This window comes from Opisthocomus hoazin, chromosome 20 (assembly GCF_030867145.1).
Source record: "Opisthocomus hoazin isolate bOpiHoa1 chromosome 20, bOpiHoa1.hap1, whole genome shotgun sequence".
NCBI classification, from domain to species: Eukaryota; Metazoa; Chordata; class Aves; order Opisthocomiformes; family Opisthocomidae; genus Opisthocomus; species Opisthocomus hoazin.
In genome coordinates this window covers 17395171-17683528 of record NC_134433.1, presented here as the reverse complement: position 1 = coordinate 17683528, position 288358 = coordinate 17395171, and the positions used below count along the sequence as shown (strand labels likewise).

Sequence of the window (288358 nt, the reverse complement as noted above, 5' to 3'; positions counted from 1 at the left end):
CAAATAAACACACTGAAGGGATAAAAGTTAACATAGAAAGAACATGCAGATAGCAAGGGGGATTAAGGAAATAAAGGGAAAAACTAAAAAATAGGGACTAAAACAGACACGTAGAAAGAAAATCTTATAAGTGATGGCACTAAGGAAACACAAGAAATCCAGAATTCTGGGAAAATGTTTCAGAGCCAATTTGGTTTTGTAGGATTCTATTGAAAGTGCAAAAAGTGACCTAAATTGCTAGGGATGGACCATAGGCGCAGTTTTGAAGGGACACTAACCTCTAGCAGAGAAAAGAGGAAGCTATGTATGAGCAGGAGTAACACATTCGACAGGAGTTTGACTTGACCGAGGTTACACACCAAAGCCACAGCAGAGTCAGAGCAGGAGTTAAAGCTACCAATTTCCTCTGCAACATCTTCATCTTGGGACCTTCAGCCATTCATTTCAACACTCCGGTGAGGTGCTATGCAGCTCAGAAGGGGGGGGGGGGGGGGGGGGGGGTAAGAGACTGGGCTAATTACTTGTTTACCAGAATCTCTTTGCTTAGGCACATCCATTCAAACTGAATCCTTCTAATCGCAGTGTTTCTCAATTATTTTTGTCAAACGCATGCGTAGTGATACTGTGGTTCTAAGTCACAGTAGGCATCTTGTTACAAAGCTGGCTGCTTTGTAAAGTTGCGCAATCATCGTGCTGGTAATAGCATCGTCCTTCTATTTCTCACCCCCCATCACCAGGCCCTTCTTGGCTGTTTGTTTGTATGTTTGTATTTGGTGAAAATAATATCCCTTTGCCATAAAGAGTGCAATGTCCAAGCTGCGACTCACATTACCGCATTTTATTTGCTCCTGCTATCACACAGCCCCTGCAGGTCATAATTCACTGTGGGTGTCATCACAGAATAACCTCGCTGGCCCTGTTATTGTTATTAGGTCCAGAAAGATGAGTCGCTGACCTTTCCCAAGTGCTATTTCAGGTGACTGCTAAAAACCTTCAGAACAAAGTTGCCTATTTCTTAGTGGTATGAGCCAGACTCTTTATCTGCCTGCGAGTTTTCTGAATCTTAGCACATCTGTGAAGATAGCTCCAGGTATTTCAAAGGGAAATAAATTTCTTTGTCAGAAGAAGTCTTTAGCATTGTTGTACTTCACAGGTAATAGAGTTTAAGAATTTAAGATAGGTAATCACCGTGACATTGTGTTTCACTATTGCCTCCCTTTTATTGTCAGAACAGCTGGTTTCTGTGAATATATTGAAATGGCCCTTAATATCTGCCAGAAAGTTTTATATGTTTCCAGTGCCAAAGTTTATACATCCAAACGATGTCCTTATTATTATGGTGGCTTGCTATAGCTGAAACGTAGTCTCCCCCCACAGTCCTCGCAAATTTATAAGCAGCTGAGATAGCTTCCTTTTTAGCTCAAAAGTCCCCAAACAGCAGTAAAGGGAGAACAGAGCTAGTGAATTAGAGCATGTTTAGCTATTTATGAAGGATCACATACGAAGCCAGAGTTGGAGGCGATGGCCTGGTGGAAACAAAATGTGACTCCATTGAGGTCAAAGCAGTTACATCAGGTTTCATCTTTAGCCATCATTTATTTTTAGTTTCCCTGTTAACATTCCTTCTTATGTATTTATAGCATGCTCATCCCAATATTCTCCTCACCCACTGAGTTTCCCTGTCCTTTCTCATGACAGTGTTAGGGCTCTGGTTTAATGTATAGTCAGATATTTAAAAAAACAAACAAATAAAAACACTCCCAAAAAAAAATCAAACCAAAAGACACCTAACTGCCATTGCTGTCAGTGGAAGCTGGCTTGGAAAATGTGCTAATAAATCAAGTACTTAGTATGTACAATCTTCAAAATCAAGACCAAGGCCTGCATTCTGACTTTAGAGACACAAGGGTAAATCTCAGGTAACTCTGCAAAAACTGATAGAATGACCCCACATTTACCCTAGCATTATAGCTGAGACTGGAATATGCCCAGTTATATTTGAAATTACAAGCATAGCATATGCATATTTACCTTGATTAGGAGCTTCAGATCATTCCTTCCATTATGTTTAATGTGAATATGCAAGGTCTGGGTTCTGTCTTCTGTAGAAGTCTTTCCCAAACTTTCAGAAATCGTATTGGAAACATTATGTGGCTGCCCTTGGTAAATGTCTGACTCTACTGCAAATTGCTGGTACAGTCAGTGATTTAATGAACATTAATTGTGTCAGCTATGTCACACAGGCCAAAACACCACAGCAGCCAAGGGCTAAAATTCTGCTATTGAAGGGAGTCCCCTTTCTTTGGGACTGTATGAAATTTGTACAGGTTTGCCATAGGCTGTGAGCATGTTTTAACACTTGCGATCTCTCTCCAAAAGAAGACATATGAAATCGGTTCACTGTAGAACAAGAGAGGGACAGATCATAGAATGCTGGGAAGCATAACAAGCCAGAAAAGCAGAGCATTCAGGAAAAAGGGAACTCCAGCTAGGAAAAGAGACAAGCCAACATACTGACAAGCCAACATACTGGTCAGGCCAGTATCCAAACGGTGGGAATTTTATGTGGTACAGAAGAATGTGTTGGAGGGTTTGTGAAGGATGCTTGAGGAGCTCATCAACCAGCATTATCAGACAGGAAAGCCACTATCAAGCCCTGGCCTGATAAATAGTCAGAGAGCCCTGAAGAATTCCATAATGGAAGGTGGAGTAGTTTATGAAGTGTTTGGGGAATGCAGAGTGAGATAGTGGGGTACCTAGCAGTAGACTACACCCGAGGAATGCGCAAGAACAGCATGCTACTGAGCTCTTGACATTCCTGAAACTCTCCAGATGCTTGACAAAGGTGTTTCTTAGAATGAAGACAAAAGCAGACTGCAATTAGCTGATTTGGGAACAAAGCACTGGCCATTTTAGCTGGAGTTTTGCATGTCTTTTAGCAACTCCACAGGGGGAGCTCCCCAGCCATGGAACCCCGTAGTGGTAATCCCAGCCTGACAAATTGGGATGCCAATTACGGAGCTGTCGCCTTCCCATGGAGTTGGGTGACCCTGCTCCTTTCAAATGCAAAATCTAACGGTCAATTGCTACAGTAGCAAGTTTTCATCCTCCCTCCCTGCGATTTGCTTGTGATACCCTCAGCCTGGTTCACTCTCACAGCACACCAGAGACTCGTGGCTACTTCTCTCTTCTGCCCACCTCTGTCCCAGTCTGGGAATTTCCAGTGGTGTCACCTCTGGCATCCAGACTGGGTAAACTGAGTGCTGTGGAAAATAATGGCTAATAATAATCCACATTTTAAGATGCTCTGCGTGATGAAGCAGGTGCTAAGGAGGAGATGTGATTAAGAAACTGGTTTTGGTGAAGTGACTGTAGATTTTTTCCACTTCTTCTGTAACAGAGCACTTTGAGACAGGTGCTGACAAAAAATGTCCCATCGCTGAGGCCTTCCCCTCAGCTAGCAGTCCTGTGTGAGTTAGAGCTAGGCCAGAGTATCAGGTTGTCTTCTGCCGTGAAAAGCTAGAACTCTGATCTGGAAAGAATTGGAACTGCCCGTGGAATGCTGTGATCGGATAGCAGTTTGCCCAGACTGGGCCTCAGTGTTACCCAAGATCAGTATTGAGAAAACAAAGTTTGCAGCCATGGCAGCAACTGCTGTCTCTTATATGTTACCTTTTACAGGGCTTGGGACCCTGAAGTGTAGCAGAGACTGTTAGTCCTTCTTGTGCAGAGTGAACGGGGCTGAAGGAGCTGAAAGACCTTGCACAAATCTGCTGCACAAGGCTGCTTTGTTTGCTGTCTGTGGATATATGTGATTGCACATATATCTGCAGAAATATGTCTTGTGCTTGCACCCTGTTACTTTCCGCCATTGTCATTTCAGTGTTGTGATAATTCCTGGTGCCAAGCAAGGATGACACAGAAAAGTTGCCTGTCAGTTATGTTAAACAGCTGAGGACTCTCGGCTATTAGCCCACACAAAGTGATTGTTATCTTCAGCTGTTTTCAAATAAGCTTTGCAGATTAGAACTAATGACCAAGATAAGCCATTAAGAACATAACTGATTTTTATTATTTAGAATGTTTATGCTCCTTTAGTTACTAAAATCTTGTAATTTCGTGTGCCATCAGGCTGTGAAACCTCATCTGTGCAGCACTTGTTCACATGCACTCAACTCATCCCATTTTAGAATCAGCCTCTGTTATTTAAACTATCCAAAATCTTTCTACACCCAAGGTACCTCTTTAAGTCCTTGTTGCATAAATTCCAGTGATTACTTGCTTTTAGATTAGTCCATTTTAGTAGGTTCTGTTTTCTCAAGCTCTGAAATGAGTATGACTTAAGATGAGTCTAAAAAGCACCTATTTTCAGGTGAGGATTCCCCAGCTCATGCTTCTGCTCACAGATGTACATGGGCACACCTGCACATGTAATATGGGCAAACAGTAATGATCACACAAAGACACATGCATGCTCCTGTCAGGGTCTGTAAGATGTAGTGAATGTTGACCGAATTTGCCACATCGTTCTGTTTATTCCATCATACTCATGTGATGTAATTTAGGTTTCTTTTCCTACCTTCCAGGCTCTCCCACCTTCTCACTCCCCCACATCCTCTGCCTAGGAACTTGATGTTAAAACACTACTGGAAGAAGTTGCATGAAATGCAGTTCTCCTGTTGTCCCAAATGACAAGCCCATAGTGGGAAAATCAATGCCTAGTGAGGCAAGAGAAAGATTTTTATAACGTAATAGAGAAAAAGGCATGGGGAGGACTGAGAAAAGCTATAGGTGAAAGAAGGGGAGAGAAAAGGCAAGCTATTGAAACAAGCAAGGATAAATGGAATTTCACATTCTCTCTCAGTGTCTGCTGGGGGAAGGAAGGATGGTGACACTTAACAAAGAATGGAAAGGTCAACTGAAACTTAGCAAGTTGCCATATCATTGTGAGAAGAAAGGGAACCTATCCCCTTCCTCAGCTACGCAGAACAACTCCACGATCGGTGGGCTGTGCTCCCCTACTCTTCTTACACCAGTTTCGTCCAGGTACAGCCCCACTAGCTTTGGAGGGATACCTCCTCTGGCCGACAAAGTAAACAGGCATCTATTTTCAGATGCTGGCTAGTGGGAGACGGTAGGCATTATCCCAGGCTTCCCTGCAGAAGAGTAACTTCCAAAGGATAGAATGTGGAAAGTCCTTTGATGTATCAGCTTGTTTTCTGCAATGCTTAATTGTCATTCCAAATGTAAAAGTCATCAACAGTGCTGTCCAAGAAGATCAGTTCACAGAACCCAATAACATATCTGAGCTACTGTGGAGTAGGAACCTACTTCTTTCTTTATATGATCCTGGCTTTTTAAAGACAACTTGCAGCAATCTGAAGTCACATGCACTTCCTGTCACCCCAGTTTTGGCAGAAGAGTGTAAAGGGCCTTTAAGCCTCGGTAGTCCCAGAGATTCAATAGCTTACCCAATGATTGCTCGGAAGTCAGTGGCAGAGGGAAGACTAGTCTCTGCTAGTCTCCCAGTTGCTAGTCTCTGCTGTGACTGGTCTGCTAACGTGAATGAAAAGAGATTCAAGGAACTAAAACAGTTCATAAAATAAATCAAACTTGAAAATGACGTCCAAAGGGGAACAAATCTGAAGTAAGCAAATCCAACAGCGAAGTGCTTATATGCAGCTGCAGTGCACAATTGATTTTAAGGGCTCCAGAATTACGACTGCAGTGTGCTGTGTCGATCGGCACATGACACACTGGGAAATCACATCGAGGGCTCTAGCAATCTTTTTGCATGTGCACTTGCCTTCTGGTAATAATCATGTTTCACATGGTAAGTGCAAAGCCTCTGGTCTTTTGCATGTGCACTGATGTAGTCTGTGCTTGCTTTGGCACTGCACATCTACATTTCTTGTGTCACACTGAAGTACAGTAAAACATTCAGGACTTTAAGAACAAAGCCAACTAGATGCAAATTTGGACACAGGTGTACGCATCTTTTTGAGTTGGAGTTCAAGTGGACACGTATGCATTTCAGTGGTGCGGTCATTCCCTCTGCTTTGCCTGATGCCGTGAAGCTGCGTGCTTAATCCCGCACTTTTACAAATGGTATTTTTCAGCTCTGCTTTGACACTGCCAGTGATTATAATATGTTTTAAACATGTATGCTGATTAATCCAATCTGTCTTGCTGGCAGCAAGCTATAACTTTGAATCTTGTTCTCTAAACTTCATCTCCTCATTGGCTAGAGGATTAATTTTGGAATACAAATGACAGCAAGCAGGAGTGAGCCATGGAAGATGCCAGGCGCTACTTGCTGGTGTAGGGAATGGTCTCCCTGTGGAAAGCTTGAGCTGTCTTGCAGGTTTCTGCTTAAACTCTGGTAGACTGGAACCTGTCAGAGAAAGGGGAAAGAGCAATGTAGGCTGGTAAAATGTCACATCCTAACAGCTGGACATTTATACTGGTAGTCAGTCATAGTCATCCAAGCCTAAACCTGTGAATGTGCCAAGAGCTGACGGGTTACGCTGGCGGTTAGGATGACATGCTGCCTTATGAATGGTGCCAGTGTTAGAAGTACTTCTTCTATTATAGAAATACCGAGAGCACCCAGTTATGCTGGATGCCGCCCAGTAATTCATGGGGTAAAAAATTATCTGTGACCAAACCAGCTGACTGCCATATTCGGCAAGACAGTCAACAGAAGGTGCTTTACCTGAGGGGATGTTATTATCTGTATTCTGCATATAGGAGAACTGAGGTAAAGCAGGGGTGAAGATGACTAGCACAGGATGAATGTCTCTGACAGAGTGGTTGAAGTGACTCGGGCTACCACATTAAGCAGTTATGCCTGTAGCTTTAGAAGTGTCTGGCCTGGCATGAAAAATAAGAAAACTGCTGTCTTGAAAATGAGTAAGAAAGAAACTTTTCCCACTCTTAATCCATTGCACCTCTACGTCTAGTCTGTACAGCGCATTTTGGACTCCTTTGGAACTAAAACTTGGTGGTGGTTGTTGTTGGTATGAAAGAGTGCCTTCTGTAATAAATGCCAAGACTGCTTCTTGCAGGAAAAGCCTGATGCGGCATCCCGTACATCACTGGCAAATCTCCCACTGACCTGGCCAGCAGGATCTCACCCAAGCCATCTTTACAAAGCACAGCATCTGGCAATGAGCAAAAGCTCATTGATTGTTTTCTTTTTTTAGACAGTTTTCCAGTACAGAGTGGAAAAAGGCCAACCCCATCAGAATCAGCAGAGGACAAGGGGATGTCAGGATGTGGCTTGACAAAGAACAAGTGTGCAAAAGTGAAGATACTGCCACATGACCTACTTCTTGCAGGGAAAATCGATTCTGTACCTTCCCAGCGCAGTCCCAGCTGGAATGCCAGGGAGAGGAATAGCAATGGTTTTTTTGGCATATAAGTTGCAGTCAGGACTAGGATAACATTAGAGAAACCTTTTGCTAAGGGTTGATTGCCAGAAGGGACAGAATTTGTGGTATACTTTCTCTGAACTTAAACTCTTAAACAATCAATACTAATGTGGTACGCATTTCTGTGGGAGTCTTCTCTAAAAGAAGGCATTTTGCAGGTCACTGGGAAATGGAGAGTCAGCAGGAGGATGAGCAGATGCTGGCGGGGATAAAACGCCTGCCATGTTTTTCCTATGAAACTTTCGAGTGTTCGGTGTGCTTGACACTTAGCTGTGCTGAAAGTCATGAGTTTGCAGGAAGACAGCAGATTCTGTGCAAATCGGGTACGTGCTGTCTCCTCTCTGAGCTTCCCCATTTGCCAGTCCTTTTCAGGCCACTGTTTGTGAAGGTGAAATGTCCGTATCTGTAGAACTCAGTCATTAATGTTGCAGAAGCAGGAACTCTGAACTGAGCTCTCTTTGAGGTCAGCCACTGTGCTTCTGCTCTGCCCCAGCAATCGTAGAGAAACAACGATTCAAAAATACTCTGAGGAGTTTCCTCACCAGAGGAAGGCGATGACCTGTTAGTCTGTACAGAAAAATGAAAGACAGCTTTACCTTCAGCTTTTAGCTAGAGATAGTGCTTTGCTGCCAAGTGGAAAAGGCACAGTATGACAAGTGGTTAAGCATGTGTGGGCAACACTACATTTATTCTCACAGCCCAATCTAAGAGTAAGTGGAGCATATATGGGATAGATCCACGCGTACCGAAACTCCAGGTTCTTGTACAACACCACACATCACACATTTCCATTCTTCATCCTACTGCCTGCTCTTCAGTGCTTCATTTTAGCTTCCATTCTCACTTATTTACTCTTTTGTTGCTTTCAGTACCAAGACCCTGAGGACCCTGCTTTATTCTCACTGCTCTTTTGGTGGTGGCAGTGGAGAGCAGTGGTGGAGAGATACAGTCTCAGTCTCTTCACAAGCAGAATTTTGCCTGGCAGCAGTACGGAGTTTTCCAGTACCAGGACTGTCCAGCATCTGTCACAGCAAGCCCTTTAGCCTCTTTTGATGGCAGAGGACAAGGCCTTCGGTTACTTTACAGAATTTAAGGTATGGTTTTCAAGCTATTGAGGGGAGGGGAAGGGAGAAGGGGGAAGGGAGAGCGAGGCCGACTCGCCCTGGGAAGCAACACACCACAGGAGATAAATGGCTCCTGCTCCAGTGAGATAAAGGGTGCAAGTAACTGTGTGAGAACAAAAGACAGAAAGAGCTATGAGTGTGGCTGGGGCTGGTGACAGCATTGTTCTCTGACACCTTGCCGAAAGCAGCATTCCCACAGAGAAAACAGTTTCCATCCCAGTGGGTAGCTGTCAGAGAATACAGCTGTTGTGTCCCACCACCTTTCTAGAATAAAAGCATCTCTTCTTTGATCATTTTTATTCGCAAGGCAGGGACAGCTTCCCTGCTGGCATCGATCCCTGCCACCCTATTGGTTTATGAAGCTTCGCCAGCATGGTGAGAGCTGTGTCTGCCATTAGAAGTTACTGGGCAGTGAGGCATGATACAAATTTTCCGTGCGCTAATTAATTGGGATGCTTTCTGCAGAGTGATACTAAGGAACTGACTCCATTCAAGGGTAGTCTTACTGCATGCTGAGAACCAGAGCAGCCATGCACCCACTGCCCAGCAGAACTGGTCTTCTTCCTTTTCCAGTCACTACTCTGAGTGCTACCAAGTTCATTCCTTCTCCTTCCACTGGCTCCTGGGCTCTTCAGACTCTGTTCTGGGCTGGCTCAGCTTACCAGCCCACAAGAGAGCGAATCCATTTTACTCAGACTGGTTTTCTACTGGGTTGAGTGATTGAATTGGCTCATGAAGTGTTCTCATGAACCCCAGAGCTGGCACGACACAAACAGTGGGAGTGAGGATGGTAACAGGGGACTTGGCTCTCCATCTCAGCCACAGTGTACTGTTAGATCAGAGCAACTGTATCATCTCTCTTAACCACATGACTGTCTGTATAAGGAAAAGGTGTACAATACACCATACGCTGCATATTTGTGACTTCATTTCCTCTGAATGAACTTCCTTTTAGACAGGAGTTCCTTTCTTTGAGAAGGGTGTGCTTTTCTGGTCAAATTGCAGAGGAGGATCTTTTCTTGATCACTCCTAGGTGCATTCACATCAAATTTCCGTCTTTTTCATTGTCTCCTCTGCATTGTCATGTGTCTCAAAGGGGACAGAGGAGAAAGGCTGCTATATTGTGTCTGTTCTGCAGAGGAGTAAGATGGATCTATCCTTTTCTCACCGGTGTTGGCAACCACCGAGAGTCTTAGTCTCCTGAAAACATAGGAAAGTGTATGTGATTTTTATGCTGGTCTCTAAAGGCCAAGGGAGCGTGTCCTTTAGAAGACTGCTCTTAACAAACCTGTAAGCAGAGGAGTTTGACTCTGTGGACAATAATAGGGTCATCAGCAGATATAAAGTTCTATCAGTAAATGATACTATAACCTAGAGGAAGTTTCCAGTTGCTCTAGAGTTTGCCAAGGCCTCTAATCTTAACAGGCACTTTGCCAGCTTGAGGCCTGAAAGTGAAGGAAAAAAAAATTGGCCACTTTTACACTAAAACTGGAGGAACAAGTGGAACTATTGTTGCCGTGCATGTGATGGAAGTAACGGATGAAGAAATTATGAGTATGTATCTTTTCTCCAAGGAAAGAGGTTTTGCACTCTTACAGTATGGCTTTCCAAGTGTGTCTGTCTTGCAGACCCATCTTTCCATTTCACATTTCTCACATGGTCTCTTTCCTCAAGCCTAAGAGTACTGCTTTAAGCTCCCCCTTATTTCAAAGGCATTTTGATGACCAGAAAGTACATGGAAGATGCACATGCACCAGGAGCACTTGGAATCCTTGAATCAATGTATCATGTCTCATTGTTTTCATTACTATCTCAATTTTACTTTTCCCATTGGGAAGGAAGCCCAAATGGAAAGGTAAAAATAGAATGTGTTTCAGGAAAGGGAGATGTTGATCCCATGGGTTACTTACAATGCACAGCTTTGCCCTATCCCTGCTTGTTATCTGGGCCGCAGGCCAAAGGTTTGGCTGACACAAATCCGCACAGTTCCAAAACACTGTGTTAATTTAGGTACTTCACTACAACACCATGGAGTAAGAGCATATTTCTCTTCAGTAAGCATCTGATAGCATAATAAATCCCATCACATTTTCGCAAAAGCTACCCTAGCTCCAGACATTATATTTATCAGAGCAAGCAAGAACAGCCACACAGTTTTGCATATTTGGCTTTCTTCTTGAACCTGTCTCCTGTATGGGTCAAATCACATCATACCCAGGACGGTTTAAGTGGATACCAAAAAATAGCCCGATATCAGGGTAGTAATTCCAATTTAGTATCCTCTGGCAAACAAGGGGGGGTGGGAATGAATGGTTCCGTGGTTATTTTCAGTACTCATACATTTTTGCAAGGATTTACCCAATTGCCTAGTCACTTTAACCTTAAAGAACTTAAGACAATTCCCTGTCCTGCAAAGATCAATCCAGCTGCTTGAACTCATGCACTTCCAGTGTCCATTGAATTCAGTGAGTTTACTCATTACCTGTAGATGAGCATAGACTTTTTTTATAGCAACCGAGGCACTCAGGTATGGAGATGGTAACAACAGGGGCTATAAGGACAGTGTTGAATTTGAAAATGGAAGAAGTCACTCCTTCCCTCCCTGTGGCTAGCTGGGGAGGAGTAGACAGAGTGTCAGGAGAGATCACCCCTACGAGGAACGCTTTCTGCTGTTGTAGATTCACTGTATTCTTATTTCAATGCTTCTTTCCTGGGAATGATAAATTCTGATGCAACTGGATTCACCTCTGGCATAACAAAGACCCAGTTTTGTCCTTAGAAGGTGTGGGTTGATCCTGGGCTTTTTATTCTACTGCTGTTTTCTCGTCTGAGGTCATTCTTTATTCATGGAACAAGCTTTCTTGTTAGCCCTGAATATGGCCCTGCACCATCCCCAGTCCCAGCAACTCTGAAAATAAACCTGCCCAATAGAAGATGGGATAAGCAGCAACATTCTTGTATCCATAAGGCTTGATCCTCCCCCTCTCTGCTCTGGTTCAGGTGAGAAGATTCTGAATTATGGGAAACCAGGCTTGCTCCTTCTGACTTGAACAGCAGGCTCGATTCTTCTTGCTTACATGCTGCAGTGGAGTAAATCAGGAACAGCTCTGCTAGCAATGAGAAGGCAAGAAGGCCGCCAAGATTAGGAAAATTTAATTAGACGAGGAGATTGTAGGGACAAGGACTCTGGTCTCCTTCCATTAAGATCCTCATTCACAAAAGACGCTGTAGAAAAAGCTGTTGGTGATGTATGTATGCACTGGTATGTGGGGACTTTGGTTATCACACAAATGAGCAGAGCTGGTACAGGAGCGGAGAGGCTTGCGGTGTCAATACGTAACTTGTCCTGGCAAAGAAGAGTATTTTGGGACAGCCAGCTTCTGCTGTTGAGGTACCTCAATGTCACAGTTTCTAGGGTCAGCACTGGTTGTCCATGTCCTTTTGCTAATGCTGTCTGGCCATGTGGCATGTCTCTCCTTATGTTATATTTACTTTTGCTTACCCATCCATCTGTGGCAAATGTGCAGATGCAGGAAAGCTTCAGTCACCAAAGCAGTGGTAGCCACCCACCTGTCTAGGACATGGCACACAGCATGTTGATGTCAGGCAGAGTCATGGCTTGTTAGTGAGGAGTGAATAAATGACACTGTTATAACCTGGGGAATGACAATACTCCAGTGATGTGATGTATTACTGCCAAGAAAACTGTCAGTCTGGCTTCTGCCTCTCCTGGAAAACTTTGCTGTCCTTAAGGTGCTGATGTGTGTAACGATGAGAAGGGCGGTTCTGCTCAGGATTCCACTGATTTATTCTAAGTTTGCAGAGTTTTCGAGTCTGACAAAGCTAGCGACCTCACTGTTTTCACATTTAATCTCTCACATACTGTAAAATATGTTGTAAAATGCAAAGTGGCACACTGCTGTAAGTGCTTAGTTGTCATTGTCTTGTCTACAGTGATTTGACCCTTATCCAAAAAATGATGAAGGGCTCGCTAGAAAACCCTCGAAGCCAGAATACAGGACTGTAATTCCATATGCCTCGATAAATCCCTAGCAGTTGCTTGCTGTAGTAATACCTGATTGAAGCCAAATCTCCAATGGCAGCTTTATGCTCTTACTGGCAAGGTCTTTCTGAGGCTGCTTGGGGAAAGGAAACTGAAGCTTAAAAACAATCTTTTCTTTGGGCCCAGTAGTCTAACTGCAAGTCCAAATCTGGAAATGGGTTATTTCAATGTTTAAAGAAGCTCTGATGTGGGGATGTGTTTAAGCCCCTCTCAGGTTCTCTACCTTGATGAGATTGTGTCAGGTGATACCCTCAATGGTGTAAAGACTCTTCTGACCATGTTATAAGTAGGTCAAAGATGGTAGAAACTAAGATTTGCCTTGTCTTGCCTGGGTTTTTTTAAAGCTTTGTTGTGAATTTGAGGCTGGGAAAAGTGTCTAGTTACCAGCTTCAGACACATGGGTCTTCAATCCACATACCAGCTACAACATGAACAGCGTAGCCTTGAGGCCATCAGGCTGTGGATTTCCTACTCTAAAAAGCTACACCATTTTATGTGTAGTGGCACATGGCACACTCTGGGGGTGCTACCTGAACTCAAAAAAAGAAACAGAAACATATTACATTGTTATACTTCACTCCAAATCATAAAGCAATTCTGAGAGAAGGAACATACTGCAGGAGTAAAAACTATAAAGACCAAAAAGCCAGTGAGGGCATTCTTCCATTTCAAACCTTCTCTGATTAAGGAGCATGCAGAATGTCACATTTCAGTTCCATGCTTCACTGAATAAGCAAGGAATAAATTCTTTCCTGCGAGTACCAGACTGGCTGAATATCTCTTAAGTTCAAGCATTCCTTTTGAAAAATAAAGATCTAATATGGAAAAGCAGCAGCATATGCTTTTATCCTTTTGGGTCTCACTGCAGGATCCAATTGACACAGGCTGGCACAATGACTTACTGTGGTGACAGTTCCTTCAAAGACAGCACTGGGGCCTCCTGTGCCAGTGGCACTTGTGAAACAGGCTATGCCATTTGCAAACTAGACACTTTTCAGAAATTCAGAAGGTAGCACGCAAGCAGATACTTATCTGCTAAGTGTGCAGGAATGCAGACTTTCCATCATCTGGTCAAGGAGGAAGTGGCCTCTTCAGTACTGGAAATAACTGAAAGTTCTGGGCAGGAGGATACTGCAGCAGTCTGTAGGATGCTACCTCCCATGAACTGAGCTGGCCTGGAAAGAATGTTAAGTGTGCCCGACAAGAACCTCTGCTCAGTTATCCTGAATTACAGGGTGAGCTGAGCCTCCTAGCAACTGCTACTGTCGTTTATTGGTGGGCCCTAACAGAGCCAATAGAAAATGATGCTACTGCGCCAAGTTGCTCAGAGAAGTAAAGGCAGAGAAGCATCCTAGATGCAATGGTGGTGCCCGGAGTAGAATTCATGCGATCTTGCCTATCTGTGACAGTGGTGGACACCTCTTACTGGCCATGGGCAGACCATGCTTAGCATCTAGCACTGTTGAGGTCACAGACCAATGCTATTTGTCTGCATTGCCATTTGTCTGTTTTCATATACTTACATAGTACAGGGAATAGCCTGTTGTTCGCTGTTTGTTCAGCACTAACACAAATGTAGTCCTGCAGTCAGGCCCATGACTGAATTTCCCTTGTGCTATCATCACACAAATAAGTAAACAATAATATTAAAAAGAGGGGGGACAAATGCGTTGTCTTGAGTAGAGCAGGTTGGATATTCCAGCATGTGTCAGGCTGTGCTCAGCACCTTGCAGGATTTGGCCTTGCATGCTTTGGTGTCTGATTTTCTTTTTTTGCCTTTGGGAGGGGGGATAAGAAGCTTTCACTGCTGCGCTGAAGCATCTAACTCATGTATTTACTAGAGATTTCAGGAGGCAGCCAAGTGTTTTCTGACTAAGGGAAGTACAGTAGGAATTTCTGTAAAAATTCTGTGAAGTGAGCAGTTTGCTGCTGCAGGGACATTGTAGAATTCTGCCTGCAGGACAGACTAACTTTGAACTTTCTTTCTACGTATGTGGCAAACCTGCTATAATTAAGGTATCACCTGTTCATGGTGACCTTGTCAGCAGAGGTAAATCCGGGTGTGGGTTTTGTTATGGAGTTGTGAGAGTAGCTAAATTGACTGGTTTGCATTTTAGTGCAAAACAGAAGGGCGTCTACATGGTGCTTCTGTCATAGCAGCTGAATCCTATTTGGTACAGGGAAAAAGCTCTAACCTTGTGAGTAACATGAGTGGTGATATGACTACACTAACGCTAGGTGGTGTTGTGAAATATTTAAGTTCAGGAAAATTATATTCCTAACTTACATTATGTCATCTCATCACCAAAATTCAGTGTTTTTTAAGAACCAAAAGATAGAATCCAGGTCACGCTGTCTTTAGGTATCTTTCTGCTCTTACGCTTGCAATGCATTTAGTCTCTCAAGCTTTACAGGCCTTCAGATGCAACTGTCTAGGTGAAAAACAACTGCAGTGACGCCAGTGACCCATGGGTTTTATAAAAACATGGAAGGTAGAGGCTTTTAGTATGACAGCGCTCCGCTTCTTTCCTTCCCCTCAAAACATAAGAAAGGCAGAAACTATATTTGGCTTGAATTTCACCGAGTAGCTGCCTTGTGTTAGTTTATCACATCAGGGTTTTCATAGAACACTGACCAGGAGCAGACGTGTCTCTGTGTAAACCAAATGCAGAAGAAGCTGTTCTTTTTACTGTGCTACAGAATTAAGGTATGGAGCCCATGTCAAAGAGTATCTACAGAGTGGAAGAAATCCACACTGATATAATTCGCAGCAAAATGCGCCACAAAAAAACACAACTCTATATGTGCCACTGGTTAATATGCTGGTGTAAATAGATGTTCCCTGAAAGAAGGCTATAGTGAGGTAGGCGTCGGTCTCTTCTCCCAAGTAACAAGTGATAAGAGGAAATGGCCTCAAGTTGCACCAGGGGAGGTTTAGACTGGATATTAAGAAAAATCTCTTTACAGAAAGGGTTGTCAAGCATTGGAACAAGCTTCCCAGGGAAGTTGTTGAGTCACCATCCCTGGAGGTATTTAAAAGACGTGTAGATGTGGTGCTTAGGGACATGATTTAGTGGTGGACTTGGCGGTGTTAGGTTAATGGTTGGACTCGATGATCTTAAAGGTCCTTTCCAACCTGAAAGATTCTATGATTCCTCATTTGCCCCGTTAGTTAAGGAATACTCATAAGTATTGGTAAATGCCAAAATGGTGTCAATAATCTAAGTTAACAGAAAGGGAAAATTAAGCGTGAGGTAAAATTATTTTCTCAAAGCCACGCAAAGAAAATGTGCCAGAGAGGACTAGTTCTGCCTCCAAGTCCTATTTTCAGGCCATGAACAGACATCCCTTCTTCACATAGGGTTGAAGTATAATGGTAGAATATCTCTCCTAGGTAGTGGAAAGACTTCTTTTTCCACACTTGAGTTTGCCAGATTGTTGCAGGTGATTGATGAAAAGCTGGAGGTGATATCCCCTACGACCAAAAGAGCAGAATCCTGCAGGGGACCTCTGTCCACTGCCTTCGATACCTACATGCTTATTCTCTTCTCATTCAACTTTATATAACCTTAATTCCATTGAGCACATAGACTTAGTCTCAATTTACACCAGAGGTAAACAGAACCTGGGTCAGACCTTTAGAACTAGACTGATAACAGGCATTAGAACCCATGACTTTAAATCATCCATATTACTGTGCTAAACCCAATTGCCCTCTACTTCAGTAGTCACAGTGGACATAGTTGTAATTTATATCCTTAAAGATTATGGTAAGAGGAGGAGGCAGCAAGAGCCATGCTTCATCTTAGGGCCAACTTGCAGTAATCTGAGTAAATGGGAGTCATTGGAGTTACTTCAGTTGTAATCACAGTGGTGCACCTGCACAGAGAACATGGCCCATCCTGGAAGGCACAAACTAACTTTGTGCAAATCCTTCTGCAACCAGAGGCAAGAACCGAGAGAAAATCACAGGCAGCTGCTGTGTGCAGCATTGCCAGACTTCTTAGGGGGAGCTCCAGGGAGGTATGCTAGCATCTGTGTGCATAGAGCCCCTTGGAGAAAAAGCAGAGAGCTCAAGTATTTCTGCGTCCTATCCTGTAAAAAGCCACACATCAGATTGTGTAACGGGACCACACATGTGTATGCCAACATCCTGCAGCAGGGAACAGGCGATGGCTGCATCCAGAGACAGGCTGCCTTTCAGTTGGGCTCCTTCAAATTACAGATCTGCTTAAAAGGCTCGCTCTCTCTGGCTGCTGCTCAGCACAGATGCAGTTAAGCCTGTGTCCCTTCAACTATGCTGGCCTTTAGGCAACAATGCTGAGCATGTAACTCACTGCAGGCCACCACTCTTCTCTCCTCAGTTGGCCTGGGCCTTAGCTGTGTAATGTAGTGTGAAAGCAGTAATCTCAGGTCTCATAAGGCAGACATTGTTTGCAAGGTGGGGATTGAAGACTATGGCTTAACACTGACAACCGCTGAGGGTGCCACAGAACAAAACTGGAAAGGACTGGAGGAAATGCTAATATTGGAGGTTAAAAGGAAGGAGTAGAGGAAGGGTCTGTGTGGAACCTCAGCCTGTTCCAAAGGAGATAAGTAATATGATGTCAGTGCTCACACTGATGTAAATCCTGTGAGAGAAAACAGACCCACGGCCTGAGAAAATCTATGACAAGAGTTGAAAGCCTCATTTTGAACTCTTCATCATCCTGCTCTGCTGACAATGAAAAACAAAGATAGCAGTTGCTGAATCTGAGCTTTTATTCTGTTCCCAGCCCTGTGCCTTGCAGGGGAGAACTGAAAGGAAATTCCATCGCATCCCTCTGAGCTTCCCAGTTCCTGAAAACAGTAACAGAGAGATGGGTAGATGGTGGAGGCTAACAAGATGGGAAGGATGTCAGTTTGTAAAAGCCTTTAAACTTTCAAAAACCTTTAAAGAGATAGCTCAATACTCCCCTCACACCAACATAAAACAGAAGCATCTTCCAGATGATTACACCAAGTGAATGTCTAGATCAGATCCAAAGTGTTAAAAAATTCCCTCGGTGATTTACAGAGAGGTCATAAGACCCTCATCCAATGTAGCTCATCCTCCTTCCACTGAATTCAATGGAGCTATACCACTTCATGCATATTTAAGAAGTGACCCTTTAAATCTCCAAAGAAAGCACCGATAATGTGCGTGGTCATTATATTCTTGTCACCATTTGCCATTGAAATACATATTTCAGCATACTCTTTAAATGCATTCTCGCAAAACGATACTATAGTTACACATGAATTTGTAACACCACAGTGCTATTAAAATACCATGAAAAGCAGTTTACTATGCAGTGGAAGTAATCTGTGAGCACCCAACACTAGAAGAAAGCAATTTTTTCTTTCACAAATCTGAAGCTCAAATATACATGTCAAAGGGAGCCTCTGGATCATGCAGAATTTGCCGACCAATATTGACTTATATTTATTTTAAGTCCATTTCATGCCAGTGATTGAGTAATCACCAGTTTTATCATGTTCTATATATGCTAGCAGGTAATCCAAAATGATTTAAATCCAAACGCTTGGATATAAATTTGCTTACTGCATTTACAGGAGTGGATTCAATTGGTTGGATGAAGTTTAATTTGGATAGTCTTGTGGCCTGTTTGATGTGCCAGATTTTCACTCTCAAGCCACAAGGAAAACAATCTTAGCACCGCAAACTGAACTATTCTAGTTTTGTATTGTTGTACTAGAGCACTGTGTCAATGTCAGATTTGAACCACTTCAGAAAAAAAATTACAGCAACGGATCAGTGCAGATCTCCCAGAACAGCTACACAGATTTTTACAACAGTACACACACATATAAAACCATTGGCATTGAGCTTTAATGTGAAATAAAGCTTGGAACATTTAATAGATTATGTAATAGAGTGTTATTTCCTGTTCCCCAGTCAAATGAGACAGGCTTCTTTCTTTTCTTTCTTCTCTTTCCCCTTTTCCATCTTTGCAGGAGTCTATTAAGACTTGTGGAAGTGTTTCTATTCTCTGCTTAGAAATGCAATATGACAAACTTCCCTAGGCAATGCCAGGAAAATGATCGTGTAACTGTTGCACACCCTAGTTGTTCTACTGGGCGCAGGTCAATTTTCAAAAGGATTATTCATACTTGCATGAGGATCAGTGACTCGTATTGCTCTAGTCCATAGTTCCTGATCAGGACCACTGAGGGCAGTGGATTTACAAAGAAGACGAAACAGGCATCTGGTAGCCTGTTGTACATTATCACTCCTGGTGGGGCACCAGATGGAGAAAACTCAAACTTGTTTATCAAAGCCTATGGCGGGCGTGTTGGACTGGCATGTATTTAAAGACAAACTCAAAACTCCTCTATACATAAATTGAATATATTTTGTTCTGGACTTAAATATTTTTGTTTCTTCCTTAGTTTGGTGCCCAGCTGTACCATTTTTCAAGGACAGTTTTCCAAGCAGAAGCTTGCCTGAAGACAGCTAAACTGGCTATTTGAGATGGGCTGCGGAATGTGATATGTTCCATGGATGCTGGTTTGCTTGCAGGGTAGATTAGATACTCTAGAAACGCCGTAAGGCCCTTACAAAAAACACGTGTGATATTGCTACAGAAATTGTTCAAACTATTGTGTTACTGTAGGCTGTAGTATTTGGACCTTTGCTAATAGAATATTGACAGGGTTATCATAAGTCAGGTTTTCCTGGGTGTTTCCTCTTCTTTTGGTGGGAGATTTTGCCAAATGAGATTTTGAGGATTTTCTAGTCCTTGTCTAAGTTTCCTACATGCCAAATATCTTCAGTCAGGCTATCCTTCATCTAGAAATCCTAGATGTAACCACAGCACGTTTTTAATATTATTTGTTCATCCTCCCCATGACATCTAGCCAAGCCATGTTACCAGCTAATTTAGCATGAACTGTACATTCTTCAAGGTTCTAAATCATGTCTGAAGACACAATAACTGGGACCTCTTTCTTGCTGGCAGAAGAGAGTTTATTTCATCATAGTAGATAAATGTCAAGAAGCCTTGTTTGGAGAAATGGAGGAAAGGAAACAGAATTTGTTTTAATGAAATGGCATGTTTCTGCTGTTCTAGGACAGTTATTCTTTCTTTCTAGTACTCCAGATTGATTCTAAAAAGTGGTAAACATGAGCACTTGGGGAACTATTGAGACTTCATGAACAGAAAAACACACATTGATCGTGGTCTTTGGACTGTGGCTCAGACCTGAAAAGAGGTCCTTAATTGCTTGTACTTCAAAATAAATCTTATTTCCTGATAGGATTTTATTGAAGAAAAAGAGCATCAGATACTGAGATAGAGAGGGAAGGAGACATGAACATCAAATTCCTAGTGTGATTTGGGCATAAAAATATCTCAGGTAAATTTAAGCTCTGAGAATCTGAGTGTTGTCTTTCCGTCTTTGAATCGTATCATTTGGTTCAGGCTTCACTTCTGGTGTTCACTTACGATACTATCTGTTTTGAGAGGCTTTTGGAGACTAATATATTCCCATGCTGTGTCGAGCTGCAAGAGCTCAAAAGGAGGAGATTTCAAATGGGAACACAAAGGTGAGTGTGGTTCTACACTACTGAAGTATGAAGCCAATTTGTGGCAGGGCAGAGAGACAGAGTGAAAGCTGTACTTAAATTTACTGAGAGATCAGGAAGTACCTGAATTGTTGGTATCCTAACCTGTACTGTAAATTGTTCTAAATGCATGAATGAGATGCAGTTCTAAAAATACTAGGGTTTTGTGATTATTCTGTGGTTGCTGAGTCTGGAAATCATAAAAGACTTTTACTTTCTTGGCTCTGCTAGACCCCGCTGAGAGTGGGTTGAAAATTTTCTTTAAAAACACCTTTTGTCAGAAAAGTGAACTTTCAACTAGACTAATATTCTGTGAAAAAGTATAAGCTTTCCTTAGTAATTAAAAAATTTCCTTAGTGTGAAAAAGTATAAGCTTTCCTTAGTAATTAATTCTGTGGTTGCTGAGTCTGGAAACCATAAAAGACTTTTATTTTCTTGGCTCTGCTAGACCCCGCTGAGAGTGGGTTGAAAATTTTCTTTAAAAACACCTTTTGTCAGAAAAGTGAACTTTCAACTAGACTAATATTCTGTGAAAAAGTATAAGCTTTCCTTAGCAATTAAAAAATGTTGTAAAAATGGAAATCTTTACCGCAGAGGGAGGAATATTTTCTAAAGAATTATGGTATTAGTACCATTAGCTCATAGCTGATAGCTGTGAGCCACAAAATTTAGTATTCACACACACACATATATATTTTTGTCAGATAAGGTTGTATATGTTAAGAAATGACCTATGAGCAAGTGGTAATTGACTTCTATTATTACTGCTCTAGGGTTTTACACATACTGACTTAAACCCTTTGCAACCTGGAGGTTGGGTTAAAAGTCGAGGCAGAATTTCTCCAACTTTCCCTAATCATTCTACATTTATAGGCTCAGCTATTTGCTGCTGTATTAAGAGAATATCTGTGAACAACTGTTAAATGATGACTCCTTTCTGTAAGAAAGCAGTAAGACATTGTAAGACATCTTGTAAGACATTGGCATTTTTCTACAGTAATGTTTCAGTGCTGTAAAATAGGTCCCACAAAAGAGCATGGGGTAAGAGAAAGGGAGGGCAAGGAAAGGAATACATACAGTGGTACTGGAAAAAAGGAAGAGCTAAGTTGGTATTTAAAGTTATTGGTAGCTTAGATAAATGGGTAAATAGTACATACAAATACACACACATACACCTGTCCACAGAGGAGCCTAAGTTTGTACATACAAAAATTATCAAATGAAAAAACCTTTAAATTACAGCATGCATCTTTGTCCTGCTTCACTCGTAGAGGGTTCTGACACAGACCTGCAGGGATTATCTCTGTAGTGTTCTGCAAACATCTGGGAGTCTAGGCATGCTTGTAAATGTGTGTTTAAGTGAATTAGTTTTGCATGCGAATGCAGCGTTCCTGAGAGCAAGAGGCAATGATTCAGTAATATGGTAAATCTTGTATGGTACCAAAAAAGTTGTAGCTACCTGACATAAAGTGCTGAACACATATAGGCTAACTCTGATGGTGTAAATTTGCTTAAAATATCTTCCAGATTTCCCTTTCCTGGGAGGCTTTATGCATGAGGTATCGTCTTGTGCTGCAGCAGGCAACAAAGAATAAACCTGAGAGCGTTCCCCATCGTGGCGCTGGCTAGTTTGACAGATGTGTATCTCATCCCGCATGCACACACACTGGATCTGCTGGATGATTTGGCAGCTTAGTATTAATGCCCATTGAATCGCAGCCCACCGTGGGAAACTCTTGAGCGCGAGGGTGAGTATGGTGGGTGCATGTGCAAGTTGGTGTGTATGAAGGGACATGTGAGCCTTCAGCATGAGGGTCTAAAGGCGCATGCGTGCGTCCTTCTGTCTCTGTTCTCCCAGAGACAACTCCCCTCTCCCTTTGCCTCAGTGCTCCCCCTGGAAGAGATAAGCTGTGCTTATTTTGGCATCATCATCCAAGCAACACGGGAAAGACCAGATACTCACCGCTCCTCTTCTCTTCCTTCCCGGACCCCACCTCCCACTCCTTCCCCTCCCTTCCCCGCACCGGCGCCGCGGCCCGGTTCCGGCCGTCTCGCTCCCGTGGCCCCGCCCGCAGCCCACCACGCCCGCCCCCCTCAGGCCTCCACAGCCCTGAGCAGCTGTGAACAAGCCCGTGCCCACGCCCCTTCCCCCCCCCTTCCACCGTTGCCTTCTGAAATTACATCTACCCCTTGGAAGGAGCATACGCTGAGCTGCGCAGCTCGGGCAGCCGCCCTGCTCCCACGCGCCTTTCCGTCCGTGCCCCGCTGCTGCGCGGCGCTGCCGAGGGTCCCGCCGGGCGCGGCGCGGGCTCTGCGGAGCCCTTCCTTCGCCCCATGAGAGCGGGACGGGGGCCGGCGGCATCGGGGGCCGTCCGGCGTGGGGGCCGCGCCTAGGGCCGCCGGGAGGCAGAGGGCGCCCTCTGACGGGAGAAGAGCCGGCGGCGGGAGGGGAGACGGCCGGGCGTCTGCCGCTAGCGGCTCCCGAGCCCCGCGCCTCCCTGGCCGCGCCGCGCAGCCCGCGGACGCCATGGCCAGCGAGACCGAGGACCTGAACAGCCGGGAGGCGCAATCCGTCTGCGAGGCCCTGGGGCGCTACGAGGACACGCTGCGGGGCGTCGTGCGGGAGATCCACGTGGACATCCAGGTGTTCAAGCAGGGGGTGGGCCGGCAGGTGGAGGAGGTGCTGCGCCTCGCCAGCCCCCTGGCACACACCGTCTCTGAGCTGCAGCAGGAGAACCGGCGCCTGCGGGCGCAGCTGGAGCGCCTGGCTCGGCAGGTGGAGGCCCTCGGCCGGTCGGCGGGGCTGCCGCAGGAGCGGGCGGACGAGGCGGCGGGGAGCGCCCCGGCCGCGGGGCCCGGCTCTCCGGGGCAGGGTTCGGCTGGCGGCAGATTCCCCAGACATGCCAAGCTAGCGGTCGCTGGCCGGAGCCAAGTAAGTGCTGGCGGCGGCCGGGGAGGCGGCGGGAGGGGAAGGCCAAGAGGGTGCGTGAGCCGATGCTTCACGGGTGTTGCCTGGCTCTGCAGTGTGGCATGAGGGAGCGTTTACGGACACGGGGCTCTTTTGCAGCGCAGGGTCGATGGGCTTTTTGGAGTTGCTCCGAGAAATGGTCTTGGCCTCGATACAACCTGGACGTGTTCCTGATTATGGCACTCCTTGGTCCAACTGAGATCTTGGTTAGAGTGGTAGCAACTGTCAGTTCAGTGTGGTTAGAAGTAAGAAGAGAAGCTAAGGCAGTCCCAGCTATCAATATACATATGTGAATATCTGTGTATCCTTTCTGCATTCAATTCAGGGGGATCCGCGTGTCAGCAATGCTGTTTGCCAGTTGGCAAGCTCACAAAGGAGAACAGCTCAGCATATAGCAGGCAGTAGCATGTTTTCCTAAGACAGTGACGTAGCATCCTGCAGTGAGACAGTTTTGCTGCACAACCACTGTCCTGTACTGCTGCAGCTTGTCCCTGGGAGGTTGGCCTCACACAAGCTATCATGGTTTCCATGACCTGAATTAGCACAAACACACACATTCCTCCCAGTGATAAAACTCTGCAGCGCAGTGGAAACTTGTAACTCAGAGCACAGAAACCTGTTAGTGGGAAGCTCATCTGGTACAGAGATGTTTTATGTAATACTTTTTCTATGTGTCCAGCTTTGTGGAAAGAGTTGAGAGCTCCTGTACAATCCTTTGCACCAGGACGTGGCAGCCAGACAGTACGCTGTGATTCAGTCACATGAGACTGTGTGATACTAGAGACTTGACTTCCACAGATGACAGCCTATTTTGTATGATCTTGATTAAGCCATGTCTTAAGCGGTCTTTAAGACTGTTGGAGCATGAAAAGCTGGTCTGTGGTCTATCCAGGCTTTGGGGATGGAAAAGAAAAGCTTGGAAATGAAATTCACTCGAAGTTAAATTGGTGTGAATGAGCAGAGTAGTGCATTCCAGCCCTTTTCATTCCTACTGACTCAAAAATGGGGGCATAGGGCTTCCCACAGTTGGGCAAGTGAAGAGGTAAAGCCGCTGCTTGATGCATTGTTCTAACATAGTCATGGCAACTTCTGCCTTTACCCCCCACGTGACAAAGGCAAGCAGCATACACACAACTTTCAGATCTGTTCCTTTTTGTTCCATGGAGCCATCCACTCTTGTTTGTGTTGCAAGGAACAGAAGTGAGCTAAGGGACGAGTGGGCATGGTCCCTCCCACCATCTCACTTGTTCCATCACCACTGTCTACATTGTAGCGTGTACTTCATGCTCTGTGAAAAGTCTTGCATCCTGGTTATGGCAATATCCAGCTTTAGGTATCGATCTGTGTTAAAGCACAGAATGAGCTTTTGTTTGGATAGGAACATTCCCACTTTGCTTTGAGGATTCAGGGAATCACTTAAGTACTGATAGATTTCCAGTGCCCTCACAACAATTGTCCCCAGAAGGCTGGACAACTTCCCGAGTTAGCACAGCTGACCGAGAAGGAATTTCAGTACTGAGAACCATGGAAGATGCAGCTAGAGCTACACACACCAAACGTATGCAGTGAAAACATGATTTTGTGGGTAAGGCTCTGAAGTAGCTGTCCTCAGATGGCTAAAGAGCAAGCCTTGGTTGCTATGCCAGACACCCAGATTCTCTGTAATGAAGAAAGCGTTCCCTCAGTTGCTTGCAATTTCTGGTTTTATGACCAAAGCATTTGAAACAGAGCACCGTAAATGACACTGCGTATGTTTTCAGATAAACGAGTACCTGTGATAAAACTGATGCTGCTGCTAGCCTTAGTAAATAGTTCTGTAAGTATGAGATATGAGGAGCAAATAATACTGACCTGGAAATGGTAACAAATCAAGATACGCTCTTTTGCATCTGGAAAGATTTATTGTTTGAGTTCCTTTTTACTGTGTGGTTGATGCAGCATTTATCCCAGGAAAAGGCTGGGTTCTGTTGCCTTCAACATTTCTAGCAAGATACTTGGCATAAGACTTAAAACTAGCTTTTACAGATTTGATACTGGAGATTCTGGGCATCTTCAGTGTCTGACCCATTGTTTTCTAATATTGCTTGATTATTTTTCAAGGTAATTTGATTGAAAAAAGTGAACCCAGGGAGTTCCAAGCATAGTTCAGAAGTAAGAACACAAATCTCCTTTTAATTCTAATCTTCAGGCAATGTCTGCTGTACTGTCCTTGAACAGTCTCACTACTGATTTGGGTGGAATTTTAAATGGCTATTAGCCACTGTGATTCAGAGGTGAGTCTTTCTGATATTTTGATGCAAAACTTTAATTTGGCTCTCTAACCAGTCCAGAATCCGAGAGCTGCTTTCACAAAGGTGGAAAATAGGGTATGTTTGAAGAATTAATTTTAAAGCAGGTTCCTGGACCCCTAGCTGCACTACTGAGGATTTATCTCTCACTGAGCAGTTTGTTGCTGTTTGTCATTCTTTGAAGTCACTGAGGTCTCTCTCCTACCTGCCTGTGATTGTTAGAAAGGAAGAGTTTTGACTTTTTTTGTTGATCAGATCTTACATTTTGGCAGGAGCTTTATCACTTATGATCTTTCCATAGTGTTTGTGGTTTAGCATGATGCCTTTGTGAACAGGGAGGACTAAAAATACTGTAAGGGTGTTCTGTTTTTATACTGTCAGAAGAGTCTCTGCACAATGTGGATGGACTGCTAGACAGACTGCTGCAGTGGTCAAAGCAGCAGCGAGATGAAGAGCTGGCTATGACCACCTGCGAAGATCTAAACAAATATCACCCATCGGTGTTTCTGTGGTGACCTGATAGCACCCAGCAGTTAGTCAGCCTGGAAGTAACTGCATGAGACATAATGACCTGGAGTATACAGGCAGGGAGATTAAATGATCCAGGAGCCACCTAGCATTACATACTATGATTCTAAACCATTTCAACTTCTATATTTGATAAAGGAAGTCCAGTAGTTCCATTTCTTCTTCTTCTTGTCTTACACTTCCTGCAAGTGTCCTTTTGGAATGGTGGCATTCCAAGGTTGCCTTGATCCTTACCTAGATTATTGTTGTCATTGTTTTGGTTTAATTCACAGTGAAATAGCCATGGGCACCTGCTGAAGCTGCCAAGGTAGAATTGTTCTCTGATGTTAATTTTTATCCAGCCTTGCTTCAAAAAAGGTTCTGTGAAAAGTACTTCTACTGTTTTTCTTCAGTGATTACTCCAAGTGGAAAAGGTTTCCTAATATGCTTGTAGTGTTCAAGGCTTTTCTTCAAGCTGCAGGGTCAGTTACAGGTACAGAATACTTGTGTTATCTGACAGACAGTGGCTTTCTAGTAGAAGAATTAAGAGGTAAATGGGGTGTAGTTCTTGCTGGTATCTAGCAGCCTTGTTTGCATTTCCTCACACATTTCATCATTCCCCATTTCTGATATATCAATGATCTCTATATGCAAGGAACAGAACGTCAAATCTTGCCTTGCAGAAGTCAGTGGTGGTTTTACCATTCACCAAAGTGAAGTGTCACGTTCATCTGGCATGTGTAATGAGAGGGAGGTACCTCTCACAAATAAACAACATTTCTAGATCCAATTATTTTTATCATGACCCTTTTGATAATTGGTGCTTTTATGAAAGACTACGGATGACTGAGATCTCTCATTTAAGAGAGAGAGGAATCTCATTTGGCTGTCATTCTTCTACAATTTGACCTTGTTGCAGGCAAAAGCTTGAAGACATAACAGACATGCACCTTAGAGGCTCAGAGAGGAGGTAAAAATTGTATTTCTTTTCTTTCTAATCTCATGATTCAGTGCTTACTTTTTCTGAATGCATACGATTTTCACTACTGGGTTATGATATTTGCTTGGTTTATAGCAGCTTCCAGTTACAAATCTCCAAGGTCTAACTTCTTTATAGTGAAGGAGGAATTCTAGCAGCCCTACAACTATGGAAAGTATTATCGCCCTACATTACATGGAGAATTCTGAGCTACAGAGAGAGTAGCTCTAAGAGCAACCTTGAGCAAGACATGCAAAACATCTGCGTTAACTTTCTTGTCTTTACCAGTTCCTCATCATGTTGTTGCTACATGAGTTGTACAAATCAGTACTTCTCATTATTAAGCACAGATACAGGTACCTGTCCCTCTGCTATTTACAATCTATGTAGCCAGCACTGACAGAGGAAGTATTGTTACACACATGGGTTTGTCAGAAGCTTGGCATCTCCAGACAAAGTGAATTTTAAAGTACTTTAGCCTGATAGTACTAAATGCATGGTAGATTCTGATCCTGGATCCTCCCAGTCTTTTATCAGCACATTGGCCTTCCCCGTCCTCCAGCCTGGTATCAATTTCTTCCCCAGTGCTGTTAGCCAAAATGTGGTAATCAGGTTTGCATAAAATAAATTAATGCAGCACCTGTCATGACATTAGGAAACCAGTTCAGTGATCTTCGCAATGACCACCTCATTTGACTGTTTTGCTTGTCCCCACTCCCCCAGCTTATAAAGTAGATTCACATTTACAGTCTACACAGGCATTCAACACATTCAGGTCATAATGGCTGACATGAATGGCTAAACAATTCTAACTGTATGCTGCAGGTGCATTCTAGGGAGCTGCATTAGCTGTGCTGTACATTTCAGTTCTGGATATGGCCAATAATTGTTGACTAGGAACTGAATTACACTCAATACAGCAATAAAAGTTCTGAAACCCTGGTTCTATGTGGTTTATATGATTAATATTTGGTGTACTTTTCTCGAGTTAATCATGGCAGCTAGTGATAATTGAATTTATTCATGCATAGTACCTTCTTGACAAAGATAAAACTTTAAAAATAATTTTATTTTCACAAATTAAAAGATTTGGATACAGTGACACAGATTCAGTTTAGCGGCAGTAAGTCAGACTGTGTGTGCATATGGAAGCATTCTCTGTGGGGGTAGCAGACAGTATAAAAATGAATATTTTTGGTTATCAGGAGAGACAAATGTTATTTTAAAGAAGTCATTTTTCTGGTGAGGTGTTGTGAATAAAGTTTGCAGACTAGCTTTGCAAAAGAACTCATTACTCCTTTTGGGCCTAAGCTGAGTAACTATCCTAAAGAGTGCAGCTTTGTTGGATGTGAGCTCTTAAGATGTCCTGTCTGTAATGAAGCCTCTAAATGGGAGAGATCCCACAAGAATCAGTGGAGCCTAGATAGCTGAATTATAGTGCTTTTGCTTGTAAGAAAGTTTTATATGCTGGGAAAGAGTGAGAAGTTCTGCACGTTGCAACTTCCCCAGTCTAATTTTCCTTTCTTTTTAAATAAGATACAGGAAAATCAAAATAAAGCAAAATTTCTCCGTGTTTGGACTGATATACTGAACTTCAAGGCGGATTTGATTTGTAGAATTTGCAGTGTGTCTTAAGGCAGGCCAACCTAGTTGTGGAATGGACATTCTAACTCCCAGCTATCTTAGGTGCACCTGAAGGCTTCTTTGGGCAACAGTGGAAATCTGTTAGTCTTGTTAATGAGGCTGTAAGCAACATTGTGCTAAAACATGGTGTTGTGCATGGTTGGTTGTTCGAGTGGTTGTTGTGTTTTGTTTTAAGAAAAGCAAGCAGCCTCTCATGCATTTTAGTGGTAAACAGACTAAGGAATGTCTTGGCTCATCATGTAGCCTCTGCGCTCTTATCTAGTGGAGCATGTAAGTGCGTATATAACCCCAGGAAAATCACTGACTTGGAAACTAGGCAAGATAATTAAATGAAAGCTCCTAGCTGACAAACCTTTAAAAGTCATTTTTTCCGAGAGTACATCTTCTGCATTTTTGGGAAGTCTCCAGTCCTCTTCTGAACTTTGTATTGTTTTGTTTGAAAATCATATCCAGGTGCTCCTATCTCTTTTCCTCACCTAGTGTAGAAAAAATTGACATGAGACTCTTAGGTATGATTAGTATACAACCCACTATAATAAAACACACCATCCAAGCTGAGCCTTAAAGACAGTTCACAGTATCTCATTGTCTTGCTGCCATTCCTTTCTGTGTTTTATTGTAATATATCTGTGTAAGACACTTGCTTACAAGGCAGTAGGTCCTCATCTTGAAGTCCGGTTAATGGGGTTTTACCACACTTTAATGGTTTCCCCAAATCGCGCTGTAATCTTGAAAAGCCTGGATACCGATTGTGATCTGAGACTGTAGGGCCCAACCTTAAAGTCAAGAGAAGGATTTTCCTTGACTTAGTAGTGTAGGTGTGTAGCTCAAATTTGGCTATGTACACCTGTGTTCCACTGAAATCAGCTGGAGGTTGACATTTAGATATCTAGGAGGATCAGAATCTGAGACTGCAACTATATACTCTATGACAAAATTGTGTTTAGGCTGCCTTACTGTAATCTAATACTACTTAACAAATTCTTACCAAGATCTCGGACCATAGTTACCAGGAGTTGACTGGGATTTGTACTAGAGGTAATGAAAGTAATGGGTATCAAAACAGTCTGTGCGGTCTGCAGCATCTAACAAGATTAAATGCTTTAAAAAAATCTCCAAGGTGAGTTAATGTTGTTGTCAGTTGTTCTTAATTAAGTTTGGATGCGTGTAACCACATGCATGGTAAACAGCAGACAAGTTCCAAGAAACTATTTTTGTTGATTTATCTTGAATTCATCACATGGTTTATGTATTTTACATGAGATATATTTTTCCACCCTATAAATAAATTATTCTAATAATTTGTGATGAAGCTATGGAATAAGTAAAATCAAATGACCAGTTTACTCCGTATTTCCTGTGTATGAAAAGCAGAGACAAATTAAGTTATTACAAGTATACACCCTGCCTCTTTCCTTTTCTGTTTTGTTGTTTTTATACTTACCTGCAGTATAAAATCTTCAGTATCTATCTTCAGTCTTTCTGCCTGTCTAAAAAAAAAACAAAACAAAACTTGTTTGGATTGAGTTTATACGAATTTTGGATCATACTTACAAACGCACATTACAGATTCTTTATTTATTCATAATTTTTTGTGCCAATCTCGTAGTTAGATATCTGTCTAGAATCAATTAAAACTTTTTCATGGACTTTGTGTTGGGGAATTTCACTCCTTGTATATGCTGCTTCTTGGAAGCTACGTTTTTCAACTGAAGTAATCGTGTATCTGTGAAGAAGTTTATTATTTCTTTAGTTCCTGCAGCCAAAAATCACATAGTTCCTTGTGATTTTTTGCATGCCCACACACGAACCAACCAAAAAAACCCACAAAAAAAAATTCATGCCTGATCTTTCTGGAATTATGTTGGGAAACATTATGGGAAAAATTGGTGCTTTTCCCAGAAAAATCTGTCCTTACAGAAGTTGCAGATTATAATGTAGCTGTAAAGTTCTAGGGTCATACTTACTTTATGTAATGCGTTTATAATACGTTATCAGAATGTCATTTTGTCTGCAGCAAACAGAAAAAAAAACTGCAGAGCATTAGGTGTTTTATGCAATCTCAGTCTCTCTCTCCACTGTTGTGTGGAGTCTTCTGTTTATCACTTTTACAGTGGATGGTGATACATTTAACAGAAGTGGAAGACCCCTCCTAGGTGCATAGGGTGTGTGAGGACAAGTATGTGAAGACTGATACAAGTCCTGCATTGCCAGTGCACAGTTTGCAGGTTTGGCTGTTGGGGTCAGATAATTGTTCCCTTCTTGTAGTGTGGTCACTGGCACAGGGAAGACCTGTTCTTGGCAGATGTTTCTGGATATTCTTCTAACCTTTGCTACTGTTTGAAATTTAGCTGTCATGTCTGTTGTCTTTTCTGACAGAGTGTAGACCTGGATGACTACCACAAACCTGAGTTTAGAAGAGTTTTTAGTTCTTCCATCATTGAAAATGGGCATCAGTCTTCATCAGGTAGGAACATGGCATGAAATGAAGAAGCACTACTTGTAAAATACCTGATCCTGGCAGTCATAGAGCAGCTCTCACATGTTGGGAGTGTTATTAGAATCTGCTGTGGTTTCAGCAGGGATCTTGTACTCTGGCGCTGATACTGTTTAACTTAATTTCCTAACTGGGAGCTTAACTTTTAAACTTTAGCTTTATTGTTAAGCATGCACTATGGTTGTTCATAAATTACAGACTATTACTGTCACATCACCTTGGGCCACTAGTGATAATAAGGCCTGCTATTCTGGGTGCCATTATAGCCTTGCATCCCAAAACATTTTGTAAATTACCTGTCTGCTTCCATCATCCTTCAATGGAGGAAGGACTTACTATCTCTGTTTTAGAGAAAACTGAGGCACACGGTGATTCACAAAACTTCATGAAAAGAACAAGTCTGCTGACTCCTAACCCATGGCAGGAGATTGGGGGCGGGGGCTGCACAGAGGAAGAGGAGTAGCTTACTAAATACAGATGCTAGTGGATTAATGATCTGAAGAAATTGTTCTTGCTGAGATTCATGTAGGACAGGTATAATTGCTGCAAGGATCACTTAAACTAGGTTTTTTTCTGCAGCGCACCGTAAATGATACAACGTCCCGCAGGGAGAGCTGGGTGGAATAATTCCAATGATTTGTGAAATAAAGTTGGTGCATAGAAATCAGTTTGTAACTTTGTTACAAATCTGCAAATAAATTTACTTCCTCTGTCCTTTTCTTTTTATTCACCAGGTCAAGCAAAAGTCTCCCATGAACTGACCTCTTTTCACATGTCAAACTCTTCCCCTGAAGCCCATGACCCTGCAGTCACCTTACAGATGCCCCATCTTCCCGTTACTGCCGTAACCAGGACATCAGAGAAGTTTTCAGGAGAGACCATCTGTTCAACAGGAACAACTAATGTGTCTGCTGGCCTGCTGGGACAGAGCAAGAGCAAAAATGTGACGGCAGTGAAAACTTCCAATCAGTCAGGTAAAAGGAACAAAAATAATTTGTTTGTTGAAGCTGTGTCCCATTTCTTTACTTCAAGAAACTGGTGCTACAGGGGTTGTCCTGTGACCTAGTGGTAATTACAAAACCTTGCTTCTGTGACTATAGGTCTCATGGTGGCACGCTCTGATTTAGAATATTGTGGGTCCTAGGTGGAGCTTTAGGCTGTAATGTCACATCTGCTGAGAATTTTTGCTGCCTAACATAGTTGAGTTCATAGTGCAGCCTATCTTCCAGCACAGTTACTGAACAAGTATCCCTTCGACATGGCCAGCTGTTTTAATGAAATTTTGAAGTTTTTAGTGCTTTGAGACCTGAGGCCCCTTGAGAAGTTAGGCAGATATTTGGCTAACGGGTTCAACAGTCATTTGGAGGGAGGAATGACCGACAGCAGACTGACACATATACACAAGTCAGAGTGATTGCAGCATCTTATTTATATGTAAATTGAGCATAAAAAAAATCTCATTCATACTGAAGTCATTCATCTTTGAGCTGTATTTCATACGCATTTAGTAACAGTGACACTTGTAAATCAGACTATATATATGGGTCAGAAACTGCAGAGAAAGACCAGATGGAATTGCTAGCAAGAGACAGAGATTAGCTGCAGATTGTTCTTTCAACTTTTATCTTATTGAAGGTAAGACTGCAGCAAAACCTTCCTTTGTCTTTTTTTTTTTTTTGCTGTTTCAGTGAAGGCCTGGAATTCAGGTACGGTGAGAACAATGGGTTCATCTGCCACTGGAGGTGAGTGTTCCTATCAGCATGTCCTTATGCAATACAAATTGAGAGGGATTCCGTGCTTCATGTCTGGGGGATCCAGATCTGAGCATGTAGGTACGTAGTAATATGAAAATTGCTAACAAGGCTGCATGCAGATTCAGTTTCCCAAGTATCATGGAAACTTGTTCTGCCATATCAGACTCTCAATCAGTTCAAAGCAAGGGGTACCTATCTTTATTTGCACAGTGGTGTACATGTGTACTGTTAGGCAATCACTGTAGTGGAAACAGTAAGTGCCAGAAAAGTGTGGAAGAACAGATAGTTTGAGCGGTGAAGATTTCAGCTGACCAAGTGAAAACTTTGATTGAACGCAAGGCAATGGCAGTTGGAAGGTGGTGTGCCCACCCTGTGGAAGTTAGAGCAAAGTCCTTTCAGGAGAATAGCATAATTAGTCTCCTTCATATATGAATGTATCAAAGGACAAAATGCCTTAAGGATTTCTTATTTCAGTTGAAATAGATGAGTTGAGCTCTATCCAAAAGTACTTCTGATTGATGTCACCAGGCTGTTACTGTCTACACAGTGTACTGGCATTTCACAGTGGTCTCAAGTGTCAGTTTAGCAAAGATGTCACTCAACCAGAACAGGGATCACACTCCTCCTCAGCTGACAACTTCTGAGGTTTGCACAAATATCTGGCAATTTTTGTGGTTCCAAATTTGTCACATCTGTGTTCTGGCACTTACCAGGGTGTTTTACATGAGAGGTCTAGTTAATCTGGATCCCTTCTATAAGCAGTGGGGAGAGTTCAGCATTTTGAGAGTGATTTGGACAGTGATCAGGTTGGATTGCTTCTAAGATGCCAGTCTTTCTTCTTTGTGTGTAGAAGGAGCCTTCAGTAAATGAGTTGCTTGTCTTATGCAACAAGTTTTGGCTTCTGTGTGTTAAAGCTAGGCAAGCCACTTTGTTGTTCTGCATTTACGGAACATAGCTGGAGTCCAGAGCTGGGCTCTAAGAGGCAAAGCGCAAAAGGTAGAACCTCAGGAGTCGGGGAGAAAGATGCAAATTTGGTTTTAAGCCACCTTTGCAACCTTTGGAGTCTGTTCTGCTATACAAACTAAAATGTTTCATGGTGGAAATTAGGTAATTTAAATTATGCTCTCAACCAGGGCAGACTTCCCGGGACTCCTTATGTCTGCCAGAATGGCTGTTGCAAGCTGAGCTGTAGCACTGTTTCTTCCTTTGACTGAAACGTCCATGGCATTGTGCCCTCCTCTGAGGTCTGCACAAGGGCCTGAAATGATCCAACCATCCCAATGCAGTTTCATCAAAGGCATCCTCTTACAGCCCTTTCTAGTATGTTCATACCATGCTCGTTTTGCAGAGGGATTGAACCCCTGGGTAAAATCCCTCCCTAGCTTGTTAGCCAATACTGGAAGTTAGACAGGGGCCTACAGCTTTTCACTCTGGTGAGTAAAAATCAGTACGTGGCTATCTATCAGGAAATGGTTTGAAAACATATGAGGAAAGGAGACAAAAGAAGTTTCTGCCCTGATGCATCTTGGTTTTCCTGCTTTTATACAGAGAATACCACTTCTGTCACTAAGTCTGTCTCAACTTTGAGCTATGGGATGAGTAGTGGAGCCAAAACTGCTGAAAGGTATGCATTTTTCTTGACATTTGGTTAGGCCATTGTGGTCAGTATAGTCTCAAGGTGTTGTGCTGGCCTGGAGAACAGGTGAGTCCCACATGCTGTATTTTAAGCCTGTTAAAGGTTGTGAGCTTTCCTGAGGGCTAAATGGAACAGAGATGGGAAGGAATAAAAATCTTTTGTAGAGCAGTTAAAAGCAGACCTAATTGTGGATTTCAGCATTGTTACAGTGTTAGTCAGTAAAACTCTCAGTGCCAGTGGTGGATTTTTGTTAGGAGGAACAAGTAGTCAGGCCCTTTGAAAACACTTTAAAAAATACTCAGCTGTGTTGAAATTTGTACTTTAGGTTTATTTTTGGAAACCAACATATGACTGCCGTCAAATATCCTTAGTTTGGCTAGTCTAGAGTTTAGTTGGTAGATAAATGCTTTGCTGAGGACTGAGGACTACTACACATTCTTGATTAACTCAGTCACAGTTGCTTAGTAGAGGATTACATGGTATCACAATTGCTACTGGCATATCCAGGCATCCTCAGCATGCAAAATATCCATCAAGAGAAATAGGAGGGCAGCCAATTTAAATGTCTTAAACTGGGCTTGCATCTGCCTTGAAAATTATCTCAAATTTGGCATTACATTTCTTCTGAGTTAGTTCCAACATCAGCACTTCGATATTTGAGTCATGATACGCTGAGCACCCTAGAGAACTTGCTGTCACATCTGACCTTCATCTATACCAGAAATTAATGTGTGCCACTGGATGTCATTGCTTTTTGCCTCAGTTTCCCGATCTCTGTCATGGGGAATATTTCCAAATGTGATGTGTGGCTTACTTAATTTATGCTGAGGAAGTGGTTTATGGCTCAAATAAACACAAATTAGGATATAATCCTGTATTTCTCGATCAGATTACCAGCTTGTGGTCAGTGGAGCAACACTGACATGAGCTCAGGATTCTGTGTACTGTGAGTAAAAATTTCGAAAGTACCTCCTGAGTGACTCTTCTTCAAGTTCCATTTTTAAAATGTGACTTACCATCCAGGAACCCCAAAGTTGGAAATTAAAGGGATTTAGTGCTCCTGTGTAGCCACAACTTCCTTTTTTCTTTTTTTTTTTTTTTTAAAGGTGTTTGTTGTTCTACTCAGTGCTATAAAGCATTTGTGACTTGTCCAGCTATGTATCATTTGTAAAAGTACCTTAGGCTCTTCTATATTTAAGTGCTGTTGTCTGTCAATAAAACTTTGACTTTTACTTATATTGCTTTTGACTCATTCAAGTCCTCTTGAAATAGCTGTTTTGGAAGGTTTAGAGTAGGCAACAGTTGGACCTTTATGCTGACTCCTGGCACTGCAGAGAGTTACTTTTTTGTTTAACCATGTACTTTTCATGTTATGTTTCTCCAGTGCCACTGATAGTTACTGTGATGTGACCCCCAGCTCTCACTCCTCTTCTCCCACTGCACATCGCCAAGTTGAAAGGAAGCGAGAACTCGTGCGGTCTCAGACGCTCCCACGGACTACAGGAACACAGGCCAGAAAAGCACTTTTTGAGAAATTTGAACATGATGATGGAAAGTACGTCGCACCCCTTGTCTCCAGAATGGGTTTGTTAATGGGAAACTAATTTGTCAATTATCATCAGCAGAGGACAGCTGGGTGGGAGGACTCTCTCAATGTAGGATTTTGAGCTCAGGGACAGTATGAGGTCACATATAGCTTCGCTGACTTCACAAACTGAGCCCTGGAAATTCACAGCTCCAGATTCCTCTGGCTTTGGAGTTGTTCAGCTGAAGAAGCAGATGCCTTTCATCAGGAAAGAGTGCTGTGAAAACTGCCTTCTCCGTCATTATAAGAGACAGGGAATATAGTGACTTTCTTTTGCCATTCATTAAGGACCAAAACCATGGACTGTTCTTTATGCGCCATGATGGCAGTATGTTTTAAATAGAAAAGGGCTTGAAATCCCAGCTTTAGTGAAATGAAAATGAGTTTTCCTTGCAGGACCAAAAAGTCGAAGTTTCAGCAACGTGTTTCTCAAATACCACCTGGACAGGGGCTGACCTGGGCAAGGTTGCATAGATGTTGCTGACAAGTAGGTCTAATTTTTTCTAGAATGTAATTTAATCAGGTCTTTGTTAATTTTCCAGAGGAAAAGGAGAATCCAGACCTAAGCTGAAGAGGTCGCAGAGTTTTGGGGTTGCCAGCGCTAGCAGCATTAAACAAATTCTGTTAGACTGGTGTCGCTCAAAAACCATAGGATACAAGGTGAAGACATGCTAGCACTTTCAGCTCTCTCTTTTTCAGGAGTATTTGCCAAAAAAGCGTACTCAAAAAGTGAATGTAAAACACGCTAGACAATGAGTTAACTTCCTCAAGGTTATAAAGTCTTCTGCGGGTAACACAAACATCATGGTTTGCATGGGCAGCACTTCAAGACAGTCAGTGATTGCACGAGTGGGATTTTGTATGTCTGTCAAAGCAATGCATTAGTGTTTCTCTGAAAGCCTACATTTTTGTGCTTATGGATATAGACTTCAGTGTACACTCACACATCTTTTTCTTAGTTGCAGGCTGTGATTTTTGCATTATCATAATATATGGCAAGATCTGAATAATATTTTGCCAGTACATAGAGACTATGGCCCTTTTGCTACACAGCAGTCCAAAGTACTCTCTACTGGTTTTAGACAAGTGAATTTGTAGTAAATGGTTGAGGCTGAATCACACAGTGTTAGTGAGCTAATTTCTATGAGGTAATGTCAGTGCAGCTAAAAGAATTCAGCAGCTGAGATTTTAGTAATTTTACCTGACCTTAAACTGCAATTGCCAAAGCGATTTCCAGGAGAAAGAAATATTTTTTCTAAGGTTGGGTTTTTTTTACGTGTGTAATATGTTTTTCAATGTTATTGTAAAATGTCCATTATTATCGCTGATCTCTAAATTATAGTATACATAAGCAGAACTAGTTAAAATTACTGTTAGTTGCGTGCTAGAAAAACTGGGGCTTGAATTTTATATGATGGGAAAGCAGCATGAGACAAGAGCCCAAGTATGTTTCTTTTTACTGTGGCAGCTGAAAGCAACAATAAGTATTCTAAGAATCAGGCTTTGCAGTAGGCGTAATTCTTCCTGTGTTTCTTCCTATGTTTCTACCTATCTGTGTGTAAACAGGCATAGAATTGGGCCTTACTGAAAAGCAAAGCAAGCAAGCATAGTCTTTATCAAGTGTTACTCACAGCTACAAAATGAACCATTCTTCAATTATAAATACCTCACAGGGATAAGCAGTGTCCTTAGTTTCTGCAGATACTGAGCTGATGCATTGAGCCTGCTCCAGAGCTCATTGACCTTGACAAAGATTTTTTTTTTCCCCCAGTATTTTCAGTGGGCTTTGGATCAGGGACCCTGGACTGTGTGCTTTGCATCTGGGCATTTCAGGCAAAAGGCCTTCATTGCCGAGTGTGCCACTTTTTCTCAGAATACAAATAATGTAATGGATGTATAAAGAGGGGAAGAAAACGTAAAGTCTGTGCTCTATTGCTTTGGTTAGTGGCAGAGAATGACAGAAAACTGCAGTGAGAAAAGCAGCTGCTCTTCCCTGTTCCCCTGTGCTGCATTAACATGTGTTTTTTTTCATCATGACAGCACATTGATCTCCAGAACTTCTCTTCAAGCTGGAATGATGGGATGGCATTCTGTGCTCTTGTGCATTCTTTCTTTCCGGAAGCTTTTGATTATAATAAACTTGACCCAGCTAGTCGCAAGCAGAACTTTGAGCTGGCCTTCACCATGGCTGAGTGAGTATCACATTAGATCTCCGTGAAGTGCTTTCAGTTCGTTTAATGTGGCTGGGCAGCAGTGAAGAGTTTATCATTCTTCTTGTAGATCCTGTATCATTAGTTTACACCTGTCATGCCAAAAAAAAGATAGTAAAGCCCTGCATAGACAATGCATAGAACAGGAGACTCAGCATTCTAAAATCAGAGGTGGTTTTACCAGGCACAGGACAGTTCACTGGAGTCCTGTATTCAGATCTTTCACAGTCTTCAGGCATTACTTGAATTCTGCTTTCTCACCTCTGTGATTCTCGCCAGCCTTAGCACTGACACACTAAACTTGAGAAATCAGCCTCGTGAGTTATGCTTTGACAGAGGAGGAAGAACCCCTGCTTCTCTCTGTGTTCGTTTTTCAGGTTTTTTTATTTTGTTCTTGAAGTAATGAATGATTCTTAATGAATTTGCTGATATCAATCATAAAAAAGAAATCTGAGTTCATACAGCACAAGGCATCCAATGTTTACTGACAATCCACAGGAACTGGACTTACAACTTGTAGTTTCTTAGCCAATCCCACCTGCTTGATACCTGATTTGAATTTGAGGCATGTTGATATATCCATCCAGCCTCTCTGGATAAACCATGACCTCTAAACATCAGGGAGCAAGTAGATAAACTTTCAGAATTGGTTTGGTTGAACAACAACAGAGGTTGAATTCAGTGTAAGTGGAGTTAGATCAAGGCTGAGAGCCTCAACCTGGTAACTGTGTTTTTGTAAAACGGACAGAGCTAGTACCCTCAGTCACACTGTCCTGATCCTTTTTCCTGCAGTATATCAGGCAATTAAATGATAACGTCGTTGTTAATCATCATGAGTGTGAACTTGTCAGCTAGAAATAGTAACTATTTTGACCCAATATCAACATAATTCTTACTTGCTGTTTTGTGTGACTTGTGTAACAGTAAGAACACTCCATGTAGTAGTATGCAGCTGGGTTTGGTACACTCTTTCCGAATACTAACAGAACGTGGGAATACATAGCTAAAGTTTCCTACAGCTTCAAACACCAGTACTACCACACTGAAGGTCTGTGGTTCTTTCAGACAACTTTTCTTTTTAAAATTAAGAGCAATAACGTGCAGAACTGAATTTGCCATTTGCCATTCCAGAGAAAAGCTTTGAAAATTCTTAGCACAATGTTGTCTCTCCTTGTTACAGCCCCTAGCAGAGGAATTAATTTGGGAATTACAAGGCTTTTATACACATGCATATATAAAAAAATTGCTGCTTGTCAGTGAGTTGAAAGAGATTCTATGACACTTTTAGGTGGCTGATCTCTAAAGTAAAACTATCCACCACTCTCAAAGGAAAGTTGTAGTGTCTTTCTGTCTCTGTTTAACAGTAAGTATAGGGTAGAACAGAAGACAGCATGCACACAACAGTAAGAAACATTAGGTATCTACAGAAATTACTACTTCATAGCTGTGACTGCTTTTAAGCTAACTGTTCTCTTCTAGTGCCAGAAAAGGCTTCTCTCAGTTATTGCTGCTCTCTCCAGTACGAGCTCTGCTGATCAAATTGCTTCTTGTCCTTGTGATTTTTCATCCTAGGCTTCAGCAGATGTATTCCTTTCTGCTGGTCTAGATCTCAGTCAGGCTTCTGCTCTCCTACCTGATCATCTGAGATTGTTGTCCAAGTCACTCACACCTTGAAGATATGGGGGATGGTGGAGAACAAACAATCCACAGCCATGTGGGCTTTCAATGGCACATCTTATCTCTGCTCGTGTTTTCCCGTTCTTTTGGAGCTTCCTATATAATAACCAGAAAAACTCATGATTTGCAAATTCACATGACCTTGCTTACTGAGACTTGGACAGAGGAATGTGAGGTTGGGCTACATGCTACAGATACCAGGGATGTGAATGGCAGTTGTGGGGGGGAACCTACAGGGCTTTGGGTCAGATCCCCGTACAGAGGGAGAGAAGGAAAGAACAGGAATATTTCATGGTCACAAAAATAACAATCCCCAACCTAAGCCTGACCATTCCATTGTGAAAGGAAATGCTGCTGATAAACCTCAGGAGTTCTTAAACGCCTCGGTGATGCTCAAATCAGAGCAGCAAATGAACCTTGGAAGTAGTTACAGGCTTAGATTTAACTCTTGATTTGCTGTATCTGTTTTATTATTACTACAGGAAAATGGCTCACTGTGATCGTCTGATAGAAGTGGATGACATGATGATGATGGGTCACAAGCCAGATCCCATGTGTGTCTTCACTTATGTCCAGTCCCTATACAATCATCTACGACGCTTTGAATAAAACCATCGACACCTCTCCAGCCAGAAGGGCCAAGTACAGTATGCTAGTGGGAAGAGTGATATTTTGCAAATGGAACGCAGTGTTATTTCTTGCTTTTTACTGTCCCTTTGCTTACATTCAACTGCGTGGCTAGCTGGCTGAAGTATTGCTGAGCAGCGCCCCGAGGTGTTGATCACATCAGTATGTTAGTAATAGAGAAGCATGTTTGAAAAAGACAAAAAAAACATAGGGAAAGGCAAATGCTGTAATTCTGGTGCTAGTAGTAGGTTGGATTTTTAGTATTATTGTGTTTTAAGATGAGAGGAAGCTAATTTGCTGCTCATGTTAGGCTGGGGATGCAGTTTTATGCGGTGACAGGTAACTCTGCTATGAAGGTGTGCCCTCTTCAAATGCAGATAAAACTCCAGAAGATAGCACCTTCGATTCCACTTCTCTGTTGAGCATAGCACAAAAGAAATAGCAGATGGAAAAGGAAAATTCCTTTTAGCAAATAATAACCTGGAGTACTCAACCACTAGGGCAATATTGCATCTCCTCCAACCTTACCCCCCTGCTCCAGCATACATGCACACGCACATCAAACAGGAATTGTTCTGTTCTCTTAAAGCAGAAAGAGAACATAGCGTCCTACCTGCTGGCTGGGGTGACAGATAATGACGGTGTTGCACAACAGCGTTTGTCTGTAATGGTCAAATGTAACGTGATTTGCTTCGAGTCTTGCTAAAGCCTCTACTGGCAGTCCTGGATTAATTTCTTGATCATGGAGAACAGCAACATCTGGGGGCTGTTCTGTGTACGAGGTTGTGTGTTTGTATGATTTAGGATTACAGGAAAGGGGGGAGCTAGCAATGTACAAAATCGTCTGAACAGTTGTAATAGAAGCAAGACTGTAGTGTGCTTTGACCTGGACTCCAGGGGAGAGCAACTCTCCAGTGCGGACAGGAATGAAGTCTTTATGACTTTCTCAGTCCTCATGCTGACTCTGAGGTGGACAGGCAATATGCCAAAATAGTATGAAAGACGTGGGAGTTTTTAAATGCCTTGGACTAGCTTCCTTTTTTGAATTAAATTAGCATTAAAACCACAATATGCTGGGGTTATTCTAGATTTACTGGACAAAAAGGTCATGTGTCACCCTTTCTGTTTTTCTCTTTGATAAATCAACAGAGTTTTGTTTTGACAGTGAATGTTAAAACCAAAACCACTAAAAAAGAATACTTTAAAAAAAGCGCCTTTTAAAATTATTTCTTCCTGAAGAACAGGCTCATAGAAAGTAAAAGCTGAAAACCACGAGCCCTCTGCTCATGCTAGAGAATGTTTTTTGACCTGCATTTGTGCTTTTTGTAGATACTTATAAAGATGACTTTGGTTCTGTATTGATGACTGTTTGTAATAAAATATGTCAAATGCTCTTCGGATTTACTGCTTGTCTGTAGAATGAAGTGACAGGTAACAAGGTAAAATCAGTGAAAAGAACCCAGAGCTTTTGCTTAGAAGATTTTTGTTCTAGTCATGATGCTGTGTGCTCTGAATTTCAGTTTAAAAAAGTACAGAAGTTCAGTGGCATTGGAAATAGGTTCACTTTCTACTGAACTTTACTTAAGAAACCATGAATGAAGCAACCACTTTGTTAGCAGTCTCAGAAAACAAAACAAACAACCCACCAAAAGTGTACAAAGGTAAAGTATAAGTTAACTGTTGAAGGTCTGGATCATCAAATTCAGTTTGAAGTGTAGCTAGGCTGTTGCTATGACACTATGGAAACAGCCTGAAAGACTTTTAAAAATACGCATCTTAATATAAGTATCTGAAAGATACTTGGTCAAACTATCAGGATCCTTGGCATTGCTAATATCACAGCTTTAATGCAAGTGGACAGAGGTTGGGTGGGCTGTTCGTATTTGTCATATGACTGCCATTGTCTTCAGGTTTTTGCTTTGTCTTGAGTGACCGTAATTCTGAGGAGTAAGTTTGCACCTGTTGCTCTACTGTAAGGACAAACACACTGTACTTGTATTTTGGAGGACTGATTAGAGTAAGTATGATGAGAAGTCTTTCCACAAACAGCACACACGATACATGTATTTACATTCTTACAGCAGAATACTTTTCATTGACTGGCTGAGCTAAATTCCATCATAGCTACAAGAGGGGCGGTGCTGGCTTTATACATCACATTCCTTCACAGTCCCAGGTCATGGATGGTTTTCCTGTGTGATGTGAGTGCTAAAGACACAGGTAAGTGCTTTGCCAATTTACGCCTAGTAGCAAATAATTATATGAAGGAAGTTTTAGACAGTAAAATTATTACCAGTTCACTGGGGGAGTTTACATTCTTTCTGTAATTAAACTTGTTTTCACGGCTACTCAGAAGCTATTTGTACAGGTTTTTGAAAGTCTTCCCACTTCAGAGAGGTAGATACCTGGTACTTGCCAGCAGACTGATTGCAGGGGAGTGGAAGACTCTAAGCTGATTTTAACTGCTGGTGGTTCGTGTGTATAAAGATGAGGCAGATGGTGCTGTGACTTAATTTTGGAAAAATACTACAACTTTGTGCATTAAGAGAATAAGTCTGATCTATAGGAATAACCTTGCCTATTAGATTGTATGGTTAAATTGAAATTAAAGTATGTAATGTATGCCCCCTGCTGGATTTTTTAGTTAAAGAAAAAAAATGCAGAGAGCGTGTGTGTGCATATATGACCAGTAAATTTATTTAGCATGAGTGATAAAGAGAATATATTAAGTCGGCATAGTATATGTTTTACACAGATGGACTGTTTCCTGCTTTTCTAATATTTCTGCACTGTATCTTAAATTCAGTACTATCTAAGGTGGTTTATTGGCAACTTGATCTTACTTTTAAAGGCTAGACCAATTAGTTCTGTGCACGATTTTAAAAATAATCTCAGCAGAGATATCACCTACTTTAAAAATTGTGTTTGCATGTAGCTTCCCACAGCAGTGAAGTCCTCCTTGAAAGTACAATAATTGGATGGATGCCTTTCATTACTGGAAATGTCAGACAAAGCAAGAAGTGTGTATGCTCAAACCAGTGCAAACTTTTGGATACATGTAATTAGGCATAAAACTGGCCCACATAGTTCATTAATTTAAACGTGGTCTGGCTTATAGAGATAGTTTTAAATGTCAAAAATAAAAGTTAGCATTGCTTTAGGTAAGGTGCATTTAAAAGCCACTTCTAGTTAGCTAAAATCGCTCTATGTCTAGATAAAGCCTGTTGAGTTGACACAGAAACATGGAATAGTTTGGGTTGGAAGGGACCTTTAAAGGCCATCTAGTCCGACCCCTCTGCAATGAACAGGGACATCTTCAACTAGATCAGGTTGCTCCAACCTGCCCTTGACTGTTTCCAGGGATGGGGCACCGACCACCTCTCTGGGCAACCTATGCCAGTGTCTCACCACCCTCACTGTAAAAAATTTCTTCCTTATATCCAGTCTAAATCTACCCTCTTTCAGTTTAAAGCCATTACCCCTTGTTTTATCACAACAGGCCCTGATAAAAAAGTCTGTCCCCATCTTTCTTATAAGCCCCCTTCACATACTGAAAGGCCTCAATAAGGTCTCCCCGCAGCCTTCTCTCCAGGCTGAACAGCCCCAGCTCTCTTGGCCTCTCCTCATGGGAGGTTATTCCAGACACTAGTGGAACACCAGAATTCAGACCTGTTACGTTAGTCTGCTTTGGAATTTCAGCAGCATTGAAAGCAAGCAGTTAAAGATGATGCAGTATCAGCTCAGCCTGGAGAATTCTCCCACTTCAACACACTGTCACAGCAGTTTGGATGACAGTTTAATCCTCTGAAGAATAAGACCATCTTTGGTATTTTTAATGCATCTAATAAGGAACATGGCAACACATTTAATTTAGATCTAGTGTCACTAATGCTGGTTATTTAGACTCCTCCACAGAAAACATGCTTTTCCAGACCCCGAGGACTTTGGCTACTTCTTCATAAATAATGAACTCAGTTTTTACGTCCAGACACAATTCACTAAGGCGAGGAACTGCTCCTTTGTAAAATCCTTTGTAAAGGCATTAGTATGGGATTTGGTATGTGAACAGCATTTCAGCAGCACAGAAGTGGGTGTCAGCTTACCGGTACTTCTCTACCGAGGAGGATTTGCTTCTTCATCCAGCTGTAGCTGTGCTGCTCCATGTTGTGTGGGAAGGGCGGTGCAAACTGCCACCCGCAGCGGGGCCGCCTGCGCAGGACGCAGCAGACAGCGCGCGCAACTCTCCTCCCGCCGATGGGGGCGGCGCTGCTCGCGCGACTCTGCAGCCCACGCCACGCGCGCGAGCCTGTGACCGTCGGTGAGAAGCGCGCGGGGTGCGGCTGCGGAGACAGCGGTCAGGGGCGGGAGGGGCGGAGGGGGAAGGTGGTGGAGGGGAAAGGTGGTGGTGGGGGGGGTGTTAGGGGGCGTGGGGAGACTGGGGGGCGTTGCAGGCGTTGTGCTGCTCGCGGGAGGGGCGCGGCCGGGCCGGCATGAGGCGGGGCAGAGCGTCTCCGTGCGGCTGCTCCCCGTCTGCTCGGGGTCGTTTTCTCCCCTTGTGAATTGCTGGAGGTTCTCGGGAATTAACAGGCTTCTTCATTTTCGTTCCTTTCTAAATTATCCTAATTGTTGAGTTGATTTTACCTCTGTGATTTGACGAACAGCGTGCTAATGTCAGCCTCGGGAAGTCTACAATGATTTAACTCCTGAAAACCATCTGAGGTAAAAATTAAACTTTCTTATGCCGTGTAATTCATAATGGAGGATCAGTTGTCAGTTGCGTACTAACCGTTTAAAAGGAAATAATTATTTTATGGAAATAGCTCCAGTTCGTGCTCCAGCTGTTCATGTGACAAAAATTACTGCTTTCAACTAATTCGTTTTAGCATGTTATGTTAAGAACCTGTTGAGAAAATGTTCTTTTGGGGGGTGAAATTCATGTAGATCAAGGGGTGCCAAATCAAGGGACAGCCCATAGAAGCATTGCTGTCTTGTACAAATAGTTGCAGATTTCATGTATGCAGTACCATATAAATTGATTTACAGGTGTCCTGGGTTTGGCCAGGACAGGGTTAATTTTCACCGGACTCCAGGAAGGAGCACAGCCGGGGGGTGGGGGCTGACCCCACCTGACCAAACAGAGCCCGCCCGGTATTCCATACCATGTGACGTCACGCTGGGTTCCGGTGAGGGGGCGCAGCGCGGCAGGGACGGACTCGCGGCTCGGGAGGGTGCGGCGCCGGTCCTGTCCGGGAGAGCGGGTCTGTTGTGCGAGTTTGTGTCCTATTTTCTCCTTATTTGTATCGTTGTTGTTCCTGTTCCGTCTGTTTGCTGTTCTGTTAAACTGCCCTTATCCCGACCCACCAGTTTCTGCCTCTTTCTTTTCATTCTCCTCCGCACGCCGGCGGGGGGAGGGGCGGCCACGTGGCGCTTTTGTTGTCGGCGGCAGCCGAAACCGAAACATTAAATTGGCGCCCAAACGTGGGGCGGGGATAATGGCAGGGCTGAGCAGCGGGTGTTAAAACTGCTTTCATAGATTTTGTTTAAATTTATTATCCACATTTACTGTGTTAGTTAAAGTCGCCGGTAAAAACGTTTCTGACTTTGATCAAATGTCTCTGCTACGTAAATCCTTACTTGCTGTATGTGTTTGCCGCTGTGCTGTTTGTTACCTCGGGAAAAAAGATCAGGATGATGATTTTGCTGTACTGTATGATATCGACTTATGATAACATCACTGTGCATGAAATTAGGCTTGTGTTTGCATGCGGCACTGCGGTCATTTCCGTACCTCGGATCCTATGTCTTAGAATTTGTTAGTAATCAAACCCAATCTGTGGGGAAAACCGAAGGGGATACCTTCCCGCACTCTTTCGCCCCCCCCTCTCTCCCTCAGGCTGGTCCTAACTGCTTTCGAGAATTTCGAGTACCCCTGGGATGCTCAGGCCAGCACGCTCCTTTTGTTCTGCCTCCTGAATAGGTTTCAGCTTTTGTTTAGGGTGAAACAAGTCGTTAAGAACATCGTGCAGAGATCTGCCCCGGGGCCGGATAGCTGTGAGTGGCTGGGTGTGTGGGACAGCATGGGCAGGTGTCTAGAGCAGTGGGCACCTGCGGTGTGTTTTAAACTCACCCCTGAACAAATACAGAATCCGGACAATCTGGTAAAATATCTGAAAAAAGTGTGCTGCCACCCTGGGAACTCGAGAGAGACACAGATCACTGCAATGTGCTGGGGTCTGGCCCACGCCTACCGAGCTCTGTTCAACCTGATTCAGTGCCCTAAAGGGGAAAGGGGGGGAAACGAAGCGGCAGGCGCTGCGACTGGCGCTGCCCCCCCAGCCGGCCCTGCAGCCCCTCCAGCCCAGCAGGCAGTCACAGCCCCCCCGACCGGCACCACGGCTGCTGCAGCCACTGGCGTTGTCCCGGCTCCCCCGACAGGCACAGCAGCTGCTGCAGCCCCAGCTCTAGCTGCAGGCATCATTTGCTTTCACAATCTTTATACATTTCTGCAATAAATCAATCAAAAATTACTGTCTGAAGCTGTGGGAACTGTCTCAATTAATGTACAAAGAATACGTTTTTATTTCCAGACAGATCTTAGCTGGGAATGGGTGAAGCACCACTGGCTTGTGTGTGCTGTGCTTCTTCCACCTGGTGCAGTATCAGAAGGTTCTAAGAGGCAGTGTTGCTGGTCCCATAGCAACCGGTTTGTTTACCTTCCATGCTCTCCTGAGCCACTTCCTGGAATATTTAATTGAACATTTTAAAAAGAAACTATGTGCTGCTGCTGTGGAAATTGAGGGTGGAAGACAGTTGGGAACAAACCCCCTCACCCCCAGTGAAGGGGAACTGAGGACGTGGCGCTTATCCTTGACCTTGGGAGCGGTCCAGGCTAGGAGCAGTATCAGCCAAGAGGTGTGTGAGGGAGAAGGGGGGTTGTATTAAGGGTACCTGTACTGGAGTGTGGGCAAAGCAGCGTGTTGCTGAGGAGCAGCTGTGTGTATTTGGGGTGAGGAGTTGTCTCAGGAACATTGGATGAGCATAGTGCAAGAACAAGAAAACTGATAATCAAACTGCTGTGGGTTTGCATATATTTTGGGCATTGGTTTCACTCTGCATTAAACTGTCCCCAGTATGCTTTGTTCTTTGTTCTGCTTTAGCCCTTCCTAGGCTTTTCTATTTCCTTATTTGCCTGCTGTACTTCCTCCATTAGCTTTTCAGGTTCTATTTTCTCTTTTTTTTTTTTTTTTTCTAATGACCATTACATTTCTTTTTTACAACCTAGAGTTCGTCCACCCCTCCAGTCATATTCTTAAAAGGTGTTTAATTCTCCAACCTGTGGGATACTATTTATCTTTTATATGTGTTCACTTTTTCTCAGTTTTCTGTGATTGCCCATTTAGTAATCTTGTCCTTCCTCACAGGTCTCCTTTTATTTCTCTTCTCCCTCCTATCGCAGACAGCTCATCTTTTCCTCTCAGTTCCACTTTCAAGCCTCTTACTGTCTCTCCTCCTAGCTTCCATTACCAAATTCTTCTGTTTCTTCATTCTCCCACTCCAAACTCTCTCACTTGTACCTTAGCAAAGTCTTGGGGAGCCTTGAGCAAGAAGTCTTGTCTTTTCATACCTGTGTCATTTTGCAGGTAAAAGAGACAAGAATTTTTCTCACCCTCGTGGACCTGTCGTCTTCCCTTCTTGCTTCTGCAGCCCAATATAATGAATGCTATTACTCTTTTCAGGTTCCACAGTGCAAGAACTGACCTACATTACATCCAGAAACTTTCCAAAAAACAATGGCCAGACTGTTGCAAGGTCCACCCAGGTCTCATCCCTCAGAATGGCACATTGCAAACAAGATGCAGTGTGCCAGTACAGAATCTCAGAAATCCAGGTCAGAGCGCATGATAGCTGAGAGTCAGAGGCTGCTGGATGAAATAGAAAAGACAACTCGGAAAACCCAAAGTGATGTCAGCAAGAAAATAGGTAAGCCTATGTGTTCTGCAAGTGTCAAGATGTGTTATTTGAGCTATATGTTAAAGATGGACTTAGAAAATTGATGGATAGTGAATAGGAATATATGTCAATGTCATGCTCTCTGATCTCATGGAAAAATTCAAAATATTTTAAAACTTATTTTAGGGCAGATTCTTTATTTTATAACAAATAAAGTACTTCTCCAAAAACACTCAGAGAGCTATACCAACCACACCTCCTCACACAGGATTGCAAAACTGTCCACACATCAGCCTACAGCACTACATGCCCTCCACTACGGAATAAGTCTATTTTTAGCTATATCTAAGATCTGATCCACAGTGTTCTGGCATGTAAGATAGACTTGTATTAATAACTGTTTGCAATTATCATTCTGCAGAACAAAGACTGGAAGAAATAAAATTCTGGAAACAAGAATTAGATAACAAACTTGAACAAATTGTTCATGAGACAGAGGTACTGTTGACTTTCAAGACTAGGCTGGAAAAATCTTTGGAGAGCTGCAGAGAGCCACTCATCATTGCCCAAAAGTGTCTCCTGAACAGGTGAGATGATTAAGAAATGCATTCAGAGAGAAAAAAAATCTAGTTAATGAACCTTTGACAAATAACAAAAAAGGCTGCAAACTTAGGGCCTGCCTCTCTGCAGTGGAGTCCCAGTCTGATTTAGGTGTTATAACGCCGGGGAACCAAGGCCATAGAGGAAAAACTTCCCGCATGGCAAGAAAAAGCCTTCAGTTTGGAAAGCTGGGCTTCATCATCTTCTGTTAACTGCAGGCATTTGAACAATGTGGCTGATGGCTTTTCCCTTTTCTGTTTAGGCAGAGGCGAGCTGGGATCGACTTGGTGCATGATGAAGTAGAACAGGAACTGGTGAAGGAAGTTGAAGTCCTCCAGGGGGTTACTGCTTTGCTTGGACGTACATTGGAACAAACCAATGAGCAAATCAGGTGCAGAAGCAAAGAGCATAACTGAACACTGATGATCTGAAAAGTAGGACAGCCATAATCCTGAGAAGTTGTAAGGTCAGGCTGAGCACAGGTCTAAAGCTACCTTCAGTGCTACACAGTTACAGGAGGTCAGTCCTAATTCATACTATTCGATCAGTAATGGTGAGGTTTGTTAGAACTCAAAGTAGTTGCACATGGTCTTCTCATGATCCAGTCCTGTGCCTTTAATTCCAGGGGGAATTGTGCCATCAATTTATATGCAGGCAGCTTCATGCTCTAGATTTGGGGACTTTGCAACTAACAGTTCATACATGAAGAGTTCCATAATAGCGTTTGTATTACCTAATGTATGTATGCATGCATGTTAGGGACACCTGTGAGTGCCTATGCTTTGGCTTAGAGTCGGGTTGTTTCTCCTCCTAGACTAAACCGTTCAGCAAAATACAACCTGGAAGTGGATCTGAAGGACAAGTTCACAGCTTTGATGATTGATGATTACTGCGCTAGCTTGACAAACAACACTCCTGATATCAGATATGCTGATAATGCAGTGAAAATAGAAGGAAAGTAAGTGTTTAATTTAGTTCAGTGAACGTAGGATAATTATATACAGCTAGTATGAGCTGTTCCAGTAATAGCATGATTAAAGTAATCAGACTATATATGTCCATAATCTGTCTGTTGTAGATTGTTTTTTATACTTCTGTTCATTACTTTAGTATCTGTGTAATATGTCTATGAAATAAGCCACAATAATTCCCAGTTCCAGTGAAATGCAGTTTACTGAAAGGTTTTGAGGCTCACAGTTAGCTAAGGAAAAATTTCACACCTTGCTTAAACCCAGAATAGATTTATTAATCTAACTTCCTCTCCCAGAGTATCCTAGTGGGGAGAACACTGGACTGGGACACATGAGGTGTGGAGTCAGTTTCTGACTCGATCATTAGCCTGTCAAATGCACCTCTTCTGTGTGGGTTAGTTAGTGTGAATGGTTTAGGTGGAGAAATAGCTACCACAGAAGAATGGGCTGAGAAGAGGAAACATACTGAGAAAGCAGTTTGTGCGAGACAGTCTCCCAAGGACACTATTGGCTCTGTGAGAACTGACAAGCTTGGAACACCAAGAGACTGACAGCTATTGCTGCTAGTATGTTAGCGTATATCAACAACAGGTGGTATAACTCAGACCACACCCAGAATGGTGTTGGCTGCTATATTCGAATGACAATTACAGCTTTTTATGTCCACCTAATGAAACAAGGAACCTGCTGAAGAACTTTCAAACACCTGTCTGCAAGCCACTGGTGCACAAATATGTGCCTCTAATTCTGGGGATACACATTGGGGACTGGCTTCCCAACTGTTGCTCCACCAGGAACAATAAATGACTATCTTGTAGGTGGTAAACTGTGTGAGGGAAGAAGTGAATGTTTTGTGTGAATTAACCTGCTATTAATAGTAACAGCTGAATTATATTAGTAATAACAGCTTAATTAATAAAGGTGTTTTAAGAAATAGTGGTTATTACCTGTGTTTCCCCCGTAACAGCTTAATGCTTTATCAGGGAAAGGGAAGTTATAACAAAGTTGCTCTCTGACTTTAGCAAATTCATTTCCATCCTATCTTTGTCTACTTTGTTCAGAAATGTTTGTGACGGAGAGAGCCTTTATTTTGTATCTGTAGAATTCCCAGCACAACTGGCAGTCACTGGGACATACAGTTAACAGGACTGCTTTGTTCTCGGTTTTGTGGAGTAATCACAGAGGGTCTCATGGTGCCAGTTGATGACCTTTTATTTTGAATCTCTTTCAGTTTTGTTACCCCTGAAGACTGGATAGGTTTTTCAAACATAAATGTTGAAAAGGCTGACAAGCAGAGAAACAATTCTTTGGCACTGAGGGCGCTGATTGATGGCATCCTCTCACAGACAGCGAATGACATGCGCAAGCAATGTGAGATAGTGAATGTCGCATTTAGAAATAAGGTGAAGGAAGTCAAGGATGCCAAGCACAAGCTAGAGACGCTCCTTGCAATGGTAAGTGGTAGGGGACAGTCAGCACAAAAGTGGAAACAATAGGCTTGGGTTATCTACTAGTTGTCTCAGTCCAGTCACTTGAGCTACTTTGCTTTAAGAATTTTACCTTTGCAATATTGGCAATCCCTGCCACATTTTCCTTCCTTTTCCTCCTTCCCCCCCCAAAAGTCATCTTAGATTTTATTTTCTCAGCTCTGTGTGCACCATTACAGAGGTGAGTTTCTGGAAGCACTCACTCAATGTAAGTGTTGCTGTAGACTTCACTAAAGTCAGGATTTCCCTTGTGATTTTTAGTTACATGGGCATCCTGTAGAATTTTGACGGTTGTTATGTAATACCCTAATAACTTATGAAATCAGGGTTAATGTGCTCGAAATTTGATACATGAAAACTGAGTGCTAATGTTAAAAGTTAATTGCTGAGCGTAAATCTCCAGTTTCACTCACAACAGTGCCACCTGCTTTCCAATGAAGGAATCCTAATCCTGGCTGACCTTTGGAAAATAACCCTTTGATGAAATAACATCTTAACATAATGAGTGTTACTGTGGTTGTTATTACTATAACTATTAAAGATGATGTTGATGATTTCACCCATTGTAAGAGACAGTGTGCAGCACTTCCTCCTGTTGGATTTGTTAAGGTAATGGATGAGACTGTCTCACAGGAGAAGAACATTGCAGCCTTAAAGAAAGCAATTGGTGATAAAGAAGGACCTGTTAAAGTGGCTCAAACCCGCTTGGAAGCAAGAAACCATCGCCCCAATGTGGAATTGTGTTATGACACAGTGCAATACAGGCTGATTAGTGAAGTTCAAGAGATTACAAAAAATATTCAAAGGTAAGTGGAAATGATGAAAGAGGGGAAAATATGTGGTACAGATTAGTGAGTTAATTTAAGGAGTCAAAGTAACCTTGCATCCCAGCTATTCTCCCTGAAAGATTAGGAATTGCTTTTCCCTTAAAGGCAGGACCCTTTAAGGGAAGCTGCATGGATGTTTTCTCTCCATGAATCCCCTTCCATCTTTTTTCCCCTTAGAATTCCTATCCCATATGAAATAAAAACTATCCATGTGTTTTAAACTAATGTCTGTATTTTCCCTGTTAGATTAAAGGACTCACTGGCACAGGCTGAGACAGAGCTGAAAGGTCTGAGCCGCCGACAACTGTCCTTGGAGGAGGAGATCCAGATCAAGGAGAATACACTGTACATTGATGAAGTGCTCTGCATGCAAATGAGAGAGTCTGTTTACATTAACAACTTCTGAAGCCATCATACTGGGAGATTGCAGGTGCTCCAAAGAGCCAGCTCCTGCTGAAATTTTATTGACAAACCTTTATTCGTTTGGCTCAATGTTATCCTGGTTTTAGTTGTGCAAGGTAATTAAAACAGACCTAGTACTTAACGGCTATCTGTTTCACAGCTATTTATGCTTTAGAAAGCCTGATCAAATCTCCCACTTGGCAATAAAATTCCAGAATAAGAAGAAATGTCCCTTCTTCCATGTTATTTATCTTGTGTGCAACCAGTTATATATTTTACCATTGAAAGGTCTAGAAGCTGTGGAAACTAGAGCAGGAGTTTCCTCATAAGTCACTTGTTGGAAAGCTGGGCAAGTGGGAGGGGTGACTCTGAGGGCTAGCCATGGTATGTTCTGTTCTTTAACTCTGCTGTTAAGAACTAGGCACAGGGTGTATATCAAACTTAATGGGAGGCAGGGACTAGTGATGCACTGCATAGTGCTTCTGACTGCATTTGAGTCAAGATCAAGCAAAGGCTGACCTTTGGGCTAATCACTTCCTCACCCCATGTCCCGGTTTCCTTATTTGTAAAATGAAAACAGTGAGATGGGCTTCATTGGTAAGGTGTTTGAAGCCTTACAGTGAGAAGTGCTGAAAAAAGTGGAAGGCATTATTTTTACTAGAGATGCCTGTAAGGGTGGAAAAGGGCTCACTGTTTCCTTTGGTTTTGGTGAGGGGAAAACAACGCAAGGGCAAGAATAAATGATGCGGGAGACATAGGAGGCCAGTTCCCAAGTCCAACATTTTAATGCATGGAGTGTAAAATTGTCCCTTGCCTCTCTCTTGCTGTAATGGCATCTCCCTTTCAGAGGTGCTGCTATCAAGATTCAAATCCCCTTACTAATGCCCTTCAAAGGATCTGTTTATTGCTTGCAGATAGCACTGGATGTTCTTCTCTCTCCCCGTGTTTTACACCATAGGGTAGGTGATGACAAAATAATTAAGCTCCGAGTCAATCAGGTATTTGAACTTCCTGTAAATACTGCACAACAGCCGATCCTCCTCGCTGGTCTCTTGTTGGGCTGTGTAAATCCTGACCTGTATGCATGAATGACAGTCATGTCTGTCAGATATATGGAGCAGGCTCAGCCCGTTAAAGGTCACGACAAGAACAAGTCAAGAAGCCTCTGTGACTAATGAGGAATCTAGAGAAGCAACATTCCTTGGTTTTGAGTAAAATCTTGAGGTTTTACTGTTTTGACTCCAAACTGACTGAAAACATCATCTGTGAAAGATTTTTTGGGAAGAGCAAGGTTCCTTTTACCCCCAGAACTCGTGCATCCCTGGGATTTACACAGATCTGGAAGGATCTACTTAATTCAGAATCCAGCACACAAAGTAGTATGACAGCATGCTTTACACCCACTACAGTTGTCGTCTGGCCCCAGTTCAACACAGCATCCCTAAAAAGTGAGATGTGTTTCTGTCTTTCTGCAGTTCAGTGGGATTCAACCCACGTGCTTCAGTTTAAGCACAGATGTAAGCACTGGGCCTGGGAGCTGAGTGAGAATCCGTAGCTTGAACTAGAAGTAACAGAGGGAACCCCAGTCTAGGAAGGACTTGTGTGGAATTGTTGAAGCTTGTTTAATTAAACTTTTATAGTATTTCATACGTGCCTAAGTAGGGTGGAAAGCCCCATTTCTGTGAGTGGTTCTCAGGCTTGTTACAATGCTAAAACATATTATAGGGAAGGTAATTATGTTAACATTTCCATAAGTGACCTTTCTATGGGCATGGGGACCTCACCTTTCTCTGGATATTGGCGAGAGGAAGGGAACAGGAGTTTTGAAGCACAAAGTCTTACCTTTATGGTAGTCAAAATGCATTTCCTTTCTGCACGGTTTTGTAGCAGCCTCTCCATAAAGGTGACACTTAGAAATGCCCAGACTTTCAGAAATAACAACCTCTTGCATGATAAGATGAGCTGTAGCAGCTCATCATCCAGTGGCTCATGGTCATTGTTGAATTCAAGTGTTAGTTTCTTGAAAAAGAATGAAAGCTGTTAGTACTACTGAACAGAACTTGTGAGCACAATAACTAGAAATCAATAAACAAGAGTTTCTCAATTTTACCAACAGAAGTGACTGTCAGCAGATCAATTTTGTACTTGGACGTTAGCAGAGAATCAGCTTTGCATTATGACAACAGTGTATGCTACAGTAATCTTCACTCTCCCGTTAAGATGGGGCAGTCCCTTGTGCATTACATACCATTCTGAGACAGACAACTTCTATTACTATTAGAAGAGGCTACACCCACAGCTTATGCCATGATCTTATTTGACATATTGGAAATTATCCCAAATACGAGAGTACATCCAAATACAATTTCTAGAAGGCTATACAGATCTCTGGTGTTTATTGGAAACTCTGCAGTGCAACAGAACCTAAAGAAAGCTGTCAGCAACTGTCTTGGTATAAGGCCATGTGCTTCCCTCAGGCATGCAAAGACCTGATGCTCTTTTACATGGCTCAGCTGTTGTACACCTTTGGTGACACATCCTCGGTGACACTAAAGTGCTTTGACATGGGCACCAGTTAATTTACATGTGCTGCAAGAGATGTGTGCATTGCCAAAATGGAGCAAACCTATCAGCGTAGGCTGATGCACGCTACAGCTCTGTAAGCAAACAAGGTGTACAGACTATTTTCCTCATATGCAGATCTCCCTGCAAAAGGGTGGGGTTCAGAAAAATCTGAAAGGACAAGAAAGTTATAAGTTACTAAACATGAAGGTGTCTAACCAGAATAAGCCTAAAGCTTTCTTACAAAAATCACATTTTCCTGCCTGAAAGGTCCTTTTTGCTCACAGCTAACATGACAACCATCAATTTTTTGGATGTGTTAGCTTTTTCTGAGGGCAGCCCGACAGTGAAGACTAGCAGAACGGGGTTTGTAACTGGACAAGGAAAATTACCTGAACTAGACTATAGCTGGCACACTGGAATGGCTCACTTCTAAAAATTATCCTCTGAACATAAAACTGAAGCGATCAGGAATTCCTGTTGCTGACTGTTGTTATGCAGAAGGCCTATATAATTACTTTGCTTAGCTTTGTGATACTGCAGTAAGAGGTCACTATTGTTTCCCTTACCTGCAGAACATGGCAGTAGGCTGGGAGAAGGTTTGTGAGGGTAGGCCTCATTGTCCAGTCTGGGTCACTGAAATAGCAGCTCCGTAGACTGATGCTCCTGACTGGGATCTCCACTAGCAGGATCCTGGCTAGGTGATCATGCTTCATGACTCTTTCAAAGAAGAAGTTCACGTTCAGTTTTGGGGCTTTCTTGACTAAGTTTGCCCACGACGTTCCCCAGACCACTTGCCCGTGAGGGTCATGGATATGACATTTGATATTCAAGGTGTGCAGGGAATGAGCGTTGTGCTCGCGCAGGATGTACAGCAGTTCATCAGATACGCAGTTATAATTGAAAGTCAGGATGACCAGGCTGTGGAACTTGGACATAGTTTGGTGGAACAAGGTGCTGCTGTAGACAGGTAGGTGGAGACTGAAGAAATCCTCAATATTGATTTCAGATATAAAGCTTTTACTTGTCAAGCAGCTGAGGGAATTCAGAAGCTCACAGCCTTCTTCCAAGGTTGCTCTTGCGCCTTTTATGTTGAGATAATCAAGGTGTTTGCTCATTCTTTTCAGGAAGGTAGCTAAGTTTTTGATAAACTTAGCCCTGACCACGTTTTTCCAGATCAAGCGGTCGAGTTCCAGGGATTTGATGCTCAGGGATACTAGGCGACTGTTACATTTACACAGGTGTGAAAGAAGACCTCTCATAGTCACTTGAAATTTTTGAGTAAAGGCAGTATTGTAAGGATTTGGTAACTTGATCTCAAGGTGCTCCAAATACTTGCCAAATTTCTTGACATACCACAATGAACTTTGAAACTCCAGTGTGTGTGCCCTTGATGGTCGGCCATAGAATGTGATGGTTCTGCTTCTCCAGAGGGATCCCGAGTACATGGCCCAACTCCATTTTTTACAGACCAAGGCAGCCTGAGATCTGTCCCTGTCACCTAACCAACGGAAGACATGCCTCAGACAGACATCAGGCAGATGAGCCCAGGAGCTCTGCTCAGGTTCACTGTTGTCTTCCATTGAGAAGACAGTTCTTCTCTTCTGGGTGTTGAGCCAAACCTAGATGAAGAAAGCTGTGGGTAGGTTTCTTGCCATTCCCAACAGAACAGGCTTCCAAGCAAATGGATCAAAGTTTGCTTCTTCACATTTAAAACCAACAAGCCTTTCTCTGCCTCTGTACTCAAGCTGTCAGGGTCAAACAAGCTCTTGGGTTTAAACTATAGTCTAACCTAAATCAAAAGAAAAACCCCCAAGAGTGAAGAACAATCACAGTACCAGCACAGGACACAGCTTTTAACTTTTTTGCCTTCAGTCTAGCTAAACAGTGAAATGGTATCAGCTGCTGCTAGAGCAGCCACAGCCTCTAGAAACCTTTGCTTAGCATCAGCTGCAATCGAATGGTTTGTGGCCTGGTGTCTCTTGTCTAGAAGTATCCAGTGCTTTGGGCTGTACACATTTGAACAGTACTGTCAGCAAAAAACTAGTGCAAATTTCTTATCCTTCTGGGGTACTTCTCCATGACAATCATCTGAGGTAGTACCCTGCCATAGATTAAGGTACAGTGCCTATTGAGAGTAATAAGCAATATAAGCTGTTCCACCAGTTGGATCAAGCAGGATGTTCAGTCTTTGTGCTCCAATGGACAGGGAGAAGGCTGGCAAGTCAGAAGACCACCTAGGTAGTGATAAAACACGTAAGTAAACAACCACAATGCACGAAGTTACCTGTTCCACTCTCAAGGCTGGACTGTTTAAGTATTCAGCTCCCTGCACACTTTTCCAGTTCTCATAGTCTCCCTCCAGAGTTCAAGATGTTTTCCCTACCTCTGACTCCTCCCTCTGCAAAGTTCAGCCATTGCCATGGAGCAAAGAGCTAACGTTTGTGATGTCATAACAACAGAATTTATGCAAGGGCAAACAGTGAACAAAGCTGACTTGAGCCAAGTCAGTCATTTGGGCTAAGGTGAAGACAGTAAAAAGGAAAAGTAGACTTGTTTAGTAGTCTCTTAGGAAGTGAGAAATACAGGCCACACTCTACAAGCCAGGTGCAGGCGATATGTCATGTCTTGTCACTTTTCACTGACCAGATAAATGGATCAAGTGGCTGAGCAATAAACAGCCAAGAAGGGAAGTGATGCATTCTCCGTCTTTTCAGCTACGAATTGCAAACTTTAGCTGTGAAACGCAAACTACATCCCACTGGCCCATTAGGTCCTTGGTTTCATAAGGCCTTTTAAAGACCAGGCTATTAGTCGGCTCTGTGAATGGCCAAAGCGCATAGAAAGTGAGTATTTTGTTAGCACCTTTGCAGCAAGGCAAAAATTCAGAATGTATTTACTTCCTACCTCTATAGTACACGTGTCTACTATGTCCACTTGGTATATCACTCCTTAGCTCTTGGGGATGAAACTGGAAAAAAAATCTAGTGATACTTTATGGTCTACTCCAAAATCAAGGCTTATTGGCTGACAGGACTACAAGAACAAAAGTACGTGATGCCAATCTCCAGTCTACCTTTCCTCCTCTGCCTGTGCTGTTCTGTTTGGTAACAATTTGAAATGGATGGCAACAACAGGGGCACCATAAGCAGACGAACAAAACATGCAGATCTCCAAAAGTCTGTTTACAACTACAAAGGCTCAGATATTTCTATTTTAATTTCATAAATTGGCATGAAAGAACAGACTGACTGCCCGGTTCAGCTTCAGCCTGCTGCTTCCCTTTTGGCCTACAGTTCTTCTGTCACACATTATCTCTCTGTCTGTATATGCTGTCTGTTCAATGAGCACTATGTGTATTCTTAGGGATTCCCCCTCCCATTCAAAATGCCAGTCCCAATCCCCAGCTCTGAAGATAACCTTTAGAAACTGAGCATTACCACCTGACTCCACCTCTTGCATTTAGTACCTTCCTCCCACAAGCTCTTTCTTTTGCAGAACTGTAAGTCATTTAGAAGGTCTTTAGACAAATTACTCCATTTTGCCTGTCCAGACAAAGATCCAAGCCAAGTCTTAAAATATGGTGGCTCGAGCTGCAGTTTACTAGTGAGAAGAACCTGAAACTTTCCCTATGGAGACTGGGGAAGGCAAGCGGCATTAACACATCTGCAACTACCTGGAAGCCATAAAGTCAATAGGCAGAGAAAAGCAGAACAGCACACAGAGCTGTAATACATAGAACACGTCTATTAATAAGGGATACTTACTGAGCTATAGTCACCCACATTATCTCGTGTGAATACAAAGCAGTGCAAACACCATCATGTGGAACTTTTTTTAAAGCATAGCTATTCGGAACTTACAGGAGGTATGCTTATAGTCAAAGGTGGGACTCCAGCAGTATCTTGCAGCTTCCCCATGGCTCCAAGCCAAGGCTTAGCTATGGAGGTGTCGCTAGCTGTCAACCCTAAGTTTAACAGGGCGGGGGGGGGAATTTTAAAGATAAATACTTTGCATGTCTTGTTTTCCTCTAGCGTAGAATAAAAAAACCCCCACAAAATAAACCAAAAAGAAACCCAAACCACATTCTCTGCACTTGGCCTTTCTTTGCTGCCTCATTTGCTAGAGGACATCCCAGATGGCTTCCAGTACAACACTGTGCAGTTACACCACCGGTCTCCTCCAACAAGAGCTACACAAGCCACTGGAGCAAAAGCAAACAAAAACCTTCCAAAACTCGTAATTAATTACCAGAAGCAAAAGCAGCTGTGGCTTGGATACCCAAGTGGGCAATCCTTCTGCTATGCCTGCTGACGTGGAGCTCTAGGCCACAGATCCGCAAAGGCACCAACACCGCGGGGCGGGGGCACAGTCGCCATCAGCGTCTCCATAGCACCTGCAGCTGTGCTGCGGAACGGGCACCTGCGGCTCCTCGGTGAACACAGCCGCTGCCCGCGCCCGCCTTCTCTGCCGTTTCACTCCCCAGCCCGCCCCGAGACCGCGGCCCGTCCCGCGGTACCCCCATCCCAGGGTAACCCCCCCCCCCCCCCGACCGCGCCCCCGGCAGCGCAGCCGGAGCCTATGCGCAGGCGCCGAGCCGTGTAACGGCCGCTGCGCGTGCGAGGGGCGCAGCCAATGGGGAGGAGGGCCGCGGCAGCGGCGCCAATCCGGGGAGTCAGAGCGGGCGGCGCGCGCCGTTCAAACGCGGCGGCGGAGGCGCGAGGAGGTTGTGGTGAGCGGTGGTGTCTGCGTCCCGATCTCGTTCGTTGCTGTGAGTACAGCCCGAGCAGCGGCAGCAGCGGCCCGCATTTCCTGGCCGTGCAGGAGCCTGAGGCGATCTCCTCCGGCCTTGCCATCGCCTTTCGCACTAGTTGTTTCAGCCGCCCCTGGTGGGCGAAATAATGGCGTTGGCTGGGCTTGCCCTGCGCCGCCTTGCCGGCTCCCGCAGTGCACAGCCGGCTCTGTCAGCCAGGCCGCAGCTCTGCGGGCCGTTCTGGCCGCTGCGATCAGCGGCGAGCACTGGGAATGCCAGCCGCGAGAGCTGCGCCGCGGGGCAGAGGCGGGTTGTCGCGAGAGGCGTCCCTGAGGCGCCCAGCGTGGGCGCTGCCCGGAGCCTTTGCCGTGGGTTGCAGATGAGCTGGCGCACCTCGTTGTGTTGTGCGATGCCAGTCTGATACAGTTAAATGTAACCCTGGGACGGTAGCTACTCTCTTCTTGGTGCTTCACCTGAGTAATATTTTCTAGCATAAATTAATAGTAACTAGCAGTTTATCAAAAGGAAACTGGATAAGCTGTGAGCTAGTAAGAGAACTGACTGATTGCCCGATAACTAGCCTTTCGTTGTTGCCACATGCAGGAATGCATTAAAGGTGTTAATATCCTAAACACCTTCATGATTAAAAGATTTCAGTAAGCCTTACTGCTTTCTGACAGAAATAAGGATGCTTGTGAGAGAGGGAGAGAATATGGGAGATCAGACATAGTAAAGAATATCAATAGGCTTTCCTAATATGTGGTGTAGTGATGGTAGAGACCTCCCAGCTTTTTTATTAATAGTAACGTGCAATGAAGTATTGGTAGAATTAATTCACTGTCAATTCAGATTGCTAAAATATATTTGCGTTTCAATTGATTTTTAGAAGTAATTTGCTAGTGGTATCCTAGCTTGATAGCTAGTGGAAATGAATAATTTGAACTTGTATATATGTTTAAATTGTCATATAGCATATAGAAAACAGGCATTTTAGTTCTGCCCACCAATGTCTTCTGCCAGTAGCAATCCTGTCTGTTTCAGGACTTCAGTCATATTTATGACTGTGGATACATAAGTGTGAGTCTCCAGCTAGCAGCTGAGACAGGAGACAATAGGAGCTGTGTGAACTTGGCCTGGTAGTGGAAGGCTGTTTTTAATTAATGAAGGCAAAAATTTGGCATATAAGACCTTAGTCTGAGACACTACAAGAAACCTGCAGTTACAGAGCATTCTACCTCAGAAGCTTGAGTCTTGCAGCTTACCAGGTCTGATGTTCAGTGCTGGAAATGCAGTATAAGACTTCATGGACGTGCACAGACCTAAATAGTTGTAGAAATCAATGCTGTTCTCCTTCAAGCCTCCATGTAAAAGTCTGCTCAGCTCTGATTTTGTTGTTTCAGGCAAATGTAAATGAATATACTGTATAACAATTTCCATTTCTCCTTTTTCACGCTACTCTGTACCTTGCTCTGTCTAATTCTCACTCTCATTCTGATTGTTTTAGAAATAAACTTGACCAAGAACTCGAACAAGATGGTATCTGTGCTCCAGAATGTCAAGGCAACAATGGCCTGGCGGAAACACCAGCTTCTATCTGACTTTGATGAGAATGAGAGCCCTGTACCGGACAAATTCAAGAGAAGGGCTTCTTTGAATTCTCTCAATACCATCCGCATGTCTCTAAGGAAGCGAGTACCTTTAAAGCAAGTAGAGCTGAATTTTCATAAGACCCCAACTTGGGAAAGTCTGGAAGCAAGACAGAAGTGCCAAACTCTTCAGAGTGTTAAAAGAACAGCAAAAAATTCTTTTGGAACAGTGTCCCAGGTAGTTCACCTTTGCAGTGGAGTGTGGATAGAGTTTAGTTTTTACTTCAGCTTCAGTACTAAGATTTCTGGACTCTGTACAGAATACTGTATTCCAGAGAGTTGATCCCACACCCTTGCTACACCGTAATGGTTGTCTCATAGCTTCTAACTAGTATAATCTTTAATATCCTTGCTAAAGTATAAACAGGCAAATTATGGATCTGGCAGAACTGGGAGAAAGGTGAAAAGAACTAAAATGAGACATAGCTTCATCAAAACTTTTATTTTATTACTTAAGAAATGCTTTTCCTCTACTGTATTTCATCACGTATGGCAGAGCAGCCTTCACAAGGAGGAAGATGGGTAGAGACTGCCATTGCTTGTAAACAGTTGTTTCTGGGAAATATGTAGTGCTTTAAATGTTGTTTTGGGTTTTTTTTACTCTGTTTTCCTGTACCCATACTATTTATTAGTATGTTCTTTGTTATAGTCAATCTAAACTTGGACTGACAAAAACTGCTAGATGGTAGCAGAGTAGCAGACTTGAGCTTGCACTTCCCTTTGGTGGAGACCTCTGACTTTAACTGCATTAATCATATGTTAGGGAGCCTGTCTTGCTCCTGCATAAGAGCAGCAGGAGCTCTGTTCCAATGCCTGCTAAGTCCTTGAAAAGTTCCAGGGATTGGAGGAGCAAATGACTCCAGTGCAAGTGCGTACAGAGGGTTGAGGAGCATTCATGCTACACTAAACCTGATAGGAGAATGAAAGCTAGCAATTCAGTCTTGCTTGTCTTTTCTGGTTCCAAACTCTAAGGCAATTGAGTTCATTTAGCATAGTGTACCTATCTGATGTTTCTTTCAGAAAATGCAGAAGTCTTGCCAAAGCCCCGTACAGTCTATGGTGACCTTTCCAGCTGAATCCACCAGCAGAAGCTGTGTAAACAGTTCTGCCAAGAATAGTGGTGCTATACCTCGAACCCCTTGCTGTAAGCAGGGTATTACTCCAGCATCCAGTTCCAAAGGCACTCCAAGATCCAGCAAAAGAGCCTTGCGTGTGCCAACAGTGGTGTCGGAACATAGAGAATGGAGAGGTTTCTCATCCTGGCTTGGTAGAGATGCTGTCCCTCTCCGGAGATCAAGAAGAGCAGCAGCACTGAAGAGCCCTTATTTATCACCTGCTCCTACTAGCAGAAAGATGTAAGCCATATTCTTTTGTAAACCTTATTCCTTTTTTTTTATCATTACTGTGATTACAGTATCTTGTAAGGTGACAGGCAAGATATGAAGGTTATCCTGCTCCCCTGAAAAGATGCGCTGTTTGAATAGTTTGGAAAGTAGTTACAGATACCTGTATAGACAGTGACTGAGCACTGCATAAAGCTGAAACATGAATCTTAATTTTATGCTGTGACGTGAACTTTTTAAAAGTCACTCTTCCACCAGGTAAGTTTACACCATGTTTCTCAGCACCAGTCCCCATCAGACACTAGAGACATACCTTAGTTCTTTGCTGATGCCTTTCTGGTAAAGAAAAATGCTCTGAATGCATCTCGCTCCTGCTTAGCTCTAACTTTTCCAGAGTTGCTATTTGTATTGCAGAGATACCCAAAATAGTTCCGCTTATGGTGAGCTCTTTATAGAGAATAGAGAGATTCTTGCCTCAAAGACTTAACATGAATTAAAGGGTTGTAAGCTAGGGAAATACTTCATAATGCACACATAGGTTTTTGTTTTGGTTAAACTCACATGAGAAGTGTCAAAGCTAGAAGGTGAATCCAAGCCTTGTGAATCTGAACCCCGTGTTTGAATTGGAAGATAGCTGTCATGGGGATGAATGGAGGTGTGAAGCAGTTGGTCAGTGGAATTAAGAGCATGATTGCTACAGCCCTAAATTTTTCTGGGTAAAGTCTGGAAGTAAGTAGAGTTGTTACTGCAGGGATAGAGGGTTGGGTAGTGTCACCTAGTCAGTCTGTCCTGTTTGATCTTTAGTAACAACCATTCTGTTTGCAGAGGGTTGGACTGCGAGTTGGAGCTGGTCTCAGGGATTTGCCGGTTGAAGCATATCTCCCAGGCATTTGATGATGCCATTGTGCAAGAGGAGAGGTAAATACAGCTAACTGTCCCTCAACTTTTAGCAGCAGGCTACCTCCTACTTGAACATGGCCAATTGCAGGCTAAGCGATCCCTGTAACTCAGGATGAGGAATAATTGCAGAACTTTCTGAGCTGTAATGTAGCAGTGCCTTTCTTTCTCAAGATACGTATGCAGATTAAGTCTGCAGTTGGACTTGCATCTTCTAAAACCTGTCAAATGCTCTCAAGTTTCTTGCTGTGGAAGTCAAGATTTTTTTTTTTTTTTTTTTTCCCCCAGAAAGAGCCTAGCTTTGATTTTGTGTGACAACAGTACTTCCCTGCCTCTGTCTAAAAGAGGTGCCAATCCAGCACCTCTGGACTGGGGGGGGGAAGGGGAGGGAATCCCATTGCAGGCACCAATGACAGTGTTGGTGCACATTTGTAAGAAAATCCTTTTCTTAGGTAGCATTATGTTAACAAATAGTCTATGGTATACATAACTCAAATTTAAGGGATGCAGAAGCCTCTTATACAATACCTTGGTTAATCCATGAGGTGGTAGGCAGCTGTGTTTCTAAAGGTTGTATCATTCTGAATTAGACATATTAAGACAGTAAAAACTAAAGATCAGAAGTCTTGTCAGAGGGCAAACCTCTTCCTCTCTTGGAACACTTGATGTCAAGCATTCAATAATTAAATGTCAAGTACCTAAAATCCTCTAAAGGGGGCTTAGCATTAAGTACTTCTGTCTACAAAGAGGTAACGGCTTAAAACCCTACATAATTAAAAAAAATCAGTTTTTACCAGTGGGACCATTTCTAGATAACTATAGGTTAAATTTTGTATTGAGTTAATGATCATATCCATTGAAACTTCACTAAATCTCACTCCTAATATTCTCCCATCTGTTAGCGATATGACAGTTTCTCTCATTCGTAACTGAAGATAGTATCAACCAGGTAAAGTAGTTGTGCTCTTACCTTTTCTATACATGCATGCATCTGTGGGGAGAAAACCTGCTGTTTGGAGAGAGAAAGGCTTATTGACTCATGCTTCTTTAAGTATTATTATGCAGAACCACAGGGTTCTTCCCTCATACTCACTGTGGCTGTCTCTGCCACAGTAGATCATTGTGCAGTTGTAAAAATTCACCTCTATGTTGTGGATTAGTGAAACCTTGTGAGTTTACAATGAACCATAAATTTGGCTTCTATGCAAGCAGCAGCTTTTCTAACCTCGGACCAGAAAACTACTGGTACTAATGTCTTTGTCACTCAACCTCAGTTTTCACTGGTTACTAATGAAGATCACAAAGCATGACAGAACAAACTATTACCCTGAGCTGTCTAATTTTACAGCCTGCCTTTTCCATCCCTGGCATTGTCTCAGCAGTCAAGACAATGCTATCACAATAACAGCAGTTGATACCTGTATTGCTGGCATTTTTAAACACAGCACTTATACCTAAATGGATGGGAACAGGAGTTCTTTGCTGTAAGTTTCTAAGCATCACTTTTAGTGTCAGTTCATTGAACTATTACCAAGTAAATGCCTCCATTACCTTCACTGAGATCTGTATTGTGACATTAATATCTTCACCATTATGCTGGAAGTGTTTCTTTTGTTAAAGGCTAAGTTACATCCTGAATACTATGTCCTATTTTAGCAACAAAGGTAGGTGTAAGAAGTTGATTGCTGTAACATTTCAGGAAAAATGAGAGCAGTTTCAAATGCTTGACTGAAGCTTTAAACAGTGATCTGTACTGCTTCCACTAAGCAGTTTGGTCCAGTTCTCCTGCATGTGTAGAGGCATACAATTTGCTCTATCACTGGCTGGTTTGTCAGTTGCTGGCATAATTGTGAAATAAACTTTTCTGGAGGTGCCCTTGCAGTCTTGCATATGATTTTCTGTTCTGGTATCCAATTGCCATGAGTTTTAGTGTTACAGCTCCCTTTTCATCTTTTCCACAGTGAAACAAACCTTGATCGCAAACTGTTTATACTTGCCAGCTCCATGTCTTGTTCTAATGTTTTTCATTTTAATGAGTTAGATTATATCACAAGAAATGCTTCTGTTGCTAGTTAAAGTATTGCAATAAACTCCATTTTTTAACTACTACATTTATTTGCGTGCTGCCACTCCTGCTCACTGAAGGTAACAAAACATTTTCTTGTTAGTGTTTAGAACTGTTATACAGTGAAACTACAGGTGCTAGGCCTCTTCCTTGCTCCCCTCTAACGGTTATACAGCAATTTGTGTGACAACCACTTAATTAACTTTACTGACTTCATGCTGCTAATGGCAGTCTTCTTGTTCTTCTGCAGGCAACATGCAGTATCAAACTACTACTACCTAGTGGCACAAAATTTACAGTCTGCGCGTCAGTCTTGGAAACTTTCTCAAGCAAGCAAAGAAACTCCATCAAGCACTTGGTACCTAGACAGAGATGGCTGTAACTATTGTTAAGTTTATGAGCATATATGAAGGGAAGCTCTGTGTAGCCTGTGAAAGGGTGCACTCTATACATTGAACAAGCCATTCCATTTTATAATCTTTCATGACAAAGCAGCTCAGGACTTATCTTCCCTTGCTTTCTCTTTTCAAGTGAACAGGAGAATCAAAGTTGTACCACAGTGTATTATCTCCTGTGGACATGAGTGACCATCTTGAATGCGACTTTCGTAAGGCAGTAAGTGAAACTTCTGTAGAACTGACCAGCAGGAATGGCCAGAGCAAGGGTCACAGACTTATGGAAGGTGATCATAGGTAACTAATTTTTAGACTGTTATCCAATTGTCATGAGTTTTAGTATGAGTACTTTGCATACTAAAAGTACTGGTCCATAATTTTGATAATCTTAACAATTTTTTTTCTGTATACGAACAAACCAAAAGTTATGCATCATGTTTACCTGGAAGTTAATGAAACAGTAGTGGCTTGTTTGAGTTCTGACCACAACTGCCATTCTAAGGCAACAGGTTTCTGTGGAGTCACTCATGCCACAAGAGAGGAGCTACATTAGGACTCTAATTCATGGTCTTATGGACTGCTATTAGATTAGCCTAACTAATCTTATCTTAAATAGTTGGGTCCCAGACAAATGAGAGCAACTTTGTCATTTCTTGATGCTGCTTTAAATAGCATTTTGGCAGTTGAGTTAAACATTGCCTTTGTACTACAACATCTGTCTTATACTCAGAAATTGGTTACTACAATTAATGTAACATCTTACAACTGCTGTTATTAGCTAATATCACAGTGCAGGTTTTTTATTTTATGAAGTATCCTAAGCATTTGATACCTGTGTGTTGCTTCCATTGACTTTTGACAAGCCTTTTTGGGTGATTGTTTAACAGAGTTTAGTCTTTCAAACTAAAGCAAAGATTTCTCAAGCTTCTAGAATTCAACATAAGGGCTATTTTCCATGGTAACAGCTTTGTACAGGCTTCTCAGATTACATTCACTCTAAGATGAACCTTCAAACAAAAGATTGACTTGGGAAACTTTGATCTAATTGATACTTTTTAAGATGCACATGTAATTTAGTAAAACTAGAACTACTAAAATTTTAATGGTATTAAATATAAATATGGAAAGGAGTCATGTTCAGTTCTGATTTATGTGTAAGTATTGATTTTTAAATTTGCTCCTGATTTCTCCATTTTTCTTTTCAGACTAGACTTTTAAAATAGTTAATAAGGCCTGGAAACATGAAAACAACCCTGACTTCCAGGCTTTCAGATGACTGAGAGCTTTAGCTTGCGTTATTTCTTGGTGTTTCTTTTGTGTGTGTGTTTTGGGTTTGTTTTTTTTAACCACCTTTCTATATGGAACAGTAGCTTGAAGTTACTCTTTGTATGCCCTGAAACTACTTCTTAAGGCTTTCACAAAGATGGTGTCTCATTACTGAAGTACTTTCTTATATGACTTTTCAAAAGGAAGGAGGGTTGGAGTTTTGTGAAAAGTCAGCCTCCAATCTAAGTTGTTTCAGACAGTCAGATGTATTAAACAGCCTCTGTTTATACTGTTTCCACTGGCTACTTGGGACATGTACAACGACTACCTAGTACTTCCCACATCACTAGTAAGAAAAATCAGTGACACTGTTTGCTTAAAGGCAAGGAAGGTTTTATTTAAGTGAGTAATCTAAGATTTTAAAAACCAACTCACACCAAAATCTATACCAGTTGTAGAAATCTTACTCCTTATTTCATATGAAGAAATACATTATTGTACATTTTTGAATCTTTACAAGGCAGCCATAAGAAATATAAACATTTGTCACCAGATAGAACCTTCTCACTGACAAACAATATTTAAAAGTATGCACTTAATAAAACTATAGACTGAAAGAACATGTACAATTTCAAGTTTCCTTGTATGAATTCAGTTGTAAGTAGACTGCCCCCTTCCCTCCCCCACAAATAGAAAAATAAGTTATGCAGAAGGCTTGGGGTTCTGTGAGAGGACTGCCATTCTGGGCCCTACACACCAGTCCTCCCAGAATAACCTTATCTTTAAAGCTTGCAATCTGTAAACTATGGTTCAATGTTGTAATCTCTGGTATACCATCACCATCACTCTCTCCCTCCATAAATTCCGTACATCGTTACAAATTAGAAATGAACTGTCAAATTTGTTGCATGTTCCCCCATCCCCCACATTTATATCCAGTTTCAAAGGAAGTTTACTGAGATAAATACAAATAGAGGGTAATCTGTAATCCCCTTACCTTGGGCTTGAACTGAAATAGAGGAAAAGAGGAATTACTAATTACTTCAAGTCTAGAGTCCATGGCACAGGATTCTAGCTGCTCCAGGCCCTTTCTTATTTCTGGAAAAAAGAGCTCTTCTCATCCAGAAGAGTATGTTATTATCTCAATTTTTCACAGGGGACTGAATTTAAGATCTTCTGTAGGAACCCATATTTACACTTGAGTGATTAAACATCATGGAAGTCAAATGACCTTGTTAAACCCACAATTTCTGCTGAAGCTATGAACATGGACCATGAGGAATCATTGCTGTTTGAGAAACTGAGGAGCTAAGCTGGAAAGTTTTGTGTTTTCAGGAATTCTATCCTGTACCAGCTCCAGATGAGGATGGAAAGTACCAGTTTCTCCACTGCATGCTTGAAATGAACAATTCAATGCAGAAATCTTGAGTTCTGATCCCCCGATTCAAGCTCTAATCAGAAGAAAGATGAAATTGCAGTGTACAATCTTTTCTCTCTGTTATTAAGCCAATGAGCTTATTAAAAAGGTGCCCATGTTCCAATCATTTAGTACTTTTATGATATACTCATCTTTCTGTGGCTCAGATGCAAGAGGGGGGAAAGAAACCTGGGGAAAAATCCTATTTGTTCAGTAACAATTGTTGCACATACAAATTTTAAAAACTGAAAATACCTGTTGATTTCAGGTATTATTAAAAATGCTTATAAAGTTTTTCATAAATTTAAGACAGCAACCAATATAGAAAGAAGGAAACTTGCTCTTTAGATCTAAGTATTGGGAATTTGCTTAAATACAGACATTAGTAGTGCCCCGGCCAAAAGACTGGAGTGTATAAATGGGACAACTTGTTGACTAATAATAGCAAACAAAGGCTATTTTTCAAAATAGTAGAGCTTCCAGATAAAGTGTCATTATTATGCTTATTTTAATAGTAGATTAAGGTGTGTGGTTTTCTTTCTCTAGTTTACTGATGGTTCTACTTCTGCATAACCAATGAAAGCTTTAACTCTGTTTAGAAGTTACTTCCCTAGGTACTAGAGGACCAGGTGAAGTTATCTGTAAGCATTAAGACTATTTTCATGTAAACAAATCAAAATGGCAGCTCTCATGAACCCCAATGAACAAGAAGACTTATCAATGGCATGTCATTTTTACACCTAACAATTTTATGCTAAATAGTTATAAACCACACCACAAAACTAAATAGGAGTACTTTGGTCAAGCAAGGATCTGTTCCAAGAGCACTAGTGTATGGAAACACTTAAAAATAAAAAAAAGGTTGTTCAAAAGAAGCAGATTTGGATCAACATCACTATTCAGATCTGTGGAATATTCTGCACTCTTTATATAATGATATCTTTTTTCAAACTTACCTAACTAGACAACAAAATTGAATAAACAGCCATTGTTCTATTTTTTAAGTATATTGGTTACAAATTTGCTGTGAAAACAGAACCAAAACTTCACTTAAGGTGTCTTCCAGTAGCTACACACATACACACACACAAAACCAAAACACTACAGTTGTGAAGGTGTGTTTTCACAATATCTCAGGTAAGTCTACCACTTCTAATAATCACAGACTTTTTTTTACAGTAATTTAAAATTGGATCCGTATCAAGAGGGCAAGAGAGTAAATGCTTCCAACAGTGGCCTACTTTTGCACTGACTTGTACTGCTGCCCTAGCACCCACTGGAGTAACAGTTCTGTGTTTTACAGTTTCACTTTTGCTTCCTCCCTTCAGCAGGTTAAAAGAATGTGCTTTCCTGTAACAGACTGGAGGCACTAAAGGTGCTGAAACTACTGATGAATCTAACCTGTGTTCCCTGGGCACCACCAGTCCCACCTGACTTCTGTATCCCATTCCCTTCTGTGTAGGCTTCAACACTTTGACAGTTGATAAAGTTTAAGTGCTGACTGCAGCAATGAGGACTTGCAATCGCAGAATAAGACGACTGTAGGCTTAAACTTGCCCTCAGCAAATCACCTGCTTAGGAGGACTGATAAGCCTTCCATGAAAGCACATTTAAAACTGAAATCTAATGGCAAACTGAATGAATGCCCATGAACCACTGCATGCGGTTTCATGTGGACAAAGTGTGTAGCTAAAATTCTGACCAGAAGGAAATGTTTTAAGAGAAAACACGATTGAAAAATTATGCTACAAAACTAGTGATTAATCAGGCAAACCTCAAGGATCACCTCAAGTGTAGCTAGGGGTGGGTGGAAATGCTAGTGGTTCAACATGCATACGGTCCCCAGCCATTGCCACAGAGTATTTGTTGACCTGCCAGCCTAGTTGTGAGATGTCTAAAATCGCACTCATCTTGTTCATACTCTCACCTCCAACAGAAATTGTTTTATTATTTTAGTGGTAACTCACTAGTTCTTTCAAAACAAATGCATCTGGTATCTGATGTTTCAGAAGCTCAGCTCCTAATTAACATGAAGCCTTAATCTCCAAGCTAATGCCTGTATCACTGTTTGCCAAAGTGCTCAGCTGGAGGCATGTGATCAAGAGATAAACCATTCTATCCCTGAGCAATAAGTAGTGTTGGAATTATGCAAAGGCCACATAAGCTGTCATATATTGTAGGAAATGAAGTTAGGGAAAATATTTTCAGCTTGATTTCAATACCATGTGTAGAAACTTCGAAATTGTTACCACTCTAAATCATGCACACAAACACACACTAGCATTTGTTTTACTACTATCAGCTCATAGTATTCTTAAGAGAAGCCAGCGTAGTGACTGCTGTAAAGGTGACCCAGTTATTAATAGAAATACACAAAATCAGAGTTTTCATGACATGGTACCCTGCAAAATGACATTGCATCTGCAAAAGACAGACCTTAACAACCTAGGAGATTTCTCTAACTTTGTGCTCAGATGCTAGTTCCTTTAATACAGTTACAGAATTACACACATTCCTCTTTTCAAAGAAAGTAGGCCTTTCTATTACAGCAACTTATAATGAAAAATAGATTTTGGAGTCTCTTGGATGGTAGAGGCAGATGGCTAAAGCAACATTAGCTTTCAACTTTGCAGCAGGAACAGTGATTACTGTCAGGAGACATGCTACACAACAGCCATTGCTTGAAAAGAACTTTGTGGTCAATGTTGCTTTTAGGTCCCATGCGCAAATTTAAAATTTGCTTAGTGAGCTCCTTCCTCACAAGCCTTGGATTCCCATGCCTATTTAAAACAAGCAGGAGCAGGCTGACAGTGAACTGACTAGAGGGAGATGGGAGCCTGGTGTACCTGTGCAATCTCCTAGCAGCAGAGGACAGGAGAAGAAATGGACTTCATGATTAGAATTAATACAGACAGTGGGCCAAGGCAGAAAACAGAATAATTCCTCCAAGTCTGTGAGTTAAAGAACCAGGTGTGATGCTACTGGGGAAGCGTGTGTAAACTTGAAGACTGCTTCAATGCAGTTTGTGGATATCTTTCATCTAGCTTTTGTAGCTGGCTGACTTGGCAACAGAGCATAAAAACCCTGCCACCTGTAATGTAGTTACCTGCTCCCAAATAGTGTGAGCTACTTTAATATCTTTCCTAAATCTTCAGCAAAGATTACCGCTTCACTTAGAGGAAGCATTATAAAAAATTACAGATGTGCCAGAGATCTTTCAGGAAGTTCAAAATAGGTAACTGGCAATTTTGCTAAGTAACGCCTAAAAAAAAATACATCAAAGTCTCCATTTATAAGTGGCTTTGCTGCCTTTTAAGACAAAAGCCACATTACTATGCCCTTCAAAAAGCACACTGAAGCTTTTGGGTGAATAGGGAATATAGACTTAGGTTTACTTCTGCACTGCCTTAATAGTTTTCCATGGCATTTCTTGTTTGCTTTACATGTCAACTTTCAAAATCATTAACCAACAGACTTGTTGAGAGACTGTTTCTGGTCTAGCCACAGACTAGGAAAACCTGAAAGCACACCACTCTCTCCACGCTAACTCCCTGAAATTAAAACCAAACGAGCCAACCAATTTGCAAAATAAATCTCCTCTTGACTTCAAGCTTTCTCAGTGTCAATAGTCTGGTTTTAACTTAAAGAAAAGGTTTTTTTATGTGCACTTGTAACTTCATTGCAGGTTTTAAAGTATGCTTCAGTTCAGTCATGAAAGTTCTCCTGGTGAATTTAGTGCAGTGGAAGTATCTGCATGAAGAATCCGCAAACTGCTACTATGTTAAACTAACTACAAGATTTTAGAAATATTACCACTTAGGGAAAATTTAATACATTTTACTTCCAGTAAGTTCATTGAGAGATCTGAGAGAAATTTAAATCAGTAGGAAAATGTCAGTTTGGCACCTATAATTTGGCATGTCTACTCCTTCAAGCTCAAATGCTGTAATTCTGAATGCTACAGATTGTCCTAACACAGCAGTTGCTCTAAAGCATAAGCAGGTAAACAATTTACTCATAGGAATTCCACTACTTTTTTTCTCCTCCAGTGTAGACTCTTTAACGTTAGAGTAATGGAAAAAACGATTGCTCTGAAGTTTGCAGATCCTTTAGTAAAAGGGCTCCCTTTAGCTTACCAACCTAGGATCTATCTCTCAGACTGCGATGGTCAGTCATCTCCTTACTTGGAGCAGTCCACACATTTTGCACAGTCACCGAGTTCCACAAAACAATGTGATCTTTGTACACTTGCACATTACTTTGTGTACAGCAACACTAACTGCTTCAAACTGTGGCAGAAACATTTATTTCTAATGTAAAGTTTTTATGATATGGTTCATAAGTGGAGTTCTCCCATTTACTTGATGTCCAGCACCTCACACAAACATGAGTGCCCATGCTAGGGTCTATTGACCAACACTGTAAGCTGAAAGGAAATCTTGGGTTTAAGGCACCCAAAAAGCATCTTGCTGTACAAATCCTTACCACCCATTCTTGTAGTTCCCACCTCTGCTTCCCTTGCAAGTATATCGCTTTACCAAAAGTGAAGTGGAAACAGATACAACTATTCAATGTTTAAAGTGTAAACCTCTGTAACCTATGGGACCTACTGCTTATACTGTTTTGGGTGCAGCTAGTTAGCTGATACCACAATCCTTCATCTGAGTAAAATCAGCCTTGTTACAGCTTTTTCTCTTATTGCACATTTTATTATATCTGTTGTAAAAAATAACCAAAGCTATTTCCTGTTGCTTTGATGTTATAAGCACTTGCGATAGTTTTAGATTGTTTTACAATTTCCCAATAAACACGTCAGGAGGAACGGACTGTACGTTCCCCAGTTGGTGTAAGCAGGCAGACTCCAGAGCAGAGAGCACTCTGAGGTACAGGTTCCCCTCTACATCTCCTAGTTTGAAGCTGCCTAAATATTATTTTTGAGGCATACCTACAAGTTTAACGGGGTGCACCCAAGATCCATATTCCCGAGCTTCCTAGGGGACAGATTCAAATTTGTGAACTCCACCTCGAACCCAAGCAATGGAGGGCAAATGCTTGTCATGATCTTTGTCTGATTCAGGCTGGCTCTGGGCACGCTCTGGCTTGGGGTTTGAAGAAGGTGGGTCAGGTTGCTGTACAGACATTGTCCTGCGGAGATGGTTTCTCTTGCGCAAAAACTCAGGTTGGGAGTGGAGGCCAAAGCTGCCTTTTCTCAAGATCATCCGAGAGTTGTTCTTTTTGGGTCGTGAATGGAGACTGAACTCCAGCGAGGCCAAGTGGGCTGCATAACCTTCACTGAGGAACTGAAATAGGAAGGAAAGAAAGGGAGTGACAAATTACTGCTGCCTTGACCTATGAGCTCTATGAGGAATTAAGTTCTTGTCTTTGGCACCCCAGTTAGATACGTAGAGAGTACTAATACTCCACTCCCCTCACTTTTTATTTCAGTGACCTGTTCCACTTTGACACTCAGCAATATGCGATGAATGCACTTGAAGATACAACCTATGACCACTCGATTCTCTTTACTATTCACCCTGCCAGAAAATGCCTCATCTGAAACAAAAAACGCCTTCTTTCTCTGAAACATTGTCTCTGCTCTTTATCTTTTTTATGTGTTTGTGTATGTGTTTGCGCATGCATTCACATGCATGCATTTCCTTGTTCCCCCTCAGACTTCCTGATGGAGTAGCAAGAGTTACTTACTTGACACTGTGCCTGGTATTTCTTTGTTGATCGTCCAACTATGTAGATCTGGGATGGTGACAGAGCCAAAACATTGTACACAGAAATATCCTTCATGGAACCATATGCAGCACAGATTTTGATGTGGCACTGAAACAAATATTACTTCCAAAATGAACGCTCTATTGAACACCATACACTACAAGAATGGCACTTGTTTTGCAATGAAGCTGCAGATGAGTTCATTGTTAACAACCTTGTTCTGTAAACCACAGAAAGCTAAATCTGTCTGCCTGCATGCCAGCAAGAACTACAGATGTGCACACAGGCAAGAACAAGCAGTTCATTTATTTATTTGTCATGCCAGGAAACCCCTTTGGATGTTTTATCAACCTTCCTTGCTCTTTAAAAAGTGAGAAAAGAAACAAGGAATGGCAAAAAGACTTTGTGATGGCCAGTGAGATTTACTGTTCAAAAGGAAGGAAGATCTCTAATTTCACCGAATGACACTCTCTGGAAAAAGGTTTTAAGGCTATAAACAGGTTTCTAGTACCTCTTGCATGAGATTCCGGAGAAAAATGGTCTTCTGTCGCAGTGGGTCATGAACAAGTCCATCTGAGAAGAAGATCATTCCTTGGGGGAAGTTGTGTTGAGACAACCATGAAACCACACGCTGTTTCTGCATGTCTGGACGGCCAGTAATATAGATAATCAGATATCCCAGGTCCTGCCAATGCCTGTCAGAAACAGCAGGTAAATTATGTAGATGCAGAAAGAGAAACAATACCCACAGGTCAGGTCAGCATTTCTTTGCTCAGCACAGATCCAGTTAGAAGTTATCTTTCAACAAGTGGAAAGCAGCGTGCCTAAGTCTCTGCTCCTATCGAGAAATTAAGTAACAATGTCTACATCTTGAGGGAGACTGAGACAAGCAAGAGTGATTCTTATACAACACGTTATAAAAAAATACACGAGTTATTTAAGAATGTATTTAGAGTAGACTTTGCTACACAGGAAGTCCTGCTACCTTTGAAACCTTTAACAAAATTTCTTGCCATTTCATCTGTAAGGAGTGGAAACCCTTGAAAACTGACATCTGTCCATTCCCTTGCAAGTTCCAAAATGAGAGCTGTATTTCTCTGTTCAGTGCAACACTAATAGACTTGCAAGAATGGATTAAAAAGCCTTTTAATTTTTCTTCCAAACAACGCTCTTGCATTCACGGCACTTGGTATTTTTGAAGTAGAAGTATGTCCTTATTTGAAGTTAGTGAAACATAAAATACATTCTATGCTAATCACAGTAACACATGGAATCATTATTAATTCACTGCACACACTTTAAGGCCATATTCCCAGGATCAACTTTTAATCTTTAGTCAACTTAAACTACGAATTTCGAAGTAAACCATAGCATTCTAAGATTCCTTTGAAAATCAGGCAGACCTGATGTCCAAGCAAGTACAAAAGTAAATCTTCAAAGAATCCTGGCCTTTAAAGAATTGTTGTTTATTTAGTAAAAATAACCTATTCTGCCCTCTTCCTTCCTATTGTGTTCGAACAGGAAAGCTGGGGATATAAAAAGTGAAGTGTGCAAACTTCACTTACCTGACAACATCAACGGCCCCAGCTCGGACTTTGGGGTCACTTCCCATAATCGAAACACTCGCTGCAAATGAACCATCAATGCTGAACACAACACATTCCATTCCTCGGGGAAGCACAGTCAGGTAACCTGTGGCACTGCTCTGGTCCCCTCTGGAGAGTCAAAGCAATGAAAAGCACTTAAAAAAACACTTAAAACTTAAAAAGCAAAATGTCAGAATGTATCTTCTGCACGTTCTAGTTAAGACCTGAAATTAGATCTGTCTGGATCTACAGCTTCAAAAATTACCATTAAATAGAGCTTCTGCTTTCAGTCCTATGTGGGGCAATTAAAACTTACACTTTTAGGAAACAGCTTTCCAAAGAGAAATCTGGAAGCTGATTTTAATAAGAAATCACATGTGTATAAATACCTAAAATAATTAGGGAAAAAAAACCCCAAAACAGCCTGAAGTACTCAAACTACTACTCAAATAGGCTAGCTGTCTATGTACACATAAGACTTGAATGCTACATATACGCGCGCACACACATAAATACACATAGCACACAGAAAATAGCTCCATTTATTTTTTCCCCAGCAGTCTATAGTTACTGGCAAATTATTAGAAATTACAAACGAAGAATTGATATGCACCTTTTATTGGTATGTACTTACACAAATCAGCTTTTCTCCATTAGATAAAGAGTTGGTAATACTAGCACTACCCATCCCTCTGTCTTTGCAAATTAAAGCCCACTCCAAAACAAACCTAAACCAAAAGAGAACTGCAATCATAGATGGCTTTTCTCATGGAAAGGCACTGAAATGCAATCATCCTCATGATGTATTTTCCCCACGAGGTCTGGACATTAAAACACTAATACAGCACGATCCAAAGCTCTTGCCATCCCATGACCTCACGTTCCCTAAAAAATGTAATCTGAAGACCACAACTTCGATGATTATTTTATGATCTAGAAATTTATATCTGGTGATGAAGATTCTTACAATATGTGTGCACAGCTTAACGAGCAAAGACAAGGCAATTTCTTTCATTCCTGTTTGAAACTATAAGCCCATGGGAGCTTAGCTTCTGAATACACCTTAATTCGTTTTTAAGTAACTCTCTTTTCTTGAATTGATTGTTTGTTCTATTACACTGAGGTAAAACATCTCTTCCTCCTCAATTAGCACTACATAAAATTGTAAATTGACTTTGGACTTAGTTAACTGATGGGTAACAACACATTCTGTTTCAGCTAAATTCATCCCACTGATTTAGCATCCAAAGTAGGGATTCAAAGGAAGCTGTAAAGCTACTTCCTAAGTGATTAGGCAATTTAATTTTAAGTGCAATATTAAACTAAAACTCTGTATGAAATCAAACCGGACTTCTTAAATATAAGATTTTTTAAAAGCACAGATACCCCCGTCCTGTGCCTAGGCCAACAAATTTTATTTCACACATCTTCATTCTTCATGCTTCCCTTAGCACAGAGCTTTTTAAGAAACACTGGAGAGCTAGGAGAGCTGACTAATTTTACTTCAATGAACGGTTATTTTCAGGTGTTGTTTTTTTTTTTTTTTTTTTCCCCAATTTAGAATAAGCATGGTCTTGAGTACAGAATTAACATAACTCTTTTGATCAGCTTGACATCAACAGATAAACAGGTGGCTGAGAGCAAGGCAGTACATCCTCTACTGTTAATTTCAGTACGAAAAGCTTCTTATCAGTCCGAAGAACACAAAGCTATACCCTTCAGCAGTCTTTTACCCAATGAACAGGCTGCAATATATCCAAAGTCATACATTCTTTCCACAAGAAGATTGATTACAGTCATCCAGTCCCCATATTTTGCAAGACCAAGTGCTCCTAAATTGAATTGCACTGAGGATTTGTGTTGCAGTAGGGATAAACCTATTGGCCTGGACACTTCCAAACTGGCCAGTAAACAGACGATGACTGCTTCAAATCTAAGCTGACAACAGTGACAACACCAAGAAAAGATAACCAAATGACCAAAATCTCCCTCCACACCCGCTTCGATCTTACACACCTACATGTCTTCTTGATCACAACAATGCATCACAGCTGTAGTTCCAGCTTGGAGGTATTACCTGACCACCATTTTGATAGGATACACACCAACTCTCAGTCTCTTCTGTTTGGGTATGTTGTAGGATATCCGGCCACTACTGTTGGATATCTCTGTGTCAAAGTACACCCACCTACCCGAAGATGGCTCAGTCATTATGAAGACATCAACCTGCAAAAACAACAAAACAGCCATCTAGTGTGATATTAGGCAACACACCCCCTACTTACAAGGCCTGCCAAGCCTAGATCACATTCGTATCTCAAACTACGGCTTGTGCTAAAAGCTTACAATGAAGTCTGAAGGAACTTCAAAGCTCAGTTAAAAATTCAAAGAGAGTCCTTCTCAATTTGAAAATGCTTCCTAGCACACAATAGAAGAGTTTATTGCCTTCATCATGTAAAGCACTCAGGTTAGCACTGCAGGTGTCAAATGAGGGTGTGGAGCTCAGAAATTTGGCAGGACCCCTAAAGTAGAAAAAAGATCATTTCAGCTTGTATGTGTATATTACATTTTTGCATACTAAACCTAAAACAATGGAAAATTTCATCTGACTATTAGCAAAATAATGTATTTCTCAAATCATAACCTTGCCTACAAATGCAAAACCTAAACACTTCAAATTATGCAGGTTTTTTTCCAAAAGGTTTCATCAATATGGTTTTCTTCAACTGAAGTATTTAATCAAAATCAATATAAAGTGTACTAAATACTTTGCCTGATAAAGTGGCACTTTTTAGCAGTAAGTACATCAGTAAACCTGAGGGAGGTATCTGCCATGCTCTCCTTCTGTACTCAATTTTTACAGAACTTTGGCATACAAGTGGACTTCTTCAGTGCTCAACATGCAGCCAGATACTCTACAATATTTGCCAGCAGCTTATGAGATCACGCTGTTTGTGTGGATACCACTGACAAGTCTGCAGATATGCTCTTCTTGGACATAACGATGTTACATGACATTGGGATGTAACTATAAATAACACTATATTTATTCTGAATTGATGAAATGCAGAACTGAATTTTTCTAAGGGATGAGCTTTACTGCAAGGGAAGAAATGACAGGTATAGCTGAACCAGAAGTGTTATCAGGGTCAAACAATGGGTTTACTCCTTTCTTCCGCTTTTTGACTGCAAAGTGACTCCACAGTTTGAATACAGGTATGTACCAACTGCCTCTTTAAAGTCACCAGTGCAATAACTAGTAATAATCTTAATATTTTTACTTAGCAATTTCTTTCAAGAGATTTTAATGACAGGATTCTATTCAACACCCAAGCATAATCATAGAATCATAGAAAGTTTTGGGTCGGAAGGGACCCCTAGAGGTCATCTAGTCCAACCCCCCCGCAGCGAGCAGGGACACCGCTAACTAGATCAGGTTGCTCAGAGCCCTGTCCAACCTGGCCTTGAATGTTTCCAGGGATGGGGCCTCCACTACCTCTCTGGGCAACCCGTTCCAGTGTTTCACAACCCTCATTGTAAAGAATTTCTTCCTTATATCTAGCCTAAACCTACCCTGTTTTAGTTTAAAACCATTACCCCTTGTCCTGTCACTGCTGTCTCTACTAAAAAGATTGTCCCCATCTTTCCTATAGGCTCCCTTTAAGTACTGAAATGCTGCAATCAGGTCTCCCCGCAGCCTTCTCTTTTTCAGGCTGAACAAGCCCAACTCTCTCAGCCTGTCCTCATAGGAGAGGTGCTCAAGCCCTCGGATCATTTTTGTAGCCCTCCTTTGGACCCGCTCCAACAGTTCCATGTCCTTCTTGTGCTGAGGGCTCCAGAGCTGAACACAGTACTCCAGGTGAGGTCTCACCAGAGCAGAGTAGAGGGGCAGAATCACCTCTCTCGACCTGCTGGCCACGCTTCTCCTGATGCAGCCCAGGACACGGTTGGCCCTCTGGGCTGCCAGCGCACATTGCCGGCTCATGTCCAGCCTTTCGTCTATCAGTACCCCCAAGTCCCTCTCAGCAGAGCTACTCTCGATCCTTTCATCCCCCAGCCTGTATTGATAGCAGGGATTACCCCGACCCAGGTGCAGGACCTTGCACTTGGCCTTGTTGAACCTCATGAGGTTCACACAGGCCCACCTCTCCAGCTTGTCCAGGTCCCTCTGGATGGCATCCCGTCCTTCTGGTGTCTCGACCGTACCACTCAGCTTGGTGTCATCTGCAAACTTGCTGAGGGTACACTCGATGTCGCTGTCCATGTAATTGATGAATATATTGAACAGCACCGGTCCCAGTACGGACCCCTGAGGGACTCCACTCATCACTGGTCTCCATCTGGACATAATATGAATCTGTTTTCCCCACCGCAGAAACACAGCTTATTCTTCATCCCTATCCTTCTGAAATAGGAAGCATACAATAATCTATGTAGATTTATTAGACTATAATGCCCAGAAAATAACGGGTTAAGTAAATCCCAGAGAGACACCTCTGGCCTCCAGAAAAGCACTGCAATGTATCTTCGACCTAGTTTGCATTTGCACACTAAAATGCTGAATACATTGTCTTTTTACCAACCCAAATCCATCTTAGTAAAAGACCCAGGGCTAAAATGAATCCAGTCTTCAAACCTGTAGAAACCCCAACAGGCTGATTTTAGGAATTCTTGGGAAAACAAAGGTAGTCTCCAGGATTGATCCTTGCCTCAGTAAAAACTGGCATGTCAAGCCCACCTCAGGTTAATTAATGTTTTCTAATAGGTCAACAGACTGAGACCAAGACTACCTAGGTGGCCAGTTCCATGGCAGCATGGATATGACTGGCAGAGACTCTCATAACAGCTTAAGCTCCTGTCTCTTTGTCTTGACCAGATGGCCTCATCCCCATTATCACTACTCTGTTATGCCTCAACAGGAGCCACCCAAAGCAGATGAGGTTCAAGGAAAGTTTCCTGCTGGCCGAGGATACCATCGTGATGTGACCGAGCAGATCAGGCTCACCTGTCACAAACAACAAGTCTTCCTGGTCTCCCTGTGGTCTTCCTAACTGTAGATCTAATTAAAGACCTCCAATGCAATCCAGTACACTCAGATACATTTAACTGACATTTTGAACTTTCATTCGAGAAATGGCATAAAGAGGAAATTATTAAGTCTTGGAACCATACAATTTCAGTGTTCTTGATAGGACCACTATGAACCCCTTTGGTGCCCTATTCATCATTGTGCCAGAAGAACCTTATCAATGAATAAAATGTGATCAGATTGAAGAAATTCATAAAAGCTGATAAAGAGCTGTGATTAAAATCTTCAAAATCGGACAAAAATCTGTGATCCTGTCTTGCATGCAAACTCAAGTGATGGGGCTGCTTCAAGTTTTTTACACACCTTATGGAACAAGACTGAAGCAGTGATGGTCTTAAAAATATAGCCATAACTTACACTGATAGTTCAATGCGTATCAGCACAGGTATGTTGAATTCTATGACAAAATCTTAGAAGCAGCACATCACTTACAACTTGTGGAGATGACTAACAAAGCGTGGTCATCAGAGACATGGTTCCAGAAATATCCATCCCTGCCATTTGTACTAGCAAATATGCTCCTAAGAAAGCATGCCGTCAGCAGGCTGATCCCTAGAAGCATCAGGTTAGTGCTGCATCTTTGCAGAATCGGCACCCCCAAAACAGGCCAAGTGAAGCATCCACGCTTCAGTTTTACCCTCAGCTCAACAGCATTGCTGTTAATTTCCACAAAAATTCTTACAGTCTCTGTGAATATGAGCAAATGTATTCACTTAATGCTTGGCTTTGTTACTTGTAAGCCTGGCTACTGCACGCAGCTTTAGGAGTGACAGCTCCAATCATGTCACATTACTACTTGAATTCTAAAACTAATCTTTACTCTTCCATGTATAAGAGAAACAGCAGCCACCTAGGCTCTAGAATCCCGATTCCTTTATCTAGTTGTCTTACCTGGATAGAAGGACATACATTTTTCTTTTAGTGATTTGCCAACCACTATAAAATTCTTTTTCCTCCTTGCTCAAAAAGTTAATTGTCTCCAGTAGGTGGTACAATCAGATGGCAGGTTCAGAAATCACTGCACAGCACACTCATCATTAACCAGAGGAGAAGGCCAGCATCATGTAAGAAGGATCAGAGCTGGGAAGAAGGTCAGCTATCAGGAAAGCCCACGCACAGCATATTTTTGCCCAAGTGGAGGGGCTAGTGACATACTTCCCCTCATTGTAAGGCTTTCTCTGGTACTATATATGTATGCTATATTCAACAACTGTTTTTAGTAAAAGTTGGTTGAGAAAAATAAGGAAATTGATTACTCAGACTTTACCTTTTCACCTGTTAAAGCTACCATGTCCAGAGGTCCATACATAAAGCGTCCAACTAGTACCTGAGGACCATCTTCTGCAGCAATGACGTCATTGGCTCGGTGATTAGCAGTCACGTTCTGAAATAAGAGTAGAAAGTGAGAAGAGCAGTGTTTGCCTTGTAATGAGGCTACTGTGTCTATTACATTATTATGAACAGTGACACAGAAACACAATCCTGGACAGTGTGTCTGAGGTATGTCACAGTGCACCTTAGAGCATCTAGCAAAACTGCGTTCCTATCTCAGCCGGAGCCAGGTTTCCAGTAATGGTGGGTTCCTGAATAGACTTCCTAGTGAAAGCGCTCAAGATGACCAGGTAAGAGAGAACATTTAACGGAATGCCAATTATCTTTCACTTAAAGTGATGCCACAGATTCCCACAATTGCGTGCAAGATACACGCATCTTAATTGACATTTTCTAGCTGAAGTGGCATCTGAAGAATGAAGAAAGTATTTTTTTCTTGAGTTATGGATTTATCTAGCATATAAGAAAACAGAAGAACCACCTCTTTGCTTAACCGAAACTTAAGGCCCCTCTGTTATTTAAAGAAAGAAATATGCTTTCTCCCAACATGTAGCGATAAACCAAGAATAAATTGTTCATGTTCCTTAACTGTTAATTTGCCTGCCTCTGAATTACAGTTTTCAACTCTTTAGTACCATTCAGTTAGGTAAACTCATGCTTTGGAAGATCAAACTCAATTTAAATTGCTGCCAAACACAAGTTCTATAACTGCCATATATATCTGGATTTATACTTACTCTCAATTTGACATGTGTCCTTTTGCGTAGCCATTTTTCTCGTGGATTGGATGGACTTAGTGTTGCTGGATCCAAGTTGTCATTTTCCTTGAAATTTATGTTTTCATACCTCATCACCTAAAATTGTATTAATATTTTAATAAACAGTGTGCAGCATGGGCAGTCCTGGAACTTGGCAAAGAAAGGCAAAGTACACTGCTGCCCCAGTTGAATGACACTGAAGAGCTAAAAGCACAATGAAAGTAGAAAGAGGTACAGGCCATGTGTTCACATTAATTGTATAGACAAATAAACTGCTTTCACTCTGTTGACCAGCGCTTAATCTCCAGTACTTATTGAACAGCTTTTACATTCAAAACAGAGCTTGCACATTCTTCTAGAGAAAACCGCAAAAATATTAGGATGGTATCCAGTGACAGTCACACTGTCTGTTCATGGTCTGCAAAGTCAGTAAAGCAGCGTAAGACCACAGAAGTATTTTCTTATGTTCTTTATGGGGCAGAGGTCAGATTCCTGACTCCATCTGCACTGATTTTCTACACATATACCCAGACAAAATGGTTCTTACCACCTTTTGAATATTGCTCACCACTGCAATAGGTGATAGGCTCAGGATTTGGCTTGTGGCTAGTAACATCTGAAGATAATAGGAACATAACTTGTGAACATACAGAACCCTAATATGTCATACAAGCCACACATTCTTACAACCTAAATATCAGAATCCGTGGGTTATGTCCCATTTCCATTGAAACCACAAGCCCTGTCTTACTGAAATCTGCGGGCTGCACCCTGGGATCATGGATAGCATGAGGCTACTTCATTTTGAATGAGAAATAGCTTAGTCTGTCTCTTTCACAAGCTAGTAGAAAATTATTGAACAGTTAGTTTTCTATGCTGAAGTTTTGTGCTCTGGGTGCTCTCTCTGGAATAGTGGCCTAGAATAATTTCGAAAGATGTCTCATATGAAGTCCCTTGAGTAAATCCCTCTTGCATTCAGCCTTAGCAAAGCAGTTGGCTTGCAACAAATCATAGTAATGCTTAGAGGTCAGTGTGTTTTTTTAATAAACCAGCATAAATTCTATTCACTGGAGGCCATGTGCAGGAAATACATGCACCCACAGGGCATTCAGGAGCCATTAGCCTTAACCTTAATGCCCAGGCAAGGGCAGAATGTCCAGACTACGCTGGAACTAACCGGTCCTTTATGTAGTGCTGTAAGCTCACATATTGTTTTACAGGCATACTCCAAATGCACAAAGGGCTTATTAAATTCTAAAAGCTGTAATGTACATACAAGGCTAGGTAAGACACAACAATGCGACCTGATGTGAATGCACAGAAATAACAAGTAGAATAAAGCAGGAATTATTGCTAACAGACAACTGGAATCAGGGAGGCATCTGAAAGGAAAGATGGGAGAATGTTCTGATGGATTCAAGTCAAAAAACGTCCTGAGAGAGGTGAGATGACAAGAGCTGCAAGAGGGCTGCAAAGGAAAGGAGAAACATCTATGTACAATTATCTAGGGCCCTTGAACAGATTAAAACAGGGATCTGGATCCTGACACTTCCAGTAGAAACCTCTCCTTTACCTTGGGATGGGCATAAACAAGATTCGTGTTCTGCAGACTGTTCTTGTTCATGAAAAAACTCTTCAGCAACTTTTGCTTTGCCTTGATTATGGTGACACTAGTTATAAACAAAGTTTTTTAAATTAACTTTCAAAATTCTGCATTGCTTAATGAAACATTTTGACTGGAATAAAACACACTAAAGGATGCTCTGAAAGGACAGCAAGAGATTGAAGGACTACGAATTTCATCCACTAAAAACAGCAACCAAAAACTCTGGAAGCGGTCTGGTTACCAGCCAGACTGTCTGCTGCACACTCCACTCACAGACTGCCATACAAACATGGGGGCTTGGTACAATGTTCTGGACTGGAGGGAACTCAGCCATTGAGCTTCCATTCCCAGGAGCTATCAGGTGAGCCTTCAGAAAATGAACATCACTGACAGCAGCACTGGGTGCAGGAGGTGGAGAGAGTTAACACTCAAGAGACCAACTAAAAGGAGTTGTGAGAGATGCAGGCACACTGACATCTGCCAAACTGATTTAATGAAAAAAACCAAAAATCACTGAGCAGTTGTCTGCATTATTCTTTCCACCGTTTGCCTCGCAGCAGCTGTTTCATCATTCACTCGATGTAAAAAACACACTGATTCTTGGTTTAATCCAAATTAAGCTGCTTGTGACTGGCTTTTGGGTGAGAGTCACTTTGGGTTCTTGGAAGGACACTTATCTGGCACGTTTCACTTGAACACCACTTAATTTTTTTTTTTACCTCAGGTGAGATTTCTCAGCCTCACCACTTTCTCTAGAGGTCAGAGCACTGCATTATCCCTAAGTCACTGCGAGCTGCTGTCTAATTACTGACACAGTCGGAACAAGCGACCCATCATATGACTCGGTAACAAATTGTGAGGAGACAGTGCACACAGTGCCTCAAAATACTATAGTTACAGGAGAGACTTGATTTTCTTATGGGAGCAGTACTTTCAAACCGTTGGTTTATTATCAAATATACTAATAATTTTATATTTAGCAGGGAAACACATAATTAAGTAAGGCTGGAGATAGCCTATTCCTTTAAAAACAGGAGGAAATTAACACGTAATACGGGGTTATACTGCGAGGGGGCACAGATGATGCATTACAGTGCATTGTTCCCAGTCACACAGTCAGCAGTAAGAACACCAGCCAGCTAATGGTGGGCTCACTGTTCCCTTCACCTCTCCAGTAAATCCACATCTGTCATTTCTATGTCCAGTCGCATGTGATGCAACCATAGTAAGCCATCTAACTGAACTGAAGACTAAAAGACTGATCACCCTTGGAAGATGCAATTAACAATCACAAGGTTATTTGCTGCAGAGAGAAAAAATAAAGAGATCAATGACCTGTCTTAAAATGAAGGCCACAACGTCTGTTGATTCCCAGTAGCTGGCATGGAAGAGATGCGGCAGGGCCACTGTTGGAAAGGCTGTCAGCACATCTGGACAATACAAGGCATAATCTATTCGTTTCGTTCCCCACCACTTTGCAGTAACTACAAAAAACCCAAACAAAATAGCATCACATTTCTATAAGATATCTTGTTAATAAATCTCTTCCTATCTTTATGTTTAAGCTAAATAATTGAAGTCGTCTGCTTTTTTGATCTTGACATTTAGTGTCTGTTAAAGGTATCTATCAAACACAAAAGTACTGTTTTCACTGACTGCATGATCACTTAAATGTCTGCAATCTAAACAGTTCTATTGGGTCCAAGTTTTTGGAAGCAGAAATCACCTCAGAATGATTCCCATTGCTTCCCAGTCCACGGAAAATGTACAGTGAAAGACTAATGCTTTTATGATCATGTTAGAGTAACAATTGAAAATGCTTCCCAAATAGTGAACGGAATATTGATATATGACTACAGTCCAAAACAGGATAATATAATGATTTATAGTACTTTTAATTATGGGTAACAAATCTTATCTATCTATATTTCTTCACGCCTGGAACATCTTCTAAGCTCCTGTTAGTATGAAACCCTTAATGACTATTTATGGGTGGCACCTTAATATAAAACTGTGATTTCACTTCTGTTACTTCATCTGCTCAATTACAAACAGAAGCAGAAGCTAAGTTGTGTTATTTAGAATTGCAGCAAATTAGGCTGTTCTCATTCTCCCCAAATTTCCAAGCAGGTAATTCTCCTTCCACAGAAAGGATGTGCAGGGAAGGGTAGTTGCCATATCAGATAGCACATGGCACCAGGCTTCACTCACTGTTGGTGAGGTATGCTGATGGCAAGCTTTCTGTTGACCCTGAGTTTTCACTGTTTGTGCTGGCCAAGCTCAACTTTCTTGTTTTTCCTTGTGGTTGATCAGATGCATTTGGAGATCCATGGCTCTCCTGAGAGAAAGGTATGTTCAAAGAGCTGTTCTCAAAGAACAGAGCACTGTGGTTGTGGATAGCATCACCTGCAGGTTACAGAAATGAAAATAATAATAAAAAACCCACCAATGGATGAACAACACTGCTTTGAAACTAGTGTGTGCATTTTAAAATTTATTTTTAATATAGAGCTAATGAACGCTTTCCTGAATAATATCAGATTTAATGACCATGGATGAAACTCCTTCAGAGTGAGGAGGACAGCATGAGACATCACGACTAACTGGAGAAAGCACACCCTACTGCCATCAAAATGCAATGGCAGCTAGGTGCTTTTGGCCAAGATCTTCCAAAGTGGGTAGTGATGTTGGGACGCTATTTTATTTCACACTCAACCCTATCCATTTTAAAGCCATTCTCTGAGAAGAGCTACACAGCCCTGGGAGTCTGTGATACTTCTCCTCTTCCTGATATGAGCAAAATGACTTTACAAAGACAACCTTCAGCAAGGCTGTCTATCGGTTTGCATATTCCCAAATAGAACAGAATTCTCATTCATTCATGCCACTCTGACAAAGCTATGGGCCATGGCTAACACCTCTACTTAATGAAACAAAACACAGCCTTCCTTCTGAGGTGTTCTGAAACGTGTAAGAACAGACATGCATTTAAATAAAAGCATTACTGGTAATTTTGCTTGAAGCAGCCAGCACATCCCTCCTATACCTAGGAAAGGCAGAACCTCAGCTGAGAGACAGGATATACAGCAAAGCACATATCAAAAGCACTTGACTCCTCAGTGGTGTTTTTTAGAGAACAAACCTCTCAGAGAGATTAAAACAGTGAGTAACAGAAAAAGTTCGATGTATATAATACAAAAGAAAGCAGACAGGCCTTGATATGTTGCTCTATTTCTGAGGGTATTTAAGTCCCATTCAAATAACTGTAAGCATGCTGTGCTTGTCTTTCACATGGTCTTGGGTTGGGGACTGTGTCATACAATTCTTTATGTAGTGGAGACCTGGAATAAGTTTCTCTTCAACTTTTCAAGTTTTACCAACTTGCAATGCAATGAACACCTCAATGGCACACACAGAAGAACACAACAACTAGTTCCTGCTTTCAAGGACACCATTCCTTAAAAAAATACACTGGAAGCATAAGTGTCTACAGATTATCAAAAGTGGTAAAACACGTCACCGCTAAATGAAAAGGAATATGAGCATAGCTCCCTACAATCGCCTCCCTTCCAAAAAGCAGACATGGCTGGAAAGATTCTGGCTTGTTTTGACATAAGCCTGCATATCTTAACTGCATAAGACAACACCAGGAGCTGCCCTGCAACTGAATCAGAGAAACAATTAAATTCTAACACCTTGTGATGTGTATGTAATTTGGATAGAATATGTTCAATTGTAGTTTCCATGGGAACATCTGCTTTGAGTTTTCACTAAAGAAACTGCAATGTACTGTTCTTTCAAAGGAATCTTGCTGACGCCATACAGTAGGGAAAGCTATGTGTAGCTACAGGAAAGCTTGATGGAGGTGAAAAGAATGGAAGGATAATGTTATTACTTCCCTTGTCTCAGGCAAACTATATAGACTCCAACACAGACAACTGAAAAGTAAACAAAATGCTGCTTTCCTATTACTTACCTCACAACATGAGCATGCATTATACGCTCTTCATAGTGAAAGAAGCAGCAGAAAGAAGTAACAAGTCTGATTCTATGTCATACTGAATACTGAACAGCAAGGCACCTGGTCCTTCTGACAACAAACCCCAAATCATGTGGCCTAAAACATCACAGCAAATCAGTTCACTGAAGAGAGTAGCAGAATCCACGGACATAAGCAGTAAGGAACAGGGAAGCTGCGAAATTGCACCCCATCAGGGGTCTTATCTGAACCAGAACCCTGATCCAAACATCAACCAACAGGAAATTCCATAGAAGAAGGTGAAATGAATCCCATAACTGAGAGCTATATCTCCATGAAGTGTTCACGATTGGCAGTGTTCTGATGCATACTTTCTGCTTCCCCTTCCAAAAGATTCACTGAAATAAAAAAAGGTTGTCCTTTTCTGCTTCTCAATTGTTGTTGTTCTGATGAAATAGTCATAAATTGACCCCAATCTAATCTTTCCTCCCCCATTATAATTCTGTGAGAGTTTTAGTTTTTCATTCCCACTAAAATGGATATGGAGAGAGAAGTGAAAATGGCAACTTTGAATAGAATGGAAAAACATGTTATCAGCCAACATATGTTAGCCTTTTCCATATTATTGGCTAGTTTAAGACCAGCTTCCTAAGGGGCATGGTGCCTTGAAACCTGTTGTTTATTTTGTAATACTGTTATTCTAAGCTCAGTAACTCTTCTCCCTATGAAGGGATCAAATCAACAAAATGGAAGGCATTTTTGGCAGTTTTTTCCTCTCGTTTCCTGAATTCTCTTTATTTCAAACAGACAGGGCAGCCTGCCTTCATCTCTGTAGGTCAGGTCCTTGTTGAATTGTAAAGGAGGAAAGAAAGTACAGGTTAGAGATTAATAAAATACATGTAATCCTATTTTTTGATAAAAGCCCTGTGCTCGACTTTTGACTAGGATAGTCTACTTGCACAATTCTTCTATTTAAATAACCAAAACAGATACTTCCCACCCAAAACAACCTTTCTCATGGCTCTGAGGGTCCCTAAAGGTTCTTATCTATCCTACTAATCTAAAATTACTATCACGCTTGATAAGAAATAAAATTAAGGCAGATTGTTTTACAGAGTTTCATCTTGGATAATTATGATAGTTACAGCCAATACAAAAAGGCAAAGCAACTTCCTCAAGGCCACACAGTAACCATCTCCAGACAAAATTAACAATACTGTATTTTATGCATATACAATTGGAAAAGTACTATGCTTTTAGACCTTAATTTCCATCTATCCATAATGAAGCACACCAGTTGGATCAGCCATATTCTGGACTGGCACTTCTACAGATTCCTTATAAATAAAACTTGCAAGAGAAAAATCTTGCAATTATTTCAATTGTGCTGCAAAGTAAAATGTGAGGTAGAAGCTCAAACAGTAAAGAGGATTATGATTACCTACATTCTGCTCTGTCAAATGTCTAAAAAGTAGGATATGTTGAAACCAGGTGTTATGAATTAATACATATTAACCATATTTTTAACCCCCACGTACACATAATGCGTTGTGTTATAAGCAGCAAAGCAAAAAACCGAATCAGATACCACACGTTACTAAGTGTTGAAAGACACGACTGGTGGTAGATCAGAGACTTGTGAAAGCTAAGGCTCACTTACAATAGCTATAAAAGCATTTTGATTATGAAATGTCAACTAGGCAGCATCTGAGAAAGCTGCTGTTTAATGTAAGGCCAAGACAGCAAGGCTTTCTCTGGGCTGTAACATAACCTGAACTTTGTACCTTGCCCTTACAGTAAAAAAAACCCCCTACCAATTAATAGAACACATTTTAGTCTGAACCACTATCTACTGCTATGTCTTCTGTCAGCAATCACCACAGATGAAAGACTTAGGAAGATAAATGTTTCTCCACCTGCTCTGTATGTCAGGCAGTGCTTTCAGTGCTGTTTCTTTTACTTTCACTTGTCTGTGTATCACAGCAACATGAGATAAACATGCCCTTAAGAGGTGACTTCTGAAAAAGTGGAATCCCTTATGTGATTATTTCTATCTATCCAGTGCACGTGTCGAAGATATCACAGATATTAAACTTAATCTTTGCTAGTTTTTCTTTCTCTTCGCATAAAATGTGTTGGCTCTCCTACACATTCAGAAAACGGAATTTAAATCATGCCTCAAATAGTTTTATTTTATTAAGCTATTTTATCAATAGCCTAATAATGTCATCGTATCCACACTGGGAATTGTATCAACAGAAGATACAGTTGCTATTGACCAAGTAATTGACAGGAAGAAGAATAATTCTCTGGGCTGGTCAAGTCTCTGTGATTGTCAAAATCAAGCCTGGTAAGAGTCACCTTTCATCATCATTAAGCTCTTAATAGATCAATCCACTGAATGACCCTGGGGGTAGACTTAATGATAAGTATTGATTCCTGCTGGATGCAAAAGGCAGTCGTTTAGATAAACCTGTGCCCTGCTCTAAGTTCTGCAATTTAAGTCATAGATGTTTCCTTAATCTCAGTGGAAAAAGTAAATTTGATAAACTAAAAGCGTCAAGATAAACCCTATGCACAGAGCAGTGGGCTCCAAGAGCTTCATTTGGCAAGACCTAAAAGACAGCTACAGAAATCCTCCCCTCCCCCCAGTTTTCATCATGTTCTCCAGCCTGTGTTATTGCTGAACTGTTCCTATGAATCATATGGTGAAATTCTCTTCGAATAGTAATTTTTTTTTCATGTGGCTTCCAGATCAGAGTTTTTTTTCCACAAAGGCACCTATCAGGAACCTCAGGCAGACACCAGAATCATTCTTACTTCAGTCATTGGTTCTTATGAGAGAAGGAACAGGGAATTAAACTGTTTAATGACATGAAAGATTATCAGAAAAGGCTGGTTTGGGCAGTGCATAATAATTAGAGTTTGCTGTATATAGGTGTCATCATAACTGATTACAAAACTACCATTCCAGCTGATACATGAAGGTGTCAACTTCTATTTGAAGAAATACTTTCACAAGCCCAAATATCAGAGAAAGGAAAAAAAAAAATACAGCCACTAGAATTAATCCTTTGTGAATGAAGAACCTTAAATTCCAAAAGGTCTCAAAGCACTTGTATTTAAATGGGTGGATTTCACAATCATTGAAATATAATGCAGTTTAGGTGTAAAGCACAGCAATTATTTAACTCTTCACAGAGGTTTAAATGCTAAACCATATGATGGAACATTTGCTGATCATTAGCACTCCGGAAATTTTGTTTTATAACACATCCAACAGACAGGGTTTCCAGATTTACATGCTCTGTACAGGAATCTTCTGACCCAGTGCCTTAGATGAACTCAAAAATAACACCAGTTATTCCCAAATCACTTACAAAGCGTCTGTTTCAAGAATCACTGTATCTGAAGGGTTTACTTTAACACAACAAAGCTGGTAAAATGTACCAACGCAAGGCTTTCAATATAAAAAGCAGCCTAAGGGAACTATGCTTCCTACGGCAGTTACTTAAAGGAGGGTTCAACTTTTCAAGATAAAACAAAGGAGTTGTGTGCATCCTGCTGCACAGAACAGGTTCACAATGATAGGATTCTCCTAGTTCCAACAAACAGAAAACACTGCCATTTTACTGTATTAGCCTCCAACCTTAAACTCTGAATCCTGAAAAGCCTTTTGAAATACCCTGCTGAGGCTTGAATTCATGTCTGAATCTGTAGCAAAAAGAATAAATCTAACGTGCATGCATGTACGCATAAGCACTGATCACTTCCTTTTTTGCACAATATGACAAGTCAAGATACTTTGCACCTATATGATTTTATCTTACTTTCTATAAAGTCAAAACAGCACAATTCCTTCTACTAGCACCTTGGTCATCCACATCTTCCTCTTTCCTCCCCACATATCCGTCTATTTTTGTTTTTTCCTGGATTAAAACATTTATTACCCAACATAACAACTGTTTTGCAGCCTACGTAGCAAAAGAGCAATCAAAAGACAATTTGCCCAGTGCTCTGATTTGTAGTAGTTATCCACAATAAACCAACCACAAGTGACCAAGAGAAACAATATCTGAAGACCTCGGCAAAGCTCAACTAAATTGTTTAAAATAATAGTCAAAGAAATGGAAGTTTTCAGCTGACACTTCAACTAAAGCAGTGGTATCACCTTCCAACCCCTCTTTAACACAACTAGTATCACAAAGCATATACATAAGAATAGTTTTTTCTTGGTAATCTTCTTTGGTTCCACACTTGCTAACTATGTTTGTGCTATTCTACCCCAGATGACTTGTTTTTAGCATGTTACACACTGGTATTTCAAATCCTCTTGAGCTGTGTAAGGAGAGAATGCTTAAGAGAACAACAGGTAAGGAGAGCTATGAAAACAGGCACTGTACCTAACTGCTGAGATCTTCCATCCCCTAGAGGGTATCTCTGGTACCGTGGGACACCGAATGGAGGCAGGAGATGGAAGCTCTTCTCCAGCAACGGTTCAAGTCTGCAGGCAGAGGGGTCAGCAGAGTGAAAGAAACTGTACACTTGGCTGCAGGCTGGGCGGACCTGGCACACTTGGGTGAGAATGAGACAGAGAGTTCAGTATTGCCCCTTTACAATTTTCAAGGAGTCTATACAGAAACACGGTTAATATGGTCTTCCGCAAACTCCAGACTAGCATACATCTGGCCACAAGAAATTTAACCAAGTTATTTGCTATTCGTATGTAAAGCACACTTCACTGCAAAGGAGTTTACACACATCACAATCTGAGATGCAGGCATGTAGCAGAGGTGAAGACCAGACAGAGACAGAAGTGAAGAAAGAAAAAGAAGTTTAAAAATCTTGTAAATACATTATTGAGCATGTCAGCTATGATGCTCAGCACTTCAAATATTTACCAGCAAAATGGTATGATGGGCCTATTTTGTCCAGAGGACCCAAATCTAGGTGACAGCAGGAGCAGGCAGGTGACAGAAAGCACTGCAGTTTCTGAAGTCACCTTACGGAAGCTAATGTATAGAAATGAGGTTGGTCATACTATAACAGCAAAGCAATGTTTATGACTCTTGCTGAAGACGTGCAGCTCCTGAGGTTTTTTGGCTACAACTGTAAACGCAAATCTGAAAATCATTTACTCAGCTAATAAGGGATTCTTTTGAGTAAACACACAGCACTGATGCATAACTTAGACGAGTGATCACACGAGACTGCAAAGGTCTGTAAAATGGCCAGTGTAGTCACGTCTCACCACATCACAATTGAATCACACTGAATCTTGCCAGCGTGAGCAAATCAACTCATTATAGGCTCATTAAACTTAGCATGGTTTTGTATAGTACTGCACTAAACGCTATAACAGCCAGTTTATTTACTATAAGAGTAAATGAATGACTAAAGTATTTATAAAATTTGTTTGGGAATATTACGTCTGCTCCCCATGAACTCCACGCAAGCAAGACATGTTTTCAAACCTGCTGTGCTATACAATAAACCCCAAATGTCCTTTTGATAGAATTGCTATTTCCTTGTGATGATAACAAAAAGCTGGTAACATGTATGATGTTTTTCCTTCGAAGACATTTTTGGTATAGCAACATTCCCAAACACAAGCCAAACATACACTTAACTCGAAAACATGAAGAAGGATGTTAGTTTTAATATACGGTGTCATGAAATATTAGATCTAGTGGAGTCTATCTTAAGCGACATCTTTCACCAGAGCACCCATCATGGAATTAAAAAAAAAAAAAAAAATCAAAACCACACTACTTAAGTTCTTCCTCATTTTCAAGAGCAATAGTCAAAGTACTTGTACATAAGCAAAGCTATAATGAGCAAACTTGATGCTGCACATCTTCCTCTGCTGCAGTCACAGAGAGTGACTAAGACACATCAGAAAACACTACATTCTTATCGGTTTTCTCAAGTGCTTTCTGTGCTGCTGGAAGGACTCTCAAAATTCATGTTCTGGTGCTTGCTGTTATTAATGGTATATAGGGACAAAACTGGCTATAGACTATGTTGATGTTAACACATCCTAAGCTTAAAAGATTAATACTGAATAGCAGCATTGCCTAAGCAGGTCAGAGCAATACTTTGTTCTACTCTGTTCTATATGAATGTTTGTTCTATAAAGGCTATAGCACAGGCACACAATTTTTTTTCTCAAACTAGCAAGACAACTAACCTTTCATTGATCATAGTAAAAACCTTCTCAAGATACGTTGAGTATGATGATGAATCACATCCATGGGGACCACTTCATTGCATGCGCTCTGTGCTAAACTGTTTAGGAGACGTATCTTCATGTCATGAAGCTGTCAATACTCTGGGACGAATATTACAACAAGAATATACCTGTGGACGATCCAGTTCTGCCAAACCATGAACTCTTTTCTTCTTTGGACATGCAGTGTGGATTGTATTTTGCATTCATTGACTCGTTCTGAGGATGGTGCGACACCTCTTTAATTCTGCAGGATTTTTGTCACGCAAAGTAAACAATGTGGGTGTCTTTGGGGGCATAAATCAAAGCTTTGTGGGTTTGTGTGTGTCCGCCCGCCCCCCCCCCCCCCCCCAATCTCTCTTTGTAAAACATCTTAAGAGTGTTACCAGTGGCAGTTACCAAGTTTCTAGTTGCAGAATAACCAAAACCTACTTTTGATGTCTGTTGTATGTTGATTTTTCAAGAAAGAATGGCTCAGTGCATCAATCAGCACACCTGGTAGCACCTTGTAATACCTCTTGTACAGGAACTTCTTCTGTATGTGTCTGCCTTCTGTATATGCACACAAGGCAGACAAAGAAAGCCAGGAATGCAAGCAGCAGGGTTACGAAAGTTGCCAGCGTAGGGCGAACTATGATATCTAGTGGTAACAAGAAAGCATGTCCTCCGAGTTCTCAGCTGTTTTCACAACCCTCTTCCAACTTGGCAAAGGAATATAGCTCATCATGTTCCACAGGAGATTACTTCCTACCACTGTGGCATTTAGCAGTATTAGTTCCCACTGAGAGCAAGAGTTAAACACCCTACCATTAGGACCATCCTGAGGTAGAACACTGCCACTTTTTGGATGTAATTAAATGTTTACGATATATTCAGAAATCTAAAAAACACTGACATTTTTGTAGGGTAGCAAGCCTCTTCCAAGGATAATCAGCACACAGAGAGTAGAAGAATCTGGCAGAGACACACAAATGATCAGTACTTTAGAAAATAACAATTGAGACCAGATACCGGGAGGACCACAGAAGAGAGTGCTGGAGGATAATTAGAAGAACTGCCAAGAAAGCACTAAGCGACCAACAGAATATTCCACAAAAGAGACTTAAAAGGCATTTGTCAAGGAAATAAAACATTGGAACAAAGATCTGGTTTTAGCCACACTCTTATTTGTGTAAAGTTACATAAATATTCAGAAAGTAAAACACAACAAAATGCATCTGTTCTGCAGACAGAAGAGGCAAACCTGTGGATATAATTTTCTTCCCTTTTATTTTAAAAACTGACTCTAACAAAACAAATAAATAAAAATCATCCTGATTTTTATTTCTCACATTTCCAGGTAGCTTTCTACCTTTCATTTCAGTAAAAAGGGCACCTGACTCTTCTCACCTAACTTCCAACTGTCTGCATGACAGGCTTCAATTTGTCAGTTTTCCTCTCAACTGCACCATAATTATCACTTTAACATGGGATTCTCTCACCACACGTACATCTAAAGACTAATTATGCTTCAAGTAGACTCTGCTAACCTTGGAATGTGTTTGAAATGCCAGTCAGATGAACTGCTCTCAAAGCACACTCCCTGCAGGATACCAGAGGGAGGATGCAAGAGAGCTAATTTGAAGAAAATAGTTTAAAATATTAGTAAGTAATGTGAAATTTTCCTGTCAAAGTGTCTGGAGGGTAACAGAGCTGAGACTGGGGAAAGAAGGACTATTGGCTGGAGAGTTTAGAAACATACAGTCCCAGTCCAGTAACGTATTTAGGCACTGAAGTTTGCCATCTATCTCCACCTGATCCCAATTCTTCATAGTTATCTCTTCCATTCACTACAAATTTAAGTATGAGAAGGGAACTTTGACCTGTGCACAGAGCTGCCACCAAAATATTATACGAGTCAGAAGTTGCATTTGCTTTTTGCTTTCCAATATCTAAAGGTAAAAATGTAATTGTATGGTACATTAATTTCTTCCAAACTGGTAACAGGAACACTTGCTGTGGAGAAGAGCTTGCCTTAGATTCCTGTAGCAAGTGGAAAACTGTGGAACAGACACATCATATCTTGCCCCAATCTTTTCAGTTTCACTCTCCATAAGCCATATTTCAGACATCTTACTAAAGGAAGCTAGCAGAACTTAAACACATTGTGTTTTCTCTTTACCGATACATTCTCCTCAATAAATGGCAAGCATATACAGTAATCGGAGTCACGGTAACCTTCAGAAATTTCCTTCTTACCAGTCAGGGCAAAACTGTCTCTTTTTTCTTCTCTTGCCTTGCAGCCTTCCCCAGTAACACAGACGAGTTTCAAGTTCGAAACAGCATTATGGCCTCATACAAAACAGTCAAAATATGGTAAGTCAATTCGTTTTTAAAATTACCACCCGAGACAAATCCCAGTAGTCTCATTTTTACCTTGTTCATGCTTTGCCTGGATTTCAGAGGGGGAAAGGTTATGATCAACTTGCAGAGCTTCCCCAGTCCCAGTGATCCTACTTCACAACACAAGGTTTCAGGAAGGCAGCTCTCACCTCTATGAATCCAACATTACTTCTAAAGTGCATGTTTATGTGGCCAACAATGACTTTTAAAAGTAACCGTCACACTTTTGAATACACAAAAGCTTTCATGCGCAGCACAGCATTCGATGGAAGACTTTCAGATTGCACAGAGAATTACACACAAATACTGTATCACTTCAGAGCAATCCATCTTGCTAAAAGCCACAATTCCATTAAATTTTCACACATTTTCAATACATGTGTACATTCCCTTCAAGTGAAATGTGAATTTCATCCGTGCTCATCAGGACTGACTGATGGGAAGGTTCACCACACACAGTCAACTGCTGACAGCCAGCACTGGCTATACAAAAAGATGTGTCAATGTCTGCCATTGATGTACTCTCTTACCAAAAACTGACAGTATTTTCTACTTACTGTGCAGTAACTGGCATCTGCTAACCATCATTTGTCTTCAGATACTGAAGAGGTTTCTAATTAAACAGATGCAGGCTCAATTTCATATGGGATTCCAGAGTAAATGTGTCCATTCTGATTCATTGCATAAAAACCATGTCTTGCAAAAATATGAATTCTAGCTCAAAGAATTTGAATCCATATGCACAAATTAATACTGAGAGATTTTTCTACATGAACTCCTACAAAAAAAACCCTTCAACTCCCTCTTCAAACCCCCCAGCAAAACCCCCACCACCTTCAGAGGTAAGTGTTGCTAATCTCGTAAAGAAACCCCTAAGACAGAAAAACAAATTGAGTGCCGTTTGCAAAGCCAGTCATTATCTATGTAATTTTTGTTCATTTCCCTGACAGATCTTTCACAGACGTAAAAAGCCTTAGTTAGTGGGAAAAATATATACGAATTTCCATTCTCTTTAACTGAGCTTTGTTTTTTTCATTTGAACAAAATTCAGTACTGCAAATACGACGGGAGCTTAATTATGCTGTCTTGTAAGTCCATGGAACTCGCTAAAAAAATCCTACCAGATTCCTAAGGGCTCTGAAAGACATGGGTTTGGTAATTTTTTTAAATTAAGGCAGGTGAAATAATTTTTAGTTTATATTACATTCCACTTTATTCCTGCAATCAAATGTGACTTGAAAGCTCAGTCAAATGACATTACTCAAAATTCTGTAAACTGAGAAGAAAAAATTTGGGAGCGCTGAATTGTTGTCTCTTCTCACTACTGCAACTTTTCTCCCTCACCTGATAAATGAACATATTATTCCTTATGAAGATGCTGTGCTAGCCAACCTCATACAATGCACAGTGACAAAACACACAATGAATTTTCAAAAGTGAAGTAAGCTCTTACTTTAACTGAAAAACTGAAAAAATCCAGATGTATTTAGAAATAAAACAAACAAAAAAATCCTACATGTGTCTGATCACTAGGCTCTGTGACTAGAGAGGAAAAAATGGCTCACAACCAACACACCTGGCGGCCAAGTTTACCCATGAAGCCAGACACAAACAAGATGCAATGCTGAACCAAGCACAGATGTTATTTCTGGTATCTTTTTCAAGGACTGAACCTTGATGAGGTGTAAGCTTCATGTTCCATGGCATGGAATATATGATTAACAGCAGAGCAAAAGACACACTACTGTAAATGGGTGAGCAGTGACAACCCTGGAACAACCCTCATCACCTCAGTACCTACCTATACTAATGTTCCCGTCTTTTAGAGGAAGAAACTTACCTCACTCCCCAGTCTTTAACTAGGCTCCTTTATTTACCTGCTTTTATGTGAGTCTCTTTGTTTACAAAGGTCATTAAGCAGCCTGTATTCTAACCCCAGAAAGAGCTTACCATCCAGGCCAGGCAGAACAGTACTCCTCATGGCCAGCACCAAACCAAGCGGCGATCCAAAGAGGAAGAAATCAGACACCTCGAATTCAAATCGGCCCAGGTTTACTTCTGAGAGACTGGAATTCACAGGAGGAAAGTCTGCACCATCTTTCAACACACTTGAGTGGATGCTGAGCAAAGAAAATGCACTTATTCAACAATAATGAAGAGGGTATCCAGAGAAAAAAAATCTGTTCCCAAAACAGGCTCCTTAGAAAGCTCTAACATCTGTATCTAGATCCAAGCAATATGCCTTAAACTGTAGATAGACATTGCAGTATAGCAGCCACTTATGTTACCCAGTGCAGCTATTCAGGAAGTTTACTACCTTCAACATGCAAGAGTTTTCTACGGTTATTCTACAGAATTCTTACTGGTAAGTTACGCAAGGACTCTGAAGTTTGAAGTTTGCCTCCCCTCCCTTTTAGCAGTACTGATGTCTGTAAGCTTCTTCTGAAACTTCTGCTAGAAATTCTAACCTAACTAAGTTGTATCAGGGCAATGGTATGAAAAGGTTGCAGCCATAAAGTATGTTACACAGGTACATAAAAAGCATTGTTCTAATCTATTCCTTGAGCTATGAACTAGAATTTCACTACTTTTCAACTATTTATTACAGGTTAAAATTAGGGATCCTTATAGACAGCTTTTAATCTTGTAAGTGATTTAAACACTTTCATTCACTTTGTATGCCATACATGCATGAGGCAAATACAGATCACCTATCCCTTACTGACAGAGAAAAGGCTCACCCCTCATTTAGTTCTGCTGAAGATGAAATAACTACATTCAGAAGCAGAAAAGTAGCATATACACCTGCTGTCCAGTCATGAGACAGAGCAGAATGTGCCTCCAGAGTGTGCAGAGCCTGAATCAGAGATGCTGACCACGCTGACTTCAACCAGAGCCATAACTGAAGCCCTCAGGAGTTATCTGCACACTATACCATCAGTGGCCGAGCGTGGATCAAAATCCAGAAATCCTGAAGAATGGTCCCAAATCAGGTCAAGACCTCAGGCCTCTCTTTCAGCCTGAGACCTAGTGACATTTTCAGTTTACAACCTGGTGTTATTAACTGAAACTCTGGCAACCAAGCTTAGGGCCCCTTTTGGGTAGAAATGAAGAAAGCCAATAATTATATCCATCACTGGCACAGCATTTAGGAGTTACCTCTCTATGCCAAAAGCACTCAGACAAAAAGCACAAGCTGACATACTGAAACACAACCACAGCGTTTAGGACAAGGACATTTCTGTGTTAAAGAGTGATCTTTGTAACCTCATTACTCACACAGACACATCACCTCTACATTGCAGTACATGAGCTCACGGGGAAAAAAGTCTTAATGATCTTGCACCAGTCTCACAGACAGGAAACCAAAGGCTTAGAATCTCTCACTACGTATAGGGCAGGTCAGAGGATGACACGGTTTGGTCTGATTTGTGTTCCCCCGCTCCCGTTATCTTACCAAGGAATCTTTTCTGCCAACTTCAGCCTGTGTTTGTCCAATTATTCCTTAATAACTTAGCAACAGCCTAAAGTTTGAGGTGTCCAAAATGTGAATGCAAGGTAACACTTTTCTATCTGCTTGCTTCAGTACAGCTGCATGTAAAGATTTGTTTAAAATCATACACAGGAAATGAAAAAAGGCTTGGAAGAAAACTGTTATCTTTGTCTTTTAATTATCCTATTATTCCTCAAGTCTGAAGTGCTTTATATAAGCCAACACTGTGCTTTAAACATAACACGGTACTCATTCTATACAAAAACCTAAAAGTGACTGACCAAAAAAAATCTTCACGTTTTCATAGACCAGCAAAAAACAACCATTCTGCCTCAGAGAGAAGAAACTTTACAACATATTGATATCCAGAAAACCCAAGGGTTTGAAAATAAAAGCACAGTAGTCAACAAAAGCAAAGCAAAGTACATTCAGTCAAAACAAGAAAATAAAATTGCCTTAAACTGCTACTAACAAAACTGCCAGACTTGCAGTAAAGCACAGCAGTAAGTCTGCACTATACTCAACTGTAGCAGAACTGAAACTTTTAATACACAGTAAGACTTCTCCCTCTGCATTACTCCCAATGAAATAAAGGAAATAAGATGATGGATAGAGGAAAAAAAGCACAAAGAATTCAGATATGTGAAAAAAAAGTCGCTTAGAACAGGCAGAAACAACGAGACAAAGGCAATGCTTCTCTTCCCATCAAATCTGCATTTTAAAGGTTTCTTAGGATCCAGGAAAACTAATTAAGTTATCTCTCCTCCCCCATCCTCCTCTTCATTTAAGCCAAATGTTTATGCAGGTTTTTAAAATTTGTTTTAAAGCTGATCCGAACAGCTCATAGACCAATGGGAGCACCTAAAGCAATTATCTCACTCTTTACAGAATAGTAGAAAGCCTGTTAAGTGAAGTCAGAGGGATCTTTAGAAAGAAAAATGTAACAGAAATTTAGAACTGTAAAGCTTTCATCCATCTTGATTTGTGTAGACTGCACTGAAGAAATGTAACTACTTGCATTCAGTTTTGAATAGTCAAAACTCTCACAACTGAATAAAGATTAAATAAAACACTCTCCACTAGTTCATACTAGACCCACTATACCTATGGTTTTCTCTGAGGAATATACAGGGACTTTAAGCAAACCTCCAGAAACACAACCCATACAATAAAAATGATTCTGTTGCTCTGGTGCTGACAGGCTCCATTCAATGGCAAGCCTATTTATTTCCTTTACTCAGTCATCAAACACTAGTTACCTAGACAGCAAAGCATGATGTTGGGTTATAGTATCACAGTCATAGGTGGATGAGTCACTCTGTTTCCTAGGCAACGGCTGCCTTGGCTTCTCATCCTCCATGATTCCCGAGATGTCAATATTGCTTTTGCTCAGGCGTTTGCTGCCACCCAGACTGGAGTCCTCTGCTAAGAGGGGATTATCCTTCAGAGAATGAACAGAGCAAAAGGAAGATTTAGACAGTGACCAAAATACGACAGAGCTTATATGAAATGGTTGCATTTATACATTTGACTTCTCTTTATCCAAGAAAGGGTGAAAGGGGTTAGACTTCCTTTCTGCAGTAGAAGAGAAGGAAAGAGGTGAAGACTAAATTTCCCTGTAATATGTATAGCCTAAAAGCTGAAAGGAGAACCAGAAATGGGGGGGTGGGGGTGGGGAGTAACACAAAAGCTTATCCCTCATGACTTCATTATTCTTAGAGACTATAAATATCATAAGGTAATCAGAAGGGGTCTTACCTGAGTGCACAAAATGCCCATTACAATATTAATGGCCTTCCTCACCATGTTCCACAGATGTGGGACCTGATTTTTTAAGAATGTGAACTTCTGTGGGATGCAAGAGGAGACCAGTGGTACCACATCTTTAAGGTACCCCTTAAAACAGCAAACAGATTTATTTATTGTTCATTTCCTCCAGCGCTTCTGCAGCTTGCACCAGCATCCTGCCTGACACATGCCTACTAGCCCCAGACTTCTATTTCCTGCATCCATTTCAGCAGCCAGTGCAAATGCTGCTTTTTAAAACAAACGCCATTGGACTGAATCCTCCCATTCATGCATCACATCTGGGTGCATGAGGCATACAAGATATGACTCTTTCTAACAACTGTGTAATCCAATTCTGTGTAAATCTCCTTCTATTCAGACCAACAAAAAAGACAGTGTGAAAATGCCTGACATCTATTTTTACAAAACTTCAAAGATACAAACATTATCAAGGCACACTGGGAGAACAGATACAGTTAACCCCCTTCTAATTGTGTAATTACTGGTTTTCATCCATATTCTACTAACTCTTACAATGCAGTACTAGAATTCATGGGATGATATGATACCACTAGTATTAGCATCTTAATAACTTGCAGAAGATTAGTTTAGGACCAGCATATTCACAGACCATTATTCCTGTGATGGTACAATAAAAAAAACTTAAGAGTGTGTAGGAATCTCTTTCTACATTTCATAGTAACACAGCAAAAGTCACATCACGCCAACTTTCATATTAAAGTTGTGTAAGATCTAGGACCTTGCTTGTATAACACTAATGTATCTACAGTGTTTAATCCTTGCTTCTTGTAGCTGTTACTGTTCATGAGTTCAGAGCACTATTTCACAGGGCCAAGTAGGAGGTGAGGGCTCCTGTTGTGTGTTGGCAGCTGACTGCCCCCATGGTTTTGTGTGCTAAAGTGATATAAAACCAAAATAAACTCTCCACCTAAAATATGTGCTTCTGTTGAGTTCAAGCCACAACCAACTACAGGCCCTACTTCTATTTTTTTATGTAACTAGTAACTTATTTTTCAGCCTGACACTGACTCTACTTAGCTTGATTTGCCCCACAACTTACAGCCTTACATTGAAGCTCTGTTGTGACATCAGTCCTTTTTAGCAACTCTATCCAGAACACCAGGGACCTTTCAAAGCCAAAATTCCTATAAGTGAAGTGCTCCTGCCACAGTTTCTTACAGAGTAACTATTTATAGGTGAATTCTCAGAATGTAAGTGAAAAACATTTCTTTATCTGCTCATGTCTCATTATTATCTCAAACTGATTCAGCAAAGGTATTTTTACCTCTTAGCCTTCCTGATGAGTTCACATGTCTAGCTTGTTCCCAAGCAACAGTCCACGAAAATGCAATATATTTATGATTTTAAATTGTAACTTGCATGCTATAAGTATTGTGCAACCTTTGCCTAAAACTCTGATTTGGTGTTTTTACTATGAATAAATTTATTAGAGTGCATAAGGATATTCATGGTGGCACACAAAATGGAAGTGAATGGGAATTTTTAGAAACTGAACAAAAGCCCACAAAATGCACTGAGAAATCCATTGATTTAAATGGGCTGTAGATTAAGCTCTTAAACATCATACCATCAGTGACTTCTGAAAACTCTATCAGTGCTGTCAATGTTCAGAGTTTCGTCAAAACCTTGGTGACATTTTAAGTCTCTCTTTGGTAAAACCACATGGCAGATATGTCAGCATCTTGGTTCCCGTTACTTTTGAAAAAGGAATTCCTGTCAATGGATTGTGAAAAATGGAAACCCTTGAAGGTGCCAGAGCAAGAAAGCAGATGCAAGGAACTCAACATGACTAAATATTTTTGCTTAGGTCTTAATTTCCTGGTGGTCTCAGGAAGAAGGCTGGCTGTTGGAAAGGCATAGAGTTGACAGTAATGTAACACCAAATACTTTTCTTTTAGTCACATACATGTTTCTCCACAGTGTTTAAAAACTAGCTTATGTCACCACAGAACTAGCTAAGACTTTTTGTAATGGAAGCTTCATCCCTGAAAGCTAGCAACAATTCACCTTTGTCCACTAAGCTTCAATAACAGGTTCTCCTTGCAGAGGGTGTGTTCTTCTCTCGTGTCATAAGGCAATTTCAGGCAGGTCAAATTTTGCAGGAGTTTGACAGTCTTGGAAAAATATTGTGTGGGAAAAGCATCAAGCTCCCTCTTCTGTGCTGCTACCATTAAGGTTAACCTAGTATACCTAGCATTTCCGTTGTGCATGGTGATTTACTGGGCACGACATTTCTTTCTGAGACACAGTAAAATGCTATCTGCCTTTTTTTTTTTTTTAGCCTTTTTTTTTTTTTTTTTTCTGTTAAACTCCGGAATAATAACCACCACCTAAAGCAAAATAACAGGACATGACATGCTATTCTTTCACTGCAGAAGAAAGCCTTAATTTTCTCTGGTCAAAACCAACATATTTAAAACTTTATTTTCTATGTGTAAAACTCCGGTCTTCAAAGCATACATGCCACAGTTCAACGAGGGAAGAACAAAATAATTTTAGGAAGACACAGGACTAGATCTCTGTGATGTGACCCTAAGGAAGGTCACTAGGAAATTGGCTAGGCATTGTACAAGAGAGCAGGATTCAAAGTTGTTCTTTTCCTCCTTGCATACAACTCTCTCCCCACGCTCATTTACATTTTCTCCATCAGTGCTCCCTGCACCTGTTTTCTTGTACATAGCATTATGCCACTGCATTACACTGTTGAAGTGTCATTGGAACACTCTTCTCAATTTATAACAGCAAATGCCGCAAGTGAAAATAGACTTTATCATGCTCCGTCCTTTTAATCAACTTGCAAAGAGTGTAAAATCCAACTAGACAAAACAAAGCATGTGAGAAAGAGTGCAAGGTTTGTAGATGAGGACTGAGACATGACAGATCAAGAGACTTTCCCAAAGTCATGCAGACAGACTATGGAAAACATGCTGGTTGAATTTCCTTCTCTTAAGCTACAAAAAGAACATGTTCATAGGTCAGATATTTCCCATAACCTCACTCAGTACTGGAGCACATTAGCAGCCTTGTGCATGTGGGGTGAGATTTCATGTCAGGAAGAGATGCTGAAGAACCTAATCTGTTCTCCAGAATTATACAGATCAGTTGCAGGAAAGTGAAAGCAAGACAGAAGTAGTATACGATCTATGAGATGAACCTTCCTGCACTGTTCCATCTCTAGTCTTGAACAGCCAAGAGGACCTCCTGGCTTCTGCGACAAGTGAATACTTGGTCTCATTTCCAAGAACCTGGGAACTATAGTTAGTGCCAGTTCTGGAGCTGGCTTTTATCGCGTGAACATTCTGTTCATGTCATAGTGCCTTGGGGACTGAAAGGGACCAAATTCATTTTACATGTTACTGCACAGCCATTCAATAGTGAAAGCCTGGCAACCATTTCACAGAGACAGAAGGTTATTTCATGAGAAGAACTATCACTGAGAAATTAATTTCTCTAGACCATCTGGGCCTTCTCTGCATCCGAATGGTGAAAATTACATCAGATGCTAAGAGTACGTCAAAATGTCTGCACACTGTGGTGTCACAGTGAAGAGAAAGTGTTTGAATTTATAGTAGTCTGATATATTAAAAAAAAAAAAAGTCTTCTTAAGAAGTCCTGTATTCAAACCTATTTGAAAAACCTGGCCAGATTTTAATCTCACTGGTTTGAGCATGTCACAGTCTTTCTTGTATACTGCAAAAGAGACTGAGCCAATTCACCACTTATCTTAGCCAGATCAGTGAGTGAGATATAGTTCCAAAAAATATACTAAACCACTTTAAAAGACACTAGACAACACACCGGAAGAAGGTTAAGGTGATCATTATAGAGACTACTCATTGCATTTTAAACAGTTAAAAAGCTTGTTTTCCATTGCTACATTGAACTGCCTCACATGTCACAATTAAAATCTCATATGCAGTACAATGGTATCAATACTGGGATTTGAATCAGTCACCCACAGGTGGCTTTTATTTATCCTTGATCCATGTGAAGCAAATTGTCACCTTTCTCTATTCATCCTAATGAAGAGTTGTCCACTTTTAAATTACAAGTATTTTAGATGTGGCAACAAAAAAGAACCACCTTCTTCTTCTACGAGACAGTGTTTCCAACCAAGTACAGTGCTTACTAGCTGCCCATGGTTTGGATGAGTGTACTCTTCGCTGGATAAAGAACTGGCTGAATGGCCGAGCGCAGAGAGTGGTGGTGAATGGAGTTAAATCCAGTTGGCGGCCAGTCACAAGTGGTGTTCCCCAGGGCTCAGTTTTGGGTCTGGTCTTGTTTAACATCTTTATCAGTGATCTGGCTGAAGGGATTGAATGCTCCCTCAGTAAGTTCGAAGATGACACCAAGGTGGGCGGGAGTGTCGACCTGCTTGAGGGTAAGAAGGCTCTGCAGAGGAATCTGGACAGACTGGATCAATGGGACGAGGCCAACCGTATGAGTTTCAACAAGGACAAATGCCATGTCCTGCACTTCAGTCACAACAACCCCATGCAACGCTACAGGCTTGGGAAGGAGTGGCTGGAAAGCTACCCAGTGGAAAAGGACCTTGGGGTGTTGGTTGACAGCTGGCTGAACATGAGCCAGCAGTGTGCCCAGGTGGCCAAGAAGGTCAACGGCATCCTGGCTTGGATCAGGAATGGTGTGGTCAGCAGGAGTAGGGAGGTCATCGTGCCACTGTACTCGGCACTGGTGAGGCCGCACCTTGAGTACTGTGCTCAGTTTTGGGCACCTCCCTACAAGAAAGACATTGAGTTGCTGGAGAGTGTCCAGAGAATGGCAACAAGGCTGGTGAGGGGTCTAGAGAACAAGTCTTATGAGAAGCGGCTGAAGGAACTGGGGCTGTTTAGTCTGGAGAAGAGGAGGCTGAGAGGGGACCTTATTGCTCTCTACAATGACCTCAAAGGAGGTTGTAGTGAGGCAGGTGTTGGTCTCTTCTCCCAAGTAACTAGCAATAGGACAAGAGGCAGTGGCCTCAAGTTGCAGCAGGGGAGGTTTAGATTAGATGTTAGGAAAAATTTCTTTACTGAAAGAGTGGTCAGACATTGGAACAGGCTGCCCAGGGAAGTGGTGCAGTCACCATCCCTGAAGGTGTTTAAAAAACGTGTAGATGTGGCACTTCGGGATATGGTTTTGTAGGAATGGTGGTGTTGGGTTGATGGTTGGACTTTATGATCTTAGACGTGTTTTCCAACCTACGATTTTATGATTGCTAATATAAGAGTTTGGGTTTCCGCTTCTAATCAAGTTCACTTCATCCTTCTGTCCTCTAGTAACCCAAGGAGTGATATGATGATGATGACATCACCACCACTGGCTTTCTTTAAGTATTTTGACATTTACAAATGTAACTGATTTATAAAGAGCAAGAGTTACTAGTCTGGTCTGAGCAGAGTGACATTTGCTCTACTGCAGATATTTTTAATGAACACACAGGTAAATTTTCCAATACTGCCCTGTACAAGGACATACACAGAACAATAACAATGATCTCAGTAATCATTCACACTTCTGCCTACAATGTAGAAGTCACTACCTATTATGGATAATCCTGACTTGATTATTTAGCGTATATTGGAAACTAAAATACACAAAACAGACTACAATGCACAAACCAACAAATACCTGGGGTAGTAGAAGAATGTACTACTCTAATTCCTTATTTACACTGCCTCATTAAATTAACAGGCCCTCTCTCTCCAAAAAGAAGTTTCTAGTGCCTAAAACTGCGAACTATTCAGAGAATGTAATGGTCACTGCATCACCAATCTACCTTAATATCACAGACCACTTTGAAACAAACATAGTAAGAAGGGAACTATATAAACCTCATTTACTCTATTTTCATGGTTCACAACCAGAACATAAAATACAATGGTTGAGAATACCTCAGTCTCATTCTTATTTCCAACTAGTTTCATTTCACAAATGCCCCTGACATTTGTGAAATGGTAAAGTAAAAAACTGTCTTATATTTCTGTGTCTCCAACTCTTCCAGTGAGATCCATTTCTACTGCAGACACCAAGGAAGGGGGCACGGGGAGAGGAACGGGACGGGGGACACGACACAACAGTAAAAAAAAGTCCTTCTGAACGTGTTTCACACGAGCAAGCTGAGAACAATGGACAGAAAGACAAGACAAGGAAGGAAAAGAATACTTCCCTCTTCTGAACACACAGAGCAGTCAAGATGAAGGTGGGAGGAGAAAAGTGAAAAGATGGAGAGAGGAATGGGAAGAGAAGCTCTGTGGTATCAGGAGGGAGAGGAATACAGGAAAGTTGAAACTGTAAGAGCAGGGAAGTCAAAAGAACCTATACTCCCTAAAGCCTGATCCCATCTCTCAGATTCATCAGCAGCCCTTGCACAATCAACCCCAGTGTAGGACTTGGGATCCAGGAGGACCATTTCTCTATTTACTTTGCTTGCAATGCACCGTCCTCAGTGCTGGTACTATCAAAAGCTGGCTGCTGAGAATCCAGAGCCATGTTATGAATGGTAATTCTCCTTCCTGGAAACATTTAGAGGATGCCTCTGCTCGAGACTACTCTCATCGCACATAGCACTCAACTGAACCAAGCAGGTTGGTACCACTGAGCCCATTTTTGAGGAAAGAAGTAACTAAAGAGTCAAGAGATGAAACAATTTTGCCAGGGTCACAAAACCGTCAAAGAATGGAGCATGGGCACCTCGCTCAGTGTCAGCTCTAATACACCATATCCCCTCTCCATATCTACTTCAGTCTGAAGTACGTAAGATTAGTTGGAACTTCAATTTTCTTTCTGAAGTGTTGCACACAACAAAAAAGCTGACGTGCTAACATTACTTTAAAAAATTGTGCTTTTACTATCATAAAATCCTTCCTGGATCACACTGAGAACTAATCCTCTCTTCTGTCCAAATGTAGCACTTCTACAGACACTGTTATGCCCAGTGGTCCATTCACAGATCCTCGGGTGACTTGCATTCCTTATCAGCTAGGAGGCATTCTTTCACCAGTTACTAAAACTTATCCATGAACACATCTTAATGCTAGACTACCCCTAGCCAGTAGCATAAGGAATTCCAGACCCTACAAGAACAAATAAAAAGAATGATATAAAGAAAGATAAAAGATTTTGGCAAAACCAGGAGCCTACCAGAGATTACTGAGAGAGGATATGTTTGCATCTACAGTTAGGTATACAATAAAGGGCACTTGGTAACCCTACTTTGAAGACTTACAGACAAAGCCTTCACTAGTGATTTCTGTATATCATAAAACTGAAGCTGCAGACTTAATTTTCAGACAGCAATTTTTTGATGTATGAGCAAAATCCTGTCCTATCATGGCAATTTACCAAATCCTTAAATTTTCTCTGGTTTATATGGAGCTGATTTCCTCCAGAGAATGAATCTACAGGGTTTTGCCTGTGTGGATTTTTTCTCTTCACCTGGATGCTGCTGATGCTTCCTCTCCTGCTACTGTTCCGACTCTCATCAGCTGTATTAGAATTATAGCAGATGGCATCAAAGCCCAAAATTCCTCCAATGCAGTCACCAATGAGACACACCTGAGGAAATAAAAAGATTTTTTGGGGAGATGCAGCAAGTGTTTTAAAAGAAACAAAAAGCATCACAGCACTGCAGAGGAGTCACTGTCTTACTTTACACCCTTGTCCCTTTCCTTCACCCCCCCTCCCCGTTCCTATTGCAGCTGAAAATGTGTAGACACTTTCTCCCGCTTCCTTTGTCTCCAGACATATGCCCTATGCCTAGACTATCTGTCCCAGGGACTATTTTGACCAGCTGGGAGTTCTGCCAAACAGGTTACAATTCTTCCAGGTGCTTGCAGCCAGATTCCAGCTCAAAACATCCAAATCACCAGACATCTGGTCTCACAAAGATTTCAATCCACTTAACATTTCCTTCAGAGTCATACAGGGAAGAGGATCTCAACAGATTAAAACCAGATTGATACTCCCCTTTCAGGAGAAGGGAATGGAAATTTTAAATGAGGTAATAAGCAGAGAGATTCACTCTTGTCTGACATTTAATATAAATATAACAAGGTACCTTCAAAGTATGAACCCGGGAATTAAAATACATAGAGTACCAAAACTGTGAACTCCATAGTTGGCGTAATTTATGGCACACTAGAATCTACCTCACAAGCCAAATCCACTGAACACCTCACCCTCCCACAGGAGATGATTCTTTCCCCCGTCCCCCTGCCTGTGTCTGAGGATGAGTAACAGCTGCCTTACCTTTCTCCTTGATAACAACTCCCACAGTTCCACAGGTTCCAGCAGCCCTTTCTCTCCAATTCTCAAACTGAAGCAAATGTCTAGTCTGTTGTTCCCAACTCCAAGTAGTTTAAAAGAAGACATTACCTCTCCTTACAAACCTTAACTAGCTTCTAGCCTCAGCTTGGCTACAACACTAAACAACAAATTTTGGATAACAGGATGTTGTGCATGCTTTCTTCAAAGTGAACTAAGTTAAGAAAAGCGAGTGCTTCAAGATGCAGGCAGGGAAAAAACTCAAACTTCTCTTAGCGCATCTCCACATACCACACTCTCTTAACTAAACAAATTTCTTAGAATAAAAACATTTAAAAAAATAAAATATCAAAATACAGTAAGGTATCATCTATGCTAAGACAATTCTGATTCTATAGTTGTATACAATTGAACAGCATGCTGATTTACTTTCTGATTTTCAAATTCCTCCATCACACAAAGAAGTCCACAAAAAACTGAAAATTATATCATAGAAGTAACCTCAATAGAATTAACAGCACATTTTGTGTGGGATTAAGAGTATCTCCTTCAATTCACTGTTCCATTTTGTAATCCTCATTATTATTGGCAGTAAGATAGTGGAGTTTACTTGTTCCAGATATCGTATAAAAACAAAAAGGCAGTCTCTGATCTAATTAATTTGTAATATAACTGGACATAAGAGACCAAAACATGAAAGGACAGATATGCACAGGCTGGGGCCAGGTTATATGTTATGTATTTTAGAAGCACAGGACTTATTCAGAGGTAGAGCTGAGATTTCTATGTAAGGATCAGAGCAAAGCCCTGTAGACAGCACACAGGAGTCACTTCCATTCTAACAATATGCTGGTAAGTTGTTGATGGTGAAAATTCTGTGGAGCATACAGAGGCCATGCAGACTTATTCATGTGAAATATTAACAAGCATAGTTTGTGAAATACACCAAGGAGACTTCTTTGTAGATTTGTCAAAGAATAAATCCCGTAACACTCCATTTCTATTGAGACAATTGTTTTCACAATTGTTTCTATAACTGGTATAATTCTTTATATTATCTCATCTTTCATAATGTTCCGTCAGTGCAGCTGGGATGTTTTTATGTGTCAAGCAAGAATAGTTTACTATGGGTATTAAAACTAGCTTCACACCAAATTTTAGTCTAAAAATACTAATATGCCACTGCATAATCTTATTACTGCTGTGGAAAAGAATTTGTTTGCGTAATAAGACACAACCCTTCCTTCAAAGATTACACTGTACTCTATACTAAATGTCTTTTGTTTTTTTCCTTTTTCTGAAGTCTGGAGATCACTGTACTTTAAGGAACTGCATGTTTCTGGCTACACAGAAAGCCCCATCACACAATAATGTCAGTAATACAGGGTAGCAGTATCGTATTTATTCAATGCGAAGCAGGAAAGTACTGTTTTTTGTAGTCTAAAGATGGAGAAGCAGGAACAATAACTGTGATATGTCAGCTGGAAGATGTGTGCAGCTGACTTCACTGGGGAGTGGGTCACACCAGAAAAATTTCCCAAAGTTACAGGAAATCTGCAACACTGCTGGCAACTGAGTATTTGTCTTCTAAGTTTCTTTATTGTCAGTTGTTTTATTACTACTGTGATAGAAGCAAAAAGAAATAGCAATAGTTAAACGTTAGATTCTTTACGCTCCTAGACAGAGGTGTCTCAACTTTTCTATCAGCTATAGCAGGTGTGTGGGGAACTCAGTAACATAGATTATTATTTGTCTTGGGCAGCATGCTTGTTCACTGCTTAGCATACCACTTACAGCACAACTAAAGCTCTTATACATTACCGGAGTTCATAGCAACACTTAGTAAGAGCTTAGGGATCAAAATGCTTGTGGGAATAGTACAGTATCTTCTACTAATTGAGTGAGCCCACATTAGATACTGCACAGGATTCCAGAAGTGTCTTTCCCATGCTGGGCACTGAGAAGGCATTTTACATAGGTAATCCCATGCTAACATCTGTTCATCATATTTGCAGTATCGTCCCACACTCCTAACTCAAAACCCTCAACACAATGGCCTAAAAAGAAACAGCCCTGCTCTGAAGGAATTTTACATTGATGTAAGAGAAAATAGTCCTACCTGTCCATTAAAACCAGACCCATCTGCAGATTTGAGAAATTCATTGTAAACTTGATTGGCTCTACTGATCACCATGGCAACTGCATCCTGGTATTGAGGGGATGAAACGGCCAGCAACGGCAAGGCAGCCAGTGGGATGTGGTCTTCACTGCTGCTGAGACAGCTCTCGTCATAGCTGTAGGGATTTAGGCTAGAGAAGGACATTCTATCATCAGGAAAGATTCAAGAGGCAGCACACAGCATTAGAGAATGAACAGTTATTAACAGAAATAGGTTGGGCTATTGCAGTTCACAATGAGAGAATACAGAAAGGATCATTTCCTCATAGAATTCCACTACTTAAAAAATCATAGAGTTACTGCTTTATGCGAAGGAGATCACACTAGAAAGCACTTCTGTAGTTAAACATACCTGATATCATTTATCCACACAGAAGAAGACATAATTTAGAGCAGCAAAGAGATTATTCCTTTTCAACTTTTTGCCCCCCTCATATAACAATTTACTATATCAAAGAATGGAATCCGATCATCACAAGGGAATATTGTTTCCTAGAATACAAGTGTGACAGATGTATTGTTCAAAAACATAAAAAAATATATTCCCCACTGTCCCATTCTTTTCGAAAAGATGGAACAAAGCTGCACACACTCTGAAACCATATCTAAATGTTTGGATAGTAACATTTTGCAAAAAGGAGGTGACTTGACTGAAAACGCAAGCTTCGATTTCAGAGGATGTCAGCTTTATTTTAGCTTGGACGTGCACTCTGCAAGTTTCTCAGTGAATTCACCAATCATGTCTTGACTGATTTTTATTAATGAGTGGGGAAAACAATTCAAGGTGAGCCAAAGATGCAAGGGACACTAGTGTGTGCCAGATTCTCTTACAGTAAGATGACTGTCCTTTAGAGATTAAAGAAAAATCAGAAGTATTTTAGATAATTCAGCTCACCTGAAGTTTATCCAAAGCCGCAGGCAGGCAACTTCAACACTATTTTGTAGTCACTTTCTTTAGGTACTTGGTAGGCTATCACAATATTAAAAACAAAGCTGCCTGAAATGGAATTAGTCTATGTCTTAGCTAAAACCTGCATCCTTATTACCAGGGTAATAGAAGAACAGACAACTTGCAATAGTCAAGTGTGGAAGCTGGCCTGAGCCTCACTGGACTTATCCACACTTGCCTCTTGCTGAAGCACTCCAATGATTGGGTATTTTTCATCTGAAGTATTATAACAATTTCTGTGTCCTGGAGCTGGTCTGCCAAGCTGTGTCAATTTACCAATTATCACAGCTTCATTTTCCTAGCTGATTACATCATCCGTATGCACAGCAGACATACAATTATGAATACAAACTCTCAAAAATGAAAAACAAACCTTAAAACCTACATAAAAAGGCCTCACTATAACAATTGGTAGATAACACCTCAGAAAGGGAGAGGGAGAAACACAGGAGGAAAAAAAAATTATGAAGTGAATGTTTGATATGGAAAAAAAACCCGCATATGTTTTCAGAACAAAAGTAAAATGCAAACACTATTCACAAGAGAACAACACAAAACAGAGTCAATGGAAAAATAAATAGCTGGTAATTTTTTTATCCTGTGCCTAAAGGAATGCAGATCAAACTGAAATTGAGCAATTATTGTCTAGACAATTAATCACAGCTAACTGGCTTAGAAATGAGGGGTGGGTTTTTTTACTTCCAATTTATTTTATTGTAGACGCAACACAAACAGAAGAAAGATCCAGACCACTGAAAGAGTATATGGAAGAGATGAAATTGTTTATCACAGGGGACAGTTTGCTGACGACACCAAACTGGGAGGTGTGGTAGATACACCAGAAGGCTGTGCTGCCATTCAGCGTGACCTGGATAGGCTGGAAAGCTGGGCAGAGAGGAACCTGATGAGCTTCAACAAGGGCAAGTGCAGGGTCCTGCACCTGGGGAGGAACAACCTCATGCACCAGTACAGGCTTGGGGTGGACCTGCTGGAGAGCAGCTCTGCGGAGAGGGACCTGGGTGTCCTGGTGGACGACAGGTTAACCATGAGCCAGCAGTGTGCCCTGGCTGCCAAGAAAGCCAATGGGATCCTGGGGTGCATCAAGAAGAGTGTGGCCAGCAGGACGAGGGAGGTTCTCCTTCCCCTCTACACTGCCCTGGTGAGGCCTCATCTGGAGTACTGTGTCCAGTTCTGGGCTCCCCAGTTCAAGAAAGATGAAGAGCTACTGGAGAGAGTCCAGCGGAGGGCTACAAGGATGGTGAGGGGACTGGAGCATCTCCCCTACGAGGAGAGGTTGAGGGAACTGGGCTTGTTCAGCCTGAAGAAGAGAAGGCTGCGAGGGGACCTTATAAATGCCTACAAATATCTGAAGGGTGGGTGTCAGGAGGATGGGGCCAAGCTCTTTTCAGTGGTGCCCAGTGACAGGACAAGGGGCAATGGGCACAAACTGAGGCACAGGAAGTTCCGTCTGAACATGAGGAAGAACTTCTTCCCTCTGAGGGTGACGGAGCACTGGAACAGGCTGCCCAGGGAGGTTGTGGAGTCTCCTTCTCTGGAGATATTCCAGCCCCGCCTGGACAAGGTCCTGTGCAGCCTGCTGTAGGTGACCCTGCTTCGGCAGGGGGGTTGGACTAGATGACCCACAGAGGTCCCTTCCAACCCCTACTATTCTGTGATTCTGTGATTCTGTGACATGCTAAGTATTAGTGCTGAAGCTGAGACAAACAGGTAAAATATCAGTGCTGGAGCTGAGAGGAGCTCAAGTCTTGTTATCTTGATGGATTTTCAGGATGCTGCAGGAGGTCCTTCTAAAACACCAGCTTGGAAACATCACACTTGCACAAAGGCTAGAGATGGAGAGGGAAATCACAAGGAAGCAGCTAAAACCACTAAGCCTGACAGATAAAGTCACCAGTGCTAGAACCTAACACCTCCCTGATAAAAGGCAGCAAATGACTAGGCTGCAAGACAGAACTGGTCTTCCATGGTGGGGAAGGGTGCACCTGGCTCCCAGAGGAGAAGCGATTGATGGCACGGTGACATCTGCCAGCACAGATAACTGAGACTGCACCATGGAGATGAGGGGGTGAGGGGTTATTCAACCTGGGTTGGAGGGACGAGGAAAGGAGGAACAAGGGAATAAAAGTTTATTCTAAATGCAGAAAGCATCTGGCTAGATGCAAATCAAGACAAAACACTGGTCCCTCACCAAAACTTTCTCAGGTCAGCAATCCCTGACCATGGCAGAGGTGAGAGGAGAAAGCAGAGGGGGAAATCACCAATATGGTAACACTTGTTTGGATAACTGTCATACAACAATCTTTTGAATTTATGGTTTGGCTACCGGCACTACATGCTGACAGTCCCAGTGATTTGCTATCACTGTTTCTGAATGCCATAATATGCATTTATTTCCTCCACTTTCAGGACTGAAATAAAACAACGAATAGAAAATACTCAAACCATAATGACTAGACTTCTCCATACACTTTCTAATTACATTACAAAAGTATTTTAAAAAATTTATCAGGAAAATGCAACATCAAAAGCTTACACTGCAGGACCCACCACTGCACAAGGAACATGCAAGGCGCTGAGCACTCCAAACTCATTCAACAAAACCCTTTAGTTTCATATGCTTCCTAAATGTAACTTTTGGTTTGGTCTTTTTTAACTCCTCTCCCCTTCCCTCCCCCCTTGCAATTACTATTGTCCAGTTAGGGTAATATTGTAATTTAGGAGTTCTAGTCTGAGGTGCGAATCAACATACACTCATCAAACATAAGCTATAAAAAGCATAACAGTTCATCCACTCTGGGATATTTTTCTCCCTAAAAAGGGAAGAGATGGCTCTCAAGTCATCTAGCTGGAACAAGAATGTCGCCTGCTGTAGGTGACCCTGCTTCAGCAGGGGGGTTGGACTAGATGACCCACAGAGGTCTCTTCCAACCCCTACCATTCTGTGACTCTGTGATTCTGTGATTCTTGGTTTTAACCCTTATCTGTCCTTAGCAGAAAAGATGGAGAGAAGTGTCACAGGAGATCAGTCATAGATTATAAATCTACACAGGCTGCACAAGCAGTGTCTTTCTGATCAATATAAGAGATACAGGAAACTGAAAGTGATGGAAGTAGATGAGAGCAGACCAGAATAAATGATCTGAAACATCTACTAGATGCCACTATTTGCAAGGCAGGGAGCACGGCATAGGTGCATTCAGATGAAAAGTCCCAGTGGAATCCCTCTGAACCCAGGCACTCAGCACAAAGACACAGCGTAATTCAAAACTTCTGCCAAGGGAAACAAAGGGTTGTACTACCTTGGCATGCACTATGCCTGCACATTCAGAAAACGGAGGATACATTCAAGCCAGACAAGAAATCTCATGCTGCTGCTTAGTCAGTTATCTGGCTCACCCTCTATGAAACATTACAGTCACTTAAAACACACTTCCTCCCCCACAGTTTGCCTAATGGAATGTTTACCACAAGTTTATGTTCCACAACTGCATCCTGGAGTTCTGCCTGTGAAAACTGCTGGCATGACGCTGCAGAAATGTAAGAGCAGGGGTTAATCTCTCCTTTTGTCAGCCCCAAATGGGTACATCACAAGCAGCTCCATGCAAGAACATACCAAGGCAAAACCAACCTTATGTCAGTGCTGGGAATGAACCCATAAGACATTCAAACATCCAGCATGGCTATTTTCAATCTGGCTGAACACCGTATGCTGCAACAAGAGGGAATCAAAAAACACAGAAAGAAAGTGGGAGCTCTGTTCATTTGGGCTGCCAGCACACCCTCTTCCTTCTACTCCACCAGCTCTTCTTCCAGATAGTTGAGACCTACAGCCACTGCATCATGGGATACCTAAGAGACACTGCTGAGCCCTGTGCTAATCAGTGGCCCAAATTGGCAAGGATGATCTCCAAAACACTCTTTGATGCTTCACATCCTCTTCTACTATCAGTCCTCTTGCTTTACAGGGCAGTGACTTGGACATACACCTCTCCTTTGCTGGTTGTTTCAGTGTGTTCCCCCTTGATGCAAACGGTCAGGCATGCATTCCTCCAGCCTGGTCTGTACCCTGCCACCTCTTCTTCCTATATGCCTGTCACAGCTTTAAGTTCAGCTCGTATTTCAGAACTTTAATGTATTCCCCATCTCTCCACTCTGTTGTCTGGAAAGCAGGCATCACCATTCCCGCATCTTATAGTCCAAAAGATGGTTTGTTGACCTCCTCAATCCTTCTGCAGGGTTTTCTGCTCTACATGAGGTTCTAACGTAGCCCTGGGCACTATATTGCAACAAAAAGACTATAAAAGTGACCCTCACTTAGGGGAAGCCCCAGACAAAGCCAAGAGAAGTTTCTCTTTGCTTAGAAAAGAAGAAACCAAGCAAATCTGATTCTCTCCTCAGTTATTCTTGATTTACATTTGTAGAAGAGTTGAAGCAAGCCCACAACCATGTTTTTCTTTCTCCTTTTTCTATCATGCCATTTAAAATATTTACGTCAAGGAAAATAGTCACCAAGGAAAGAAATGTTACCTGAAAAGGTTCTAACATTTAATGAGTAAATTTCAAGACTGAAAAAGTGGGTGAGGAAGAGCAGCTACTGAAGTGGATACATCCAATGGAAAATTCCATTTCTTATTTCTAAATTTATTTCACTAGAGCCATGGGGACAAATAACACATCAAAAAGATTTTAAGACATTAATCCTTTCTCTTACTGAATATTCTATATCTGCTCAGCTATGCTTTAGAATACTGCTTGGGCAACTACCAGAACTAGAGTGCAATCAGAATTACACTACCAGAACTCATAGGATATAATCAATTATCATTACAACGATGTGGAAGTCAATCATACAGCACTCAGTGGAAAGTTTGCTCACCACCTGCTAAAACTTTCATTCATTTAGTGTGCAAGTCATGCTGCACAGAAAAGTTGTTTCAGTGGGGAGAAACAAGTAAAACTAGATTGGTTACACTATGGCTGCTATGGTCCTCGATTCTGCACAAACCTTTTAAGGCTCCCTGGCCATTTAATAGGCTTGGAATGAAAGTGTAACATCTCCTCAGTCATATAGGCTAGGATCAGCCTTTGTTCCTTGGTGTTCATAATCTGACAGAGAAACATCCAGATCACTCTCCTTCCCTCATAAATCATCTCCTCTAGTGCTTAACAAGGTACCAGTAGTCAGACTAAAATCTCATCATAGCTGTTTCCAGCTTTCAGGGAAGACACCTTAATCACAGTACTTTCTTATTCCTACATGCCTTAGGTTTTTCTCTTATGTCCTGGACTAGAGGCACAATACGGACAGTATTCTTTCTGTTTCTTTCTCAAGGCTTTATGTCAAGTCTTTGGTGAATGGCAGAAAAAATCCTTCTTATATCATTATAGCCTTGTTTCTGTTCAACAAATCTGAGAAGTGAGGCACTGACAAACTGATTTTCTCATTCATTTATGGTCAGCCAGGAAATTTGTTACACACCCAGGAACAGTATCCGTACCTCCTGATCCCGAAGTGGACACTATAACTAAGGCCATATTTCCTCTCGTGAAGGAGTTGTTGCATGTCATTTTTCACATCTCACAACATTGTCAAAAAGAGTGCACATCTGAAATTGTTACTTCCATACATGTAACAATTTTTTAAATTAACTGTAGTAATAGTTTGCAAGGCGGCGATACATTTCATATCAGCATGCACCCAGTAACTTCAAAACATATCATTGCTGATGCATGGTTAACAGTTCAGAGTTACATTCTTGCTTTGAGTGCAGAAGTGGTTGAGTCACCATCCCCTAGAGGTATTTAAAAGACGTGTAGATGTGGTGCTTAGGGACATGGTTTAGTGGTGGACTTGGCAGTGTTTGGTTTACGGTTGGACTCTATGATCTTAAAGGTCTTTTCCAACCTAAAGGATTCTATGAAATACTAGACTGAGCAGGTCTCTGAGATGTAGTCACTAACTACTCTTTCTCCGAAAGCTGCATTTAGTATTTCATAGTGACTTGGTTTCATATCGAAATACTATCGCAGCTTTTTACACAACAATAATTTTCAAATGCAGAAATGACTACCAGGAATCTCACAAAGCCACTAGACTTAATGCCAATGTGATCTGATGAACTATCTCATTAAGCCAGACACTAAGAGACACGTACTAAAACATTTTTGTGAGAATTATCTTAACATCTCCCCTGCCCAACCAACTTCCCCCTAAAAATCCCAGCACCCCCAAACCCTCCCCAAATCCCAAACCCCACAAAATACCTTTTTTTTTCAGTTAATAAGCAACTGCCTGAAATGAAATCATTATCTATGCTTCATACAGCAACTAGTAGGTGTTTCCTAACAGAATCTGGTCTCAGACCAAAACCGGACCTGATAGCTAGAAATGTAAATGTGAATGTCATGTAGCATAACCATAGCTCATTTAAGTTTATAGTTATGCTAGTTGAGAAATTCACTAATTTTATCAATGACAAGATGTTTGAGGCATTCTTGCCTAGTGGCCTTCATTAATGAAAAGCTGATCCAGTATGTACTGCAATGCACAGGATCCTCCTTTCTCTCCCAGTTGCTCTCTAGAAGCCCTGAACGGAGGTCTATCCACCTTCATACAAGTGAATTGCCAAACTGCTTAAAGCAAACTACCCATCTCTCATGTTAGTAAGTGCCATCTCCACTTACACCAGCTAGCAAACGGATTTGCTCAGATGGGAAATTCCATTAGAGCTAACGGACCCCTCTCACTATGCATGCAACCAAATCCTAGCTGTACTGCAAACTGAAGCCATCATTAGCCAAAAGCACTGCTTCCTAGAGCTGCATCCTTTGTAGCCCATTCAAGACATTTCTGTATACGGCATTCTTACAGGTTAATGATGATAGATGAGTGGTCTACCACAAAACACTACAGGACCTCAAAGTGCAGTAGCTGCTATTTGGAATTAACAAATACTAACGTTTTGTTGTCTAAAAATGTAAAAAACATGTTCACATGTAAATTCTCTCTCACCAAGAAGATGTGTTAAATCACTTCTTGTTTTAGATATTTCTTTCTGTTCTCAGTTTCCAGTACAAAACAGAATTTAATTACATAGGTCTAAGTTTCTCAGCAATGCTTCACAACTTCACAATCTCTACTTTATGCCTAAACCAATGTTAGCAATATGTCATTTTTGTTTTTAAAACAGGAAACATCAAAACTACAAGGAGCATTTTCTGTAACACCCTGTCCCTACAATGGTAAAATGATGAACAAATAAATAAGACAGACAAACACCAGCTGGCATATCTGCAGGCAGATCTAGCTAAGTTTCAATTTTAAAATAAGAGAAGAGTTGACTACTGATTTTTTGGGGCCAAATGGGGGGGGTTGGGGAGGAGGAAAAGTTAACAGTTATCACAGTTTTCTTCTTCTGTCCAGATTTCCTCTGGATTTATTTTTCTTTTGGATGCCTGTGGACAATAGGCTGTAGTCCACCATGGGTTTTGGTTTTTTTGTTTGTTTTTTTTGTGTGTGTATGTGTTTGGTTTTTTTGTGTGTGTTTGTTTTTTAAAAAAACCAAACACATTCACTTAGAAAAGGGTGAAAAATAGTATCAAGTCTTGCAGTAAGCAAAAGCTTAAGAAGGATTCACAACATTTCATTATCAAAAAGACAGCTCACAGAAAGACATTTGAAACCACACTGCAAAGCAAAACATTAGAAAACGCAAATCATCTTACTTGGAAACAAGAGAGAAAGCTGCTGAACAGATAGCTGGACAGGCAACAAGTCTGATTAAGATGTGGCCCAAAGCAGCTGGGAAATGGGCTCGGGTCACTTTCTCAAACACAGAACTGAAGGTGTTGACATCTGCCATCTTGCTGTTGTGGTCGCCACCTCCAGTGTCTAAAATGTTCCCCCCATGCAAGATCAAAATTAGCACATGAGTCTTGCAGTTCTGGTGTTGAACTCCTTCCTGTGAGAAAAACAGGTAATAAGAGGGGAGGAAGCAATTTTATGGACAGTGTTGGTATACTTGGTGTCAATGTTCACAAGCCATTAGCAGTGACTTTTTTTCTCCCACCCCCACTGCGATCTTTTTGTGATATTTGCCTTCATTGCAGGGGGGCAGAGGGAGTATGTGTGTGTGCACCCTGTGTTCCATTTAATTCAAGTATGTCTGAACCAGGTAGAGCACACTATGCTCTGTCAGAAAACCCTTGCAGCACAGATGTAGGTTTCAGATCAACAAAGATTATAAAAAGCTTTGTGTACATCAGAAGCTATTTTAAATCTATTGAGACTGGAGAAGAATTCCAGCATCCACAGACAGTCTAAGCAAATCTCTGTCTAAGTATCGTGAATGAGGCTGCTGCATTTACTGGAAAGGTTCTAACTCAAATCGTCACAGGTTCTAAAAAGACAAATTTCTCTGACAATGAAAACATGCAGCAGAAGCAGACAATGCAGTTATCTCAGCCTTTTGAGATCTGTAACTTCTTATTAAAATGAAAAATGGGACTAACTTACCCAGACATTTATGGAAAGAGTAAAAAATGTATCATTGCTGATATTCATAAACCTCCCAAATACATTTATGATTATGTGAATACGTGCATACACAGACAATAATCAGTGTGCTCCATAGAATAAATGTTATCCATTTGACACGTGAAAAACATATTGAATGTCTCACAACTCAGCTTTTTTTCCTTCTTTACCCCTTGAGAGTTATGTGCACTCGAAGAAGAATTTGGACATATGTTAAAAGATTAGGAGATTTTTTTTTTGTTTTTAAATCTTGACTGCCATTTTCTTCTTCGCTTTGGATTACAGGATTCCTGGAGACCTCTAGTTCCTGACCAAATATGAACAAACAATAAAAACAACAGTAATATTTCTTGTATTTGTCTGAGGACTGTAATTGCTAGATTGGGTGACATACTGAGCATCAGGCAACGTTCGGACTTATTTGTAAGTTCTGGAACAAAATCCACAGTCTTCAAGAGTAAACATAAAATAAGAAGAATTGCTCCAAGTTTAACAAGAATAATATTAATCGGAAAAACTGACAAGTAAACAAACATTCACACTTCAGGCTGTAGTTTAGTGAGGGGTAGGAGTGAAAATGTTGACATGGATAAGACAAAGTAATTGGTAACTTCAGTACTTGTATAACGGTGACAGAGAAATTGTTGAAAATGAGAGAATCACGTATTGTTCCACAAAGCCACTATCTCTGTTCAGCCCATGATTATTACTATCCTCCAAGCCAGGAGCGATGCATCCCAACAAAGAGGAAGTCAGGCAAAAATGCCAGGAGGCCTGCATGGATGAACAAGGAGCTCCTGGACAAACTCCAGCACAAACAGGAAGCCTACAGATGGTGGAAGCAAGGAAAGGTAGCCTGGAAGGAATACAGAGAAACTGTCTGAGCAGCCAGGAATCAGGTTAGGAAAGCTTACAGCCCTGATAGAATTAAATCTGGTCAGGGATGTCAAGGGCAACAAGAAAAGCTTCTATAGGTACACCGGTGATAAAAGGCAGACTAGCAGAAATGTGGACCATCTCAGGATGGAAATGGAAAACCCGGTTACCCGGGATATGGAGAAGGCTGAGGTACTCAACGACTTTTTTCCCTTGGTCTTCACCAGCAAGTGCTCCAGCCACACCACTCAAGCCGCAGAAGGCAAAGGCAGGGACTGGGACAATGAAGAACCGCCCACTGTAGGAGAAGATCGGGTTCAAGGCCATCTGAGGAACATGAAGGTGCATGAGTCCATGGGACACGACGTGCATCCGTGGGACCTGAGGGAACTGGTGGATGAAGTTGCAAGCCACTATCCATCATATTTGAGAAGTTGTGGCAGTCCAGTGAAGTTCCCAGTGACTGGAAAAGGGGAAACCCAACTCCCATTTTTAAAAAGGGTAAAAAGGATGACCTGGGGAACTACAGGCCAGTCAGTCTCACCTGTGTGCCCAGCAAGATCATGGAGCAGATCCTCCTGGAAACTATGCTAAGGCATGCGGAAAATAAGGAGGCGACCGGTGACAGTCAACACAGCTTCACTAAGGGCAAATTGTGCCTGACAGATTTGGTGGCCTTCTACGATGGGGTTACAGCATTGGTGGATAAGAGAAGAGCAAGTGATGTCATCTACCTGGACATGAGCAAAGCATGTGACACTATCCCGCATGACTTCCTTGTCTCTAAATTGGGGAGGCATAGATTCGACGAATGGACCACTCGGTGGATAAGCAATTAGCTGGATGGTCACACTCCAAGAGTTGCAGTCAATGGCTTGATGTCCATGTGGAGACCAGCAACAAGTGGAGTTCCCCATGGATCGGTATTGGGACTGGCACCCTTTAACATCTTTGTCAGTGACAGGGACAGTAAAATTGAGTGCACCCTCAGCAAGTTTGCCAACGACACCAAGCTGTGTGGTGCGGTCAACACACTGGAAGGAAGGGATGCCATCCAGAGGGACCCTGACAGGCTTGAGAGGTGGGCCTGTGAGAACCTCATGAAGTTCAACAAGGCCAAGTGCAAGGTCCTGCACATGGGTCAGGGCAATCCCAAGCACAGAGAATGGATTGAGAGCAGCCCTGAGGAGAAAGACTTCGGGGTGCTGGTTGACAAGAAGCTCAGGATGACCTGGCAATGTGCACTCGCAGCCCAAACGCCAACCATACCCTGGGCTGCATCCCCAGCAGCGTGGCCAGCAGGGTGAGGGAGGGCATTCTACCCCTCTGCTCCGCTCTGGTGAGACCCCACCGGGAGTCCCGAGTCCAGCTCTGGAGCCTTCAGGACAGGACAGACCTGGACCTGCTGGAGCGGGGCCAGAGGAGGACCACAAAAACGATCCGAGAGCTGGAAGGCCTCTGCTGTGAGGAAAGGCTGAGAGAGTTGGGGCTGTTTAGCCTGGAGAAAAGAAGGTTCCAGGGAGACCTTACTGTGGCCTTCCTGTACCTGAAGGGGGTCTACAAGAAAGCTGGACAGGGACTTTTTACAAGGGCATGTAGTGATAGGACAAGGGGTAATGGCTTCGAGCTGAAAGAGGGTAGATTTCGACTAGATAGAAGAAAGAAATCATTTACTATGATGGTGGTGAGGTACTGGAAGAGGTTGCCCAGAGAAGCTGTGGGTGCCCCCTCCCTGGCAGTGTTCAAGGCCAGGTTGGATGGGGTTTGGAGCAACCTGGTCTAGTGGAAGGTGTCCCTGCCCATGGCAGGGGGGTTGGAACTAGGTGATCTATAAGGTCCCTCCCAACCCAAACCATTCTATGATGATTCAATGACCCATTCTCCTTTTGCTGCAATTAATTAAAAATGCCTGTCAGGATCACAAGTGTTTCATCAATAAGGTGACAAATTTTAGGTTTTGCTTTATGTGCAATAATATACACCATTCTATGATTCTATACTCCTTGGAAATACAGCACAGCTTGTTTTGGAAAACAATCTCACCTCATTGTCCTCATGTATTTCAATACTGCCTTGTGCTGGGAGCCTTTGTTTTCTTAAAGAGGCTCTATATAATTCATCTGAAAGGAAAAGAGTCATAATTAATCATATAAATATTTGGTTGCCTCATCTTTTACAGACATCTATGAAGGTAAGGAACATTTGTAGTTTCAAGACAGAAAAATCTGTTCACAGAAAATCCTGTGGACAAAGAGAAGAGTAGACAAGTTTTCTTGCAGTCCTACATATTAAAGAATCTTCTATACTTAACAGCAACATTTAGAACAGGATTCAGGTCCTCATACAGATGCATATAGTACCAGTACAGCTGCTGTTGGTCACCTGTGCCTTTCTGGAGCAGCACAGATCTCCTGAGTTTCTGCATCATTCCTGCTTATCCCATACCGTTATGTCAGGTACTCTGGTATGTTTTCAATGGCACTAACCACCTATACATAGGCAAGTGAACTAAGCCTTTAAAGTTCTCTAAAGACCCTCAGCATCCAGCTCTTCCACAAACCTCTGTGACTACCTGAGTAACTCCCAGAAGTAACTGCAGTGCTCCATTACCAGGATGCAAAACAGGAGTAACACACCATAGAGCAAAAGACAGTTTCTCCTCCAAAAAATCTGAAAAATAGGAAGTGACATTGCAGGGAAACACAGTGCTTTGCTGATACCTTTTCACAACAGGATCCTGCATACAACTGTTATAAAATCTGTTATAAACACAACAATGATTGTCTCTGCATTAATTTTGGAGCATGATCCAACAGACCCAAAGACCTGCTTTACAGTACAGACTGGGGACCAATCATCTGGAAAGCATCTTTGCAGAAAATGACCTGAGGATCCCGGTGGACAACAAGTTGACCTGGACTCAGTAATGTGCCCTTGCAGCAGAGTACCAACTGCATCCTGCATTAGGAAGAGTTTCTGTAGGTCAAGGGATTTGATCACTCCTTTGTACTCAGCACTGGTGAGGCGACATCTGCACTGCTGTGTCCATTTCTGGGCCCCTTACTATAAGAAAGACATGTACTCATTGGAGCAAGACCAGCAAAGTGAGACAGAAATCATTAAGGGACAGGAGCACCTGACATGAGAAGAGGCTGAGAGAGATGGGACTGTTTGGCCTTGAGAACAGAAGGCTTGGGGTACATGGGGGAAATCTTATCAATGTGTATACCTGACGTGAGGAAGTAAAGAAGATGGAGCTAGAGTCCTCTTCATGTTAGTCAGTGAAAGGACAAGAGGCAACAGGCACAAAGTGAAATACAGGAAATTCTATGTAAATATAGGAAAGAACTTTTTTACTGTGAGGGTGGACAAACATTGCAATGGGTTGCCCAAATGAGTTATGGAGTCTCCATCCTTGGAGATGTTCAAAACCTGACTGGATGCAGCCCTAAGTAATCTGCTCTAAATGACCCTACTTTGAGCAGAGGAGTTGGGCTACAAAACCTCCAGAGGTCCCTTCCAACCTCTGTCATTCATTGAATTAGTAGACATTGGAACACAATATTTAGGTTTTTCATGGCCTTCAAAACACAACAGTTCTTTAAAAATCAGTACCTGATGGCCACTATAAGCCACAAACCAGATATTTGGTAGGATGCTCTCTTTGAATTTCTGGCACTATTATCAGAACACCAGTATTACAGCACTCAGCTGGCTTTTTTTTTAAAAGGCACTAGAAAGAAAGTAGCAAAACTGAAACCTGATGGTTTTCCATTTAGAATTAAAAACATCTATGATGTGGTTACTTCTGCTACCATCTCAGTTTCCTAGTAGTGATTTTTCACTTAAGACAGCAAACAGATAATGTATACAAGCAAACCTGAGAAGAAGACTTTAACACCTAAAACATTGTCAAGTTGAGTTTACTTGTTTAGTCTGCTAGCAATCTATGAACCAACCAATATTGACCTAGGAACAACAAACCAGCTTCCTTTGAAATATGAACTCTAGTGATTCCTAGACCAGTAGAGATGCATTCTGCTTTGTCTATTAAACAGGTTCCTATTCATGAGGTTTCCTACCCATTTCACAGTGTTTGCTTCTTTACCTTATATGCCACTGCTCTCCAGAATATTTATTTCCAGATACAGATTATTTAAAGCTACAAATTAGGCACTGTTTATTAAAATGTGCCAAAATGGCAAAATTGTCATGATTTACTGCTAAGTCCAGAATCTCAACCTCTGCCTAAATATAACCACTCTCACGTAGTGAGAAGCAACAGAGACCAGCAAAAGTTCTGATGAGAACCATGGCACGGTCAAACTAAGCCAGTCTTTCATTTAAAAGAAAACAAATACGAACTAAAAGTGCCAGACTGTCTTTACATAGCACCTTATATTCCTACACCTCAGTGGACTTAAATATTGCAACATCTCACTCAAGGGGAATTACTTCAGCTGAAGTCATGGGGGTCGGTTCTTTGGGGACGGCAAATGTGCTTTTTCCTTCTAGAGACAGTGATGACATTCCAGACAAGATGTGGATCCTCCTATGTCTGCAACTCCTCCTCCCTCCCTCTCATGGGGGCAGGAAGAGGCTTTGAAATTCTTCAGAATGTCAACACCAGAAATTTGTAATTTAAAACTTCATCCGACTGCAGTGTTCCAGCCTTAAAATTCTACTCATCTCACAAGGGTTAGCTGTTCCGAGAAAAACTGGGAGGCCTTCCTCCCTCCAAGACAGACACAAATTTTAAGAGTTAATGAGAGAGGATTGTACTAAGTAATAATACCAAAGTAGTTCAGTGACAGCTTTCTGGATTTAAACACATCTTCCTCTGTTTCTTCCATCATGTCAGAAGAAAATAAATGCATCACATAATGCTATAGGTGACTCAGTTTACTCTTTTTTTTTTTTGGCATTCTGAGTTCACATGCTGTTTGTGGTTCCACTCCATTTGATGTATGTTTACAGGCAGTCTGCCATACCCTAAGAGGGTGGACTGTAATTTTCACTTCACCAAGAAGACTGCTTAAGCAGAGTCTGGCCAGGTTATTCTAAAAGCACCGAATTTAGTCCAAAGCACAAACCTGAACACTCTCTACTCTCCTGCATTAGGATTGAGAGCTAGTTCTACAGCAGATTCTACCACTATCATTCTTCATAGCCACTAGAAATTTATTTAACCTCTGTGGCTACTTTTCTCTACATTTCACAGAATCACAGCATGGTAGGGGTTGGAAGGGACCTCTGGGGATCACCCAGTCCAACCCTATGCCAAAGCAGGGTCACCTAGAGCAGGTCACACAGGACCATGTCCAGGCAGGTTTCAATATCTCCAGAGAAGGAGACTCCCCAGCCCCTCCAGGCAGCCTGTTCCAGGGCTCCATCACCCTCACAGTAAAGAAGTTCTTCCTCATGTTCAGACGGAACTTCCTGTGCCTCAGTTTGTGCCCGTTGCCTCTTGTCCTGTCACTGGGCACCACTGAAAAGAATCTGGCCCCATCCTCTTGACACCTGCCCTTAGAACATTTATAAGCATTTTTAAGATCCCCTCTCAGTCTTCTCTTCTTCAGGCTAAATAAGCCCAGCTCCCTCAGTCTTTCCTCATAAGAGAGATGCTCCAGTACGCTAATCATCTTCATAGCTCTCCTCTGGACTCTCTCCAGCAGTTCCTCATCTTTCTTGAACTGGGGAGCTCAGAACTGGATGCAGTACTCCAGATAAGGCTTCACTAGGGCAGAGTAGAGGGGGAGCAGAACCTCCCTCAACCTGCTGCCCACACTCTTCTTGATGCACCCCAGGATACCATTGGCATTCTTGTCAACCAGGGCACACTGCTAGCTCATGGTCAACTTGTCATCCACTAGGACTCCCTGGTCCCTCTCCACAGCGTTGTTTTCCAGTATGTACATTTAAAGTACATTCCAGCAGGTATATTTAAAAGCAAGGTAATTATTCTTACCCTTCTGAAGGCAAGGATTTAAAGGATTAGTCATTTAATACTTGTATAAAACATAACAATACAACAACAAAAACCAAAACACCACAAAACATACCCAACAGCAACAACACGCCCATAAACCCTGAACTTCTACCAAATGCAATTATCTTCTGGAAGTCTCTGCAATTTAAAGCTGCTTTTAATTAAAAGTGTTGTTTCTGAAAGCCCGTCCAGAAGACTCACTTGTTTCTGAAGGTCATCATACCGAAAAGTGTCTGTTTTTTAACATGTAAACCCACAACAGAACAAGCACCACAGAAACATTAGTTCTGTGTCACAAAAAAGGATTATTCAGGGCTATGAGGCACCACCGCACAGTGAACCACAATATCTGTCTCCAAGACAATTCTGAAACAGGAAACCCGGGACTCCATCACCTGCTCACAAACCTCTTCAGTTATCAATACTGTGCAATGCACTAGACAAAATACTTCCTTAGATTACTTGTGTGCTGTTCCTTTGAAAATCTTCTTCTAAAGATACGCTTTTAGAAAGCAGAAAGGGTGGTTTGCTTTTTCCCTAATGCATCAAATGCCAGGTTGCAGGGTAGTTCCTTGCTTCATACACACAAAAATGCCATAGATAACTGGACACTAGGATTCTAGGCATTGTTTTAATCATAATTTCTATTCTATTGTTAAACTAGCCCTCTATCATAAAATTTGGCTTCTTTCAAAACTGCTTCCTCACTTTGGTTGGGAAAAAGAAAGACAAAAGCATGATATCAACTTGCAGTATTAGTGATTACAGAAATGATGATGCACAGACCAGTCTATGGAAGCATACAAGGTATTCTTTTCTTTCAGGCATACCAATTTGCACAGTTAAAATGTCTTCAGAACACTGCTACACTGCCAAAAGTTCAGGCTGCAGTAATGTTAGAACATATACTGTCTTGTTTTGAAAGTCTGCACCTAGAAGTACAGCTTTAACATAAAAAGAATTAGGAGAGCTTAAAAGAAAAAAAAAAAAAAAAAGGCAAAGGGGAGCCAGGTCATTTTTTTCTGATTTCCAGAACAAATCAGGAATTTCAATAGATAGATATTCAGCATTGCACTGCCCAAAGAAACAAACTTCCCTGAATTCAAAGCAGTCCCACACTGGGGGAGGCAAAGGGTTATGTGGCATGCGTGGCATTTCAAGAGATTTGCTGATCATATAGTTTAGAAGATAATCAGATTTGGGGTCTACATAGGTTCATCTTTGGTGTTTACGTCAAATACCAGAGACTCAAATAACCAGGGGACCTTCTCTGTCATGATGACAATATAAAGGGTAAGACTATTCAGCAGCTAAAGCTCTGTAGGAGACAGAAACAGAGAGAATGACCTACTGGAGAAAATAACAGAAATTTAATTAGGCACTGAAATGAAACTGATTACAGAGAAATTATGTGGTTTACTATTTACTGGAAGGGCTTTAATGAGGTAAAATAATAACACTGTTTTGCTGGACCCAACCTCTCTGATGACATTATCAACATTTTACAGATTTTTCCAGCTGTCTTGATTCATACCATCATTATACCAATTTATGTTAATTGTGTCATTATGTAAATTACAGTAACAAAAAAAGTACTCAAATCCCATACCGAGTCAGAAACCATTGGGTTGTAACAGCTTACATTGTAACAGCTGGTGATGCAGCCAGGAAAGGTCAGGGTAGGGTAAGATCAAAAACTTTCTGTTCATTTGGTTTTGTGTTGTTTTTTAATTAACCTGTAAACGCACCAGCTAGAGTCTGCTAGGCTTCTCAAATCTGGCACGAGGAGCAGAGACATAAGAATTGGAGAATGTGCTGAAATCTCATTCCTCAAGGAGGTCAGCTCCTCTGCAGGCACCCAAACTGAATGATCAGTAGTGGGTAGATGGTAGTAGTATAGTTCCAACTGCTGTCCTAATGTCAAAATTTACAAAAGCAACCAGGTCTGCAAACACACCGACTGCTTTCAAAAACCAGCCTCTGTTTTAATGCTTTCCTGGGAGCAAAACACTTGAAAACCTCAATCTATACACAGCTGCTGAGCCACCCTACGCAGCTCTGGCTCGTATTACTGAGCAGAGTGAAGTCTTCATGCTATTGAGTGAACTTGGCCTCATATCAGGGCATTGGTTTCCTGCAGGCTGTAAGTCAGAATGCAAACTCCTAGTATCTTTTTTTCCCAGGTGCTTCCTCAGCCCAGGCAGCATGGCGGGATATAAAAGTCACAATCAGCTGTTCTGCTTCTAAGGTGCAATGACCTCCCTCTAAAAGGGTAAATAATCTTGCCTCTGCAGATACGAGCATCTTTTCTGAGCTAGTCTGAGACTGTGGAATTAACTCACCTATCACAAAACTTTACACCTACCACTCCCCCTGTAAAATGCTCTGCTTGTCAGAGAACAGAGCTGAAAGTACATTAGCATGGTAATAAAAAAGATAAAAGTTAAAAAAAACACCTAACAAAAATAACAAGAAACAAAATTCTGCTAAATCACAAAACTATCTTGTACATAAAACTCCACCGAGGACAGAAAGAAAACAATGCGTAGCATATGATGGATTGAAGCTACAACACTTTACCACACTCATAAAGGCAGTCACATACAAAGGAAGAAAGTAGTGTAAACCCACTTTGGGACAGACAAGTCAGACAAAGAATGAACTTCTGGCTAGGACGTAAGGTTTGCATCAAATTTTTGCTTCAGTGTATGCTTCTTCTATGGTACCTAAGTGTGGTGGGTTGGCCATGGCTGGACAGTAGGTGCCCACCCAGTCGCTCTATCACTCCCCTCCTCAGCTGGACTGGGGAGAGAAAATATAACAAAAGGCTCGTAGGCCAGGATAAGGACAGGGAGATCACCCAGCAATTACTGCTGGGGGCAAAACAGACTCAGCTTGGGGAAATTAGTTTAATTTATTGAAAATCAAATCAGAGTAGGATAATGAGAAATAACAACAAATCTTAAAACACCTTCCTCCCACCCCTCCCTTCTTCCCGGGCTCAACTTCACTCCTGACTTTCCCTCCCTCCTACTCTCCAGCAGCACAGGAGGACAGGGAATGGGGTTGCATCGTCATCTCTGCCCCTCCTCAGGGGGAGGACTCCTCACGTTCTTCCCTTGCTCCAGTGTGGGGTCCTCCCATGGGAGACAGTCCTCCATAAACTTCTTCAATGTGAGTCCTTCCCACAGGCTACATAGCAGAAATCACGCAAAATACTTGGATTATTGCTAACAGCACACTGCACATTGTCAAAGCACATCATGTAACATGTATGTCCCAAGAGACCTGTATAGGCCTCCTACCTTACATGGATACCAGGGTACACTTCACGCTTCACTTGCGGTCTGGGTGAATGATATGACATGAAAGAAATCTTGAGTCTGGTTTCTGACCTGTTTAGCAAGACCTACAGCAGGAGCCCTTGGCCCTCACTGCAATCATTATGCCACCCTCCTTTCACTCTCCCATACTGTTAAGTACAGTACTCAGAAAATGAGATCTGACAAGTCTGTGTGGAGCCAGGTACTCTAAGATTTCATTTGCCAGAGAGAAGAAAAAAAGGAAATGTACCCAGAACCCTTTGTCTACCTGACGACCTACCTCAACTAGAATAAGGGTTCTTGCAGCGTGAAAGTGGTGTTACTCAGATCTCGCCTTCCCCAAGCCTGAGCTATCCTTTTCTAGATTGTGCACAGGAATTTTAAAACACAGAAAATCAATACACAAAACCAAGAAGCAGGAATACAAACAAAATAGAAATACAGATACAGGTTTTGCATATCATCAGAATGCTTTTATATGTTGCAGAAGCTAACCTTAGTACCCAGTAATTCTCCCATGCAATAAGAACACTGCTGATAAATGCTAAGAAAGTAATTACTGCCTAGCTATTCAAAAACTCACTAGTCTACTGATTAACAAATGTATGGTCAAAAATTACTTGTTAGAAGCACAACGCCAGCTATTCTTTTTTCAGAAACATGCAGATATTTATTAGCTCTCAAATCTTTATTGCTTCTTCAATAGCAGAAAGTTTCAAAACCACACACTGAATGCAAGGGGGAGTAATTTTGCTGTCCCTTCCTCAGGCACAGCTTCTCCCAGATCTTTGGCTTATGCATTCATGTAATTGCATCAACTGAAGTGATTACAGGGAAGTGGCACTGCCATTCCACACTAAGCAATAGCCTCCCAGATCACTCTGGGCAGCTCAGCTGAGCAGTATAAACACAGGGCTGGATAATTCAGCACTCTGGAACAGCAACAGCTGAAATATGGGAAGGGGAAGGAGTAATTTCATTAAAACAACAACAATAACTTCTTAAATGTTCGATTTCCCATTTCCTCCCCTGGGAAATTTCTTGACATTTTAATATAAGTTTTGCTCAAGAGTTGTAATCTAGGCTCTGACAAATGCCTTTCATAACTTTCTACAGGTTTGTAGTCTGATACCAACAACAGAAGTATCAGGGATGGAAAGAACAAAATTATTGCTATTATATTCCAACTCCAACAAGTTAAATGAAAAGAATACGTCTCCCATTCTCTTTGAGGAGAGAGAAAGCAAGAGAGAGAGGCTGAAGTCTTGAAGAAAGAGTAAACCCTCTCAACCGAATCTGAAAAATGAAAACAGAAAATCCCATGTCCAGATGAAAATCTGAGACAAAATAGCATACTGGGGACACATCCTGTAATGTGGGGCTAACTCAGCTAAACTGGAATACCTAGTAACCTTAATTAAAACAGGTGGCCAAATGTAAGTACTGTGAATAATTTCATTTGGCTGAGATCATAGTAGGTGCTCAACTATCACATAGAAAAGACGACCTCATTATTAAACAACTCTGTCAACAGTACGAAATTTGAAAAATCCATCTTTTGGAAGATCATCAGTTGACACCATTTAAAACATAAGGCTGCATTACAAAAGCCAGCAGGAACTATTAAGCATTTTTTTGTCAGGACAGCCACTGGACCATGTATGAGCTCATTGAGTACTACCCTAAGTAGTTAAATGGCTCTTAACAATATGCAGTACCAAAACAAATTAAAGTGAAGGAGGTGTGCAAATACAGAAACTGACACTTACCTATGGCTGATCAGATGTTGAACTATAAGGAAGACAACTCACAGTTCTAAATTAAATGCAACCACATTACAGAAATTATACTGCTTTTCAGCCTAGCAGTCAATATCTAGAACAGTGGCTACCATCTGAGTCAAATGATTTAATAACTATGGAAGAGATTTATCAAGAATTCCTGGAGACGGAAACATACACTGCTACTGCAGATACCAATGAGACAGCATCTCCAGCAGGGACTGTTTTGGGCTCAAATTCCCATTGGAATTGGTATACATAACACATGCTGCAAATGTCCACCAGTGACTTAGAGACATCAAGCAAGCTGTGTGTCTATAGCCTTGCCTGAAATAACTCATAGCCCAAACGGTCTTTTCACATGGAGCACATCAGATCTCAAGATCAGCCATCAGCATGAGAAGAGAAACAGGTGAAAGGAAAAGCTCAGACAGTGATTCAACACCCCTAACCAGGCATGAAAAGCATCACTTCAATCCTTAACAAAAAAAGAAGTAAATAAGTACCCTGAATCTAGGAAAAAAGAATCTCCACGATCATTCCCAAACTCCTGAGAACTCAAGGTACAGTTCAAACCTGTACTAAGAACCAAGCCAGGTCCTCTATTTTTTTTTTCAGATCATTTCAAACATCCCTAATAATTTGCCATGTTAATTAGGAAGGAATTTAGAGTAAAAGCAAGAGAACTTGCTTTAGGTTCAAAGCATAAGGTTGTGACAGTCTCCAAAGAAAACTGTTATTTCCATTATTGCACTCCCATGAGAAATTATGCCATTTCTTGCCATCTGCTGTGCTATTACTAGCCCTTTATAATGACAAATCCATCATAAGAAATATGTTCACATGAAGGCTGTAACATATGCTTTCTGTTAAAAAATGATAAAGAATATTGTAGTACACTGCAGATGCAGTTTCGCAACTGGCACTGTTTAGAGGAAAATAATGGCACGCATCACTGAGCCCAATCCTGTTCTGGAAGGCATAACCTTAGATAGTGCCTGTGTTAACTTTCACACTGTTTCTTCATCAAATGAGTCGTAACACGCATACACTGCCAGATGTTGTACATGACTACTATGGAGCACTGGAACAGAAGCAACACACAGGATCTAGACTCCAAGCACTCTTCAGCTCCAGTTCTCAGACCAGGTGAGATGACCTGGGCAAAGCATCATTTCCAAAGTGGAGGAGGTTGGCACAGAGTGACAGCACGTGCTTATGAACATAGCTGCAGGAACAGTGAACAGACATTTCACTGTGAATTCAATAAGGGCCACCGACAATCATTCCCAGAGAACTGTGATGAAGGAAAACACCCTCATTAACACCACTCATTCCTACAAGTCAATTTGCTCTGTTTAGCAAGCAATGCAAAAGCACAGAAAGATCAACAGCACAGGACATGTGAATACAGTCTCTAAGTGGGGCACCAGCAGCAAAGGAACCTTAGCAATGCCAGGCATGGCGCTACTTTTCATTCCTACAGCAGTCAGAAACTTTAACACCAACACCTTTTGCAACTCTTTAAGCAGAGATGGGAGAACGAAGTCCAGAACACAAAGCACTCAAGGCTTCTACACTCCAAATTGAGCCACGTTGTACTGCCCTGCATGAGCTATCATATATACCACCAGCTTCACCGTCCAATGCTCCACCTCTGCCACTCTAGCCCACACTATAAGGCACTATCTAGTATGTTAAATAATGCTATGGGCACTTTCTTGGTAGATTTTCATAATCCACACTAAAAATAAATACATTTAAAACAAAACTCAAAAGAATTCTGGTCCCTCCACACCCACCTCCCTTCTCAACATAACACCAGACCTGTGCTGGTTAACAGTTCTATTCCATTATGATCTCTAGTTGCTGAACAGCCTTGGTACAAAGAAAACTGAGAAGAACTTCAACTCACGTTGTTTTTCCTGTAGAAAGCCAGATGAGCAAAATGCAGACTCTCCACCTGCAAAAGGAAAAAAAAACACAACATGCAACAGGATTGCTTTACATGAACAGCAAGCTCTTTACTTTTTCTACTGTATTACAGCAAATATTTTGTAATTGACCACTATGCTAATTTCTAAAACTCCCATTGGCTTCACGGGGAATAGCTCAGCATATGACACACTTGAAACCTGCTCTAATCTATTTTTCAAAATGGTTAGTCTAGAAGCCAGATTTCACTTTTCAAGAAAGGAGTCATAAGCAATGAATCCATTTGATTACTTGTAGCATTAGCTACTGAATCTCTAAATCACTAAGAATTAGCATAACTTATTTAGCAACACAAAACAGATTCTTCTTTCAAATATTTAAGTAGCAGCATTTTTAAGAATGTTTCTGTCCTTCTATTCCCTCCCGCAGTCCACCAATCCAAGGAAAGTTGCAAGTACAAAGGGATTTTCTCAGATCTAACTACAAAACCGTAAAATACAGAGACACCAAGATATGGGAATAGAAGGGCCTTTCATTTAGTTTGTGCATATAGATCAAGGCCTCCTACAGCACTCAAACCATTTCTACCACGGAGCATAAACGCCTTTGCCGTCATTCCACCACTACAGAAATGAAAGCCCAATGGTACTAGCCCATAGCTACCATCAGAGCTGGGACAGGAAGACAGGTGTCTCAATCCCTTCTCTGGATTCCTTCTTCGAAGGCCTAGGCAAAAATTACTCTTTTTCCTGGAGCCTACCTACCATTTGAGTATATGCAAACAAGTGATAGAGACGGCACTCTTCTACTGAGACACAGTCTGAATAAACAATATGGGCAACCTTATGTTCTGTCTTTGGAAACAAAAAACAAACTGGTCAAATGACAAGGACCAGGGAAGCTGGTGACACTCCATGGTATGTGAATAAACCAGTGCACATCTTACAGTTGCCTGCCCACTGATCTTCTTGTGTTCAGCGAAAGCTTCTGCCCAGTGCCTTGAGAAGACTATGGAGCTTGTATGTACTGTTCCTTATTTCACGAATTAAAAATGCTGTTACACCAAACACCGCTAGGGTTAATATATAACAAATAACAATAATTTTTAACTCCTCTGATGGATGCAGCAGTACAGAATAAGAGCTCTGCCACAATTCCCTTTTTCTTCAGAGGCCCTAGCTATCACAATTGACATCTTGGCTTTGAAAGAGAGTAAAAAGAAAACAAAAAATGTCAGGCTCTTCAACATACAGCACAGAAGTACGCTTTTCTCCATTCTTTGTGCTCAAACGGTAAGCAAAGAGATCACCTTGGTACCTGACTTTTGAGGAATGAAAATGATTTGAATTAACCACTTTCCAAACTTCACATACAATCTCTTCCATTTTCAGTTCCTCACCAGGGCAATTCACAGACTGGTGTTCTGCCAAAGAGCTTGGGTCACAACTGTTATCTGCTTTCAGATTACTAGGGACGTAGTAGTATCTGCAATAGCTCACAGGGAGAGTAATTGTTGAGGCAAAGCAGTCATCAGTCATTGCCTTGGGAAGAACCTGTGAAGCTCTAGGGAATGCAAGAGCTAACAGCAAAAAACAGATCTCCATGTCAAGAGCACATACCAGCCTTCTGAAGAGCTTGTATGTGCAATTCTGTGAACTACAACATGACTGGAAAATAACTAGATTCAGAAAGAAAATGCCTTCCCATGATAGCTTTAAATGGCTGTGCAGATAGAAATTCTCCACCTCAAAAGAAGAGCTCTTGATGAAAAGTGAAGCCACTTTCACTACAGAATTGAAATTCATTTTTATTTGGTAGGCTTGGAAAAATGGACAACTACCTTTTTTTTAAAACTTTACTAACAAATTTCAACTTTGAATATAATTTTTTAACATCTGGATTTAGGTCTTTTGGTACGTGTTACTATGCCTGTCCCACAGTTTTCACTGTTTAAAAGAGAAAAATCAGAAGACATCAGGGAAAAACAAAATTAAACAAAAACACCAAAAGGGAACACTTGTTTTCAGATGCTAAGCAGTATATGAAAGTCAACAAATTCTAGATCTGCCTCATGTTTTGATGCCTGTTTTCTAGTTCTTTTTCTGTAAAAAGCTCCCATCACATTCGTGCCACTGCCTTGAGCAGGATATGGTGAATGACAATCACTTTGCAGGCACAGCACATATTGTTAAAGAGCAAGTGTGGCAAGGAAATGTGATAGGACGAACCCAGATATTTCTCAAGGTTTTTTAAACGGCAGTGGTTTTGGCAAGGATGAAGTTAAATTTCTTCACAGTAGCTTGTATGGTGCTATGTTTTGGACCTGTGATGAAACTAGTGTTGATAATGTCTTTCAGCCACAGGTTCCTAGACTTAGGGTTCTGTTCTCATGTTCTCCTCCCGAGTGAGATGTTCTTCAGCTTCAGGATACATACCACAGCACAGACTACAAGGCAAGCCTACAGGTGCCCTAAATCACTTTATGTTTCTCTCCACGTAGACATCCCCCAAGATGTTCAAGGAGTATGAACGCAGACTGAAATGCAGACCTGGCATATTTTAAATGACCCTTCTGAAGACATTTACTCTGATATGATGGCAAAAACCTTTGGGAGAAAAAACTTGACGGGAAAATGTCATGCCTAACTGACTACTTGAGGGCATTCTACTTCACCTGTGTAACTACGGTCCTTGAAAACTAGGCTACTAAATGTCTGAGATTTTAGTCCCACAGTTAGGGACGAATACATGAAGACAGCTTAGTTTACGAGGAGTCTCGCCAAATTAAAAGAACGTGATCAAAAGAAAGCATGCTAGTGAAATTAAGGAAGTAGGAAATCTATGCTCTAAAGGACTGTTAACTACACTCGTCAGAGGGGTCCAGATATTTTCATCACACAGTAATTTCCACAGAATATGCAAAAAAAAATTGCCACTTCTCTGGCCTGGAATTAAAAGATGATCTGCAGTTACTCTAGTTGCATGCTACCACCTATTGCAATGCTACAGAAAAAAATTCGTGAGCAGTTTTTTGGGCAGTGTTCAAACCAGAATAGAATCCACCTTACTTTCCTACAAAGGATTGCTAACACCAGTAGAAATAAACGTGTCTATTCTGCAGAGAAAGTAGCCGCAGTTAAAAACAAGATCCACAAAGTTATCTTTAGTGCAATGCTCTGGTACATAGTTACTACACATACATGTATCTTTGCAGATCCGTGCTGCTGAGAGGTCAGAAGGCATTTTGTACAGTTGTTGTCTCGTTTTACTCTCCCCTGGAATTACATTGCTAATGGGATCAGCTTCAGAGCACAGCACAGTAGAACAGAGTTGTATGCCTCACCAACGGTGAGATATTAGGGGAATCCTTCTTTGCCTTCTTCCCCACATATCCAGTCTTGCAACATTAGCCACTGGAGTGCCAGTATGCTTTACAGTATGCGTGACTTCCTCTGTTCTAATCATCTGAATTAATTTAACAACATAACTATACCACTGGAACAATGTTCACGCTCCAGTCTAGAATATGGCTTTCACCTCAGCAAGAACATTGTGAAATTTAACGTCTGAATAGAAAAATCTGTTTTGTTAATAATTATTTTTTTTTTAATGCCATGGCAAATATAACACTGGTGTGAGGACAATTATGTCAAACTTGCGAAAGTAGGGGGGGAGGAAACGAGGTAATATATCTACAGATGGTATGACCCTCTGGATGGGAATGGCAGCCAGGCAAACTCTAGGCCCAATGACACTGATGCAAGAATACATGCTGATTTCAGTATGGGACCGGATCTTAATACAGGTCGAAAAAGGAAAAGGGAATCTGTGGAGGGACTGCAAGGAAAGCAATACTCTCTGCAGCAGGACTCAGTTCTCAGCCAAAAAATATCTCAGCAGCTAGTTTAAGCTCCCTCCATTTTGCACACATTTGCTGAGCTGTATTCTAGAACACAGAGCATCACAAAATTAAATCACAGCAGTTGTAGAACACTGGTAACCTGCCCTAGTATAAACTGCTACCATGGATTATTTGCAGAAATCCAGTTCATGGCTTCTCTCTAAAACCTGCTGGTAGAAGTAAATCTGCTCTTTATATGAGCCATCCAACGTGTTTTGGAAAGCTGTTGACTACTCTAGTTTCCATCCTTCCCTTTCACTGTTCACTCCATTAAGCCAAATTTTCTGTTTGCCATTCTTCACGTTATTAGGCAGTGGCAGATGCAATAAATTTAACAGTAGCATAAACACTACAGTCAGCTATGTACAAACACCCTCTAATTAATTCTATGACTCCAGGAGGACATGACAAGAAGGGGGAGATCACATGCTACTGGGGGAAGGAAGAGCAGTTTGTTTACACAGAACATTCACTGTAGACAAAATTCAAGGCAAGGCAGCCTTCACAGGAGAGAGAGAGAAACACTAGCACAATGTAAAAGTCACTACACTGAAAGCAGAGGCGTGTGTAGAGATTTTTCTGTTATACTGAGTGTTTCGACCATTGCATAAATGCTGGAGAACCTTTGAGATGCATGGCAGATGTAGCAAAGGAGACTGAATCAGCGAGCCAATGAAAAATGAGACCAGATGAAGAGCTTGCTAAAAACGTCTTAGTGCACACTCAGTATTGCACAGAAACACTGGTTTCCTGTAGGAGTTTGATGGATCCAATTCAACATAGCTCATAATTTCAGATACTATGGGTTAATATGCACAACTGACAAGTATCTTAACAAAAAGTCTAAACCATTCAATGCAAAAAAATAACCTTTCTGATTTAAGTGGAAAATGCTAATTCACAGCTAAGTTGGCAAATCTGCAACATTTGCTCTCTATTCTCTTGACCTAATCATAAAATCTAACTTTATTTAAGCATTAGAAATGCAAAATTCAACAAAACAAGACCCACATATTTTAGGCTGAAATTAGTTTATTCCATCTCTACAGGTTTTATACACAGGAAATAACCAAGTGAGAAAGAAATATCTATACTTCATATTACTGCAAGGAAATTAAACAAGGAAAGAAAACAAGAGAAAAAAAAAATTCCAATCTTGCCTGAAAAAAATGACCTTAAAAATCAAATTAACAGCTGCCTTCCTGGCATACTTTGCAGTTAACTCAGGGCTGATGGCTAGCACCTTGGCACTTTTCCTTGCCAAAGGCGTATTTAACCATTGCTCAAGGAGCTGCAGGCTCTGCTTTACTTCTAACAAAGCACCATAAGTACAGATTTAAACACTGTACAAGCTTTATTATTGGCTTAAACTAATATTAATTTTATTTATGAGAGACAATAGATGGTTTCCAAACTACAAAGTCTTTCTCCTTCTGAAAAAAAAAAAAAAAAAAAAAAAAAAAAAAAATCAATCTAGGGAGTGATGTAGTTAAACTCTCCTCTTACACTTTGTATTTTTATCTACTTAGAAACAACGCAGTTGAAAGTTTGATGCAGACAAATCTCCTGAAGTTGATGAATTAATTCTCTCTCGTGCTAATGTTTCTCCATAATACATGACTGGTTAGACTCTTAATTTGATGCAAGATAAAGCAATACTGTTCCACGGCCAAATAACGAACTGCTGATGTCCTATTAAGTAATAAAATAGTAATTACTTTCTCATTTACTTCCCTATCTCTACCTTCCACTACAGGGTGAGATTAGGACAAATTTTTGTAGCAGCTGTCAGTGTATCCTACGCTTCTGTCTGATGTTGTCTTACTGTGTGCTGCATCACATTTGTCTAACAAGAGATTCAAGAGGTTTAGGACAAGGACAAAGGCATTTTCATAAGTGCTTAATACTCTTGAATGCCCAATAAGATTCATGGGAGCTCACTGCACTTTGAAAAGCTAGCCCTTGTGAGCAGTCCACTCAAAACCAAACCAAACCCAACCCTTCTCAAAACAGAAGAAGAATCACTGTTATCAAGTTAGGTCTTTACAGCAGCCTTGTGTACACAACACAACAGAAAAGATGAATTCCAAGTAGCGTAACAAAAGCTATTGTGAATCCTAGGGCTTTAGCATTGCAATGGCAGCAGCATTTTACGGTCTACCATTCATAAGCCACAGTCTTTGGAGAACAATTCTTTGTAAGTTTTAAGGTGAGAAGCAGAGAATTTGTCATTCAAAAAAATCAGTAGGAACTGCACAGCTCAGTCCTGGGTGATGCAGAAAGGGCAGGAACTGCAGGCTTCCATACACAGACCTAGCACAACATGCTCAACTGCAGCACTTCCCAGCTGCAAACCACTATCTTGTAGTGGGCTAGATGTGAAGAATAAAAGTTTAATCTAAATGAACAATTCAAATGAGTACCAGAAAGAGAGCGATATTACTGTCAGCACTATTTTCCAGATAGACAATCAATGCATTAAAAGATGAAAAGATGTGAGTAACCTGGTCTTGTGCAACGGAACCAAGAAAGGCCTTTCACTCACCTGATACGAAAATTTCCACTTGTGAAAGCTGATCATGTCCATCTATTTGCTGGTTACCAGTAAAGCAATCCATCAGTCTGTATGTGTGGCATATGAAGCACAGGAAAAGTGAATTTCACAGGTATTTTACAGTCAGTTATGGTTTAAACAACTAAAAATTAAATTGCATTTTGTCAATTGCCTACCTGAGAATTCATCCTCATTTGAAGCATTTTAATTCAATTAAATTTGCAGAGTAAAATAGTAGCATATTGCTGACAAAATTGACTAATGGCTTTTAAAATTGAATTAGGGTGTATTAAATCAATAGTCATCCTTTGCAGCAAGCTGTATTAGAGACATTACATTGTCATTTGCTTGCTTGCTTTATATTCTACAAAATACCACTAATGTCACTCTCCCCCATTTTTTTTTTCCTCAGAAGGATCTTCATATTGCAGAAATAAGGTTGCAAACCTAGGGTATGCAGCAGATTTTAGAATGTCTTCTTGGCTTCAGGCATGAGATGCATATTGACAATTCCAATCCTAGCAATTTAAGGATGCTGTGATTGGGGAACTAAAGATGACTGCCTTTAGCCTGTTGTAAAAATTGAGTTTCAAAAGAAAGAAGCGGTCAAGGTTCATTTGGGGTTTGCCCGTTTCACTTTGTGTGTGTGTGCATTTGTGGAGTTTTTAATGTTTACGTTTTAGAAAATGCAAATGTATTAAAACCAAAACTATCCACAGAATCATGACTTTTCTCCCCAGGAAGACTTCAAAAGAGACAAATTCACAGCAAAACAGCCAACAGACAAGTGTTTATGGAACCCTTCTAAAAGAAGCCCCAGTTCAAGCCCCTGCTACAAATCTGGTAGAACTGGAATTTAAATAATTTTGCAGAAAAGTTCAGTAATTGTATTGGGTTTCCGTAGCAAGGGGCTATGGGGGTGCCTTCTGTGAGAAGACAGCAGGAGCTACCCCCTTGTCCAACAGAGCCAACTCCAGCCAGCTCCAAGATGGGCCTGTGGCTGGCCAAAGCTCAGCCAGTCAGCAACACTGGTAGCAACTCTATGATAGCATATTTAAGAAGGGGTAAAAAGAACTGTGCAATAGTTGAGAGAGAAAGAAGTGGAAAAATGTGAGAGAAACAACTCCGCAGACACCAAAGTCAGTGAAGGGGCAGGAGGATGAGGTGCTCCAGGCACCAGAGCAGAGGTCCCCCTGCAGCCCACAGAGCAGATAGATCATGGTGAAGCAGGCTGTTCCCCCGCAACTGATGGAGGTCCACGGTGGAGCAGATTTCTACCTGCAGCCCAGGGCAGACCCCATGCCAGAGCAGGTGGATGCCTGAAGCAGGCTGTGACCCCATGGAAAGACGGCGCTGGAGCAGGCTCGTGGCAGGACTTGTGGCCCCACAGAGAAGAGTCCACGCTGGACCAGGTCTTCTGGCAGGACCTATGACTCCACAAGGGACCCACGCTGGAGCAGACCACTCCTGACAGACTGCACCCTGTGGAAAGGACTGATGCTGGAGCAGTTTGTGAAGAACTGCAGCCCGTGGGAAGGACCCACACTGAAGAAGTTCACGGAAGATTGTATCCCATGGGAGGGACCCCAGGCAGGAGCAAGGGAAGAGTGTGAGGAGGAAGGAGCGGCAGAGACAAAGTGATAAGAACTGACTGCAACCCCCATTCCCCATCCCCTTGCATTGCTGAAGGAGGGTGGAGGAGGTAGAAGACTTGGGAATGAAGTTGAGCATGGGAAGAAGGGAAGAGTGGGGGGGAAGGTGTTTTTAGTTTTCTTTGATTTCTCACTAGCCTACTCTGTTACAATTAATTGGCAATAAATTAAATTAATCTCCATAAGCCGAGTCTGTTTTGCCTGTAATAGTAGTTGCTACGTAACCTCAATGCCCTTATCTCAACCCATGAGCTTTTCACTGCATGTTCTCACTCTGTTCAGCTGAGAAGGGGGAGCGATAGAGCAGCTTATTGGGACAAAAAAAAAAATGGTCTTTAAGATATAAATGTACTTTCCATAGCAAAGGGTGGAATGATGAATTAAGAGAGAACAGTGAAATCTAAATATCCCACATCGATTTATAATGGTTATTTCAGAATCTGGGATCTGAAACCAAATCTCCTTGAACCAGCTGAGGGCAATGAAGGCTATTATCATCCATCCCTTTGGAACAGTTTTTGCCTCTCACAATGGACAAACTGACCCTGTAGAGCTTCCTTTCATATGGGATACTACTCCATTTCAGCCTTGGAAACTCTTGTTTGAGCACTCTGAGTAACAGCCATGTTGATTTCTCTCTTGAGTGGGCCAGACAATCCCTTCACACACTCACCAACAAAATATTGTGTGACTACAATCTTCTAATTCTCCATGGTCTTTTCATGATGTGAAAGTCATCCCAGATACCAAGATCTTCTGAATTCTGTACATGCAAAAGAAGTGACCAAGATGAAGAAGGTTCTCCAAATCATTCAAAAGTTACAACCTACTTGCAAGGAGACTGCTACCCTCTTAGGCGTATGCTTGCACTAGAATCATCAATAATATGACCATCTTATCCTAAGCAGATCCACAGTTCACAAGGAATTCATATCCCCAAATTCCAGCCTCCGGACCAGCTCCATTTGCTCTTCTGTGCTACCAGGACACCTTGGTCTTAAATAGCACTACACATCCTAATGAATCAATACAAGTTATAAGTTTACATGAACATATCCTCATAGCTAGAGGTGAAGAAAACATACCCTCATAGTGTGTTCCTCAAGGTGAGAAAATCACATCAGGATAACACAGGAATGACAGGAATGAGCTAATGTCACCAAAGATGACCAGGAGGATGGGAGAGAAAGAGGTAAGATTGTCGAAAAGTAACCTAATGCTAATTAGCATGGTACAAATCACACCTGTGGGAGGAGACCTTACATGCTGATGTAGGACTGCCTTTGTACAATGAACTAATCACTAATCAGAACATGCACAGGAGTACACTAATTATGTAACTAAAATTTGACCAACAAGCAAGTATTGTGTTCTTGTTGTAACCTGTATAAAACCCTACAGTTTCTCTGAAGAGATGTGCTAGTTTTTGCACTTTATCACCTAGCACCCCTTTCTGTACAGAACTGCATTAAAGGTTAGAGAGTTCATCTTGACTCCGTGTGCTCATTGGCTCTGGTGCACCGGACATGAACCTCTTCCCGGATTTAAGGGACAACAATAGTTGGGGGTTAAGAAAGGTTAAAAAAATCCCATGGTTTCAAACATGATCTATAGTGGGTAACTCAATAAAGTATACATCTCAATATATTTGAGTACAAGCTGCAGTATGAAGAAGTCTTGACTACCAAACTCCTGCTCCGGACACAAATCTACTCTGAAACAAGCATGAGCACATTAACTTCACTTAAGTTGGACCAATCTTAAAGCAAAGGAGTTTCATGCACTTGAACAAGAATGAAACAAATCAAACAGAAGGTAATAGGTAATTAAACCCACTGCACTTAGGCAGGAACTGCTTAAAAAACACATGCAAAATCAGTGGGTACAAGAGGTATTCATCATTCTAATTTTCATCAACATTTCAGTTAGACTATTTTAAAAGGCAACAGAGCACTCACTACATTCTTGCTAGGATAAAAAATAGCATTTTGTGAGGCATGCAAAGCATTGACTCTACAGTTAGAAAACAAGGGTCTAATTATTAACAGAGCAGCCACTATGCAGTCATGATTGGCTGGACGGTCACACTCCAAGAGTTGCAGTCAATGGCTTGATGTCCATGTGGAGACCAGCAACAAGTGGAGTTCCCCATGGATCGGTATTGGGACTGGCACCCTTTAACATCTTTGTCAGTGACAGGGACAGTGAAATTGAGTGCACCCTCAGCAAGTTTGCCAACGACACCAAGCTGTGTGGTGCGGTCAACACACTGGAAGGAAGGGATGCCATCCAGAGGGACCCTGACAGGCTTGAGAGGTGGGCCTGTGAGAACCTCATGAAGTTCAACAAGGCCAAGTGCAAGGTCCTGCACATGGGTCAGGGCAATCCCAAGCACAGAGAATGGATTGAGAGCAGCCCTGAGGAGAAAGACTTTGGGGTGCTGGTTGACAAGAAGCTCAGGATGACCTGGCAATGTGCACTCGCAGCCCAAACGCCAACCATACCCTGGGCTGCATCCCCAGCAGCGTGGCCAGCAGGGTGAGGGAGGGCATTCTACCCCTCTGCTCCGCTCTGGTGAGACCCCACCGGGAGTCCCGAGTCCAGCTCTGGAGCCTTCAGGACAGGACAGACCTGGACCTGCTGGAGCGGGGCCAGAGGAGGACCACAAAAACGATCCGAGAGCTGGAAGGCCTCTGCTGTGAGGAAAGGCTGAGAGAGTTGGGGCTGTTTAGCCTGGAGAAAAGAAGGTTCCAGGGAGACCTTACTGTGGCCTTCCTGTACCTGAAGGGGGTCTACAAGAAAGCTGGACAGGGACTTTTTACAAGGGCATGTAGTGATAGGACAAGGGGTAATGGCTTCGAGCTGAAAGAGGGTAGATTTCGACTAGATAGAAGAAAGAAATCATTTACTATGATGGTGGTGAGGTACTGGAAGAGGTTGCCCAGAGAAGCTGTGGGTGCCCCCTCCCTGGCAGTGTTCAAGGCCAGGTTGGATGGGGCTTGGAAGCAACCTGGTCTAGTGGAAGGTGTCCCTGCCCATGGCAGGGGGGTTGGAACTAGGTGATCTATAAGGTCCCTCCCAACCCAAACCATTCTATGATGATTCAATGACCCATTCTCCTTTTGCTGCAATTAATTAAAAATGCCTGTCAGGATCACAAGTGTTTCATCAATAAGGTGACAAATTTTAGGTTTTGCTTTATGTGCAATAATATACTTGAAAGTCACTTTAATCGGACTCCATGCAGTAACCAAGCACATAATTTGGCTCTTTAAGAGAGTAGCTAGGAGTTGTTTCTGGAATAGAAATCTGTAGAATCATACTGTTGTAACCAGGGCCTTAAATACACCAGTTCTCAAACACAATGTAAGCATCTCTCCCCCACTTCAACAATAGCCACATCTATTAAAGCAGATTTATCTCCATAAACAAGATGATAGTTTAGACTCCATTGACCCTGAAGTCCATTTGCCGGAACGTCCAGCTAAAAGACAGTCAGTGTCAAAATGTATTAGTTATTTGGGGCTGGACAGGGAGTGTGGGGCTGTGGGGCAGGGGGGGAAGTGTAAGAGATGGCAATGAGAATGCTTCTTCACTTTCTCAGAGGTCACAAAATGACCTCAGATGGTTATAACTGTTGGCACGCGTGTACCTAAAATTTTAACTGATGTTCTAGAAGCTCAGTTCTCTGTATCACTTGGCCAGGCCCCAGACCTGCCTAAACCCTAAAGGAAACATTGAAGCCGTTTTCATCAGAGCCTGCAGCAAATGTGCATAAGCAAGCAGACATTTCCACGCATCTCCACAAATTCTTTACAAACCAGAAGAACAATAAAACTTCACTGCTTTCCAAATGAGCTCTTAATCATCATCTGTTACTTAAAACACTGGAGGACAACATTCATCCTATCATACAACATGGTCTTTTGCTTTTTGTACTGAGGTCAAGGTTCTTTTATTTGTCTTCAGTAATTTTATAGCTTTACTGCAATATAACTTTGAGAAGGTTCAGAACAAGAAAAGTCACCTACTGCCATTTTAATGAGCATACAAACTTTATCCCCAAGTGTATTTGTCCTCAGGTATTAAGTACATCTTCTGCTGAAAGCTAGAAATTGTGTGCTCCTGAGAACCACGGGTTGTGCAAGAACAGACTCAAAAGAATCAGAAATAGCACACAGCGATTTTCAGATGTTATCTATTTCTATCATCTTTTACAAAGATGTATATTTCTCTTCCTTGGAAGAAATAATGACCAAACAAGAACATGCCAATTACCTATCGTCCCACAACTACACCACAAATTCACATTATTGCAAATATCCTGCTATTGTGATTTTAATACATGATCTAAAATAGATCATTTCAACCGTCCCACTCACAAAACCATCTGTCTTTCTGGAGATCATCTTCACGTCTCTCTAAGGGAAGCTTTCATAGGAAGCAGCTACTCATAGACAAGAAAGATGCACAAGCACTTTCCATTCACTGCCAGACAAACTTCCCTTCAGGAACTTGTCCACCATCGCTGAAGACAAGAGCTCTCTTTCTACCCATGTCAAGGTCAGTAAGCAAACCTGTTGCACATACAATGCATTCCTATCACATTAATGAGTAATTAAAAATAGTATCACAGGGCAAACAGACAAATGAGATCCATAAAGATTGCATTAAGATCTCAAGCTTGGCATTTGCTAAATTCTGGAAACTTGGCTTTGCAAACTCAGTTCTGGGATATCTGGCAACTGTAATGAAATATAGCCTGTCCTGACCTACTGGTGTGTTGGGCTCCTGTCACTTCAGTGCAGGGCTGAAAGTGAGAGCTGCTAGGTTGGCCAGTCAACTGAACAGACATACTGTTTTCACATCCAAACCGCTATGCAGCAGCCAAGGGACAACACAGTCCCAGAAGTCACTTGCACCATAAAAGCTACAAATGAGCCTGGAAATCCACTGCTCTTATGGCTTCTAGGGTTGTTCTTGTTTTATAAAAAGCACAGAGCTGAAAAACAAACAATGAAAAATTAAGCCTCTGGGCAAAAGGAAAAGAGTTTGGATACCTTCAGCACAGTCTCCAGTCAACTTTTTTTCTGCAAAGCAATTTTTAAATTTTATATGTTCATGCTGTTCTTGCCTGCTTTTCTTGCAGAAGAGACACAATCAACAGTTAGAGGGTAGCAGAGAGCTCAGCATATCAAAAATTCCTACCAATTAACTGCAACATGTACTGATAATGACTGCACTGAGAGACAGCAGTGCCTCAACTTTAAAGCCATTCAGAGGCTTGAACAAAACACTTTTTTTTGCTTCTCCAAACAAAATTTGGAGAAAACAAAGAGTAAATAGGAAATGCTAAAAAGACCACTCCATTTCAACACAGCTGCCTTTCCCATCCTGCCATGATCAGTCAGTCCTGGCTGGAGTATTTTGCTATACCAAAAATTAGCAGCAAGAGTACAGCCTGCAATGAAAGGAACATTACTGTGCTCTTGAAAAGGATGCATATCTTTACTGATCACCTCTGCTGCTTGAGTGACCACTATGCAAGCACATTAGCCAGTGTGAAATTTTTCTGCAATTGTACCAGGGTCAACTATAGGTGGAATTCTGTTGCTGCATGACATTTGCAGTATATACAGCTAGTGTACAGAAGACTTTTCTCCTTTCCAGACACCTTCTATATCATCTCTCAGTGAAATAAGGCAGTACAAGAAAAGCAGCCTAGCAACCTTTGCCTGGAAGAAACCTCCCTGGCATTTCTGGTAAGATGGCCAGGAATCAGAGTTATCCAGCAATGGCTGTTGGCTCACTGAGTACAGACAGAAAATGAGAGCGCCACAGACAAAAGCAGAAATTCAACACAAGAAAAACCATAAAGCTGGCACATTTTATTAGATCTGATGCCAAAAAAGATGCCTGAAGTTGCAAAGTAGCTTGCACAAATTTATGCACAGCAGCTCTGTCTGTGGCAATGATTCAGAAAATGACAGCTGCTCACCAATTAGGAAGGCAGAGGTGAAAAAAATTTCCCAGCATGGACGTCACCAGCTCAGGAAGGGCAATCAGTAGGTGCAAAACAATGCAACCTTCTTCTCACCACAGTTCAATGTAATTGAAGCTGTTTCACATTCACGGATGCGTGATGCTGATCAGCTGGCAAAGCCCAGATATATCGGCATTGAACTGCATTGCCCATTCCTTGACAGTTGCACGTTTCTCCTACTCTTTAGAAAATAAGATGGATGTGGGTGCGTGTGTGTGTGTGTGTTTTGACAAAATGAAGAGCAACGAGCAGTAAAGCCTGCTGTCTGTATGTGGAGACTGAATCATAGCAGGACTGCTAATCTCCAACTGCAATGGCAAACACTTATTATCTCCCTACAGAGCTCTGTCGTTCTTCATCCATTTCAGATGTTTCTGGATTCCCTCATACTTTAATTTGCGTGTGTGAGACAAAAGAAAAAAGAAATGGTATGTTAAACTCTTATAACACTTTCCAGCTCTCAAGTCCACATTTTAAAAAGGCCAAATATAACAAGAGTCAGGTAACTGAGGGAGAGAGGACAGCCCTATCATTCATGTGACCTTATTTTAAATCTTATGCAGGTTTGGTCTCAAATAAACATGTCTTGACCTCACAGGTAATGCCTACTCCAGCTATGGCATTTTTCCCCCAGGATTTCATCCTTTGAAATGCTGAGACAAGTTTAAGTTTACATGTCAATTACTAGCTTGGATTGAGTGACGTATTTTTTCTCTAACAAGTATTTGCCTGTTTGCCAGTTAAAATGTATAGTAACCTCATTTCCCGCTATCAAGAAACTCAAGTAATGAACTACAAAGCATATATTGAATTCAAAGTATGCAAATGGTCCTTGCTGTATTTGCAAAGACTTCTTCACCTCACTTTCACTGCACTGTCTCGAGAGTACAAAAACAAACCAACAACAACTTAAACCTTAGAAACAATAACAATATATACTTAAAATAAGGATATGAACTCAAGATAGCTGGAGGAAATGCAAAGCACTGAAATCCAACAGGCTGAAATTGTTGCTAGTGCTCAGTACATGCAATTTTCCTTAAGGTAACGGACAGATACCTTGTACCAGGAGTAAATTTAAACGCATGACTCTGACGTGTGAAAATGCTTTTGTACCACAACAGGGGAGGCATCTGCATCAATATAATTTATGCAGCTGTATGAGTTTTTAATTCAGCTTGATTGCTGTTTGTGTTACTTTCTGTAACAAAAGCTTAATAAATTTAAATGCTGCTGCCAGGTTTCCCCAAAGACTTTTCTACCTCTGATGAGAAAGGTTGTGCTGGTCAAGTGTTCTCAGTTGTACTTACTGAGAATCAATGATTGAATTAAAATATATACTTGCCATTTATAAAGTTCCTGAGGACCTTGTCTGCCTCACATTGGAACTGTAGCATTACCTAAGTAGCGTCCAGTGGGTCTTTAGCTCTATCCAGAGCATACAGCATCTTCTCATACATCTTCAGTTATTGAAAGAGCCCATAATTATGTGCTTTACTAATCAATTTATTAAACCATGACAAAGAACCTGTGCTCTGCTCTCTGCACAGGCACCTAGCAAAACCATTGACTCTAGAGACCAACTGAATTGCAACAAAGCTCTCTGCAACCAAAGCCAACAAACTCATCGCTCTCTCTGAGAGCCGTAAGTAAATCCAGCTGGTGGGGGAGAGGAGTTTCCCCTGAATCAGCAGACCATACTCCTCACATCTTTCAAATGAAAGAGTGAAGTACCCTGGGAAAGAAGCCATCTAGGACATCTTTCTCTTTTCCACACAACATTTTTAAAGCGAGAATGCAGCTTTACCTAAACTGTGGTGTGGTTTGTTGGGTTTTTTTCACTATAAGCAATTGGGCTAAGGCTGAAATATCTTTCTGCTGTGGCACAGAGGATAACACAGTCTTCCTTCAAACATCCTCCTCTTTCCCTCTTGGCCTTTATCATCTGTATCTGATGGTTGCTAATCACAGACATTTCTAAAACTGCTGAATCAGTAACACTATTCAGTCTTGTTTAGCTTTAACAGCAGCACTATACAATTATCCGCACTAACAACATTGCCAATGTGACCTATCAGCATCTGGCAGATTAATTCCATGAAGATAAGATACAGAAGAGTACATGTAAGGAAAAAAAAATTTTAAAAATATCAACGAGTAGCTAATCAATAGGACTAAATCTGAGAGTATGAGGTAGCAAAGGAAAGAAGTAAATGCATGTAACTGCCTCGCCTATTTAGAAATTTGATGTATTTAGCAGGGGTGCATCAGGGATAATTTCTAACTTGCAGCATACATTACAGCCAGGACTCTTACTTTCTTTTGCATTATTGAAGCAGTGAAATCACATGGTGATATAATGAGATATGATACAAGTAATATTGGCTCAGACTTGTGCTAGCCCAGTTCTTAACATTCGCCTGACATCTCTGTTAAAGAATGGTCAAAATCAGCACAATGAACCCTCACCTAAAATCCATAGTACACTCGCAGCACACGTGAAGCAATATCAGAATGTAGATGCATCTTAAACATAGGACAATTCATCAAATGCTTGGAGTTAGAAAAGGTTTTGGAGCCAGTGTACCTAACAGCTGTATGTGAACACAAATGAAGTAAAAGGAGAGAATGAACGAGAATTCTTTCTTTTACAAAACATCACAGAGAATTAGATTAAATGAAAATAGAAACTCTTTGTATGAAGAAGGATGGACTACAGCTCAGGGGTCTGCTTCATTTGTTTCTGCACAGATCTTCCATGCAATGCTGGGTCTAACATTCCCTTTGCTGCAGCTGTTCAACTGCATAATGCAAACAATAATCCTTTTACCAGCCTGGTTTCTTAACAGCAGAAACCCTTAAAAACAGTCTCTTTCCTTGGTGCCCAACACAAAGAGTGCTATGAAAAAAACAAACAAAACTATCCTCATATAATGGGTGCTAAAACGAAAATAAGCATTCCAAATCTTTGCCAGCCCTGCAAGAAATGGAGACATAACTGCAAGAATGCAAAGATAGCTCGTTCTTGGCAAGTCATTTAGAAGACTAACTCATATTTGGTGCAATTTTGTATTAATTTTTCTTGCTACTTTGTAGCAGAGAAAAAGGCATGTTCCCAACACATGCAGTATCTCTTACAAATTATCGTTGAATCTCTGACTCCAAATGAAGTTACCAAGCAACATAAGCGAGGCCTTGATATCACTGGTAAGAGCAAATGAAAACCAGAACTTTTTTCTTCTCTAATTACCTATTTCACAATTGTAAATACACTGTGTGTATTGTATCTACCTGTCACTTAAATACTACCAAAATAAATCAGGCTCATGGTAGGTGATCACGAAGTTTGTGACTCAGATAAATATTATTTTTCTATGCCTGTATACTAAAATAGACCTATTCACAGTATTGATTAATGAAGCAAATCCATAAACAAAAGCCTCCTGAAAAGGCTCTTAAAACGGACAAATCCATCATACTCTTTAAAAAGCTAGATTAATTAACCAGCACCATTATACATGAACCCATACCAACGATAGATAAGGAAATTAGGTCCTTTTCTCTCCCCAAAGTCAATGAGTTAATTTTAATTTTCAAACGATCAAGCAATTTAGGAGCCAAAGTAACATTTAAAGGAAGACTGCTTAGGCTTTTGTCCTAGGTCCCAGATTCTTACTGGCTTATCAGTGCCCATTTCCCATTCATTTCAGTGGCACATAATTACCTAAATGTTTACCTAAAACTAGCCCCAAATACTCCTGAAAATATGTGTCCTTGAAAATTCCAGATAATGATTTGTTGACTTTAAGGAGCAAAATAATCCAGTGACAATGACCAAGTACCTTATATATGTTGATTACAGGAAACATGCAAAACATAAGTTGTGGTCTTGCAATCTATCTCATAGTTGTTGAGTCGAGTTCAACACTGACTTCCCACTGAAGTCAATAAATTTGTATTACCTGGCCTGTCAGAAAAGAAGTTTCCTCCTGAACAAGATTGTTGCAATTCATTTCCCAGCACTATAATACTACTTACATGTCTATGTAAATCTTTTAACTACAAGATGCTGTAAATTATATTTCTGTTGAGTTTTTACATTAATATCTGACAACTAATTGCTTCAGTAGCCAGATTTTCTTGCTAACTTTAAATTAATAGGTAAGTCAAGCCAAACATTACCTTGATTCTCTTCCAGCTTCCCAATTGTTTCTATCTGCTCAACAAGGTCATTTGAGTTCCACTGGCTCATGCCTATGAGAATGGCGCTTTTTCCTTCCACCAGCTCTTCTGTAGGAGCAAAAAGGAGAACAGAATAAATGGCAGTAACAAGAGAAAAAAGACAGGGTAAGAACTAGTAATTGGGAAAGAAATAAACACTCATCATGGCCCCTAATGGGAATATGCAACAGGTTAGCATACACAGGACTCTCCAGGAAAGCTTCTTGCTTACTGATATGCTCTACAGTGTACCTACACGCTTCATATATTGTGTGCAGGAAAACTGTGGAAAAGAGAAGACTGCCTGAATTTTTGATCTTACTTTTGATCAGTCACTTAAAAAAAACATTTATAATAAATCACTTTTGAGGTTTAATATCAAGTAAGAGAATTAGTCAGAATTCTCCCTCCACCCCCCTTGGAAAAAATTTGTAATTTTTTTTACTTTTTTTTTTTTTCACTTCATAATATTCAAAAGGCAAAGCAGAGGGAAGAATGGACTCACAGACCAGTGTCAGGCTTTTCGAGCACATTTTTTTTCCCCCTTTTAGCCACCTGTGCTACACAAAGCTTTATATTTTCATCCAGGGACACGGAGACATAATGGAATGGCACCAAGCCCATGGCACAGAACACCATGTCTTTTATTGGGATCCCAACCAGGGAGCAGCGTGGGTTAAGCTGAAAGGACAAAACACAAACCACAGACATTCTCTCTCTCTCGCAAAAAAAACATGAAAACCAAGCAGGCTTAGAAGCTGTAGGAAAACATGTTCCTTCAATTTAACAACTGTTTGGTAAGAAGGGTGCATTAGTCCTTTCTGAATAAATTTACTAAAAGCATTTCAGCCTGGCTGTATACAGCCCAGAATGGTCTTTGTACCTAGGGTAAGTGCACAGGGGAAAAAAAGAGAAAAGAAGTAAAATATGAATAATCACGGTTCTTAAGGCAGATTCAGAGAATGGGTCAAATTCTGCCCTCTCTTACTGCCTATTATGAAGAGAAGGGCTCTATTATGGGAGTAAACAGAAGAATTTGGCCAGAACATTTCTGGCTAAAATGATCCACATTTTCAAACAAGAAAAGAAACGTGAATCTGTTGGCAACCAGGCCTTGCAGTGGGCCTCTAAGAGACGTAAAAATTTATGTTCTTTCATGCTCTCTCATGTGTACCTCTCTCATTTAGACAGATCTTGGTACTAGGGTGGAGAAAAGTGGATCTGTATAAAGGCTTTTGAATCACTTCACAGTTGTCACCTTATCTTATTTCCCCCTAAGTCCTACCTTTTAGAAAAAAAAAAGGTCCTAAAGTTAATTTGTCAGACTGATCAGAGAAGCTGGATCCAGCAAAACCCCTACTGGACTTGATGCAATCTCAGCTGCTTCCTGAGGCAAAAAACCCCAACCACTTAGAACTGCATTTTGCTTGGGTTTTTGTCACTTTCTCTTACAAAGGCTGATTCATTTGAAGTTCCGTAAGGAGAGACGGAATGAGCCATGGGGTGACTCTGAAGTGCCCTGAAGAGCTGGCTGAAGGCAGCTTGGTGACACCCTGACACAGCCACTGCAGATGGACTGAGCCACTCCAAGGACATCCTGCACCTCCTGCGACTAAGACAGCAACTGAAACCTTCACTTAAAACTCAGGGACAGCTGGTCCACTGTGGGACAAACTCCTCCTGCATTAACTGGTACCACAAAGTGAAATGAGGGAAGGCAAGATGGGGCCACTGAGGTTCTGAGTGTCAACGCAGAGGAGGCAGCTCATTTACCCACCTTCATGCAGCACGTGCCACCAGAGAGAGCTGCCTCATCCAGCCTTTCAGTGGTATTTTAGACAGCTGGTTTTTGGTTGAGGATCTGCCCCAGTACGGGCTTTAGCACTTAGGAATTGTACCAAGAGGATGCTAAAGAACTGTCTCTTGCAGAGAAATAGGGCTCCAAAATTGTCTGAGCATTTAGATCTAGTATTTTCTTATCATTTTTGCTGTTATGTCATTTACCAAGCCAGGCATTCCAGATGGCCTTACTGTTTAGCAGAAAGATGAAGTAAGATTAGAGGGCAGACTGTTTCTCCTTTCTATCGGCTTTCTGAGTTGGACAGAAAACATTATATGTGGTCTGGAATACAATGGTATTTAGTCCCAGGCACCTGTGCCTAGAGCACTCCAGATCCTGCCCCTACGTCAATTCAGAAGGGAGGCTGCAGATCACCCGCCAGCCTTCCCATCAGTTTTGGGACCCCTTTTCCTCTCCCAGTCTAAAGAAAACAGTTATGTTTCTCACCAACTTTGCTCCCTCTACTTAAGAGTGCTTAACTATCCAGGCATGAAATTCCTCTATAAATACACACACGTGCTTTCCAAACCAGAGTTCTGCCATGCCTCTTTCCCAGACTAGATAATGGGAAAGAAGACCCTTAAGGACAAGCCTGAGAAACTAACCTAGTGCAACTGCGTAACACTACAGAATATCCACATTCAAGCACTTGTGGTTTGGTGGACAGCTACAATGTTCAGCAGTATCAACTGCTCCCACAAGCATTAAGCACCTCTGAAGACTGTCTCGTCTCACCATCTGCTGGCATTCTGAACTGGGTGAGCCTGCAGGTCTTCAAGGTGCAGTATTCCCAGTTGTTTCAAACTAGGCTAAGAAGGATAAATGTGTAGGCCACTCTGTAAATGTCTGCTTATATACACTGTTTGTCGGCAACCCAAAAACCAGCCAGACAATGAAGCCAAAATCACATGGTAATACACCTAAGTCAGCAAGACAGTTTCTCAACTGGAATAAACTGATGCATATAATGGAGTAAACAAGGTATCTGGTTAGTCTTCTCTGGTTATCTGGACCTCCGAGTTTTCAAAGGAATTTTATGACTTGCGGATCACTACACAGAAGGACACAATCACGCACCTCCATCTTTCAAAATAATATTTCAAAGCAAATTCACTTAAATGCCCACAAAAGGAAAGGAAAGTGGGGAAACAATTCACTCTGAATTTTGACTTTCAACCTCAAGCAAGCATCATCAATAAAAGGAAAAAAAAAAATAATATCACCGAAAAAAGGTATTCTATCTCCTTACCAGACTGCATACAAAAATGTAAAGTCTCTGCTTTACTTTTTCTAGCACAAAATAGATTATCACATCTCTAAAGTCAGTTACATAAAGAGGCACAGAAAAGTGTCAGGAGTAGGAAGGAGTTGCTGGCTTCTGCACCCTTGGGAAGGCACAAGGACTGAACACTGCAAGCCACCGTCTGCACCGCTGGATGCAGGTCAAACTATTTTTCATAATGCAAACCAAGACAGACTCCAAGGTGTTCTGATTTCACAGACAGTCTTGACCTCCATAAACAACCTATGTTTTCAAAGGCAATTTCACTTCACAGCACTGGAGTCTTCTCTTGCTGTTTGCCTCCTTTGGCAAGTAAAAGTACGAGATGCAGTTTATCCTTACAAAAAGTTATTTTATCCTACAGTTTCTTTATGAGAAGACAAAGGGATACAAAGTACTCCTTGATTCCTTAGAAGGCTCAATTTATCCTTCTTTCTGTTCTTGTTCCTCTCCTTACTTCTCGCTTGCCTTGAACTCTCATTTGTTTATGTTGCAACTTGTTTACCTTCACGAGCTTCAGCAGGGATACCGTGGCAAAGAGCTCAACGCTGAGTTAACATTATCTGCATCTAAAAAGTTGATCAGCTATGAGGATTGTATTCAGCCAAGCACACCTCTATGCCTATGAGGAGTTCACGGAAGTTTCAGGAGGAAAGTGGGGGGCAGTGGCATGTCATGAAATGATAAAGTGATCCTCAATATGCAGAACAAAGCACGCATGAAAGAATTTAAGAGCAAGTCACTGCAAAGAGGGACAAATAACACCAGAAGGCAGCCCCTACTCTAACCCACTCCAGTGAACTGCAGTGTGACGACATACATTAAAAGAAACAGCCACGTGAACCTCAGGGGTTAAAATATCAAAAATACTAGAGAATGTTACGTATGTGTATAATGCGTATAGCCAGAACGCTTGTACTTCAGGAAGACTTTGTAAAATGAGAACTCACTCCCAAGACAGAGGTGTGTCTTCTTGGCAGAACCCTTAACTGCAAGCCCAGTTCTACCCGTCACGCTTCAACATTCGCGCACCCACAGGGCCCCTGTGCCTCAGAGTCTTGAGGAATGAACAGATTATGCCCTCCGCGCCCAAACTGTAGCAAAATTGGTACTGGGATTTTTGAGAATTCCTGATACTTTGCCCAGAAAGCCACAAATTCACCGAAGTCTTTCATTATTATTTAGCTATTGGACAATTTTGTTTCCTGGCTAAGACAATGTTTGCTCACAGAACAGCAATGTGAAAACAAACAGCTGGCATTACAGAGAAGGTCTCCAAACACTGTGTGTATGGAAGTAGTATTTAAAAAGTCTGAAGGACACAGAGGGTGTTAGCACATGTAAAGGTAGCTGACTCTTACTCAAAAGACCTCGATTCTCTCTGTGGCTGTCACAGAACCTGGGGTCCTGCCTAACCCTGGGAAAGGCATTTTGTTTTTCCTTGCTTCCAGTGCCTTGCCAGCAAACACAGGACGACCTTGAATCTTTCCTTCCATCCCTTGCCTGGTCAAACTGTGAAAAGCTTCTACCTTGTTCACACACAGCTGGAAGTTCACATTGCTAGGACATTCGACACAGAAGAAATACTTCTAGTGATCATCATTTACCTGAGGAAAATCTGCTAGCACCAAGCCATAAAAATCTAATAAGCCTGAAGTTCCCAACATGGAAGTATAACTCAGCCCTGCTATGAACTGAGAACTTTCTGCCTAACTTACTGCATACCCCATGGAAAGCAAGAAACAAAGGAAAGTTGGGCAACACGAACCAGTAAAATACTATTTCTCCCTTTCTCTATGGATTTCACTAAATTAAGTAGGTAGCCACGGCAGATGAATCAACAGTCTAAACATGTACAACTGCTTCACCTCAAACACAGGTGCTTGGTTGTCAGCCAGAGATTTCTTTGTTTGAGGAACTTGGGTTTGACCCCAGCTGTTTTTTCAGAATGCAAAAACAGCTTACTAATGTTACATTTTAATTGTGCTCACTGCTGTGCCCTCTATCCTCTACTTCATGCTGTCTCTGAAGTGCAAATTACACATGGGTAGATGTAGAGTCTGGGATAGCTTCCAGATTTTCCCATAAAGAAACATAGCAGTCAACTCCAGCTGCACTGTGCAGAAAGCCCTTTCAGCTGCAAGAATATCAAGCACTGATGAAGCACTCTAAAAAATAGAGAATGGGTGAGAAATACAGGTAAAAAACATTACAGAAAATGTAATGCTGGAGACTGAATAAGGGTATCGGACTACTTGATTTCTAAGAGATGAAAGTGGCAGTTTCTCTCCTGGACAGGTTCTCCTCATTCCAGCACAAACTCCTGTGGTTTCTCTAGTGCTATGTTTAATCCACTGCTAATGCCAATTACTTTAGCCCACACATATGTTTTCCTCTGCCAAAGATACAAAGTCCCTTATCACCCAGAGAGCTTCTGAGCATAGAAACACCTTCCACCTCTTTTGCTAGTATCTTTTGTGAACATTTGTTTTCCCAAAATTTAAACGCTTCATTATTCCTGAAAGGCTGTTTGGGGGGCAGCGGAGGGGCAGATGCCGATCTCCTCTCTCTGGTGACCAGTGAGAGGACATGAGAATAGGGAATCAAGCTGCATCAGGGGAAGTTCACACTGGACATGAGGAAAAGGTTCTGAGAGTGGCTGGTCACTCACACAGGTTCCCCAGGGAAGTGGTCACAGCACCCAGCCTGCCAAAGTTCAAGAAGCATCCAGATGATGCTCTTGGTGATACAGTTTAGTTTTATGCAGTCCTGCAAGGAGCAGGGAGTTGGACTTCATGATCCTTGTGGGTTTCTTCCAATTTGAGATATTCTATGATTCTATGAAAAGAGTACATGCACAAACATGACACCAAATCCTCCTTTCCTTTCTTTACCTCTCATAGACGCCCTATTGTTACTTTTTTTAAATTTATTAATTGCTGATGCTGATCAGATTGACAGAACAGTGTGGTCACTGTTATATGGTTTACAGGCAGCAGCGCCAGAAAACAACAAACTTCAAAAGTAAATGCAATAAGCCAATAATGAGATAGTCTATACCAGAGAAGCCTTTCTACCTATGCCCTACTAGTAGTACGCAGGCCAGCAAACAAACTCTAACATCCTGATGCTGTGAAAATGCAGAGTTGAAGACTCAATAGTTAGAGGGCTATTAAGCAGGTATTCTTTATTGCGGCGCCAGGCACACAGGGGATCTCTCCTCCAAACGTGCGTGCCAAACACCCTGTCATTTCAGGTTAAATACAATCACAATATACATATTCATTATATTTCCAAGAAATGCTTAGCATATTCGTGACTTTTCCAAGAACTAATTAGCATATGTTAATATCTTTCACGCATGTCTGTTAGCGTCCTCGGGTGGTCTTTGGGGGTCTCAAGATGAAGGCTTATACTCCTCATCACAGTGTCCACTGGTTGACCTTTGTTTCTGCACAGATGCAGTTCTAAGATTACGTACATGGTTTCCTTCCAGGTTGTTTTGCTCTGGTCTTGTTGCCCTCTTGGTGCCTCTTTATCTCTGTAGCTTGGTACCTCTACCCTCCCAAGGCTGAGCTGTCTGGGGTAGAATTATTTAGGAGCCTCTCTATCTTAGAGTTTTCCTGTCTTCTCAAAACAGCACGTCAAGTTTGTCTAAGTAGTGTTATTGAGGGACCTCTTTATCGTAAAGCTTTCCTGTCTTCTCAAAACAGCAAGGATCTAGTTTAGTTTAATTACAATCACTCTGGTAAGTGGAAATTTCACATTTACAGGTATCAGTTCCCACTAGTAAGTTATGGAATATAAATGCAGTATTGTCATCCTTGAGGTTATCCAGTACCAGGTCCTTGTAAACACCATCTTTTCCTTCAAACAATTCGGAGAGTTTTAAGCTTGCTGCCAGATTGGAAGGCAGGTTAATAACATCAGTTTAGTCACCTTCACTTCTGCCTCCTGAGGACTCTGTTTTAGAACGGACAGCTCACTCCCACCTTGCATCCCATCCTTCTAAGAGCTGGTACTGAAAACTATCCACCATTTCTGCTTTTTTCGGCACAAAAAAAACAGCAAAAGGCTTGTATCAGAACTCTCTTCTTCCAACTTAAAACTCTGTTGGAACAAGCATAGATAACAATTTATGAACAAACAAAGTGATGGCATCCTTCTTGCACTTTCTTCAAAATTGGGTTATACTTTTCCTTCAAGACTCATTAATAAGAAATGCAAAGTTCTAATGGCTGGGATCTGATGATACAAACACATAATGGACCAGTTCGGCTAGAACCTCGCCTTGGTGCTGTACAAACACATCAAAGTCAACCTCTCGCTTCACCATCTTTACCAAAACACTTGCAAGGGAGTCAGGACTAGCACACTGCTGAGAAAGCCTCCACATGTGCTTCAGCAAGGCCAGTGATGGACACCACTATGAAAGTATGGGACTGTTCAATTCTTTTTTTCTTCCTTACATATTTAAACTTAAGAGAAAGCCCACTCACAATGCTTAGCTCCCAGAAAAAGAACAGAAAGCTGAGATGTCAACCATTTCACATAGGAATTTCCCATAAAATATTACCCTTTTCCACCCACTCTTCCAAAAATGCATGAACATCAGAAGTTCTGATTACCTCTGCAAGAGGTACAGGTGAGTAGCAGCTACCAAACTGTTGTCCCAAAAATGAGGGTTTGTTTGCCCTGAGTGCAAACTCCAGTGTATTCACTGAGTCAAGATATTTGTTTAAATCATTTCTGCGCAGAGATGGGTGCTAGGTGGCAACTCCACAAAGCTGGCACGCCTGGTTACAACCACATCACATATTTATACAGTTAAAAATAGTAGTTCCACCTATCAGCCATACCCTCCTAACTATGATTGGTTAATTCTCTTCTTGCCTTGATTTAAACATACAGTGCTCCCTAAATTTACTGGGCGTGCTCAATGAGTAAGGTTCTTCATCTGGGGAGGAGGTGTTTTCAGCACTGGAGGTGTGGTTTTCACATTCTAATGAGATAGTTCACTCTAGGGGCATCAATCTGACAAATTTTGCTGACGCCCAAGAACGACTGACCACTGTTCCCTGGTTGTGGATTCACAAGGATGCGCATCCTCCTATCTTGACGCCTTATCTCAGTAACCTGTAACAAATCCTTGAACAGTTAGTCATCAAAACCAACTTTAGAAGTGCCTAGAGAGTGAGAGCTTGACTATCACAACAATAGTTTGGGTAGTGCAAGAAGGGGATACACTGTGCACTCCCTAGCACAAAGTCCATTTCCTGAGTCAGCTTCACCCTTGCTGTGGGACATTATTTTTGAGTAATGACAAACGGAGGCATGGCAGCAGAACCAACTGCTCAGATGACAAAGTGTCTATTCAGAGACCTCAAGGGCTCACATCAAATGCCAAAAATAGTCAGAAAGTATGATTTTGGATCATTCCCCTATGGATTGATTAATTAAACTGTTTCTTCTCCTCACTTCTTTATTAAAAAGTAGTACTTTCAGGTTGTAACACCTAGTGAGTCTGCTTTGCATATGAAGCAGTACTGACCAAGGCAAATGAAATACCCAAGGCCTTAACCACAGCTGGATCTCCTTGAAACATTCCAGAACTAAAAACCCACAGTAAGATACTGACTTAACACGTTTAAACATGCATTGCATTGTCTAGAAAGCAAATTTAATTGTAGATAGACTACTAGAATTGAGCCATTTTTTCCCCTAGCTCAGCCACTGCTAGTTTATGGCTCTGAGTAACATGATTCCACTCTGGGCTGATTTCTTCAGCCAGTCTCCACCCACCTACTAAGAACGAAACCTGACAAAGACAGGGCTGCAAAACACATCCCTTGAGCATTTGCAAAGGGTTTAGTACAGTAAGGCTTTTGTAGTGGCAAAAATCTATACGTGATCATTATAAGATACTACAGATAAACAATGTTATCTTTGGTTGCTCAATAGACCAATGACACTTCTTTCCCCATACCAATTTTCTTCTGGAAATCTACCTGAACAAAACTTGATTTTAAGAGCAATTTTGCAAGCTAACTAACAAAGTAATCAAAACTTGGAAATACTTGTGTCAAACTCTCTCGGACAGTGGAAAATCACTGTTTTCCAACATTTTAGTCTCCTGCGAAATGTATTTTGAAGTCTGTTCTGTGACTTAGCTTGAACACAGACTATGTTCAGTGAATTCCAAGTGCATTTTTTCTTCTCATTAGTCTATGATCCATGCCTCAGCAACTCCCAAAATGCAGTCATCACACCAACCTTCAAAGCATTCTTGAACAATGGATGTTGACAATTCAAAAGAATATTCCATCAAGCACAGTAAGCAATCATACTCTGAAAGACAGAACTCTGTAACATTTTTTGCGTCAAAGAAACTACCCTATCTAAAATGTCTGAATCACCATTTTAGTTCTCTTTTTTTGACAAAATTTGAAGTACGAGTTGGTGCTTAAAGTTACAATTCCAGCTTCACATGGAATTTGGAAACATTGCTGAAACCCTCAAGACAGCTGTTTTACACACATGGTAGGACACCACTGAAAAGCACAAAGGCAGCATGGAGGAAAATCAGCAGAGACTATTTTTCTTTTCTACTTCTAACTCTTCCACTTACTAACGCTTAGGATTTCCATGCAGCTTAAACAATTTCAGTATCCTGTTCTCATTTAACACCCAGTGGGAACAGAGCCCCCATCTCTCACACTCTTTATGCCTAGATGTCTCCAAGACACATTCAATTTTGATCCACATAAGCAGTTTATCAAATATTAAATTACTATCTCTCACTAAAAGTCTGTTATTAGAGGATTAACAACTCAGTAACAGATGTCGTTAATTATCTATACATAGCGGTCACTTTTTATTTCAAGTAACAAGTATAAAAAGGATAGCTATTGTCATTAGAAGCACTTCAGACTACATAGACTGCTGCTGACATAAAAAAAAATTAAAAGTATTTAACGAAAGCTGTATTACATGCTAAACCAACATACTTTACACACAGCGTTCTGTGCTCAAAAACTAGGAGTATCATGACATTTTCCCAAATATATTTAAAATATAATATGTAAAATATTGCATGCACACACTTACCCTCTTCCTTCCAAACTCTGGAAATCATCCTGCCACAGAAAAGCTGAGACAGTGGACAGCATTAGAAATGGAAACATTATTGCACGGACAGTCTCATTTTAAAGTGGTTTATCTCAAAAAAGAGGAAATAAGAGAATGGAGGCAGTAGACTGAGACACAGAAGATTTGGGATTGTCTTCTCCATTCCAAAATCAAACACATTTTATACAAGTGTTCTTGCTGAAGTTTGCCACTGGAGTAGCCACAGCTGAACAGCATTGGCTAGTCCAGAACTGTTGCTGACAAAAAACGAGGTCCATTTCAGTTGGGCCTGAGCAACTCTTGCTACATCCTATTCTAGGCACATGGAGAGTGAGCGGGGCTTTGAGAGGAAAGACTGCATAAGCCTTTGAATCACTTCAGTTTGACAGAAAGATAGAAAATATTCTCAAGCATAAAGATGAAGAGGGGCTTGATGGGACAATGGGATGCTTTTCAAAAATAGAAGATTAAGATTTCATCTTACTTTTTTCCAAATTTTTCCAATTTGGGGGTTCTCAATTTATGTAATTTACAGTATTCTTTATTTTTAGAGCCTGGGTACTCCGAAAAAACAGACTTAAAGAAAACATCCCTAAAACTTCAAAACAGACACCTTAATTTTATAGTACTTAAGCAGCCAGTGTTGACTTTATTTTTATTTTGATAGGGCTTTTTCACCTGGAAAGAATCTAGATAAGCTTCAGGGAACTATGAGGCTCCCTTAACATGCATGAACTCCAGGAAGAGGATATCTTTCCTCACATTATTGAAGTGTTGTGTGGATCTGGTGCAGTAATAAATTACTGCTCATACATTAGTATCATCGTCTGCACTAAACAAAACAGGAAACATACAACACATTACAAGAAGTGATGACACTCTGGATAAACTCACAGTATTTTAAATAAATTTTGGAAGCATCAAAATATTGAAACTGGTATTGTCATGATATGACAGTGTCTGCTATGGAGCAACTCAATTCCAGCATCAAATCTGCCATCTGAGAAAAGACACTGCACTGGCTTTAAATTACACAGCCAAGTATCTGTAACCAAGAATAGACACTATCTACCTGTTTTAGGAAATATCTAAAAAAGATTTATGAACAGGGAGGTTTAGAAGACTGCTGCATACAGTTTGCACAGAAATACCTTGAAACTTTTATACCTATATTTGTCTCTTGGAAAGTCCTGTAAGCAGAGAAGGCAATGGAAGACTATGAGTGGAGTCCATAGATATAATATACTACAAACACCAGGGTCAAAGAGCTACTCTAATGCCACAGATGCAGGAGTAGCACTAGCAACATCAAGCACTTGGGTCTTTTCCAAAACAATGGTAAACCACGTCATCAGCAATGAATGCATCACATGGAAAACAACATGTTTACAGAAGTGCTTTCCATTGATGTTTAAAATCGGGGCAGGGGGCATGGAGGGAAATGACACCCAATAAAACTGAGGCAGGAAAAGATAGATATCTTAACATTAAGACATTCACCATCCATTTTTGCAACACAGCCTTTTCTTAAAATTCATGTACTTTAGAGAATAAGGGTCAGCATCCTCACACCTTGTGATGCTTTTTGCTAAGTGCAATAGAATTTTACATCACACTGTGGCTTTAGAGCACAAACACACAGAGGAGTGTTTAGAACTCCCAAACTTCCACTTTAGTTCATTGGCAACATTTCCAAAAAATATTCAAGCTGCTCAGCAGAGCATTTTAAAATTAAATAGATGAGACGAGGTGGATCTATTTTCAGGAGAGAAAGGTACAGCAAATTAAGAGCAGCTCTTAATTAGCAGAGAGCTACTATAGCCTCTTTCATGAATAAGAATCCCGAGAAAGTACACACAGAGCCTGGCTTGAAATATATACCACATATCTATTGGCTTCAGCTTTATATGAACATAGTAATACCAGAGACATGCCATAAGGGTCATTTTAAGAAGGCAAAACTAATGACAAAAGTTTTTACATAGACTAAAACTCAGCTGTATTCCACGCCACCTGTTCAATCATTAGCAAAGCTGTCAGCAGACTTGACCATAATATCTGCTACAGTTACACACCCAGGAAGCCAGGAAAAAAAAAAACAACACGCCCTCATATTCTAAATCAGAAGCCTACTGCACATATAAAGAAATGACGAAGAAGATATGTTTCCGATAGGTTAGATTCTCATCTGCTGGAGTAGTTTAAATCCAGAGTAACTGTTGAAGTCAGAGTTCATTTTAATTTAAAGTAGGTCAGAAAGTGGCTACAGGATCCCCTGCAAACAGTGATACTACCACTCGCATCTTATCACAAACTTGATATCAACTGTTAACTTTGCTTCTTCTGAGGGAGTCCACAAAAAGCCTGAAATCACCTCCCAGGTACTTTAATAATAACAATTATCAACAGCTTCTTAAATACCACTCTTAATTTCCAGACACCGGACAGAAAAAAAATTCTAATAGCTTACAACTGGGAAAACCAAAACCTAGAAATAAAATGAATATTTTTCTACGACTCAGAAAATCAGTGCCTTAAAATAGACCGTATGTACCCACAGTCCATCTATTTTCTACCCTCTTTCTCACACTGCCTCCTGTAAAGAGTCCAGTGCCCAAAAGGGACCAGTCTAAGTCAGATAATCACACTTTTCTGTCTGGTGTGATCCAACATGATCAGTTTTGCCATGTCTTCTCCACATTATTCCCTAGCCATATCTTTTGTCTTTCTACTCCTGGAAAGGACATCTTGCTAAATTTGTGAGGTGTTATGAGGAAAGTGTTCGCTGAATGAGAACTTGTACCAGAGCTCAAATGCTGTAGGGAACATTTCTGTCAGTCCACAGGACATTGATAAAAGGGTCACAATAAATATGTAGGTGGAAGCTTACATACACTGGTTTTAACTTCCAAATGTATGAATGGCTCCTTGCGCTTGATCTGCCAGCTACTCCAGCCAGTAGGCTCTGTGCTGAAATTAGAGCTGCAAGTTGCTAGATTTGTCAACAGCACATAAACTCCCCCAAAATGGCAGGGAAATAAGGAAAGCAGGTTTTTTTAGCACAAAAACAAGATACCAAGAACAAAAGTAATCAAGGTAACAGGGCCACAATAAGAAGAAAAACCTTAAATTTGTCTTCATACTAGTGGTTGGAGTCTAAGTTATAAAGGAAAAAATTGGAATTGTTCATTTTGGAGCGTGAACACAGCCTAGTTTGCAGTACATGGACTCAATGAGAAGAGTTACACAGCAACTGTTAAAATCAATGCTTATAACCTGTTTAGGAAGCAGTACACTGCCCAAGGGAGGGGGGAGGCATGCAGTTTGTACCAGTATTCCCTGCTTCTGCAGGACCACGTGAAACCCAAACTAACCGAAATGCTTACCAACAACGCTCCAATGCTGCCTCCCCCTCCTCCAACACATAACAGTTTCTGTTCTTAACACACATGTATCCACACTTCTACATTTATTCACCAACTTCAACAAAACAACAGGAACTTCCACAATTAGCTGCTTTGGATATGACCCCAGATTGAGACTACCTTTGGCCAGTTTCCCACTCTCATTTTGCTCTTGCATCTCTGGTTGCTAAAGCCAAACTATGCTTCTCTCATGACTACATTTGGTTCCTATTTACATCACCAGGGACCTGGAGTGCTAAATGTACCATGTTTTATTGGCCTAACTAGAAAAGTCTCACTGTAATGTCAGTGCACGCTGCCGAGATCTCTCCTCCTTACCAACTTTTGCTTCATGCTCTTCAGTGTCAGCTCTCAGAGAGTATCAGCTAAAAGGGAGGTTAGAGGGTTTTATTACTATTTATCCACATATTGGAAGACAGACATTTGAATACATATGACTCTTCCCTCAGCTTTACCCTTCAACCTAATTTTCTAGAAAAGTCATAGTCCTGGAAACATGATAAATTACAATGATTCCATACTATGGACCCCATTCAGAGCAGTACCCTACATAAAAGCCTACAGGCCATTACTTCTCAAGAAAGCACAAAACTTCCCATCCATATCAACAGCTTGGAAGCAATTCAAAGTCCTTTCATCGTCCACCTGACAGCAATTGGCAGATGATCACTGTTCTTGACAGCTTGTAGCAGTACACAGACTTATGGCCCCTTCAGAAGCCCGAAGTAGTCTATTAGCAACTGAGTGCAGCATTTACCCAAGTTGTAAATACACACCAGCAAAAACTACTAGCATACACAGCACACAGCTCTCCTGACCAATAACAGAAAAACCTAAAACCAAACAAACCATAAACCCATAATACAACCGACATTGAACAGCTTTGTATTTTATGCGTCATTGTGGTGCTGTGCACCAGCCCTTTGGTGTGCATTCAGCCACAATTTTCAGTAGCTGAAGCTCTCTTCCCGCCTTCCAGTCAAGAGCTAAAGCAGCATCAACTGCAAGTTTTCAGATGATGAAGCAGGTAGTAGTGTGTAAAGCAGAGCCATTTACCTTAGCAGGACTCCATGCACACAGGGCATCAATATCACACTAGTGAAGTGCTAAGAAAAACATGAAAAAGCTTAAAACAGTGGCAAATTCTGAATAGAAAATAAACTATAGTGTCCTGGTGATTCCTTTCAGCTGTTGTTACTGCCTGGAACTTGACTATGTACACAATTATCTTACCACAAAGTATTTCAGTACATGCATTTCATGAAATCTAGTCATAAGCAGCCCCATGCAAAGAAGAGACACTAGTATTCCCTCAGCAAAAACCCTAGACACTGATATTTCATCCTGCCCACTCCTCACTGCCAGGATCTTTGATTCCCTGTATGATACAGAACACATTTCTGTGATGCCCTGAAGGTACCTTCTGCTCCACAGCAACATCTCCCACTTAGTAGTGCCTCCTCCAGTCTAGAGCTTTGATACAGGTAATTTAGATTCTACCTCAAAATGGAAGTAAAATGGCAGACAATGCATCAAAAAGAAAAAAAAAAAGAATGCCTAAGTGTGAAAGCAGTGATACCAAAATGACTTGTGTGATAACGAACTTGAGGAAAATGACCCAATTGTAAGCTATGCCTCCCGTAATGTGGACAGATCTGAGAATCTCAGCTCCTACCTGGTATCTTAATCCAGAGGCAGCCACCTCCCCTAAAATTTTCACTTGTTTTTTCATTTAGCAAAGTCATGGTTCAGTCAGCAACACCAAAATGATATCCTGACACTGATAAAATGGACACAAGCTCCTGCACCCCTGTTCTGAGGGCAGTAAAGGTCCACATTTGCAAACTAGGTGTAGCCAAGTCTGACATTTGAGGGAAATGGCACAAAGACTTCTGTGCTGGGGTCAAACACAGCAGTGTAAAGTCAACACTGGGGTAAGCAGGAATCCCTACTTAGGGCTACACAAAGGAAGGAATTAAAGAAATCTCATTAGATTAGACTGTGCTGGACTTCTCCAGCAGTCCCTCATCTTCTACACACACATCTATTCTTGCATGTCATAGCTTTTAAAAATACAAGCAAAATGGAAATCAGTCTTTTACATGCAAATATATTTGCTGGGGAGAGACTTGATTCCAGCAATGATGTGGCTTTTCTAATTTCTATAATTTTCACACTCCAAACAGCTTAGAATTACAGATGCCCTTGCTCTTCCTTGCTTTAAGTGGTTCCGAGTGAAAACGTTCGTGTTACTCATTTTAAACACAGAAATCCAACACCCAAGTGCTCTGTCAATTGCACTGATTTGTTTCCCTTAGTTCTTCTCAATTTCTTTCAGCATGAAGCAGGAAGGAGGAGGGAGCAGCCTGTTTGACAACTGTAAGTAGGATTAGTTTGTCAGGTTTTTTCTTTCCTTTTCGATTAATTAAATGGCAGACTGAATTGTGCACATCCACTCGTTTCCACAGAGCTCTCCTGACACACAGCGACTGTTTGCCCTGCCTGCATCTCTTCCTACAACTCTTGAAAAAATTTCTCATTTTTTGTGGATATGTATTTGAGAAATGAGAGGGTGCATCTCAAACACTGATTTAAGACATCATATTTTGATTTCTCCAGTTTTCTTATGGAATAAGATTTGAAAATCTGTACTAGACATTATTTCTTCTCAAAATCAATTCAGACAGGCTGCTTTTCATAAGCTACTCACCTAGCTAGCCTGCAGCACCTTTTTATAACCATGCTCTAAACCACATCAGCCCCACAAACCCAGGACAAATTTTGCACAGAGAACCACACACTACTGGTACACCTATGGCCCTGTTTCAGCATTACTGTGGCGAGAATCCTTCTCTCCTTACTGCTCATAAAAATTAAACATGTTTCTTGAAGGCTGTAGAATTTACCCTTCCCAAATAGCACAACAATCTACAACACTTCGAGGGTCAAATACTCAACAACAGTTCTCAGACAAGTTGTGGTAGCCAACCCCACAATCAGGCCAAGGTAGCTGAAGTTTCACAGGTGAGAATACGAGGATTACAACATCTAAAATTATGGTCATAAGTAATCAGTGAAAGTGATTACTTATTGACTGTGACTATGAAGTGAAACTCTCCAAATGAGGCTTATAGTAGCTGTACATGTAAATGTTTGTAAATTTGGCCCTAGCCTGTCAAGAAACACTATTCAACCCCAAACTCCTATTGCTATAGTCAATTCCGTGGACTAAGCACTAGCAGAGATACAGCAAGTCAAACTTAAGCACAGTGGTCATCATGTTATTTAACACTGTGCTTTCTCCCTACTGTGACAGCTTTTCACAGTACCAAACAGGTTCACTTCGAGTATCTGCAATGCAGAAGAGCATCTTCAACACTGATTTTCATGTGTGTCAACAGGACATTGCTTGTATCCCATTACGTTTCGGCTGCTGAGTAGAAGCACACAATTCTGCTGCAGCTAAAGCCCTTTCCCAAAACACCAGAATTCCTCCTGACCAGCAAAGTCAAACCAAGCTTGGAAACCTGATCAGCAAGAACATAGAAAGCTTTTCCATACTGGTGAATTAATCTATTGTTCACTGTTCTCTCAGTGCAAGGAGAATTCCATAGACAGAGATGGCTTTCAAGGGCATGGATTTTCATGAGACATGACACAAATACCTTGAAGTTTTAGTTTTGCCTCCAAAACACAAGATGACTAGCTGCCATTCTTACAGTTAAAAAAGCAAATAAAATATCTACACACATGTGCCACTCACAGCCTATCCCCCAAAATCTCAGTTACACATCCACATCAGCTTTATACCCATGACAAATTACAGCACTCATAATCTGATGTTAAATTCCCACAATAATTCAATAATTAAGCTTTTATCGGGGGGGGGGGGGGGGGGGGTGAGGATCAAAGCGCAAAGATCATCTGAGTACCAGCTGCAGTGTCTGTGTGCGTACCCACTGACAATAAAGATTACAAGGGACAAATCGGCTTATAACATCCATATTTCTTTCCTCTCTCTGTGCCGACAGCTGGAACATCCCTGTGCTAAAAGCCTCTTTCAGATAAGATAGTTGTTTTGTTCAGAACAAGGAGAAAATAATCAGTGTTCAGCAATGTATTTTGTGAAATGTGCACTCACGTGCATACACACACACAGAGCTCAGAGCTCTCAAATCCCTCTTCAGATAGGGATGGGCTGCTAAATCCCAGCTCAGAAATGCACATCTGAGCCGATTTCAGACTGGGCACGAGGTGGCATTTTGACATCAGACAACATATAGTTGTGGATTGTTTCTTGAATCTCAGGTATAGAACCCTCTACACCAGACAAGTAGTTATTAGTGTAAGCCTATCTGTACAGGAACAGGGAAGAAAATTGATATTTGATGGATATCTCCTGTCTCAGACTTCAAAAAGGGTCTGAATTGAATGCACACCTTATTAATACAGGCAAACTCAGAAAGAACATCTGCATGTCTTTTTCTGCTCAGTAGCTGTAGCATACTTGTACAGCCAGGAACTCATTTCTAGCTGTGGTAAAATCAAGAGGATGCCAGCATGTTTCTGAAAGAAGGTGAAGTCCACAGTCAATTTCACAGATTCTAGAGATACAAGGATCCATTACATCATTTCGCCACACTTCCAAAATAAACCACATCAAATAGTTTCATCCTGCTATACCTGATCAACCAAACACAAATCATTTGACTTTCATAAAAATATTATTCCAATATCCATCTCCATTTAGAACCGCCTGATTTCAATGGACAGTTGTAGTGTACTAGGCGAGGCCAGAATTTTGTGCCAAGTTTTCAAAATCCATTTTATTTTGAAAACTTTTCTTTCCCTGTTTGACTGAGGCTGTTGCCTGTGGGGGGTGGGTTGTTAAAAAACAAAACAAAACTCTCATGTAAGCAGCTTGTCTTTCAAGTTCAAAGTTGTCATGAATTTTATAGCTAGAGTAGGAAATTTACAGAAAGGGAACAGAAAATAAGTGGTTCACCATCAGACAAAGTCACCATCATTGTCAGAGCAACTGGCAGATAAACTGCAGTCGAGGCATCCTGGATCCAAATCTGTACTTTGAATAATACACAGTAATAATCTGATCAATATTAATTATGCCTCTGCAAAAAAAGATTGTTTTGGAAAATACTGCAAATTCAGCTTCACAGAAATAAATCAGTGAGCTATCAGGGAAATTGCTGCAGAGCTTCCAAATCATTTAGAGCACAGAGCTGCCTGCCTGCCTCCTACCCTCTGCATTTTTAAAGCAACTAAAAAGCTCCTAACGTAAGTCCTTCATGCTGAATTTCAACTCAAGCTTATGCCAGCATGAAAACGCAACAGTCAGCTGCCAACCATTCCTGCAACAATTCCACCCACAGAGAATATTAAAACGCTGAAATATGAAGTTCACTGCAAGACAGCAGACATTTAATGCCAAATACTGCCTTAAAAATTCCAACTGCCATTTGCAATACCATCATGCATCTCCAGACATCAAATCAGCACACAGCAATGAGACTGAAGTCAATGCAGTTCTATAAATGAAAATTAATTTGCTCAGAAACAGGCCTCATTCAAGAAGAACAGAATACTGGGAAGGGAGGGGTTTTTAATCCCTATATCACAAATAACAACACAGGGAGAAACTCAGGGACAATCTTCACCATGCAAATTTTTTTGCACTTAGGCATCAGCAGATTGTCTGCTGAGTGTGCTGTTAATGAAAGAACCAAACTAAAAATAAAAAGCACATCCAAACCCAAGGCAAGTTTCCCATCAGACAGTTGAGTGTTCCACTTTGGATTACATTTACTTTGAACTAGAAAAGAACTCTCAACAAATATTTGGGTGAAGGGGAATCCATCTCCTTTTCATACAATCGCAGAATTGTTTGGGCAGGGGCATCTTTCACTAGAGCAGGTTGCTCAAAGGCATAGGGATTGCTCAGTACTTAATTAATCCAGTTTGCTACAAAAGCCAAAGGACATTCAACAAGTTTATTCCATCACCCTTCACTCCGGACTTCCATGTAACATGAGGACATAAGGACAGCTCAGTCTGAACTGAATAGCCTACACTATGAAAGATCCTACAATTGGATTTCACAGTAGTAGCAGAATTAATCCTTCCTTGATAGTTATTCACTTGCGAAAAGCAAACGCAACATTTCAGAAAAGCATTAGGTTTGGCTCCTGCAAACAAAATCAAAAACAGAGACACTGTCTCCCACTGTAGATGGGAGGTTGCGTGTGCACACAACCTACGAACTTTATTCCCACCTCAGAACAAAACTGGGCATGTTAAAGAGCATGACAAGATTTAGGCTCTCATCAGATGTTGTAGTGAGTACTGCATTTTGGATTCACCTGATAAAATCCACAGTTATTCAGATGTTGCTTCTTCTTGAACAAGCAGAGGTCCCGGTCACTTCAGTGAAAGTTTTGCCAGAGTGGAAAATCTAGGCCATTGGTTTAAAAATTGGCCATAAGTAACACAAGCACTCATGGCCTTCATCAGGAACTGTAAACAAGAGCACTCCAACTCTAACATCACATACTACCTGATCCTTAAACAAGCTGGGCCCAAGAGAACACAGTAAGCTCTGTACTGTTGGGTAGTCATGCTGCTTCTGATGTCAGATCCAGTTCATGGTAACTCGCTCATCCACCCCAGCACTTCACCCATCTCACCTAAATTTAGGCCCGTTCAGAAATCCTTGAGAGAAGATCTGACGGGGTTTTTTCAGATCTCAGTCTGATGAGGACAATGTTGTCAGTTCATCCCCAAAGGAGCTCAGTTACTTGCTGCAAAATTGGGGAAAGAACGGGGACGGGAGGATTAAAAACATGTACTGACCTCGCGCATCGAAGAATTCATCGTCAGAGCTCTCCACAGAGTCTTTGAGGACGTTCTGCATGTGCCACTGAGCACCACTGAATCGGTGTGGGCCAGCTGGAAATACAGAGACACTTACATTAATGGAAGGGAATGCTCACGTCTGCTCCAAGCTCAAAGAAAAAAAAAAATCACACACTTTAATAAGCAGTTTGTGTAGATGGCTCAGGAGGATCACTTTGGTCAGTGGACGTAGTTTAATCTCAGACACTCAGCCAGAGCTCTCAGGATGGCACAAAAGTTACACCTCTTGCTTCCACCTAACAAAAGTGATTAAAACAAGTTCTTGTTAAAGATAAGCCTGTATCACTTTCAGCTGATACAGTGACTTGAGAAGATAAATTCTTCCCTGTTGAATTCACCAGGCTGCTCAATTCCAACACTCAAACTGTACATTGTTTGTAAGACATGAAGCAGCATTTCCCCAGGACATGGCGGTAGCTCCCATTTTAATTCCATTTCACTTTTTTTAGAAGTGCCACCCTATTCGGCTCATAGATATATCGACAAACTACTGAATTCTCACTTACTGAGCTGTTTTCATCAGACAGCTTTGTTTTGCTGGAGCCTGGGGCTTTCATTTGAAGTTTGTCATTTGAAGACAGGAAGGAAAAAACACATTAGAATAGGTACAGTAACAGATACAATCATGACAGCTTAGATGGCCCCAATGGATTATCATACTCAGACTAATTTGTAACAAGTAAACCAGACCTGCCTAAATATATCAGTTCTCCTTAAATCCACAGCAACCCATCACTAGAAAGTAGCAGTGAAATATATTGCCTTATGTTAACAATAAAGTCTCCCCCAAACCAGTGGGGAACCAGGGATCAAATCCACCATATCCATAACAACACTACAGCTGTTGTAAAAGGGACCCTCATTACCAACAGAATAGTGTCCTTTGTTTTATTCATTTCTCCAAATGATCATCAGACCTGAAATCTAATATCCTGAGGCCCTGTCCACAACAGCATTCTCCTCTCAGTAGTAAAAGAGCAACTCAAGCAGGAGAGGCATTCTTCCACATCATTCTGGGGGAAACATGTCACTAGGTCACAGCCTTTTGTTCCACTTTTACTCTGTCTACAGCTCAATTAATCAGAAATATAAATGAAAGGTGGTAGGAAGAGGAAGCAGATTTTAGCTGGCCAAGAAGAGAGTAGAAATAAGAATCAGTTTATAGTTTAAAAGAAATTAAAAAAAAACATTCAAAATAATTGGTTATTAAACTGTCAGTGTTCATTACAGGAGTACAGTGTGTATTGGGAATGCGTCCAGTGACATCTGGCAGCTACCAGAAAATGCACACAGATCATTACATTTACTGTTACAGATTTCTGGAATCTTTCACTCATGACAGCGAGCAGCAAACTGAAATATTCCTTACCAAAAAAACCTTGCCGTCCCTCCATTCAAATATATATATATATATATATATATATATATATATATATATATATATCTCCATCCTAAAACTTATCATTATAGTCATCAAAATAGTGTTAGAAAGAACACTATTCTGAACTTCTAATGAAGAAAAGCCTGCATTTGGTCAACGCTTGGAAGAGCAGGAATTCTAAAATTTCAAAGCACAAGAATAGGAAGCGCCACAAAAAAGCCAGAGCAACAGATGGGAAAGGGAGAATTTGCAAAATTCAGTCTTCGGAAAAGAATCCATACACTACAAAAGAGCAGAAGGAAGAAATAATCTGCCTCACCTCTGGAGATGTTTGACCTGAAAAACAAAATATAATATAATTAGTCTTAGCAGAAAAATTCTGGACTAAACCACTGTTTTTCAGCCTTATGTAGAATATTGGATTTCGTGATCACAGGCCTTAAGATATATAAGCAGCCAGAAGGAAGGCAGTAAACTAGGAAATTTATGAAGAACCTATAAATGAGAGGCAGGTCCACAGAACATGAGAGAATGATGAGAAGGCAAAGGACTGCCTGGAACATCTCAAGAGTGTTAAGAACTCTTCTCTGCAAGAAAAGAGCTCCTCGTTCAGCTACCCTAGTCAATCAAGTATCTGTAACTGAAGCTGAATTTCTGTGCTATGGATGTGTATTAAACCATGGGAATATCCAAACTAAGACAGACAGACCTCATTGGTAACACACAGTTAATGTCTTTTGGGGTCCTGTAGATGCAGACACTCCCAGACTGAACATAAATCTCACACTGAGAATATTCTGCTCAGATTTTCCAGAACAGACGTCTGTACTGATGATAGGTCTTCCAAGGCAAAAAACTGAGGAGTCTGATTTTCATATATTTTGAGCATTCAATGACTCCACAAGAAGACAGAGGGCTACACTCCCAGAAACAAAAAAAATGCCACATCAAAAAATATCCTCTTATGGCAGCAGATAATTTGTTTTGAAAAGGCATTTAGGAGCCTGACTTTTAGAAGTTATTTTCTCTGCACTTTTTAAAGCCGTATAACTGTACATCTCTAGTCAGGCACCTCAAATTCAGGTATCCAAAGCCAGCAAACACTGGGAAAAAGAACAAACAAAAGAACAAAAACAAACCAAAAGGAACAAGTATTTGGCATTTTGGATAATAATTTTCAGGATTTGTCTTATCATGATTTTAAAGATTGTCCAATTTTTGTTGTGTCAGCCAGCTATATTTCCCATGGATTGGTGAAGTCCCATTAAATGCGGTCTTGGGTTTCCATAATTCTCCAGTAAAAGCTGAAAATTTAAGACCAGAAGGACTCCCTCATTCTTCCTTCCTTTTCTTCTTTGCCTTTCCTGATATCTAGTCCCCTTACAAAATCTACCTTCAAAGAACAAATACCAAAAGTTACAGGATTAATCCAACACCTGCAACATGAGCCAGTTCCCTCCATTTCATGATATATGCCTTTTCACCTAAATTTTTATTTGGTTCCCCTGCCCAAACCAACCAGTTGATCTGGGAAGAAACCGTCTGCTACTGTCTTGTTTTTACCTAACAGATTTTTAGAAATTACCATTACAAAGACAGAAAATAACATCAAACACACTACAGAAATCACTGAAGAGTAAGGTAGTTTAAGCATCTGGATGATTCACTGATTTGTATCCGATAACAAAGGCATTTTCAGCTTGGTTTTCCTAATCGAATAAAAATTCATTCAGATCTAGACATATATGACTGTGCTCCACTTCATACCAGAATTGAACTAGAATTTAGAATTAAAGAATTCAGAATGCATGCTATTTATCAAAGAAGTCTCCTGGTACACAGGGAAAAAAGAAAAAAAAAAAATCAATATTTCATTCTCGAAATTTTCAACTGGATTGTGTAAATAATCTGACCTGCATTTGACTGTAGGGAACAAAGCACTGTTGCAAAAAATTTACATAAATCTCAAGAAAACAACAGAAGAAACCCAAATGAGCTCAGTCTCGCTACAAAACTTCATTACCTGACATTTTGGCTGTCAAACCCAGATTAATTTGGAGCACAAAACCCCCAAGAAGATAGACCCGTGTCCTTGAAGAAACCAAGGATCCTCGTCTCCAGTGTAACAGGATCCATAGTCTCCACATATCAGCGGCTTGCCAAGCTCACCCCCTTCCTCCGGGTTACAGGTAAAGCAATAGAACCCACTTCCAGGAGTGCTTGCTAATCTTTAAAGAGTTCTCTAAAGCAATGGGTTTTTCAGTTCTCAGTGAGCATTAGCAAGTCATTACTGCATTTACTGTGGACTTTGTTTTACAGAATCACAGAATAGTAGGGGTTGGAAGGGACCTCTGTGGGTCATCTCATGAACACAAACATTTCTTTCCCATTATATCAGAAATGACAGCCACCTTGATGTTTTCAATATTTAAAACACCTACAATTATATGTTACTTGTAATTATCAACCACAGTAACTTGTTTCCAGCTAAACTTTCCTAGTTCAGAGTCTTTTATATTGTCACCACAGCTCCCAAATATCACAGCATGTTGATTTATGATGTCTCCAATAGAATTTCAATCTCTGATTCGCATGTTGAGGTAGTAATTTCCTAGGGAGGGAAAAAAAAACCAAACCCAAACCAGTTGTTTAGATACATTGTTTTACAACAGATTTCACTTTCAGCTCACCTTGACAAAGTTACCATTTATCCCTGAGACAAAAGTAGACTTTGGACATTCTCATTAACAACCTACTTGAATCTCATGATGGAATGTAGAATAGCAATCCTGACAACCGTGGATAATGGAAGTGGGCAAGATTTTTTGTAGTTGTACTCGAGTTCCACATATCCAATTCCAATTTTTGCTTCTTAATCCGTATTTTCTACTAAAGGATGTGAAATCCAAGAAATAACTCAGTCCAGAAAGCGCATTTATTACTTGTACAACCTCCAATGGCATAGCTTCCAAACACCTCAACAGCACAAATGCACTTCCCCTTATAGGACTCCTATCAAGTAGGGAACTGCTTTCACTCCCATTCATCATGTAGGGAAAAAGATACTTTCCTAAACTTACGGTAGTTACATTAGTACAGTCTTTCACGTAGACAAGATCTCAGGATCCACAAAGACACCTTGGCATTATTTCACTTGGGTTCTAATTTTTAAGCACACAAGCTTTTATGCAAGGACCTAATCTTGAACTCACATTTAACTTCAGTTTCAAGTCCAGATGCTCTTTTGGGTTGATAACATCAGCATGCAAAAGCTGTGTAGCCTTAATAAGAACAAAATAATTGCTCAGATGCCTCTGGAACCTGTTGTAATCAGTATGTCTAAATGCCTTTGAGATACCACTTCAAGTGTTGTTCAGCAAAAGGAGGTAAAACTAAAACAAGTAAGTTTACAGAATCACAATATGGTTGATTCATCTGGTCTAATTCCCTCTGCTCAAGCAGGTCACCTAGAGCAGGTTGCCCAGGACTGTGTGCAGACAGTTTTTGAGTATCTCCAAGGAGAGAGACTCCATAGCCTCTGTGGGCAACCTATGTCAGTGCTTCACTCTCACAGTAAAAAGTGTTTCCTGATGTTCAGAGGGAACCTTCCATGTTTCAGTTTGTGCCCATTGCTTCTTATCCTGTCACTGGGTAGCACTGAAAATAAGATGGCTCCATCTTTTTTACACCCTCCCTTCAGGTATTTGTTTAGTTGGCGAGGCCAATACAAGATCACTGACCAAACACTTCAAATACAACAGAAGAAACATCGATGAGTACTGCTGTCACCTCACCTCTCCAGCTCCAAGAGTATCTTACCAGTCCACTACACTCAAGACCAATACACTCCCAATTCCTACAGGCTACCATTAATTAAAGTTATCATGGCTCATACTTATTGTTACCTTTCCTAGCTGCTGTAAAGCGTATCCATCCCAGCAAAGCAGAGAACATTCTTCGTCCTCAATGATGCATAACTTCCCCAAGGCCAGCCCACTAACAGTAATTACAGAATACAGTTGATTTCATTTAAATCCCCACAGGGTGCAGAAAGAATTTGCTACTGAAACCATGTTTGACAGTCTCATTAAAGACAACGTTAAACAAAAACTTAAAAGGTATGTTTCTTTTAACTGAAGCAGTGGTACTAATAAGTGCTCAGTTCACATTTTCACTTTTTTTTTTTAACCTCTATTTTTAATTCTGTTTAAGAAAACCTTAGTAACAATATACAATGTTTTTAAAGGCTGCAATTTTTTAAAACATCACACCAATGTAGAAGAGTTATATCAAGCTTTTAAATATGCACATTACTGTGTTAAGTAAACTATTTGTTAAAAAATACCACTGCAAAAGCCCCACACAATACACCATCCAGCAATAAAATCACACTTGGTACTCTTTTTTTCTGTCAAGGATCCACCTGAAAAACTCTCCAATTATACATTCACCTGATACAGTAAGTATGATTCATTGAAGACTCATTCCTCATTATAATTATAATTCATTTGCCATGATTCATTCATACAGTAGAACAACTGTTTAAAGACTGCATAACAGCCACTACTTTTCCTGTAGGTAGACAATTGTGCACACACATGTGTTTGCAAGCATGCAGATAAGGAGCCTAGTGACATGAAACAAGTGTCTTGGAGAGACAGTTCTTAACTGTCTGTCTCAAGCTCACAGTGCTTAATTGCATAAACGGCACAAAAGGGCATGGAACTTTCCAGTAAAGGGAGCAATCTACAAACTCTGTAATGGCAATGGTGGTGGATGAAGCATAAGCAAGACAAGATATGCTGGTGGTGAAAAGGCGTTGGAGCTTAAGGAAAGTGAGGACAAGTACAGACGTGAGTATGAAAAGCTCTGCATGCTTTGGCTACAACAGACATTGTAGCCCAGTGGCAACTTGGTGGGTAGATCTGAGATTTACAATGCAGGACTTTGCCCAAGCAAGCAGAGGGTGCTCCTCAAGCACCTTTCATTTGAGAACCTCCCAGTTAAACCTGTCCTCATCACCGTGGTGTCCCCTGGGTCAGATCTTTAGCTCATATGCTAGCAACCCCAAGAAATCAACACATCTATGTTAATTTGTCCATTTGAATATGGAAAATGTGTCGCACAAAGTTTAAAAACCCTCTTCATTCTAGGAAAACCTTGTATCTGCATGTGACAGAAAAAGTTTTAAAAATAATAATGAAAAATAGTTTCCTATTGCAGTTTCTGGCCCCTGCAGATTCTCACACTGCATTTCACTTTGGCTTTTAGTGTTTAAGACCAACAAAGAAAACTCTAAGAGTTCTCAGACTAATTAGATTATTCTAAATCTCTAACAAGCTTTATACAAGTCCATCTTTTTAAAATCAAAATGTTGAAATAGGGTTCATCTTAAATGCTTTGAGTTTAGAGGACTTTGATTTAAAAACATTGAAAAGTTGACTTTCCTATCTAAGATTCTACTTGAATCTTACCAGTTAATAGGAGTTTTACACCCTTACAAGAAAAGGAAGTACTGGCAGGTGTATTTTATGGGCAGGCACTCCCAGGCACAAACAAATGAAGCAGATGGATCCAAGTCTCATTTTTATCACTGAACTTCCTTCCTATACAGTTGCCTGATGATGAAAGGCTAAGGGAACAGGGCTTGTTCAACCTGGAAATGAGAAGACTTCAGAGAGAGCAGACAGCAGCCTGACAGTGCCTGTGATGAAAGCATCAATAAGGCAGAGCAAGCCTTCACAGTGGTGCAAGATGGGACAACAGGAGACACTGGGTGTAAGTAGAAATAAGTTTCATACTGGGTTTTTCCTTAAACATTTTACCCAGAAGAAAAGTCATTCTTTGGAAGCAGCTGCCCAGAGCTGCACAATCTTCATCCTTTGAAATTTTCAAGCCCCAACTGGATAGAGCCCTGAACAACCTGATCCCTTCCCATAGCTGACCCTGCTTTGAGCAGGAGGTTGGGCTAGAAACCCTCCTCAGGTCCCTTCCAATCTGAATTATCCTATAATCCTAAATCAGAAGGAAAAAAGAACGTGATCTGCTGGAGTAACACAAAGTAATGGAAACATCTGTGGATGCACAGAAGACAAATTTATGGCAAAGATCACACTCGTTCAGAGTACTGGCAGGAGATATTTCTGCTCTAAGTGTAAACAGGATGTAGCACGAGAAATTGACATTGGCTACACTACTGGTACAATAGGGCAACCTCCAAGGTGAGATACACAGATCGCAAGACTATGGAGTGTACTTAGAAGCAGGCTAGCTCTATTACTTCAGTAAGTTCATAGCAACCAGCCAAGATTGTGCCAGGCACTGCAAAAAACACAGAGCAGCAGACATCCTGTTACCCTGGAGAACACACAATTTAACACTTTGTTTGGAGGAGAAGCAAATTTCCCCAGCATTCAGAACTGAGTAGGGAAGGTCTGATGGTTTTGTTCAGGCCTACTCTTTCAAATATGTTTGTTTACATATTTTTAAACACATTTGTCTATTCCAAACATATGATTCATTTTGAGAATGATCATGCGTGATTCTGGGAAACAGTAGAGCTGGATTTCATTGTCACCCCACTCCTGACTCCTTTTTCCTTTTTTTTTTTTAAATGCAAAAGTGAGGAAGGTACAACAGGGATACCTTGTACACTGGACATAGGGTACAGCACGCCCAAACAGAACAACCATCTTCGGATCACGCAGTTGATGTCTTCACCCTTTCGGTATAAAGACAAATATAAACCACCAGCTTTTAACATAGTCTTTGAAAACTGAAGTTAGAAAAACCTGCAAGCAGTTTCTGTCCTTTCCTTCCATAGGTCCGTATGGGAAGAACCAGCATTTTCTTAGTAATATTACTGATAATGTTTTAAAGCTAACACTTTGTTTTTGTTTTCAGTGACAAAAGGCTTCCCCTCAAGTCTGTTATCCATACAAAGAGTTATTTGGTCTCCAGCCAAACAAACTACTACTTTAGCTAACAATGTTAGTGCATAATAAGCACTGAACATTATTTAAAAGCTCTTAAAATTTTCAAGAGCAGCATCATCAGTTTGAAAAATGTATACCCCAGTGTTCAGCCTTTTCCCTTTACTCCTGACCTATGGAAATTCAAAATTGGGCTAATAGCCACTGCCTTGCAAATCAAGCTCTCACAGACACACGCTTGAGGAGAAAGGATGCTCTTTGCATGGGAGTTAAGAGTTGAAATGCAGCAATGTTCTATGACAGACAGTATTTGCTGTTGTGAAGCTGTAGAAACCCCAATAAGAGAATCCACTGCTTCTTTGGAAAGAACTCTGGATTATTGCAAGAAGAAAAGCATTTACCTAAGGGATTGCTGGAAGACAATGCTTGACAGATGCAGCTACTGTGATAAATATCTGACTGTTACCTCCTATCAAGCCATAGGCAAAAAAATCAGCCTCTGCATCTCACGGAAAGAGACTGGAGACACTTCAGAAAAACAAAGAAAATGTTCCTTTGGGAAGAGCACAGCAACACTTTGCGGGAAACATTGTTAAAGATGCAGTAGATGCAATGCTGCTAATCCACATCCCGTTGGTCACACACTATCAAGCTCTCAAGTCTTAGAGGAACTGTATCATCTGCCTTGATACCTGCCTACAGAGGCTTTCATGAAAGCACATAGTACAGATTAAAAAAAAAAGTTTAGAGTCTAACAGCACTAACACATGGGAAGAAATAAATGTAGCAGTACTGAATTTCAGTGCCAGCACTGCAGTGCTGCGAGATGCATGACCCACAGGTAGAAGAGCTCTAAGGTGTTTGAGGTCATCTGCTTTATCTAATCATTTCCGTCTGGAGGCATTAAGATACTCAAAGCTTCTCTTCAAACCTATTCACTTTTAAATTTCACTAGTAATTGGTGCTTACAAGCAGTAGCAGTATATGAAAAGCTGTTCACTTCCCAGGTTTGTACTTTTGTGTAGTGTTGGATGTAGTGGCTTCCAGGAATGTTTCATAGACGGAAGTAAGGCCCTGTCCAAATGTGGAAACTGCCATCTCCTTCAGCCACAGAGCCAATGCTGGCATGACAGCTTTATGGTGTTCATCTCAAGCACAGCATGCTGCCCATGGAAAATGGAAGTAAATACAAAGGCACCTCCCACGAGGGAAAAAAAAATGACAGTGGTTGCACCAACACTTTCAATTTAAATTCAAAAGACCACAAGCACCTCCCTAACCAACACCATTCTAGTGTTACTTAATATGCATTAAGTGTCTCCTGAAAAATACGGTAAAGTTGAAGGAACTTCTGTCTGAAGAAGACCCTAGAAGACCTTGAAGGGATTGGTGCCAGAATAAAAAGCATTCCATTTCAACCACTAGAATTTGCTTGGCAGGAATGAAGAAGGCTATATAAACATAAAATTGTAAAGACTTCACAAGTACTCCGAAGAAAACTGCAGCTCCCTGGAGAAGAACTGCCACTGGTGTGGCTGGAAATTAGTAAAAAAGTGCTGGCTCCACAAAGAAAGCTCATGCTTTCAGTGACCTTGGAGTTTGATGCAGAATGTGAAGGAGGGTAGGGAAAAGTGTCACAAATCTCCAGGCATAAATTCTGGCTACGAGAAAAGCTCTTGGAAGCATCAGTTTTATTATATTGCACTAGCAATGCTTCCAGATTTAGAAGCAGCTTAAACATGGCCACAATCAGCAGCACAAGCCTGGGTAAGCTCAATGCAGCAGTTCTTTCACACTTACATTTATTTGCTGACTGGACTGCACTGCATTGCCCTAATACACTAGTCTTATTGAGTCTGCTTCCTTCTGTGCCAACAGATTAGCATTAGCCACCTTAATAGGACTCTATTAACATTTCTTGATTGCATTACACACTAGCATTGCCTGTGCTCACTGATTTGATTTACAGTGCAACTGCTGCATATTCTATTTCATTATTTTGTTTCAGAGAATGAAAAGACCAGCCCTACTTCAATATATAGGCTAACTCCTTGGTAATGACACTTGGTTATTCTATGTCAGCGAAGTTTCTCTTATCAGATTTGTTAACTGACTCGTGGCAGCTAGGTTTCAGCAATTTTTGCAAGCAGGGTAGCAACCTACATTTCATTTCAGTTGTTCAGTATCACAATTTATATGTATAGAAAGGGAAACCATGTAGAAATGGAATGCCTTTAACAGCAACCCACTACATCACTAATTTGCCAATCACAATAGTTGAACTAGAAGCACATGTAGTAGCTCCCATAGGCTGTTCAGGCAGCATGGCAGACTAACAGTAGAATACAAGCAGAACATATCCAAGCAGCAGGAGAGTTCACAAAAATGCACAGGTGCTTCTCTTCCAGTAGAAGCGGCAACCAAGTTTCCAACCTAATTTTCTTATGCATGATACTGCAGGTTGCTACACTCGTCTGTTACAGAGGGAGCTGAAGGGGCCGGGGGGGCTTGCCCTGAGCACACAGCTACAATAACTGCAGGGGAGAAGACAAAAGCAGAGCCATCTTGCAGCACCATGCACAGAAGCCGAATTCTCTAGTTAGGCTAGCACTAATTGTAATTAACTGTAATTAAGATTACTTATAATTAAGACTACAATCAGTGCTTTTCTTCCATTAAAAAGTCTTGGGTTTTTTCTTCAGCAAAGAAAGCTGGAATTCCATTGGTACTTTGCTGCATCTGTGATCTGGTGATGTCAGATGAGGTGATGCGATGCATGAGCAAAATGCAACTTCAAAAAGCAGTCTCTTGGTTTTCCCTGCACTAAATCATTTCACATTTTATTTCTTCTGTGGCTGATGCTATCACATATCTTCCTGAAGACAACTCTTGCAGGACCTACAGAAAACAATTTTCCATATCATTGATATACTAGATATGAGTCTGTGACTCACCACACTTCACCATACACCTCAACCTCACAGTAGCTCTCCTTATATAAATTGCTAATTAAAAGCAAAGTCACTTCTGAATGTTGTTGAAAAAGAATCAGTTAACTAAGACTTATAGATTTATAATATGCTCATTAGCCAATTTAGCCATGTTAGATATTGATTTCCTTAGCACTAAGATGTATAAATAAGGATCACAACTGAAACCTATACCCCATACAGCAGCAGCTTCCGTAAGTGCAACAGCATCAAATACAATCAGTTGCATCCTCTTCTGATAGGCAGTAAAATAGCTAACTGACCCCACATTTGAATGAGCACCTAAACTCATCCCTGAAGGATGCTCAGCTGCTCTGATGCTCATTTACCCCCCCCCCAACCCCAAATCCTCTTCCCAGGAACATTCAGGTTCTTACTTGACTAAGAAGTGCCACAGAAAGAGTTCCATGTCCTGTTATGTGACACTCCTATTTCTGTTAGAGGCAAGCCAGGCTGCACCTCTGTAGATGTCATCCAAATTTAGATGCGAGGCAAATTTCATCCTTGGTGTTCAGTGACTGTACATAGTTCCAGCAAACTGCAGAAGAAATAGCTCCCACTCACGTATCAGCAGCTTCTAATGCTGTCCATCCAAAGAAGAATCAAAAACCCAGGGGGTCAACCCTGGGACATCTTGTATCTTGCTGGTACCAGGAACGGTGTGGCCAGCAGGAGCAGGGAGGTGATCATGCAACTGTACTCGGCACTGGTGAGGCCGCACCTCAAGTACCGTGCTCAGCTTTGGGCACCTCACTACAAGAAAGATATTGAGGTGCCGGAGCATGTTCAGAGAAGGGCAACGAAGCTGGTGAAGGGTCTGGAGCACAAGTCTTATGAGAAGCAGCTGAGGGAGCTGCGGGTGTTCAGTCTGGAGGAGGCTGAGGCAGGACCTTACCTTATCACTCTCTATAACTGCCTGAAAGGAGGTTATAGTGAGGTGGGCGTTGATCACTTCTCCCAAGTAACTAGCAATAGGACAAGAGGCAGTGGCCTCAAGTTGCATCAGAGGAGGTTCAGATTGGATATTAGGAAAAATTTCTTCACCGAAAGAGTGGTCAGACATTGGAACAGGCTGCCCAGTGAGGTGGTGGAGTCCCCATTCCTGGAGGGGTTCAAAAACCATGTAGACGTGGCCCTTGGGGACATGGTTTAGCAGGCATGGTGATGATGGGTTGATGGTTGGACTTCATAATCTTAGAGGTCTTTTCCAACATTAGTGATTCCATAATTCTATGATCATGCAATCTCTGATATGTTCCACAAGTAGACCTAAGGAGCACAACAGTCATAGGAAAGGGCCATTCCACTTTCACCCAAGCACCAGCAGAGCTCATTTTCTCAGTTTCATGAGCAAATTATCCTGGTGAAATCAACAGTAGTTGAAAAGTGTATATAACAGAAGAATCAGGTCTAGTTTCTCCTGGTCAGAGAGCACAAACCCAAATTCTTTCCAAAGGCGCCTTTTTTTTTTCTTTGCTTTTTAAGAAATGTGACAAACTGGCAGTGATATAACAATCAAGCAGTGCATTAGTGCACTTCATTCCATGTGATCCGACGGTGTTTTTAAAAAAGAGAAAAAAAAAAACCACAAGAGGAATTAAAGCAACCTTACTTGTCTGTAGCCAACGTTCTCAGAACTAAGGAAATGGAAGCAGAAAAACAGAAAAGAAGTGAAGTAAAGCCTAAGAGGCTCTGAAAAGCACTTTAAGAAACAAAAGTCTTCCTCTGAAAATTGAATGCTGCTGATTTCCGATTTTAAATTAACCACTTTCCTACATCATTTTAAAAGTCCTGCTGTCCAAAACCCACTTGTTCTATAAGTCCCAAGTATCCTAAGACAGCACGGCTCCCCACTGTCAGTAATTCCACACGCTCTGCTACTATTACAAAATAATGCTGTTTCAATATTACTTGTTCTGCAACGATCATATTTAAAATGCCTATCAAGTCAGGAGAAAGGCATCTACTTCTTCCACTCCACTAACTGGCATTACCTCTGACTTAGAATAAACCAATACTGTACACGGCAGGCCCCAGTACTTCAGGTTCAATATATGTGGAAATCAAATGTGTGCAGAGCACAGCAATACCTTCTGTAAAATGGAAGGAATGCTTGCCTGCAAAAACAATGTCCTCTATCGGGCAGCACACTTCACCAGGATACAGAACTCTGCCATTTCCAGAGGGCTGAAAAGCCATTTTACAAATGCACCAGGAAGTAAGCCTAGCCCTGCTGTGAAACGACAACCATGTTACCTTTCTTCACTGTTTTTGCCTTATCCTCAGCTTGAATTAACTTTTACAACCACTGACCGCAGCTGAAAAAGAAAACCATGACTCCAGTCATCACTGTTTACAGCAGAACTTCACCAGCAGGATAAGCACAAACACTCTGGAAATGAAATGGCAATGACTTTATACCTGAAGCGTATTTGTGAGAGGGCAGAGTAGCAGAACAGTAGGCACAGTCCAGAAGCATCAGTTTAAGAGTCATTCCAGCACCTCCTAATTCCCTCTTTTCTTTAACAATGCACAAATCAATGGTTGCTTGTCAGGCAAATAAGAGAGAGAGAAAGAAAGCAAGCTGATCTGAAGGACGGTCACACCAGCCCCTCCTGGCAGTATCACTAATGTACCAGGCTAGTCCAATAGACCATCCAGGTTCAGGTGTGCTTGTGCCAGACCTTCCAGGAACATGTATTCAAGAAGTCTGGGATAAGAACAGCAGTTTTCATTGGATGTGATTATAAAAGTGGGCTTTCCCGTAAAACTAATTCAATATGGCTCATGTCATTGTCGCAATATTAGAGATTACAAGATCTGCAGCAGGCCCAGCAGTATACCACATCTTTTGCTTGGTAACGAGCATTTGCCAACCAAGCCTAGACATAAGTACATGCAATAGACAGGCAATCATAAAAAAAGCACTCCTGAATACTACCACACCAACCTAGTTCGCAGAGACAAAATAGCACACAATGGTCTCATAGCTACTGAAAACTCTGTCCTTTACATCGCAAAATATTGAGGACTGAAATAATCTCAACAAAAAAATAATCAAAATCAGACTCTGTTGCACAGATTAAAACATTTCCACTTGTCAAAACTTTAGAACTGTGCCCATTTTGAATTCAGGGAAGGTTTTCCCAATAAAATTTAAAAAGCACAAGTCATTTTTCCATTTGGAAAGAGATGCTGGGTAGAAGGACTGACCTTTGCTGCTGTCATTGACTGCTGTTGCATAATAATACTTTTTTCTGTTCTGCTGGTTTCAGATGCTTCCTGCCTACCCATTAAGTGATTTCACTGAGCTACCCACACAGTGTTACCCTGTGACTACGCAGTTAAGACTTACTGGAGGTCAAAATTACCCACTGTTATTTTCTAGTTATGCTTTATTTCTTCTTTGGCAAATGTAGAACAGAAGATGTACTTTTAAAAAATATTAATTTAATTACTGGAGGCAGTCCTCAGACTCAGGAGCTCAGGCAAGACAGAGGGAGATGTTGATCCTCCCTCCAATTATTCCAGAGTGAAAACTAAAGTACACTCAGAGTAAGCTCTCACCTGTGCACAGACCACCAGAAAAGACAACCCATATATGGCATCATAGTTTGCAGGGCCACACAGAATTAATCCAAAGTCACACAATGAAACTGTAACAGAGACTGGAACTGAAATGAAATCAGTTGAAGCTGAAATGAAATCCACTGCAAGCGGAAGCAGCTGAGTGGGTAGTGGGAGGCCTACAGAAGTGTGAAGCCTACAGAAGTGTGAAGCCAAAGGGGGAGAGGGAGAAAAAGAAAAGTAGGAGGCAAGAGGGAGGTGGGAGAGAGAGAGCACACAAGGCCAAGGGGGATAGGGCGGAAAGAAGTTGGAAGGCCAAGGGGGAGAGCACTCAGGGGGCAAGTGGGAAGCCAGACTGGTGGGGGAGAGAAGGACAAAAATTAAAAAAAGAGAACCTGATGGGAGAGATGGAGGCTGAGAGTGAAGGGTGGGGCTGAGAGTGAGCGAGCAAGTACAAGGCCAACAGGACAGGGGTGGACAGTGGGGGGGCTGAAGCGGAACAGGAGGCCACAGAGGAGAGCGTGCAAGGCCAGAGGAAGACAGGGAGCCCCAAAGGAGAGAGGAGGAGGAAAATGAAAGTGGCAGGCCACGGGGGAGGGGGAGGAAAATAGGGAGCCAGAGATGGGAGGCAAATAAAGGAGTGGGAGGCCAATCCAGGGGAAGAAAGGCATCTGACCAGCCTAACTGGTAGCTGCTCATAAGGGATGTGATGCCACTTCCTTCTTCCCACCAGGGAAGGCAGTCACCTGACCCTGCAGTTGAGCCAGAAAAGACTGTAAAACCAGAAAAAAACAAACTTTCTAAAAATTTAAGATAATGAAGAGTTTTCCACCTGTTTCGTTCCCAGAACTAGACTGCAAAATTGCTAGGGAAGCTTGGGAGCTGGCACAGGAAAGAGGTGGAAATACGCAAGATTTCTCTTCCTGTTGGCAGCAAGGCACCAGATCATCAAACCATACCTTTCATTCATGAACCTGCAGTACTCTAAGTACAGGCGGAGTCCTGCCCTGCTGAAATGTGCGTACGCTTGCAGTCTATGAATTGCAGACTTGGAAGCACTGCTGGCACTTCAGAAATAGAGGACAGAAAAGGAAGAATTAAAAGGGACAGAAGTGGGTGCAGATACCAAGGTCAGGAGGTCCCTTTATTCTTACTATGGCTGCACCAGTCCCTAAATAAAAATCAAAAAGAGAGCAAAGAGTACAGTTGACAAAGCCAGAGACATAGTTAAAGGCAGAAGGAAGTTCACACAAAACGCAGGTTCCCCTGTCAATAAGTCAAATGAAAAAGCTAATTGAAGGAACAGTCCAGACACCACTGTGGTCTGAAGTATCCAGTATAATCAACTCTTCTCTCTCATTCCTCACTCAGTGTCTTTCACCTCATAGCAATTCAGCAATGACAAGTCCCTGGTTACCTACTCTGTACATCCTTCAGCTGGCAGTTCTGCAGTAGGCCATGCAGGCCTTTAAGCCCCTATTTTAAGGTACCAGTGATATTTCCAGTCTTGCACCTTTTGGGATTACTGGTGAGATGGCAGGAGAGAGAGAGGAGGTTTAACATGGCTGTTCAGGCTCCAAATCCTAGATCAAGGTTTCCTGTCAATGCGGTACATGTCTCAGAGCCATTTATTGATGTTTCAGATGCCAGCTTCCCCACAGCAGAAATTAACTTCACCCTCCCTCTCATCAGTACCATCACCTCCTCCAAAATCACTCCACAAAACCAGAGAAGACATGAATATTCTCTAACCTTTTCCTGCAACGACTGTAGGTGGACTGCCTGCATCACATCTGAAATACTCTACTTTCACAGTGCAGAGATTCTGTCTTTTTGAGGAGGGTCTGGCATTTTTGAGTCACTGCTGCCTGTTAAAAAATGAAGTAGGAGATGAAGAGCAGATACAACACACCCACACAGGGACATGTCAGGTAGGGATCTGCAGTTGCCGCTATGTAGTTTTGCAACCTACAATCCTGCGAACATCCAAGCATTTCTGCACAGGGACTATTCCAAGCACTTAAGATCTGGAATCCACTAGGTGAGGTCTGGCTACTCAAATGAGTCAAGTCGACCACCTCTAAAAGCCCTTTATAAGCACATGTGTCATCCAACAGTGATCAAGCAGCAGATTTCATGGCTACTAGAATGATGGTCCATCTTTATATTTGCGATAAGGCTACAGCACTGGCAGAGGCTGGAAGACAGGGTACATACAAACAAAACAGCCACAATATTTCTGTATTTGTGCATATTCCAGCTCATGTTGATAAATTCAGTAGGCTCAATGTATAAAAGCAGAACATTTCCCCCTAACCCAGGTATGTTTTGCCAGAGCTCCTTTGTGAATGGTCAATCCTTGCTCTATTTTTACAGTAACAAGTAGTGACAACACCGTAAAGCTGGCATCAAAAAACATATCTTGTCTACCAAAGTGAGTGGAATCACATTGAAGAGTAGTACCATCCTTTAAAATTCCTGTGCAAAGTTAGGTTTGAACAAGCAAGCTTGGCTGCCACCAATCCACACATATTTTGGGGAAGTAATAAAAAAAAAATAAATACTGCTGGGCAAAAACTTTGGGTTTAGCTTTAATATTACCATGCTGCTACAAAGCTGTGCCAAGAACTGGCACCAAACACCAGGCAAGTTTCTCATCCAGACCAGCAGGCATTCAGTCATAGCACAGTTAGGCCTTCACCTTCAATAGCAATGGGCTCTGCGTGCAACCTAGAAGAAAACCACGTCTGCAACAGCAAGAGGTTTCCCATCTGTTCTGCTAACTGGCACCAGTCATTCAGGCACACAGAGCCTGTGCTGCCTGCAGCGGGGCTGCCACTGCCACCAGGCACGGGACATCGGGGCTTTGCTGCCGACTATCCCCAAGCCCTCTGTCCCCAGCCCCAGCCAACCAGCATCCAAATCGCTCAGACTCTGGAGAAAACATGAGTCAAAACACGCGAACCTGCAACGCACAGGAGAAACTGCATCCATCTGCCTTTTCCTTTCAGCAAGCCCTACTCAGCAGGCACACCTTCATCACCGTCAGAGCAGCCCACGGCTGCCACGTCCCAGTCTGCGTCTCCCGAGCAGGGGGCAGCGAGCGTCGGCTCCGCAAGGCAGCAGCCCCGAGCCCCTCCGGAGCTGGAGGAGACCCTTCCCGGCGCGGCACCGCCGGGGACGAGCCGGGAGGAGGCCAGGAAGCAGCGACCGGGGCGGACGCCCGCGATGCCCCGGCGGCCCCGCACGGCGTTCCCGCCACCACCGGCCCCAGCCGGCGCGAGCGCCGAAGGCAGAGAGGGTCCCGCTCGGAAAAGACATGGGGGGGGGGGGCAAACGCACCTGTGTCTCGTTCGCAGAAGCTTGCATTTACCGTTCCGGTGGGCCGGCGGCGGGGTCCGCCCGGCGCGGCGCACACGGAGCCGGGACTGCGCGCGAGGCCGCCAGAGCCTCACCTCCCGCCGCCTGGGGCCCGCGCTCCCCTCAGGGCTGCTGCATCCCGCCGCGCGGGCTCAGCACTCACCTGGGCACGGAGCCTTCGCCATTTCGGGGCTGCCCGCTCGCAGGCACGCTGTCGCCGGCCGCGTCAGGTGCTCGCCCGCGGGGCCCTCCCGGCGCGCCAGCACCCCGCGCTCCGCCACCCCATCTGCTCCCGGCGGAGGCCCCGCACCGCCCACTCTCCTGCGGAGCTGAAAGACGCAGCCGGGAGACGCCGCCGCGCCGCTCGATCCCGCCGCGGAGCCCGCCCGCCGCGGCGCAGCCGCCGTCGTTAAAGGCGCAGCGAGCGGCTCTGCGGAGAGCGGGGGCTGCAGCTGCTGAGGAACCGGCGAGCGAGGTCTGAGCGGCTGCCCGGTGCCCCCCGCGAGGGTTGCCTCGTCCCGCCTGGCTTCGCCGCTGCCGGGAGGGGCCGGCGCCGGTGTGAGGCACGGGCCGAGACCGTCAGCTCCTAGGGCGGCGGGGCGCGCAGCCGAGGCCCGCCAGGGCCGTGGCCAGCTCGCCCTGCCCAGTACCCCCCAGGGCGCGCCCGCCGCGGGAGGTCGGGGCTCCCTCGCCGCCGTGGTGCTGCTCGGAGCCGCGGGCGTGGGGTGGTCAGAGGAGAATGGGGATGGGGTCTGCCGCCCAGTTCCTGCTCCGCACCGTGCCTGACTCCTGTCCCCAGTAGCCCGGGGAGTGAGGTACTGCTGGCCTGCTGCTCTGGCCCAGGGTGCTGCAGCACTACCCCTGCAAACCGCTCCTACAAGTGGCTGCTCTGGATTTCAGCAGAAAAAATGCTTTGGCTGTTGTTAAGTCCTGTGTCAATGCAGTGGTTGAACTGCTGCAACGCGCTGCCTTTTAAGTCAGGGACAGGCAAGCAGCTTACAGTCTGCTGAGAGAGTTGATCTGGGGCACTCAAGGCAGGATTTGCTTCCTCCATCTTGAGAGCCTCACTAGCAGCATTTTTCTAACCATGACGGAAAAAAGTAGCCGGCTTCTCCAGATCTGCCAAGAACTGTGAGAAACTCACCTTCAGAAACATCCTTAGAGGCAGCCCATCTTGTGAGAACAATGGGAGGAGGCAGGCAGAGAGCCTATGAGGACTTACATTTTATTTACAGCATGTCAGAACACCACCAAGTAAAGAGCAGTAAAGAAAACTTTTGCCCAAAGAAGCATGCAATTAAAAAGCCAAGCAAACACAGTGCAACCAAGTCCTAAAGCAACTTACAGGCTCTGTGCCAATACCAGCTTGGAAGGCATAAAAATAAATACATGATTTGCGCTGGGTGTTGCTAAGCAGTTCATTCAAGGAGCCACAGCAAATACCCCTGACAACAGAGTGAGTTAAGTGGTTTTCATAGAATCAGAGAATGCGTTCCGTTGGAAGGGACCTTTAGAGGCCATCTAGCCCAAACCCCCTGCAGTGAGCAGGGACATCTTCAACTGGATCAGGGTACTCAGAGCCCCGTCGAACCTCGCCTTGAATGTTTCCAGGGATGAGGCCTCCACTACTTCTCTGGACAACCTGTTCCAGTATTTCACCACCCTTATCGTAAATAATTTCTTCATTATATCTAGTCTAAATCTACCCTCTCTTAGTTTAAAGCTATTACTCCTTGTCCTATCGGAGCAAGCCCTGTTGAAAATATTTTCCCCATCTTTCCTATTTGCCTCTTCAGGTACTGAAAGGCCGCAATAAGGTCTCCCCACAGCCTTCTCCTCTCTAGGCTGAACAACCCCAACCCTCTCAGCCTTTCCTCACAGCAGAGGGGTTCCAGCCCTCGGATCATTGCTGTGGCCTCCTCTGGCCCCACTCCAACAGGTCCATGTCCTTCCTGGGCCGAGGGCTCCAGAGCTGGACACAGAACTCCCGGTGCGGTCTCAGCAGAGCGGAGCAGAACGGTAGAATCCCCTCCCTCACCCTGCTGCCCACTCTTCTTTTGATGCAGCCCAGGATACTGCTGGCATTCTGGGCTGCGAGTGCACATTACCAGGTCATGTTGCGCTTCTTGTCAACCAACACCCCCAAGTCCTTTTCAGCAGGGCTGCTCTCAATCCATTCTCTGCCCAGCCTGTACTGATAGCGGGGGTTGCCCCAGCCCCAGGTGCAAGACCCTGCCCTTCGCCTTGTTGAACCTCATGAGGTTCACATGGGCCCATCTCTCAAGCTTGTGCAGGTCCCTCTGGATGGCATCCCTTCCCTCAGGCGTGTTGACGCACCACTCAGCTTGCTGTCATCTGCAAGCCTGCTGAGGGTACACTCAATCCTGCTGTCTATGTCATTGATGAAGATATTAAACAGATATTCTATGTTCCAAAAATATTTGGTTAATTTTACTGGAGGAATAACTTTTCTTCTGAAATTTCTTGAGAATTTGAACTGTATGGGAAACATGAACAATAGTGTACTCAGATCCAATAAATATTAAATTCCTCTCTGCTTCTTTGTCCTCTACCCCCTTTTGCTGACAGGGAAAGCAAAGTACAAAGAACAGAGGCAGAAGTGGAATCTAGGTGTACATTCCCAGAGCTCTGGCCACCATGCTCAGAAGTTCTTCATTAAACAGCTCCTTTCAACTTACATCACGAAGAGCATATTTACACCTTGCAGTGACAGCACACTACAAGATGTATCCCAAGCTACTATATTTACATAATACGGTAGTAGGCAAAGGCTGGAACTGGGGTCAGGAGACACTACTACCATATCAGTTTGATAAACACTGCTTTTTCCTGCCCACTGAGCTATCTCTTCACTGCATTCCATTGCTCAGAGAAAGTAGACTCTAAATAACACGTAAGATCAATCTTTGCCTTTAATCAAAGTTATATTAGTGCCTCTTTGCAAACACACTTTGAAATCAGATTCTCACCCAGCCATTGAAAGAAGATTGGATTAGCATTTGATATCAGTTTAATAGGATTAGTTTGTAATTTGAACATAAACTGGCATCACCACCAACAGGTGCCCCATCCACTGTTCAACAGTTTCTTATGGAAATCATACCTGCAAACTGTACTTTACAAAGCAGCTTTTTCATTTTCCTTGCCCCAGATTCTATCATCTACGAGTCATTGCAGATGTGCTGCCTCCCCACCCACTATCCGCCCTCAAGGAGGTAGAAACAAATTAGACCTTTGCACAATAACTCTGGATGTAAGAAAGCGTAAGCTTTGTTATTGTTCACACACGACACCTGAATTATTCCAACACACATTCATTCTTGTGGCTCTTTTGCACTGGGCTAGATGACACAACTGAAAAAAAAAAGGCTTTCCATTGGCATGGTGGCCTAAGCAGGCAGTTAACTGCAGCCTTTGAAGGCAGTAAGAACCACAATGCCTTCCTCGAGGGGAAAAGATTAATTTACATTGTCCTAAATACTGAAAGCAGACAACTGCCAGCCCTTGACAACATAAACCTGCAGAAATTTTTTCTTTCTTCTGAAGAATTGCAAAAGCCAAGGTGGTGCGGCACTGGAGCAGGTTGCCCAGAGAAGTTGTGGATGCCCCCTCCCTGGAAGTGTTCAAGGCCAGGTTGGATGGGGCTTTGAGCAACCTGGTCTGGTGGAAGGTGTCCCTGCCCATGGCAGGGCGCCTGGAACTAGAAGAGCTGTAAGGTGCCTTCCAACCCAAACCATTCTGATTCTATGATTCTGTGTGTTAAAGGCAATACAGAGCCACCTGAGGATGGGAGCTCAGAGAAGAATGCTATCAAGTGGCACTATTGCCCCTCTGAAAACATCTGCCCAACTAATGATCCAAACCTGCTCAAACTGGGCTGGGAAGGTTGCTCTAGCTGTACTCTTCAGGTCCCAGGCAGCAAAGCTGAGGTTGATTGATCGGTTAGTATCTCCAGGGCTGAATTCAAGCCTGGCTTCTATAGAGCTGTGCCTGCTGACACTAGGTTGAATCTGGTTTAAGCAGCCTTTGGAGCCACACCAGGAGACTGCTGCAGAAGTAAGGGAAATGGGAGATCTGTCCTCTAGAGCCCACATTGTTTGACCAAAATCAGAAGATAATTGTTTATTTCAAGAAGGGGTGATGATAAGTGCAGTTGCATCAGCAATTGTGGGATTTCAGTGATACTGTAGTGTGGGACTCAAGGAAAGCAGCTGATGAGGAGGGTGCAATGAAGGTCAGGAGAACCCTTTAATCTCAGTTCCTACATCCTCCTTGAAGTCACCACAGATTTTGAGAGGCAGCCCTAAGGAGCAGACACCACATTGAGTCAGAGAAAACAGCAGGGCGGTAAAGCAGCTCACAGCCAAGCGTTGCATGTCAGCCACCCACTAGAAATGGATTGCACTATCCTGTTTTACTTGGAAGGACTGAGAAATTCCCTGGCAGCAGATACACCTGCTTTGTGGCTGCTCATGCCGGTGAAACAGCCAAAGAAGCTGTCCAGGATCCAAGAACAAGCCTTTAGATGGTAACTCTTGGCAACATAACTTCAAATAGTTTGAAAGGCCTCTCCACACTGTTTATATGTCACCCACAGCCAAAATAAAAAAGAGACAGGATATGTCAGAGCCCAGCACTTTTGAGGAGAGCAGCATTCTGCCAAAAACCAAAGGGAACAAAATCATAATCCACAGAGGCATAACAGCAATGGATGGGCAACTGGTCCCAACAAAGACTTTATGGTACTCCCAGGTACAGGGAATTGTCTAGCAGGAAGGTACATGACTTCGTGAGGAGGCTGTGATGTTTCTAGGTTGCTGCTAACTCTGGTTAATCCCAGATGCCAGAACGGCCTCATACAGCCCTTATTACTCAGGTTGCACTGACTGACACCAGGATTACTCAGCTTTGCAGCTGAAGCTGGATGCATGGCTGCAAAAAGTCCACAGCAGACACAAGACAGCCAGACAAATGCCTGGGCCTGGCAATGAAAATTTTCCTAACAGTATCACAGGTCTTGCTCTGCAGAGAAGCAGGGTCTAACTAACAGCCAAGAGAGCTGTCAAAAGCTGCAGAAGCAAGAGCTGAGGGAGGCTCAGTCCTGAACCAGTCAGCCCCCTCATCTGTTACTTTATTGGCTCTTAAACTGGCTTCATGAACTGAAAGATGCTCTTTCCTCCTGCCTCAAGCCTTCTCAATAGCCAGAGCCTATCCAATTAAAGGTCTATCAAAGCAGAAGCAGACTCGTACTGATCAATAATGTCAGGGCTGAGACCTTCTTAAATGCAGGCAAGGAAAAATGATACTTGCTGTTTTAACTCCAGTGCTCTGCAGTATTTGTAACTACATGAGGAGGAAGGCACAAGGTATAAAAACAAATGGAAAGAAAGTTTATCAGAATTAAAATCACAGGATTTAAGCAGGATTTCATAAGTAATTAATTTATATCTGATATTTGTTAACACACTGCAGAATCACTGATTTAATCAAGATTGTCTGTTTTCTCTGCCCTGTTTACAATTCTTTAATAAAATGGAGAGATTTGCAAAGCACAAGGCACACAGCTTCCAGTTCCAGATGGGAGACAGAAATACAGCTCCCAAAAACTCCTTGGGTACAAATGAGAGCACATGAAAGATGTGCTCCAGACCCTACAGGGAAGTTCCAACATTCAAATATGCCCATATAGTCATGACTTTTCATACCTGGTGGTGCTGCAGAAAATGTTACTCAGAAGAAGCAGTCCTCCCTGTCGACTCTAAATAGCACACCAAGGACAGTGATCTTGGCAGTTTTCAGAAGATGAGTTCCAAAGTCTAAAAAAACCCAAGTATTCAGAAATCTGTGAATCAAAACTTAAAGGAACAGTATGAAATTGTAGCAGCTGCAGATTTTTATGCTGTTACTTTAGGGCAATTTGTGGAGCTTTTTTGTCAAGTTTTGACATGGGCAGGAAGCTGGAAAAGGAGGGCAATGTCTTAATTTTCAAAATGCTAGAATACAGTTTGCGTTTGTCAGGTTCCCACTCTCAAAAATCAGGACAGGACAGTGAAAAAACACCATATTGAGAGGGAAAGGAGGAAGAAGCAAGCAAACCTAAAGTTTCAAATTTTATCCAGGTTGCTGCAGACACACAGAAAAAGCCTAAGTTAATCAACATCTACCGATTAAAAACAAAAGCTAAAACCTGCCATGCTTACACACTGGTTTGCTCATACTGTAATCTTTCTGGTTAGATATCTCATTCTTTCAATATGGAATAGCTCAGACTTTGTCCTCTCTTACCTCCCTAATCTACCCCACTGTTGAAGAATAACCCAGACTCTCCAATCTCTAATATTACTGGTATTTGCTCTACTTTTTTGAGCCCTTTCTGATTTTTCCATTAAGAAAGGAGGAGGACAGAGATAAAATTGCAGCCTCTCCGTCTCAGTGGATAAGCACAGGGCAGCTATTCTTTCCATGTGGAAAAGTCTATCAGTTCCCAATGTTGTTTTTCATAAAGACTGTCTGTTTTTTCTAAAACATTTTAATAGTGGCTTAATGTGTTGCTAGGAAGCCTTCTTTCCAGAGCCTGATTGCTGGTCCATAGCAGAGTAGAATGTTAGGAAAGATCAGCAGGAGGAAGGACTATGATAAATGCAAGAAGATTTGTTCATGAATACCAGCTTGATCCTAAATCCATGTTTTTTTACTAAATGAGGGACTGGGTATTTGAAAAAAAAAAAAAAAAGATACATTCAGGAGAAGAAAAATTAAATGCTAAAAAAGTAATCAGACAGCACAGCTTTCTGGGAGCTTTAGACAGTAGGCTATTTTTAGTCATGTGTTTCCTCACTGAAATGCCAAGGGGAGAGGGAGAGACTGTGATACCAGGATTTTTAGAAGCATCTATGGAGCATTCCTGTTCTGCAGTGCAGCAGCTGTTCGCACAGACATACCCAACCTCGATTTCCACTGGCTTTCTCAGGCACTGACCAGTCTCAGCTAGAGCAAGCTGCTTGTCCTGCTTCTGGGAGCAACACTGCAAAATGGCCAGTCTGCCACGAGTGCACAGCTTATGGCACCCATCCAGGCTTGTGGATGGCTAGCTGCGTGACAGACAAATCTACATGAGCTGTGCTCACACTCCAGTCATACTATGAGCAAGGTAAGGCAGAGGAGCCCAAGGAATCAGGGAAAGAAGGGTAGCTGAAGCTGTAGGTAAATTTTTCAGCATGATGGAGACTTTCACACTATCCTGCCATGCCACCCATGTCACTTTGATTGACGTTAGACCTACCCTTGATAATTATATGACTGTCACAGCTGAGAAACTCAGAGTGGCACAGCTAGGCTGGTATTAAATTGTCACTGTCAGATGCCAATAGCCTTATGGCTATGGTATCAAACAGCTTACCTGAAGCTGCAAATCATCTGCAGGAAGCAAGGGAGTTACTTCTGTAGTTAGCCCCTCTGAGTTCTACACTACTATAGGCATATTGCAATCAATAACCAAATAAGACTATCAGCTCTAAACAGCCATTACAGCTTATAGCATATGCATTTCTTAATACCATGTTTAGAGAGTTAACAGTTTAGAAAATCCCATCGTAGATGAACTGGAAATGCACAATGCTCCTAAAAAAGCATTTTTACCCCAGTACTTGCACATTGGTTTGTGCTGATACACAAGTCATTCAGAACCAGCTCTCAAAAACATTCACAGGTGAAGAAATGCAGATTTTATTTTTTTTTATTATTTGCTGCACATTCAGAAGGTACAAATATTCTCACTTCACTCAGTACTGGTTCCTTCTCCAAATTCAGCTAAAAAATTTAGTTAATAATTTGGTAAAAAAATGTAGGGTGGGTGGGGGGAAAGCCCCCCAACCCATATTTTTCTATCCATCAACCTACAAAGGCCCAGACTGAGTCAAGAGACTGACTCCGCAGCCTGCTGTGCATATGTTGGGTAACTTCATGCACATCATTTCCCTGAGCCCCATTTCTTCCTGCCTGTAAAGAGAGGCAGGTGATGCATTTCCTCGCCTGTAATACAATTTTAGATCTATTAATATTGCCAGTAATGGTTTTTCTTGAAGCAAGCAAAGCTCACCTACTATAACTCCCAAAGTGCTAGCTTCTTCCTTCTTTAGAACATATCTGATCTACACGTTACATTTTGAGGAAACAGCCTCCTATGGTACAGCTTCCCACCAATAGACAGTTACCATTGTCCTGCTGATACACAGAGTGAGACCACATACTAGGCATTTGCTATTTCAATACCCACTTTGTCTCTAGTAAGGGGAGTGAAAAATAAAGTCTCTACCTGTGGGAAAAGTCACAGAATGCTGTGCAAAGGAGAGGTGAAAATCCATTCATGGTTTTCAGATGCTTTAGGGAAGATTCAACCTGGCAGCAAGGTTACAGTGGAGAGAGATTTGCCTCTTCAACTTGTTCTGCTTCTGCATAACTCACTGCCTAAAGGGTCAGTGTCACGTTGCCCACAGGACTAAACATACACAAGGCAAAATAAATCCATTGCATCTTTCCCATACCCTTGACGCTCACTGATCAGAGCCCTGCCCTGTCTGGGACTGGGCAGCAGGTGTCTGCTGGTCTTGGACGGGTAACGATGTCGGACCCCTTCTTAGTAAGGTCCACAAGGCGCAACACGTCACCAATTTTCACCCCAGCTCCAGGGAGTTCTGGCTGTGCCTGCAGGTAAAGTGCAAGCCTGCAAATGTTTCCAGGCTGTACTTCAGGTTCTGGGAATGGATTGAAATCTGGATTAGAAGACAGTTTATTTGGGCTTAGATTCAGAGACAAAATATGCAATCAACAGCTTTGTCGCAAAGCAGTAAAGCAAAATCCCTGGTACTTGAGAGCATGTATTTTGGAGCCAGCACCCCCCCACATCCCCCCCCCACCCCCAAGGCTAATGAAGGCTGTCGGAAAAGTGAAGGGTGATGTTTCAGAAAGGGAACAAATCTGCTAGTTGCTGACTTTTCTTTGATGGGCTGTACTATTCTCTGGGCAGCCTTCAACTTCTGCAGTTGGTTCTGTTTTGGACAGATTTCAGGACAGTGAAAGAGCCTGCTTAAGAAGCCATCTGTATGGAACAGCCCAGCTTGATCTCCCTTGAGCATCTCAGTTTGGGTCCGTTTGAACAGTGCTATTTATGTTTCATTAATACTGTGGGCTCCTTGTTCTGTGCCAGCTCAAAAAGGGACAGCAATTGCTACAGTGAGTTTAAAAAACGAAGAGGAAGTAGAAAGAAAAAGAGAAAGAGTCAGCATGTGCATTTTAAGAGGTTTATTAATAACTGACACCGATGGTTCCACCTCCTGCTGATAGAATCATTGTTAAGCATGCGGTCCTGAGGTGGTTGGAAATCCACACTGGAAGTCTTGACAAAAGAAGCTGTTTCCTTTCTTCCCCTTTTAAAGTTTGCTTGTTCTCTGTCTCCCTCCTGCTCACTCAGTTCTGTTTGGCTGTTTTTTCCTCAGCCTAAATACTCAGACTGGTTGCAGGAGCAGCAGACTGAAGCCAGAGGAATCGGAGGTGGGCAGGGGGAGGCAGCAGCAGCAGCCTTACTTTTAGTTTAATTGGTGCTACTTAGTTTCATATTCAGTACAAGCTTCTTTTCCAATTGAAAGACAACAGACAATTACAGATAGTGTAACCTTGCACTTTAATTTCACTCACATTCACAAACCTCAGCGACGAATGAAGATTCCAGTGAAAACACCTTGACAGTGAACTAGCTTTCTTGCCTGCACTGGTGTAGCCCACAGAATTTACAATATAAGGACCAGATTCTTTGCAGATGGCCCCAAACTGGAGGCCAAATCCTGACAATTGCTAAGCACTAAACTCCCAACTGAAATTGCAGGAGCTTGTCCCTACCAAAAATTCACTGAAACAACTAAAGACCAACTCCCCAGATGTGAACCTTCATAACATTGCTGTTCTCCTGTTTGACTCACAGAAGGAAAGGAATAGCCAAACATAAAAAATTAAATCAGTGCAATAAATAAAAGAGATTCAGATTCCCAAGAGAGGTTAAAGCCTGCAGAAATTTCGTATTGCTTGATTTCTATCAGGCAGATGCAAGTAAGATGTCTCAAGCTTTTGTTCTGTTCATCAGAAGGCTGAGCAAAGCCTCCCTGAAGACAAAGAGGGTGGTGGCAGAAAATGAATTGCAATTTAATTTCAAAAAAATCAGCATTTTCTGCCCATGACTTCATCAACACTGATTATTCTCTTGCTCTGCATTTGGTTTGATCAAGATAACGTCACTGACTACCACTTACTCGGAGACAAGTGCATTACAGAATAAGAATTTAGACTGCTGTAACTAAGTGATAACTGATTAGCACTGCTTTCACTTCAATGAGGGAGTAAACTTCAAAGGCATCTTGAACAGTCGGAGGTAAATCTTTTCTATCAATATAAATCAAGATCTAATGAACAACAATATGAAAAAGAAATCAGCCTAACAGAGTTAGGGCATGTTACCAGAAACAACTAGTTTTCCTTTCAGCCATTAGCAGGCAGGAGACACTACTGAGACACTGGTTTTCCTTGCCGAGCTCACTACAATTTCCAACCCCCTCCTTTTTCATTGCATTTTGTCTACTTTTAAAATAATCTGCCCACACAGAGAAACACTACATAGTACATCAGATATAAACAGCTAAGACAACATGTGCCCTGAGAGCGAACTGAACAGAACACAAGACACCAGTCCATTCTAGGTACCCTCACAGGGTTTACTGCACAAAGAGTAGTTGGTGCCAGATTGTCAGTGCCAAGCTGTTGATGGTCTCAGAGCCATCTTCAGCTGGGCCAGAAGACCAGCCTTCTGTTATGTTAGCCCACGGGCCTGCTAAGCCCGAAGCTGCCACCACTGCAGCACAGGGTGCAGGGGACGGGGCAGACATCCTTCCTCCTGGCCACGGCACCTTAGAATATGAGCCACAAAATAGCAGTGCTCTATTGCTGTCATTTGATTTCCAGTTCAAACAGAGCCCGTAGAGAGAAACTGTACAGTTACTAATCCCACACAGGCCCCTGCTGAAGGACTTTTACAGCTACAGGGATAATGAAGGGCTATTGACTGGTAGAATGGGGCATCTATTGACAGCCATTTCACTCATAAAATGATCTAAGTTACAGCCTTTCCTTGCCTCTAAGCCTATCAAATCTTACTTTTCCTAACCTCTGGCATCTGCACAAATAGGAAGCCAAAACCTTTCTAAAAAGAGGCAACAACAAAGGAATTCTAATCAGTTAACACAGACCAGAGTAAGTCTTTCTGCAGAAAGTCTTCTTTATAGACACCCACCCTTCCTCCCTTTCCCAGCTCTTGTCCAAATCTTCCACAAATAATAAGCCAAATTTACATTACACAATGACCAGGCTGAGCTAAACCAAATGGCTTGCCAGGCTAGAGCATCCCTTAGCTTTCAGTCCTGTGGGTTTATTCCTCTGCGACAGGGTGCTGTTATACACTGATCCAGCCCTTTTGGATCAGGGCTGCATCCACTCCCAACCATGCAGGCTGGCTCAAGGTCAGGTTTATGTAATGGGATTACAAGAAACAACACTGAAACAGATCCTTAAGGGAATGAGATCAAGACACCAGTGACATTCACTCTCTACTGATTTCAGCGGGAGTCCAAAGGACTAGCAAGCAGCTTCAAAAATCGCTACAGTGAGCCAGGTTCTGGCTCCACAGAACTTTCAGGTACCAAACAGAGCATGGAGGACGAGTGCTTAATGCATAAGGAAAGGTTCCAATTCTCAGTATATACAAAGTACCATTAAAAAAAAAAAATCTATATTATCTAAGTCCTGAGAAAACATTCCTCCCTATAGTAACAGGTAACTGAGCATGACTTGAGAGCTACTCAGACATAATTAAATTTTCTCTCTTTATTCCCATCCCTTCCTCCCCCAGTTCTCACACTAACCTAATGGTGTGGTGCACCATGTATTCCCCATAGGAAGTCTACCTACATTAACCTCCAGGGAGCTGGCCTGCTCCAGAAACCTGAACTCAGACCTGGCACTCACTCCTCCAGCTGGCACTCAGGCAGCTTTCCTAGCCCCAGCAGGAAACACCCAAAGTATTCCAGCAACACTTTCTACAGAGCGAGGCGGAAACAAAAAGCACATAGCCCCAGACGGTCCCAAGCTGCATCATTTTCGCCCTGGTTTCCTTCTCATACAGGCTAAGACCAGTAACACTAGGGTCACAGCAGCTGTGGCCAGTCTAACCCTGCACAGGACCACGGGCTCTTGCCTTCTCGTGGCCACTACGAGCTTGCTTTGTCTTGGTCCCTTGTGCCACCAGCCACTGCACCAGCACCCTCTCAGGTATCGCCCGTGGCACAGACCTTGGTTTGTCAGGGTGACCCTGTCTTTTGTGTGTGTGCGCCTCTAGCACAGCTAGGTTGAAAACACAAATCTCCACTGAGGGAAAACAGCGTAAAAGGAAAGCACTGACTACAATCCTGAAGCCGTGGGACCATATTCTGTGTTTTGTTAAAGCTGAAATCTATAGCTAGGTTTACACGCATATATGGGTTACAGTAGGAACTTAATTGAAGGAAAACTCATGTAGCTCATGAATTAGCTCTGAATTCAGCAATTTTTCCACCCATGTCTGTATAATTGCTTCAAAAGTTATTTATGTCCAAAAGTGCCTTGGCAAATCAGGGGACTGCTTCTAAGAACATTTCAAACCAAAAAGTAAATATACTAAAAATCAGTCCATGAAAAAACCACTCAGCGGCAGGGACTGAGTTTATTCTGTGAAAAAAAAGACATCTTCCTACAGCAAAAAGAAGAAAGAAAACAACCAGTAAAGAAAGATGTTGTCTCCACAAAACGAGTGGAAGTAAGGGTTGAACTTTGAACACTGGGTTACATTTCCTTCTGTGCAGGGTAATACCTGTTCTGCATTTGCATGTGAAATTCTGTTTTGCACTTATTTCAGTTGTTCTCCTTAAGGTATTTCTGCCAGTCAGATCTCTGTTCCGCATTAATATTGTAGTAGTGGTTAGGAGCTCCAGTGGTCAGGCGCTTACCACCATGTGCCACAAGTTGTGTGAACCAAGGCAGCCCTTTTACCAACACATTGCAACCTCTGTTATGCAAGGGAACAGGCAGACACAAACACACAGGTGAACCACAAGGAAACAGATGATAAATGACAACACTGTTCTTCAACCTGCTGCTTTTCTCTCAGAGCAGACTATCCTCCTAAAACGTAAGTGCAATCTAGTACCTCAAGCATGCTGCAAGAGAGAATGCAGGGTCTTCTGAGGAAAATATACCTAGAAACTATTATGTTCTTCCAGGTCATACTTTGACCAGATATACTGAAGCAGATCTTCAATTCAGCTGGTAATTGACTGACACGTACATCATGAACAAAGCCCCTTTTCCTATTGCTGGTGAATCAGTTCTCAAAAAAAATACCAGACAAAAAACCCCACACTTCTTTTTCGTGGTGGAAGAAAAGTAGTCCATAGAGAAGCAGGATGTGCAGAAAGTTAGCCTCCAGGAGTAACCCAGAGACAAAGCAAGCCAAAGAGAAGAAAGGAGTTCAATTATGCTCTTACATTGACATTAATGGAAGCTGAACTATGTCCAGCATTAGCAGAAAAAAGTAGCTCTCCAAAGCACTAGTAGGGCAAACACTGTTGCCATAACTACCTCACTCCCAGAAGCACGCTGATTTAATTTCTACAGTTAAATATTTACAGAGTAGATTGCATGTTTTCAGGAGTTGCAGGAGCTGCTCATAGAATGCAAATGTACAGTCCTGTCTTTAGGGTCCTCAGAGGATTTCCAGAGTCACCCCTCACCCCCTTGCTTCCTTGCTCCCTACACACCTACACATCCATCAGGAAGGAGGAGCACGGCTGCTCCAGGAGGGAGGACAAGCCAGGAGCTGAGGGTACCCACGGCACAGGCCAAGAAGTGACCGCACCAGCAGGACACAGTCCCACAGCACCTGGGCAAGGCAGGATGGCGACAGCCACGGGTCCTGCTGGCAGCCCAGGCATCACCAGACCACACAAGGCAACAAGTCAGAGCCAAGGTCAAATGAGACTGGATGAGCAGGGGGTACATGGTTGTACCTGTGGCAGAGCTTCAGCAAGGACTGGGGACTCACTGGACTGGAAGGGGGGCTCTTGATCACGGGCAGAGGTCAGGCAGGCTAGGCAGGGCAATTACTGCCTGTTGGTGCACCCAGGATATGGCACTGCCCTTGCACCAAACTGCGCTTATATGCTTCTACCAGCCACCACCTACATCACCCTGAACCACTCTGAAAACTTTAATTCTGCTTCAGCTATGTATGACTTCAGCAACTGATATTTGCTGGAGTCATCCACACATCTATAGAACCACTGAATCCTTTCATCCTGTTTTTGCTTCATCCCTTTCACAGCTCTGACATTGAAGAAACTTGCACATAAAGAAAAAAACAGGCATGCAAAGTTTGTACAATGAAATCTAGCCCAGATCCATAGAAGTGGATCCTCTGCAACATCAGGTAGGATAGCGTACTTTGCATATCTAACCTGTTCCTAAAGACTTTCAGCAATGAGACATAGCACAGTCTCAAAGAAAATATATTCTTCACTATCTATGCCATTGAAACAGTTTTAAAATCTGAAACTGATTCTAGTACTCCCCCATGACTTAGCTTTAAAGAAGTATGGACTCCGTGCATGATAGCGCTTTAAATGAGTGCGTGGCCAGTTAACGTGGCTCATTAGATGCATAGTTAGCAATTGCAGTGGTATTATGGTTGCACATTTCAGGCCCGTATATAGTCTCTATCAACATACTGTGATGAGAATTATGCACATGTATAAGGTTTATCCAGCCTGATGCCAGTTTGTCCCTTAGGAACAATGACATGCTGAGTCACTTTAAGATGAAGCCCTCCAACTATGAAATTTTTCAGGGTAGAAACTTCGTAATTGTTTATTTTGCATGTGTAAATAATGCATTACAAAATCTTATAGTTAAGTGCCTTAGGAAGGACTGAAGAATGTGAAGTCAGGGATTCTACCTAAAGCCTTCACTCTTCACACATTTCTACTCCAAAAAGGCACCCAAATGTCACAAAATTCTCATCCAGAATAAAAGTTTACTTTGCCATCATCAGTCAGATGATACCACTCACAGCCCCATGGGATTTAAGAGAGAAAGTATGTTTACCTTGACAGATGACCACATTACTTCCAGGCATATGGTAGTCTGACTCTTGCAATGTTGCCAGGTACTCCCTTGCATTTTGGATGCGGACTATTCCAAACACGTTCAGATGGAAGTTGCCTTAAATTAAAACTATACTCAGTCCTAAGAAACAAGTGTTGTTTATTAAAAAATATCTTGAAAATCATTTCACCAGCATATATACACTTACATAGAGACACTATGGCTTTAATCTTTTGGACTTAATAACAGGCTTATCTCTACAATCTTAGAAATAAAAAAAAGATAGTGTTTTAAATTACAGACATCACACATCAGCAAAGTCACACTTTGGCAGTAACATTTACATCATTCTATCTGATGTAAATTTCAAGACAAACAAAACAGTAAACCAGGATTCAATAAAAACAGAATTATTTTTTAAATGTCTATTTTTATTTCCTCTAATTAGAACAATCCTAGAAGGTTAAAAATGATTCTGTTATAGGTTGAACAGTACTGGAGGAAATAAATTTGTCAAAAGAAACAGACTGTCATATTGTTTTTGGGGCTACCTCACAGGCTGAATTCGCATTTCCCTAGAATACTGCCATAAATAATTATTACTCATTGCCCGCTCCAGGCACAACGCAAACTAGTACATTGATAAATTGACACAAACAAGTTAATTCAATATTGCAGAAATGTCAATTGTTCATTTATTTTGTTGTTCTTGATTTCAGTAGGATTCTTAAGACTAAGGAATGTGGGGTTGCATCACTAGAAGCTGATAAAATTATAATATTTTAGACCAGTTCAAGAGAAAAAGGAAGAAAATCTCCATGATGCGCTTCTAATGAAAGGTCTCACTTGTCTGTGCATAATGTACTAGGGATATTCAGAAACCAACAGAACAGGTACTACATTCAGAAGTTGACTGCAATAGTCCAAGCAGGCTGTTGGCCTGTGAGTACAGCCAATGCTAACTGTTTACACGTACTTAACGCTGTGCCATGGGCATCCTTCCTTTGGATAACCACATCCCAGAAAAACCTAATCCCAGTATATATGCTAAGCATGGTGGTCAGACATCATCTTTCTTGCACGACACTGAAAGCTCTAAAGAGCAAATCAAACAGCTTTTACTCTGGACTGTTCCATCTTGGCTTTAGAAATATCAATAATGCTTCATTCTTCCAACACAGTTGTTGGATATATTCAATGCATTTTACTGAGAAGAATAAATTAAAACCCATAGCTCCCTTATGAGGTAGGTAAGTCAGATTCTCTTCATTTTAAAGCAGAAAACTGAGGCACAGTACAGCTACATCCATGACGCTGCTTGAACCCAGTCTTCCTCCCAGTGTTTTATTCTAGTAAGCAGATCACATATAAAAATAAATGAAGTAATACAGTTATACAAATGGATTGGTATTCCCATCAAAACATATAAACTTTACCTGTAACTGTCTACTTCGTTCTATTGAAACACTGGCTAAAAAAAAAAAAGTCCTGATACATCAGTATAATGAAGTCCAAAAAGGAAAACATGATAATGGTTTCATAACAACCTGAGATGAATCCTTGACTTAATTCATTTGGTGAACAGAATCTCATAGACTTTTAAAAGAACATGAAAAAGAGATCCTCTCATAAGACTGTTAGACGAGGCTGACATTGCATTTGATAATGGGGAAGATTTGAAAGCATTTACTGTGCTGGGTGCAAAAACTCTGACGTGAACACAGCTTCTGCATAATCCTCACAAACATCTTGCAGCTCTGCTGCCACATCGCATAGGGCTTCTTCTATTAATTGCTCTGCAAGACTGAGGAAGAGGGAGGGGAAAAAAGGAAAATGTTCAGAAAGTCAGATTTCAAATTCTAGTCATTCATTCCATTGATATCCATGCTCTGCTTTTAAAAGACAAATACTCATGTCTTTTCATTCTTTCTACTGCTTAGCCCAAGAAAAGATCTGAGATGTGTTCTGATAAGTACTGTATAAGATACCAGAAATTCTATCCTCAATCTGGTTCACAGCAAAGGACATACTTTGTGTTTAGAAGCGTTGAGAGATCTCAGTTGCTTCCTTTCTTCAAACTCTTAGACACTAATCGTGCTCTGGGAGTAAGAGTTCACATACTGTGGTGCTCATCTAAAGGCCACTGAATTAAGTGGGAAGCTTCTTATTGATTTTAGCTGCCACTGAATCAGGCCTTACTGAGAGCAATAAAGTTTCACAAAAGTGAGACAAGAAATTTCTTTTTTTTCAGTGATTTCTGGACCACAGCAGATGTTAACACAGCAGGGAAAACTATTTTAGTGTCAGAACACAATTTTCTACTGGCCTCTTGAAAAATTCTCTTCAGTTTTGCATATATTCTAAAATATCATAAAGTTAGTCTTTCTAAGACCTCTTGAGCATACCATGGGAGCGTTTCTTTTAAACACTGTGTGATGCTATTTTATGTAAAAAGATTTATAATGCCCTCTGGTGGTAAGAATAAGTCAATGAAGCACGCTAATACCAGATTGCATTTGTAGTTTGATTTCAAGTAACAGCACATATCGGGAAAACAGCAGCAGTGGAATTCAGCTGTCAGAAGGAGAGACTCACTGCCATTTAATCCATCTGCCAATCCCAAGAAGGTGCCAGTCCTTGAATTACCCAGCCTCACACTAATTATAGAAAGGACTACAGTTCACAAGGCAGAATGACGGTACTGAGAACTGACAAGGCATATTTCAGTGGTTTAGTTCAGTAGATTCAAATACAGTGGTCTAATCACAGTTATTAAAACATTTGCCTACTTATCCACAGTCGGGCATCAATACACATGATTAACTTCACCCATGCAAGTCATCTCAAATCTTGCAGGACCTGTTCCTGGAAACACTGATGCAGATTTCAAATGTTACTCAAATGAGCTATATCACTCATTTCAATGCTACTACATTAAAAATGTGTCCAGAAGTTTAAAAACTCTTAGCAATTAAGCCTGATGTCCAATCTGCCAATACAGACAATTATGGCAAACCACTCCATCTACAACCACTGAAATTAGATTTTGTAATTCTTTCTTAATACTCCAGAGTTTTCTTCTTTCATTTCTCTCCTCCCATAGTCAGAAGTCTTCTGGTTTCTACTCTGCAGGGAATTAACAGCCCCTCTATGCCAACTGATGCTGTGCCAGTATTTCTTCAGTTCTGAAAGAACAGGACTAGCAAGGTTCAAGTTCAGCCTCTATTTCCATGCTTTTTTTGGGCTGGGACTTTACAAGACCACTAGGTGATTTCTAAAATATATCATACATATTGAAAACAATTTCTAGGCAATTGTAGGCAATCACTCAAGAAAAGTGCAAGGAAATTATAACCAGTGATGTAATTTAGTTGCTATAATCCGGTACTGAGCAAGCTTCAGTGCAAGGGTGGGTATTTCAGCTTACATTGCCGTGCTTCCTTAGCACTGAGCGTGATAAACAACTTTTCTTTGGCAGGAAGCAAACAGCAGAGAGACTGTTACTTATCGCTTCTTCATCTCTTCTGTTTGTACTAAGGGATGGTAAGCCACCTATATCTCACTTTCCACAGTGAACTCCAGAAGCATGAAGACTTGTGGAAGAGAATGCGCTGAAATCTGTGCTAAGGCCAGTGGTCTCTTTTTAAAGAGCATCTACTGTTGTTCCACAAAACAACAACTTCATAATCCCTCACCACAAAGATTAAAAGTTGCAGTTATTTATAGTGCTTTATTTCTTTTTCACTCAGGAAGAGAAAAAAAAAAAAAAGAAATTAATTTTGTTTCCTTCAATTTACCTGTTGATTATAGCCTTCTGAAAATAATTTAAGTTACCCTGTATTTCACGCAGGTTTTTTTCTGGTAACACCATAGAAAGATGTGAAAAATAATCACTCCTCCAGGACATTCTGCTCCCATATTCTTTTGTTTTATCCGACTACCTTAAAAATCCATGAACATCAAGTACCACAGATAGCTGACTGCTTCTGGCTTTCAATATGGAATTTAAATGGCCCCCTCCCAACTCCTTTCCTGAATAGGGACAGAAAAACCTGTTCATCGGCTGATACTTTCACTTCAAAAACACCAAGATAGTTCATATACCTCTCAGCAATCTGCCATGGATTGAAACTGCCTACTGCCTCATGGGAAATAAGCTTTAAGTGATGTTTGTATCTGCTGTTGTAATCCAAGATGCTCTGAAGCATATGCTTTGGCACAGAGAGAGACACATTGCACTCCTTCTGTCGAGAATTCCGAGTCAAGGGCTGCAGAATGTCATTTCCAGTCTGCAATTTCTTCTCTGCTTCTTTGTTTTTATCAATATCACTGGAAATATAAAATAGTCATTAAGCCAGAATTAGATTTTCAAGTATCTTTTTGAAGGATTAGAATCATCTCTTCAAACAGTACCCATAATTTTCTGTAATGAAAACATTATAATGAAGACATATAGCTCATACGCACCACAGCTTAGCGTAGGGCCGAATATTCTACTTACTTGCCATCAAGAACTTTTTCAAATAAAATGCCCATTTCTGCCTCTGTGCATCCAGTTAATTTGGTTATCTGAATTGGATGAGGTGATGTAGGTCTTTTAGCTACTGATGTAATTTGTTGTTCTAAGAGTAAGAAAATAACATTTAAAATTGCTTCTTTGGAAGAGAAAAACTACATTTATTGCAGGTAAGTCCTCACAAAGACTGCTTCTTTTAAGAGGAAGTCCTTCAGATAAGTCAAGTATTGAAGGTGACAAGCCACTAAAATGTACATTCAAGATAGAATTTCCAAGAGCTCAGTGTATTAAAGCTGAGCATTTTACAAATCCTACCTTTAGTATAAATACTTTGTTGTGTCAGCAGATACTTCTGGAGGACAGATAGAAAATACCCCCCCAAGACTGGTGTAGTCTATTAAGCTTGGCATTAGATCCAAGATATGGAAAAAAACCAACAACAAGATTTGGGCTAAGTCTTCACCAGTCTTATTGTGAGATTTTCTGACTAGCATAAAACAACACAGTTCCATTAAAGTCACTATGTGATCACATACTCAGCTTGGAAAATTAATGTAGCTTCACTGTCATATTCAAACAAATAGTAGGATAAAGAATAGAGCAGGGGGTTGGGAAAAACAACAAACATAAGTCATCCTTATTAGCATGCCACTGTGGCAAACAATACTAAAGTATGTACACTTAGGTATAGGAAATATCAAACTATTGTTTGGAATGCTACCTTTCGCTAGTGAACAGTTTCTTACTAATATTACTTAGGTCCCTCTCTATCAAAAATTTAATCTTATGTGAAATGTTAGTTATATCTTTCATTGGAAGGACTTTACATTCTTCCATTTATTTTCTTGACAACAAAAACAAGCAGGAAAACTGTGATTAATGTGAACTGGAAGCATCCAAACTGTGTTTTTTTCAAGGATTAAATACTTTTTGCTGAAGCAGATTGGATAAGAAATTCTGTACAGAAAAATCCAGATTTTCTGAGGCTATAAAAATTAAACTTGCCTGTATGCGGCAAGATCTAAAAACCATATCACCATCACTTGAAAGGAATAAGGGAAGAGAAAGATCTTCTAAGCTTAAGCAATTTAATATTATCTTCTGTGTACTGACAGAAGATCCTTAAACTGTCACGGATTCACTGCTACATTAATATTTACCTAACACTTACTCTTGAACTTTAAGCCACTTAAACTGGTGGTTTATTAAAACAAAGGAAATAAAATGGAAGTAGTAAACTAGAAAATTAGTATCTGCTTGCTCCTGCCTAAGCCAATCAACAGTAGGAACAAACTGTTTCACTGTACCTTACCTCAGCCTGTGAACTCTTAAGAATAGTTCTGAATTCTTCAGCATGAAAATGATTACTGCTAAGTAATTAAGGGCGTTTCAATGGAAACAAGTCAAATAAGAACACATTAAATACTATTTTCAAGACTGAGATTTACCAGTCCTTTTCTCAAAACTGAAGACATGCAAGTCTTGAAGAGCTTAACAAGAAAACAAGTGAAGTGGCTTTAGTATACCTCAGACTTAGAAAGTAAACCAGCTATCTTCTGGAGTAAATTCAAGTAGCTTACAGATGAATTAGAGTGTATGTGCTTATGGAACACCTTCTTCACTGCACAAAAATCATTACTCACATTTTGGTAGAAAAGAACATATCTAAGCTAAGGAATTAAAAATGCCTAGAAGAGGGTCAACAACATTCAAACTTAACATTTGATGATTGGAAGTACATGCTAAAGATTCCGACCCTTCAGCTAAGTTGCACTAGCAGTGCTTTCCATCCAAATGCAGCCCCAATAAAGGCAAGTAAAAAATGACAGCCTGTTCTCAGAAGAGATCCTTCCTCTTCAAAACATTGATTTTAGAACTATATTTTAGAAACAGTCCTCTGAAAGGAGCACCTATAGTAAATAATGTGTCTGGCTGGTGGTATTGGGTAACACATAATCCAATGATTTTGATTTAAAAATATTTGAATTTACAGATACAGATTACAGGTAAAAGTAAATTGCATTAAAAACACACTTACCCATTTTGTCTTCCTGGGCCCAGAATTCTGAATCATTGTACACAATCTGGGTGAATCTCCTCCGTACAGCCTCCTGGTATCTCTGGTTTTGAACATACAAAATTAATCAGTCAACACATATTTAGCAGTTCAGCTGTACTAGGTATCACCCCATAGGAAAGCAGGTCATTCATGATCCTCCTTGGTCAAAGTAGGTTTATTTTGCCTAGTTAACATAACACAGAAAGGGGTACGGGGGTGAAATCACAGATAACCATCTCATCCAAGATGAAGACTCAAACTAGTTGCCAGTATCATTTCAGATCAACAGCAATTAGCCAAACAAGCCCTCACGCTGTTCCTGACTTACCAACAGTAAATCCAAATGTATGCCTCATACGGATAATGACACTGCACAATGTAAGCTTCACGCCTCCAACTTATGAATAGATCTCTAGAAGTCAATAGCACTAAACTCAGTAGTTTTAAGTTAGGCTAAATTTCACTGAACAGGAAGGTCGAAATGAGAATTGAACCAAAAACTATGGAACAGCTGATCAAAGAAAAATTTTTAAGAAAGCAATACACGAGAAAGTTCAAGTCAAGGAATTGATAACTTCATGAATATTTACATAGAAAGATAGATAAATAAGGGCACAGATAACCATGTATTTGTCTGACTTCCCCACGTTGGCCTGTAAAATATTTTGGATTGCCAGAGCATATGTCTGAGATGCTCATGCTATTAGACTACTAGGATCCTAGATCACAAAAAAAAAGAAGAAAAAAAAATTCATAAATATTCAAACACTTTCCAACCTGTGAGACAATCAACATAATCACCATATTGATTCTCCCATTCATATATGATGATCTAAGCCACAATGTCTTGATGTGGGAATCAAACTCAGGTCTTCCATCCCTAAAGCTAGCCATAAAACCATTAGGGCAAACATTCTTCTATTCTTACACTACTTGTCACTGGAAGTGCAAACTCCTTCCAAGTCTTTAATTTCATACACTGATCCAGTCAGACCTTGCTTCATTTAAGAATGTAGATACTTACAGATTTATGGACAGTAAGCAAGAAATGAGCACTAGTAAGACCAACCACAATAGAAAATCTTACTTCAATTTCTTCCATTCTTTGCAACATTGACTCCAGACTATGAGTGACAGCCATAGGCAGAGCCTTGGTCTGGAGTCTCTCATGCTGTTCCATATTCCACAGTTCCTGAGCAGTATCTTCCAAAAGATCATCCAGTAGCTTTTCACTCAGACAATCTGCATTTGCTGCAACCTGCTATTAAAAAAACCAAAACAAAACAAAAAAATGACAGTTTGTTTCCAAGGAGAGACTAATCTTCTAAATAAAATGTAAATGCTCTCATGATAAGCAAGCTTTCTGTATTATTAGTCATTAACATTAGTAGTCCAAATTCATTTAGTGATTAAATATGGCATTATAAGAATTATTAAAATAATCTTATCAAGCCCGGTCATGTTCAATGTGGAACTGTTATGACCATTCAACAACAACTTAAAAACGCATCTACTTCACAAGAAGCTAACCAAAATATTTAATGCAGCTTTGCCAAACTTTATTACAATAATTTAGGACCCACACACTGAAATGGAAATACACTCTCCAAATGTCCAAAACTATGTTGACTACATAAATATGACTTGCATTAAGTTGAAAAGAAACTGTGTGTTGCCCCTTTATAAATATTTTACAGCTCTAAAGGCATCCTTCAAACAGTGGCATGAGCTTGACTGTACTACCTGTGTCCTATCTAACAGAGGTTCTAAGCGCTCCCGTACTGCCTTCTCAACTTTGTTTGCATACTTGGTTGGAGAAGCACTTTGTGACCTACACAAAAAAGAACAAATGACAATGCCATTCTGAAACTTGGTATGACAACAATAATTTTAAAAAGCTAAACACATAAATGTACTTTTTGGGGGACTGGTGGGAGTAGGGAGAAGACCATATCAGACGTGACACCATTTATTAGCTCTTCAAAGTAATTAATTACTTTAACTTTTTTATTTTTTTCATTTTTCCTCTGCTAAGGTCACTTAGAACCTTCACTCTTCTTGAATTTTCGGCTTCAAGTCATCCTAGTCTTCAAAAATAAAACAGTAACATACAGTGTTACAAAATACACATTCTAACAACTGAAGAATGGAATCATGTGATTCTGAGTCTTAGAAAACTTGCAAAAAACTTCAGAGAGAAAATTAATACTGACTTTCAGACCATATAAGCCAGGAAATTCTATTGAGAACCAGGGATCTTCAATTACGTCTCTGCTACTGGCAAATAGGCAACTTCATGGCTATCCACAAATACTAGCTGGAGAGAAAAGCTCCATATCTTACCATGCACACTGCCTACTACAGATCCAGCAGCTGGGTGGGCAGTTGAATCTCCTGCTTCAATTGCCACAAACAGCAGTCCCAATGCAAACTAAATTCGGGGAATCCTGGTCTACAGCATGCTGAATATAGTTTAAAATAAACAAACCTGCACTCCATTACTGGCTAGGACAAAGACAGATATTTTGTCCTTCTGGAACAGGGAGATAATATTCACCTTCTTAATGCAGTGCGGTGAATACCCATTCCGCATACTGTGTATTTTGTCAGTGCCCTGTCTAGCACAGTTTGGCCTGTGACTCCCAAACAATACTTGGACCTGATCCAGGAAAAAGCATAAAGCAACAGCTCTTCGCAGGCTGTATGAATGAGGCCACTTTGTGACAAGTGGGAAAAGAATACAGCGATCCGGTAGCAAGCGGTGTTGTGCCACTTGCCTTCATGGTCTGACAGCCAAGCCAAATCCATCCTATTTACTAGTACAGATACAGCAGAATTTCCACAGGAAAGTCCCATAAAGATGGGTGCCACTGGACTGTGAACATACCGCTTAGGTGAAACAGGTGGAGATGTAGGGTTTGGAGGCACGCAGGGTATTCTGCTCTCCTTAATAAGTCGTTTGTTCTCTTTTAGCTGGAAAGCTATAGTTGTCTCTTGAAATCGGGCATGCTTTCTTTGAGGCTGTACCTGTCTTGATTTTGGAGATTTCAGCATTCCCTTAAAATTAACACAAACACATTAAAAACCTATATTCCAGTTGCTGAATTGTTAAAAGTATTTTGCATTCTGCTTCAGAATTTGTCTTGAAGTCATGCTTCTGGCTTTGTTGCAGAGTTGACATGGAGGTTTTACAACTGATGTAAAGGCAAGTACAATTGTGCCCAAACAGAACATATGCTTAAACCTGCAACTATTCCTTTTGCAAACAGTTTCAATTTTTCTAATGTTGCTTTTTATGGGGGAAAACTTCTTTTGAAATTTTCAGAATTAGACTCTGTGTTAAATCTTAGTTAATCCAAAGAGAAGGTTTACAAGGTAACATTTTATTCATTCATGAAACTATAATATTGCCATATTTGTATTTGGTACAGGGACACTTAGACTATTCTCCTCAGTATGAATTATTGAAATGATTAACCTTCCTGCCCACAATCCTCACTGATAGATAGAAATGGGAAGCAGTAAAAGTCACATATGTGTACACCTATGTTACTGTATCAGATCTGACTTTTCAAGCTGAAGGCGATGCTCTGATGAAGGGGAAAAAAAACCATTTACTAAAAAATCCCAACTATTCGCAAAATTTAGCACTTTGAAATATTCTTTAAAGAACTCACTTATTTGCAATACAGAAGCCTCTTGCTGGTTGCAAGAACTTACCAGAAACCAGAATATTGTGAAGTTTTACAATTTCTGTAATCAATGAAGTAAATCTGCCTAACTTATATCCTTACACTAACATTAGCATACCATTACTGCTCAGTACATTTTTCATGGCAGAGTACGACCAGTAAGAGGAAAATCTTTCAGCTTTAATTTCAAATTGAAAAATAACCATACTAATGTCAAACACGAAATTAGTTTCGGTGAAAGGTTTCCTTGCTAATTCTGCTATTCATTGTTTCTAGTTGTACAGTGCATTTCCAAGGAACAACAACACTACTTTCAAAAAACATGTGATGAAATTACTTACATTATACAACAAATCCCAGAGGACAAGTAGAAAAAGAGAATAAATTCTTTTATCACTTCCATACCTGTGATTTTGCAGGTAATAACACGCCCTTCTCCTTCATAGGGCTACTTTCAATTATGGGACCTTTTTTTACAGCTCTAGCTCTCACCAGTGCATCTATGCTTCCTTGTAAAGTGGCACTTCGCTCTGGAGTAGGTGGGCCATTTTCTTCTTGGAATTTATTGTGCAATATATGGGCACAACTGTCTGCCTTCTGAACTGCTGAAATATTTGAAACATGTCAATGATTATCTGTATCAAAAATAATAAATAAGCTTTCAAGTGTAAGTTGAAAGGGGCAAGAATCATCTTTATTTCTACATTTGATACTTCTGTTATGCTAGGTATACCTAATCATGAACTTCTAAGCTCTACCATTATCCAAAAAAATAAAATAGAAAAAGAAACAAAGCTCCTTGTATCTCTTGACAAGTATTAAATAAATTGTCTTTCTTACTCTGTTTCAATAAACAGGATATTTTGGGTTTTGCGTGCATATATATATTCATATGTATATAGACATTTGAAAACAGACATATATATGAAAATCATAGGAAAGCCTTTTGGTAGTAATTGCCATATGAGGTCTAGGCAGTGATAACAAAACATTCTTTTTTAGACAGCAAGACATGCGGAAATCATTAGATGCTTGTCAATATACTGTCTCTCTGGACTGCCAAAGATTAATTAATCTCATAGAATTCTTCTTGCCCTTACCTAGAGGTAGAAAGGAATACTTACTATTTTAGCAAAAAACAGTATGAGGCATGAGAAAGACACCCCAAAGAAGGAAAATACTTAATATAGGTTACATATTAATGTAATAAGCTATAATGGTTTTCATGAGGTGTCAAAATACTTCAGGTGGTAACTTTATCTCACCTTGAGAAAGAGTAAAGCCCATTTCCTTTCATATATGAAGTAAAAGAACAATAAAGTAAACCAATTCCCAAAGATTGCATGGTGAACCAGTAGTGAAAAAACAAGTCTTCCACTTAACTATCAGTTAAGGTGTTGCTAGGTACTGAAACTGTGATCACTGTGCAGAAGACATTAACATTAACGAACTGGCAACAATAAAACACGGCCACCCCTCTCAAAAGTAGAGAAACTGCACAAACCAAGGACATTCTGAGCCAAGGCTTCAGCATATTTTTTCACTGTAAACAGTTAGACAAAGGTAGCTTTGTTGGAGATATGCTACCAGTCAGCGACTTTGCATTCCAAAATAATATATTTATACAGTGTTATCTAGGTAAACATTTGGAAATGTTCTGTATGCACCTTTGACATCAACTTGTAAACTGCCATTTAGGTGTACACTGCAGAAAAACAATCCAAGTGTAGCCAATGGTAAAAGGAATGGACAAAAATAGGAAGAACATGAGGATAATAATAATATAGTTATAAAGAGGACTATAAACCTGCAGGTCTATCATCTCAGGGGAACAGCTGAAAAAAAAATGCGTAACAAGGCTATGTGAATCACATAACTCTATATGAGCTGTTATACACTTCAGACCAACAATATATAACACGCTACAAAACTGAACTGCAGATGGTAAGTTAACTGATAAAAATGTATTTAATAACTCAAAATACAAACCAGTCAAGAGACTCCTGGCAGCTGAAGGTTTTCTAGGTTCTTGTCCATGCTGTCCCTTTAAGTTGAGAGGTTTGTTTTCTCCTTTTGGAGACGCATGCTGCTTTCTGGCTGGAAATGTCTCAGTGTTCCGTGGAGATTTGCCCCGAGACGCTGAAATATATTTCTTCACTTTTTTGGGTGTTTGTTTCTTTTCCATCAGTGAATCCAGATCCTGCCCCAAATATTTAGAATTTTAATTACTCTCCTAGTAGACGTGATGTAATAATGAGAAGCAAATTCAAGCAGTCGGAACTTTTTTTGGTGTGGTTTTGTTTTTGGTTTTTGTGGTAGTGATTATTCCTGATAGCTTGTTCATGCAGAATCTTCTTCATATTAGTAGCTTAAATCTTACAGAAAGGGCTCGCATTTTTGCATTTACAGATGACTCCAGCAAATTATCTCCTTACAGTGTGTTCAAAAGGAAATGGACACAAAGGCTACAGGCAAAAAAAAATGCCCACATGACTACGGCAAGAGAGACAGACACTTCTTCAAATGCTAAGTCCAGACTTAAACAATTTTACCTCCTTTCCTGTTCCTAGGCAGTCAGCCCTGTTACTGTTCTCATAAGCAGTTCAGAACAGTAAAAATAAAACCACAGCTCTTACAGTTAGAACAATATTTTCAGGAAAATAAAATATCTTATGGCAATTGTATCAGTTTCTTTTATTCAAATTAAATACTGGTTGCATAATAGTTCAGGTTACATAGGTTCTTACTTAAAAACAAATAATCTTGTAGGTAGGAACTGCAGCAGGAAACGTGAATCAGAACTTTTCTCTTATCCCAGCAACATGTTTTAAGACATGAGATATCACTAACAAAAGCCATTTGAAGGGCACAGAGCTTAAGTAACTCTTGTAACTACAACTTTATCTTCTGCCTGGACAATTCTGCACCCACCACAAGGTGTGAGGCTCAGATGCTGATCACTAATCCTGATGACTAAAGCATATGTTGCAAAACAATAAACACGTAACTTACACCAATGCGTAAAATGCAATTCTTTTAGTCCTGCAAATGGCAAATGATCAGAAACTCCTTTGTTATGATTATCGATACCAGTCCTCATTCTACCAGGAGAGCCAATAAAGACAGGAACAGCATCAACAAGAACAGCAGCAGGTAGCTTCCATGTTTAGGATGCAACTCTGTTTTAGACCACCATTATTTAGGAACATTAGAAACATATTTATACACTAGAAAATATGGCTTTTAAAAAATCCAAAACCAACAGTAAGATATTCTGCCATTTCATGAACACACAATATAGTTTGCAGTCTTATATTTCACTACATCTTTTCTGCCTTAGCAAAAACAAAATGTTTTTTCCCACCTCAACTTGCAGCAAAATATCTATGATAACATCAGAAATGGAAGAATCCACTTCTAGTTTCGCGGAACAGAGAGACAGTTGTCGAATGAGTCTGCCCAGTTCCTTGTAGTGGGTAGGAATCTCTGTTTGATCGGTAAACTGATTGGCAAATGCCTGCAAGGCTCGTACAGCTCCTCTGTGTGCTGCTGCCAATCTGGATACTGCTCGAGACTGGAAAAATGAAAAAGAAATGCTTTAATAGCTACAGTTTCTATAAATACTGATACTATTCAAAGAACTGTTGCCAAAATTTCATAGAGAAACACTCAGGCTTGGGGTAATTCTGATTGATATGAGACCATTTGTGAGACAAAACAAAAAAGGCATTTAAATAATCTAAAGGTACTACACAACAGCACTGACATCATGTATCATGCCAGATTGAAATAAAATAGCCTGGTTTTAACATATTCTGATGTTTCTACTGTCTATGGCAAGAGAGTATTGTAGTTGTGGGCTTGACCTTAATGTGCAACAATTGCAGAAATATAGAACATTCTCCATCCACCAGTTTTTGTTACAGAAGAAAATATAAGTGATGGAAAAGCACAAGAGAACAATGTGACAATATTGGCCAAACAGTAGGCATGATCTTGTGTCCCTGCCCACGGAAGGGAGGTGGGAACTAGATGATCTGTAAGGTCCCTTCCAACCAAACCATTCTATGCTCTCAGTATTCTTTCTGAAAGAGCTGGGCAGAGAAGAAAATCAGAAAGGAGGTTGATAAGACTTGGTGACATTGACAGGAAGCTAAAAAAAAGTAGTCAAGAGTATAACACAGTGTTATTCAGAAAAGGAAGTGGAATGAAGAAGGAATCAGGAGCCACATAAAAGCAGAAGACCAACTGCCTTCCTCTCCAGTTTACTGTAGACAGATAAGAACTGAGGAGAAGAGGGAAGCAGCAAAGGCACTATCAGATCAAGTGAGACACACTTCTGTGAGAATGAGATGAAAGGTGAAAGACACAAAGAAAAATCTCCCTTCTGGAGAGGGCTCAGGTGTACCCTAGACAATCAAACTCAACTAGCTATAAAACTTTGTGTCAATAAGATACAGCCTGAAGGATAATTACATCTTACCTTTTTAGTATGTTTGATTTTATGAGGACTCAGTTTTTCTAAGTCATCCTGAATGTCTTTTACCTGTTTGTCAAGAAAGGAGTGGGAGAGGGGAAAGTCAGTCAGAATTAGCTCTATGTCTATAAACGAACAATTAAATCTTCACAGTAACCTCTGAGTGAAAGTCCAGATTTTCCAGTGGTGATGCTCATCTCTCTGGCCAGTCACGAGAGAAATTAGTCACACCATTCAGATCTAAATTAGAATGCCACGAAAGTTCAAAGATAACCCAATCAAATTTCTCTTGTTTCAGTTAATTCCTGTCAAATTCATCACAATAAACTAGCTCCTATACATCCCAATTTAAAACGCTGGTTCCTACCTGTTGCTGGAGTACATACAGCATCCCAGCTGATCGTGCAGCTTGTTTCTGTCTCCTAGCACAAACTCGTCGCTCTGCATCAGGATCTAAAATTTCCCTCTCTCTCCCTAAAAAGCATGAAATGTAAAGTTTTATGTCTTAATTTAACCTGTGAAAATCCCAATTAATCCATGATAACAAACATAATCCAGCAATAAGCCTCTTTCACGCAGAACCAATACACAATGTATCACATATTTTGCAGGGCTCCCGTAAGTAGTAATGCAAGCTAGTTATTTTAACTCTGCATTATGTTGTTATTCAGAAGCTGACTAAACATTCTTACACAATATAGCTTATTAGTCATAGCTTACAAAATCACATGCGACCCTTTAGTTTTATGACAAAGTTGCAGATAAAGCACTCAAAGTTAGGAATGGTTAAACATCTAGCTAGTTACTGCAAAAGAACCAATGCAGTATATACTGGGGCTGGGTGGGATGGAATTAGTTTTCCTCACAGTCACCAATATGGTGCCATTGTGGATTCATGACTAAAACAGTGTTGATAACACACTAGTGCGTTAGCTGTCACTGAGCAGTACTTGCATAGCACTAAGGCTTTCTCTTTTTTCAGCTACGCTCTGCCAGCATGTAGGCTGGGAGTGTGCAAGAAGCTGGGAGGGGACACAGTCAGGACAGCTGACCCCAACTGACAACGGGATATTCCATGCCATGCTCAACAATAAAAAATGTGGGGGAAGGTAGCCATTGTTCACAGTTTGGCTGGGTATTAGGTCTACTCGTGGGAGGTAGTGACTGACTGCCCTTGCATCACTTGTCTTCTTTCTTTCTTTCTCTCTTTCTCTTTCCTTCCCTTACTCAACTATCCTTATCTCAGCCTGTAAGTTTTCTTGCTTTTAATCTTTCTGTTCTCTCTCTGCCGGGGGTGAAAGGAGCGAAGTGCGTGGCGCTTCACTGCCAGTCAGGATTAGCCCACAACAGAGTGTCAGAAAGCACATTAATCATGCTACTGCACAGCCATAAATTAGGTGAGTCAGACTCATGCAATGAAATTTTATCAGCTGTTGTCTGCCTTCTCATCACTGATAAGAATTTAATTAATTATGATACTACTTTTTGCGTTCTGAATATCTAGTCAATAGGCCTACAGACACCAATATTTTTTCACCCATGTTATTAAATAGCCTACCGCTAACTTACTATCATTGCAGGTTGGGTTGGAACTCACTACAAACACTCAGAGATATGAAACCCTGCCATTGCTTAAACTGGCTAGCCATTCTAGCTTTTATCTACTTTTGAAAAAAGCAGATGGTTCTCAGAAATCCAGTAGTAAATACAGATTCTAATCCAAGCCAAAAAACAGAAAGAAAAAAAAAATCAGCAAACTACTGTACATTTGTATAATGTAATTATTGTTCAGCCTTACACCTTTTTTTGTCAGCTCTTCAATTTTCTGGACATAGCTCCTCAACTCCTTTTGCAGATGTCGGACTTCCTGCATATTTTTATCTTGTTTTTTGTTTACATTTGGCTTGGGGTCAGGTCCTGTGTCACGGGTGGGTGGAGAGTCCAAAACAGCTGGTATTAGCTTTCCCTCATTTGGTGTGTATAGATAAACTTCAGCGTCAGAGGTGGTAGTCTCCACTTTGGAAGGCTGGTTAAGTTTCTGCTGATATTTAAAGCGAGTTTGAGACTTCAGTACATTTTTATTTTCTGTACTTTCAAATACTTCTGTCTTCTGCTGTTGTGACTTCTGGGCCAACAATGGCTTATTGACAACATCTCCAAACACGTGCTGTTTCACTTGCTCTTCAATATGTCTTCGTTTTATGTCCCTTTTGGCTAGCTGAATAGCCAGTTTTAGTCTCTCTTCAGATACCACTGAAAACATGCCAGAGCTTCTTATGCTGAGGTCCTCACTCCCAGCTAGATTTCTCTGATCATTGGATGCCTTCAGTTTTTCTACTATAATTGGACGGGGGTTAGAGAATCTGAGAGCCAAGTTCTCTGGAACTGCAGGAACATTTCTGTTAAACTGGAGCTGTTCCAAAGCGTAAAAAAACCAGCTGATGTCATACAGAACACTTTACACACTATACAACTCTAGAGTAACAGTAAGGAAAATGGATCTTCTTAAATATTAGAATGCATTCTGTCATGATGGTACTTCTTCAATGCATGGAAGGCATTCCGTCCACTCAAAGAAATTTCAGTATTCAAAACTATTTTGAATTAAGCATTTAGATCATCTTGTAATTAACATTAGACACTTATCTACAATTTAGGGTGGGCACCTTAGAGAAGGTAAGCAATGTGCTCGAAAAATGTGCTCCAAAGTGACTGGGCAATGGACAATCCTTACAAGGATTTCTTTTAATAGTTCTGACAATTAAATTAATTAATTCTAACAATTAACATAAGTAATATAAATCAGTATGAATATATCATACTGATTTAGTGTAAGGCATTACTAAATTTACAAAGGTAACAGAAGGAGAAATGATGAAGGAGATGCGTGATGAAGGAGAAATGAAAAGCTGAAAAATGGTACCAGAATAAAGTTTCTAGGTTCTGTTTCCATGTAGTGAAGTAAGAGTTTAAGATTGTGTATTGTTTTCGACTGGGACAGAGTTAAATTTCTTTGTCGTAGCCTGTATGGTGCTATGTTTCGGATTTGTGATGAAAAATGGTGTTGATAGCACACCAATGTTTTAGTTATTGCCAAGCAGCACTTACAGTGTCAAGCCCTTTCCCGCCTCTCACACTGACCCACCAGTCAGTAAAGGTGGGCAAGAAGTTGGGAGGAAACACAGCTGGGACAGCTGACCCCAGCTGACCCAAGCGATATCACACACCGTACAACATGATCAGCAACAAAAGCTGTGGGGAAGGAGGAGGAAGGGGGGCATATTTGGAGTTATGGTGTTTGTCTTCCCAATTCATCATTACATGTGATGAAGCTGCGGAAATGGCTGAACACATGGCTGCTGATGGGATGTAGTGAATGAATTTCTTATTGTGCTTTGTGCACGCAGCTTTCACCTTACCTATTAAACTGTCTTTATCTCAACCCATGAGATTTCACACTTTTACCCTTCTGATTCTCTTCCGCACTCCACCAGGGGAGAGTGAGTGAATGGCTGCTTAGCTGCCTACTGGGATTAAATCACGACAGGCAAATGGTATTTACAGGTATAGTTTCTGAACTATACCCTTACAAACGGACAGTGTCAAGATTATGTACGACAGCATCATGAAAGTAAGTATGACGATTTGACACTCACTAGTAGGCTATCTCAGGAAGTGGGCCACAATCATCTTTTTGTAACGATCACAAATGAAAACCAATTCGGTATTGCCACAGAAGTCAAATAGTACCTGTGTTTGTGAAGCTTTTGCTTCATTCCTGTGTAGCTGGGTAGTGAATGCAAGTGTAACATCAGACATAGTTGGCTTGCTTGGTCCCATCACATTGGCTTGATGCTGAAAATTCAGATATTTGTCCTTTGCTTACAATTACAACCATGAACCTAAGAAGAATCACACATTATTTCTGCCTCTGAAAAGCAATCCCAGGTCCAACATAAATAACAGGTAGAGACCCAATCTGAGGAGGCACGTAGAAATGGAAAACGTATCACGTGCACTCATACAGGTGGTACACAAAATGGAGAGTACAATCCTGCCATTTAAGGCAAAAGTTACAATTTATATCCTTCTTTTACACACGCACCTCCTCCCCCCCAGAGGCAAGAAGCACCATTACAGACTACGAGGCTCATACTGTGAACCACAAGAAGGCTGCCACAGAACTTCTACAGCTATTAGCTATTACTTACCTACAAGGGAAATAGTACGCTGCAATGATAAGAAAAGAAAACTGGCGAGGAAGACAGCTTAAGGCAGTGCTCAGGGCAATTGGGTCTGTACAAAAAATGTTACTGTCAAAGGAAAACGGATCAAGGTCACGGTCACACCTAAACTTCATGGAGAAAGATTTAAAATACTGGCAACGTGTGGAGACCGACAGAAACTTATGTCTTCTTCGTCCGCCTCTGAGAACTGAAAACCGACCAGGATCCAACGCACAAGGCTGCTAAAACCTCCCGCCGAGACCGGCGCCAGGCGCCAGGCCTCGTCCGCCCGCCAGCGCGGCCGCACGCGCCCCTCCCCACCCCCACGCGGCTCGGCCGGGCCCGCCCGCAGGGTTCGGCCACGGCGCGCCCCTCGCGAGGGGGACTCCCCGCGGCGTGGCCCCCTCCAGCCGCCCGCAAGCCAGAGCCCAGCGGCCGACCTGCCTCGCGCCCCGGCCCTGTCGGCGACAGCCAGCGACAGTCCGCAGCCCGCCTGCTCCCCGCCTCGGCCCTCACGGCATCCCGCGCGGGCAGGCCCGGGCCGAGACCTACCGGGACGCTGCTCAAACCCGCTCCTGGCAACCGCCGCCGCAGAGGCCGCCGGGAAGCGTCCGGAGCGCCGCGGAACTACGGCGCCAGCCGCGGGTCAGGGGCGGAGCTCCCCTTCCCCACCGCCTCCCGCGGGCGCCATGGGCTGGGAGGAGAAGCAGGTCCGCGGGTACCCGGAGTTCGTGCAGACGGCGCAGCGCTACCACGGCCGGCCCATCTTCGCGCTCTTCTGCGGCGACAAGGACGCCGAGGGCAGGAGCTGGTGCCCGGACTGCGTGACGGGTGAGCCCGCGGGGGGCCGCTGGGGGGGGCTCCGCGGGCGCGGGGCGGACGTGGCGGGCGGCGGGGAAGTCCGGCCTCGGGGTCCGCTCCTGCTCGCTGGTACGCGCTGCCGCTTTCCCGTTCGCCTGAGGAGGCTGGAGGGGCTCCGGGCGCCCTCTCTGGGACGCGTCAGGGGACCCCCAGCAGCTCCCGGTGCAGCCGCCGCACGCCGTCCCGGACCGTTACGGAGGATGGCGAGCGGACCGGGCAAGGTTCAGGGCGTGAGCGGTAGCGGCAGGGACCCAGCCCGTCGCTAACGGGCGGTCCGTGCTGCTCTCGGTTTCAGCAGCCGCGTTCCACCGAACGGCGTGTGATGTAGCGTGTTGTTCAGTGGAGCTGGTACAAAGGCCCAGCAAACAACTAGATGATCAGTTAATTCACCTCGACTTTGTGTGCCGAGAGGCAGAAGGGATCTAGCAGGCAGTGTCTGGCAGTAGAAGATTAAGGCAGTTCCTCAGAAAACATTGCACTGAGCTTTCTGGACCCCACAAGCCAGAGTACATCTGGCAACTGCTTACTGCGGTTCTGATGGGCTTGCATACGGAAAGGAGACAATGATTATTGTTCTGACCTGTTAAAGCAGAAATTGGCCTTTACTCAAAGAAATTCTGCAAAGCTTGTGGATAACAAGATGAAACAAAATACAGATCTCTACCTGAAGCAGAGAAAACATTGATTAGCAGCCATGATGGTCAAAGTAGATCATGTGATTCTGTAGCACAGTAAAAGTATTAACTACTAATACACTTTAAAAATTACTCTCTAGCTGAACCGGTTGTGAGGAAGGAACTTCATAACATGCCTGATGAGTCTGTGTTCATCTACTGCCTAGTAGGAGACAGAGCCTAGTAAGTAACTGTTTTAATGCCAACAACTGATAGAACTTTGCTATTTGTGGACTGGAGGTTAACTTACCTGTTGGAACAGTGGACTGAACTGTCCTGTTCTGCAAGGAATCAAGCATTTTTTTGAGTTTATACCATCTCTAACATGCTATCTGCATGCTTGTTCTGATAAGTGGGTTGGGGAGGTGCAAGGCAAAGACCTTTGAATCATCCTTTTGAAAGAATTTTAACAGGCTAACTTTAAACTGCACCTCTACAAGCTGTGCTTAACCCTTTCTTTCTGAACAGCTGGAAGGATCCCAACAATGAATTCAGGAAGAATCTGAAACTAACAGGAGTGCCTACACTACTTAAATATGGAACAGTAAGTGATTTGTTGTATGTTCTAGATTTACAGGTATTCAGATGGCAAACTGGCTGTAAATTAGTCGTGCATATTTTGATACCCCCTTGTTTAAAAAGAGCAGACAATTAGGAACAGCTCTTGCTCCCATCCATGCACTCTTCCTGCCTCAAACAGTTCCTCAAGAGAGAACCACTCTACTTTCTGTATAATAGTGTCTACAATAAACACATAGTAAAGAAAATATGTACACTTAGCACATAGTGGTTAGGCACAGAGAAAATTCTTAGCAACATATTGTTAGCTTTCTGACTTGCAGCTCCTCGCATTTTAAAAAATACAAATGCTGAATTAGGGGAGTGAAACAAGGGTATGTGCAGTGTAGTCATGATTCAGAGACTACAGCTCAAGTTTTAACTTGTGCATATTATTTAAATTTAGGTTATTTAAATGCCTCTTGCAAGGCCAGAAAACCCTCAGGGATTTTTCAGTTATTCGCACCTTGCTCGCTCGACCCCGCCCTTCACCCTCCCTGGAAAAACAGTTGCTACCGTATGGCTAATGTTAGTATGTACAAATGGCTCTAGTCTAGAACAGGTTTTTGAATTGCCCCTAAAACATCTTAACTTTTTTTTCAGCCTCAGAAGCTGGTTGAAGAAGAATGTTTTAAAGCAGAGCTTGTGCGTATGTTGTTTACTGAAGATTAAATCCTCCGGTAGTCAATCATTTACGAAGATATTAATCTCAAGTTATTTGCAGTGTCCTTTCAAGGAATTCTTAACCTTTCTCAGAACTTTCGTGGTTAATTACTTCAGACTAGTCAAGATAAATGTCCTTAAATTCTGGGTACAAACCTTCCACTAAAATCCTGCAACAAAAAACTGTATCTTTCATCAAATAAACTTGAGTTTGCAAACAGTCTGTTTTCAAAGGAGCCGAGATCATGTTATGAACTGAGAGAGCAGCCTGCAATTACTGAAGAGTAAGACTTAACTGCTAAGTTATACCTTTAACAGTGAATAAGGGGGGTGGGGGTAGGAGAAACAGAAAAACCTGCTTATTCTTCCTAAACCTGACAGATTTCTGCCAGAGATATTTAATGGCTTATCTGTTCAGTCTAAGTATGATAAGCTGAAGGCAGACAGTTCTGGTGTCACTGATCACCTGTTAGGGGTTAACTGTTGTAGTACGTGCTCCTACAAGGATATGAAATGTAACATGAATGTAGCACAAATACAATCTAAAATATAAAAATTACATCACTGACAGCTGCCAAGATCTGTGTTCTTACAATAAAAACTACACAGGAATAAATGGCAAATGCTTCTCCAATACTGCAAGTGTTTACACCTCTTTTCGTAACACAAATTGTTTTCACTACATGTACTACAGAGAAGCCCAACAGCAGCCACTGTTTCACTGGCAGAAACCAAGACTGAAGTAAGCTGACTTTAATGGAACAGATACAGCTACAGCCTATTTCTTTCTGTTGAGTATCTGCAATGTTTATTATTACTTATCTCTGCTCCACTCCTGCAGTCCTTGTCACAATTTTGACTTCTATCTCCAAACAGAGCTGTAAGGAAAACTCTGTAAGATCCCCAGCAGCAATGTTTACCAGTTAAACAGAAATGACAAGTAGTAACTCAGCTCAGTTTCAAGGCAAAAATATGCAATTTAGATTTTTGTACAATATAATCACTTCAAATTTGCTCATCCTGCAATTGTAAAAAGTAGTACATGAGGGAGTTCTTAGCCACACTTTCACACACATCATCATTCTCCAGGGAAAATGCCTCCTAAGAACACACTTCTGAGCTACGCTTTGTGTTAGATACTTAAATGTCAGTGCCCTCAAAACTATGTTCTGTTTTCAAAATCAAGATGAATCAATAACTACAGTGTCATGCTCTTACAAAATTGTCCATGCTACAAAATAAATTGCAGAAGTAGGTGTTTTATCAGTCTTGTATCTTTAAAGAAGTTGATAAAAACCCAGTCACTTGATAAATCAAAAATTAAATGTACACACACCCACAGCCAAATGAAAGGGTTCATTCCTCTCTTCTAAACAGTTCAACTGACACAAAGTACACTTTATCATCACTCTTCCATATGCTTTTCATTTTACAGAGGTGCTGTTTTGTTGCTGCTGTTCTGCAAGTGCTTGCTGGAGGCGCATTCTTTTCCGTGAGTAGTGCTGCCAGTGAAGAATCTGTTGCTCATCAATAAATTTAGCACACTGAGCATTTACCAGTTCTTTGCGGAAATGTTCATATTGGAGCAGCTCTAACATATGCAAACATTGAGGATACCTGGATTAAAAATTAATAATACAAATGTTTACAAGGCACACTAAAATTAGAGTTTCCAGTAATTCTGCAGTTCATTTTAGTTTTATCATGTATGTGCTTTACTCAAGTATTGAACCACTTAAGACTGTACATATTCCACACACTGTAACTTAATAACTTCAGTATTAAGCCAGAAAACAAGGAGTCCTATAACAGTTTATAAATGGATATACATGTTTGTTTAGAGTAGCTTTTCTAATGGCTAGATTTTACTAAAGCAAATACGTAACAACTACAATATCTGTTTCCAGAGCTTATTTAAAGAAGATAACCAAGAACTGTTCTCCCAAAATTTGAAGGATTTTGTACACTCAGAAAAATGCAAAGTCATCCTTTGTTTCGTGTAAGCATCAATAATGCAAAATCACTCTTAAAACGTACTTACTGGGCCTAACTGAAGTAGTTTTGTACCATAGTGTTCAATAGTTTTACTTTAAACAAATGCTGAAGTGCATATATAGGCTGCAAAAGGAAGATTCCGTGCACGACTCATGAAAGACAAGTTTTATAATTTTGCCTATTCTTGCTACATCTGGACTGTTGGAAACAGGAAAATTTATGTTGCATATAAACATAGTGGGGAGGACAGAGGCAAGGTGAAAGACAGAAAACAAATACTGACATACTGCTGTACAGTATATAACAGAAGGTAAACATCACATCATTAAAATGCAGCAACCTAAGTGATTTTAACACTTACTTCAGGTATTTTGCGTATTCAGGTTCTTTCCAATACAGTAAATATTTAAGATAATTTACAAAAGCTTTGTCTTTGAAGTAGCCTCTTTGTGCAAGAACTGAAATAAAATGACAAATAAGGAACTGTCAGTTGCGGATGCTTGAAAAAAATCTGCCAAACTTGAAGACTATGTATTCGTAAAACTATACAATAAGGCACTTTAGTCAGAACTTTACCATTACAATCAAATTTTCATAATTCAAAATGAGAAAAAAAACAGGGAAAAATGCATTTTATGTCAATATACTAGGCATAATAAACTAGTCTCATCTCCCTTACAGTATGTATCTTTTATACAACAGCAAGGAAAAGAACAGCTTTTTGGCTGCAGCATCAAAACTGGCAGGGAATTCAAGGGAATTCAGTATAGTACCCAAAACTATTATTAACATTAGTACAATTCTGTTTTCAGATAAAGGAATACTGTTAACTTGACATGACTTTTTAACTACAGGCTTCTTTTTTTTTCCCACCAGATGGATGCACTTTTTTTATTTCAACCAATAAAACATTTTGCATTTTAAAAACCCACCTATTAGAAATCTAGACAGATTAAATTATTTACAGACTACCTTTATGCTGTGAAAGACCCATTCCCTTTTCTTTGTTTAGCCCTCTCTCTCCCTGTTTAACTTTACCAGTAATAATAAACACCATTAAACGATATTAATTCCTCAGGATCCTGATATTTACTTTAAAGTACTCACAGTTGAGGTAATTTGGATTTGCCAGACATTGAACAAACTCTAACTCCAGCTGGAACCGAAGTCGATTTCCTGTATCATCTGATACACAAGAAAAAACAGTAAGAATTGGACCCACACAGTACATTTGAAAATAATTTTCTCAGTTTAAGCCATACAAATTGAGATAATGTGTTTTTATAGGAGAAAAAGCAGTTAACTCCCCATAATAAACATGGATTCATTTAGCAAAGCCTTTACATGAATCAGTGTTGGGCCTGCATTAATAAACATGCTGAGTTGTTTTTTTTACAGCCAAGCAAGCACAAAGAATGGAGGAATACCCACTGAGACTTTGTTCAGAGTGAAGGGAAAGGGAAGAGCAAGAAGCCTGGAATATTTGTACAGGGAAAATTAGGAAGGTAAGAATAGGAAACTGTGAACAGTCACTAAAATCTTAGTTGTATGTATTTTTAAAAGTAGCGCAAGGCAGCTTTTTTGCAGAAAGATATCTTGATCTAGTATGCTAGTGAGAATACTGATCTAGTATGCTAGTGAGAATACTGCAGCGTTCTCACAGTACAGTGTACACCAATCACTAGCCGTATACCACTGGGGTTGATACGGGATTTGGTGCTGTCTGATATCTTTATTAATAAACTAGATGATGTGACAGACTGCACATACATCAGGTTTGTAGATTATATAAAACTGGGAGGAGCGGCTGAAGCATGGGAGGGTTGCGCAGCCATTCAGAGGGACCTCAACAGGCTAGAGGAACAGGCCAGCAGAATTTTATAAGTTCAACAAAATGAAATGCAAAGTCCTGCACCTGGGGAGGCATAACCCTGTGCAACAGTGCAGGCTGAGGGCCAACCTTCTGAAAAGCAACTTTGCAGAAAAGGACGTGGGGTCCTGGTGGACAAGTTGAATATGACCTGCAATGAGATGTAGCAGCAAAGAACCTCAACAGCATCCTGGGCTGCATTAGGAAAAGCAGTGCCACCAGGTCAAGGGAGGGGATTCTTCCCCTCTACTCAGCGCTGGTGGGACCTCATCTGGTGTGCTGCATCCCGTTATGGGCTTCCCAGGCCAAGACAGACATGGATATACAGCAGCAAATCCAGCAAAGGAACACAAAGATAATTAAGGGACTGGAGCTTCTGATATACAAAGAGGCTGAGAGAGCTTGGACTGTTCAGCTTTGAGAACAAAAGGCTTGGGGATGATCTTATCAGTGTGTACAAATACGTGATGTGAGGGAATGAAGACAGAATCAAACTTCTCAGTGGTCCCCAGAGAAAAGAGAAAAGGCAGGGGGCACAAACTGCAATACAGAAAATGCCTCTGAAAGATAAGTTTGGGGGTTTGTTGGGGTTGGTTTGGGTTTTTTTGGGGGGGGGGAGGTGGGGTTGGGGGCTTGCTTGCCCTTTTTTTTTTTTTTTTTTTTACTGTGAAGGTAATTGATCATGGGAACATGTTGCCCAGAGAGGCTGTGGAATCTCCATCCTTGGAGATACTGAAGACCTGACAAGGTCCTGAGCAATCTTGGTCTAGCTGACCCTGCTTTGAGCAGGGGGTTGGACTAGATGATCTCCAAAGGTTCCTTTGAACATGAACTATTCTGAAATTCCGCCAGTCCCATCTTGACAGTTGAAATGTGGAAGAACAGCCTACTTACTGGAACCCAATACGAAATCAATGCTGGGTACTGACAGTTATTTGCCTGCTTAGCAGTGATCATAAGAAATTAACTTGATTTCTGCATTTATGCCCATGACTATACAATTGGCAGCTACCATACCAAACAAGAGGAGTAAAGAATGAACCAACTTTCTTATTTTTAGAATCACTCCATCAAAGTATCTTAATTTTTTTCCTTTTTCATTGTCACGGTATTGTAGAAAAACATGTCTCTCTGCTACTGATGTAAACAATGTTATTTGATCCAGGTTGGTCGTTACAGATTTCCCCCTCACCTATTTTCACCATATCACCTTATTTGTACTAATTTTGCAAACTATCAAATACTTCATTGAAAACATAAGCTCTCAGGGATCCTGACAGGAAAAAATAAAATCCATGTAAGTGATCATTCTACATTTAAAATTCTTTTTTACAAACTACCAAAGTAATTTTTAAATGTTTAAAATAGCCCACACTGCCTTTGGTTCTTCAAATTTTTTGCAGCATCAACAAAGACTAAATAAAATACTTTAAGCAGGAGTAATTATTTATGTAATATTTATAAAACTTATGACATAAAAATTAGGTTATAGTAATTTGACAAATTCTGTTTATTATTATATTTTAGTGACACATCTCTGATTCCTTATTTACTCCATCTCATACCTCAGAGCAGTTCCATACTACACAGAAATGGCTATGTCCTTAAAAAAATAAACTTGAACAGGGAATACAAGAGCAGTACAATGCAAGTTGAGAACACGGCTAACAATGAGGAGAACATGTAAGTCAACCATCATGAACACAGAGCAAACCCTTATTGATGGAAGACGGGGCTCTCAATTCTCAAGGTCTGCAGTTAGCACTAGAGACCACTCATTCACAGGACTGTGAGGCCAACTTTCAGTTCCGCGCTGCAGCCATCAACAGACCTTAACACGAGCATATACGTGGTTCAGAAAACGCTGCACTTGAACACACCTTGCTGTTTTCTAAAAAGCTACGCAGGCAGAGCAACTAGCCAAGAGCTCGTGGAAAACTGTGAAAACCAATCCTTTCCACAGGAATAAAGATGAAGGATAGACCAGGATTGACTGAAGGCTTTGTGCTCCTAGATTGGCAGCTCTAATTCCTGAATCAAGGGCAAATGTTAAAAATTAGGTTGGAGTGTCATCCGTGGCAAAAGCTATTTAAGAGCTCTGGGAAAGCGGGGTTTAGCTCCAGCACGGCGGACGCCCTCTCGCCGCCTCCCCGCCCGCGGGAGGATGAGGGCTGCGGCGGCTTCCGGGAGCGCCACGGACGGCAGCAACGGAGCCAAGGGGCGGCCGGGGCCGGCCTGACCAGGGCAGAAGCGGGAGGGCCCGCGCGGCGGCAGGAGCTTACCCCAAGCCCCCTTCTCCGAGGAAGCGGGCTCAGAGCCCGCCCAGCAGCTGCCGACCGCTCAGGCTGCCCGCCCCTCGCCGCGCTGTCCCGCTGGACCCAGCCCTCTGAGTGCCCGGGAGACAGCGGCAACTGCCGCCCCTCACCTGCCTCCATGGCGGCCCGCCGGCCTGCGCAACTCGCCCAGGCGCAAGATGGCGGCGCGGACAGCCGCTGCCGGCGGACGGAAGCTCGGCGGAAAGCGGCACTGAGGCACGCTGGGAAGGCGGCGGCGGTTGCCCGGCAACGGGCCGGACCGCGGCCTCTCTCTCGGCGGGGCGGCTGGTGGGGCGGCGCGCGGGCCGCGGCCGGGGGTGGGCGCCAGCGCCCCCGGTGCTGGGGGAGGAGCCCGCCCCCGGCCGCCCGCTGGCAGCGGCGGTGGAGGCCGCTCGGGGGCGGAGCCGGAGCCGCGTGCGCCGTCAGCGGAGAGCGGGGCGAGCGGGAACGGCCGGTCCGGTGCTGCCTTCTCCTCGTGCGCTGCGGTTTTCCCACGGCAAAAAGAATTCCTCGTGAAAATCTTCAGTCGTTGTTCTCAGACGCGTGGTGACAGCAGTCCTCGTTCTGCGTTCGTTTCAGACGCTGATGTAACATCCCTCGGGCAAATGCTGGTTATGTACAATTTTCAGTTTCCTAAAAAATGAGTTCTGTCGGTTTCATGAGGGAGATGTGCGCTGCTCAGCGGCAGTGTGTTCCCTGTGACAATATTACACAGAAACACATAGATAAGATACACAGGAATTCGGATTTCGAATATAGCACAATATAGGCAGGCACCATCTATTCACCACGCTGGGTAAGCGAATGCCTCCCGTTGGTTGTACAGTAGCAGCGCATACCAGATCTGTAGTTGAAAAGAATATTCAGAGATTTCAATATCCAAATAAAAACCGAGCCTGAATATAGCACTGGGAAAATGCCTCCCTGTTCAGGTTGCTCTGCTGTGCTGTCATCTCCTGCAGCTCACTTCAAACTTTAAAGTGGCGGCAGTCAAAAATCAAAGCACTCAGCAATCAAAGTACAAAGTCCAGTGTACTTTTAAACAACCAAAGTTCAGTTTTACATCAATCGCTTCACTCTGAAAACTTTGCAAGCAAAACAAATGAATGACTGAAGACTTTACTTACCACCCTCATGGAGCAGTCTCCAAAAATCTGCAATCTTCCACTATCCGGATAAAAAAGTCGCACATGCAATGCTAGTTCCAATGGTATGCAGTGTAGGCATAAAGATAACATGACTACGTTTTATAGGCTTGTTTCCTAACCAAAAAAGAGTATTCCTGCTAACAGTGATGTGGCTGGAAAGGTTAGCATTTTGTCAATGTTCTCCAGAGATGGTAGACCAGCCATGTGACCTATCCTTTGGTAGATGAGTAAGGAAGGAATTTTAAGAGTGCATTTCTGGGAGTTCTGTACTCTTTTTTGCCATGGATCTTTGCATTTATGTTTTTATCATTGCTGCCACTAGTGAATCATCAGTCCTCCAGGTTTCTCAAGAAGACTTTGTGTTCCAGATCTGAACTGTTCATGCTCTAACATCACAGATTTAATGACGTACAATGTGAGTAAACAACCTTTTGAAGTAGTAATGATTTATTCTGTCATGTAAGGGAGCTTTTACCATATAGGCAATTCAGTCCAATTCCATTAGAAGGTTGCTTTGGTGTCAGTGTTCTAGTCATTTCATTTTTTTTTTTCCCCAGATAGACAGATAAATGCTTGAGCTGGGAAGGATAAAAAGAGCACGATCTTCTGTTTGTATTTGAAGAACATTCATTTTAACTTTGTACTAGATAAGCCATTGATCACTTCCGGAGCAGAAGGAAACAGGAGAGACTCAACCTTAAAATACTAAACTACGTTTTGATTTTTTGTTTCTTTCTGCATATTGGACAGATATTTGAACTTGGACTTTGTTTTGTTTTTCATAGCAACTTTACAATGAGCCAAGCATATTTCAGTCAACCTCTGCACTTAATTCTTCATTCATTAAAAAAAAAAAATTGTATCAGAGTGAAAGCAGTTAATAAACAAACGCTCCAAGAGTGCAGAGCAGAACTGCACTGTTGCATCAGCACCCTGGAGAGGAGCCCAGCATCTGAGGTTGTAAATTTATTCCAGAAGTTGCAGTTCTGCTTGGTGTTATATACTAAATTTTCAGAACTTGTCTGAAACAAAAGCCCCAATGGTTTAGCACTGTTAAGCTAGCTTAGGTTCACTATTACATTAATTCTATTATTAGGCACTTGTGCAACAGTACACTGTATACAGACTTACCTAAAATCTGACTGATTTTCATTTCACTTTTTTTTTAAAGTGTTTTGCTATTTTAATTTCTTGAACTATTTTCAGTGTCTCAGCAATTTTCTATAATACTATCTTTTCCTATGCAGTGTGATTTTTTTTTTTCCCTGGGAATAGGGTTACAAAAACCATCTAAAAAGGATTTATGCATAGTTTTTCTTAATAAAATAGGGTTGCTTTTTTTAGACAAGGTTTTAGTGGTTGTGGAATAGTACCATTACTATATCAAAACATAACAAGTCACTCCCCAGTAAACACAGACTTTGGGCTAAAACCAGAGATCAAACAGATCCCATGTGTCTGCATTGCTATTCTGGAATGTGATTTCTCTCCCAAGACTGACTTTGGAGAAGAGAATCCTAAAAAAGGGTTGCTCACAGGAATAAATTACTATGTAGGTTTGCCAGAGTTAAGGCAAACATCTCAATTCTTAGCCATCAAAACTAGGAACAAAATTGAAAGTCAGGATCATAGTGTAATAGCTAAGAACATTCTCTAGGAAAAGTTGGAATTTTTTTTCTGCCTTGAAGTATCAGTTGAGTCAAACTTTCAGGGTAGAAGTGTTAATGTATGTGGCTGTGAGCCAGGATTTTTCCATATTGTTGTGAAACCAGGACAACATTACTACCTCAGTTTCTCCTTTTATAGAGACTTGACTGCCATTGCTGGTTTTGTTTGTCTAGAAAATGTTTCTGGAACTGTTTTTTTTTTTTCTGAGACATTTTGACAAAGTATGATAAAATTACAGTGAATTTATGTATGAAACAGATATATTATCTAACAAACAGAAAGAGATAGTTGTTTTCTACCTTACGCAAATAAAGCTGTTGAAAGTTGAAAACTGCATTCAAAAAATGACACATGGCTGCAGTAGTAAATACAGATAGGATCTAAGTGACAATAACATCGAGTTTGTGACATGCCTTTGTAAATGCTATATTTAGGAAAACCTTGGATACCAGGATACAGAAAGATCTTTCCAGGTCCACAGAATAACATAATGTTTCTACTGTCATCAATTGTTTGATCTTGATGTCTGGATTTCAACATCTTTTTCCAACTGCCACACAGAACTTTGGACTTTTTAAGTACTAAATGAAGTACCTTCCATCCTGCCAAGAAAAGGTCTCTCCTTTAATATTTGAGGTATTAGAAAGGCACTTGATTCTTTCAAGGACCCGGAGATTCCATTTCAAATTGATAACAAAATATGTCCTGTAGATGAAGATCTCACGTGTTCACATCTATGACTTAATTCAGAGTTGCTTCTGAGGGCTTAAGTGTGGAAACCATTGTCTTTTAACTAAAGTTGTCTATCCCAGTCACCTGTATTGTTTTTCACACTGGATACTTTGAACTGACAAAAATGTAAATTTTTAGCTGGATATGCCTTCCACTTATTAAAGCTGAAAGTTTACACTCATGGGTTTCAGAGAATATTAGAAGTGATAGGCTAGGTTCTGGCATTTTTAGTCGTGTTGATTAGTACTGCGCTGGCAATAATGCTTTTTATATAATTGAATGGTTAATGACGACAAGTACAATATAACAGCATTAGAACTGGCATAGAGACACAGTCAGTACATGGAGCCACTTCTGGGACATGAAGGCACCAAGAGTCCATTAAGCACAGCAGAAAATAAAGTCTTGTCTGAATTGCTATTAGAACTTCAAGGTGGACACTGAGGAAGTGAGGTGTTGTGAAGGGTTTATCTATGAGACCATAGTATAGTGCATTTGCATCTGAAAGAAAAGAAGATCCAGCAAAGCTTCATGACTGAAAAATTATCAAGTTGAACAGTAAGTATTTTATACCCAGTGCTTGGAACCCAAGACACCCTCTTTTGTTCATACATTTGCCCTCTACTTTAGAGTAGAGTGCAAACTTGTATTGACATGGATAATGACATCTTAAAGGATTTTACCCATAGAATGCAAGACAGAATTCTGCAGGCTGGAGAGTATCCTGCTTCAAATATGGTTAAATCACAGGGAACAGAGTATGCATTATGTTATATTTATAACAAGCCAGTACAAAGTCTGCAATTTTTTTACTCCAATGTTATAATTGTAATTCAATAGAAACAAGATCATAGTTATCAGTGACTGAAACAATTGTCAGAACATATTTAATTAAAGGCTTAACTGTTCACTGAGTTCTATTTTTTGAGGTCAAGAAACTGGCAGGTAATGTGCATTTCAAAAGCCAGCCTGTGACAGTCACGGTAGCACAATCTTCATATGAAGACTGTTAAACACCATCAATGGAGCTGTAAATTTGGTCAAATAGGGTAAAAAGACTTAAAATACTGTGGCTTATTGCAGGTGCTGGAATGTGTACTTATATGACTATGGTACTCCTCTAGCTTCAGACAACCATTAGAAAGCAAAGATAAGTTCAAGATTAAATGTCAGGTGTCAGAAAGAATTTTATGTTTTTCTTTAAGAAGTTGGTTAAAAATACGTCGGTCTTCTATTCTTAGGTCATCTGGAAGGCAGATGAATTTGAAGTCAGCCATTTGCCAGTGTCGCAGAAGGGTGATTTAGATTGCTTAAAGAACCACTGTCAAAGGTATTAGAGAAAGTGATTTTAATACGATGTTGTGAAAGTGCAGCTTAACAAAGTTCGATGGCAAGGTTCACTCTATGAATTACTACATGGAAGAAACATACAATGGAGAATTGAGTTACACTCGAGTTAGAATGATTTGCAGAGAGACAAGAGACAAAAAGAGTAAGGAAGACCCTCCTGTGCAGTCACGAGGTTCAGAGTGGACCCTCTTGCTTTCTAAACTCCTTTTCAGAGAGGAGTCTAGGTGTGGCTGGATCCAGGCTTAGCCTCATACTTGATCAACTGTTTATGTCTAAAGGATTATATATGAATGTTTCATTAGCATCAATTCAGCATGCAATCAAAATTACCAAAGCAAAATCAAAGTTATCATACTGGAGGGTTATGTGTGATATTGGTCGCTTACCAAAGAACTGCTGTTGGTGAAAGATCCCTCAGCCTCCAGGAGCAACCCTGAGGGGTGTCCCAGTTCAAGGGGAGATCACTGGTGTGCAGCCACGCTGCCTAACAGGGAGAGCTCAAAGAAGATTCACTTAGGCTGTCACATTTATGCGATAAAGTGGTTGGCTCATAGTCAAGTTACATGACATGGGAAAGGTATGCATGAGACTCCTTGTACCCACAGCTTTCTTTGTTTCTTGATAAACGACTCTTGGAAAAGCCACCCGCTATTCATGAGTTAATCTCATGTTTGTTGGTTTAAGTTCATATGCATCAATGCTTACTGTGTCACTCTGTTCCTTTGTGGGTGTTTAGAGAACAGATTGAAATTAGAGGAGTTTTTGGCCTGGCTACAGCTCAGAACTTTACCTCCTCTGGAGCCTGCACTAAACCACTGCCAGTCTGGTCAAGGGGTCAAATACGCTTGTCACAGCCAGAAGCCATATGCATTGAACCTGAGAACAATGGTCTACAAGAAACATCTTGTGGTTTAACCTCAGCAAGCAACTAAGCACCAGACAGCCACTCGCTCAGTCACCCCAGTGGGATGGGGGAGAGAATCAGAAGGGTAAAAGAGAGAAAACTCATGGGTTGAGATAAAGGCAGTTTAACAGGTAAAGCAAAAGCTGTGCACATGAGCAAAACAGCAAGGAATTAATTCACCATTTCCCATTAGCAGGCAGGTGTTCAGCCATCTCCAGGAAAGCAGGACTCCATCACGCCTCATGGTTACTTGGGAAGACAAACACCATCATTCCATATGTGTCCCCCCCTTCCTTCTTCTTCCCCCTGCTTTATATGCTGAGCATGACACCCTATGGCATGGAATATCCCTTGGGTCTGCTGGGATCAGCTGTCCCAGCTGTGTCCCCTCACAGCTTCTTGTGCACCTACTCGCTGATGGGGTGGGGTAAGGAGCAGAAAAGGCCTTGACTCTGTGTAAGCACTGCCCAGCAATGACAAAAACATCCCTGTATTATCAACACTGTTTTCAGCACAAATCCAAAACACAGCCCCATACTAGCTACTATGAAGAAAATTAACTCTATCCCAGCCAAAGCTAGGACACATCTCCACAAAGATATTGCTCACCATTTGAAGCCCTTTTTGAGATGCTCCGAGGAAAGAATTCTACAACAAGCCAGGATGTATGGGGCCTGATCTGAAGGAACTGTTATCCTGTTGAATGTCAAACAGGCCAGAAACAAATTCATTCCCCAGTAATGAAGGAAGGTAAAAAGTCTGAGATCCATAGCCAATCTTGCAGAACTATAAACTAAATGTTATCTATTTTATAACGATTTCAAATATGAATAATTTTGCTTGTTTTCCATTATATTTTGAATTACCATTACTAGTTATTTAATTTTAATTTGCCAAATAATACTCCAATAATGATGTAATTTGATCCACTTTTTATGTCATTTCATTTTTAGGCTCTTCTACAGTGGCACTGAGCAGAAGGATGTAGGGAAAACACCAGGAAGAATTATGTATAAAACTAAGGAAATCATTGACAAGAAATTGGAATTAATGAAAAATTATATCCCCTTTATTTTATAATATGTTTTGACTATGTTCAGCAAGTGAGAAGCAAATAGTTAATTTGGTGCTGAAACTAATAGGTATGCTCACATGGACTACAGGTGAGGGATTTTTCTTAATAATCACATGAATAGACCAACAGCTCTGCTAATTGGCATGGCAACATATTCCTTACATAAGAACATATTTTTTTATTTTTTAAAAATAGGAAAGTTTCCTGGCACTACAGCTGAGAATAGAGGCTTAAGAATGTGATCTTTTCCTCCAATTTAACCTGGAAGCTCAAGATCCAGATGAGCTACACAAAAAGTTACTGTGAATAAATGTAAATTTTGGATATCTAGGTTTAGTTTGTTTGGATTTATCTATAGCAGACTAGCAGGCAGGAGGGTGTTGTAGTTTTTGTAATTGGCACAAATGTTAATCCTGGCCTGCCCCCCCCCCCCCCCCCCCCCTTTTTTGTTTTTTTGCCATTTCCAAACACGAACAACAGAAATGAGTAGTGGGCTATTGCACAGAGCTTCTCTGACAGCTCAGAGACTGAGTCCTTGTGTAGTGAATGAGGTCAAAACCTCAGGCCTTTCCGGAAGTTTTGAAAGGAGTGGCTGGCATAATGGTCTAGAGAAAGAAAGCTAATGGTAGACAAGCAAGACCATTCCACTTGCTCATCCCTAAAATGCTGAATCGGCCAAACTGCTGGAACCTGAGCTGCAAGCTCATCTCTGAAGGAGCTTTAGACTTGGTAAATCGTAGCTCTCAAAACCAAGTAAAACTAATTATGTGGAGAGCCAGACTTCAAAATGTTGGGCCTGTAGGTGTTACTTCAACGCTGGTGGTAACACAGCATGAAAATACATACTGATGTACAATACTGATTCAGACACAAGACTCACTTCACCCAGGTATAAAATGGATGAGCAGCTGCAGTTTATACAAACCTGCCAGTTCATGTCAGCTAAGGATCAAAGCTATGAAATCCCAGGAACTAAAATTCTGATAATAAATGAGTAATGTTAATTAAATCATTGGGGCTAAATAGAAAAACCAAACAATTTTTTTTCTAGTTTTTACATCATCATCTCAACTGCCTGACTTAAGAGAATTGGGGGGGGGGGGGGGGGGATCATATTCTCCTATTCTTGCACAGGAACATCCAGCTATACCAGAAATAGCACTGTGGTTACTTTTATAGATAGAGCTGGAAATGCATGGTCTCCAATAATGAAAATATGAATAGTGAGATGCCTTCTTGCTGGCAAGTAAAACTCTAAATATTCAGTACACTCACCCACAACCTCACCCACTCATGATGAAAATAACTTTAATTCTTGGTCATTGCAAAGGTGGTGCACAAATAGTTACAGTTTCACGGATGTCTACACCAATATTTGGCAAGAATATTTAGTTGCATGCTAGCCAGCCTGTCAGTGCTTATAGTCAAGATTATCTCCACTGGCTTCAATGCTGTTGCAGACATGAAGATCTGGTGGTGTTGGAAAGAAAAGCCAGCCCCATAATTCTCAACATACATAATTTTAATCAATCAGTCAGCTTCATCCTTTTTCACCAGGAGGCTAAGGTAATTTTAAAAAAGAAAGGGAGAAGGGGTACATGCTGAATACCTGCTCAGCTGGGATCCAGAGTCACCATTTTCAATCCGTGTGATGGATTCACCATTTGGCTGAATCCATTCAGTGCTGCTCTTTTCAATCTCTAAGCAGGTAAATAATTACCACATTATTACTGTAAGATGCTGTGTTGATGCAGCGTGAGTATCAAAGCTAGCAAGAAAAAAAAGAAAGAGGCTGTTAGCATAAGCACTCTTTGACCCTAAGCAGCAATGATCTCCATAAAGAACACCCTGTGACAGATATTAATAGACATCTACTCATGGAGCACTGTTCATTTCACTGGAGGCATACGTCTTGACTTTACACCCAGCTGAATATCTTGGCGAATTTGCAGGGGTCCAGTGTCTTCACAGCATTTTTTCTGGGTGCTTTGCACCAGTATTATCTGTGCATCTTCTCTGAAGACTAGTATTTAGAACAGTAAATAGCAATCATTTTATTTGAAGTGTCATTTTGGGAGCACTAGAACTAAAGAAGCAGATTTCCTATAAGCAAAATTTCTAGTGATGATTTCTGTGTAATCAAAATTCTCTTGTGGACTTTCTCTGCAACTTTTCCCATTGTTAGGGTGTAACCAGGTCTCTTTCTTCTCACTAGATGCATGTTACCCCAAGATTCTCTCCCCATCCATGAAACTGGACTGGAATCAGCCAGTACATTCCGGAAATATTTGGACAAATACACTGGCAGTGTAACTACAAAAGCTGTATTTCCACTGGTCTGCTGTAGAGACCATAGTTGGACGTAACTCTGATCATGCAGTGGATGCTGCATTGTTACTGCTGTGTCTGAACTCTATGTCAAGGGACCAAGCCTGGACTACACCTCCATACAATCACAGTGTGTGCTGAGAAAAGACACAGCCAACCTCACCATGAGGCAAATTCCTTGATTCTGCACTGGTAAAGACCTCAAAAACTGGCTGTGGAATACACTCGTCTACAGACCAAGTCAGAAGTGCTGATTTGCCACAAAAATCCAGTTCAGCGAATCTATTATGTCAAATTAAAAATATTTTAGCTTCTGCCAAAATCAAAGCAGGGCTATGAAAGACCCTTGTCTCTGTTCCCAGTACTCCAGCTCCAAGGCATGGGAGACTGGAAGAACCTTAAAAATACTCAAATAATCAGTTGATTGTGCTCAGATGATCTAATATTGCTACCGACCATGGTGACACAGACCTTTATATGTGACTTGACACCTTGATTTAGTCATCTGATAGACATCAGTGCATAAAACTTTTTTTTTTTCCCTTTTACAGCTGTTCAGAGTGTCACCTTGTGTATCTGTGGGCCCACCTCTATCTTCAAACAAACAGTGTACCCTTTGTAAATGATCATCAACAGCCCTTTCATCATAAGGAAGACTTAAAGTTCAAATTCCACAAAGAGAAAAAAAATCCCAAGCCACTATCATTTTGCTTTATTTCTCAAAACTGTGTAAGAGTGGAGATGCAGCCCCATACCCTCCTGCTCCTCAACCTGAATAGCTAAATGCCTGAGCTTTCAGGAGCTGAGCTGCTCCTCAGCAGCATTTACCAAATGTACCAGATTATCTGCAGACCTAGCCTGAACCTCCCCCAAGGATTCATCTCTGAAGCCCATGGTGATTCCTCAGATGCTAGATTTCCTGAGTGGAAGAGTCATCCCTGCTTCCCTGTAGATAAACAGTACAGAATAAGGCCATATTGCTGGGAACAGGATTCCAGAACATCATATCCTTTTGCTGGAAGTGCCTATATCATCTCTATTCCTTGCATAGAAAGGCTCATTTTAATATTCTGGAAGAGAAAGAGGAAGATGAAGAAATCATTTATAAATGCTTCACAAAGTGTATGAACTTGGAGCTCTCATCTGCATAATATTAAAAAGTATAGGCTTCCTGCCTCCTAGTATTTATTAGGGTCATTTTCTGATCTTTTGACTCCTGCTGTTATGGGGCACCAAAGTACTCCAGGAAAAAAAACCCAAACACTTACCCTTTCTGATTTCTATTCCTTAAATGTTCATCAGGAGGCAGACAATCCTGACCTTCTCCCTGACTTCGATTTATTGTGCAGACTCCAACCTATTGATGGATCAATTCAACTGCACTGTAGTGTAGAGTGGAGTAGAGGAACTCCACATAGCTAGAGTGGCTGCAGCAATGAGACATATAAATTAGTAAAGACCTGAGAGGTGTTTCATGAAGGACACCTGCACCTAATTAACTCCCAGAATGGTGGTCACCATCAATTTAAGTCACCCCAAAAATAAATAATTAAAAAGACCCCAAACAGCTGGGCCAAGATCACCTGCCAAAAAAATCAAGATATATTTATTTGACTACCCTTCAAACAACGGTGAAGTTGTTCCCCAATATAAGCCTCCAGAGGGGTGATTTTAACTTGTCTATTTTCACTGTCCTAGGGTGAAATATTCACATTTGCTCTGTATTGATCTGTACTGTACAGATTACTTCTGTAGACAGATATGAATGAAAATAAAAGTGAGTTTTGTATTTAATATGAATGAAGTCAGAAGTGAGCTCTGAAATGAGTCACCCAAAGACAATTGTGTGCGTGTGGAGGATGCTCCCAGGAAAGTTTACACAGCTTTTGTTATTCAAAGAGGAGCTGAAGTGTCCCGTGTTCTGCCCCCCCTCACCTATCCCCACCGCTCTTTTGCAGTGGAAATTCTGGTTTCCCCCCTTGAAGGATAACTATTCTTAGTGACGCGCACAAAAGAATCCTGGGTTTCTGATTTTTGACTGTGTAGCCAAGACAAAATATTGAAGTAAAATAGATACTTGCTCCAGAAATAATAATTCTTTGACTGAAAAGTTTTGTTAACTTTGTTTCTGGTGGAAAATTTGATCTTCAGCTGACTTGCTAAAATATTTGCTAAGACCCAACCCGTCTTATTGTTCACAAAGAATAGCTCGCAAATTAAACTACAACAAACTAGTTTTAGTATCTGGAACATTCAGTTCTTTCAAGAATATGGTTTGTCTGTAAAAATAATGTTTTACAAACACTGCAATGAGGCTCGCATTCTGACCTGGAACAGTTTATGACAACTCACTGAAGAGCTGTGTGCCAAATCAGGCTAGCGACTAGTTTCACGTGGGTAAATAAAGTACTGAAGTAAACATGAGGAGGATAACACCTTTTTTCTTACAGAAGAAACAGTCTCTTTTCTTGTGACCAGAATCTACAGTCCACATTTAAACCATAATGAATAGGCAACTATTGACTTAGTGCTCCAGAAAAACCTAAATGGGCAAAAAATAGTTTCAGTATAGTCAGCTCCGTTTTGAAAGAGTTACCAAACGTCTCATTAAGCAGTCCCTAATCACCTCAGAGCAGCATGGTATGCCTACCCTTTACTCTGTGCCTCTGAATGGTGACAGCTATACTTACCTCCATTCCATACATAACACACAAATGCCTTAGAATTTACCTCTGGAAGAAGAAGGTTTTCCTTCACCATGAAAAGCTACAGGTATTAACTGGCAATGCAAAAGCACAGGATAAATAAGTATATTATTTTCAACATATCAAGTTCACAGTTGATCCACTGGAGTGCTAAACCGCAGATTAAATAACAAAGCATTTGGGAGAAATCTACCACAAAAAAGATAAAGGAACTGTCTGTTGAAATATATATAGTTTTACATTTTAGGCTTATATTCATATGCAAGTACAACAAATGGCATAGGGATTTAACAAGAAGGGAAAAAGCAGGGAACAATAGACATAAAAGACAAGAAATGCCACATTCTGTCAGCATGGACTCAGTAGTGCTTTGCACTGCAAATTGCTGTATAACATGGCAAGCCAAGCCCTCCAAATTGCAAGTCTGTATTTAAAACTAAGTAATTCAAAACTGAAACAGAGAGTTCCTATTGCTTATCTCCCGGTTTTTGAGGCTTTAGGGCTGATGGACTTTCCTCTCATACTGTCACAGCTTAAGACTTACTTATTGCTTCCAAGAAAAGTCGGGATTCCTACATGACTCAAAGCAGTAGAACTTCAAGAATCACACCAAATTTCATACAATTTGATTGAACTCACAGACTTTAGCAACATAGTTTATTCATTAGTTAGGCAAATCATTTAATATTTGTCTTCATGCATGAATTAGCAGGAGATATTTCTGACTAGTTTTACAAGTTGATAAGCATGAAATACATTAGAGACTGAAACAGAAAAATTAAGCAACTTGCTTGAAGTTTGAGTAGAGTCCAAAAAAAGCCTTAATAATCCAGTTTCTGGCTTCCTGCTTTGTGCTCACACTGTCTCTCTTTAATATGTATACTTTCACAAGTCTTTTCACACAGTTTCTCAGACTGATTTATACACTTAAGCAATCTAGTGTCACATGAAACAGAACAACTCCCTCCCACTTTATATATATGTGTACAATACGTATATAACACATACGTATACATATAAATGTATAAGCAAAGCCTAGCACATACAGAACTTGCTGGCATTAGAAAAGCATTTGGCCTTAGCAGGCCAAACACAATGATGGTCAGCTGGGTGGAGTCAGTGCAACCCTGCTGAAGAGCTCCTGGACATCAGGACTTCAATAGACTTCTGTCTGAAAAATAAAAGGGATGGTTGACCATTAAAACAAAACAGTTATGGGCACAAACAAACAAAAAGAAACTCTCAGAAACTGTATAGTAAAGGGTCATTTCATGTTGTTGTCTATTAGCTGAAATACAATGGTGTCAAATGCTGAGTCCAGAAAATCTCTAAGCAATTGTTAGGTAACTACTATCTAGATACAAATCTTCAAAAAATGCTTATCAACCTTCTAGGAACTTTCTTTTTTCTTCCTTGAGTGTTCTGTTGATAGTAGAAGCTGGATTTTAATTGCTGTCCAGACGAATGTGCATGGAAAAGCCTTCTGCCAGTTTTGCAGGTGAAAAGTCTTGCAGGATATAAAGTAAGACCAGAGGAGGTATTAAATCTATCCCTAACAACTCTAACTGGATAGCGACAGTTATACAGGAAATGTTAGAATCAAAATCTTAGTAAAGAATGAGTCTTAGTAATGATTAAAGCAGTAAAACTAGCCCCCTCCTCTACAATACCAATTTTTGACAAATTTCTCCCCTTTTCTATCATGGTTATTTAAATGAAACCATGCTATGAAACTAAGTTTCCTCAGAAACTTTTTTTAGGCTTTGGATAACAAGATTGTTATTCCTCATGCTGGTTTTGTTGTTAATATTCACCAGTTGCAATTGGTGCTGTCAAGCTGTGGTATTCTGCAAATAATTCTGTGGAGTTGACAACTGTGTAAGATCATCAGGCCCAGAGAGATTCAAGTGCTCTGCTCAAGGACAGGAACATCTTCAGTCACATCTTGCAAAACAGATGCAGTCTGCAGCGCATCGCAGAGTCCTCTTTATATCACAGACTCTTCACAAAGGGACCAGCAAAGATACATGAGTGAAGGCCTGATCTGATGCAGAAGAGCTGCCACTGGGATGGTTCTTCCAGTTGGAGGAAAACCAGCATCCTGCCATTGAACCATGCAGACAAATGCCAAGACTAGCAAGTGTCCATAAATGGGCCGCTGGGATTGTGCTGCAATGCACAAACGTGTTGGAGACCTCACAGTGACACAACCAGGCTAAGCACTGTGCTGAAGTCACAGGTTTATTCACCCACACTGGGAAAACATTGTGAGAACTATCAGTCACTTGAACCAAGTGTTCAGGATTCATTACTATCCACTTCTTTCTATGTATAACACAGACATTTAGGAAAAAAAAGATGTGAAGTATGTATAAATGTATACAATATATCATTACTAAAAAGGAAAAGGTGCTTTTGCGTTAAGGAATTGCTGCTGGAATTTGGCTAGGGCTGATTCAGTGACCTATATTTTTTTCTGGGCTGATTTTCAACAGCTGTCCAATTTCAACACATTGTTAGCAAATGGTTTTTGGCTACAACCAGGTTATTGCTCTTCAAGTGATAACGCACCTGAGCTGGAAAACACAGTCTGAATAAACCAAAGACTTGAGTTCAAGTGAGATCAGAACTCAGCCAGAATGAACCACCCACCACTCTGAATTCAGCAGATGACACCGACCAAAGAGATGACCTGCGTAACATAGCCTTACTTCAGACTTAGGGCTCAGACAGATCTCTACAGTAGGCCAAAGAAGAACATACTCTCACTTAAAAGAAAAGGGGATGACGTTTTCATCCACATTAAGCTTGAGTCTATTTCTGTCTGGGTGCTTTTTTCAGCTTGGTGACTTCTAGATCATGTAGAGAATGCTGAAAGGTTTTTCTTCTCCGTTCCATAGATCTAGATGTTCAACACACAGGCAGGAAATACCTTTGTCCTCCCTTGGTATGTTTTCCTGTAGTTTGGTCATTCATAAACTCATTCAGATATATGTAACCATTCCCAAAGAGCCAGTACTTTGTCAGAGTAAGTCTGCACACAGATACGTGAACTAGCAGGAACAAACCCCGTATAACAGCAGCCCATATCATGATTCTGCCAGTTTGAGACATTCAACATCTGCCAAAATGCTATTAGCAACTTTGCATTCTGAGAGAAGAAAGGAAAAGCCAAGGATATTCTATAGGGACTGAACAGAAAGTAGGAAAGCTTTAATTTAGCTCCTTATAGGCAGCCCTGCCTGCTGTTACGCCAGCTGGACAGTTGACATACCCACTAACCACTAGGAATCACACTCTGCCTACATGTGATAGAACAGGAACTGTTTGCTAGTTCAGGGTGGCTCAGTAACCCAAACTGACAAGTCCACATGGAACATCCTCCCATGTTCTCTGTTGGCTCTACTGATGCACGTTTTGAAGTTGGGGACAAAGGGATTCCTTTATGCCACTGCCTTAGGACCATCTCAACTTTTGCACCTATAACAAAAACTCTTTGATGAGAAGAAAAACAAGTGCCATGCAAGACGAGTATCCACCATGATACGTATCCTGCAGTGCTGGAAGGGGATGTAGCCTAGCTCCAGTTACACACCAATTGTCCTTGCATTGCCAAGTGTAAACAACACATATATTTACTTAGGGCACTGAAACAGGACGACATGCATGGTTGATGCTGAAGAAAAGCCTGGTTTTGCCTGTGATACTGGAGAGTTTGTACAAGACTAATTCTTAAAACCAGGTGTGTTTCTTAGATTCTTACAATCTTTACTCTGAAATGAACGAGGCAGCTTGTAGGGTACGCGACCTGATGTGGTTCCACCTGAGCATTTTCAAATATGGAAACTTGAGTTATCACTTAGCTGAGGAAAGAGGAGGAACCATTGATATGGAGATCTGAAGGTACTTAAAGCGGTATCCAAAGCTCTGCTTTGCAGTGATTCTCAATGGTGTGTGCCCTCCTGGATCTTACTGGAGCGATACCATGCTACAGTGGAAATTAATGTAGAAACAAGTGGTCCACTGTGTTACACAGAAGACAATCCATGCCAGAGAGGAGACAGTTGTAGTAAGTTTTTATTTGCCAGGCTCTAATTCTGCAACTCACCCATTTAAATTAAATATAAACCAATCACAGGATGTCATAAAAGTGTCTCAGAAAGTAACATTTGCTATTACCAGGACAGAGAGGTGACACATCAAATACAACACAGTTACAATAAAACCAGCATTCTTTATTACCCTGTATGTACATTCCTCCTGGTCCGGCAGTCCTGTCAATGAATCACCCTGTGTGACGATTGGTGAAAATAACATTTGTTTTCTACTTGCACAGCAGAAGAGGGAAGCTCTTTACTAGATGAGGGCACTTTCTCCCCTGCAAGAAACTTTCACAACATGTCTTTCTGCAAATGGGACAGGGAGTGTCTGTCCTATGGCTTTTAGCTGAAACTGGTTTTAGAGGAGTTTTTATCTCCATGAATTGAGACAGGCAAGTTCAGTGTTCCCCACCTGTGCAAACTCCACTGTGTGTTACTTCTAACAGCGAAGATCAGGCACTACAAAGTACCTGGCAGTGGTGAAACGCCCTCATACTGTGAAGTCCATCAGAAGGCAGAAAAAGTTCTTTTCTCAAATGCACTTAAATACCTAAATATGCAAACCAGCATTAAGTGGTGACTGCCAAAGCACAGAAGGTGCTTAACTGTTCCTGGTGTCAATTTTTTCAAACATTGTGACAAGTTTCAGGTGGTGACAAATGTCTGTGACCAAACCACTTCGTGGTACTAGAACTGCCCTCTTCCTTAGATAGACTCTGCAAGTGGAACAGTGTTTATCTACGTTCCACCATTCCATGCAAGAAATATGAGGCTGCACCACATGCAGCCAGCTGGGTGCTGTTGGAGGCACTCAGAAACAGCAGTCAGTAGAGAGTTCATGGTGCTCAGCACCTTGAAAGAGCACAGAAGATAAAGGCATGAAAATCAAATCATTCTTGAAGCAGTTTTCTGCTCAAAAAAGCACCTGGTCATTTGATAAATACTTTCCTCATTTTTAAAGACAAAAATGTGAATATTTTTCCAGTTCTATAAAGAACATTCATGTTAATAACAAAACTGTTAAATATCCTACATGCAATACTTTGCTAGAGGCCAGATCTTCTGGCCAGAATTCTGTGATTCTATAAATTCTACCTGGCACTCCTTATCATGAGGCAGGGAATCACCATGGGTGCAGAATTTGAACCTTGTGTCCTCACAACACCCTTGTGAGGTAGATAGGTATCATGATATCTTCTTCAGGAGGGGAAACTGAGGCAAAAAGAGGTGAACTGACTTGCATGAGGCTGCACAGCAACCCTGGGAGCAGAACTCAGGCCATGCCCACACATCCCTCAACTGTAACATGCTGCCTTACCTCCCACCCAACTTCATCTCCAGGGCTGAACAAAAAGCATCCACGTACCACTGACAAAATGCACCTAGCCCAACACAAATCTTTCTGTAGAGTTCTCCTTCAGAAATGACATAAACAGGTGCCACAAGACACTTTTCTCACAGGACCTGAATTCTGAAGTACACAAGACAACTCCCATTGCTGTCAGCCACCACAAGTTCTAATATCTGGCCCCCTAAATTTTCACAAGGCCTTCAGTTAGAGCCTTTCTCATGCCTTGTCTCCACTCCAGAATTCCAGAGTTAATTAACAAGGCACATCAGGGGCTAATCCAGGAACTTTCACAGTAGGTGTGAAGTCCTGTAGGCCACCAGTCATTTCCAGGCTGATGCTAACAAAACACTGGCTGGCATGTGAAACCACATGCTGTGGCTGAGAGAGGGAAAGGGTCCTGGCCCTGCCAGTGCCACCGCGCAAGAAACACAAAGCTTGCCTTAACTTATTGCTCAGGACATCAGCTGAATCATGACCAGCATGGAATTGTGTTATATCAACCCTCAATAAAGGTGTCTAAATGCAGTGAGATTTGGGAGTGAAAACAAGGCAATGGAAAATGTGCTGGATGTTGGCCTAGAAGGATTCCACCACATGGCTGAGGCCCTACTAAAACAAAATATAACATGACATGACATAACATAACATAAACATAGCAAACACAACACAGCACACCCCTTCTTTCACTAGACAAGTGACAATAAGGATTTCTCTGTATAGCTGCTGACTTGTGGATATAAGTAATAGTTACTGAGTTTGAGCAACCTGGTCTAGTGGAAGGTGTCCCTGCCCATGGCAGAGGGGTTGCAACTAGATGATCTTTAACTTCTCTTCCAATCCAAACCATTCTATGATTCTACAAATTTCCAGCCCCTGCCTGAGTGCAGTGATCAATGCTAATGATTTACAAGTATATACCAGTGATACAATAGTTCAAACAATTTGATACAACAGCCTGCCCTCTCTTTATTTAAAGTTCGATAAATTCTTAACCTAGACCTTGATTTGAGGTACAATGGATTACTTGATCATACTTATGATCCAGGCACATGATCCTTAGGGTTGTGTAATTAAACAGCACTTTTGGCTCCTGCATGACTGGAATAAATTTGAGTTGGTTCATGCTTGAACTGATGTTTGACTCCCGGAAGGTAGCAAACACCTGACACTCAATCTGAAGTGGTGATGAGACTCTATAGAGGGCTTCAGGCAACAGGGACTAGTACTAAGGGTCCTTTCCTTGTTTAACACATGAAATCTTCACTGCTCACTGGTTAGTTGTGCTGTTTGCCCAGGTTGGGAATGTGTCCAGCTCAAACATAGGTCTTCCCCATGTGTTGATGGCCAGTGTGACACAGAAGACTCCAATGATGTTCATCACTATTCCAGATCTAACCTGTTAGGACAAAAGCCCAGATCAACAATGATAACCAAACACCAGCACAGCAAATTGCAGCAAGGCCTATTTGTACGCACACCAGAAAGACACATGGTCAAATAAATCACAGAAATAGCCACTGTATCCACTGCCCTATGTAGCTGCTTAGGTGGAGATGCCAAGGAACACACTGTGCAAAGCCTTGGAACACTTTGCTATAAAACTAGTCTAGCAGCTTTAAGGCATGTACAGTAAGTTGCTCTTATTAGTTAAAGAACAGCTTCTGCCCCCTTGAAGTCTCCAGTTAGAAAACCAATAATGTTTGGGTGTTCGGCACAGAACCTGGCACTGTGATCTGGCAGGCAATCAGAGGGGCGGAGCTTAGGGTAACTGATTGTTACCTTCTGCTTTCAGCTCCTGTGGAAACAAGGCTTCAGCTACACTCACCAAAGCCCCAGAAGACTGGAAAGCACTGGCTGCATTTTAACCCTTCAGTATTTAAGAGACTTATGATCTGTCAGTTTTTAATTTCAATTGGGCTGGGCCGTATGTCTGCAAAGCCTGTGACAAAGGCACTGTTACTTCAGAGATGCAAATATTTATTGCAAATTAACACCGCATAAGAGAGGGGCATAGGGTGATAGTTACAGCTCATAAGAGCTTCCTGATACTTCAGAAATACTTGGCTAAGAAAATTAAACTCTCACCATATTTCATGATAAAGGCAATGGAGAGCTTCAGATAAGAGATCACGCAATTATCATCTTACCATATCCAGAACACGGATGTGGCCATAGGAAAACACTATTGCATTTGGCGGTGTTGCAACAGGTAGCATGAAGGCAAAGGAAGCACTGAGAGTACCAGGCAGCATAACATACAAAGGATGGATCTTGACAGATGCAGCCTGCAATAAAATGGAGAGAATTTCACACTGGAGGTGTTCCAAAAGAAAAGCATAGAGAACATTTCCCAAGCCATTGAGACACAGGCTCATTTCATTTCCTGGTATTAAAGCATCAGAGTAATTTACAAGAATTTTATTCTGAAATCCACATGAGCTTAAAGATAACTTTGCTCTCATTTCCTGTCCCACGATACTTAAAAACAATGCTTGAATCTTTCTTGTTGTTTGTTTTGCTCTGTGGTATAATTTGGAGTTCTGGTCAAATTTATCCAATGATCTTTTCTTTGCCCTCGCACCACGCTTTTGCCAAGGTAATGCAGGGATGGGATTATAATTACTAGCATGTGGAGTAACACTCTTAGACATCACATAAACTCTGTGGGACTCAGAACTTAATTGCCAATTTGAGTCACTAATAGCTCAGCACCTTGATTGACATAATTTTACTTTGACGAAATGATCTAGAATAAAGCAGTTGTACTTGCCAAATTAAAGAAAAAAGTAATCTATTTTTTTTCCTTTATTCTACAATTTCAATTCTGCTCAGAAAAGGCAGCAAAACTTTTCAGGTTTTCCTCTGAAAGTTTTAAAATCATTCTGGCTTCCCATGGAAAATGGCACATTTCTAATAACCAGGCCTACCACTTTCTGTATTCTAGCATAAAACCATGAAGATGAAGGAACCATTCAAAAGGATGAACCGAAAGTGCTGGATTTTGTTTTGATTTGGGTTTTTATGTGCGTGTTTTTCCAGTTCCGAGTTGGTGGTTCAAATACAAAATGACCAGAAGTAACCGGTGTTTGTTGATCTGCATTAAAAGAGTGGCTCTCACTTCACTTTCTCCAGGGCCAAGGGACACATCTTACAGAAGGCTTGAAATGGCTTGCTCTTCAGTGACAGTGCCATGGGATAGGCATCCTGAATTACCTCCTGCCCCAAAGAGTTGGTTCTCAGGGTTCAGGCATATAGGTAGGGCAGACTGGAGAAAGTTTGCATTCCCACTTTACATCTACATATGATGCTATAAACATAGTGGTGAATCCCAGCTAAAATCACTGGTATGGTATACTGTCAGATAGACTGCTTCATTACTGGCTTTCAGATTAACATTGGAGCAACTTTCAAGACAATAAATATGATATTGCTTTGCCACTAGAGACTGTCAGTTTAACTCTGATCTCCCAGTTGATAACATAACAGGATGGAAGTAATCTTACCATGGATGAAAAGACAGGTAGGAAGAGGGTGGCTGTGGCGACATTACTGGTGCATTCAGTGAAGACAGCTATAATAAGCGAAAGCACTGTTGCAATGGCCCATGGTGGGATAGATCCTAGTGGAGTCATTTGATGACCCAGCCAAGCTGAGAGCCCAGAGTTCTGACAAGAAGAGAGAGTGTTTTGGAGTAAGGCTTTGAACCCCTAGCTCATGAACAGGGAACTCATGTTATATGTAACGTTCCTACCAAATAATGCGAAATGACTCCTGAATTATATGAACACCACATGGGAAAATACAATGATCTATCACAAACACTAAAAGAAATTCCTTGCCAACTAGACATAATACGGAGTCCCACTTTCCTTATTTTTCTGGAACTCAAATACTTGCTCACACTTTGGTTACAAAGTTATGTTTTTTTGCTAAACAGAAACAATTATTGATAAGACTATTGCAAATACTTAATGTGTCACTCAGAAGTTTCCTGGCATGTTTTTCTAAGGTTTCTGAAGATACTGATGCGGTATGAATGCTCTGTTGTATGTATGTAGGCAGTGATTGACTCAGGTTACAAAACCTTTGACTTGATGCCTTCTAATGCTCTGGAGCTTTAATAATGTATGTATGTTGTATGTAGATGAATGTAAGGCCATAGAGCTTTAATTTGCCCCATGGTTTAAAACTACCTAGCCACAAAACTTAGATCTGAATATGAATTTCCTCAATGCATGGCACTGTTGATGGCTAAGGCTTGCTTTGATTTAGATGCATCTTAGCAGTGATGAAGGAAACAATACAGTTCACCTCAAGATTCTTTCCTGTTTTGGGAATTCAGCTGCCTTTTCTGTGAGTTTATGAACATAGGATCAAACCATGGTCTTACAGAATGCAGCATACTTCCTGGCCACAGCCACTGACAAGAAGCTCAAGAAACCCCGCTGTACACAATTATGGAGGATGTCTACCCACAACGATTTTCTTCTTGACCACTTCAGTAGTGGTTTGGTTTAAATCTCAAGACATATATCCTTTAAACAAATTGTAAACGGTTCTGAAAATCTTACAAGTGTTCTCTATACTTCCATTTTTCTAGCCAGGGCTGGGATTGGGATGATAACATTAATAACAAAGGCTGCTTTTCTGGTCCATCCAGCCAGTGAAGATCCCAAACTATTCTGCAGCCTCCAAGAAGTAAGATAAATTGAAGAAACTTGGTCAGAGCACACAAATTCCTGAAAAAGAGGCACAAACATTCACCTCTCCTCCCAGTTTCTGCTAATTTAGATCTGCCTCCAGATCTGAACATCTCTACTGGGTTTGGCTTTGGGTGCATGCCCAGTAATACAGGACTAGATAACAAACCAGGGAAGTTCGCCTTTGAGTCAGAGAAAAACAGATGTCAGGACATACTGCGCTTGCATCAGCCAAAGCAAAACCTCCTCCCAGCAGCAGCACAATGCTCCAGGGCATCTTCCTCTGAACCACATTCCAGTCTAGCAGCGGGGCTGATAAAAATGGCTTTTTTATATCTGAAGTAAGAAATGAAAAGCAGAATATGTTTTAGGAGAGTGAAGACATTTTGTCTCCTGTTCTATAAGATACTAGGGAAAGACCCAACAGGCAGATGCATATTACTGGAAAACCTGCGCAGGTTAAGGGTAGTACGCAGGAGCAGGGACTGTGCTCCAGCCCTGCCCAAGAAGTGCGGGAGGTGAGCTACCCTGAAGAACTGCATGCAAATCCAGTACGTGTTTCTGCCATGTTAGCTGGAGCTGGCTGTTTCACAATGTTACAATTCCTCTTTTAAATACCTTCTTCAGCCTGTTCAGGGTCAGACATACTTGGATTCCAGCCTATGAATTTGGGTTTATTAGCAGGAAGGATAAACAGCAGCAGGGCAATAAGCACAGCAGGAGCAGAATCAGTGATATACCTAAAAGAAAAAAAAGAGAATATCGCTTAGAAAATAGAGATCTTTCTCCTAGAAGACAGCTACCTTCCGGCATTGCAGTCACTGCTCTTTGTCATCCTGTTTGGGGCTCGTACATTAGCAAAACAGCTCATTAGATCATGACTGAGGTCTCTCAGACCTGCCATGACACAAACACCATAATAAAAGAAACTAGCTATAATACACATTAATAACCAGAGTCACAGATGACAATGGCTCCTGGGAGCAGGGTTCCTTCTCTGTGAAGAGATTCAACACTCGTATCTCAATGACAGATGTGTAAAGAAATGGTCTGAATGATAGTTCCATTGTGCATTTCATGTTCTTAATCTGCCGCAGACATCACGCGAAGAAATCATTCAAAGCACCAAATCAATTTCCCAGTGAGTTCTAAGCTATTGTTTAGAGGCAGTATTACCAAATATTGAAATAACACCGCAACTGACTGGACCTCATAGAAACAAAATACTAACATGCACATCAGTGTGACTGAGACCAGCAGGACAGAATTTTCTCTTCCTTTAGGAGGCTCGGCTTGCTCCATGTCCCAGTCTCCAGCCTTCATTGCAGTACAAACTGTCAAACAATAGATCAATTGGTGATCTCATGCACAAGTGACAGGATCAAGCCCAGCAAACAAATGAATTCAGATAAAGTTGGAATGAATGACCCTGCACTTAAAGTGGAATGTAAGAGCAAGGGAATCTGATTCACAACCAAGAGAGTACAGTGTGAAAAAAAACTCTAAAAACTTACTTTTCTCCTCCTGGGAAGAGCCTGGTGGCCCAGCCTTTTACAAAGCCTGGGTGTCTGAAAAACCACAATAGAACCAGCAAAACAAACATTAGGAGGACATTGAATTCAGCATAGGATATAGGGCCTAATTTCTTCATTTCTGCCTTCAGCACGTTGTATGCAGCTTTTTCTTTAGCAGTTCTCTCTGTCCCACAGCCCCAGCTTTTTTTAAAGCTTTAAGAAAAAGGGAGAAGAATATACCGTATTAACACACAAGAGGGATTTAGCATGCTTGCCACTCTGAAGCTGTCACTCCTGGGGACAGACACAGACTACAGAAGAGGCCAGGACAAAGAAAAGACAACAGTGCCAAAGTATTTAATGCAGACACACCAGTTCTCATAGAAGAATGGGATCTATGAACAGGTGTAAGTTTCTGTCCAGTTTGGAGCAACCTGGGATGAAAACCTCAGTTTTGAATCAAGGGTAGCAAAACAGATACGCTAGCTCTCCTAGGGCTGAAGTTCTCAAATGTGAAATTGAAAAATAAAAAGGCAATTCTGTCTGAACATTAAGAATGTATAAAGCTTTTGTCGTAGTGCAACTCCCATGAACACAAAAGATTTAAAGACCCCAAAAGTTGCTGTGAAATGAAACTGCTCTCTGCTACAAAATAAGTAACTTGTCAATGCATTTGTTTTATCCAGATTTCTCAGTGAGGTGATCTGCACTAGCTGAGAGGTTTACACAGTACCACGCAGTTAGATACTCACTTGAGTCCCATGAAGGAGCACTGTAGCCAAAGCCAAGCTAGTACTAACATCAACATCATGTTTGGGAATGCAAACCCAAACCAGGAAGCAAAATTCACAACATCATTATTTTGGGGGTATAGCCTGAAAAGAAAAATGCTTTCTGTAAGAATGTCAAAACTTTTAGTAATCATCTGCTCTCCCTTTAATATGCACTAGTGACAATTATACATGTAAATCTAGGACAACCATTACAAGGAATCATAGGCAACAGCCATTGCCTAACTGCAGTCAATAGGAAGGCAGCCTGGATTTCAGAGCAGAACCTAAATGATCCTCAGTTTTCCCTGTATTTTACTTCAATGCATATAGGAGCTCATGTAAGCGCTGCTGAAAGATCTCCCACACAGGCTAGATACCTTTCACTTCCAATATGCCTGCTTATTTATCCCAAGACAGGGCATTCTTTCTTCCTCCCTGTTCATTCTAATAAGAGAGCAAGAATTGTCTTTCTTGAAATTAGTAGCTGCACTTCTGCTCACTTCAATAGAAGATGAAGTTGCTAGTTGGCTTAAAAGAATGAAACCAGTGTCTTAAGAACAGCAACTTTTGTTCTTCTCTGCGTTCACTGGAGGAAAGATATCAACAGCAAATTTCCAGCTAGGTGTCAAAACCAATGGGTAGTGTGGCAGCTGAGGTTTAAGTACTGCCAACATAAGCAAGCAATGTTGAGGGACTGTTGTGGAGTCTGCAAAATTTCCACTGTCAATTAGGTTGTATTTAAATCAATTTCCAAACTCAGTTTAGCAAAAAGTATTTTGTGGATAAATCCTTTCTTTTACAAAAGTATCTGTAGAGTTTACACAGCTACAGCATGGAGGAATAATATTATAGGAGAGGCTAAGCTATTTTTTGCTCTCCTCAGTGTGCTTATGAGAAGGGTTAATCATGCATTTTTCTGATGCTCTTCACTGCAGTTCCTCTGCATTTCAGTTGAAAAAGGAAGCAGAACCACCAGTATCTCAGGATCAACTGTCTGCCTGCTGATTACCAGAACGTATTTCCAAGTCTCTCAGGAGACCTATAATAGCAGCACATAGCTGCCTAAAAAAGGCTGAAGCAGAAAAATGAGGCCCATCACTTTATACACCTTTCTCTCTCTCAGTTAATGGACTGGTTATTGCTTATAGTTTGCAACTGAAACTGTCATCTAAGACTAATCAGTTGGTCACAGAAACAGTAAGACAGTATAAGTAAAAGAAACAGCAAGAATGACTTACTGATTCATCTGGCCTTTCAATACCATGTTTGGTCCTGTTCCAGTGAGTGTTGCAGTTCCTCCAATGCTGGCAGCATAGCATACACAGAGCGTCATTCCCTTACGTATACGCTTCCTCATTTTCTTTTCTTCAGAAGATCTGGGGTCATCAGGGACTTGTCCATTGCTGATGACTAGACACAAAGAACATGACTTGCCTCAGGTGAAGTTAGGGAGGCAGAGAGTTCAAGACAGGGTCTGCAGGCTCAGTGTTTCCAGTTTGTGTATGTCATTTATTTTAATTAAAAAAACCCACAGATACGTTCCTAAACACTTTGGACTCATGTCCATGAGGAGCTGAAGAGAGAGGTTGACAATCCAGGTCTACATGATCCAAGAAAGCCATTGTCCACATTGGTGCCACAGTTTCTCAGCAGTAATCTCCTGTTTCACACAGAGCCTTACCACCAGCCAGATACTGTAGTCACTAGAACCATTCCAATACCATGGTAAGAACCCAACTAGCTTTAACAGCTGAGAATATGGGCAGAAAAAACCCACCCAAAACCAAATTCTTGCCTGGCATAACTGTTAAGATTGATATGTTCTGTCAGTTTACATCAACTGTGAAATTTCGCTGCTGTGTCCATTGTTCTCTGAGGTTAACAGTCTAACCTTGAAGTCTAACTGGACTAATGGAGCAGGACAACGAATTTATGGCAATTACAACCCACTCAATAATACCAAAAGGTATTTTTTGCACACATTTATTACCTTCACTGTATGTTAAAATAGATTAGTCAGCAAAGTGAAGTCCTTCTAAGTGGACAAAAAAACAGCAAAATTATTATTACTGGTCTCAGAGCGGAAGTGTGGTTTTGGGAGTCAAGAATCAACGTTAAAAAGAGCATTTGCAAATATGAAAACTTATCTTTAATACAACTTTTTGGAAGGTAGAAATGAGCAACCTTACAGAGCACTCTGTGACCAAGTGGCGTTCTTGCAGGCTTACATATCTTAGATAAACACGGTGTCTGAGTTTTGCACAGTCATAGTGCATTCTCCCTTAGCAAGTGAGGTAAGAAAGGAAGCAACCAAAAAGCAGAGATCACAGTTGTATCTAAACGATGCCTCCAAGGTTCAAACAAATATCGCAGTTATGAGTCAATCTCATGACAGAGCAATCTCTGGCACACATAAGCACCCTTCTTCTACACTGTGCCTTCCATGGACATGTAAGCCAGAAAATGGGCATGGTGTGTCCCAGGCAGAAGGCTTGAAGTATGGGACACAGTATGCACTACCACCATTTGCACTCATTCTTACACACATTCACACAGGGAATCGTGGCAGATCAAGTTGCTAATTCAGTGAAATCACATCTCCATGAAAATCCCCAAGACAATCTTTCATTCTCTGAAAGAGAAAGGCACCACAGATCTGATCTTCAATGGTATTTAATAATATAGCCCTCTGTAACAGCACAGTAGAGCAGTGAAATCAGAGGGACTGAGTTTGTGTACATGGTTCAAGTCAAGTGAAATCTACTGCAGAACCACAGCGTTGACAGAAGGACCTTGTGGAGTCAAGCATCAGGATAAGATCACACTTTAAAGTGTTTCAAACAGTAGTTTGTCTACTGTGAGTCAAATGACACCAGCTCCGCTTTTCCACACAGCTTTTAAAGTATGCCTCTTTCTTCTCCCCACTTCCACATACAATCTGGCAAAAAAAAGAGCTATTTATTACCCCAGAACCAAAAATAGGTTGTGTTTGCACAAAATTTTTCAAACATTCCTACATGGCTTAGAAGCTGAATCCTCACTGATAACCACAAGATTTAGAAAGTGGGATGCTGGGGGGTTGGACGATATTTCCCACAGGATACACTTTTCACTTCTCTGAGCAGGCAGTTAATTCTAGGAAAACTAGAGGAGGATGACCCCATCTTGAAGGAAATAACATAACAACCTGCATGGGATTTAGCACTAGGCATAACAAAACGGCAGCCACTAAAATTGGAAGCCATTTCGTAAAACCTGAATGTCTTACATTTAGGGATTATCAGTCAGGTTACCATCCTCTTTCCTTCAAAAAGGTATAGAGAACTCCTTCTAGTCAGGGAGCTCTGAGTATAGCAAGTGCAGTAGAATGAACTCACTGCTGAGTAGGCCCTTACCATGCACTGAAGTGGGATCTGATGCATTCTTTTCCTCCAGCTCAATCACTGTATTTGTTTGCCCGGCTGCTTGTTCCATCATGGTCACATCATACTCTGTGTTGTCCATTTGATCCAGGACAGCTTGGACAATAGGAACCATCATAGCAGTGGTGGCTGTGTTACTTATCCACATGGACAGAAAGGCGGTGACTACCATAAATCCCAGCATGAGGCTGAAAGAAGAGAAACAGACAGAGGAGAAAGGAGGAAAGAAAACAGATGCTGCTAGGCTTTGTAGTCACTGCAATTCAGGCAGCAGAGCCCAGGCAGGGATGTGTGTGGCGTCCAGTAATACAAAGCAGGGGCAGATTCCCTTCTAGGACAGCTCTGCCACCTTCACTGAAGGAATGCCAGAAAGCCATTTAGCTCCTTAGTCTGTGCATGATTAAGTCTGTCAACATTTTGCCCACAACAGCAAGATCCAGATGCTGTTTTTGGCTAAAGGACAAGTAAAATGTTCCTGCTGCCAGACTTCACCTCTAGAAACTCTGTACAAGTGCAGCTAAAGAGGTTCTTGAAGGTTCCCTTCTCTGCTGACTGTTAAACACCATCCCTACACCTCTGCTAAAAAGACACAAGCAAGGAAGAAGGAATGTAACACTCTTACAGTGCAGGTTTCACCCCAAGAATCAGCAGGACCATCAGTGCAATCCTTTTGTGAAGATTCCAGTGTTCAACAGAAATTGCAACAATCAGCCCTCCAACGAAAAGCATGTTTGTGTCATTTAGGTACTGCAAGCACACCTGAAAAACAGAGAAGGTAGGTCAGGGCCCAAATGTTGCCTCTCACTAGCTTCACTAGCATGTGTTGCCTTTCATCTTCTCAAAGCCTTTTACTGCACCAGGCCCAACACTGGCAGAAGGAGCAGTTGCAGCCTCAGGGCTACCTCCAGTTTCCTGAACCCTTGATCCCATTTAAGTGCTGAACCATCTAGTGCAGGGGCAGTTTTGTGCATCACAAATCTTCTTTTTGGATTATCAGGCATTAATAAAGTCCAAAATGTCAGCAGTTTCCTAAAACATTGTTAGAGGCTCAAAGTATTGTGTGAGTACTAGAAATGCCAAGCTCCAAAACAGATTTCTCAGCACCGTTAGTAACCACACCTGGCCCTTTGCAGCTTGTTGGCCAGCAGTGAAGCTGGGCTACAGTACACAAATACAGCCTCTCTCCCTTGGACTAAAGCACTAGCGCAAAGAGCCAGAATGAGCTTTGGAGGGCACACAGGGTACTTGCTGGCATCATGCTGTCTACCCTGTCAGAAGAAATTTGTCCATGCATTTTGAGATCTCCCAGAGGATATGTCAGCACTGACCTTTCATGGGATGGGTTATGAACACACAAGCTGCTGGCACTAGTGTGATGCTCTCCAGCAAGATCCACGCCCAGGAACAGACCTTCCCCTCTACCACCTCAGGCTCCACACCCTTAACATTTTGGGCAAACGCATATTTAGTTCAGCATCTTTCCATACAGGAAGGCTGAACACTGCTTGAGCACATGTTCAGAAATAGCACCACAAAGCCGCAACACTTTCCTATCAGACTGCTGAATATTGATGGAGGATCAGAGCAATGCATATCCCTATAGCAGATCTGGATTGAGCAAGAACTGCACCTTACCGACTTAGAGCTCTGAACTCCAAGCAGCGGGAAAAATACCACAGGCATGAGGGAGGTAACAGCCAGTGGGATCACTTCAGTGCACCAGTATGCTGCCATGATGATGATGATATACGCACATTTGGCCTCCTGCAACATAATGGAAGACACATTTAAGCATAGAAAACCATTCTTAGAGATAAGAAACACATTGGTAGCTCTTACAGGGAGCCCAAACACTCCATTGTCTGTAGCTTAATAATAGCTGAAATAGGTAGCTGAAGCATCAGGATTTAAACTTGTACTTTTAAACCTTGTTCTGAAGTCACTTACATCTTTTTGACCACAGTGTTTGTTCTAATGCACCCCCACAAAATGTAGGGTGTGAGAAAAACAAACCTTCCACAACTAGGTAAGTACACAGTTTGCAGTGTGCAATTACCTCTCATCAGTTGAGCTAAGCAGATTTCATATCTAGGAGCCAAGAATTTTTAATAGTGTTTGTAGATTTGGGCATTTCTATTTTGAGTTAATTATTTTTAAATGGATGGCCAAATTTCCCTGTGTGGATGATTAGCTTGCCTGAAATTCACAAGTCTTCGACGTGTGCCCAGTAACACACCTGAGCCCAGAAAATATATACCTAAATAATGTAAAAGTTCTTAACTTATAAAAGTAACTCTTAAAGTAAAACTCTTTTACCTTTTTTCTTTGGTGACTGAGCACATTACAGGTATTTAGTTACTTCCCAAATCATACTGTGCTTACCTGCTAAGGGGATTCCCTAGATTAGAAATGCTGTAACATGTCTTTTTATACTGCTGATCAGGTATTTCTGTAACCTAGCCTTCCTTGGTTTCTCCTTTCAAAATTGTTAGGAGAAGCAAGCATTCATTAGCCAACAGTAAACAGTGTTTTAAAGCTTAAGTGAGTGTTCTGTAGTTCAGAATTTGCTCATATTTAGAGTATGTGTTTACAGGATTTTATTCTAATACAACAAATGAGACTTTATTGCAAAAATAAATGGTGTTACAGTGACATTTAAAACTTACCGTAAGGTGATATTTATAAATAGGGGTGTGTTTTCCTTCATTTTATAGAGAAGCTTAAAACCAGAACAGCCTTTGTAAGTAACTTGAATGTTTTTCCTTCAAACTTCCAGGAGATTAATTGCAGCACAAGTTTTGAAAAAAAAAATTTCTTCAAAGACTAAAAGATATCAGACAGAGCCTATTTAAGTCTCTTCCCTTAATAAATATGAGGTGAGCTAATGATACAATTTATGCTGTACCACAGTAACTAAGTGCTAGAACTGACTGTGGTTAATATGTTGCCAGTATGCAAGACAGATAAACAACTCTAAGTGAATAAAATTCACAATACAGAAGAAACACTGGTTTTGTAGAGTGGAGAGTAAATAATTTATGTGAAGTTCGAAAATACAACCACGCTTACAAGTTAACCCCAACAACGACAGCCAATTCAAACAACCAAACATCTGGAATTAAATATATACCTGTATCTACCTGTGATTTATGTGAATGGTCAGAATGTTTCTTTGGTGTCTCTGGACAGTTGACAAGAAACACAGTGATCTTCTCACACATCGCCTTCTCACTGAGAGCTGAAAAAGCTCTCACTGACAGAAATGTTACTCTCCCATTGTGAAATACTGTAATTTCCCAGATTAGACTGATGACACAATATTCCTACAAATACCGGAAAATTGAAGACATATTTACTTTTTTAGGGAAATTATCTTTCCTGGTATTGACCTAAGTAGCGCCTAACAGTCAAGAATTCCTCTTTCTATAAGGCACCAGCATTCAACTGAAAGGCAGGGCTGAGATCACTTAGACAGGCAAAACAGAAGGGCTAGCAGTTTTGTTTATAAATATGCACAACATTTTCCTATACTCAAAAATACACTGAGCAATACAGGTCACTCAGAAGAAAGACTGGTTTTAGCATCAGAATGTACTTTAAAGCCCTAGTAGGCTAAAATACTGTGAACTGAGATTTCACATTTGCCAAGAAGGCTGAAATACATTAAAGGCCAAACTTCACTGGGTTATTCCAATTTTATGCTGGTATAACTCCACTGAAAGCGAAGGAGTTGTGCCATCGCCGCCACTGGAGTAAGATGGATGTGAACTGGAGGATACTGCATGCAAAACCCTGTTATGATCGCTGCAGTACACAAAGTGCTCGGCTTCTGACGGCACCGCTGACGACGAGTGCCGCTCAGCATCACTCCTGGAAGCACCTCGGGGCCTCAGGAGCAGAGTGAGCCAGAGAACCTGGAAGCCCTGTCGTTCAGTCCACTGCCACCACCACCAGGCAACACAAGACACAACTCTAGACGTGCGGGCCGGTTGTGCCCGTCAGCATCTTCGGCCTCAGAAGACTCGCATCGGATGGGCTGGGTCTGTGGGAGCCGCAGGTCCTGGCAGCGGCACCGCCCTGAGGACGAGCGCAGATCCTCAGCCGCCCAGCACCGGTGCCCGCAGATCGCTGGGGAGCGCAGCTCGCAGCTCGGCCGGGAGCGGGCGCGGGCGCGGGCGCTGCGGCCCCGCGGGCCGGGGGATGCTGCGGCGCGGGGCCGGCGGGCGGGCCGGCCAGGACGGGGGCTCTCGGGCAGCGGGGCCCAGGCCGGGGGGCTGGGGTGGGCTCCCGTGGGGCGGCAGGGGCCGGACGGGGGGTGGGCCTCTGTTCCCTGCCGGGGCCCCGCAGGCACTTACCCGCGTCGGCACAGCGACCGGCAGCGGCAGCAGCAGCAGCGGCGTGAGGAAGAGGATGGCGAAGGACCGGTACCTCAGCAGGGGCCGCAAACACGTCGGGGCCATCTCCTGTGGGGATACACCGTCAGGGCGCGAGCCGCAGCAGCGCCCGCCGCCGCCTTAAGTACGGGGCGGCGGGGCCGCGGCGGGAGGGACATGGCGGGGGGCGACACGACCCGCCCGCGCCCTGGCGGGACACCGGGCCCGCCCGCGCCCGCCCCGACGGGACGCCGGGCTCGCTCCCGCCCCGGCGGGGGCCGGGCCGCCGGGTAGCGGTGCGGGCGCGGGCCGGGAGCGAGCGCGCCGCCGGGGAGCCGCCGCTGCGGCGCCCGCCCCGCGCCCCTGCCCCACACCCGGCCTGCGACGGCCCCGCCGGGCTCCCGGGGCCGGCCGGCAGCTCGGGCGCTGGGAGATCTCCTCAGCCCGCTCCAGCCCGAGTCAGGCCCGCCGGCCCGCTCCACCGTGTGGGCGCCAAGACAGAGCGCGGGGCGCGCCCCGGTTCCCCGTGTCCGCCTCTGTGCTCGTGCTTCTGCGACCCTCCACGGACAAGGAGGCTGCTCCACGGCTGCGTGTCAGGCTGTCACACCGGCCGTGAGAAGGGTTGAAGAAGAAATCTCCCCGCTCGTAGTGCTGACAGAAGGTTGCCAGTGAGCACAGATTGTCATCGTGCACCTGATATCCAGAGACCAAAGTGCTGGCCCACAGCTTCCCTCAGGTGCTGGGCTTCCAGGAGGTGCTGATGATGCAAAGGGAGGCTCATCTCTCACTCATGTACACAGTGGTGAGGAAGGACTGAGGCACTTCAGGGAAACAGAGAGTTAAAACCACAGTGGGGGTCTCCCCAAAACAAAGGTCTGTGCAGGCATGCATGGCTGTGTTTCACTGCCTATTATTTTGTGAGGGATCATGTGTCTGAGATCTGGGTTAAAAATAACCCAGAAAGGTTAACTTGCAAGGTTATTTTTAATGTCTTCATTTCAGTGATTTGGTCTACAGTGTAGCCACAGAATCAGTGTCAGAAGTGATGGCACTACTGAAAGGGTGGCAAGCACCAACAAGATGGCAGAAAGGAACGACTGGATACTACAGTGAAGACAAATAGTTTGTTGGTATTTTATGTTCTGCTTCTGGGATGGCAACAGCCACCTGAAACTGAAGGCAGCATAAATCATATCTTGACAATTTGATCCTGCAGTCTTACCAAGCAGTTACAGAAATAAAGAATTTCAGATTCCACAGCAAGTAATGAGGGAGCTCTGACTACAGCTTGCACTATTTGTCCTCTGGCAACCAGAGGAACTTGAGTGACAGAAGTTCAAAATAAGACACTCCAATGTTACTGTTCTGTTTGTAAAAGTAGTGAATGTCTGCTAAGGAAAACAGTAGCCAACCGGATCTGGACAGATTCCAAATCTTCAAACCTTTAGCAGCAGTCCCTCTGGGTAATTTACCAACACAGAGGAAACTTCACACCAGTGCAAAGCCTAGCAGAAAGTGGGGAATCAGCCAAAACTTGCATTCCTGTGGCCAGTCTCCAATGAAAAAATGGTCCCTAGTCAACAAAAAAAAGGACTACAAGCGCTTAAATAAGAAAATGCAAAGAGTTAACTCTAAAGGAGTTGTACTAAGGGTCACTCTAATAGACCAGTGCAAATATGATTTGCTGTCTTCTTGTTTAAATGAGATGCAGTGCAGATAAGAGAAGTAAAGGCCATAAACATGTGTTGATACCTTGAGATGGACTAATCCTGTGAAAGGAGACTTGCTTGCTGTACTTGAGAATGAGATCAGGGACTCCTGTGGGCAATTCAGTTAGCCAGTTCATGCCTCAGTGTCCTCTGAAGTCAAATACAGAGAAGGGAATAAATATTTCCTTATTGTGCAGAATTATTGCAAACTTGCCTTCAGTATGCTATGCAAAGTACACTCTATGGTATGAAATAAAACAAAAAAAGGATTCACAGAAAAGAACAAGCATCTGATTAACAGGAAATCAGATTGAAAGATAGTGGAGTATGCTCTTCTGCTGTTCATACAGCAACTGTCAAGCAGAAGAGCTTACCTTTGGGAGGAGGAGGGGAGGGATACGAGAAACACAGTATTCCCCGTGGTTCTTAGGAACAGCTGACTTGGGACAGGGATGAGAAGACAGTGCAGGCCTCCCAAGAGATTACAGAGCAGAAATGAAAGAGCAAAGGAAGTAAACAAGGAGGTGTCAATCAAGACCATTAAGTACCTGACTCTTGGAGATGAATACCCACTTGCCATTTCTTCCAGTGGAGCTGCCAGGTCAATACCAGTAGAAGGAGAGGGAGATCTAGGAACAACACTGAGTCCAGATTTTGCTCCTTTATCTGAGCATGTTTTTGTCTGAGACCCAGTTCCCAAACTAAGCAACTGTAATCTTTTCATAAATCAAGACCAGGATTGGTAAACTGAGTTTAGAAACCTAACTTTAAAGGCTGATCATTCCCAGCACTTTGACTAAAGCAAAAGCTGGGAAAAATCTAAAGCATGATCATGGAAATGAGCAATTTTTATTTATTTACCTTTTTTTTTTTTAAAAAAAAAGTAGGCTTCTTTTGTAGAGGTTTGCTTCAGGAGGAGGGCAGGATGATTTGTTGGAGTGCGTGTGAAATACTTGTTCACGAAAAATGTCTGTGCTGACTCTGCTGAGAAGAAATCAAATTAGTGCCAACTACAGTTCCTGTGGATGTCTGCTAGGAATTCAGCTAAAACCAAGCAGAGCAGCTGGCTGTTGCAAAGGAGCAACAGCAACAACGAATTCCTGCACTGAACAGAACCTGTAATCTTGAAAGGTAAATTCTGACCTTGCTACCCCCTTGCCAAGAAGTTGACTGAATCCAGGTGTTAGAACCACATATTCACATACCATCACAAACAGCAACAACATGGGCAGGAAGAAGAACACGCAGTGAGGACAACAGAGAAGATGCCTCCTTTCAGATAAGGAGGTGGAAAAGCTGTGCAATGTGTAGTCAAGGTGCAGGAAGGGGAGAGCATGACTGGATTAAATGGGGGAAGAGAGCAGTTTACAAGACAGGCCAAGGCTGGGCACTGCTCTCTAAGGGATCAGCGTGCACCAACAGAGAGAAGCAGAGGAGCATGTTCGATTTGGCAAGTCTTCCAACTGTTCCCCATCTCCCTCAGTCTATGCTTACAACTCGGATATGCTTGGCACTGGCCGGATATAAGAGTGCTACAGGAATGGCAGTTCTTTCACATAATTTGCCCATGAGCTTCCTCTTCACTGTGCCAAGGAGAAGGCGGACAAAGCTTTGGCTGCTTGCTTTGTTGTTTAGTCTTACAGCCAGGCAAAAGGAAGCTGCAGAGCGCCCATCATGCCTGCAAAACCTCCAGCAGGAGGAGCTTTAGATGGTTCACAGAGAGCATTCAAACAAAAACCTCCCACAGCCTGAAATTCACCTCATGCTAATTGAGCACTAACTCACTAACTGCAGGGCTTCAGGAAAGAAGAATGCTTTCCTCCAGTCAATACTGCTCTGAACGTAGCAGGGACCAGAGCAGTATTTACAAATATGTATGTGAGATGTGCGTTTTCATGGTCTTTAACTACTGCTTGAAAGACAACAGGTAAAATTAGCTTTTGGTTGCAGACACCATTTAGAAGCGGGAGACTGTAGCAGCCTTTGGGCTAAATTTTGACACCCTAACATTGAATAATATGCTGCTTTGGTCTTCTTGGTAGTAAGTTTCAATTCAGTTTACAAAGGAACTCCAATCTTTGTGTTACAAAGAGACTTAGGCATGGGTGGTAACATGAAGTGGAACCACGAGCTTTATCAGGTCTCTTGTACCTGAATCCCTTTCCCTGGTTACTAGACACCACTGCTGCCATTTGCTGCTGTGCTACCCTAATAAACACAGATATCTTAAAGAATATCAAGAACCAAGGGTAGATGGAGTGGCGGAGCCAAGCCCATCTCATTGATTTACTGCCACTGACCTGCCCTGGCTTTGTTGATGTTTCTCAGCTGGTGGCTCTGGGCCTCATTGGAGTTTAACTTGATAAAGAAAGAAGAACATTTTTCTGCCGAGTTAGTGAGCTGAATAGGTTCAATGCAGTGTTCAGTGAGCACCAGAGACAGTTCAAGAGACTGGGCCCACTTACGGCTGGGAACCGTAACAGCTGGGATAGGAACAGCCGCACCTTCCAAGAACAAATTCATAGAGGAGCTTGACAGCGTTGTCAAATCACACACAGAGTCTTGCAGTCTTCCCTTTTGTACTTCCAATACCAGATTCGGTAATGTGGACCACCGTAAAGAGTTCCACTCAGAAGTGGGACACTGCTGAAGACTAGTTAACGAAGGCTGACCTGCATTGTTTGGGTTAGTAGAAAGGGATCAGAAATCAAGTCCTCTTGGAAGGTAGGAATTACAGGGTCATCAGTCCAGGTGGAAAAAGTGGAAAATAAAGATTTTAGTGTGGTTTAGGTCATTCCCAAGAAGCTGCTTTTCTGATATTCACTACAAGCCAATCATCCCAGTTACTCCTGTTATTGTTGGAGAGGAGTGGTCTGTGGCAAGAAGGCTTTACAGGTAGTAGTTGAGTTGATTCATTTAATGACAGAGATAGATATTTTCAGCCTCTAATTCAAATGCTGTCCAAGCACACAAGTACAGTTTGCCTGTTTAAAAGCAGTCCATTTGACCTAGATAACTGCTATGCCCTCTCAAAACAAAAAACTCTTCTCGTGTTCTTTTTAAAGTTCTTTCATGTTGCAGGCTCCATGCAACACCCAGAGGTACAAAAGCTTTAACAAAACTATATTAACAAGGACTGTAAGACCTATCATACTTCACACTGAGAAACAAAACTGAAAACAACTGACCCTGAGACATGCTAGGACTTAGCAGAAAAAGAAGTGCCTTCTACCTAGGATTTTGAAAGTCACATTTAAAAAACAACCAGCTCAGAACTTACCTCTGTGTGACGCTTGACTTAAAAAGATGCCTAGCAGAGATCTTATACAATAATATTATGCACTGGAGGGTTTACACAGGATTTAAATGGAAAGAGTTATTACAGTCACTGCTTCATTACTTCCCATTTTCCCTCCAATCAGTACTTTCCAGCCACTGTCAGTCCACTGTGTTGCTTTAGGAGTATCTTTCAACCAAGTTCCCAGTGGTGCATCTGATATTTTTCCAAGAAAAGCTTTTGAGACTCTGAACGAACAGTCCTTTCAGTACAATCCCTGTGCCCAACAACTTTCTACATAAAAGCCCTCATTATGAATTTTGAGTCAGTGGGATTTTCTCAGTCAGTGTGTGCTGCTGAACAGGCTTTCTTGACCTAGAATTGGTATTTCCTGTATAGTTTGCATGAAGCCCTAAAGCACATTCAAATGCTGTGCAGGCTAATGACTGCAAAAGAAAAAACAAAAAAACAAAACCAAAAGAAAATCACATTAAAAAATTTGATTCAGAATTGGCAACAGTAGCCTCTCCCTTAGCTGCCATCTCATTAACATATTTGTTCAAAAGCCTTTTCTCTGCTTCATTACATAATTTGTGTTACAAAATCCAGATAAACACTCATTATTCCCAGGTCTAAATAATGGTTTATTGGGCTTCCTTTTTCTTCTTCTTCTTTATTTTTCCCAGAGAAAAATGGGGGACAGAAGGGGCTTGTTTGGATGGGAAATGAACCACACCAATTTGTGAGTAACATCTGGGACATCTGTTGTGTATGGCATTACAATACATTATGCAAATACTAGTGAATGATTGTCTTGGTTTTGGCTGCCGCCGGCAACAAAAGCGCCACGCGGCCGCCCCTCCCCCCGCCGGCGTGCGGAGGAGAATGAAAAGAAAGAGGCAGAAACTGGTGGGTCGGAATAAGGGCAGTTTAACAGAACAGCAAACAGAGGGAACAGGAACAACAACGATACAGATAAGGAGAAAACACGACAAAAAACAGACCCGCTCTCTCGGACCGCACCGGCGCCGCACGCTCCCGAGCTGCGAGAGTGAGTTCCCGCCCCACCGCCCCCCCCCCCCCCCCCCCCCCCCCCCCCCCCGACCAGAACCCAGTGTGTTGGCACATGGTATGGAATACCGGGCTGTGTTTGGCCAGGTGGGGTCAGCCCCCACCCCCCGGCTGTGCCCCTTCCTGGAGTCCGGTGAAAATTAACCCTGTCCTGGCCAAACCCAGGACAATGATTCTTCCCAATACTTGTGCAAAGTGGAAGAATTAATATTATTGTCCGCATTTTACAAACTAAGAAGGTCAGTTCATACTTTCTGCATCTCCTGTGTACCATTGTTCCACACTGGGCAGGGTCTATGACATCAGAGGAGAGCCGCTTGCATCATGCTGCTGTAAGGGATCAGTTGTAGTGGCAGATACAAGAAATGCTAAGCCTTCCATCAGAAAATGGCATTGAAATGAAAATGTGGAGTTCTGTTCCTTTTTCTCTCTAACTTATATTTCTTCTAAAGTTCCTTGTGTAAAAATGTAGAGCTGTATGACACCCAGCTGAGGTCCAGTGACAGGCAGGACTTGCTGCACTTGGGGCCTCTGGTGCTGTCAGTCTGTCCCAACCATGACAGTATCACTAGGGAGGAAAGGTAAAGCTGGTTAATGCAGGCTGGAGATATCACCTCGCACACACTGAGATACCCTGATGTGGTCCAGGGGTCACTGGGGAAACAGTGGGGCCGGGGAGTCTGCTGGGGCAAAGCTGAGCAGCCACGCTGTGGGGCTCGGTGAGGTGAGGCTGGAGGACCAATGCCAGGTTTCTCTCCTGTGGGGGTGGTGGGCAAACATTTCCTCTCCACCAGCTGGCTGTTTGTGTCTGAGTGGAACAGCATTGCCCCAGGGAGGCCAAGGTGGGTTTGTGAGGCTGGGTGCTGCCATGACCGCCACTCCAGAGCATGGCCCTGCCCTCCCCGCTCACTGCGGACCGGCCCTGCGGCCCACCAGCCTGGGTGCTGAGAGAACAATGGCTCTGGTGACACCAGCCGGGCAAGGGCTGCGGCCGAGCGGGCACCAGCCGTGGTGAGGCGCAGGGCAGCTGCCAGCAGAGCCCGCTGCCTGAAGGCAGCTCAGACCGCAGTGCTCGAGGGTTTGTTTCGTGGTGCTTCCTCTCCCTGTCTGCTGGCTCCTGCTCAGACTGCAACCTGGTAGACTGCAATGTTATGGTTATCAGTGAAATACCATCAGTGGTGAGTTCACAGGCAGGGCTGCAGGTTCCTCTGTAGACAGGCGCTGGAGCTGCGCCTGCACAGCACACAGCACAGGTGCTGGGCAGGGAGGGGCGATGGGGCCCGAGGGCTCCCCACAGCTGTTGCCACTCCAGGCGCCGAGGGGAGATGGTGGACGCAGGACTCCCCGCGGCCCTCTTGGGGAAGCAGCGATGGAGACACGATGGGGCTTTGAGCAACCTGCTCTAGTGGAAAGTGTCCTTGCCCATGGCAGGGGGGTTGGAACCAGATGATCTTTAAGGTCCCTTCCAACCCAAACCATTCTAGGATTCTGTGAGTCTAAGACAGTGTCCTGCCACCCCTCACGTCCCTGAGGCGCGCGCGGGCGGGCGGCCTGCCACAGCCTGCTGCCTCCCTCCTCAGGGAGCCAGAGGCTCGCTTGGCTCCTCGCAGGCTGTGGGCAGCAGAGTGCGGACTAGAATCATAGAACCGTAGTTTGGGTTGGAAGGGACCTTTGAAGGTCGTCTGGTCCAACCTGACATGCCTGGGTGTTGGGGGGTGAAGGCTGGCCAGGGCAGCCAGCCCTGCGGCAGGGGGGCAGAGGAACTCTTCAGCCCCCGGCAGCTCCAGGCAGCGAGCCTGCCTGCTGCATGGACCAGCTACTGCGCATTAAACTTGTTTGAGGAAGGGGGAAACTGGCACCCGCAGCTCCTCTAAGGACCAGCGAACTAATCTGTATGTGGAACTCGCACTAAAAACTGATACTTGGCTGGTAATGCTGCTGGTTCTCCTTTAAAGAATTTCTGTCCAAGTAGCTGTTTGGGGTGGAGTTACTGCAACAGAGGCTTTCAGTTTCGTTTTTTTTTCCTCTCTGCTGTTAGAAGAAAGGATATCCAGCAGAATAAAAAGAAAAATCATGACAGAAGAGAGCATATTCTGCAAAAATTGGTAAGAGATCTTCCTCTCTTTCCACTCCTACATAGTGTGGGGATTTAAAGAGTTTTCTAGGATTTTCCTTAATGTTATCTAGGTCTTCTGCAACTGGGGCAGAGGAGGAACCACACGACAGGAGTGGTGTACGCTAGCGATTGAGTAGTAAATATTTTGTACGCATTTATGCATTTTCACGTTTCCAGGTTGCTGCTTTCTGGTTACTTCACTGTGGAGAGGATTCTTCAACAGCCCTCTCCTATGCTGCATGTTCTCTTTTTACATAATATCACTGTAGGTAGTTTTGCAGTATCTGGCAGAGGAGTCAGTGCACGGACCATGCCAAACCCAGCAGCTGCCTCAGTTTTCCATGGCTGATGTTTCTGTTGCTATATTTGCAGTTCAGTGATAAAATGTTCATTTTTTCAGGGTAATTGGCCATGTCTCACAGAATAGAAGGCTGAAAGGGGCCATGAGGATAGCATAATGTGTCTCAACTAGTAGCTAGACCATTGGGCAAATTATGTGAGTGAAGACTGTGAAGCACTGCAACTGAAAAAAAAAAAGTCAAACTTAGAAAGATTAAACATGAGCTTACACTCAATTTTATTTGGTCACAAAGGAAAAGCAATGGTTAGCCGTGCACAAAGACAGCCTGTGCATTATGTTCTAAAAGGTTGTAGGGGATGCTTTGAATGAAGCAGTTGCTGCACACTGATCAGACTCCTTGTCAGACCCACTTTGCCTAAAACTTCTGATAGATGCCTCTAACCAATTCTTTAAAATTCTGGTGACAGAGATGACACATTCCCACAGGAAATCCATTCCATTGCTTATCCATCATGATCATGAGAAGTTTCCCATCATGTCTAAAGTAGATTTCCTTGAGGCAACATAACTTCTCTAAGAAAGAAGAGTTCACTGCCCCAGGGCTTTTTTGCTGTGGCTGCTCTGTCTTAGGGCTGGGCTGTTCGTAATTTACGTGGCCTCATCCTGGCCATTCCCTCCACACTGAGCGACCACCAAATACGTTGGCCAGACTGGTTCTGTGGCCTAGACATGATGCCAGAGTTTGGAACAAAGACTAGTGCAGAAAGCCCAGATGGCATCAGCTATTCTGCCTCACACATCTCAAAGTAGCAGAGCTGGAAGTGTACATGTCCTTTCAGGCAGTCTTCCATGTGGGTTTTGGCTGGGATAGAGTTAATTTTCTTCATAGTAGCTAGTATGGGGCTATGTTTTGGATTTGTGCTGAAAACAGTGTTGATAATACAGGGATGTTTTTGTCATTGCTGGGCAGTGCTTACACAGAGTCAAGGCCTTTTCTGCTCCTTACCCCACCCCATCAGCGAGTAGGTGCACAAGAAGCTGTGAGGGGACACAGCTGGGACAGCTGATCCCAGCAGACCTAAGGGATATTCCATGCCATAGGGGTGTCATGCTCAGCATATAAAGCAGGGGGAAGAAGAAGGAAGGGGCAGATGTTCAGAGTGATGGTGTTTGTCTTCCCAAGTAACCGTTAAGCATGATGGAGTCCTGCTTTCCTGGAGATGGCTGAACACCTGCCTGATGATAGGAAGTGGTGAATTAATTCCTTATTTTGCTTTGCTTGCGTGCACGGCTTTTGCTTTACCTGTTAAACTGCCTCAACCCACGAGTTTTCTCACTTTTACCCTTCTGATTTTCTCCCCCATCCCGCTGGGGGGGGAGTGAGTGAGTGGCTGTCTGGTGCTTAGTTGACAGCTGGGGCTAGACCATGATGTTTCCTGCTCTCGTAGGCTAGAAAGCTTGCATGGGCTTACGTCCAGCTGTCACGTCCTAACGACCATCACTCTCTTGTGTCAGGCATCAGTACCTCCTCCTGCCTGGTCTTGGGCCCACTGCAGTAAAGGCTTTGAAACGACAGCGATACCCGTTGCTTCCTGTTGTGTGGAACATTAATGTCTCTGCTCCTGAAGTGAGGGCAGTGAGGGAGATATCCTAAGACTTGTCCCGTGGGATCAGGGTCCCAGGCTCTGCTGTCAGAGGAAGTCAAAAATCAGCTGGTGTGCTGATGTTGTGAAGCTGTTTCAAGGGGAGCAGTGGAAGTCTTACACTGCTGAAAGTTTGCACCTAGAAGCTTCTTGGGAGGTCTTACCCAAGCCCTGTTGAACTGTATCTCAATTCTTGTCACTAATGTTGTGTACACATCTGTTATTAAAGTCACATAAGTGATTTCCCAGATGAACTTAAGTGGCTCTTCCTGAACCCACTGAGCATGGTAACATCTGTGTATCTCAGCTCACAGGTAGTCTTCATCTGAACAGAGCAGCTGCTTGGCTGGGCTACCTTAAATTGGTTCACTGGGAGCGAGAGAGCTGTAAATTTTGTGATGGTTTAGACGACACCGAGAACAGGGACTCTTCTTTTCTTTCCACATTTGTAAACAGTGTAAACAACAGCTGGAGGTTTACCTGAAACAACTGTTGGACAAACACACCAGGACCCTCCAGCAGCTGCCCTGTCCCTTTCAGAAGTATTCCTGGTAATATGGCAGAACAGAATAAGTAACAGAATTCAGTCTCTAAATGTCTCCTTGAGATGAATCGCAAAGACAAATACTTATATCTATTTTTTAGGGACAAACTAATTGTCTTATAACCAGTTGTGCTGGATGTGGCTGGAATGGAGTTAATTTTCTTCATTGCAGCCCCTGTGGTGCTGTGTTCTGTATTTGTGGCTGAAACAGTGTTGATAACACACCAGTGTGTTGGCTTTTGTTGAACAGTGCTTGCACAGTGTCAGGTTTTTCTTTTTCCCTACTCTGCCTCTGCCGCAGTGAGCTGGGGGTGAGCAAGAGTTTCGGAAGGGACACAGCCCGGACACCTGACCCAAACTGACCAAAGAGATATTCCAAACTGTATAACCTCATGCTCAGGATAAAAACTGCATTAGCGTAAGAACAGGATTGGGTTTGGGTTTTGTTTTTCTTCCAAGGTGGCTATTGTTCAAAGACTGGTTGGGCATAGGTGTGCCTGTGGGAGGTGATAAGTGAACTCATTTGCTTCACTTGTCCGTCCGTCCGTCCGTCCGTCCCCCCCACCCCCACCCCACCCCCCCCCGCTTTCCTTCAAGTACTGAACTGTCTTTATTTCAACCTACAATTTGCCTGCTCTGTCCCACCGTGTGTGTGTGTCTGTCTGTGTCTGTCTGTGTCTGTCTGTGTCTGTGTGTGTCTGTGTGTGTCTGTGTCTGTGTGTCTGTGTCTGTGTGTGTCTGTGTGTGTCTGTGTGTCTGTCTGTGTCTGCATGTGTCTGGGGGGGGGTATGGAGGGGTGTGTGTGGGAATGTGTGTGGGGGGGGTGTGGGGGTTGTGGGAGTGTGTGGGGGTGTGGGTGGGGTGGTGGTGAGCGAGCAGCTGTGTGGGTGCTTGGCTGCTGGCTGGGGTCAACCCACCATACCAGTTAATCTACTCTTCTCTCTTTCCCATTTATGTGCTCCGTAGTAAACGAGATGTGTCTGCTGCCAATTTCTCCCTCCATGAGGCCCACTGCTTGCGCTTTCTCAGTCTCTGTCCAGAATGTGATGAACCAGTTGCCCAAAAGGATATGAAAGACCATCAAACAGAAGCACACAAGCAGGTAAGGAATGCTACACGTTCTTCAGGGTTTTGTTGCAAATATCAAAAAGCTCTGTCAGCCCTGAAGTAGTAGATTCATGGTACTGTGCTCTATATTAACTAGATTTGAACATCTGTAATTGTTTGACCAGAAAATCTGTAAGGGTCTGATATGACCCTACAGGCCTGGTTACAGCACCTTTTGATCTTATTGCACACTCAGCTTAAGAGAGTGGAATAAAGCTTCCACTGTGGTATCTCAGTTTCCCCAGCAATACAAATTACATATCAGTTATGGATACCTACTTCTAATGCTTGTGAACTAGCCAGAGCATGCAAGGTAAATGATTTGATTAGAGGAAGACAGGCAGTACCTGATCTGACATAAACCTTGCTTGTACAAAGCTATGACAACAGTGCACTTTTTTAACAAAACTGAACTGGCAGAGTAAATTTATCAGCTCTTCATATAGTGAGACAATAGCATTTTTAGTATAGCATTAAGAACCCTGTAGCTAGAGGTACTACGCTGAAGCATGAATACATGGGCATGATTTTTTATTCTGTCTTACTAGCTGAATATCAGATGTATACTTTTAAGTTAAACTTCAGTCAGAATTTTGAATACAGACTCGTTATTTCCCATCGCACTTTGCATTTCACATGGGCACCTTTGAAAACTGGATGCTCACACAGAATGACAGCTTCCTTCAGAATCCGAGATACCTGTTTTCCTCAAAATCTCATAAACACAGCTCAGGCCTGACAGAGAAACAAAAATTCACCAACAGGTTGTCGATGATTGGGATGAAAATGACAGGAGGATCATCTCAGAAGCTTGAAGTTGTATTGACATACGAAAGTACTAACCATCCTCCTGTGCTCCAAATGAACTGTTGTATGTTTTGCTTGCAGGTCAGATGTAATCTTTGTCACCAAAGCATGCAGCAATACCAGTTGGAGCATCATGAGGTAAGTAAGGAGTGCAGTACTTTTTACCTTCTAGGCTGACCCCTTTAACCAGCCACCAAGAGTCACAGTAATGGGCTCAACACAGCAAAAAAACATGTAAATCCCCAGCTCCTGCCCCAGACCATGAAGAAACTTAAATATCTCAACAGTTGCAGTGTTTGGCATGCCTTTTCCCCCTCGTAACTAAGTATATCCTATGGTGGTTGCCCATCTAGTTGTGATGTGACAGTCTGTTCCAGGAGGTAATCTATTACTTTCTCATCCTTGGCAGCTCAAGCTGATGTTCTTTGAGGGTTTCTCAAAGACATTTCCATTCTGCCCCCACACTCGTATTACTTGGTTTTCCAAAGGAGTGGTTATACAAAACGAGAGTCAAGGAAACAGCTAAGGAGAAGATTCACAAAAGAACTGGCAGAGGCTCAGAAGTGAGAGCAGCTTGTCCCTGCTAGCTGTAGTCTAAGCATTTCGAGGAACCAAAGCAGTGAAGACACAGCAGGATTCTCTTGGTGGTGGTAGGCAAAGTATTGGAATTTTCTAGATGGGCTCCTGCTCTGTTACTAGCCTGTACTGACACAGGATATCTTCACAGCTACTGATTCACGTTTTGCCTTATATTGCTGAAATCATCCTAAATTAAAGATAGCCTAGATAGGCGAACTCCTAATATAGCTAAGCCTGAATTTGGTTGTGTAGATACCCCTCAAGGAGGGCATTCTTAAACAGCCACTCATTGCTCTCACACAAGGCCCTGTTTTAGTACTGATAGAGAATTTGCAATAATTTCCTCTATTCACGTGCAGATGAAGGAATGCCACAAACGAGCAATGAAATGCAAGATCTGTGAGCTTGAAATGCCCTTCAACAAGCTGCAGGAACACCTGAACACCTGTGCCAGCCGAACAGAGTGGTGCTGGGAGTGTAATAAATACATCATGTACAAAGACCAGAACAAACACAAAGATATTTGTCAGAACAGTGGTGTGTCCTTTCATAACGATGTGAGCTTTCAAACCAGTGAAGCATCCACTAATGCAACATTTATTTGCCCTACTGGTAAGCAAAATTCCTCATTGTCATGAACTGGGTCAACTCTGTTAAATCTTCATGAAAACTCTCCTGCCTTCTCTACGATAGTCAGTAATCCAGGCTGGAGGGGATTGTTGTTTAACCAATCACAGTGAAAGGGCCAAATGTTGTTTTCTATTATGCTGGTTATTGTAAAGCCAGAGTGGTTCCACTGACTGGTAGCTCATTGGCCATGTTCATTTATGCCTCCCTTATATCCTGGAAGTGAAATTCCTTCTGTCAGAAAATAAGAGGAACTTCTTCCTCTTTCTATTTGTCGCACAGGAGGAAGCATGATTTAGAATTTCCTCCTACTTCATATATAAAGCCATTGATTCGTACCTTGATTTCTTGAAGCTGAGTGCAGCTTTATTAGGCCTAAGGTATTGGACAGAGCATGTCAAGAGAAAAAATTAATGAATCCTGTCAATGATTCCAGAAAAGAACAGGCATCAGTAGGAGTAGGAGCAGTGGTTGGCAAAATAAACTACAGAGAGCAAAAACCCCTAGCAACAGAATTAGGTAGGCCAGGGTAGGAGTGAAGCATCTTGAGCCACAGAAGACAGGGCTGGAGTGGAGTTTCAAATATTCTTAAATTTGCGAGAAGGGACAGCGGATTGGTTTTGAGTAGTGCTAAAAGCAGAATGTAGTGACAACTCTAATTCCTTCTTCGCCAGTGGAATCAGAATTCTGTGCTTCTCTAGAACCAGTGAGCATAAGTGGATCTGAGCAGCCTGTCTAGATGACTACAGTCAGTACTGTGTTTCTCAATTCTTTTTCCTTCTGAAGGTACTGGTGGCAATCTTTGTCAGAAGTGCAATAAGTCATTCCCAGATGACCAGTACTTCCAACATCTGGTAAGCACATTTGAAACTGAATAAGAAAATGGTCTGTGCTTAATTTCCAGCCATTTTTTTTCCTCTGAAAAGCTATATGTTAGGTAAGAAAGGGCAGTGTGTCTTTGCTCTTTAAACTATAGTTTTCATGACACAATGTATTCAGCTGAAGCATCACTGTGAGGTGGGGTCCACTATCCCTCCCCATGACTGATGTCTGTTGCAAATCACAACATACCACACAGCTGGGTGCAATGCCAATGCTCTCTTTTAACAGAATCAATGCAGTGCAGTCAATAAGCTGACAAAAGTTCTTCCTGGCCAGTCAACTTCAAGACTCAGCAGTGATCCACCACAGTCTTCTTCCTCCCTGGTTCCCTCTTCCTCCTCTGAGAATGCAACGGCGTGGAAAGATGTCCGTCCCAAAGAGAAAGAAAGCAACCAGCCACTGACCTCCAAAACCTTGCTTAAACCCCCAAAGAAGAAAAAGATTGGCTTTCCTTCTCCCACAAGAGGTGAACTTTCCACATCACCTCAAGGTCTTAAAGACGGGCAGTCTTTTGACATGCTGATGACCTGTGCCCATTGCAACATTATTCTGCCGCTCCCAACCCTTCGGAAACATGAGGTGAGAAGTGACACATTGGACTCTGCCTGCTGCATGCAAAGGGCCATACCTACAGAGTCACTACTTATCTCCACACTGCCTGGGGTCCTAGTGCCAGTTTCTGGATTCCATAGCTTCTTGAAATGCTGACCATAGGTACATTCTCTCTGTAAAGCATGGACTTCAATTCCATTGACTATTTATGCTTACATCTACACAAACAAGTTCCATTGCCTATGGTCTGCTGGAGTCTTAGGAAAATAATAACCATGAGTCAAGCCATTAATTTTAAGCTCAAATCCTGGAAAGTCTTCAGCAACTGTCCTTATTTGCTGAAGGCTGATATTGTTCCTGCTAGGCAAATAGTATGATTATATCTCAGCTGCATCAGAGATGGGGCTTTAAATAATCTTCCATCCCAACAAAGGGGCCCAGTTGCCTCCCTATTAAATATGATTGGATGTTGAATATAATGTTAAATTCTTCTCTGATATGACTGCTAATTGTTTTTCTAGATCAAATGTCTACGTTTGACATCTTTGAAAAATGCTAGAATGAAACAAAAATCAAGCCATGGAGAAAGAGGTACCGCAGAATTTCAGAAATTTAGAATAGAATTCATAATTCAGGATTATTTGACATTGGGTTAATAGGAACAATGGGATATTTTGCAGAGGAAGTGCATCTAGAAAAGCTAATACTCAGAATATCACCAAGCTCTTTAGATTCCAACGCGCAGTGGGTTCTTATGAGGTTGCATTAAACAAGCATTGCTTCAGAGCCAGTATGTTTTCACTCTCTTGACTCAGAGTAACATGTATTGTGCCTTTCAAATTATGCTACTATGAACAGTGCAGTACCTTCCGTACTGTAAGCAGAGATTAGGACAAAAGATTTCACAGAACAGATGTTCTGTCCCAGGTCTGTCTGATCCAACACCGAATGGAGACTGAAATAATAGTTTTAGAAGGCAGGAGGTAAAATTATTTTTCTCTGTAGTCAAAGTTGCATATTCAGTAGAAGCATTGATTTAATCACACCAGACAATACCTCCAGTTGAGTTTGCACTGATACATAGGCAGTAGGTAAGTCTTTTTCCCCACTCTGCCCCAGACAGGCTGTGAAGCTTAACACTTCTCTCTTTGCTAACATCCTCCTCTGCTTTTCTGTTCCTAAGCAGTATTGTTTCCCCTCAGTCCAAGTAATTAAGTGAAACTGAAAGCAGTTCTTCTCCATCACCTGTCCTTTTTCTACTTGGTTCAGTGAATGAGGTATTACTTCTCCCTGTAAAACTTTTCTCTCCTGGTAAATTAAAGAGAGAAAGCACCAAAGTGAGAAATAGGGGGTTTGTCTAGTTTTGAATTGCAGGACTCTAGTCTTGAAATAAAAATAAGTACATACACGGATTAATTGACTTGCATTGTGTGGGTTTTTTTAATTTGTTCAACTGAGTGATGACATAGGAAGGCTGTAAAACTGAAAATTTAAAAACACTCATAACTGGCCTTTGTTTATTTTACAGAAGACTCTTTCTACAGCACTGATGATTAAATCTGGAAATAGAGGCACGTCTTCAGATTGAAGCTTCATCTCAGCTTTAGCAAAAGGCACTGAAAGTGCAATAGCTTTATCGATAAATAAAAGTGACTTGTTACTCTGGACCAAGAACAAAGAGTGACTCGGATTTCTATTCCTTATCAAGAGAGGCATTTAAAAGGTTTCACCAGAAAACTGTGAAAGTGATGGGGGCTCAACAGATGTTGTAACTTCAAATATTTCTGTGTAAGCTTGCCTTAGGAATGTCCTTTTTCCACCTGCTTTAGCAAGGAGAGGAACTTATTTAAACATCTTTGTTCTGGGGGAGAGAAGGAAATAAGGAATTCAGAATTCATTGTCATGCTGAGTGCCACCAATTCCCCTTGCCCTCAGTGAGAGCTGAGACCTTAGTGTTTTTCAGGGCATGGCCCAGTGAAATTAAAAAACATCAAATCCTGCTCTCCTTCACTTCAGTGAACCACTGAACCTAGGGCTAGCACAAACAGCTTAGTCCGGGAAGATTGCAGGCACATCCAAGGATAACTGAGGGTGTTCACCTTCTGATATGCAAAAGGAAACTGATAGAGCCCAGCTGTGGAAAAGTTAAACATGAAGAGTGAGTAGATGCTTTATGCTGATGTCTATGAACATTTGTGAAGCAGCCTTTTCTGCTTGGCATCTTAAATCAATAAACACTAAAACATGTTAACAGAACAGTTTTACTACAAGATGCCATTTTCCTCTCATCCACCTTTAGCAGTGTTCCATCTTGCAAACTGGTGGCTGGAACTACTGTACATATGCTGACCTGTAATTTCAGTAACATCTTCTCGGATCCAGACTTGTTGATCTCTGCATCATTTGTGCACAAGCATACATAGGATGCGAAGTCGGGCTGAGTTCATAAACTGTCTCAGTGATTCAGCAAGGGCCCAGGCCCATTTATGTGCATTGTAGGCATATCTACGTGGGCAGGACTGAGCTGAAATGCACCAACAGACGCTCTAGGAGTAGACATGTGCAGCCTTGTAACCACTGGGCTAGTGCCAGCGTTGTGAGTGGGACAGCGGCTGGCCCTGTGGCCTGACAAGTGTTAGGGACTTCTGAGGCTCCCTTAACCTTTGCAGCACAGAGACTGTAACAATGAACAGCTTTTCCTGCGCGCATTCAGACCTCATTAATCGGAATCTGAAACTCTGCTAGTCAAAGGCCAAGAGTGCGTAACTTCACTCCCTGTCTGTCCTGATATTTTGCTGATCAGTGTCTAGTGAATCGCATCTGAAAACTTGCAGGAGTACTCTGACCACATTTAAGAAGGGATTTTCAAACACAGGCTAACACAGTGCTCTCACAGAGGTTTATTTTAAGCTTTTAAAAAGCTGTTCTGAACTTCTGGCAAGCAGGTCTAACACTGAACACAGTGCTATGAAACAGAATTTTCCATGTTTGGGGTCAGAGGCAAGGGCTGTGAAAGCATGTCCATTAAAGCCATATCACTCTACACATGAACGTATCCTCTTTTATTCTGCACTCATTAGGCTTTCATATAGTTTAGTATCCTTATTATTCTTTGACTCACAACAATGGACTTGATGGATCTTCACACACGCACAAGCTCTCTCGCTCTGTTGTATATTTTGGGGTCTGTAAGAGTTCCAGCAAAGCTGGGCTGATCAGGCCTCCCAGGACCTCTGTCGTTCTTTGAAGTCTGTTTGAAGAGGGCTGGTAAACATAACGCGGTCTGAAGAGAGTCCACAGTAAATGAGGACAAGTTTGGAGACGAACCGGGCAGGCAGCGCGTGCTCCACAATCCAAATCTTTATACAGAGAAAGACACTAAAACATCTTCATCCTTTTCTGAAAGGAACTTTGAAAGCTTTGCTGCCCAAATGCGAAGGAAGACGCTTTGCTCCTAGAAACAGCCCAGTTTACCAGAGAGGACCAGCAGCAGGCAGGAACAGGCAGATGAGGGCACGGTGCTCGCCAGCCCCGCCACGCCGGGGCAGCTGCAGAGCAAGGCCAGGCTCCGCCATGGGTCAGCCCGGCCGCGCAGG

General features: G+C 41.8%; 10 protein-coding genes and 1 long non-coding RNA gene across 41 annotated transcripts; 5 read left to right on the top strand and 6 right to left on the bottom strand.

Moving 5' to 3' along the window:
* Window positions 1–22421: 22421 nt before the first annotated feature.
* SMTNL2 (smoothelin like 2) lies at window positions 22422–41991 on the top strand. Of its 2 annotated transcripts, XM_075439843.1 has the most exons (9): window positions 22424–23158; window positions 30992–31079; window positions 31844–32083; window positions 32798–32851; window positions 34412–34487; window positions 35884–36054; window positions 36627–36744; window positions 38125–38276; window positions 40454–41991. In XM_075439843.1, exons 1-9 carry the CDS (start codon window positions 22754–22756, stop codon window positions 40578–40580), a joined length of 1431 nt encoding a protein of 476 aa, XP_075295958.1. In that variant the 5' UTR covers window positions 22424–22753; the 3' UTR covers window positions 40581–41991. The 2 variants fall into 2 exon arrangements, with proteins under 2 accessions (XP_075295959.1, XP_075295958.1); XM_075439844.1 differs by lacking the exon at window positions 36627–36744 and having other exon boundaries at window positions 22422–23158; window positions 40454–40577.
* On the bottom strand, window positions 28077–44802 carry LOC142363694 (uncharacterized). The gene is made up of 4 exons (XR_012765890.1): window positions 44702–44802; window positions 39928–40067; window positions 30057–30102; window positions 28077–29088 (listed from the first exon to the last, which is right to left on the bottom strand). It is a non-coding gene; the product is annotated as an uncharacterized LOC142363694 (long non-coding RNA).
* Window positions 44803–45068: 266 nt separating this feature from the next.
* TEKT1 (tektin 1) lies at window positions 45069–53062 on the top strand. 6 transcript variants are annotated; one of them, XM_075439849.1, is made up of 9 exons: window positions 45069–45317; window positions 45642–45856; window positions 48335–48578; window positions 48970–49135; window positions 49411–49539; window positions 49963–50106; window positions 51351–51573; window positions 52177–52412; window positions 52680–53062. In XM_075439849.1, exons 3-9 carry the CDS (start codon window positions 48389–48391, stop codon window positions 52837–52839), a joined length of 1248 nt encoding a protein of 415 aa, XP_075295964.1. In that variant the 5' UTR covers window positions 45069–45317; window positions 45642–45856; window positions 48335–48388; the 3' UTR covers window positions 52840–53062. The 6 variants fall into 6 exon arrangements, with proteins under 6 accessions (XP_075295964.1, XP_075295961.1, XP_075295962.1 ...); XM_075439847.1 differs by having other exon boundaries at window positions 45284–45317; window positions 45642–45781; XM_075439851.1 differs by having other exon boundaries at window positions 45301–45317; window positions 52240–52412.
* Window positions 47260–57092, bottom strand: FBXO39 (F-box protein 39). 2 transcript variants are annotated; one of them, XM_075439845.1, is made up of 3 exons: window positions 55967–57092; window positions 54678–54854; window positions 47260–47336 (listed from the first exon to the last, which is right to left on the bottom strand). In XM_075439845.1, the coding sequence occupies exons 1-3, from the start codon at window positions 56978–56980 to the stop codon at window positions 47268–47270; spliced, it is 1260 nt and encodes a 419-aa protein (XP_075295960.1). In that variant the 5' UTR covers window positions 56981–57092; the 3' UTR covers window positions 47260–47267. The 2 variants fall into 2 exon arrangements, with proteins under 2 accessions (XP_075295960.1, XP_009931837.1); XM_009933535.2 differs by lacking the exon at window positions 47260–47336 and adding an exon at window positions 53515–53911.
* Window positions 57093–61683: 4591 nt separating this feature from the next.
* Window positions 61684–66467, top strand: PIMREG (PICALM interacting mitotic regulator). Its single transcript, XM_009933536.2, is given in 5 exon segments — window positions 61684–61974; window positions 62817–63151; window positions 63965–64057; window positions 66352–66432; window positions 66434–66467. Coding segments are annotated over 5 exon segments (834 nt in total).
* Window positions 66468–68158: 1691 nt separating this feature from the next.
* PITPNM3 (PITPNM family member 3) lies at window positions 68159–194529 on the bottom strand. Of its 8 annotated transcripts, none has more exons than XM_075439887.1 (22): window positions 194407–194529; window positions 177714–177730; window positions 175951–176046; window positions 165638–165680; window positions 155370–155477; window positions 137018–137065; window positions 126053–126129; window positions 122323–122558; window positions 113569–113758; window positions 110622–110741; window positions 102617–102798; window positions 99815–99984; window positions 93657–93827; window positions 87486–87680; window positions 86610–86758; window positions 83648–83764; window positions 82846–82962; window positions 78567–78715; window positions 76469–76618; window positions 75415–75598; window positions 74883–75011; window positions 68159–74479 (listed from the first exon to the last, which is right to left on the bottom strand). In XM_075439887.1, exons 1-22 carry the CDS (start codon window positions 194426–194428, stop codon window positions 74171–74173), a joined length of 2979 nt encoding a protein of 992 aa, XP_075296002.1. In that variant the 5' UTR covers window positions 194429–194529; the 3' UTR covers window positions 68159–74170. The 8 variants fall into 8 exon arrangements, with proteins under 8 accessions (XP_075296002.1, XP_075296004.1, XP_075296006.1 ...); XM_075439889.1 differs by lacking the exon at window positions 177714–177730 and adding an exon at window positions 176129–176249 and having other exon boundaries at window positions 194407–194490; XM_075439891.1 differs by lacking the exon at window positions 110622–110741.
* An 8452-nt stretch (window positions 194530–202981) lies between these two features.
* Window positions 202982–229100, bottom strand: KIAA0753 (KIAA0753 ortholog). Of its 10 annotated transcripts, XR_012765917.1 has the most exons (16): window positions 228454–228760; window positions 227993–228144; window positions 226043–226655; window positions 224610–224716; window positions 224249–224311; window positions 223130–223339; window positions 221755–221965; window positions 220171–220370; window positions 218961–219130; window positions 217817–217904; window positions 217161–217334; window positions 216053–216134; window positions 214000–214120; window positions 213603–213827; window positions 209499–211302; window positions 202982–203017 (listed from the first exon to the last, which is right to left on the bottom strand). XR_012765917.1 is itself a non-coding variant. In XM_075440173.1 (15 exons), the coding sequence occupies exons 2-15, from the start codon at window positions 228080–228082 to the stop codon at window positions 211185–211187; spliced, it is 2472 nt and encodes an 823-aa protein (XP_075296288.1). In that variant the 5' UTR covers window positions 228083–228144; window positions 228454–228760; the 3' UTR covers window positions 209360–211184. The 10 variants fall into 10 exon arrangements, 9 of the variants coding, with proteins under 9 accessions (XP_075296288.1, XP_075296280.1, XP_075296281.1 ...); XM_075440173.1 differs by lacking the exon at window positions 202982–203017 and having other exon boundaries at window positions 209360–211302; XM_075440165.1 differs by lacking the exon at window positions 202982–203017 and adding an exon at window positions 229021–229062 and having other exon boundaries at window positions 211212–213827; window positions 228454–228555.
* Window positions 229098–231444, top strand: LOC104328510 (thioredoxin domain-containing protein 17). The gene is made up of 4 exons (XM_075440177.1): window positions 229098–229299; window positions 230105–230186; window positions 230472–230547; window positions 231165–231444. The coding sequence occupies exons 1-4, from the start codon at window positions 229158–229160 to the stop codon at window positions 231231–231233; spliced, it is 369 nt and encodes a 122-aa protein (XP_075296292.1). The 5' UTR covers window positions 229098–229157; the 3' UTR covers window positions 231234–231444.
* Window positions 231445–232005: 561 nt separating this feature from the next.
* Window positions 232006–237713, bottom strand: MED31 (mediator complex subunit 31). The gene is made up of 4 exons (XM_075440176.1): window positions 237515–237713; window positions 234327–234404; window positions 233581–233677; window positions 232006–232841 (listed from the first exon to the last, which is right to left on the bottom strand). Exons 1-4 carry the CDS (start codon window positions 237522–237524, stop codon window positions 232649–232651), a joined length of 378 nt encoding a protein of 125 aa, XP_075296291.1. The 5' UTR covers window positions 237525–237713; the 3' UTR covers window positions 232006–232648.
* Window positions 237714–249971: 12258 nt separating this feature from the next.
* SLC13A5 (solute carrier family 13 member 5) lies at window positions 249972–274641 on the bottom strand. Its single transcript, XM_075440175.1, has 14 exons — window positions 274537–274641; window positions 269530–269637; window positions 266810–266938; window positions 265797–265933; window positions 265148–265362; window positions 262991–263162; window positions 261732–261854; window positions 260980–261192; window positions 260084–260205; window positions 259683–259801; window positions 258269–258430; window positions 256913–257050; window positions 256037–256161; window positions 249972–250485 (listed from the first exon to the last, which is right to left on the bottom strand). The coding sequence occupies exons 2-14, from the start codon at window positions 269632–269634 to the stop codon at window positions 250431–250433; spliced, it is 1815 nt and encodes a 604-aa protein (XP_075296290.1). The 5' UTR covers window positions 269635–269637; window positions 274537–274641; the 3' UTR covers window positions 249972–250430.
* A 2837-nt stretch (window positions 274642–277478) lies between these two features.
* Window positions 277479–287500, top strand: XAF1 (XIAP associated factor 1). 8 transcript variants are annotated; one of them, XM_075440405.1, is made up of 9 exons: window positions 277479–277496; window positions 277643–277709; window positions 281175–281310; window positions 282204–282260; window positions 283061–283313; window positions 284115–284182; window positions 284439–284789; window positions 285284–285353; window positions 286291–287499. In XM_075440405.1, exons 2-9 carry the CDS (start codon window positions 277678–277680, stop codon window positions 286317–286319), a joined length of 996 nt encoding a protein of 331 aa, XP_075296520.1. In that variant the 5' UTR covers window positions 277479–277496; window positions 277643–277677; the 3' UTR covers window positions 286320–287499. The 8 variants fall into 8 exon arrangements, with proteins under 8 accessions (XP_075296520.1, XP_075296522.1, XP_075296521.1 ...); XM_075440407.1 differs by lacking the exon at window positions 277479–277496 and adding an exon at window positions 279205–279270 and having other exon boundaries at window positions 277620–277709; XM_075440406.1 differs by lacking the exon at window positions 277479–277496 and adding an exon at window positions 279205–279273 and having other exon boundaries at window positions 277620–277709.
* The last annotated feature ends 858 nt before the right edge of the window (window positions 287501–288358 follow it).

What these genes read in the sequence shown, in the direction of transcription:
- PITPNM3 (XM_075439887.1), bottom strand. Translation starts at nt 194,428, where the DNA reads ATGGCGAAGGCTCCGTGCCCAG. An exon ending in AAATACATGAGGACAATGAG is followed by an intron (nt 122,559 to 126,052) that starts GTGAGATTGTTT and finishes TTTTTCTCACAG; the next exon opens with GAAGGAGTTCAACACCAGAA. An exon ending in GGGGCCGTTGATGTTGTCAG is followed by an intron (nt 75,599 to 76,468) that starts GTAAGTGAAGTT and finishes TGTTTCTGACAG; the next exon opens with GCATTGGCAGGACCTGGGAT.
- XAF1 (XM_075440405.1), top strand. Translation starts at nt 277,678, where the DNA reads ATGACAGAAGAGAGCATATTCTGCAAAAATTG. An exon ending in ACCAGTTGGAGCATCATGAG is followed by an intron (nt 282,261 to 283,060) that starts GTAAGTAAGGAG and finishes ATTCACGTGCAG; the next exon opens with ATGAAGGAATGCCACAAACG. An exon ending in ACCAGTACTTCCAACATCTG is followed by an intron (nt 284,183 to 284,438) that starts GTAAGCACATTT and finishes CTCTTTTAACAG; the next exon opens with AATCAATGCAGTGCAGTCAA.
- FBXO39 (XM_009933535.2), bottom strand. Translation starts at nt 56,980, where the DNA reads ATGGAAGACAACAGTGAACCTGAGCAGAGCTCCTGGGCTCATCTGCCT. An exon ending in CCTACTGCCATGTTCTGCAG is followed by an intron (nt 54,855 to 55,966) that starts GTAAGGGAAACA and finishes TTCTTTTTCAAG; the next exon opens with AAACTAACACTTGAATTCAA. An exon ending in GCATTTTGACTACCATAAAG is followed by an intron (nt 53,912 to 54,677) that starts GTAAGACTTTGT and finishes TCATGCATACAG; the next exon opens with GTCAGGATTTACACAGCCCA.
- TEKT1 (XM_075439849.1), top strand. Translation starts at nt 48,389, where the DNA reads ATGGCCAGACTGTTGCAAGGTCCACCCAGGTCTCATCCCTCAGAATGG. An exon ending in TGATGTCAGCAAGAAAATAG is followed by an intron (nt 48,579 to 48,969) that starts GTAAGCCTATGT and finishes ATCATTCTGCAG; the next exon opens with AACAAAGACTGGAAGAAATA. An exon ending in TAGAGACGCTCCTTGCAATG is followed by an intron (nt 51,574 to 52,176) that starts GTAAGTGGTAGG and finishes ACCCATTGTAAG; the next exon opens with AGACAGTGTGCAGCACTTCC.
- LOC104328510 (XM_075440177.1), top strand. Translation starts at nt 229,158, where the DNA reads ATGGGCTGGGAGGAGAAGCAGGTCCGCGGGTACCCGGAGTTCGTGCAG. An exon ending in GTGCCCGGACTGCGTGACGG is followed by an intron (nt 229,300 to 230,104) that starts GTGAGCCCGCGG and finishes ATTACTCTCTAG; the next exon opens with CTGAACCGGTTGTGAGGAAG. An exon ending in CACTACTTAAATATGGAACA is followed by an intron (nt 230,548 to 231,164) that starts GTAAGTGATTTG and finishes CTTTTTTTTCAG; the next exon opens with CCTCAGAAGCTGGTTGAAGA.
- SLC13A5 (XM_075440175.1), bottom strand. Translation starts at nt 269,634, where the DNA reads ATGGCCCCGACGTGTTTGCGGCCCCTGCTGAGGTACCGGTCCTTCGCC. An exon ending in GAGTTCAGAGCTCTAAGTCG is followed by an intron (nt 265,934 to 266,809) that starts GTAAGGTGCAGT and finishes TCTGTTTTTCAG; the next exon opens with GTGTGCTTGCAGTACCTAAA. An exon ending in TACCTGTCTTTTCATCCATG is followed by an intron (nt 257,051 to 258,268) that starts GTAAGATTACTT and finishes ATTTTATTGCAG; the next exon opens with GCTGCATCTGTCAAGATCCA.
- MED31 (XM_075440176.1), bottom strand. An exon ending in AAATCCAAATTACCTCAACT is followed by an intron (nt 233,678 to 234,326) that starts GTGAGTACTTTA and finishes ATTTTATTTCAG; the next exon opens with TTCTTGCACAAAGAGGCTAC. An exon ending in GAATACGCAAAATACCTGAA is followed by an intron (nt 232,842 to 233,580) that starts GTAAGTGTTAAA and finishes TTTTTAATCCAG; the next exon opens with GTATCCTCAATGTTTGCATA.
- SMTNL2 (XM_075439843.1), top strand. Translation starts at nt 22,754, where the DNA reads ATGGCCAGCGAGACCGAGGACCTGAACAGCCGGGAGGCGCAATCCGTC. An exon ending in CGGTCGCTGGCCGGAGCCAA is followed by an intron (nt 23,159 to 30,991) that starts GTAAGTGCTGGC and finishes CTTTTCTGACAG; the next exon opens with AGTGTAGACCTGGATGACTA. An exon ending in TGGGCATCAGTCTTCATCAG is followed by an intron (nt 31,080 to 31,843) that starts GTAGGAACATGG and finishes TTTATTCACCAG; the next exon opens with GTCAAGCAAAAGTCTCCCAT.
- KIAA0753 (XM_075440167.1), bottom strand. Translation starts at nt 228,082, where the DNA reads ATGGGACCAAGCAAGCCAACTATGTCTGATGTTACACTTGCATTCACT. An exon ending in CAAAAGCTTCACAAACACAG is followed by an intron (nt 226,656 to 227,992) that starts GTACTATTTGAC and finishes GCTTTGGAACAG; the next exon opens with CTCCAGTTTAACAGAAATGT. An exon ending in GGCCCAGGAAGACAAAATGG is followed by an intron (nt 214,121 to 216,052) that starts GTAAGTGTGTTT and finishes TCTTACTCTTAG; the next exon opens with AACAACAAATTACATCAGTA.